Source organism: Ranitomeya variabilis, chromosome 2 (genome assembly GCF_051348905.1).
Source record: "Ranitomeya variabilis isolate aRanVar5 chromosome 2, aRanVar5.hap1, whole genome shotgun sequence".
NCBI classification, from domain to species: Eukaryota; Metazoa; Chordata; class Amphibia; order Anura; family Dendrobatidae; genus Ranitomeya; species Ranitomeya variabilis.
Window position 1 is genome coordinate 377,299,893 of NC_135233.1, and position 288,358 is coordinate 377,588,250.

Sequence of the window (288,358 nt, forward strand, 5' to 3'; positions counted from 1 at the left end):
TGCAGGCACAGGGCCTGAGGATCCTGCCAGAGGCAGAACACCTGCGGCGCCTGATGGCGGCATGGCGGAACAGACCCCAACCTGCAGCCCAGGTCGACCTGACGAGTTGTGAGGAGGCTCCGCCGTCACACTGGGGTGTGGTGGTGTTCTTCAACTCCCGGGAAGGAAGGGGAGTCATCCAAGAAATTGGAGAGCCACTGCAGGTCCGTGTTGACCGGAAAGAAGTGGAGCCCTGCGGAGGAAGGTATGGCCGCGACCTGGAGCCCGGGGATGCAGTAACCTACACGCGATGGAGGAGGGAAACTGGCTGGATAGCTCGGGGCGTCCAACGGTGCGTCGCACTCCAGGCTGCTGCCGGAACGTCGGAGGACGGGCCTCCTGCAGGGAAGGTGCCGGAACCTGCCCCCGCGGAACCCCAGGGAATCCAGGCCCACCATGTGGCTATGGGTCGTGCTCACCCACGAGCGAGGAGGGTGTCCCGACGAGGGATCCTATCGTTACTGGGACCGGTCTTTGCTACACCATCACGGCCCGTTTGTCCGGTGAGGCCCGGGAGGAGGCCACCTCCTGGCCAGCCAGAAACTGAGTAAGCAAGAATGAGCGAGAATGCTTCATCACATGTAAATAGTTAACTGTTTGTCCTCTTGCTATGACCCGATCAGGTTAACTCTTAAAGGGATCCCTTTGTTTACCCGGGATCCCTCCTTCTGCTCTTTGTTTTTGTTTCCTGTTTTATCATTGTTGAAAGAACTGCTGGATCATGAACACTGCATGATTACAAACTTGTAAATAGTTTGCACCTTCTTAAAGGTGCCCTCTACTGGTTTTATAAAAGAAAGGACTCTTTGCGAAGAAACTGTTCCCAGAAGCAGTACTGGAGTCCTTGCTGCACACGGACTTGCAGCTTGAGAAGTTGCACTACCTCATAGAGACTTGGTCCCCTCTTAAAGGGAACGTTCACCCATAGCACTTAAAGTATAATGATGCCTTAAGAGAAATAGTGATAATGCTTACATGTAAAGTTATATGTAGTCAGACAGTTGATAGTAAGAAATGTTTAATGATGTTGCTAGAAGAATGAGGACAGGAAGTGAACCCAGATGGGGTTAATCGGTGAGTCCTCCTAGGAGCCATACAGAGATGGCTCGGTGATCCTGAACTGAGAGGTGGAAGATAAGTTCTATACTGTGTATAGTAGCAGAAAGGCAGTAGGTCCGGGCGGAAAGGGGCGGTCCTGCAACAGAACGAGAGGCAGTAGGCCTGGGGCAGATACACAGGCGGTCCTGCAGATGTAAGGATGGAAAATGAAGGAAAAGTTGATTAGCCTTATAGTGTTTTATAAGAAGGTCTTTAGTGGATTTAGTGTGTACATCCTTAAAGGCAATGTTAAATTATTGTTCAAAAATTTGCACTTAGTAGAATACCCGGTTGGGTAAGAAAAGTTATTTATAGTATGTTATCAGGGGCGTAACTACCGCGGTCGCAGCGGTCGCAGTTGCGACGGGGCCCAGACTACTTAGGGGGCCCCATGGACAGTAAGCCGGAGAATGAAATGACCCATGATTGCACCCATTTGTGAGTGACCCGCAGCAGGGAGCCGTCACCGCTCTCTAATTATACTTACCTACTCCCGGCGCGGTCCCTGGAAGTCCCTGATTCTTCCAGCGCTGCAGATTCTTCCTGCACTGAGCGGTCACATGGTCCCGCTCATTACAGAAATGAATAGGCGGCTCCACCTCCCATAGAGGCGGAGCCTCATATTCATTTCTGTAATGAACGGGTCATGTGACCGCTCAATACAGGAAGAAGATGCAGCGGTGGAAGAAGCAGGGACGCAGCGCCAGGAGCAGCCTGCAGGTGACTGGTGGTGACTGGTGAGTATACAGCGCTGCGCAGCGCTGGGCGATATTTACCTCTCCTCGTTCCGGTGCGGCTCTGTCATCAGCGTCCTCTGGCAGTGACGTTCAAGGTCAGAGGGCGCGGTGACGTAGTCAGTGCGCGCCCTCTGCTGAACGTCAGTGCCGAAGACGGAGCCGCACCAGGAGCAGCCAGGTAAATATTGATAGTGCCGGGGGTCCTGAGCGAAGAGAGAGAGGTGAGGTGAGTATGTGATTTTTTTTTTTTTTTTATGGCAGCAAAAGCATAAGGGGCAAGTGGCTATACGGAGCAACTTGTGGGGCCATAACGCTTGTGCAGCGCCAGCACTATAAGGGGCAGTGGCTGTGCGGAGCATCTTATGGGGCCATAACTCTTGTGCAGCATTATAAGGGGCAGTGGCTGTGCGGAGCATCTTATGGGGCCATAACTCTTGTGCAGCACTATAAGGGGCAGTGGCTGTGCGGAGCATCTTATGGGGCCATAACACTTGTGCAGCACTATTAGGGGCAGTGACTGTGCGGAGCATCTTATGGGGCCATAACACTTGTGCAGCACTATAAGGGGCAGTGGCTGTGCGGAGCATCTTATGGGGCCATAACACTTGTGCAGCACTATAAGGGGCAGTGGCTGTGCGGAGCATCTTATGGGGCCATAACTCTTGTGCAGCACTATAAGGGGCAGTGGCTGTGCGGAGCTTCTTATGGGGCCATAACTCTTGTGCAGCACTATAAGGGGCAGTGACTGTGCGGAGCATCTTATGGGGCCATAACTCTTGTGCAGCACTATAAGGGGCAGTGACTGTGCGGAGCATCTTATGGGGCCATAACTCTTGTGCAGCATTATAAGGGGCAGTGGCTGTGCGGAGCATCTTATGGGGCCATAACTCTTGTGCAGCATTATAAGGGGCAGTGACTGGACGGAGCATCTTATGGGGCCATAACTTGTGCAGCACTATAAGGGGCAGTCGGCAGTGGCTGTGTGGAGCATCTTATGGGGCCATAACTCTTGTGCAGCGCCAGCACTATAAGGGGCAGTGACTGTGCGGAGCATCTTATGGGGCCATAACTCTTGTGCAGCACTATAAGGGGCAGTGGCTGGATGGAGCATCTTATGGGGCCATAACACTTGTGCAGCACTATAAGGGGCAGTGGCTGTGCGGAGCTTCTTATGGGGCCATAACGCTTGTGCAGCACTATAAGGGGCAAGTGGCTGTGCGGAGCATCTTATGGGGCCATAATGAACGGTGCAGAGCATTATATATGGCACAGCTTTCTATGGAGCATCTATGGGGCCATAATGAACGGTGCAGAGCATTATATATGGCACAGCTTTCTATGGAGTATCTATGGGGCCATAATGAACGGTGCAGAGCATTATATATGGGGCAGCTTTATATGGAGCATCTATGGGGCAATAATCAACGGTATGGAGCACTATGAGGGGGGCTGCGTTGTATTCTATGGGGGTTACCTTGAGTTGTATGGCAGGGCTGCGGGGGGGGGCCCCATTTGGAAGTTCGCACCGGGGCCCATAACTTTGTAGTTACGCCACTGTATGTTATTTAAAGTATCTAACCATGTTTGTAACGTTCAAGTGTCCTCACTTCCCATAAAGGGAAGCTCTGTTCAAATTTACTTATTGTTATGGCATTTCCAAAATTGTATGTCTTTTTGCTGACATGTATTGTTGTTTTCTTCCCAGTCCAGGAGTACTGGATTTAACCGGGGGGGAGTGCAGCCCCAGAGTCCTGGTCGTTGCAGTACTGATGCTCCGCCGCTAAGGGGGGCTATGGTACGTCTGATGGCACTGAAGGAGTTCACCTGACCAGGTATCACAGACACCAATACACTTCACAGTCTGGCCTCCAGGGGGAGCTAAGGGTACTATGTATTAGGCCACTCCTCACAATCTGGTAAAACTGGGGGTTGGATAGGAAGTTAGAGAGAAGCTGACTGGGAATCAAACAGGCAACATCCTGTGGCAGAGGGTGTTGCGGGGAGAGACTCGGGGGTCCCTGTCAGGGGTGGGATCCTGGCAGAGACCTAGCGAACTGAGAGAATGTTACGGGACCGCGCCTGCATCTGATCGCGGCGGCTCCCTAAGAAAGGACAAGAAGCGAGGTTTATTGTGCTGAGTGAGAAACGAGATCAACGCAACAAGGAGAAACACCAGTAGGAGTCGTGCTGTAAGACGAGGCAACATCCTACTGAGGCGCGTAGCCGGTGGCCGGAACGCCGAGGAAGTACTAGGCTCCAAGCAATACTTCAAACCTACGGCAGGACAGTCAGCTATAGGCGGGCTGTCTCACACAAATCACCTACGAAGACACAGGGGGCAACAACAGGAGAAGGGCGACACTAGGGTCCAGGAAGACCTCCGAGCCTACCCGTCATACGGGTGCGTCCTAGCCATATCATCTGGGGGACGAAGAAGAACATCAGAATCGAGTTGTGAGGGAACTTCAGAAACAGACACAACAGTTGTGGGGACTATCCCGTAAGCACAGCAGGGGAGGACCACAACACACAAGCGCTAGAAGGTAGGCACAGATTTCCACCTGCAAAGGGAACTCTGGAGGTGCCATCGGACCGGCCGGACTTGCGCAGCCTGGTTAACCGTATTCCGGACTGAGGATCCTGGAGCCTTCAGTAAAGAGGTAAAGAGACTGCAACCTGGTGTCCTCGTTATTTACTGTGACCAGCACTGCACCACACTACCACCACCATCCACACCTTTCATTGGGCGCCCCTCAGCAGGGTCACGGACCGGGTCTAGCCACCGTGACAACCCCAGAGCAGAGACTCAGAGGCCCGGTACCGGGTACCCCTCGGCCCTGCGGCAGTGGGGGCGCTACATAGCTGTCAGGCTTTATAGGGAAGCCACACCCAAGCCCCCTGAACAATTGGATCAGGTGATTGATGGTGAGTACAAAGTAGATTGCAGAAGGTAGTTCAATAAGTAAAATAAAGTTTGATATCCAATGTATAGCAATGGAGCTTTGGAAGGGATGGGCTTCGCTTTCCTGGAGTCAATGCATTTGCATACCTCTCAACTGTCCTGCCTTATAGCCTGATGTAAGCTCCGCACCACACTGGCAGGAAGGTGGGATGTGACTGCTCTCCCTCTTTATCATCTGTATCACCTATTCCTCCTGTTGGAGTGGGCCAGGGCGATAGTCATGGCTAAGAGCAAACCCTGTATCACACCCTGACCTACACTCACAATACAGTAATGTCTTTCCTTCTACATACCTGTGTTCTGGGTCTCCTCACCATCAGGGTCCACCCTGGTCCACCAGAGGTTCATTGTAGATGGTACCGCACAAAGGGAGACACAGTCAAGCTCAACTTTAACAACAGCTTTATTAGGTTCAGTATGCAGCATATTCACATTCTTTCCAGCATCAACATCAGGTTTCACAATGTGCAACTCCTCCTCTGTCCCTGTCCTTCTCTCGCTGTCGCTAAGCTCGCTTCTGACTGTACCTTTCGATCCCTCAACGTCCTCTCTGCTCAGCCTTACTCCGTTTGGAGTATCCCTCAGCTGTTTCACACCATTTCTGAGGGCGTTAGTTCATGCAATAAGCTGCCACATGATGAGCGACCTGCCTGTACCGCTTTGCCTATTCTAGCAACTGCAGTCCCACTAATACTGCAACACTAACACTGTTGCTGTTGCTCCTTCTGATGTGGTCCTGGCCAGAGATGCTATATGACTGGGCCTTAAACTTCTCCAACGTTGTGTGGCACGGTGTTGCCAGGGCTATTTAGCCCGAGTGAGCTGCACGGGAGCCCTGGCCCCAGCTGAGATCTACAAGGAAATCCTCCCTGCCTTATCCACCATGCCACTACTATTTAACTACTACGATGCTACAACTACACCTATGGTGCACCCCAACCTGTGGCCAACCTTGGGCACTACACTCACCCCAGCAGCACAATGGCACTACACAAACACATATATTACACAGACATACAATGTATACACATACAGCAGCAACAAATACAACTGGGACATCTCTTAAGGGGTTAGCAAGAGATGATAGACTTTACAACCCCTTATACTCCCAGTGTCACACTTGCAGATTGCGACTCCCCTCACTCATCCCCTGGATCATCTTCACCTTCCTGAACTACACTGGCTGAATGTGGCTCCTCTCTGTCATCCCTCTCTGGATCACCAGCTTCTCCATGTACAAAACTGGTGGGATGTGACTCCTCACCTTTTCTTCTCCTTCTCTTCCTCTGGATCATCTGCTCCTCCCTGTACTACACTAGAGGAACCTGACTCTTCCCCCTCCTTTGCTTTCCCTTGATCACATGCTCCTACCTGTACCACAATGATTGGATGTGATACCTCCACTGGCGGACACAGATAGAAAATGGCCCTTGTGCAAGAACAGTATATGGCCCATTGCAGTCAAAATGCACAATTTCACTTACTTTAGAGATGCAAATGGGGCCCTTTACCTCTTGGGCCCTGTGCGCTGCACAGGTTGCACCACTGATATGTCTGCCCCTGGATACCTCTCCTTCTTCCTCCTCTGGATCACCCGCACCTCTTTCTGTGCCACAATGGCGAAAGGTAACTCCTCTTTCTCCTCCAAATCATCTCATACCTGTGCCTCAATGGTAGGATGTGATTCCTCTTCCTCTGATACCTCTTTCATCACCTCTGGATAAACTATGTTAGGGGCTTTCTTTGTGAGGTGCATTACTTAAGCTATAGGTCAGGGTGAACAGAGCTGACTAAGGCAATGGTGCAGTGGCGCAGGTCTTGATGGACAAATTGTGGATGCTCAAGGACCTTAACTTCAGAAGATGTAGCACAGCAGACAAACAATTAGAGCAGGAAGCATCAGATGAAGCAGAGCCAGGTATGCAGATACACACAGGAACAGTATTTTGATAGAAATCTATCTTCAAGCAGGAATGTAGTTAACCACAGGAATGAGAGGAGTATATAGTATTTGATGACTTCAAACAGGGACGTGCAGCGCCCCAGGGTCCTGGTCGTTGCAGTAATATCATTCTCCTCTAGGGGCGAGTGATGTTACATTTGGAGGCAATAAAGGAGATCTCTTTACCAGGTACCACAAACATACAACACATTTCATACTCCAGTCCACCAGGGGGAGCTATGCTCCTATTTATTAGGGCACTCTTCACACTTAGGTAAAACTGGTGGTCTGGATAGGAAGTTAGGCAGTTGCTGGCTGAGCTTCGTTCAGGTAGTTGGTCCCTAACGGGGTGGGATCCTGTCAGAGGCCTAGACCGAAGGTCACGGAGCTGCGCCTGCCCCACGTGCGGCAGTTCCTAAGAAAGGACACGAACAGAGAACTGTATTGTAGAGAGTGAGAAGGAAGTCATAGCAAAGGAGTGGATACCAGAAGGAGTTGTGCCCTGCACAGGCTGCCTCCTTCTGAGGTGCAGGATCCGGTAGCCGGAACACCGAGGGAGCAACAGTCTTTTATGCCTTGCTCCAGAGCCCGGCAGGACAGCTAATTTCACGTTACTGATCCGCCCCATACCCAGGAGGCAAGGTGGCACCCACAAGAGGCCAGGCCATGATAGAGTCCCTGTAAAAAGCCTCAAGCCACCGGTCATACGGGTTGTGCTATCCATCAGGGAGACAGAGAGAGAGACATAACATCTAAAACATCTACAAAGTTGTTAGGACCTTATGAGAGGCTCAGCAATAAGGTACTACAACACCCAGGCGCTAGAGGAAGGCTACTGATTTCCACCTGGATAAGGGGACTCTGGATTTGCCTCCAAACCGGCCAGACTCTGCCTGCCCTGTGGTCTAGTACTCTGGACTGTGGATGCTTCAGTAAAGGTAAAGAGACTGCAACCTTGTGTCCTCGTTCTTCACTACGCCTCTCACCATCCACCATCTACACACTGGGAAGCCCTGGGGATACACTTCACCTGTGGGAAGGTATATCATCTAGCTGCCATAACATTACCCCAGCGGACCCCTTAAGCAGCGTCGGTCACCCTGACCGAATACCACAGGTGGCGTCACAAACATTTCCCCTTTAAAGACCTTTCCCCCCTTTCAAGACCTTTCCCCCCTTTCACACGGACGTCCCTAGGGCCACGGACCGGGTCAGCCACCGTGACATCCCCCTTGAGAACCGAAGGACTTGGTACCGAGTACCCCCTAGCCCTCGAGGGCGCTCCAGATGCACTTAATCACAGGAACAGATATGTATACAGTATACTGGCTGGTAATAGCCACAAGGTTTATAAAAGCTGGAACTTGTAGCTGTGGTACCTTAATTTTAGAATTTGTAAATGTGAACAGCACCTACAGATGCTGGACTGAGATTGGGAGTTAACTTTGGAAGTTGTAGGGAATCAGGAGTAGCAAGGAGATAATTATTATTATTATTTATTATTATAGCGCCATTTATTCCATGGCGCTTTACATGTGAGGAGGGGTATACATAATAAAAACAAGTACAATAATCTTGAACAATGCAAGTCACAACTGGTACAGGAGGAGAGAGGACCCTGCCCGCGAGGGCTCCTGTTGTGAATTTGGATTCTGGGCTCCCCCGGTGGCCGCTTGTGGAATTGGACTTGTCATCCTCTTTCCTGTTTCACCTGGTTCCATCAGTAGTGGGTGTCGCTATTTAAGCTCATTTCTCTGGTGGTTTCTTGCCGGTCAACAATGTTATCTGATGCCTCTCAGTGCTTGTTCCTGCTTCTAGACAACTACTAGATAAGTTGGACTTTTGTCCATGTTTTGTTTTGCCTATTTGTTCCAGTTCACAGCTGAAGTTTTGTTACTGTGTCTGGAAAGCTCTCGTTGATCAGGGATTGCTACTCTGGCGTTATGAGTTAATGCCAGAGTTTAAGGTAATCTCTGGATGGTGTTTTGTTAGTGTTTTTCTGCTGACCATGAAAGTATACTATCTGTCTTCTGCTATCTAGTAAGCGGACCTCAAATTTGCTAAGACTATTTTCCTGCTGCGTTTGTTGTTTCATCTGAACTCACCGTCATTATATGTGGGGGGCTACTGTCTTCTTTGGAATATTTCTCTAGAGGTGAGCCAGGTCTTATATTTCCCTCTGCTAGCTATTTAGGTCTTAGGCCAGAGCTGGGCATCTAGCGATAAATAGGAAATGCTACCTGGCTATTTCTAGTTGCGCGGCAGGCTTAGTTCATGGTCAGTATAGTTCCATCTTCCGAGAGCTTGTCCCTCTATAGGCTTGCTATGATCTCTGCCTGCAGAGATCACGACAGTTTGACCGGCCAATAAAGTGTTAAAGACCCAGGTTTAGAAAGGAGAGTTATAAGAAGTCTGCTGGTATTTTTTTTTTTTTTTTTTTTTTTTTTTTTTTTTTTTCCTCCAGTCTGCCTTGCTGCAGTCTTTTTTCTCTCTCTCCTCCTAATCTCTGTATGCTCTGTGTGCACCTGACAATAATGGATCTCCAGAGTGTAACTGCGGGTTTGAATAATCTCATCACGAAAGTACAAAATTTACAAGATTTTGTGGTACATGCTCCGGTATCTGAGCCGAGAATTCCTTTGCCGGAGTTCTTCACAGGGAATAGAGCTAGCTTCCAGAATTTCCGAAATAATTGTAAGCTTTATTTGTCCCTGAAGTCTCGTTCAGCTGGAGACCCTGCTCAGCAGGTTAGGATTGTGATTTCCTTGCTCAGGGGTGACCCTCAAGATTGGGCCTTCTCATTGCCAGCAGGGGATCCTGCGTTACGCGATGTGGATGCGTTTTTTCTGGCCTTGGGCTTGCTTTATGAGGAACCTCATTTGGAACTTCAGGCAGAAAAAACTTTGATGGCACTATCTCAGGGGCAAGACGAAGCTGAAGTTTTCTGCCAAAAATTCCGTAAATGGTCTGTGCTTACTCAGTGGAATGAGTGCGCCTTGGCGGCAACTTTCAGAGAAGGTCTCTCTGATGCCGTTAAGGATGTTATGGTGGGGTTCCCTTTGCCTGCAGGTCTGAATGAGTCCATGACAATGGCTATTCAGATTGATAGGCGTCTGCGGGAGCGCAAACCGGTGCACCATCTGGCGGTGTCTATGGAAAAGACGCCAGAAAGTATGCAGTGTGATAGAATTCTGTCCAGGAGCGAGCGACAGAATTTTAGACGGAAGAATGGATTGTGTTTCTATTGTGGGGATTCTACTCATGTTATATCAGCATGCTCTAGGCGTACAAAGAAGCTTGATAAGTCTGTTTCCATTGGCACCATTCAGTCTAAGTTTATTTTGTCTGTAACCCTGATTTGCTCTTTGTCATCCATTGCCACGGACGCCTATGTTGACTCTGGCGCCGCTCTGAGTCTTATGGATTGGTCCTTTGCCAATCGTTGTGGTTTTGATTTAGAGCCTTTGGAGACTCTTATTCCTCTGAAGGGGATTGACTCCACCCCATTGGCTAATAATAAACCACAATACTGGACACAAGTAACCATGCGTATCAATCCGGATCACCAGGAGATTATTCGTTTCCTGGTGCTGTATAATTTACATGACGATTTGGTACTGGGATTGCCATGGTTGCAGTCTCACAACCCAGTCTTGGACTGGAGAGCAATGTCTGTGTTGAGCTGGGGATGTAAGGGTATTCATGGGGACGTACCTTTGGTTTCTATTTCGTCGTCCATTCCCTCTGAAGTCCCTGAGTTCCTCTCTGATTATCAAGACGTCTTTGACGAACCCAAGCTTGGGTCGTTACCTCCGCACCGTGAGTGCGATTGTGCCATAGATTTGATACCGGGTTGTAAATATCCAAAGGGTCGTTTGTTTAATTTGTCTGTGCCGGAACATGCTGCTATGCGGGAATATATAAAGGAGTCTTTGGAAAAGGGACATATTCGTCCATCTTCTTCTCCCTTGGGAGCTGGGTTTTTCTTTGTCTCAAAAAAAGACGGCTCTTTGAGACCATGTATTGATTATCGGCTTCTGAATAAGATCACTGTTAAGTATCAATACCCATTGCCATTGCTTACTGATTTGTTTGCTCGTATAGAGGGTGCTAAGTGGTTCTCTAAAATTGATCTTCGTGGGGCGTATAATTTGGTGCGGATCAGGCAGGGGGATGAGTGGAAGACCGCATTTAATACGCCCGAGGGCCACTTTGAGTATTTGGTCATGCCTTTTGGTCTTTCTAATGCCCCTTCAGTTTTCCAGTCTTTTATGCATGATATTTTCCGCGATTTTCTGGATAAATTTATGATAATATATCTGGATGATATTCTGATTTTTTCTGATGACTGGGACTCTCATGTCCAGCAGGTCAGGAGAGTTTTTCAGGTTCTGCGGTCTAATTCTTTATGTGTGAAGGGGTCTAAGTGCGTTTTTGGGGTCCAGAAAATTTCCTTTTTGGGGTATATTTTTTCTCCCTCTTCCATTGAGATGGATCCCGTCAAGGTGCAAGCTATTTGTGACTGGACTCAGCCCTCCTCTCTTAAGGGTCTTCAGAGATTTTTGGGCTTTGCCAACTTTTACCGCCGATTTATTGCTGGTTTTTCGGATGTCGTTAAACCACTGACTGATTTGACCAGACAAGGCGCTGATGTTGCTAATTGGTCCCCTCATGCTGTAGAGGCCTTTCAGGAGCTTAAGCGCCGTTTTGCCTCTGCCCCTGTGTTGCGTCAGCCTGATGTGAATCTGCCTTTTCAGGTTGAGGTTGACGCTTCGGAGATCGGAGCTGGGGCAGTGTTGTCGCAGAAAGGTTCCGACTGCTCCGTCATTAGGCCTTGTGCCTTCTTTTCTCGCAAATTTTCGCCCGCAGAGCGGAATTATGATGTTGGGAATCGGGAGCTTTTGGCCATGAAGTGGGCGTTTGAGGAGTGGCGCCATTGGCTCGAGGGGGCTAGGCATCAGGTGGTGGTATTGACTGACCACAAAAATTTGATTTATCTTGAGACTGCCAGACGCCTGAATCCTAGACAGGCGCGCTGGTCTTTATTTTTTTCTCGCTTTAATTTTGTGGTGTCATACCTACCGGGTTCTAAGAATGTTAAGGCAGATGCCCTTTCTAGGAGTTTTGACCCGGACTCTCCTGGTAATTCTGAACCCACAGGTATCCTTAGGGAGGGAGTAATTTTGTCGGCCGTTTCTCCTGATCTGCGGCGGTCCTTGCAAGAGTTTCAGGCGGATAGACCGGATCGTTGTCCGCCTGATAGACTGTTTGTTCCGGATGATTGGACCAGCAGAGTCATCTCTGAGGTACATTCTTCTGCATTGGCAGGTCATCCCGGAATTTTTGGTACCAGGGATTTGGTGGCAAGATCCTTCTGGTGGCCTTCCCTGTCACGAGATGTGCGAGTCTTTGTGCAGTCATGTGACGTTTGTGCTCGGGCCAAGTCTTGTAGTTCTCGGGCTAGCGGACTGCTGTTGCCCTTGCCTATTCCTAAGAGGCCTTGGACACACATCTCGATGGATTTTATTTCAGATCTGCCTGTTTCCCAGAAGATGTCTGTCATCTGGGTGGTCTGTGACCGTTTCTCTAAAATGGTCCATTTGGTTCCTCTGCCCAAGTTGCCTTCTTCTTCTGAGTTGGTTCCTCTGTTTTTTCAGAATGTTGTCCGATTGCACGGTATTCCTGAGAATATTGTTTCTGACAGAGGTACCCAATTTGTGTCTAGATTTTGGCGGGCATTCTGTGCTAGGATGGGCATAGATTTGTCTTTTTCATCTGCTTTTCACCCTCAGACTAATGGCCAGACCGAGCGGACTAATCAGACCCTTGAGACATATCTGAGGTGTTTTGTCTCTGCTGACCAGGATGATTGGGTTGCTTTTTTGCCATTTGCAGAGTTCGCCCTCAATAATCGGGCCAGTTCTTCCACCTTGGTGTCCCCGTTTTTCTGTAATTCGGGGTTTCACCCTCGATTTTCCTCCGGTCAGGTGGAATCCTCGGATTGTCCTGGAGTGGATGCGGTGGTGGAGAGATTGCATCACATCTGGGGGCAGGTTATGGACAATTTGAAGTTGTCCCAGGAGAAGACTCAGCGTTTTGCCAACCGTCGTCGTCGTGTTGGTTCTCGGCTTTGTGTTGGAGATTTGGTGTGGTTGTCTTCTCGTTTTGTCCCTATGAGGGTCTCTTCTCCTAAGTTTAAACCTCGGTTCATCGGCCCTTATAGAATATTGGAGATTCTTAATCCTGTTTCTTTCCGTTTGGACCTCCCTGCGTCCTTTTCCATTCATAACGTTTTTCATCGGTCGTTATTGCGCAGGTATGAGGTACCTGTTGTACCTTCAGTTGAGCCTCCTGCTCCGGTGTTGGTTGAGGGTGAGTTGGAGTACGTTGTGGAGAAAATTTTGGACTCTCGTGTTTCCAGACGGAAACTCCAGTATCTGGTCAACTGGAAGGGTTACGGCCAGGAGGATAATTCTTGGGTCAATGCATCTGATGTTCATGCTTCTGATCTTGTTCGTGCCTTCCATAGGGCTCATCCTGGTCGCCCTGGTGGATCTGGTGAGGGTTCGGTGCTCCCTCCTTGAGGGGGGGGTACTGTTGTGAATTTGGATTCTGGGCTCCCCCGGTGGCCGCTTGTGGAATTGGACTTGTCATCCTCTTTCCTGTTTCACCTGGTTCCATCAGTAGTGGGTGTCGCTATTTAAGCTCATTTCTCTGGTGGTTTCTTGCCGGTCAACAATGTTATCTGATGCCTCTCAGTGCTTGTTCCTGCTTCTAGACAACTACTAGATAAGTTGGACTTTTGTCCATGTTTTGTTTTGCCTATTTGTTCCAGTTCACAGCTGAAGTTTTGTTACTGTGTCTGGAAAGCTCTCGTTGATCAGGGATTGCTACTCTGGCGTTATGAGTTAATGCCAGAGTTTAAGGTAATCTCTGGATGGTGTTTTGTTAGTGTTTTTCTGCTGACCATGAAAGTATACTATCTGTCTTCTGCTATCTAGTAAGCGGACCTCAAATTTGCTAAGACTATTTTCCTGCTGCGTTTGTTGTTTCATCTGAACTCACCGTCATTATATGTGGGGGGCTACTGTCTTCTTTGGAATATTTCTCTAGAGGTGAGCCAGGTCTTATATTTCCCTCTGCTAGCTATTTAGGTCTTAGGCCAGAGCTGGGCATCTAGCGATAAATAGGAAATGCTACCTGGCTATTTCTAGTTGCGCGGCAGGCTTAGTTCATGGTCAGTATAGTTCCATCTTCCGAGAGCTTGTCCCTCTATAGGCTTGCTATGATCTCTGCCTGCAGAGATCACGACAGGCTCCCAATCTACAAGGGATGGGTGAGGATACAGTAGGTGAGGGCAGAGCTGGTCGTGCAGCGGTTTGGTCAATTGGTGGTTACTGCAGGTTGTAGGCTTATCGGAAGAGATGGGTCTTCAGGTTCCTTTTGAAGGTTTCCACGGTAGGCGAGAGTCTGATATGTTGTAGAGAGTTCCAGAGTAGGGGTGATGCGCGAGTGAAATCTTGTATCCGATTGTGGGAAGAGGAGATAAGAGAGGAGTAGAGATGGAGATCTTGTGAGGATCGGAGATTGCGTGCAGGAAAGTACCGGGAGACGAGGTCACAGATGTATGGAGGAGACAGGTTGTGGCTGGCTTTGTACGTCATGGTTAGGATTTTGTACTGGAGTCTCTGGGTAATGTGGAGCCAGTGAAGGGATTGACAGAGGGGAGAGGCCAGGGAATAGCGGGGGGACAGGTGGATTACTCAGACAGCTGAGTTTAGAATAGATTGGAGGGGTGCGAGAGTGTTAGAGGGGAGGCCACAGAGCAGGAGGTTACAGTAGTCGAGGCGGGAGATGATGAGGGCATGGACTAGGGTTTTTGCAGATTCTTGATTTAGGAATGTACGGTTCTGTGAAATATTATATATTAAATAATATAATCAGTGGAAGATGAAGTTAACTCCAGGCAGACACATAGTAGCTGAGAATTATGCTTATTTAATGCTCAGACATCACATGGTTGCCTGAGCAGTCCTTAAAAGGTATTGGGTGATGATGTCAGAGTTGGCGGGCATCACAGTAACCTGGCTTGGACTAGCAGAAAGGGAGCCAACCATAGGGGACGGAAACAAGCCACACTGCCTAAGCCGAAACAGGCGAGTAACAACCTGTTCCTTTTTGCACCCAGTAGTGGGATCCGACTGCTCTCTCCTCCACCTCTGGATCACTCTCTCCTCCCTGTGCCACACCAGCAGGATGTAACACCTCTCCCTCCTTCTAGGAATCATCTTCTCCTCCCGAGTTACAGTGGTCGATCTCCACTTCGTTTTGGTTGCCCTATTCCTGGTATAGGCCATTTAGATCTGCTCTAAAATAAGAGAGATCTACTGGCAAAGTAGGTAAGTCTCCACGAAAAAAACTAATGGCTGCCATGACTGGAGAGAGCTGGGTGCATATTTATTTATATTGCTCCTATTGATTTTAATGGAAGATGTACAATTAAGTGAGCTTCCCCCACTGGCTGGAAGAGGTAGCCAGATTTTAGTAAGTGAAGTACATAACATGAGTCGCTGCCTATAGGGGGCAGTCTGTTTGATGTATTGTTTATAGAGTGCAAGTTTTCTTTTTCAATAAATTTGCAAAAATTACTACATTTCTGTTTTTTTTTCAGTCAAGATGGGGTGCAGAGTGTATATTTATGAGAAAAAAATTGAACTTTTTTGAATTTACCAAATGGCTGCAATGAAACAGAGTGAAAAATTTAAAGGGGTCTGTATACTTTCCGTACCCACTGTATGTGTTATATAATGTCTGTTTCTAGGGTCTCTGAATCCATTGTTGCTGAGTGCACTTTCACTACCCGTGTTGGGAGTTTCACCTTTTCTCCCTGTTTGCTTCATGTACTCTGCACCTATTAGTGTAGACTTATATGTAATCCAATATTGGCATGGAACAGTAGCACAGGCGCTGAAATGCCAAGATAACCAGCGGATGAGTCTGCCGTTACAAAGGTTTCCCCAGCAGCAAACCAGGAACTTTTCGAATTATTGATGTAAACTCAGGTTGCGATTATCCATGTGGTTTTGTGCAGCGATTTCCTGCTGGGCCTCGGTCCAGACCTCAGATTAATTAATTCTGACACATGTAATGAGACCACAGTGGGTTAATAAGGGAGCGGTTCACTGTGTTGTTCGGGGAATATGTGCCATCAGCTTTCTCGCTGCGGCCAAAACTTCCCTCCCCGTTCCTCTATTTACAAGTATTTTTTTCTAGTGTCCCATAATGGACTTTCCCTTTTCTGCAATTGCATGTTTTACCAGTAATATAAAGATTTTGTGCTTAGCTCACTTTTTTTCTACTAGTTTTTATTTCCAGCATTGGGAACATTGCACACTGTTAACCGAGGAGAAATGTGGATAATAATTTTTAACTACTTTACAGAAAATAACAAAAATTAACATTGTCCTGTTCTAAAAAATAGCAGTATCTGCATTTGTCTTTACAGACTCACAATATGTATTTTTGTGGATTTCTCATTCCTGTGAATCACTGACCTAATATTTAGTTGTTACACACAGTTTTTTTGAACGGCTATGTTGCACAGAGTCACCACCTTCTGGCCCCGTCACCGGTTATTCCAGCCCAGGATGCTTGGACTACATCCCGCATTTTTTTGGCATTTGTTGGCTTTACCTTAGAAACGGCATTTTTTATGTCACCCACAATTGTTCTATTGAAGTAAGGTCCAGGGATTGGGCCGGCCGCTCCATAACCTCAATTTTGCTGGACATGCTCGGGTGACCTCCGAGTATTTTTTAGTGCTCGGAGATTTAGTTTTCCTCCCCTCAGCTGAATGATTTACATCTGTTAGCCAGCTTGATTACATGTGCGGATTCCCTAGCAACCAGGCAACCCTCACATGTACTTATGCTGGCTAACAGATGTAAATCATTCAGCTGCTGTGATGAAAACTAAATCTCCGAGCACTAACAAATACTCGGAGGACCCCGAGCATGCTCGGGAAATCTCGAGTAACGAGCATATTCGCTCATCACTAAACATGACCTCTTCAAGTATTTTAATATACGTAAACTGGTCCATGATCCCTGGTGTGTGGTAAATAGGTCCGGCATGCCCATATCATGGAAACATGCCCATATCATGATGCTTGACCACCATGCTTCACTGTGTGCAGACTGTACTGTGGCCTGAATGCAGAGTTTAGGGGTCGTCTGATGAACTGTCTGCGGTTCTTGGTCCCAAAAAGAACAATTTTACTTTCTTCAGTCCACAAAACATTTCTCCATTTCTCTTTGGGCCAATTGATGTGCTCTTTGGCATATGGCATCCGCTTCAGTACATGTCTGTTTTTTAACAGTGGGACTTTGTGGGGACTTCTTGGTAAGAAATTAGCATCACACAGGCGTCTTCTGTCACAGTCCTCATAGGTAACCGGAGACTGTCTATGATCATCCTGGAGCCGATCAGTGGCTGAGCCTTTGCCATTCTGGCTATTCTTCCATCCATTTGAATGGTCGTCTTCCATTTTCTTCCACGTCTCTCTGGTTCGGCTTTCCATTATAAAGCATTGGAGATCGTTTTAGCTGAACAGCCGATCATTGTCTGCATTTCTTTATAAGTTTTACCCTCTCCAATCAACTTTTTACTCAAGGTACGCATCTTCTCATCAATGTCTCGCACAACCCATATTTGTCAGGCTTTCAAGGAGAAATGCATGTACAACATGTCCAGGCTTCACCTTTAACCCCTTAAGGGGTATTTACGTTTTCGCGTTTCCATTTTTTGCTCCCCTTCTTCCCACAGCTATAACTTTTTTATTTTTCCGTCACTATGGCCACATGAGGGCTTTTTTTTTGCAGGATGAGTTGTACATTTGAATGGCACCATTGGTTTTACCATACCGTGTACTGGAAAATGGGGGAAAAAATCCAAGTGCGGTGAAATTGCAAAAAAAAGTGAAAATTCATAATTGTTTTTTGGATTTTTTTTACTATGTTCACTAAATGCTACTACTGAGCTGCCATTATGATTCTCCAGGTTATTATGAGTTTATAGACACCAAACATGTCTAGGTCTTTTTTTATTTAAGTGGTGAAAAAAAATCCCAAATTTGTAAAAAAATAATTAAAAAATGTTGCCATTTTCCGAGACCCGTAGCGTCTCCATGTTTCGTGATCTCGGGTTGGGTGAGGGCTTATTTTTTTGCGTGCTTAGCTGATGTTTTTAATGATACCATTTTGGTGTGGATACAATCTTTTGATTGCCCGTTATAGCATTTTAATGCAATGTTGCGGCGACCAAAAAATGTAATTCTGATGTTTTGATTTTTTTTTTCTCGTTACGCCATTTACCGATTGGATTAATTATTTTTACATATTGATAGATCGGGGGATTCTGAATGCAGCTATATCAAATATGTGTAGATTTGATTTTTTATTGCTTTATTTTGAATGGGGTGAAAGGGGGATGATTTGAACTTTTATATTTTTATAATTTTTTCAATATTTTTTAAAACTTTTTTTTACTTTTTACTTGCTTAAATAGTCCCTATGGGAGACTAGAAGTTGCTTGTGCTACATAGAGCAGGGTTGTAGCCCTCTTAAAATACAGAGGAAACCGCTCTTGGGAGGTTGCTGGTGTCCGTCTTCAACTCTCTTCCTTCTAGACACAGTAAAAAACAAATATTATCCACTGTCTATACTCTGTCTTGCTGAATGATTAAAGTGCAATAGTGCTAACCATCCAGTAATAAGAAAGCCACAAAGCCAAATAAAAAAAAGACTTTCATCCTTACAACTCAGTCACACACTGATCACCTAGCCCAATACCAGATTTGGCTGTCATCAGCTTCCTCTGGGGTATTATCAGATGCCCCAGAAGAAGGTTGTGAAAGTGAAACCCAGAATTGGCGTGTATGATCAGCGGCGTGCCAATGAATTCTAATGTTGAAAGCCCTTTTATCATGATGGCTTATTGGTTAATTGAAATTAAAGGCTTTTTATTTTACATTACTGGATGGTCTGCACTATTGCATCAGGTTCACTTAGCAGGATGGAGCCTAGGCAAAAGCAATGAATAAGAACATTGTTCACAGAAGGAGCCTGAAGAACACAATATTGCTGGGGAAAATGAGAGCTGGAGATGGCCACCCACAAGCTACTCATGAACATAAGAGGATTTCCTGGAACAATCTTCTTGTGGGAAGAGTCCGATGTTGTGGCTCGGTGGTGGTGTGGTGATTGTTGACACATATGTAATTCCCCCTTGTAGTTATTAAATACAAAGAGAATTATATAATTTATCAACTAAGGCCTAGGAACAGCCAAAAGCAGTCAACCAAATCTTTCAGGCAGGCTTCATACAACCTTGGCTACTTTACGCCTGGGACATACCCGAATTTGCCAAGATTGTTTCCCAACATTTGGAGACTGTCTGGACAAACGTAATACTGGAAATATTAGTGACTGTAAATTCACTTTGTATTAATTAAAGATTATGAATTCAAGATTTGCTCCTTTAAAAGTCAACTTTGATTTTCCTGCATCAAGATGGTCTTTGTGGAACAGAAACAGGGGCCGACATATCGCCTATGCAGCCGGTGGAACTGTGTAAGTAGACTGTCATATACCTTCCCTCAAGACAACAATTGCAGTGTGAATATTAGCATGCCGTTTTATTGTAATTTGATGGTATAATGTAAAATGCATAGTGTTGGTAATGCTTAGATAACGTGGTACGCTCAGCACAGCGGTAGGAATATTAGTGCAGATAAGCAGTAGTGGGCCTATTAGTGTATAAGTGATAGGTATAGTATAAGTATTGTTAGTATAGTGTTAATATAGGAAACTAATGTAAGCTGTGTGCTGGAATGTGGGTGAAGGGTTAGATTGTCGCAGCAACAAATTGCAATAACAGATACAGATAAATGTTTGGGACCAGCCGAGCATGGGAGAGGGTTGGTCATGCACAAAGGGGAATCATTTACTGGTTTAAACAATAGAGAAACTTGGCACTAAAAAAGAACTTTAGCGTGGATAGTTATTTATTCAGTGTGCATCCATAGAGACAAAAGTTGAACGTTTTCGGTCCACATCCGGACCTTCATCAAAACATTAAACTGGTATACTGGGAAATACGTACGGTATATCCTGTCAAAACTGGTTCCAACAGAGTTTTCAAAAAAGCCTGGATGCAAAGAGGGATCCTGAGTGTGTCCGCGCACATGGAGGGCGACAGAAGTTGTGTGGTGAGTTGCACATTGAATAAATAACTATCCACGCTAAAGTGCCAAGTTTCTCTATTGTTTGGATTGCTTTGGGCTGGATGCCCTACTTGAGCATCTAACTCACATGATAGTACGAGTGCCGTGTTGTACCGCTACACATTTACTGGTTTAGACAGTCTGAGTTAATGAGAGGTTAGTGTGAAGTTCAGGCTCAGTGTGCAGTGGACTGCAGTGGTCATATCGTTCTATCAGCATAAGGTCGTTCCAAATTTCCTGTGGACCTTCCTGTAACGTCTGGGGCCCATGGCCCGAACTAGGCACTAAGGAGTGTGCTTTAAACCCTTCCATACAAAGGAAGTTGTATGGGGAGCCATGTGAGGGAAACATAGTGGATCTCGGGTGTACTGTGGGGCCAGATGAGAAATCCTTGGGGCTGACAGGAGGATCTAGCATAGGGATAATCCGAGCTGTGCCCAAAATTGTGTGTTAAAGACTGTTGTATCAGAACTGTCCAGTAAAGTTGAATTTGTTATAGCGAACCGGGTGTCCCCTGATGTGTGTGAGGCTGATCCTGCACCAAAGGACGTGGATGCAGCGGAGGCCTCCGGCCTGAAAGTGAGTACACTGCATTGTATACAGCACAGCATTGATGGACTGGGACACTGTTTATTTGTGGGGTGTCAGGGTGTGGAGAAGCAGCCCCTCGTCCATGACTACTGCCCTGGGCAGAGTAGGAGATGCAGGAGGTGGTGGACCTGCTCTAATGCACTCTGCACACTGTCATGGGCCCCTGCCTCTGACTGTTGGTACCACCGCTGGCAAGAGCTGTGCAGGAGACATAGGGCACTGCAGGCAGAGAGTAAGTCCCTTTGCTCCACCTACACTGCCCCGGGGAAGGGGAGAGCTGGGGATGTTCTGTCCTCCCGACACCAGTCTTTACATTGTAAAGTTTACAATGGAGGGTAGATGAGGAGGAGGAAGGGGAACGGAAAGTAGCAGAGGGTCAGTCGGGACGGCGGGCAGAGGAAGGACATTCTCAGTGATTAATGCTGCCACCTGCTTTGGGTGCCCTTACCTTTCAATCAATTCTTTTCTGCCAAAGGATTCTGTGACTGCTCTTACAGTAAATAATCCCTTCAATGATTATGGAGAAACCATTCTCGGGATTGGTGGGGTCCAAGTGGTCCAACCTCCAGCCATCATAATTTGTCTTAGTTTTCTGACAAGCTAAGGCTGGGTTCACATTACATTCTGGCAGTCCGTTACACGGACTGCATTACACCACGGCATAACGCAGTGTAACGCAGTTTGTCAACGCTGCCATTGAGCTCTATTTCGGGCGCATCGCTAGCGCACGCCCATAATGGGCGTGCGCTAGTGATGTGCCGTCATTGAATGACGGACCCTGGGATGCGGGCTGCAGCATTTCCGGGTCCATCTGCTAGCTCTATCTGCGCTAGCGCGAAGACAAGTCGGCACTTGCGTTAACGCAGCCCTTTAACGCATGTGTTGAACGGGCTGCATTAACGCAATGTGAACCTAGCCTTAATGTGTACAGAAGACTCCTGACTCTTTCCCAACAGATTTGAGAAGAGAACTACCAGGCATGTTGAGTTTCAATGACCAATCCTTGTGTTCCTACAATAGATAAACCGCCATTGGAAATGTCTATTAGAGAGGCATACTCCATTTCCCCTCAAAGGGGTTGTCCACTATTTAGATACTTAGGCTAGGCCTTCAATACCAGATCAGTGGGGTCTGACAGCCAGCACCCATACCGATCAGCTGTTTGCAGTATCTGCGGCCAGAAATTACGAGTACATGTGAACAGCACTGCCCTGTATGGTGTCATAGCTGTTCTCAGGCTTCGCAGATCATCTCCGACTCACTTTAATAATAGCTGAGTTGCAGTACCTGAGAACGGCCACTATTGGCCGCTGTGGGACTTGCTGACAGCTGATTGGTTGGGTACCCGGTGTCAGATCCTGATGATATGACATCACATTAGTGGACCACCCCATTAAGAACACATGCATGCTCAGCCAAATCGAGCATATATATCTGGTGGTTGGCCAAAATAGCTTTGGGACAAATGTAATCTAAGGGGTACTGGCATCTTTACATGAATTTCAGCCTGCCACTGGCCATTACACATGGTAATGCTCCCGACAGATGCCTCCACCTCTGCTATCTCTGTGGCCTTTGCTCTTTACTTACAAACCAGAAAGATAATTTCCACAGAAATGTTTCACTACACAAACAACCTTGGTAAGGCCAGGAGCTGAACGCACAGTATCAGGTTACTTTCCGGACATTGGTCATAATGTCACCAGGAAGGTCCTAAAAAGCAGATGGCGTACAATGCATTAAAGAACAACTCCATCTTGTGATACATTATCCAGAAAAACTGTCTTGTCTGACTGTTTAGTTACGAGGAATTAACTGCCTGACAACCGACGTCCACATATGGCCTTGAGTTGTCCACCAGGGTACTCGGTACCGGGTCTGGTCGCTCTTAAAGGGATTGTCACGGTGGCTGTGACCCGGTTCATGGCCCTGGGACTCACTGAAAAAGGGGAAGTCCTGGGACAGTGCCTGTATGATAGGCAGCTTGAGCCATTCTTTCTGGAGTCTCTGCACGGTGACTCCAGGCTCCAGAATGCTGCTGTACCACAGGCTTAATGCGGGCAGTATACGTATAGTCCTATGCCCTCCGGTTCTGCTGTGGGGCTTGCAGCTCCCCACAGCCTCGGGCTCCTGGTACCCAGTCTCTGCGCTCTGGCTCCTCGGAGGCCTATTCACAGCCTCTTTGAGCCCTATTCTCTCCTCTGTGCTCTTTTCCCTTCACTGACTGTGCAGCGCCCCAGAGTCCTGGTTGTTGCAGTACTGTGGCTCCGCCACTATGGGGAGCCATGGTGCGTTCGATGGCACTGAAGGAGTTCATCTGATCAGGTATCACAGACACCAATACATTTCACCGCAGGGCCTCCGGGGGGAGCTAAGGGTTCTATTCATTAGGCCACTCCCCACCATAGTGGGTAAACTGGGGGTCAGGCAGGAAATTAGTGGAGAAAGCTGACTGGATTGAACGAAGCAACACCTAGTGGCAGAGGGTGTTGTGGAGTAAGAGACAGTAGGGCCTCTGTCAGGGGTGGGATCCTGACGGAGGCTTGGCAACGAGACAGAACGTAAAGGGACCGCGCCTGCTCCGGGTAGCGGCGGTGCCCAAGAAAGGACTAGAAGCGAGATAGATTGTGCTGAGTGAGAAACGAGATCAAGCGATAGGAGAATACCAGTAGGGGTCGTGCTGTAAGACCGGAGCAACATCCTACTGAGGCGCAATACCGGTGGCCGGAACGCCGAGGGAGTGGAATAGCATACAGCTTCAAGCCATACTCCAAACAGCGGCAGGGCAGTCAGTCTCAGGCGGGCTGCCTAACTCAAATCACCTATGAAGTCTTGGGGGGCAATTGCGGGAGAGGGGCGTCTCTAGGGTCCCGGAAGAACTCCAGGCCTACCTGACAAACGGGTGCCGTTCTAACCAGAAATAAGGAAGGGACGGAAGATTAGAAGAACATCATTTAATACAGTTGTGAGGGAACTTAAGAAACAGACACAACGGTTGTGGGGACTTTCCGTGAGCACAGCAGGGGAGGACCGCAACACATAGCGCTAGAAGGAAGGCACCGATTTCCACCTGTGAAGTGAACTCTGGAGGTGCCATTGGACCGGCCGGACTTGCGCAGCCTGGTGAACCGTATTCTGGACTGAGGACCCAGAGATCTTCAGTAAAGAGGTAAAGAGACTGCAACCTGGTGTCCTCGTTATTTACCGCGACCTGCACCCCACCACTGCACCGTTACAACACCACTATTTGCACCGGACGTCCCCCACTGACAGACAGGGCCACGGACCGGGTCTAGCCACCGTGACAACCCCAGGACTGAGACTTAGAGGCCCGGCTCCGGGTACCCCTCGGCCCTGCGGCGGTGTGGGGGCGCTCCAGAACTTGGCGTCACGAACAGGATCTACTTAAGCCTGAAGAATCAGGTCATGTGTGCCTTGGAACTGTGATTTATTGTGCTTGGACTGTACTTTATTGCAAAGACTGTGCTACGCCATTTGCCGCCAAAAGTGCCCGCCAAAAACCGCCGCCATTGCTACGCCAGAGAGAGAGGAGGGCGTGCCATGGGAGGAGACTACCAAAGTGGCGCCAGAAACGGTGATCGCCCCCTGCGCCTCTTGTTGCAAAGCGGAGGACTGCCCCCTGATTTGCAGCGGCGGGAAGCAGGAGACGGAGAAGCTCGACCTCGGAGAAATGGCGGAGTCAGGTGCATGCACTGCCACCGACTATCAGGCAGCGATGATGAACAGCAAGTGCCTGAGCGAGGAAGAAGCGATTCCGGCTTGCCCTCCTTCACCAGAGGCGGACCTACGTCCACGGCAGCGGAAGGATCTGAATTCTTTGGAACCGGCCGCGGAGTTGAGCTTATCGATCCCGTCCTCGGAGTCAGCGGAGGAGGAACCGTGGTGGGCGGAGCCGCATCCGAGGACCCCATTGGAGGAGCCGCGGTTCGGGCTGCGGCCGACTCCAGCGTCCTTGTTAGCGGGTCGGAGCGACATCGGTGGAACCACATCAGGCGCAGGTATGGAAGACGCCCCTGCTCCCCCGCTCGATCCCGCTCCCGCGATCGGTCCGCGCCTCAGTAAAAGTCGTCTCCGCTCGGCAGAGTTAATGGTGATACCTCCTGATGCAATGGGGAAGCTGGTACCGCCGCTGCCGACTAGGATGGGAGAACCCATAGACGTGGGGCCAGATGGGGTGATCCTCCAGTGGGACACCCCCCGGGTGGGGCCAGATGGAGCTCGGGAAGAAGGATTCACCCTTGCTGTGCTTACTTGGGAGCAATACAAACAATGTCTGATCCTACATTGGAAAAGGCAGAAAGAGGCAGAGCTGACTGTCCCACCGAGGGCGCAGCAACCCCCTCCTGCATGTGATGACCGGGATATGTTGAGGCGAGGCACGGTACTGGCCTTCCACCCGAAGAGAGGATGAGGCTCCATACAGGAACCGGGGCTCTCAACTGACGTCTTTGTTGCCAGCTGTAACGTGAAGACTCCCTGCTGCGGTCGGAGAGGTGATCCATTGCAAAGGGGGGATCCAGTGACCTATACCCGTCATTGGAATGCATACGGGTGGTATGCCAGGAACGTGCGTCGCTGTGAGCTCGGGGGAGCGTCATCTGCTACTTCAACCATGATGGAACCAGGCGTGACGGATCTTACCAATATTGCCGCTGTACGTCTCATTGCAGCCGCTGAGCTGGCGGCTAGAGTCCGCCTTCAGGTTCAGACGTCGGGTGGTCTGACTACACCCGAGAAACCCCCCAGTGATACTGGCGCTGCGTCAGCCGCTGATCTCGGATCAAAGCCTGCACAGCCGGAAGGTGCCCACTTTCGGCTGATGTCTTGTGATTTATTATGAAGATAAACCTCGGAACCCTGAAAATGTATATAGTTACTGTTTTCCTGTTTGTTGACTGTTTGCTGCTAAACCCGTCCTGGGTTAACCCTTTATGGATCCCTCTGCTGACCCGGGATCCTTGTTGTTTTGTTTATCTTTTCTAAGTTGCACAAAAGTTGAAAGAACTGCAGTAATCATGGACCGTGCATGATACAAACTTTTCCCTTGTAAATAGTTTGCACCTTATTAAAGGCGCTTCCTACTGGTTTTACTTAAACAAAGACTCTTTGCGAAGATACCGTACCGGAGCCTTTGCTGAGTATGGACTGGTAGCTAGAAAAGACGCGCTACCTCACAGAGACCTGGCCCCTCTTAAAGGGGATGTTCATTTGTTGATAATGCTTTAAGGCCAATAGCTATAACGCTGATAAAGAAAAGTGATGATAACATTTACATGTAAAAGTTATGTGTATGCAATTAGTTAAATGTAAAGGAATGCTGATAATGTTTTCGGAAAGAAGATAGTTAATAATGTTGGTAAGAAAAAAAGAAGGGGGGGATAGAAGGTAGACCCTGCGTTCCCCATCGAAAGTTAATAATGTGTTACTAAGGACAGAAAGTGAACCCGTAGGGGTTAGTGAGTGAGTCCTTCTAGGAGCCAAGTAAAGCCGGCTCAGTGTTCTCAAACTGAAAGAAAAGTTATGTTCTATACTGTGTATAGTAGTTGAAAAGGCAGAAGGCCCTGGCTGAACGGGGCGGTCCTGTAATAGAAAGGAGAGGCAGTAGGTCTGGTGCCGATAGGACAGGCGGTCCTGCAGATCCAAAGTAGGAGAATGAAAAAGTTAAAGTGCCTTATAATGTGATTATAGGAAGGTCTTTAGTGGATTTAGAGTGTGAGTCCTTAAAGGCAATGTTAAATTATTGTTCAACAATTTTACACTTAGTAGAATACCCGGTTGGGTAACAGGAGTTATTTATAGCCTGTAATTTATAATGTTAACCATGTTTGTAACGTTTAAGTGTCCTCACCTCCCATAAAGGGAAGCCTGTTCAAGAATACTTATTGTTTTGCACTCAACAAAAATTGTATGTCTTTTTGCTAACTTGTATTGTTGTTTTCTTCCCAGTCCCGGAGTACTGTGTTTAACCAGGGGGGAGTGCAGCGCCCCAGAGTCCTGGTCGTTGCAGTACTGTGGCTCCGCCACTATGGGGAGCCATGGTGCGTTTGATGGCACTGAAGGAGTTCATCTGATCAGGTATCACAGACACCAATACATTTCACCGCAGGGCCTCCGGGGGGAGCTAAGGGTTCTATTCATTAGGCCACTCCCCACCATAGTGGGTAAACTGGGGGTCAGGCAGGAAGTTAGTGGAGAAAGCTGACTGGATTGAACGAAGCAACACCTAGTGGCAGAGGGTGTTGTGGAGTAAGAGACAGTAGGGCCTCTGTCAGGGGTGGGATCCTGACAGAGGCTTGGCAACGAGACAGAACGTAAAGGGACCGCGCCTGCTCCGGGTAGCGGCGGTGCCCAAGAAAGGACTAGAAGTGAGATAGATTGTGCTGAGTGAGAAACGAGATCAAGCGATAGGAGAATACCAGTAGGGGTCGTGCTGTAAGACCGGAGCAACATCCTACTGAGGCGCAATACCGGTGGCCGGAACGCCGAGGGAGTGGAATAGCATACAGCTTCAAGCCATACTCCAAACAGCGGCAGGGCAGTCAGTCTCAGGCGGGCTGCCTAACTCAAATCACCTATGAAGTCTTGGGGGGCAATTGCGGGAGAGGGGCGTCTCTAGGGTCCCGGAAGAACTCCAGGCCTACCTGACAAACGGGTGCCGTTCTAACCAGAAATAAGGAAGGGACGGAAGATTAGAAGAACATCATTTAATACAGTTGTGAGGGAACTTAAGAAACAGACACAACGGTTGTGGGGACTTTCCGTGAGCACAGCAGGGGAGGACCGCAACACATAGCGCTAGAAGGAAGGCACCGATTTCCACCTGTGAAGTGAACTCTGGAGGTGCCATTGGACCGGCCGGACTTGCGCAGCCTGGTGAACCGTATTCTGGACTGAGGACCCAGAGATCTTCAGTAAAGAGGTAAAGAGACTGCAACCTGGTGTCCTCGTTATTTACCGCGACCTGCACCCCACCACTGCACCGTTACAACACCACTATTTGCACCGGACGTCCCCCACTGACAGACAGGGCCACGGACCGGGTCTAGCCACCGTGACAACCCCAGGACTGAGACTTAGAGGCCCGGCTCCGGGTACCCCTCGGCCCTGCGGCGGTGTGGGGGCGCTCCAGAACTTGGCGTCACGAACAGGATCTACTTAAGCCTGAAGAATCAGGTCATGTGTGCCTTGGAACTGTGATTTATTGTGCTTGGACTGTACTTTATTGCAAAGACTGTGCTACGCCATTTGCCGCCAAAAGTGCCCGCCAAAAACCGCCGCCATTGCTACGCCAGAGAGAGAGGAGGGCGTGCCATGGGAGGAGACTACCAAAGTGGCGCCAGAAACGGTGATCGCCCCCTGCGCCTCTTGTTGCAAAGCGGAGGACTGCCCCCTGATTTGCAGCGGCGGGAAGCAGGAGACGGAGAAGCTCGACCTCGGAGAAATGGCGGAGTCAGGTGCATGCACTGCCACCGACTATCAGGCAGCGATGATGAACAGCAAGTGCCTGAGCGAGGAAGAAGCGATTCCGGCTTGCCCTCCTTCACCAGAGGCGGACCTACGTCCACGGCAGCGGAAGGATCTGAATTCTTTGGAACCGGCCGCGGAGTTGAGCTTATCGATCCCGTCCTCGGAGTCAGCGGAGGAGGAACCGTGGTGGGCGGAGCCGCATCCGAGGACCCCATTGGAGGAGCCGCGGTTCGGGCTGCGGCCGACTCCAGCGTCCTTGTTAGCGGGTCGGAGCGACATCGGTGGAACCACATCAGGCGCAGGTATGGAAGACGCCCCTGCTCCCCCGCTCGATCCCGCTCCCGCGATCGGTCCGCGCCTCAGTAAAAGTCGTCTCCGCTCGGCAGAGTTAATGGTGATACCTCCTGATGCAATGGGGAAGCTGGTACCGCCGCTGCCGACTAGGATGGGAGAACCCATAGACGTGGGGCCAGATGGGGTGATCCTCCAGTGGGACACCCCCCGGGTGGGGCCAGATGGAGCTCGGGAAGAAGGATTCACCCTTGCTGTGCTTACTTGGGAGCAATACAAACAATGTCTGATCCTACATTGGAAAAGGCAGAAAGAGGCAGAGCTGACTGTCCCACCGAGGGCGCAGCAACCCCCTCCTGCATGTGATGACCGGGATATGTTGAGGCGAGGCACGGTACTGGCCTTCCACCCGAAGAGAGGATGAGGCTCCATACAGGAACCGGGGCTCTCAACTGACGTCTTTGTTGCCAGCTGTAACGTGAAGACTCCCTGCTGCGGTCGGAGAGGTGATCCATTGCAAAGGGGGGATCCAGTGACCTATACCCGTCATTGGAATGCATACGGGTGGTATGCCAGGAACGTGCGTCGCTGTGAGCTCGGGGGAGCGTCATCTGCTACTTCAACCATGATGGAACCAGGCGTGACGGATCTTACCAATATTGCCGCTGTACGTCTCATTGCAGCCGCTGAGCTGGCGGCTAGAGTCCGCCTTCAGGTTCAGACGTCGGGTGGTCTGACTACACCCGAGAAACCCCCCAGTGATACTGGCGCTGCGTCAGCCGCTGATCTCGGATCAAAGCCTGCACAGCCGGAAGGTGCCCACTTTCGGCTGATGTCTTGTGATTTATTATGAAGATAAACCTCGGAACCCTGAAAATGTATATAGTTACTGTTTTCCTGTTTGTTGACTGTTTGCTGCTAAACCCGTCCTGGGTTAACCCTTTATGGATCCCTCTGCTGACCCGGGATCCTTGTTGTTTTGTTTATCTTTTCTAAGTTGCACAAAAGTTGAAAGAACTGCAGTAATCATGGACCGTGCATGATACAAACTTTTCCCTTGTAAATAGTTTGCACCTTATTAAAGGCGCTTCCTACTGGTTTTACTTAAACAAAGACTCTTTGCGAAGATACCGTACCGGAGCCTTTGCTGAGTATGGACTGGTAGCTAGAAAAGACGCGCTACCTCACAGAGACCTGGCCCCTCTTAAAGGGGATGTTCATTTGTTGATAATGCTTTAAGGCCAATAGCTATAACGCTGATAAAGAAAAGTGATGATAACATTTACATGTAAAAGTTATGTGTATGCAATTAGTTAAATGTAAAGGAATGCTGATAATGTTTTCGGAAAGAAGATAGTTAATAATGTTGGTAAGAAAAAAAGAAGGGGGGGATAGAAGGTAGACCCTGCGTTCCCCATCGAAAGTTAATAATGTGTTACTAAGGACAGAAAGTGAACCCGTAGGGGTTAGTGAGTGAGTCCTTCTAGGAGCCAAGTAAAGCCGGCTCAGTGTTCTCAAACTGAAAGAAAAGTTATGTTCTATACTGTGTATAGTAGTTGAAAAGGCAGAAGGCCCTGGCTGAACGGGGCGGTCCTGTAATAGAAAGGAGAGGCAGTAGGTCTGGTGCCGATAGGACAGGCGGTCCTGCAGATCCAAAGTAGGAGAATGAAAAAGTTAAAGTGCCTTATAATGTGATTATAGGAAGGTCTTTAGTGGATTTAGAGTGTGAGTCCTTAAAGGCAATGTTAAATTATTGTTCAACAATTTTACACTTAGTAGAATACCCGGTTGGGTAACAGGAGTTATTTATAGCCTGTAATTTATAATGTTAACCATGTTTGTAACGTTTAAGTGTCCTCACCTCCCATAAAGGGAAGCCTGTTCAAGAATACTTATTGTTTTGCACTCAACAAAAATTGTATGTCTTTTTGCTAACTTGTATTGTTGTTTTCTTCCCAGTCCCGGAGTACTGTGTTTAACCAGGGGGGAGTGCAGCGCCCCAGAGTCCTGGTCGTTGCAGTACTGTGGCTCCGCCACTATGGGGAGCCATGGTGCGTTCGATGGCACTGAAGGAGTTCATCTGATCAGGTATCACAGACACCAATACATTTCACCGCAGGGCCTCCGGGGGGAGCTAAGGGTTCTATTCATTAGGCCACTCCCCACCATAGTGGGTAAACTGGGGGTCAGGCAGGAAGTTAGTAGAGAAAGCTGACTGGATTGAACGAAGCAACACCTAGTGGCAGAGGGTGTTGTGGAGTAAGAGACAGTAGGGCCTCTGTCAGGGGTGGGATCCTGACGGAGGCTTGGCAACGAGACAGAACGTAAAGGGACCGCGCCTGCTCCGGGTAGCGGCGGTGCCCAAGAAAGGACTAGAAGCGAGATAGATTGTGCTGAGTGAGAAACGAGATCAAGCGATAGGAGAATACCAGTAGGGGTCGTGCTGTAAGACCGGAGCAACATCCTACTGAGGCGCAATACCGGTGGCCGGAACGCCGAGGGAGTGGAATAGCATACAGCTTCAAGCCATACTCCAAACAGCGGCAGGGCAGTCAGTCTCAGGCGGGCTGCCTAACTCAAATCACCTATAGTGTTGAGCGATACCGTCCGATACTTGAAAGTATCGGTATCGGAAAGTATCGGCCGATACCGGCAAAGTATCGGATCCAATCCGATACCGATACCCGATACCAATACAAGTCAATGGGACTCAAGTATCGGACGGTATTCCTGATGGTTCCCAGGGTCTGAAGGAGAGGAAACTCTCCTTCAGGCCCTGGGATCCATATAAATGTGTAAAAGAAAGAATTAAAATAAAAAATATCGCTATACTCACCTGTCCGACGCAGCCTGGACCTCAGCGAGGGAACCGGCAGCGTTGTTTGTTTAAAATTCGCGCTTTTACTTGGTTACGTGAAGTCCCGGCTTGTGATTGGTCAGGGCGGCCATGTTGCCGGGACGCGGACCAATCACAGCAAGCCGTGACGAAATTACGTCACGGCTTGCTGTGATTGGTCCGCGTCCCGGCAACATGGCCGCCATTAACCAATCACAAGCCGGGACGTCACGGGAGGCTGGACACGCGCCCATTTTAAAAAGCGCGCGTGTCCAGCCTCCAGTGACGTCCCGGCTTATGATTGGTCACGGCGCCATGTTGCCGGGACGCGGACCAATCACAGCAAGCCGTGACGAAATTACGTCACGGCTTGCTGTGATTGGTCCGCGTCCCGGCAACATGGCCGCCATTAACCAATCACAAGCCGTGACGTCACGGGAGGCTGGACACGCGCGCTTTTTAAAATGGGCGCGTGTCCAGCCTCCCGTGACGTCCCGGCTTGTGATTGGTTGCGCCGCGGTCAACCAATCACAAGCCAGGAGGCTGGACACGCGCGCATTTTAAAATTTTAAAATGGGCGCGTGTCCAGCCTCCCGGCTTGTGATTGGTTGACCGCGGCGCAACCAATCACAAGCCGGGACGTCACGGGAGGCTGGACACGCGCCCATTTTAAAATGCGCGCGTGTCCAGCCTCCCGTGACGTCACGGCTTGTGATTGGTTGCGTCTCCCATGTGACTGCGACGCAACCAATCACAAAGCCGGGACGTAATTTTAAAATCCTTAAGGACCTGAAATTACGTCACGGCTTGCTGTGATTGGTTGCGTCTCCCATGTGACTGCGACGCAACCAATCACAACGCCGGAACGTAATTTTAAAATCCTGAAGGACCTGAAATTACGTCACGGCTTGCTGTGATTGGTTGCGTCCCGGTCACATGGGCGGCACGCAACCAATCACAAGCCGGGACTCACGTAAAGGAAAGAAAAGCGCGAATTTTAAACAAAGAACGCTGCCGCTTCCCTCGGTAAGGTGCAGGCTGCGTCGGAGAGGTGAGTATAGCAATATTTTTTATTTTAATTCTCTCTTTTACACATTTTTACATTAATGTTGTTTCGATACCGATACCCGATATCACAAAAATATCGGATCTCGGTATCGGAATTCCGATACAGCAAGTATCGGCCGATACCCGATACTTGCAGTATCGGAATGCTCAACACTAATCACCTATGAAGTCTTGGGGGGCAATTGCGGGAGAGGGGCGTCTCTAGGGTCCCGGAAGAACTCCAGGCCTACCTGACAAACGGGTGCCGTTCTAACCAGAAATAAGGAAGGGACGGAAGATTAGAAGAACATCATTTAATACAGTTGTGAGGGAACTTAAGAAACAGACACAACGGTTGTGGGGACTTTCCGTGAGCACAGCAGGGGAGGACCGCAACACATAGCGCTAGAAGGAAGGCACCGATTTCCACCTGTGAAGTGAACTCTGGAGGTGCCATTGGACCGGCCGGACTTGCGCAGCCTGGTGAACCGTATTCTGGACTGAGGACCCAGAGATCTTCAGTAAAGAGGTAAAGAGACTGCAACCTGGTGTCCTCGTTATTTACCGCGACCTGCACCCCACCACTGCACCGTTACAACACCACTATTTGCACCGGACGTCCCCCACTGACAGACAGGGCCACGGACCGGGTCTAGCCACCGTGACAACCCCAGGACTGAGACTTAGAGGCCCGGCTCCGGGTACCCCTCGGCCCTGCGGCGGTGTGGGGGCGCTCCAGAACTTGGCGTCACGAACAGGATCTACTTAAGCCTGAAGAATCAGGTCATGTGTGCCTTGGAACTGTGATTTATTGTGCTTGGACTGTACTTTATTGCAAAGACTGTGCTACGCCATTTGCCGCCAAAAGTGCCCGCCAAAAACCGCCGCCATTGCTACGCCAGAGAGAGAGGAGGGCGTGCCATGGGAGGAGACTACCAAAGTGGCGCCAGAAACGGTGATCGCCCCCTGCGCCTCTTGTTGCAAAGCGGAGGACTGCCCCCTGATTTGCAGCGGCGGGAAGCAGGAGACGGAGAAGCTCGACCTCGGAGAAATGGCGGAGTCAGGTGCATGCACTGCCACCGACTATCAGGCAGCGATGATGAACAGCAAGTGCCTGAGCGAGGAAGAAGCGATTCCGGCTTGCCCTCCTTCACCAGAGGCGGACCTACGTCCACGGCAGCGGAAGGATCTGAATTCTTTGGAACCGGCCGCGGAGTTGAGCTTATCGATCCCGTCCTCGGAGTCAGCGGAGGAGGAACCGTGGTGGGCGGAGCCGCATCCGAGGACCCCATTGGAGGAGCCGCGGTTCGGGCTGCGGCCGACTCCAGCGTCCTTGTTAGCGGGTCGGAGCGACATCGGTGGAACCACATCAGGCGCAGGTATGGAAGACGCCCCTGCTCCCCCGCTCGATCCCGCTCCCGCGATCGGTCCGCGCCTCAGTAAAAGTCGTCTCCGCTCGGCAGAGTTAATGGTGATACCTCCTGATGCAATGGGGAAGCTGGTACCGCCGCTGCCGACTAGGATGGGAGAACCCATAGACGTGGGGCCAGATGGGGTGATCCTCCAGTGGGACACCCGCCGGGTGGGGCCAGATGGAGCTCGGGAAGAAGGATTCACCCTTGCTGTGCTTACTTGGGAGCAATACAAACAATGTCTGATCCTACATTGGAAAAGGCAGAAAGAGGCAGAGCTGACTGTCCCACCGAGGGCGCAGCAACCCCCTCCTGCATGTGATGACCGGGATATGTTGAGGCGAGGCACGGTACTGGCCTTCCACCCGAAGAGAGGATGAGGCTCCATACAGGAACCGGGGCTCTCAACTGACGTCTTTGTTGCCAGCTGTAACGTGAAGACTCCCTGCTGCGGTCGGAGAGGTGATCCATTGCAAAGGGGGGATCCAGTGACCTATACCCGTCATTGGAATGCATACGGGTGGTATGCCAGGAACGTGCGTCGCTGTGAGCTCGGGGGAGCGTCATCTGCTACTTCAACCATGATGGAACCAGGCGTGACGGATCTTACCAATATTGCCGCTGTACGTCTCATTGCAGCCGCTGAGCTGGCGGCTAGAGTCCGCCTTCAGGTTCAGACGTCGGGTGGTCTGACTACACCCGAGAAACCCCCCAGTGATACTGGCGCTGCGTCAGCCGCTGATCTCGGATCAAAGCCTGCACAGCCGGAAGGTGCCCACTTTCGGCTGATGTCTTGTGATTTATTATGAAGATAAACCTCGGAACCCTGAAAATGTATATAGTTACTGTTTTCCTGTTTGTTGACTGTTTGCTGCTAAACCCGTCCTGGGTTAACCCTTTATGGATCCCTCTGCTGACCCGGGATCCTTGTTGTTTTGTTTATCTTTTCTAAGTTGCACAAAAGTTGAAAGAACTGCAGTAATCATGGACCGTGCATGATACAAACTTTTCCCTTGTAAATAGTTTGCACCTTATTAAAGGCGCTTCCTACTGGTTTTACTTAAACAAAGACTCTTTGCGAAGATACCGTACCGGAGCCTTTGCTGAGTATGGACTGGTAGCTAGAAAAGACGCGCTACCTCACAGAGACCTGGCCCCTCTTAAAGGGGATGTTCATTTGTTGATAATGCTTTAAGGCCAATAGCTATAACGCTGATAAAGAAAAGTGATGATAACATTTACATGTAAAAGTTATGTGTATGCAATTAGTTAAATGTAAAGGAATGCTGATAATGTTTTCGGAAAGAAGATAGTTAATAATGTTGGTAAGAAAAAAAGAAGGGGGGGATAGAAGGTAGACCCTGCGTTCCCCATCGAAAGTTAATAATGTGTTACTAAGGACAGAAAGTGAACCCGTAGGGGTTAGTGAGTGAGTCCTTCTAGGAGCCAAGTAAAGCCGGCTCAGTGTTCTCAAACTGAAAGAAAAGTTATGTTCTATACTGTGTATAGTAGTTGAAAAGGCAGAAGGCCCTGGCTGAACGGGGCGGTCCTGTAATAGAAAGGAGAGGCAGTAGGTCTGGTGCCGATAGGACAGGCGGTCCTGCAGATCCAAAGTAGGAGAATGAAAAAGTTAAAGTGCCTTATAATGTGATTATAGGAAGGTCTTTAGTGGATTTAGAGTGTGAGTCCTTAAAGGCAATGTTAAATTATTGTTCAACAATTTTACACTTAGTAGAATACCCGGTTGGGTAACAGGAGTTATTTATAGCCTGTAATTTATAATGTTAACCATGTTTGTAACGTTTAAGTGTCCTCACCTCCCATAAAGGGAAGCCTGTTCAAGAATACTTATTGTTTTGCACTCAACAAAAATTGTATGTCTTTTTGCTAACTTGTATTGTTGTTTTCTTCCCAGTCCCGGAGTACTGTGTTTAACCAGGGGGGAGTGCAGCGCCCCAGAGTCCTGGTCGTTGCAGTACTGTGGCTCCGCCACTATGGGGAGCCATGGTGCGTTCGATGGCACTGAAGGAGTTCATCTGATCAGGTATCACAGACACCAATACATTTCACCGCAGGGCCTCCGGGGGGAGCTAAGGGTTCTATTCACTAGGCCACTCCCCACCATAGTGGGTAAACTGGGGGTCAGGCAGGAAGTTAGTGGAGAAAGCTGACTGGATTGAACGAAGCAACACCTAGTGGCAGAGGGTGTTGTGGAGTAAGAGACAGTAGGGCCTCTGTCAGGGGTGGGATCCTGACGGAGGCTTGGCAACGAGACAGAACGTAAAGGGACCGCGCCTGCTCCGGGTAGCGGCAGTGCCCAAGAAAGGACTAGAAGCGAGATAGATTGTGCTGAGTGAGAAACGAGATCAAGCGATAGGAGAATACCAGTAGGGGTCGTGCTGTAAGACCGGAGCAACATCCTACTGAGGCGCAATACCGGTGGCCGGAACGCCGAGGGAGTGGAATAGCATACAGCTTCAAGCCATACTCCAAACAGCGGCAGGGCAGTCAGTCTCAGGCGGGCTGCCTAACTCAAATCACCTATGAAGTCTTGGGGGGCAATTGCGGGAGAGGGGCGTCTCTAGGGTCCCGGAAGAACTCCAGGCCTACCTGACAAACGGGTGCCGTTCTAACCAGAAATAAGGAAGGGACAGAAGATTAGAAGAACATCATTTAATACAGTTGTGAGGGAACTTAAGAAACAGACACAACGGTTGTGGGGACTTTCCGTGAGCACAGCAGGGGAGGACCGCAACACATAGCGCTAGAAGGAAGGCACCGATTTCCACCTGTGAAGTGAACTCTGGAGGTGCCATTGTGTTGTGATTTTGCTTTTTGCTCCCTCTAGTGGTCATTAGTGATTTGACTCTGGAGCGTCTGTCTTTTCCTATATCCTCACCTGGGCCATTAGTTCAGGGGCGTTGCTATATAAGCTCCCTGGACCTTCAGTTCAATGCCTGGCATCGTTGAAATCAGAGCTAATCTGTTGTGCTCTTGTCCTCTGATCCGGGTTCCTGTTTTTCAAGCTAAGTCTGCTTCTTTGCTTTTTGCTTTTGTTTTGTTTGGTATTTTTGTCCAGCTTGTTCCTATCTTTATCCTGACCTTTGCTGGAAGCTCTAGGGGGCTGGTGTTCTCCCCCCGGACCGTTAGACGGTTCGGGGGTTCTTGAATCTCCAGCGTGGATTTTTATAGGGTTTTAGTTGACCAGATAAGTTATCTTGCTATATTCTGCTATTAGTAAGCTGGCCTCTCTTTGCTGAACCTGGTTCATTTCTGTGTTTGTCATTTCCTCTTACCTCACCGTTATTATTTGTGGGGGGCTTGTATCTTGCTTTGGGGTCCCTTTCTCTGGAGGCAAGAGATGTCTTTGTTTTCTTCTCCTAGGGGTAGTTAGATTCTCCGGCTGGCGCGAGTCATCTAGCGATCACCGTAGGCATGATTCCCGGCTACTTCTAGTGTTGGCGTTAGGAGTAGCTATTTGGTCAACCCAGTTACCACAGCCCTATGAGCTGGATTTTTGTATCTTGCAGACTTACACGTTCCTCTGAGACCCTGTCCACTGGGGTCATAACACCATTGGACCGGCCGGACTTGCGCAGCCTGGTGAACCGTATTCTGGACTGAGGACCCAGAGATCTTCAGTAAAGAGGTAAAGAGACTGCAACCTGGTGTCCTCGTTATTTACCGCGACCTGCACCCCACCACTGCATCGTTACAACACCACTATTTGCACCGGACGTCCCCCACTGACAGACAGGGCCACGGACCGGGTCTAGCCACCGTGACAACCCCAGGACTGAGACTTAGAGGCCCGGCTCCGGGTACCCCTCGGCCCTGTGGCGGTGTGGGGGCGCTCCAACTGCTCCAGACTAAACTCGCTCCTCCTCCAGACCAGGATCTTTATTCAGGGAAGCTGCCCTAAAACTGGGTTTTGAGCTCCCCCTCCTGGCCTGGATTCAGAAGGTGTTGTGTGTGTGAGGTTACCTGCCAAAGAGATCCCTCCTGTTTCCAGGCATAGCATTACCCTCCCCGAGAGGAAGGCAGCACTACTGTGGTACCCGAACCCCTGGGGTGCCACAGCCTTGTTAGGCAGTGTGCCCCACACAACCAGCTTGTCTTAGATTACTTACAGGGGTTGTCCACTATTTGGACAACCCCTCCTCAATTGCCATATTCTCCAATGTAAACTAAAAACAGTCTATACTCATTTCCATGTCTCCTGGAAACTGACATCCGGACGAAGTGAGAGTGTGCTGCTGCTCTCTGACTTCCTCCGAATGTACATTACATCCAAAGGAAGTGAGAATGGAGCGAATATTGATTGGCTGCAGGGCTCACATGACATAAAGATGTCATGCAAGCCCCGGGAGACCCAACGTCACTGTAATGGGGATGGCACCGGAGGTGAATACAAGCCTTTTTATTTTACATGGGGGGGAATATAGCAATCGGGGAGGTGTAGACTTACTGTTTGACTGTTTAGCCTGAGTGCAGACTGCGATGACCAACCTAACCAGGAGGTCCCAAACCCAGACTCAGCCTCACAGGCATTTATGGATTGGGGTTAGGATTTTCTCAGCTAGTCCAGACAACATGGTACATGGCTCGGACGGTGATTTAGAGAAGTCTGAATTCGACCTTACAATAAGACAGCCGTTCCTACCTGTGTATATGGGTGCGTTCGGCTGACATTAGTCTAATTCTTATGGAGGGCTTTAGAGTTGCTCCAATATTATTGAGACTAATCCATAAACACACAAGAAGATAAGCTGACTACATAGTGGGAAGTTGGTAAATAACCGAGATCATCAGCAGTTTTTACTTCTACCACAAGTGTTTTTGCACTTCTAACATGTAGATCTCCTCCTCCATCTAAGGACATTGGGTTAAGAGGCTGATGTGATATTTCAACATGTAAGTCTGTCTGTATACAATAGATGCATATATATATATATATATATATATATATATATATATATATATATATATATATGCATATATATGCATCTCACAAAATTAGAATATCATCAAAAAGTTAAATTTATTTCAGTTCTTCAATACAAAAAGTGAAACTCATTTATTATATAGAGTCATTACAAGCAGAGTGATCTATTTCACTTGTTTATTTCTGTTAATGTTGATGATTATGGCTTACAGCCAATGAAAACACAAAAGTCATTATCTCAGTATATTAGAATACTTTATAACACCAGCTTGAAAAAATGATTTTAAAATCTGAAATGTATGTTCAGTAAATGCACTCAATACTTGGTCGGGCTCCTTTGGCATCAATTACTGCATCAATGCGGCGTGGCATAGAGGCGATCAGCCTGTGGCACTGCTGAGGGGCTATGGAAGCCCAGGTTGCTTTGATAGCAGCCTTCAGCTCGTCTGCATTGTTGGGTCTGGTGTCTCTCATCTTCTTCTTGACATTACTCCATAGATTCTCTATGGGGTTAAGGTCAGGCGAGTTTGCTGCCAATCAAGCACAGTGATACTGTTGTTTGTAAACCAGGTATTGGTACTTTTGGAAGTGTGGACAGGAGCCAAGTCCTGCTGGAGAATGACATTTCCATCTCCAAAAAGCTTGTTGGCAGAGGGAAGCATGAAATGCCCTAAAATTTCCTGGTAGACGGCTGCGCTGACTTTGGTCTTGATAAAACACAGTGGACCTACACCAGCAAATGACATTTTTTTCCCAATGAAGAAAGAAAGTCAAAGTCTTGTGTTCTCGGTGGAGGAGAGATATTAATGCGAAATCCTCTGGATACTATATTTTGCTTAATATATTTCTCAAAGGGCCTTGATTTCCCACCATAATCTAACATTATCCATAGCTGGTGTAGTAGATAGATGGATAGTGTTTTCAAAGTAAGGGAATCACTGTATATTCTTCTGTGGAAGACCTGATCAGCATCTTATACCCATACACAGGACCTGTAAGAAAACCTGCCATACTAAAGAATGCAAATAGACTAAGTAAAATACGACTGGAGGAATTACAGGTGTCTAACAAATCAACCACTAACTAAAATATACTCTTTATTAATGTTAATTAAAAGCTAAAAAACCAGACATACCTCAAAAGAAAAATAGTGGTAAATGGCCGCAATCAAGGTCCACTAGTTTTTATAGGGTAGCACAAATAGGAGGGGTCTGTTCCCTCAACAGTATACCCTAAACAATCACCCTACAACAATTTTGACCAACAATGACTGTATATTATATACATATGTACATACAGTATACAGTCAATTATCTGTGTTATGCACGTAACTTACTCATACACAAGTAACCGGACCTTTAGAGGCTCCTGCCGTCCGGCGTTGCCGATGGAACTCCCTTACTAAATGATCCACATGAAGATCCTGGAATCAACGCAGGAGTATCTTCAGAGCCATAATCTCTTCACTTCAGAGATACTGTAGACGGCTCCATACTCGTGTAGCCCCAAGAACTTGCTCAACCTCATACGCCTGATCCTCTTCCAAATCCATCCCAATAATGTATTTTTTAAAAAGGGAAGAGTGGAAAGAATTATTGATCCTCCAGGTAATCGAAAGTTGCAACTTAACCGTCACAGGATTACAAATTTTAATAATTTATTGAGGACCTACCAATTTAGGAGCAAACTTCCTAGACGTGAGCTTCAAGCGTAGATTTTTTGAGGACAAGCACAAAAAATCCTCCACCCTAAAGACAGAAAATTGATGCCCAGCTTAAATGTAATCATGTACTTCAGAGGTGTCAAACTGCATTCCTCGAGGGCCGCCAACAGGTCATGTTTTCAGGATTTCCTTGTATTGCACAGGTGATAATTTAATCACCTGCACAGAATGATTCCAGCACCTTGTGGAATGCTAAGGAAATCCTGAAAACATGACCTGTTGGCGGCCCTTGAGGAATGCAGTTTGACACCTCTGATGTACTTCATTAAGAAAATCTGAGTGTAAAGAGGGCGTTACATAAAGCTTGTTTATATGTAAACCTTCCGGGGCACTGTCCTGAGCATCCTGAATGCGCGGCTAGATATCTAAACCACCTGGGCACCCACCATCCCCATTCACTAAGAATCTTGACTGGATTTTCATCCCTCAGTTCAAAGACAAAGCTATAAGAAAAAAAATAGATAATCCCCAGCCGCACAACTAAATAAACACCACCTTGAACCTGGCTACCTAAAAGGCAGTTGAGGGGTTTCTAGTACCTACTGTGGAACCAGAGGGAAGGCCGCTATGCGCAGTTAACCAGAAGAGAGAAAGAGTGCAGAGGGATACAAGGACCCAGGGTGAGGAAACTTATCATGCACAAGGGGGAAAAAGGAGAATAAAATATGAAACAAGAATAACCTCCCACTAAATAAACTAAGGAGAAAATAAAGGTGCTGGGAAACAGAAAAGCAAACATACAGCAAAAATACAAAAGGTGTTTGCCTACCAAGGAAAATCCCTTTGCTAAAGGGCTGGAACTCCTTAGCACTAATTCACCTAGAAGTATTATTGCCAGCAAGGAAATGTAGTGAAGTAAGAATATATAGCTCAACCCAAAATGTTATAGGACACACCAAAACGGAACAATGGGAAACACCTGAAGAGGAGCAAACCTGGAAAGGAAAAATAAAGACAATAGGAAACAACAGCATTAAGACATGAAATAAAAGGGTAATAGCTCAGTGGACAAGAGAACCAACCACAGAGCAAAAGGTCACCGGATTGAATCCCCAAATCAAGCCGTGCATTTGAAGATGTAGTCTCATCATGACTAACACTCACAACCTGTAACATGGCAAGGAGAATCTAAGCAGTTGGCATTACGCTACACTTCTAAGTACAGGAGGGTTTTCTCTATCTAAATAACATTCATTTTCTTTACAGGCATATTGTACTGGTACATACAGCTACATCCCCTATATAACTGTACATCTATATATAACTGTATATCTAATATATAAAGCTGAATGTGTGTATGTATGTATGTGTGTATGTCCGGTATTGGCATCTGCACCGTCGCAGCTACAGCCACAAAATTTTGCACAGTCACACATCTGGACCCCTAGAGCGTCATAGGCTATGTTGTGAGGTGAAATTTTAACCCCGTGCGTTCCAATTCACCAAACAATTTTGCCCCTATCTACATAATGGGGAAAAAGTGAAAGGAAAAGTGTTGGAGGCAAATTGACAGCTGCCAGATGTGAACAAGGGGGACTTAAAGAATGAGAGCGATGGCACCAAAGAGTATATACTGTACAGTTGCTAAGGTGGGGCCCCGACATGGGATACTCACCACACACAGGGATATGAACACACACACAAAATGCGCCACACACTACCATGTGCTTGAACACATATACAACCCTCAGCACACATTTCACCACACATACACCAACCTCGCCACATAAAAGTCGAAACGCAAAAGTCACCGCTCAAAACTCGCCACATGCAAAATTCGCCACATGCAAAACTCGCCACATGCAAAACTAGGCTCACGTGCAAAACTAGCCACACGTGCAAAACTCACCTCATGGAAAAGTCGCCACACGCAAAACTTGCAAACGCGGAAAAATTGCCACATGCACAAAAGTTGCTACACATGCAAAAGTTGCCTCACACAAAACTTGCACATACTCAAAACGCACCACACATAGAACTCGCCACACACAAAACTTGCTGCACACAACTTGCTACACTAACCTGTCACATGCAACTCGACCCACAAAAAGTTGCTACACGCATGTCGCCAGACTCGCCACACAAAACTCATCTCACAAAAGTCGCTACATGCAACTCAACACACACAACTTGACACATGAAACTCGCCCTAAAACACACACAAGTCTGGTATTATCCTTCAAAAATAAAAATCTGATTAATAAGCAGACAAACTACAAGAGCAACAAATGTACCATATAGGAAATACGGCAGCTGTCAGTCACATGACCTGTCTATTATGTGTATGTGTGAGCTAATATATACTGCCAGGGGGGAGGGTTTCCTGTAGGCTGGGGATTTATCAGGCTGCCAATTTAGCTTACAAATACTGAGGTAAAGATACTGACCAAATACAGTGTGAACGAGGTCTAATACAGGAGGAGATGACATACAGGTATATACTATATACAGGAGGAGATGACACACACATATATACTATATACAGGGGAGATGACACACAGGTATATACTATATACAGGGGAGATGACACACAGGTATATACTATATACAGGAGGAGATGACTCACAGGTATATACTATATACAGGATGAGATGACTTATAGGTATATACTATATAGAGGAGGAGATGACATACAGGTATATACTATATAGAGGAGGAGATGACATACAGGTATATACTATATACAGGAAGAGATGACACACGTATATACTATATACAGGAGGAGATGACATACAGCAGGTATATACTATATACAGGGGAGATGACATACAGGTATATACTATATACAGGAGATGACATACAGGTATATACTATATACAAGAGTAGATGACACATAGGTATATACAATATACAGGAGGAGATGACATACAGCAGGTATATACTATTTACAGGGGAGATGACATGCAGGTATATACTATATACAGGAGATGACATACAGGTGTATACTATATATAAGGGAGATGACAAACGTATATACTGAGGGGAAAATGAGAGGTGTGAGGTGAAAATGAGAGGTGTGAGGTGAAAATGAAAAGGTGTGAGTGCAAAATGAGAGGAGTGAGGGAAAATAGTGGAGTGATCGGAAACTGACAGATGTGAGGTCGAAATGACAAGTGTTAGGGGGGAATGAGAGGAGTGAGGGGGAAAATAAGAGGAGTGAAGGGGAAAATGAGAGGTGTGAGGGAGAAAATGAGATGTGAGGGGAAAATGAGAGGCGTGATGGGAAAATAAGAGAAGTGAGGTGCTATAACTAACCACAGATATTTACTATGCCCAGGCAACGCCGGGCTCTTCAGCTAGTCTAATATATAAAGCTGAATGTGTGTAAGTGTGTATGTGTGTATGTCCGGGATTGGCATCTGCACCATCACAGCTACAGCCACAACATTTTGCACAGTCACACGTCTGGACCCCGAGAGCATCATAGGCTATGTTGTGAGGCAAAATTTTAACCCCGCGCGTTCCAATTCACCAAACAATTTTGCCCCTATCTACATAATGGGGAAAAAGGTGAAAGGAAAAGTGTTGGAGGCAAATTGACAGCCAGGAGGAGATGGCATACAGGTATATACTGGGGAGATGATATACAGCTATATATTATATACAGGAGGAGAGGACATACAGGTATATACCATATACAGGGGAGATGGCATACACGTATATACTATATACAGGAGGAGATGACATGCAGCTATATATTATATACAGGAGGAGATGACATACAGGTATATACTATATACAGGGGAGATAACATACAGGTATATACTATATACAGGGGAGATGACTTACAGGTATATCTAATATATAAAGCTGAATGTGTGTGTGTGTATGTGTGTATGTCCTGGATTGGCATCTGACCGTCGCAGCTACAGCCACAACATTTTGCACAGTCACACGTCTGGACCCCGAGAGCGTCATAGACTATGTTGTGAGGCGAAATTTTAACCGCGCGCATTCCAATTCACCAAACAATTTTGCCCCCATCTACATAATGGGGAAAAAGTGAAAGGAACAGTGTTGGAGGCAAATTGACAGCTGCCAGATGTGAACAAGGGGGACTTAAAGACTGAGAGTGATGGCGCCAAAGAGTATATACCTTACAGTTGCTAAGGTGGGGCCCCGACATGGGATACTCACCACACACGGGGATATGAACACACACACAAAATGCGCCACACACTACCACGTGCTTGAACACATATACCACCCTCAGCACACATTTCACCACACATACACCAACCTCGCCACATAAAAGTCGAAACACAAAAGTCGCCGCTCAAAACTCGCCACATGCAAAACTCGCCACATGCAAAACTAGGCTCACGCAAAACTCGCCACACGTGCAAAACTCACCTCATGGAAAACTCTCCACACGCAAAACTTGCACACGCGGAAAAATTGCCACATGCACAAAAGTTGCAAGACATGCAAAAGTTGCCTCACACAAAACTTGCACATACTCAAAACGCACCACACATAAAACTCGCCACGCGCAAAACTCACCATGCGCAAAACTTGCTGCACACAACTTGCTACACTAAGGCTGGTTTCACACTTGCATTTTGATCTGCAGCGTTTTTTAAAAAAACGCATGTGGTGAAAAAACGCATGAAAACGCATGCAAACGGTGCGTTTTTTTGACACATGCGTTTTTGCGCCAAAAAAAAAACACGGCGTTTTCCCGCGTTTACGTGCGTTTTTTTTCCCGCGTTTGCGTTTTTGAAACGCATGCTGAGAAGTGTGTGACAGCTGCCAAACATCAAAATCAACTAGAAAACACACTATTAATAGAATTAGCTAGGGTTAGGGTTAGGATCCCTAGGTTTAGGGTTAGGGGTAGCTTTTTATTAGAATGTCCTGGTCACCAGGTCACTGATAAGCCACCCCCCACCATCAAGGTGATAAAGGGATCCTAACCCTAACCCTAAGCCACCCCCCACCATCAAGGTGATAAAGGGATCCAAACCCTAACCCTAACCCTATCCCTAACCCTAACCCTAACCCTAAACGTGACTGAAATACGTGGCACTTAAATACGTGGCACTAAAATACGTGGCACTGAAATAAGTGGCACTGAAATAAGTGAGACGTGGCACTTAAATACGTGGCACTGAAATACGTGATACGTGGCACTTAAATACGTGCAACTGAAATACGTGGCACTGAAATACGTGCAACTGAAATACGTGGCACTTAAATACGTGGCACTATGACTGTCAGAAAATGTTCATTAAACGGTTAGGGGTGAGGTTAGGGGTAGAGTTAGGGTTAGGCCGGGGTCACACTAGACCGTAATACGGACGAGTGCTATGCGATAAAAAATCGCATAACACTCGGCCCAATGTTAATCTATGGTCCAGCTCCCATCATCCGATATTTTCTCCACCGTATTTCGGATCCGAGGGAACTCGCAGCAGGCTGCGATTGTCAGCGTATCTCGGCCGAGACTCGCCAATGCAAGTCTATGGGTGCGCGAAAAAATCGGATTACACACGGAGCATGCGTGTGCATTGCGAGAAATACACAGCGGTGTTCTATAGAAAAGCCGGTGATTCAATTGCCGGCTTCTCATTTCTCCTTCACAAACCCGACAGGATATGAGACATGGTTTACATACAGTAAACCATCTCATATCCACCTTTTTTTTGCATATTCCACACTACTAATGTTAGTAGTGTGTATGTGCAAAATTTGGCCGCTGTAGCTGCTCAAATAAAGGGTTAAATGGCGGAAAAAATTGGCGTGGGCTCCCGCGCAATTTTCTCCGCCAGAGTGGTAAAGCCAGTGACTGAGGGCAGATATTAATAGCCAGGAGAGGGTCCATGGTTATTGGCCCCCCCGTGGCTACAAACATCTGCCCCCAGCCACCCCAGAAAAGGCACATCTGGAAGATGCGCCTATTCTGGCACTTGGCCACTCTCTTCCCACTCCCTGTAGTGGTGGGATATGGGGTAATGAAGGGTTAATGCCACCTTGCTATTGTAAGGTGACATTAAGCCAGATTAATAATGGACAGGCGTCAATTATGACACCTATCCATTATTAATCCAATTGTCTGAAAGGGTTAAAAAAGACACACACACATTATTAAAAATGATTTTAATTAAATAAACACACAGGTTGTTTTAGTATTTTATTGTTCTCTCAATCCATCAGAACACCCTCGCTTGGCAAAATAATTAACGCACAAGATACATACCTTCCGATGATCTTTCACGTCCAACGAGGTGATCCATCTGAAGGGGTTAATTATTTTACAGCCATGAGCTGCGCTAAAGCACTCGCTCGTGGTTGTAATCCCCGGGTAATGAAAGGAAATCTGAGTGATCTGTACTTACATTGAGTTGCGGTGATGCGCCCTCTGGTGGATGTCCTCATGAACTGCAGCCTGGGAACTTTTTCCCACGCTCGAGCTCATATGAGGACATCCACCAGGGGGCGCATCACCGCGACTGAAGGTAACTATAGGTCATTGACCTACATTTCCTTCATTCGCCGGGGCTTACAAGCACGAGCACAGCTGCATTAGCAGGGCTCCTGCTTGTAAAATATCTTAACCCCTTCAGATGGATCACCTCGTGGGACGTGACGGTTCATCTGAGGGTATGTATTTTGTGGGTTTATTATTTTGCCAAGCGAGGGTCTTAAAATGGATTGAGAGAGCAATAAAATATTAAAACAACCTGTGTGTTTATTTAATTAAAATACTTTTTAATCATGTGTGTGTGATTTTTAACCCTTTCAAACAATTGGATTAATAATGGATAGGTGTCATAATTGACACCTCTCCATTATTAATCTGGCTTAATATCACCTTACAATAGCAAGGTGGCATTAACCCTTCATTACCCCATATCCCACCGCTACAGGGAGTGGGAAGAGAGTGGCCAAGTGCCAGAATTGGCGCATCTTCCGGATGTGCCTTTTCTGGGGTGCCTGGGGGCAGATGTTTTTAGCCACGGGGGGCCAATAACCATGGACCCTCTCTAGGCTATTAATATCTGTCCTCAGTCACTGGCTTTACCACTCTGGCGGAGAAAATTGCGCGGGAGCCCACGCCAATTTTTTCCGCCATTTAACCCTTTATTTGAGCAGCTACAGCGGCCAAATTTTGCACATACACACTACTAACATTAGTAGTGTGGAATATGCAAAAAAAAGGGGGATATGAGATGGTTTACTGTATGAAAACCATGTCTCATATCCTGTCGGGTTTAGGCAGGAGAAATGAAAAGCCGGCAATTGAATTACCGGCTTTTCACAGATATCGCGCTGAATGAAATATAAATACAGAATATATATATGTGTGTCTCAATGACATATATATATATATATATATATATATATATATATATATATATATACTGTATATATGTTTTCCAGAACATTTGAGCACATAAATCCATTAGATGTCGGTTTTGCAAGCCTGCGAGAAAATCTCGCAGTACGGATGCCATACGGATTACATACGGAGGATGCCATGCGCAAAATACGCTGACACACCCTGCCTACGGATGACATACGGATCACTATTTTGGGGACTTTTCTGCGTATTACGGCCGTAAAATACGGACCGTTTTTTTATACGTTGTGTGTGTCCCCGGCCTTAGGGTTTGGATCCCTTTATCAACTTGATGGTGGTGGGTGGCTTTTCAGTGTGTTTTCTGGTTTTTTCTATAAAAACGCAAACGCATGTGCTTAAAAACGCATGCGTTTACATAGACAGCAATGCATTTTTTTGCCACAAAAAAACGCCGCTAGAAATTACTACAGGTTGCATTTCTGCAAATGAACGCACGCGTTAAAAAACACATGCGTTGCCGAAAACACGTCAAAACGCATGCGAAAAACGCATGCGTTTTTAATGTTAAGTATAGGAAAAAAACGCATGCGTTTTTTGTGTTTTTTAGCGCTAAAACGCAGCTTACAAAAACGCAAGTGTGAAACCACCCTAACCTGTTACATGCAACTCGACACACAAAAAGTTGATACATGCATGTCGCCACACAAAACTCATCTCACAAAAGTCGCTACATGCATGTCGCCACACGCAACTCAACACACACAACTTGACACATGAAACTCGCCCTAAAACACACACAAGTCTGGTATTATCCTTCAAAAATAAAAATCTGATTAATAAGCAGACAAACTACAAGAACAACAACTGTACCATATAGGAAATACGGCAGCTGTCAGTCACATGACCTGTCTATTATGTGTATGTGTGAGCCAATATATACTGCCAGGGGGGAGGGCTTCCTGTTGGCTGGGGATTTATCAGGCTGCCAATTTACAGTAGCTTACAAATACTGAGGTAAAAATTCTGAGCAAATAACGTGTGAACGCGGTCTAATACAGGAGGAGATGACATACAGGTACATACTATATACAGGGGAGATGACACACAGGTATATACTATATACAGGAGCAGATGACACAGGTATATACTATATACAGGAGGAGATGACACAGGTATATACTATATACAGGGGAGATGACACACATATATACTATATACAGGGGAGATGACATACAGGTGTATACTATATATAAGGGAGATGACAAACATGTATATACTGAGGGGAAAATGAGAGGTGTGAGGTGAAAATGAGGGGTGTGCGGTGAAAATGAAAAGGTGTGAGTGCAAAATGAGAGGAGCGAGGGAAAATAGTGGAGTGATCGGAAAATGACAGATGTGAGGTCGAAATGACAAGTGTTAGGGGGAATGAGAGGAGTGAGGGGGAAAATAAGAGGAGTGAGGGGGAAAATGAGAGGTGTAAGGGAGAAAATGAGAGGCGTGATGGGAAAATAAGAGAAGTGAGGTGCTATAACTAACCACAGATATTTACTATGCCCAGGCAACGCCGGGCTCTTCAGCTAGTTAAGTCATATTTTTCCTATGAAATGACTAAAAAATAATGAAAATTAACTTCAATAATCACACTTTTTAATTAAAGGTCACAAACTGATAAATAATATGGACATATCCGATATACTTGTAACAAACAGTTCAATACAGTGAAGATATTATTTATGGTGATTGGTAAAACGCATAAAAAATGTTGTGATTTTTTTTATAGAAATGTATAATTTTAATATAATAATTTTGAGTTTTAACTGCTATTTTTGGAGCATATAATATACATTCTAAAATCACAAATTTAATGTAATGTATAGATTTATTTATATGTAATATAAAAATATTTAGCTTTTTAGGGTGAAGAATTCCTGTATATATGTCATACAAAGCTACGGCATATTAGTGTGCCACACAGTGTTTTCCAGGATGGCAGAAGTTTTGAGAAATAAAAATAAGCTTGAAATCAATCATTCCAGCATTTCTCAGATACCAGGAGATTAGATAAGAAGAACTTAATTCCTGGAGTCAGCACATCCTACAGATATCTGGAATTCATCAGCCCCAATACAGCCCTAGAATAACAACAGTGTATAGAAACCCCACAGTAAGTAAATAGTAACATGTATAAAAGATGTAAAACCCAGTCATGTCAAGCTTCTGCTCTGCACCTGTCTATTTTGAGGGCTGCTTGCACATAGCTAGGTGAGTTACTAGAGAAGAGATCATCTTAACTGACCATAAGAGCTTCTACTTTAAAGGCGAAATAGAGATGACCCAACGGAACATAAGAACTTACACTTTACAGGAGAGAGAGGACTTTGCTGACCATAAGAGATTACACTCTACAGGAGAGAGAGGACCTTGCTGAACAAAAGAGCTTACACTCTACAGGAGAGGACCCCGCTGACCATAAGAGCTTACTCTCTACAGGAGAGAGAGGACCTCGCTGACCATAAGAACTTACACTCTACAGGAGAGAGAGGATCTTGCTGAACAAAAGAGCTTACACTCTACAGGAGAGGACCCCGCTGACCATAAGAGCTTACTCTCTACAGGAGAGAGAGGACCTCGCTGACCATAAGAACTTACACTCTACAGGAGAGAGAGGACTTCGCTGACCATAAGAGCTTACACTCTACAGGAGAGAGGACCCTGCTGACCATAAGAGCTGATGAGTCACCCACCAGGGCAGTGAGGTTATTTGGTACCGGATCCGGCCGCTCTTAAAGGGGATGTCACGGTGGCTGCGACCCGGTCCGTGGCCCTGGGTGCCCAATTAAAGGGGAACGGTCTTTTAAGGGGAATTGTGAATAAAGTCTATTGTTCGTGATGCCACCTGTGGTTCTCAGTCAGTGGGGACCGACGCCGCTTAAAAGGGGTCCTCTGGGGTGATGGTATGGCAGCTGGATGGTGGCGCTTCCCACAGGTGAAGCAGGGTCCCCAGGGCTCCCAAGGTGTGCGGCAAGGTTGTTGTATGCCGACGAATAAGTGGAGGACACAAGTTGTAAAGTCTTTACCTGGTTTACTGGTGGTAGTAGTCCGCAGTCCAGGGTATCGGGTACAGGTGTCCTGTGGTCTGGCCGGCTCAGAGGCAATGGGAGAATCTCTTTCCCAGTTGAGGTCCGTGAGCCTTTCCTCCCTTTGCTGTTGTATGAGGTCCCTGCTGCCTGAAGCTTACTGGCAAAGTCCTCTTTTCCCCTGACCTTGAACAGGTACCTGCATGACGGGCAGCTTGAGCCATTTTACAGGAACTCTATCATGCCCCAGGCTCTTCAGGTGCTGCTGCGTCTCAGGTGTGGTGCGGGCCGATCACTTAAAGTTCTTAGCCCTCCGGTTCTGCTATGTGTCCTAGAGTCCCACTAAAGACTCGGGCTCCCGGTGCCCGGTTTCTATGCTCTGGTTCTGAGTGTGCTCGGTCACAGTTCCCCTCAGATCCATTGTTCTCTCCTCTGCTTCTTTCCTCTGTAGCTCCACCACATTCAACCCCTCAGGTTCTCTGTCCTTCCTGGAGCTGCAGCTCTATCCTGGCTGCCAGCTCTGCGTCTCTCCTACATGTCTGCTCTCCTTGGTCTCCCTGTACCAACTGTCTTCCTCCAGTCTCTCCCTCCAACTGGCTCACTCCTCCTCCAGACCAGGATACTTAAAGCTGGGGAAGCTCCCATGAATCCGGGTCCTGAGCTCCCCCTCCTGGCCTGGATTCAGAATGTGTTGAATGCGTGTGCTTACCTGGTAAAGAGAATTCTCCTTGCCTCCACGCATGATATCGCCCTCCCCGAAAGGAAGGCAACATCACTGTAGCAACCGGTTACCTGGGGTGTTACACTTACACTCTACAGGAGAGAGAGGACCCTATGGTCAGGCCTCATCTGGAATACTGTGCCCAGTTCGGGACACATTTTTAAAAAGACATTGAAAAACTGGAGCAAGTTCAGAGAAGAGCTACCAGGATGGTTAGCAGACTGCTAAGTATGTCCTACGAGGAACGGTTAAAGGATCTGGCATTGTTTAGCTTGCAGAAAAGAAGGCTAAGAGGAGACTTAATAGCTGTCTACAAATATCTGAAGGGCTGTCACAGTGGAGAGGGATCATCATTATTCTCACTGCACATGGAAACACGAGAAGCAATGGAATGAAGGTGAAAGGGAGAAGATACAGATTAGATATTAGAAAAAAATGTTTTGACAGTGAAGGTGATCAATGACTGGAACAGGCCCCCACGAGAGGTGGTGAGTTCTCCTTCAATGGAAGTCTTCAAACAAGCTGGACAGACATCTGTCTGAGATGGTTTAGTGAATCCTGCATTGAGCAGGGGGTTGGACGCGATGATCCTGGAGGTCCCTTCCAACTCCAACATTCTATAATTCTATGACCTTGTTGACAATAAGAGCTTACACTCTACAAAAGAGAAAGACTTACCCTGTGATGCTGGTGATGGAAAACAACTCTGTTGTACGTACAAACTGGGCTCTACAGGGAACTACTGATATTTGATGACCCAGATACTGACCACCAATGTACAAGTTAGGATAATCTGGTATATGTCATAGTAGAATTATACTGAAGCCCGCAAAGCAGAATGACATTTGCCCGCTCTCTCTGATGCTTCAGCAGTGTGGAAAATGGTTCTGAGCAAGTTTTTTTTGTGAAACAACAAATCGAATCTCAAAATGTTATCGTTCAGGTGAAACCGAGAATTCCATTAAATTCGACTCAAGCTTGAGCTTTCCCTAATTATTCTGCTCATCCACCAACAGTAACTTCCCATTCACAGGGGTCCAACCGCTGGGACCTCCACCATTCATGGGAACATCATAAAGCCCCATCTGAAAGAAGTGAAGGTCAAGAATGTGAATGTCCTCTCCATTCATTCTGTATGATTCTGATGGAAATACCCAAGTACAGCACTTCGCTATCTGTAGTAGTCGCATGCAGAATGAATGGAGAGGAGGTGCACATGCTCAACTACCTCTCCATTCTTGGTGTCACGGGGTCCTTCTCCGATACCACACAATCAACAGTGCGAGGGAAGTGTGAACAATCCCAAGACCTTTATTATAGGCAAAACTAAAAGGTCCATAAACAATCCACCACACTGAGGATACAATAGTCCAGAACACGAATGCAGTTCAGTAGCAGAATAAAATGTCCAAGGAGATGAGAGTCCAATAATCTAGCAGACAGAGGATAAAAAATCCATCTGCTTCCCTTTCTCTCTGACATGCTGTGTTCACACCATCCTCACCACACAGGGACTGAATTTTTCAGCTCCTGTCCTCCCCAGCCCCCTCCTCATGTCCAGGGGTAGTCAGACAGGTTTGGGTGGTTTTCAGGCCTCCCAGACCTGACAAAGGTGCCTCAGGGATTAAGGCACTACAGGGGGTTCTCAAGAGGCATAGATACAGTCAGGCTGCAGGCAGTAAGTGAGCCAATCCAATTATCAGCCTTTTGGAAGATAATTGAGTCTCTAGACAATATGGGGAATACACGGAATGATACAGAGCAGCAAGAGAACACTATGAAAATCAGGAAAATATAAATATACACAAAATGATACCCTCATAACATATCACACCATCACAACCTCTCCCCTGTCATAATAAGTGAGCATGCCATGAGGACTACACAGACCTCTGGCCTGCTCACTTTAGTCCACATTGCTCCACTGTTTATAGTTCCTTATACAGTGGCAGGGGTTGCAATAATTATGAGCACTTGTTGTCCTTCCATAAATTCCCAGGTCCTGGCATTGCGGTCATACCAGGTTTTTTGACTGGACTTGGTTATTCGCTGATGTTCATTAGCCAAGGTAGCTAGCTGGGCGAGACGGTCTCTGAACTCTAGAACGTTGGGAATGATGGGCGTTCCAATGTCTGCAATATCTCGCTCCAATTGTTCTTTCAGAAGAGTGAGAGGCCCACGGACCTTCCGACCAAACAGATTGCTCTCTGGTGAGGTCTGGATGTCGTGGTGCTTGAAGGGCTTGTAGTCGGGTGACTGCTCCCACAAAATTACACTGTAACTCCCCAATGTCATTTCCAAGAAGGATATCTGCAGGAAGATCTCCCATAACTCCAATCCAACACAGTTTTTCTCCAAAACCATAATACAGAAGCACCAACGCTCGCTGTATATATTTGCGGGCACCCCCCGCCAGGACAATGGGAATTCCCGGGCCCTGGTGAATTGCCTCAGGTCGCACCACACAGGGGTCAGCGATAGTCTGGAATGCCCCCGTGTCTCTAAATCCTGACACTTTGTATCCATCAATAAAGACATCCTGCAGGTGGCATTGCCGTTGCTCTGGGTAGCTAAAGGACAAAAGCCAGAGTCCGTATACTCCAGGAGGGGTATTTATGGTGCCATGGTCGGTGGTCCACTCTGGTGGGGGTGGTGGTAGCTCTTCCTCAGGCAAGATGGAGTGCACAAGATGCACTGGACGAGGTGAGGCTGCGTGGGGCTCCCTCCGAATCCTTGAGGGACAGCCAGACTGCAAATGTCCAGGTTGCCCACACCCATAACATCTCCTCTCTGTGATACCCCCAGGTCATGGTCAGAACTGTTGGGGCCCAGGATGGTGAAGCGTGATTCTCATCGGTTTGCGATTAGGTGGAAGGGCAGATATAATCGGAGGGGGACGTGTTATGGTTCTCAATGGCAAGAGAACATAGCCCAGCAAACATAAGAACTAGCTCTTGGAAGGATGGAAACTAATCTGACCATGAACTAAACCTGTCGCACAACTAACAGTAGCCGGGTAGCGTAGCCTGCGTTTTATCCCTAGACGCCCAGCGCCGGCCGGAGGACTAACTAATCCTGGCAGAGGAAAATATAGTCCTGGCTCACCTCTAGAGAAATTTCCCCGAAAGGCAGACAGAGGCCCCCACAAATATTGGCGGTGATTTTAGATGAAATGACAAACGTAGTATGAAAATAGGTTTAGCAAAATTGAGGTCCGCTTACTAGATAGCAGGAAGACAGAAAGGGCACTTTCATGGTCAGCTGAAAACCCTATCAAAACACCATCCTGAAATTACTTTAAGACTCTAGTATTAACTCATAACATCAGAGTGGCAATTTCAGATCACAAGAGCTTTCCAGACACAGAAACGAAACTACAGCTGTGAACTGGAACAAAATGCAAAAACAAACAAGGACTAAAGTCCAACTTAGCTGGGAGTTGTCTAGCAGCAGGAACATGCACAGAAAGGCTTCTGATTACAATGTTGACCGGCATGGAAGTGACAGAGGAGCAAGGCTAAATAGCGACTCCCACATCCTGATGGAAACAGGTGAACAGAGAGGATGATGCACACCAGTTCAATTCCACCAGTGGCCACCGGGGGAGCCCAAAATCCAATTTCACAACAGTACCCCCCCCCTCAAGGAGGGGGCACCGAACCCTCACCAGAACCACCAGGGCGATCAGGATGAGCCCTATGAAAGGCACGGACCAAATCGGAGGCATGAACATCAGAGGCAGTCACCCAAGAATTATCCTCCTGACCGTATCCCTTCCATTTGACCAGATACTGGAGTTTCCGTCTGGAAACACGGGAGTCCAAGATTTTTTCCACAACGTACTCCAACTCGCCCTCAACCAACACCGGAGCAGGAGGCTCAACGGAAGGCACAACCGGTACCTCATACCTGCGCAATAATGACCGATGAAAAACATTATGAATAGAAAAAGATGCAGGGAGGTCCAAACGGAAGGACACAGGGTTAAGAATCTCCAATATCTTGTACGGGCCGATAAACCGAGGCTTAAACTTGGGAGAAGAAACCCTCATAGGGACAAAACGAGAAGACAACCACACCAAGTCCCCAACACAAAGCCGAGGACCAACCCGACGCCGGCGGTTGGCAAAAAGCTGAGTCTTCTCCTGGGACAACTTCAAATTGTCCACTACCTGCCCCCAAATCTGATGCAACCTCTCCACCACAGCATCCACTCCAGGACAATCCGAAGATTCCACCTGACCAGAAGAAAATCGAGGATGAAACCCCGAATTACAGAAAAAGGGAGACACCAAGGTGGCAGAGCTGGCCCGATTATTGAGGGCAAACTCCGCTAAAGGCAAAAAAGCAACCCAATCATCCTGATCTGCAGACACAAAACACCTCAAATATGTCTCCAAGGTCTGATTCGTCCGCTCGGTCTGGCCATTAGTCTGAGGATGGAAAGCAGACGAGAAAGACAAATCTATGCCCATCCTAGCACAGAATGCTCGCCAAAATCTAGACACGAATTGGGTACCTCTGTCAGAAACGATATTCTCCGGAATACCATGCAAACGGACCACATTTTGAAAAAACAGAGGAACCAACTCGGAAGAAGAAGGCAACCTAGGCAGGGGAACCAAATGGACCATCTTAGAGAAACGATCACACACCACCCAGATGACAGACATCTTCTGAGAAACAGGAAGATCCGAAATAAAATCCATCGAGATGTGCATCCAGGGCCTCTTCGGGATAGGCAAGGGCAACAACAATCCACTAGCCCGAGAACAACAAGGCTTGGCCCGAGCACAAACGTCACAAGACTGCACGAAGCCTCGCACATCTCGAGACAGGGAAGGCCACCAGAAGGACCTTGCCACCAAATCCCTGGTACCAAAGATTCCAGGATGACCTGCCAACGCAGAAGAATGAACCTCAGAAATGACTTTACTGGTCCAATCATCAGGAACAAACAGTCTACCAGGTGGGCAACGATCAGGTCTATCCGCCTGAAACTCCTGCAAGGCCCGCCGCAGGTCTGGAGAAACGGCAGACAATATCACTCCATCCTTAAGGATACCTGTAGGTTCAGAATTACCAGGGGAGTCAGGCTCAAAACTCCTAGAAAGGGCATCCGCCTTAACATTCTTAGAACCCGGCAGGTAGGACACCACAAAATTAAACCGAGAGAAAAACAACGACCAGCGCGCCTGTCTAGGATTCAGGCGTCTGGCGGACTCAAGATAAATTAGATTTTTGTGGTCAGTCAATACCACCACCTGATGTCTAGCCCCCTCAAGCCAATGACGCCACTCCTCAAAAGCCCACTTCATGGCCAAAAGCTCCCGATTCCCAACATCATAATTCCGCTCGGCGGGCGAAAATTTACGCGAGAAAAAAGCACAAGGTCTCATCACGGAGCAATCGGAACTTCTCTGCGACAAAACTGCCCCAGCTCCGATCTCAGAAGCGTCGACCTCAACCTGAAAAGGAAGAGCAACATCAGGCTGACGCAACACAGGGGCGGAAGAAAAGCGGCGCTTAAGCTCCCGAAAGGCCTCCACAGCAGCAGGGGACCAATCAGCAACATCAGCACCCTTCTTAGTCAGATCAGTCAATGGTTTAACAACATCAGAAAAACCAGCAATAAATCGACGATAAAAGTTAGCAAAGCCCAAAAATTTCTGAAGACTCTTAAGAGAAGAGGGTTGCGTCCAATCACAAATAGCCTGAACCTTGACAGGATCCATCTCGATGGAAGAGGGGGAAAAAATATATCCCAAAAAGGAAATCTTCTGAACCCCCAAAACGCACTTAGAACCCTTCACACACAAGGAATTAGACCGCAAAACCTGAAAAACCCTCCTGACCTGCTGGACATGAGAGTCCCAGTCATCCGAAAAAATCAAAATATCATCCAGATACACAATCATAAATTTATCCAAATAATCACGGAAAATGTCATGCATAAAGGACTGAAAGACTGAAGGGGCATTTGAAAGACCAAAAGGCATCACCAAATACTCAAAGTGGCCCTCGGGCGTATTAAATGCGGTTTTCCACTCATCCCCCTGCTTAATTCGCACCAAATTATACGCCCCACGGAGATCTATCTTAGAGAACCACTTGGCCCCCTTTATGCGAGCAAACAAATCAGTCAGCAGTGGCAACGGATATTGATATTTAACCGTGATTTTATTCAAAAGCCGATAATCAATACACGGCCTCAAAGAGCCATCTTTCTTAGCCACAAAGAAAAAACCGGCTCCTAAGGGAGATGACGAAGGACGAATATGTCCCTTTTCCAAGGACTCCTTTATATATTCTCGCATAGCAGCATGTTCGGGCACAGACAGATTAAATAAACGACCCTTAGGGTATTTACTACCCGGAATCAAATCTATGGCACAATCGCACTCCCGATGCGGAGGTAATGAACCAAGCTTAGGTTCTTCAAAAATGTCACGATATTCAGTCAAGAATTCAGGAATCTCAGAGGGAATAGATGATGAAATGGAAACCACAGGTACGTCCCCATGCGTCCCCTTACATCCCCAGCTTAACACAGACATAGCTTTCCAGTCAAGGACTGGGTTATGAGATTGCAGCCATGGCAATCCAAGCACCAACACATCATGTAGGTTATACAGCACAAGAAAGCGAATAATCTCCTGGTGATCCGGATTAATCCGCATAGTTACTTGTGTCCAGTATTGTGGTTTATTGCTAGCCAATGGGGTGGAGTCAATCCCCTTCAGGGGTATAGGAGTTTCAAGAGGCTCCAAATCATACCCACAGCGTTTGGCAAAGGACCAATCCATAAGACTCAAAGCGGCGCCAGAGTCGACATAGGCATCTGCGGTAATAGATGATAAAGAACAAATCAGGGTCACAGATAGAATAAACTTAGACTGTAAAGTGCCAATTGAAACAGACTTATCAAGCTTCTTAGTACGCTTAGAGCATGCTGATATAACATGAGTTGAATCACCGCAATAGAAGCACAACCCATTTTTTCGTCTAAAATTCTGCCGCTCACTTCTAGACAGAATTCTATCACATTGCATATTCTCTGGCGTCTTCTCAGTAGACACCGCCAAATGGTGCACAGGTTTGCGCTCCCGCAGACGCCTATCGATCTGGATAGCCATTGTCATGGACTCATTCAGACCCGCAGGCACAGGGAACCCCACCATAACATCCTTAATGGCATCAGAGAGACCCTCTCTGAAATTCGCCGCCAGGGCGCACTCATTCCACTGAGTAAGCACAGACCATTTACGGAATTTCTGGCAGTATATTTCAGCTTCGTCTTGCCCCTGAGATAGGGACATCAAGGCCTTTTCCGCCTGAAGTTCTAACTGAGGTTCCTCATAAAGCAACCCCAAGGCCAGAAAAAACGCATCCACATTGAGCAACGCAGGATCCCCTGGAGCCAATGCAAAAGCCCAATCCTGAGGGTCGCCCCGGAGCAAGGAAATCACAATCCTGACCTGCTGAGCAGGATCTCCAGCAGAGCGAGATTTCAGGGACAAAAACAACTTGCAATTATTTTTGAAATTTTGAAAGCAAGATCTATTCCCCGAGAAAAATTCAGGCAAAGGAATTCTAGGTTCAGATATAGGAACATGAACAACAAAATCTTGTAAATTTTGAACTTTCGTGGTGAGATTATTCAAACCTGCAGCTAAACTCTGAATATCCATTTTAAACAGGTGAACACAGAGCCATTCCAGGATTAGAAGGAGAGAGAGAGAGAAAGGCTGCAATATAGGCAGACTTGCAAGAGATTCAATTACAAGCACACTCAGAACTGAAGGAAAAAAAAAAAAAAAAATCTTCAGCAGACTTCTCTTTTCTCTCCTTTCTCTGTCAATTAATTTAACCCTTTCGGGCCGGTCAAACTGTTATGGTTCTCAATGGCAAGAGAACATAGCCCAGCAAACATAAGAACTAGCTCTTGGAAGGATGGAAACTAATCTGACCATGAACTAAACCTGTCACACAACTAACAGTAGCCGGGTAGCGTAGCCTGCGTTTTATCCCTAGACGCCCAGCGCCGGCCGGAGGACTAACTAATCCTGGCAGAGGAAAATATAGTCCTGGCTCACCTCTAGAGAAATTTCCCCGAAAGGCAGACAGAGGCCCCCACAAATATTGGCGGTGATTTTAGATGAAATGACAAACGTAGTATGAAAATAGGTTTAGCAAAATTGAGGTCCGCTTACTAGATAGCAGGAAGACAGAAAGGGCACTTTCATGGTCAGCTGAAAACCCTATCAAAACACCATCCTGAAATTACTTTAAGACTCTAGTATTAACTCATAACATCAGAGTGGCAATTTCAGATCACAAGAGCTTTCCAGACACAGAAACGAAACTACAGCTGTGAACTGGAACAAAATGCAAAAACAAACAAGGACTAAAGTCCAACTTAGCTGGGAGTTGTCTAGCAGCAGGAACATGCACAGAAAGGCTTCTGATTACAATGTTGACCGGCATGGAAGTGACAGAGGAGCAAGGCTAAATAGCGACTCCCACATCCTGATGGAAACAGGTGAACAGAGAGGATGATGCACACCAGTTCAATTCCACCAGTGGCCACCGGGGGAGCCCAAAATCCAATTTCACAACAGGGACGGGGCGCGGGAGCAGGCCGTGGTTTATTGTCCAGAAGCCTCCTCCATTGCAGTCGGATAGTAAAAGGCTTCATCGGCCAGGGCTGCAGCTCTATCCACGGTACATGGCGTGCGCTCCAAGACCCATTCCCGTACCTCTGCGGGGCACTTGGCAAGAAATTGTTCTATAAGGAACGCCTGTATAACATCTTCCACAGTAAAGGCGTTTTCGGCTTCCAGCCATCTCCGACATGCCTGGGACATCTTATGTGCATACATCCTAAACGATCCCCTCACATTGCATTACTCCCTCTTTCAAGCTCCATTGCTTCTTGTCTCCGCTGTGCCCGGCGGGCAGCCTCCTCCTTATACTCCTGAGAGACACATGGGCCCAGAACCTGCCTTGGGGATTAAGGCACTAGAGGGGGTCATCAAGAGGCATAGATACAGTCAGGCTGCAGACAGTAAGGGTATGTGCACACGTTGCGGATTTCTTGCAGAAATTTCCTGAAGAAAACCGGAAATGTTCTGCAAGAAATCCGCATTTTTTTTTTTTCGTTTTTTTTCCGTTTTTTTCGCTTTTTTTTAGCATTCTGCAAGCGTAATTAGCTTGCAGAATGCTAAAGTTTTCCAAGCGATCTGTAGCATCGCTTGGAAAACTGACTGACAAGTTGGTCACACTTGTCAAACATACTGTTTGACAAGTGTGACCAACTTTTTACTATAGATGCAGCTTATGCAGCATCTATAGTAAAAGATAGAATGTTTAAAAATAATTAAAAAAAAAAAAAAAAATGCTTATACTCACCCAGACATCTCATCAGTGGCGTCCGTTCGTCTTCCTATAGCTGGTCTGTGCGCACAGGACCTTCCGTGACGTCACGGTCACGTGAGCGGTCACATGACCGCTCACGACCAATCACAGGACAGTGACGTCATCGGCAAGGTCCTTCGCCGCACATCAGCTACAGGAACCGAAGCGACAGCATGCAGTGGAGGCGGGAAGACATCGAGGGTGAGTATATCGCTATTTTTTATTTTAATTCTTATTTTTTGACCACTTATATGGTGCCCAGTGCGTGGAGGAGAGTCTCCTCTCCTCCACCCTGGGTACCAACCGCACATAATCTGCTTACTTCCCGCATGGTGGGCACAGCCCCGTGCGGGAAGTAAGCAGATCAATGGACCCCTAGGTGTGCGGAATCCCCTGCAATTCCGCATTTTAATGAACATGTTGCTTTTTTTTCCGCGATGCGATTTTTTCGTGGAAAAAAAGGCTACATTTGCACAAAAAATGCGGAATACACTTAAAATAATGGGAGGCATATGTAAGCGTTTTTTTCGCGTTTTTATCACGTTTTTATAGCGAAAAAACGCGAAAAAAACGCGAAAAATACTTAACGTGTGCACATGGCCTAAAGGTACCTTCACACGAAACGACATCGCTAGCGATCCGTGACGTTGCAGCGTCCTGGCTAGCGATATCGTTTCGTTTGACACGCAGCAGCGATCAGGATCCTGCTGTGATGTCGCTGGTCGCTGAATAAAGTCCAGAACTTTATTTGGTCGTCCGATCGCTGTGTATCGTTGTGTTTGAAAGCAAAAGCAACGATACCAGCGATGTTTTACACTGGTAACCAGGGTAAACATCGGGTTACCAAGCGCAGGGCCGCGCTTAGTAACCCGATGTTTACCCTGGTTACCAGCGTAAAAGTAAAAAAAACAAACAGTACATGCTCACCTCTGCGCGTCCCCCAGCGTCTGCTTCCTGACACTTACTGAGCGCCGGCCCTAAAGTGAAAGTGAAAGCACAGCGGTGACGTCACCGCTCTGCTGTTAGGGCCGGAGCTATAGTGTCAGGAAGCAGACGCTGGGGGACGCGCAGGTGAGCATGTACTGTTTTTTTTTTTTTACTTTTACGCTGGTAACCAGGGTAAACATCGGGTTACTAAGCGCGGCCCTGCGCTTAGCAACCCGATGTTTACCCTGGTTACCCGGGGACCTCGGCATCGTTGGTTGCTGGAGAGCGGTCTGTGTGACAGCTCTCCAGCGATCAAACAGCGACGCTGCAGCGATCGGCATCGTTGTCGCTATCGCTGCAGCGTCGCTTCGTGTGAAGGTACCTTTAGTGAGCTAAACCAATTATCAGCCTTTTGGAAGATAATTGAGACTATAGACAATATGGGGAATACACGGAATGATACAGAGCAACAAGAGAACACTATGAAAATCAGTAAAATATAAATATACACAAAATGATACCCACGTAACATATCACACCATCACACTTGGGATCGGTGAAAGTGCAGTCCTAGATATCTCAAATATTATGACCTTATCCCTTTCTCTGGCATTGAGTTGAAAAACGGCTCTTGAGACACTTTGGAGAAATAGCAGCACCACTGGTTCCACCACCAAATCAATGTAACGCCAAGCTGTTATTGCACCTGACATGAAGACTAGAGGGAGTCGTTTATCATCACGACAACTCCAGGCTGCATGTTGCGCGTACTACTGTGAGACGCTTGTGTGGCCTAAACATGATCCCATGGCAGCAGCTGGGGTGGTATAGATTTGTATTCAGGGGTGCAACATAGGACATTTTTAATTCAGGGTTCAATTATGTGGAATCTGTTCTTTTCAAGAGCACAGTAATCTGAGTGGACAGTTTTGCAAAGACAAATCATGGCTGGAAGACATCAACAGGAAGTGCACATCATACTGAGCCAGAACACCACAGCTCCATACACTGTGTAGTGGCCATTCTCTTAAAGGGAACCTGTCACCACGTTTTTGGAAGATGGGATAAAAATAGCGTTAAATAGGGGCAGAGGTGGGCGTTACATTAGTGTGTGTGTTATGCGTTTATTACCCACCTAAGTTGCCGAAATAACTTTGCAAAGTCTCCGTTTTCGCCTGTCAATCAGGCTGGTCAGGTCACATGGGCGTGGTGTCTTCACCCAGATTTGGCGTAGTTTTCCGTTGGTGGCGTAGTGGTGTGCGCATGCCCAAAGTCCGGAATCCTCTTCCAGGGGATTTAAAATAGCGCGGTGTTCGTTATTGCATTGGTGATCGGTGGGCGCGGCCATCTTCCTTTGGCCGCGCGTGCGCAGAAGCGGCGCTCTGCTGGCCGCGGCTTCAGGAAAATGGCCGCGGGATGCCGCGCGTGCGCAGATGGATATCGCGGCGGCCATTTTCCTGAAGCCGCGGCCAGCAGAGCGCCGCTTCTGCGCACGCGCGGCCAAAGGAAGATGGCCGCGCCCACCGATCACCAATGCAATAACGAACACCGCGCTATTTTAAATCCCCTGGAAGAGGATTCCGGACTTTGGGCATGCGCACACCACTACGCCACCAACGGAAAACTACGCCAAATCTGGGGGAAGACAACGCCCATGCGACCTGACCAGCCTGATTGACAGGCGAAAACGGAGACTTTGCAAAGTTATTTCGGCAACTTAGGTGGGTAATAAACGCATAACACACACACTAATGTAACGCCCACCTCTGCCCCTATTTAACGCTATTTTTATCCCATCTTCCAAAAACGTGGTGACAGGTTCCCTTTAAAGTGAATGTTATCTGGTCTACAGAGAACAGCTGCTATATAGTGTACGGAGCTGGGGTGTTCCGGCTTTGTACACTGTGTACAACCATCCACAGCAGGACCTGCTAACTGTTGTTTTGTGGAAGTGCTAGGTGTTGGACCCTAAATGAGTCTGATAACTAGAGACAAGTAGTTCATTTTGCTCAACCTCGGTCAACGGTCCGGGTCAGTGCTCTTTTACCGTGGACAGGAGCTGCATGAATTTCCTGAGTTTCCGGGTGATGCTTGATAGGCCGGCCTGGCGTGACGTCATCTGTGTGGGGCACAGCTGACATCATGCCAGTCTTGCAAATTATAAGGTGAGCCTTGGATCCCAGAGGGTAAAGAGAGTTATACAGCTCCTGTCCACAGACAAAGAGCAATGATCTGGATGTTGGACCAGGGTTGCGCCAAGCAATCCGCTTCATATTTGATTGGGTTAAGCAGGTAAAACCTCGCTTTGTGTATAAATATAAACACTGAAGGGATGTCACATTTGTTCATGGAAACATGAGAAGCAATGGAATAAAACAGAGAGCGAGAAGATACAGTTTAGATATTAGAAAAAACTTTTTGATGGTGAGGGTGATCAATGAGTGGAACAGGCTGCCACGAGAGGTGGCGAGTTCTCCTTCCATGGAAGTCTTCAAACAGAGGCTGGACAGAGATCTGTCTGGGATGGTTTAGTGAAACCTGCATTGGGCAGGGGGTCGGACACAATAACCCTGGAGGTCCCTTCCAACTCTAACATTCTAGGATTCTATGAATATCATATCAGACAACAAGGGGGGCTAATCAGATTTCAGGGTACACTTTAATATTCAATTATAACATTTGCACAAGTAATTATGTATGAGTATACATTTTACAATATTCTTCATTTTCCTGTATTTGCCCATTTCTACTGGTTTGGGTTTGTAATGAGGAACTTCAGCCATAATATGGGAATAGGATCAGTACAAAGGTAAATTCTACAAGTAATTGTTATGAATTGCTAGTGCTACATTTATTGCATTTGTAGAGATGATGACTTATTGCTTTTTAATTTAATGCCAATTTTGCTGTGCATTATTTTTACTTCCCTAGGCTATTTTTTTTTTAAGCGCTTCCAACTATTATGTGTACGGCTCCATCGCCTGGAAACTTTAGTTTAGGAATTCCAAATCTTCCTTCAAGTTATACTTCAGCCAATCCATCATGTGGAACAAATCGGTATGGAAGTCACGAGACAGCATTGGCACTGGACCAGGATATCTTTTAGGTCCTTTACAGCTGTTCATTGTCCCCCAGCTAATAATGCCCACCTAAATGGTGAAGGAATAGAGATGTTAGTACACACTTTACAGAAGACAATAAAAGATACAAAGAGTGAGTAGAATCCATTGTAATGTCAACCAGGGTTTGTAGAGTAACACTTGTAACTGTAAAGTTTAATTGTATGTTGTTGGAAAGGTAAAGTGTTACCCAAAATAATTGCAGTGGTAACCCTAATTATAGACTTTAGAGGTGACCTGTCAGAGTCCGCTCTCTAGTTCCAATGCAAGTGGTGGTGGTGTACCCAATGTGCATAGGTTTGCTATGTTCAAGAGAAGATTCCAGAAAGAGGTTGCAGCCCAGTGGTTGTGTAGACCCTGGGAGGCACAAGTGCCACATAAACACTGGTGACTTATTAACACACCCACTATCACTTGTAGACAGAAGGGAGGCAAGAACCTTCAGGTGGATTCTCCCTCACTTGTTTACTAAGATGTTAGGTCTCTAAAGAGAAGAAACTCAAGGAAAAGAAAGATGCATCCAACCTGTGCTTGGGGCTTCCTCTTCGTAGACCACCAGGGCATAGATGTAGACAATTGTGCATTTTCCAAAAGAACAACATGAGATATTTTTGGAGCATTGTGGACAACTGACCCAACTTTACACCACTTACCTGAAAGTAACGTTGTTTGTAGGACACAATAAGAGGACCTCCACCATCACCTGAAATAATAAGTGAAGGAGACTCAGATGCATTTCAGAGCTCGTCATACTGTAAAGTTATACCAGGCCCCATCCCAATAATGGCTCACTATTCTTCAGTTCTCCACAAACATTCAGACGTCCATGAGTCCAAATGGAGTTAGAAGGCCCATCTCTACCTAAGGTTGACATAGGTCACTGATATCCAGAATCACAGGTATCTGATCTTTATTTGGTTAGCGCTCTTGTGCTCCTCTAATCTATCTAACTCTGCTACTTGAATTATCCACCTAGTTCTTTTATACTCCTCCGCCTCTCTTCTCTGCCAGTCCCTTTAATGCCCACCTAATAAACTGAGAATTCTGTTTAAAATGTGAATACTAACTTATGATGAGGTCATCCATAATCTGTCCCCTCCATACATAACCAAACTAATCTCTTGTGACATACTCATAAGTAATTCCACAACATTAACCCTCTGTGCTCCTCTGACCCAACATCCTGATACCTTCACATGTGATCTCCGGTCCCCTACATACATCTGCGACCTATCTCCCCATATCTCCCAACATGTACTTGTGGCGCCCCTAGGGGTATTTGCCACAAAAAGTTATTGACACCAAATACAAATATTAAAATAGCAAGACTGCACTACCATCTCCGGCCAGAAGGGGGAGCTCCAGAGACTCCCCTTGATCTATTCTGGTCTGAGAAAAGGATTGGCAGTTGGGTTGAGGAGCTGAAAGTGAGAGGTCGTATAACTGAACTCCTAACAGCCCTATGACGGATTATAGGCCCGTAATACCCATAGTAGGAAAAGAGGAATAGAGAAAAAGGACATTGTGAGAACCGGGTAGCAATAACCTCTACCCAGAATAGGCGCAGAGACGGATACCGGATCCGTGGCTATATTCATTAGAAATAATACAGCAACCGGAAGGAAGTGAGGTGATATCAGCTTCACCAGGGTAAGACGCAGCAACAGACACAGAGTTCAGCGGTACTCCCAGAGGGGGTAAGCCGACAAAAAAAAAGGACTCGGGTTGTCCGTCGAACCAGAGCACAGAAGAGACAGATTGGGTCGGCAGCCAGTTCACATGCAGCAGCAGGGCCATACAGAAACTGCGTATAATAAGAGGTAGAAATCCTGACAGGGTCAAAGTAATTCAGAGTTCTTAAACAGACTCCGGTGACAGTATTGGTTGCAAATCCCTTTTTGTTAAAGTAAACTGGTTAAACGTTTCAGCGCCTCAGTCTTTCATTTGGACAATAGCCATCGATCCAGGATCGGGGTCATCACAGCTGAGAGGACCTGCTGCTGATCAAGTAAGTGTCTGTTCCTTCATGATATCCCTTACACTGTGCATCGCCTGAGGCCACAGCACCGGGTCAAGCCACTAGTGACATCCCCCTCAAGAGACGGACCTCATTGATCTGGTGCTGGGTACCTCGGTCTCCCGGGCGTCACATACTCTTTAGTCCACAACATGTACCCTCCATACATTTCTAACCTATCTTCCAATAGCTCCCTACATAATCTACAGTCCACTCCATGCATCTCTGACCTAATTTCCCCATATCTTCCTACCTGTAATTTCCAACCTCTCCATGTCTCTTCCATACATCTCCAACCTAATCTACTGATACCACCCAGCATGTAATCTCCAGTCCCCTTCATGGCCTCCGAGCATCTCTGACCTAATATCCTGATACTTCCTCAAATGTTCTCTCTGGTCCTCACAAGACCTCCTCCATCTCTCCTTTCATCTGCATCTCACACATTATCTCCATAATTTCTCCTGTGTTTCTCCATTACTCTGTAATTTGCTACCCCAACCAATCAGACTCTCCCCACCCTTCAAGTTCAATTTAAAAATCTCCATTTTCAAGAACAACTATAAACTTCAAAAGACCTACAACCGCTGCACTGATATGTCAGCAGCTCTTCCTCCACACCTTCTGAACCCTTCCCCTGTAGATTGTAAGGCCTTGCCGGCAGAGTCTTCTCTCCCATTGTAGCTCTCTGTCACTTACTTAACCCCCCACACACAAAGGATAGCAGTCAGCTGAATTGTAATTATCTTTCGGCAAATTATTTGGCCGAAAGCTTTGCTCCTGATTCCTCCCGAGGAATACTTGACCCTTGGGTTCTCTACGAGAGAGACTCCTCTGGCGGTGGCTTATCTGACAAAGAATAAGAGGAACGGCCATCAGAAATCAGACATATCGGATCCTTCTCTCTCCCGACATCATTTGTCGAGGGACCCCCAAATACTTTAGACTGTCAGCCAATGGTAGTTTAGTGGGTATGGGGGCCATGTTTTGTTATACTTTTTTTACCTTGTTATGCATTGATATTTGATTGTTATACACTACTAACCCAGTTTTCGTATGTAATGAGCTCTTGGATTAAAGGCGCTATTATAATAATTTGATTAGCTACTTCCCCCTACATTACTTACAATAGACCTGTCACTCGTGAGACTGCTTCGACATACTGTTTATTTTTTTCTAATTCTCTAACTCCCGCCCCATGGAGGTCTAGGCAGCTGCCTACTTCGCGTACTCATCCCAGCTCTGCTGCCATTTCCAAAGCTGTCCCTCTGGATGGACTGACTCTTAGCAGGGTGACTGTGTATATGCACAAGGGTTCGGACTGCCTCTGACAGTTACACGCATGGATTACTGGTGGGAAGCGCCAATGAACACATGGAAAGTTGATATGATTTACCATTGCAGGTTTGTGGATCCACCTGAGGTTCTACTCCACCTGTACATAAGAAATTGTCGGTCACAATGTCTTTAATGTCTGGAATATCCTTGAATGTTTCTAGCTTTTTGGTGTCAGCTAGACAGGCGAGCCTCTGTGGAGGAGAAGGGAGGTTGTCAATGTACTGTAATTTTCATCTCCATCTTTTGCTATTGTGTTATATTTAGGTCCAAAATTCTGTTCTGATTCATTTTAGTTTTATAGCTGTCAGAGCTCAGTTTTTCTGATACAGAACAAAATGTCCTGTAAAGATTTTAATTATGAAATTTAGGCCACTGTAGTCAGCAGCCAAGCGGATATGGGCCAAATTCATTATCAAACTTGTGCTTTTCCTGTCTAGTTTTTGGCATTTTTCACATGTTTTTCATTTGAACCTTAATCTTTCTTTAATTTCTTCCTTTTTAAAGTATATTGTATGTGTCTGCCTATTGCTGTTTTTTTTCTTTATATGTTCACACCATTGTAGGCGATGTTTGGGGTTTCCAGAGATTTTCGTCTCATTCATGAATGGTGAATTTTAAAAACGTTGCTACATTTTTCTGCAAATGTCCTCCAGTGCCTTCCAAGAAGTGATTTTATGTACGTCTGGAATTTTTGTGCAAATTTCTTGCAACGTTTTTACTCTGGAAAGACAGATAGAAGGAGCACTATTGATTTTGAACAAAGTTCGTGAACCACGTGCGTTGTTTTCATGACTCTGGCTCAAAACCAACAATGAAAAAAAAATGCAAATGGTGAATTTTGGGTGCTATGTTTTTAATCTTTCTCTATTCATGAGATATGAGAGGTTTAAAATGGAACCTGTCACCAGGTTACGCCCACCACCATTAGGGCCTTTTTGACTGTATACTGGAATGCTGTAAAAAAGTAACAAATCCAGTTCTGCAGATCCCAAAAAAGACCTTTTATTACACTCACAGGTGGTGCGGTCCGATCTGATGGTCGTCTTGGGCCTTGATCTGGCGCCTCCTCTCTTCTTATGATCACTGTCCTCCTTCATGTGGATGACATGTCCTACGTCATCCACACAGTGTCCTGCATTGTGTTCCTGAGCAGGCGCACTTCTTTTTGTCTGGCCGAGGGCAGTGTAAAGTACTGCACCGGTTTTACTTCCAGGTCATTGGCGCTCTTTGGCCTTTTTCCGGCACATGCGCACTACAGTACTTTATTCTGCCTTCAGCCGGACAGGTTAAAACACAGACACGCCACAATCATTAAAAACATTTTTTGTATATATATATATATATATAAATATATATATATTTATATACCGGTATATAAATTACAGTAGTCACAGTGTTCTGTGAGGAGCAGTGATTTAACACTAGGGTGAGAGATCAACCACACCAACCGAAAACATGAATAGCCAAAAAGTGTATCACAAGCAGAAAATCAATTTAAAAATGCCTTTATTAGGTAGAAATGGCAATAAAATAAAATAATTAATAAAATATGTACGCGTATTAAGACAGGATTACAAGTATATATATATATATATATATATATATATATATATATATATATATATAATTAAAAAAAAGTTATTCCGAAACGCGCGTCGGGGTGCGCGGTGATGGGACGTGGTGACCCTTAAAGGTATATTACATATATTTTCAGCGCTACTTCCCTCTGGTTTGTTTGCACTTTTGCACTTTATATATTTTTGAATAGCATTAATTGCTGTGACTGTATGATCGGTGGAATTTCATGGTCTTATACCTGTTTGTTTAGCCCTTACACTGTGCTCGTTATTTTTGGGACATTTTCAATTAATAGTGTACAATTTTAAATAAAGTGATTGATTTACTAATATTGCACATTATATATATTTTTTTATTTATCCACATTGATTTTGGGAGAATGGATGGAGCCATGTACCATAAAATCCTGAGTAACAACCTCCTTCTCTCTACTAGGACATTAAAAATGGGTCATGGCTGGGTCTTCCAGCAAGAGAATAACCCAAAACATACAGCCAAGGCAACAAAGGAGTGGCTCAAAAAGAAGCACATTAAGGTCATGGAGTGGCCTAGCCAGTCTCCAGACCTTAATCCCATAGAAATCTTATGGAAGAAGTTGAAGCCCCGAGTTGCCAAGCGACAGCGTCAAAATCTTAATGATTTAGAGATAATCTGCAAAGAGGAGTGGAGCAAAATTCCTCCTGACATGTGCGCAAACTATATCATCATCAGCTACAAAAAACATCTGACTGCTGTGCTTGTCTTTAATGCAGGTAACGAGTTGATTAGGAGCGTCTAACTGGTCTGTAGGAGCTAGAACTCTTAATTGTTGGTAGGGGATCAAATACTTATTTCTCACTGGAAAATGCAAATACATTTATATAGTTTATACAATGTGATTTTCTGGATTTTATTTTTGATATTCTCTCAATGTTAAAATTAACCTGCCCTTAAAATTATAGACTGTTCATGTCTTTGTCAGTGGGCAAATGTACAAAATCAGCAAGGGATCAAATAATTATTTACCCCACTGTATAAACAGTTAAGAGTTGTAAATGGTGCCACAAAACAAAATTGTTTTTTTTTCTGCACAGTTCTGATTTATTTTTTCGCATTAAATGACAAAAAATTAAAAAACCTATCCATGTTTGTTATCGCCTTATTCGTACTAACCTAGAGAATTACTGTAGATTTCCAGGTCATTTTTACTGCACATTTTTACTGGTGGAATTCGGCTTTTTTCCCACCATTTCGCATCACTTGAAATTTTTTTCTGTTCTTCATTACATTGGATGGTAAAGCGAATGGTGTCATTCAATGTACAAGTTGCCCGATCTTCTACTAGGAACACCCCACAAAGTGATCCGGGACTCTCGCCACAATAAGGACATTAAAGCGTGGGAGTCCTTGGTTAATCTACCTAAATAAATCTTTTTTCTCATTATTCGTTCTCCTTACCTTACTCCCTCGCTTTATGATCACATCCCTTTGCTCAAGCGCTTTATCCCTTTCCTCTGCAACAAACATGGCCTTCACCAATTCTGACGAGAGCAGTGTCTTCTCTAAGGAAATATAAAATGATATGAGCTCACAAACTTATACATTTTCCATATTTCCGTTCACAAGTGTGATTTCATCTCCAGACCTCCACCACTAGGTGGAGCTGATTGAAGACAGATTTATACAGCTCTCATATAAATGTCTTCTGTGAGCTCCTGAGCTCCCCCTAGTGGTCACTATAGACAGACGGAATATTATATTTTATGGATTAAGTGAGGGACAGCTGAGGATTTGGAGCTCTGTATCATGAGAAATAATCTTTGCTGCCTATAAAGTTACAATCTGCAATTAGTCAGCAAAGAATCAAGATATCGAAAAAATACAAAATTATGTTTAAAGTTGAAAGTCCACAATCCCACCATATAGAATCCTTCCGTCCGACACTCACCATGGTCGCTGCACGTGACAGATTTCCCTCGCTGCTTTAAAGCCCAGGATGCCCCGGATGTACATGGAAGACAGATAGGTCTGCGAGAAGAACGAGCGAGGTTATTCCTGCTGTCTAAATAATTCTATTCAGTCACACTTTATCCAAATAAACTCTAGCTCCAATACGAAGTCTAAATCCTTAGGGCTTCTGTAGTTCCTGTTAGTGCGGCACTGTCTGGATCCCATCCACCAGACTGCTGTGACCGTACTCGCCTGTTCCCATGCCATGGTTGTTCTCCTGTACTGTTAGATCCTCTCTCCACTCCTGCAGACGCCGCTGACTGGACGGAGCACTGGATCTCAGCACTCTGGGGGGCAAGTTAACTGATATTTAAAGGGGTTGTCCACTACTTTCAATTAACCCCCCAATGTATCCCCCCGGGGCCCCTAATGAATTGTGTAAATACCTTCCGTTGCCATTTTCGCCTGGGAGCGGCGCTATGGTGGCGGCTGAGTCCGGGTCACGTGACCCCCAGGCTGCAGCCGCCGCTTATTTCCACCGGTGTCACGTCAATTTCCAGACTCTGGAAATTGACGTGACGTCATGAGCAGGCATGACCAGCCTCCACAGTCAGCAGTCACTCATCAAGAGTGACTGGGCTGTGGGTGGCGCTGGGGGCTGCAGGGCTGTGCTGGGGGGTGGGTGGGGCTAGGCAGGGATGTGCGGGCACCGGGGGTATGTGCGCCGGCACCGGTATGTGTGGGGGTCTGCGTGCAGGCGCTGTTATGTGCGGGGGTCTGCGTGCCGGCGCCGGTATGTGCGGGGGTCTGCATGCCGGCGCCAGGATGTGTGGGTGGTGCTGGGGTCTGCGGTGGGTCTGCTGGCCGTGCTGGGGTCTGCTGCAGGGCTGTGTGGTGGTGGTGGCGGCGGTGGTGTCTCTGTGTGCAGGCTTCGTCCGATGGGACTACAAGTCTCATCGGGCTCTGCCTGCTACAGTGACAGTGAGTGACACATTAGCCAATGATGGGACAGTAGTAGTCCCATCATCCGGCTAATGTGTTGAATGTAAAAAAAAAAACCACACACATATACAGTACATACAACATACACCATGTGGCATGCAACATGTCACAACATGCAACATGCGACGACATGCACCATGTGACATGCGATGACATGCGACGTGCAGCATGCGAAAATGCAACATGCGACATGCGATGACATGCAAAATGTGACATGCAACATGCGACGACATGCAACATACGACATGCAACATGCGACATGCAGCATGCGACATGCGATGACATGCACCATGCGACAACATGCGACATGTGACAGCATGCGAAGACATGCTACATGCACCATGCAATAACATGCTACATGCGACGACATGCAGCATGCAACATGCGATGACATGCACCATGCGACGACATGCGACAGCATGCAACATGCGACGACATGCGACATGCACCATGCAACGACATGCAGCAACATACGACATGCACCATGCGACATGCGACGACATGCAACATGTGACATGCAACATGCACAATGCGACGACATGCAACATGTGACATGCAACATGCGACGACATGCAACATGCGACGACATGCAACATGCGATGACATGCACCATGGAGCGACATGTGGCAACATGCGACATGCACCATGCGATGACATGCAGCATGCAACAACATGCGATGACATGCAGCATGCGACATGCGATGACATGCGATGACATGCGAAATGCAACATGCGGCAACATGCAACATGCGACACGCAGCATGCGACATGCGATGACATGCAGCATGCGACATGCGATGACATGCGATGACATGCAACATGCGACGACATGCAACATGCCACATACAGTACGTACATACATACATACAACATACATATAGACATACAGTACATATAACATAGAGTACATACTTACCATCACTTGTCACTTTGATCCCCGAAGCCAGTGTCATCTGTAAAAAATATTAAAATAATAAACAAACACTATACTCCCTGATCCGCAGAAATCCAATTAAAACGAGTGTCCCACGAAGATCTCCCGTGGAGAACAGCAGCATCAGCTGAACAGGAATACAATGATGGAAGGTATCCTTCCGCAATGTATTCCTCACAATGTATTCCTACGCCCCTGTGAGAAAATAGTCCCTAGTCTCACTTTATGCCATTGCTGTGTAAGAAATTTTCCCAGGCAGCAATTGCCATAAAGTAAGACTTTGAACTCTAGTAACCTCTCAGTGATGCACTGCAGGAGCCATTGTGTCCTGTCAGTGTGTCACTGAGGGTCCTATAGAGCAGTAACATCACCCGATGTCACTGTTCTATAGGGGAGATCGTCGTGGGACACTCGTTATTAATTGGACTACGGCGGACAGGGAGTATACGGTTTATTATTTTACGTTTTTTGCAGGTGCTGAAGTATGGTAAGTATGGTGAAATGAAGAATATTAAAATACTTTTTTCTGGCGGTGTCTTTTTTTTTTTTTAACTCTTTCACTACTATAGGATTAATAATGGATAGGTCTTATTGACGCCTCTCCATTATTAACCCTGCTTAATGTCACCTTACAATAGCAAGGTGACATTAACCCCTTATTACCCCATATCCCACCGCTACACGGGAGTGGGAAGAGAGGGGCTAAGTGCCGGAATTGGCGCATCTTACAGATACGCCATTTCTGGGGTGGCTGCGGACTGGTATTTGTAGCCGGGGGGGCCAATATCCATGGCCCCTCTCTAGGCTATGAATATCAGCGCGCTGCTGTCTGCGTAGCCTTTCTGGCTATAAAATATAGGGGGACCCCACGTCATTTTTTTGGGGGGTCCCCCTATTTTAATAGCCAGTAAAGGCTACGCAGACAGCTGTGGGCTGATATTCATAGCAGGCTACAAATATTTGCCCCCGGCCGTCGGTTTTCCCCCTCTGGCGCATTTTTTCTTCTTTTTTTTTGTTTTTTTACTGAAACATTGTTCATTAACCCCTTTCTGCCAGCTGACGGAATAGTCCGTCAGCTGGCAGTATCCCCCACTTCGCGGTGGGCTTCGGCGGTGAGCCCACTTCAAAGCCGCAACATGTCAGCTGTTTTCAATACAACCAAAAATTTACATGATCGCTAAATGGCGTAGTGAGAAAAAAAAATCAAAAGACAAAATTATGTTTTTTTTGTCGCTGCGACATTGCATTAAAATACAATAAAGGGCGATCAAAAGAACGTATCTGCACAAAAGTGGTATAATTAAAAACGTCAGCTCGGCGCGCAAAAAATTAGCCCACACCCGACCCGATATCTCAGATAATATAGACGCTACGCTTATCAGAAAATGGCGCAATTATTTTATTTCTTTTTAGCAAAGTTTGGAATTTTTTTTCACCACTTAGATAAAAAATAACCTAGACATGTTTGGTGTCTATGAACTCGTAATGACCTGGAGAATCATAATGGCAGGTCAGTTTTATGCTGTGTGCACACGTTGCAGATTTGGGTGCAAAATTTTCTGCACAAAATCTGCATCTCCTTGCAGAAAACGCAGCTGCGTTTTTTATGCATTTTTTTCACGGTTTTTGCGCGGTTTTGATGCCGCTTTTTTGTGTGGTTTTGATGCAGTTCTTGGTGCGGTTTTCGGTGCGTTTTTTTGCGTGGTTTTGATTCAGGTTTTTTATGCTTTTTCATGCAGTTTTTGGTGAAGTTTTGATGCAGTTTTTGGTGCAGTTTTGATGCAGTTTTTGGTGCAGTTTTTGGTGCAGATTTTGGTGTGGTTTTGATGCAGTTTTGATGCAGTTTTGATGCGTTTTTGGTGCATTTTTTGCACGGTTTTGACGCATTTTTTAATTTTTTTTGCGCGTTTTTTGCGCGTTTTTTCTTCTGGGCTACGTCGCAATCCGTCGTTATGGGCAAAAAACGGATCCTGCAAATGTGCTTTCAGGATGCGTTTTTTGCCCATAGACTTGTATTAGTGACGGATAGGCACACGTCGCATCCGTCGTGCGACGGATCCGTCGTGTTTTGGCGAACGTGACGCACAAAAAACAGTTCAATGTAACTTTTTTTGTGTGACGTCTCCGCCATTTCCGACTGCGCATGCGCGGCCTGAACTCCGCCCCCTCCTCCCCGCTCATCACAATGGGAAGCGGATGCGTTGTAAAACTGCATCCGCTGCCCACGTTGTGCTAAATTTAGCACAACGTCCGTCGGTACGTCGGGCCGACGGTTTGCGACGGCCCCGTACCGACGGAAGTGTGAAAGTAGCCTTACATCGAAATTAGCTGCAGATTGGATTCTGCGTACTTGTAGTCCCATCGGATGATGCCTGCACCTACACCCCAAAAGACCCCCCCGCATAGCCCCACACACCCGAACAGTCCCGCACACACCCGAACAGCCCGCAGACCCCGCCCGCACACACATACACGCACACAGTCACCTCCCACACACTTCCCTCCTCCCGAACTGCAGCGTTTCTCAGACCCACATCCGCAGCAAAACTGCAGATCTTTTTTACATCTGCGGTTTTGCTGCAGATGTGCCCGACTCAATGAAAGTCTAAAGCCGGAGTCACACTACAGCGAGATGCGGCAGAGTCTCGCAGGTTAAAAACCAACTCTGGTTTGACTCCCTACCCTTCCCTTTCCTTCCCATGTCCCTCCCCACAACTGCCCCTTGTTTTTTTTTTTTAATAAATTCTTCTTACAACCATTTTGGTTCGCAAATCCGCAGCCTTGTAGCGTTATCGTTGTGGTTTATTACAATTGTATTTATGTTTGTTTGTTTTCATATACTTTTACTATTTCTGAAAATACAGTATTTACCCTTTTTTTTTTTTTTCCTTTCCTGTTATATTATTGAAATTTTCTAAATAAAGTGTATAAAAAAATAAAATAAAATACAAGCTCTGGCACCGGCACTCCAGAGCGGAGCGTGCGGCTCCATGTATTGCTATGCAGCCGCACGCTCCGCTCTGGAGTGCCGGTGCCAGAGCTTGGTTTTAACCTGCGAGACTCGTCCGTATCTCGCTGTGTGTGATCCCGGCCTAAGGGTATGTTTCCACGTTCAGGAAACGCTGCGTGTTTGATGCTGCGTAGAGCCGCAGCGTCAAACACACAGTGTCCAGATGTTACAGCATAGTGGAGGGGATTTTATCAAATCCCGTCTCCACTATGCGTGGTAACATGCACCCGGCGGCCCTGCGATTCCGGACATGCGGCGCTTCTTTTAAGACCGCAGCATGTCCATTTACCTTGCGGCGATGCTGCGCCGCCGCAAGGTAAAACACAGGGCCCTATGTGTGTGGTGCGATGATGCCAAATTTGTGCAATTAACACATCCGGCATCATCGCGTCACAGGAGGGGGCGGAGCTTAGGGCAGAGCGGGTTTGCCGCTCCGTCCAAACCACCGGCCATCCTGAAGATGGACACGTACCCTAAGGATGCAGAAACGCTGCAGTCCGGCACAAAAGAAGTGACCTGCTGCGGGAAAAAAAAGCTGCGTTTCGGTGCGGCCTTTTCCGCAGCATGTGCACAAGTCTGCGGCTCCCATAGACTTACATTGGTTGAGCACTACACTGCGGATTTGATGCAATTCTGTGCAGCAAAAAACCCTGCGGATCTGCAATGAAATCCACAACGTGTGCACAGCCTTAGCATTTAGTGAACCTAGCAAAAAAGCCAAGCAAAAAACAAGTGTGGGATTGCACTTTTTTGCAATTTCATCGCACTTTGAATTTTTTTCACATGTTCTGTTACACGACCTGGTAAAACCAATGGTGTCATTCAAAAGTAGAACTTGTCCCGCAAAAAATAAGCCCCCACATGGCCATATGGACAGAAAAATAAAAATGTTATGGCTTTGGAAAGAAGGAGAGCGATAAACGAAAAAAACTCCAGGGGTGAAGGGGTTTAGAAACATGGATATGGACATATCTATCTATCTATACTAAATAATCTTTATTTTTATATAGCGCTAACATACTACGCAGCGCTTTACAGTTTTGTACACATTATCATCACTGTCCCCGATGGGGCTCACAATCTAAATTCCCTATCAGTATGTCTTTGGAATGTGGGAGGAAACCCACGCAAACACGGAGAGAACATACAAACTCTTTGCAGATGTTGTCCAAGGTGGGATTAGAACCCAGGACTCCAGCGCTGCAAGGCAGCTGTGCTAACCACTGAGCCACCATCCATCCATCCATCCATCCATCCATCCATCCCATATCTATCTATCCATCTATCTGTGTGTGTAATGGAGTGTTAGGCCGGGGACACACTTAACGTATAAAAAAACGGTCCGTTTTTCACGGCCAAGAATCGCACAAATGTTTCAAAAACAGTGATCCGTGTGCAGTGCGAGGATGCGATTTCCTCGCATCAAATGATCCGTGTGACATCCGTGTGACATCCGTATGGCGTCCGTATGCCGAGATTTTCTCGCAAGCTTGCAAAACCGACATCTAATGGATTTATGTGCTCAAATGTTCGTGAAAACATATATACAGTATATATATATATATATATATATATATATATATATATATATATATATATGTCATAGAGACACATATATATATATTCTGTATTTATATTTCATTCAGCGCGATATCTGTGAAAAGTCGGTAATTCAATTGCTGGCTTTTCATTTCTCCTGCACAAACCCGACATGATATGAGACATGGTTTACTTGCTATTGGAAGGTGACATTAAGCCAGATTAATAATGGAGAGGCGTCAATTATGACACCTATCCATTATTAATCCAATTGTTTGAAAGTGTTAAAAAACACACACACATGATTTAAAAGTATTTTAATGAAATAAACACAGCGGTTGTTGTAATATTTTATTGCTCTCTCAATCCATTTTCAGACCCTCGCTTGGCAAAACAATAAACACACAATATACATACCCTCTCTGATGAACTGTCACGTCCCACGAGGTAATCCATCTGAAGGGGTTAACTAATATTACAGGCATGAGCTGCGATAAACCACTCGCTCGTGCCTGTAATCCCCGGGTGCTGAAAGGAAAGCTGGATCTGTACTTACATTGAGTCGCGGTGAGGCGCCCCTGCTGGATGTTCTCATGAACTGCAGCCTGGGAACTTTTTCCCACGCTCCAGGTCATATGAGGACATCCACCAGGGGGCGCATCACTGCGACTGAAGGAAATGTAGGTCAATGACCTACATTTCCTTCATTCGCCGGGGCTTACAAGCACGAGCATAGCTGCTTTTGCAGCGCTCCTGCTTGTAAATTATTTTAACCCCTTCAGATGGATTACTTCGTGGGACGTGACGGGTCAGCAGAAGGTATGTATCTTGTGTGTTTATTGTTTTGCCAAGCGAGGGTCTGAAAATGGATTGAGAGAGCAATAAAATATTAAAACAAGCGCTGTGTTTATTTCATTAAAATACTTTTAAATCATGTGTGTGTGTGTGTGTGTGTGTGTGTGTGTGTGTGTGTGTGTGTTTTAACCCTTTCAAACAATTGGATTAATAATGGATAGGTGTCATAATTGACGCCTCTCCATTATTAATCTGGCTTAATGTCACCTTCCAATAGCAAGGTGGCATTAACCCTTCATTACCCCATATCCCACCGCTACAGGGAGTGGGAAGAGAGTGGCCAAGTGCCAGAATAGGCGCATCTTCCAGATGTGCCTTTTCTGGGGTGGCTGGGGGCAGATGTTTTAGCCACGGGGGGCCAATAACCATGGACCCTCTCCTGGCTATTAATATCTGCCCTCAGTCACTGGCTTGACCATTCTGGCGGAGAAAATTGCGCGGGAGCCCACGCCAATTTTTTCCGCCATTTAACCCTTTATTTTAGCAGCTACAGCAGCCAAATTTTGCACATACACACTACTAACATTAGTAGTGTGGAATATGCAAAAAAAAGGGGGATATGAGATGGTTTACTGTATGTAAACCATGTCTCATATCCTGTCGGGTTTGTGAAGGAGAAATGCAAAGCCGGCAATTGAATTACCGGCTTTTCTATAGAACACCGCTGCGTATTTCTCGCAATGCACACGCATGGTCCGTGTGTAATCCGATTTTTGCTCGCCCCCATAGACTTTCATTGGCGAGTCTCGGCCGAGATACGCTGACAATCGCAGCCTGCTGCGAGTTCCCTCGGATCCGAAATACGGTGGAGAAAATATCGGATGATGGGAGCTGCACCATAGATTAACATTGGGCCGAGTGCTATGCGATTTTTTATCGCATAGCACTCGTCCGTATTACGGTCTAGTGTGACCCCGGCCTAAAAGAGGAGGTTGGACAGAAATGACATCACAAATCTTTTTGAAGATAGAGGAGGGAGGGGTTGGGGTGTGTTTTGGAGTGGGTGTGGTAGGTTCGTGCTTAGAAGCCAGTGCAAAGCATAATGGAACTTGTAGTATTAGAGCACAATAACTCAGTAGAAAGGAAGTTGTCGATTAACCCCATGAGAGCTGGATCCAGCACTGAAGATGTGCTGCTACAGCATGATAATGTGTGCAAACTGTAAAGCGCTGTGGAATATGTTAGCGCTATATAAAAATAAAGATTATTATAGTATTATAAAAGGTAATATTGCTAAAATAAACACAGTGCATGTTTTCAGTGGCACATAATAGCAAGATTTATGAAAAAAAAACAATTTATTGTAGTGGACAACTTCTTTAATGTTACATTTCAATAGAGGAGTGGCCTTTTGCCTGTTGGATGGCATGCTCAGCTCTTCATCAGCCCATGCTAAGCACTGAGCCGGCCCATGCTCAACACTGAGACCACCCATGCTTAGCACTTAGCACCACTGTGCCATGGAGCTGGACTTACCTAGGATGGGCGAGCTAAGCGACTCTTTTAGGCTGGTAACAGGAGCCATGTGAACATGGACTTGTTTATGACAAGATGAACATAAAATAGATGAGGTTGTGAGTCTGACTGTTTTATTCCATTTATGATTAGCAGTTCTTTGTATGACTATATTTATTGGTTGAACGGACCCTGTCATTTAGACTACTGAATATAATGCTGTTCATTTACAGATATATTCCTTGGAGTAAGGTCATAGATATGATGATGGTCTCAATCCATAGAGACCATCCTATCATGGACTGACCACTGTCAGTTTTTTCTTCCCATACAGGAAGTTGGTATATATCTCTTTACTCGTGTTTGTTTAAAATAATCTGTTCTGATATGGGTGACCTACTTTTAATTTAGGGGTATATATGCAGCGCCCCAGAGTCCTGGTCGTTGCAGTACTGTGGCTCCGCCACTATGGGGAGCTACGGTGCGTCTGATGGCACTGAAGGAGTTCATCTGATCAGGTATCACAGACACCAATACATTTCACAGCTGGGCCTCCGGGGGGAGCTAAGGGTGCTATTCATTAGGCCACTCCCCACCATAGTGGGTAAACTGGGGGTCAGGCAGGAAGTTAGATCAGAAAGCTGACTGGGTTGGAACCAGGCAACACCTTGTGGCAGAGGGTGTTGCGGGGGAAGATACAGTAGGGTCTCTGTCAGGGGTGGGATCCTGACAGAGGCTTGGCAACAAGAACGAACGTAACGGGACCGTGCCTGCTCCGGGTAGCGGCGGTACCCAAGAAAGGACTAGAAGAGAGATAGATTGTGCTGAGTGAGAAACGAGATCACGCAAAGGAGAAACACCAGTAGGAGTCGTGCTGTAAGACCGGAGCAACATCCTACTGAGGCGCACTACCGGTGGCCGGAACGCCGAGGGAGTAGAATACCATTCAGCTTCAAGCAATACTCCAAACAGCGGCAGGACAGTCAGTTTAAGGCGGGCTGTCTAACTCAAATCACCTATGCAGTCTTGGGGGGCAACTTGTGGAGAGGGGCGACTCTAGGGTCCCGCAAGAGCTCCGAGCCTACCCGTCAAACGGGTGCCGTCCCAACCAGAACATCAGGGAGGGACGGAGGATTAGAAGAACATCATTTAATCGAGTTGTGAGGGAACTTAAGAAACAGACACAACGGTTGTGGGGACTTTCCGTAAGCACAGCAGGGAAGGACCACAACACATAGCGCTAGAAGGAAGGCACCGATTTCCACCTGTGAGGAGAACTCTGGAGGTGCCATTGGACCGGCCGGACTTGCGCAGCCTGGTGAACCGTATTCTGGACTGTGGACTCAGAGATCTTCAGTAAAGAGGTAAAGAGACTGCAACCTGGTGTCCTCGTTATTTACTGCACCGCACCACCACTACCATCATCCACACCTATCATTCACTGTGCGCCCCACGGCAGGGTCACGGACCGGGGCCTAGCCACCGTGACAACCCCAGAGCAGAGACTCAGAGGCCCGGTACCGGGTACCCCTCGGCCCTGCGGCAGTGGGGGGCGCTACAATTTGGCGTCACGAACAGGATCTACTTAAGCCTGGAGAATCAGGTCATGTGTGCCTTAGAACTGTGATTACAAAGACTGTGGATTGTCACTTGCCGCCAAAAGTTTGCGCCAAAACCGCCGCCATTGCAGCGTCACAGGGAGCGCAGAGGGAGACGGAGGGCGTGCCATGGGAGGAGACTACCAAAGTGGCGCCAGAAGTAGTGACCGCCCCCTCCAACTCCTGCTGCGAGAGAATGACCTGCCCAGCAGCAGAGAAGAACCGCCCCCTTACTTGCGACGGCGGGAACGAGGTGAAGGAGGAGCTCGACCTTGGAGAAATGGCAGAGTCAGATGCATGCATTGCCGCCGAATGCCGGACAGCGACGATGAACAGCAGGAGCCCGAACAACGGCGAGGTGATCCCGGCTTGTCCTCACCCATCAGAAGAGGACTCGCGTCCACCGCCGGCGAGGGACCTGAACTCCTTGGAGACACCAGTGGAGGAGCCGAGCCTACCTATCCTAGCCACGGAACCATGGAGGGCGGAGCTACATCAAGAGATGACTCTGGAGGAGCCGCGGTCCGGGCCGCAGCCGATTCCAGTGTCCTTGTCAACGGACCAGAGCGACATCGGTGGAATCACATCAGGCGCAGGTATGGACGGCATCCCTACTCTCCTGGCCGATTCTGCTCTCCCGACCGATCCGGCTCCCCTGACCGACCCCACTCCCGTGACCGCTCCCCACCCCAGCAATGATCGTTCCTTCTTGGTGGAGCGGGTTATCCTCACCTCCAACGCGATGGGGAAGCTAGTGCCTCCGCTACCAACCAAGGTGGGAGAACCCATAGGTGTGGGCCTAGACGGGGTGATCCTCCGGTGGGACACCCCCTGGACAGGGCCGGATGGGACCCGGGAGGATGGCCTCACCCTTGCGGTACTTACCTGGGAACAGTATAAGCAGTGTTTAATACAGCACTGGAAAGATCGAGACGGGACCGAACCCCCTGACACACAACGTAAGAAGTCTACTCCCGGCAAGAAAAACGTGGTAAAGCGGGGGACCGTGCTGGCCTACCACCCGAAGAGGGGGTGGGGCTCCATACAGGAACCGGGGCTACCAACTGATGTCTTTGTTACTAGCTATAACGTGAAGACCCCCTGCTGCAGTCGAAATGGTGAACCATTACAAAGGGGGGATCAGGTGACTTACACCCGTTATCGGAATGCACAAGGATGGTGTGCTCGGAACGTTCGACGGTGTGAGCCTGAGAGAGCGCCCCCTGTGGCCCCGATCGTGACTGATCCCGATTTGCCAGGCCTTGTTCCTATCACCACTGTACTTCTTGTAGCGACTGCCGAACTCGCAAGCAGGCTTAGCCTTCAGATCCAGGCACCGGCTGATCTGATGGCATCTGAGAAACCCACTACCCATACGGGTGCTGCGTTGGCCGGGGGACAAAGATCACCCCCAGGCTTAGAAGAATAAACCTCGATACCATGAATCTGTAAATAGTTGCTGTTTTCCTGTTGTTCTGCTAAACCCGTCCAGGGTTAACTCTAAAGGGGATCCTTCTGTGGACCTGGGTGTTACCACTTTCACCGCCGCTCTGCGGCGCCGTCCATCTACTGCAGGGTCCAGGCGCGTCTGTTCCTCTTCCTCGGCTGCAGCACCTAGTGCGGGCGCTGCGCGCTCCTGCCGCTCTGTCCCAGGGTCTAGGCGCGCCGGCCCTTCTCCCCCTGCTGCTGCGCGCTCCCGGCTGTCTACTTCCGGGTCCGGACGTCTCCTGTTCCCTCCTTCACTTCCGGTGCCTGGCTCTCTGGGGAGTGTGCAGAGTCTGCGCAGGCGCTCCAGTTTCCCCAAGGGACGCAGGCGTCTCCTTTCTGTTCCTCCGCCCTGAGGTCTCCAGGTCTGTACCTCGGTAACCAATCCCGCTCCAGTTCCTGCTATATAAGGCAGGTTCGCCTGCTTCCCTGCGCCTGATTGTCATTTGCCTTTAGCTTGTGCGTCTGGCCCCTTCCGCTATAGTGCTGCGTTCCTACTCCGTTTGGTTCTCCGCCCAGTTTCTTCGTTTGTCCTCGGCTCCCTTCCAGTACCTGCTCCTTCCCTTTCCCCTTGTCTTATTGTTCTTTTCTTCCTTCCATCAGCCTTACCGCTCCGGGTTCCAGTTCTCCTAATCATCTCTGCCTTCCTGAGTCTCCAGCCGGTATTGCCTCTCCAGCCTCGGCAGTCTTCCTCCTTCCCTCCTGGAGCCATTCCTCTTGGTACTCCACCGTGGGTAAGTCTCCTCTGGGCCTGCTCCTAAACGATCCCTGTATAGGGGTCGGTTCCACTCTAGGTCCGCTCGCCCAGGGGTAGGTCCCCCACGGCCCAGAGGGTCCACTCTAGTTTTCTGTCCTGCCCGTCATAGTACAATCAGGCCATGGACCCCACAAGTACCCCTTTTTCGGCCCAGAAGGAACTGGCCCTTCTACGTGATAACCAGCAGCGTATGATGGCTTTCATGAAAACTATGGAGTCACGTTTAACCTCTCTTCAAGCTGCTGATCCTGTAAATGCCGCTCAGCTGGCTAGCCTCCAACAGGAGCTCTCTCAGCAGCGAGATACTCAGTCCCGCATGCTGAGTTACATGGCGTCGATTGATGACCGCCTGTTTAATTTACAGTCCGCTCCTATTGCTTTTGCTCAAACATCCCCTCTTGACCCCGGTTCTTCGACTGCTCCTCATCCCCCTCCTCGTCTGGGTAAACCTCCAAGGTACGGTGGCGATCCTAAACTCTGCAGAGGGTTCTTGAACCAATGCCGTCTTCACTTTGAGCTCCTTCCCCAGCAGTACCCCTCGGATCGAGCCAAAGTGGCGTTTATTGTGTCTCATTTGGAGGGGGAGGCCCTTGCTTGGATTAATCCTTTGTGGGAACGTGACGATCCTGTAGTCTCCCACTTAGAGGATTTTCTCGAGACCTTTCGTAAGGTCTTTGATGAACCTGGACGTTTGGCCTCTACTACGGAGTCCCTCTTTAATTTACGTCAGGGATCCTTATCCGTCGGACAATATGCCATCCGTTTTCGTACGTTGGCATCAGAGCTTGGGTGGAACAATGAGGCTCTCGTGGGTGCCTTCTGGCGGGGTTTATCCAGCCGGATTAAAGACGAGCTTGCTGGACGTGACACTCCGACTACTCTGGAGGATCTTATCTCTCTCGCTACTCGGATAGACCTCCGCTTCCAAGAGCGGTCTCGTGAGACCGCTAGAGAGAGGAGACCGAATCCCTCTACATCCACCTATCGCCAGCCTAGTAGTCCTCGTGCTCCCGTCACTACTCCATCTACCTCTCCTGCTTCAGAACCCATGCAAGTAGATCGATTAAGGATGGCAGAGCAGCGCCGTAAGGAGAGGCGTACCCAGGGACTCTGTTTTTATTGTGGTAGTGCCGCTCATTTGCTTCGCAGTTGTCCTGATAGACCAGAAAACACCTCCGCCTAGGACAGGTAAGAGAGGCCTCCCTAGGTGATCCAGTTTCCTCTCAACTTTTGACTCTTTCAGTTTTACTTGTTTCCAACCAGGATCGTTCCTCCGAGGTCGCGTATGTGGATTCGGGCGCGGCAGGCAATTTTATCAGTCTTGAGGCGGTTCGGAGGCTTCGCATCCCAGTTATCTCGTTGGACTCTCCTCGCCTGGTTGCGTCGGTGGACGGAAGACCTCTGCAGGAAGCTATTTCTTTAGTCACAGAAGAAGTAGAGCTTCAAATCGGCGCTCTTCATCGTGAAAAAATTGCTTTTTATGTTCTACCGAGTCTTTCTCACGCCTTTTTGCTTGGTCTTCCATGGCTCAGACTTCATGAGCCCACTCTTAATTGGCGTTCCGGAGATGTCCTGCGATGGGGCCCTTCCTGCCATGATAGATGTCTACGGTCTGTGCGTCCTGCGTCCCCTCTTCAATCCACGAGTATTCCAGTTGGTTTACCTTCTCCCTATTGGTCGTATGCCGATGTCTTCAACAAGAAAGAGGCTGAAAATCTCCCTCCACATCGTTCCTACGACTGTCCGATTGATCTCCTCCCCGGCTGTTCTCCTCCTAGAGGAAGAATTTACCCCCTCTCTGCTACAGAAACTAAGTCCATGTCTGAGTATATTCAAGAAAATCTAGCAAAAGGATTTATCCAAAAATCTTCCTCCCCTGCAGGAGCAGGATTTTTCTTTGTAAAGAAAAAAGATGGTTCTCTACGACCTTGTATAGACTATCGTGGACTAAACAACATCACAGTCAAGAATAGGTATCCTCTACCTCTGATACCCGAGCTCTTCGATCGTCTTCGTGGTGCCCTCATCTTTACTAAACTTGACTTGCGAGGAGCTTACAATTTAGTCCGAATCCGCTCCGGAGATGAGTGGAAAACCGCCTTTAACACCCGGGATGGACATTACGAATATTTGGTCATGCCCTTCGGCCTGTGCAACGCTCCTGCGGTTTTCCAAGAATTCGTCAACGACATCTTCCGAGACCTCCTCTACACATGTGTAGTAGTTTATTTGGATGACATTCTTGTATTTTCTCCAGATCTCCCATCTCATCGAAGGAGTGTGCGCAAAGTTCTGCAACGTCTGCGGGATAACCACCTATATGCGAAGTACGAGAAATGCGTCTTCGAGCAAACTTCCTTGCCTTTTCTTGGATACATCATTTCTGATTCTGGTCTCAAGATGGATCCCGAGAAGGTGAATGCCATTCTCAACTGGCCACAACCCTGCGGAGTAAAAGCCATCCAACGCTTTATTGGATTTGCCAACTACTATAGGCAATTCATTCCGCATTTTTCTTCGGTCATCAGTCCGCTTTCTGCTCTCACTCGAAAAAATTCCGGCTCCAAGATGTGGTCTTCTGAGGCTGAGAAGTCTTTTCTTTTGCTTAAAGAATCTTTTTCCTCTGCTCCAGTTTTGCATCACCCGGAAGTAAACAAGCCCTTCGTTCTGGAGGTGGACGCCTCTTCCTCTGGTGCCGGAGCTGTGCTCTCTCAAAAGTCTTCCGAGGGTCGGATGGTTCCCTGCGGTTTCTTCTCCAAAGCCTTTTCGACTTCAGAACGGAACTATACCATAGGAGATCGAGAGTTGTTAGCCATCAAGTTGGCTTTGGAGGAATGGAGATATCTTCTTGAGGGATCTGTACATCCGTTTGTAATCTATTCTGATCATAAGAATCTGGCATATCTGCAGAATGCGCAAAGATTAAATCCCCGACAAGCCAGATGGTCCCTGTTTTTCGCCCGTTTCGAGTTCGAGCTACGCTTTCGGCCTGGCTTTAAGAACATTAAAGCAGATGCCCTGTCGAGGTCTTTTCAGTCTCCCGATACTGAGGAGGAGCCTACTTACATCATTGATCCTTCTAAGGTCATAACAGTAGCTCCTTTACAGGTGATTCACCCTCCACCGGGTAAGACCCTTGTCTCGGAGGACGACACAAGAAGAGTGTTATCTTGGGGTCATTCTTCTAAATTGGCGGGTCATGCCGGATTCAAAAAGACTTTCCTCCTTATCTCTCGGTACTACTGGTGGCCTACTTTGCGTCAAGACATCAAAGAATTTGTCGCTTCTTGTCCCTCGTGTGCCAGGAACAAAGTACCAAGACAACTACCATTTGGAAATCTGCTCCCTCTTCCTGTGCCATCTGCACCTTGGCTACATATTGCCATGGATTTCATTACCGACTTACCCAGCTCTTCCGGATGTACAGTCATTTTTGTTGTGGTGGACAGGTTTTCTAAGATGGCCCACTTTATTCCGCTGCCCGGTTTACCCTCTGCTCCTGAGTTGGCGGACATCTTTATCCTGAACATTTTTAAACTACATGGTTTACCACTACACATTGTGTCTGACAGAGGTGTACAATTTACTTCTCGCTTTTGGAGAGCTTTGTGCAAACTCCTGGGGGTGACTCTGGACTTTTCTTCCGCATATCACCCTCAGACTAATGGTCAAGCTGAACGGACCAATCAGACTCTAGCCGCCTATCTACGACATTTCACCAATGCTCATCATAATGACTGGGTAAATCTCCTTCCTTGGGCTGAGTTTGCCTACAATAACCATTCCAGCGAAGCCTCTGCGAGAACTCCCTTCTTCATTGTATTCGGACATCATCCTGGGGTGCCCCTACCAGTCTCCTCTACCTCCGGTGTTCCGGCAGCCGATTCTCTAGTCTGCGAGTTTTCCACTATCTGGAGTGAAGTCAAGGAGACACTCGACAAGGCATCTTTAAGAATGAAAAGGCAAGCAGACAAAAGGCGTTTAGATCCGCCTTCTTTCCTGCCAGGTGACAAGGTCTGGCTTTCCTCGAGGTTCGTCAGACTCAAGATCCCATCCTACAAACTTGGACCACGATTTATAGGTCCTTTCGAGATTCTGCGTCGAGTCAACGATGTCGCTTACAAGCTGAAATTGCCTGCCTCGCTCCGTATTCCCAATACCTTTCATGTCTCTCTTCTCAAACCAACAGTCTTTAACCGCTTTCATCCCTCTTCTGACTCGTCCCCTCAACCAGTTAGCTCTGACAACGTCTTTGAGGTAAAGGATATTTTGGCTGTTAAGAAAGTTCGTGGTAAAGATTTTTTTTGGTTGATTGGAAGGGTTTTGGTCCTGAGGAGAGATCTTGGGAGCCTCGGGAGAATATTAATGCCCCTCGTATTCTATGTAAATTTTTTGCCAGTCTACGTAAAGGGGGTTGTAAGGAGGGGGGTACTGTTACCACTTTCACCGCCGCTCTGCGGCGCCGTCCATCTACTGCAGGGTCCAGGCGCGTCTGTTCCTCTTCCTCGGCTGCAGCACCTAGTGCGGGCGCTGCGCGCTCCTGCCGCTCTGTCCCAGGGTCTAGGCGCGCCGGCCCTTCTCCCCCTGCTGCTGCGCGCTCCCGGCTGTCTACTTCTGGGTCCGGACGTCTCCTGTTCCCTCCTTCACTTCCGGTGCCTGGCTCTCTGGGGAGTGTGCAGAGTCTGCGCAGGCGCTCCAGTTTCCCCAAGGGACGCAGGCGTCTCCTTTCTGTTCCTCCGCCCTGAGGTCTCCAGGTCTGTACCTCGGTAACCAATCCCGCTCCAGTTCCTGCTATATAAGGCAGGTTCGCCTGCTTCCCTGCGCCTGATTGTCATTTGCCTTTAGCTTGTGCGTCTGGCCCCTTCCGCTATAGTGCTGCGTTCCTACTCCGTTTGGTTCTCCGCCCAGTTTCTTCGTTTGTCCTCGGCTCCCTTCCAGTACCTGCTCCTTCCCTTTCCCCTTGTCTTATTGTTCTTTTCTTCCTTCCATCAGCCTTACCGCTCCGGGTTCCAGTTCTCCTAATCATCTCTGCCTTCCTGAGTCTCCAGCCGGTATTGCCTCTCCAGCCTCGGCAGTCTTCCTCCTTCCCTCCTGGAGCCGTTCCTCTTGGTACTCCACCATGGGTAAGTCTCCTCTGGGCCTGCTCCTAAACAATCCCTGTATAGGGGTCGGTTCCACTCTAGGTCCGCTCGCCCAGGGGTAGGTCCCCCACGGCCCAGAGGGTCCACTCTAGTTTTCTGTCCTGCCCGTCATACTGGGATCCCTATTGTTTGTTTTTGTTTGCTTTTCTAAAGTTTTTGCACAAGTTTATAGTTGAAAAGAACTGCTGAAATCATGAACAGTGCATGATCCGAACTTCTTGTACATAGTTTGCACCTTATTAAAGGCGCTCCCTACTGGTTTTACTTAAAGAAGGACTCTTTGTGAAGATACCACACTGGAACCTTTGCTGAGTATGGACTGGTAGCTTGAGAAGGCGTGCTACCTCATAGAGACTTGGTCCCCTCTTAAAGTGGATGTTCATTTGCTGCGCTTAAACCGTGATATTGCTTTAGGATTGGAAGCAATAATGTCTCGACCAAAGAAAGTGATGATAATGTTTACATGAGAAAGTTATATGTATTTAATTAGTTAATTGTAAAGAAATTCTGATGACGTTCTCTGAGAAGAAAAAGGTGAAAGATAGAAGAAGGATGCAGTGGACCCGTAGGGATAGACGTGGTGTCCAGCATGCATGATAGAGAGAAAGATAATGAGAAGGCTTAATGTTCAATAGAAAATGTTTTGATAATGTTGATAGATAGCTAGGATAGAAGGTAAACCCTGAGTCCTCATAGGAGTCATGTAGAGATGGCTCAGTGCTCTAACTGAAAGTAATGTTATGTTCTATACTGTGTATAGTAGTTGAAAAGGCAGTAGGCCCTGGCTGAACGGGGCGGTCCTGTAACCGAAAGGAGAGGCAATAGGTCTGGTGCCGATAGGACAGGCGGTCCTGCAGATTTAAAGAAGGAGAATGAAAAAGTTAAATTACCTTATAATGTGATTATAGGAAGGTCTTTAGTGGATTTAGAGTGTATGTCCTTAAAGGCAATGTTAAATTATTGTTCAACAATTTTGCACTTAGTAGAATACCCGGTTGGGTAAGAAGAGTTATTTATAGCATGTTGCTATGTTATTTAACCATGTTTGTAACGTTCAAGTGTCCTCACCTCCCATAAAGGGAAGCCTGTTCAAGTATACTTATTGTTATTACACTCAACGAAACTGTATGTCTTTTTGCTAACTTGTATTGTTGTTTTCTTCCCAGTCCCGGAGTACTGTGTTTAACCAGGGGGGAGTGCAGCGCCCCAGAGTCCTGGTCGTTGCAGTACTGTGGCTCCGCCACTATGGGGAGCTACGGTGCGTCTGATGGCACTGAAGGAGTTCATCTGATCAGGTATCACAGACACCAATACATTTCACAGCTGGGCCTCCGGGGGAGCTAAGGGTGCTATTCATTAGGCCACTCCCCACCATAGTGGGTAAACTGGGGGTCAGGCAGGAAGTTAGATCAGAAAGCTGACTGGGTTGGAACCAGGCAACACCTTGTGGCAGAGGGTGTTGCGGGGGAAGATACAGTAGGGTCTCTGTCAGGGGTGGGATCCTGACAGAGGCTTGGCAACAAGAACGAACGTAACGGGACCGTGCCTGCTCCGGGTAGCGGCGGTACCCAAGAAAGGACTAGAAGAGAGATAGATTGTGCTGAGTGAGAAATGAGATCACGCAAAGGAGAAACACCAGTAGGAGTCGTGCTGTAAGACCGGAGCAACATCCTACTGAGGCGCACTACCAGTGGCCGGAACGCCGAGGGAGTAGAATACCATTCAGCTTCAAGCAATACTCCAAACAGCGGCAGGACAGTCAGTTTAAGGCGGGCTGTCTAACTCAAATCACCTATGCAGTCTTGGGGGGCAACTTGTGGAGAGGGGCGACTCTAGGGTCCCGGAAGAGCTCCGAGCCTACCCGTCAAACGGGTGCCGTCCCAACCAGAACATCAGGGAGGGACGGAGGATTAGAAGAACATCATTTAATCGAGTTGTGAGGGAACTTAAGAAACAGACACAACGGTTGTGGGGACTTTCCGTAAGCACAGCAGGGAAGGACCACAACACATAGCGCTAGAAGGAAGGCACCGATTTCCACCTGTGAGGAGAACTCTGGAGGTGCCATTGGACCGGCCGGACTTGCGCAGCCTGGTGAACCGTATTCTGGACTGTGGACTCAGAGATGTTCAGTAAAGAGGTAAAGAGACTGCAACCTGGTGTCCTCGTTATTTACTGCACCGCACCACCACTACCATCATCCACACCTATCATTCACTGTGCGCCCCACGGCAGGGTCACGGACCGGGGCCTAGCCACCGTGACAACCCCAGAGCAGAGACTCAGAGGTCCGGTACCGGGTACCCCTCGGCCCTGCGGCAGTGGGGGGCGCTACATATATATTCGTAAAATTGTTGAGTAAAGGTTACGTTTTAAACATTTGCTGTTTGCTTCCTTCTTCTGGCTTTCTTGGCTTAACCGCCAGTCTTGACCATGGACATCCCCCAACACCCCCCCCCCCCCCCCCCAAATACAGGTGCTTCTCACAAAATTAGAATATCATCAAAAAGTTATTTTATTTCAGTTATTCAATACAAAAAGTGAAACTCATATTATATAGAGTCATTACAGAGTGATCTATTTCATGTGTTTATTTCTGTTAATGTTGATGATTAAGAAATTCAAGGGAATAGAAAGCGGTCACTGGGGAGCGCTGTGAGGGTCACAGTTAAAATTGAAAGCAAAGGGTCCACCGCAGCTCCAGCCGTTAACCTTCTAGGAGGATACAAAATGCAGTAAAGAATAGTAATAACGGTCCTAGGAGCGCTAGAAATGAGACCAAAACAAGGATTTTAGTGTTGAACCACAACGCGTTTCAACTTCCACCTGATGAAGACGGTTTAACCGTTGAAACTCATTGTGGTTCAACACTAAAATCCTTGTTTTGGTCTCATTTCCAGAGCTCCTAGGAATGTTGATGATTATGGCTTACAGCCAATGAAAACCCAATAGTCATTATCTCAGTAAATTAAAAAGTCATAAACTTTTGCGTTCTTTCTGTTACATTATGGTGGAGTAAACTCTCAAAAACCATTTTGGTTGCTGCAGATGACCAATTTTTTACTTTTATTAAAAATAAACGTAGTTTCTCCCGAGAAGACGCTATATATGACCTTGACCTGTAGTCTTGATATTTTAAATAAGACCTATGGAATGTGGAGTCAGATCCCCCCCAACCTACCCCCCCTTCCCTATCCTACCCTACTGTCTCTCGCCCCCTCTACTTTCTCACTATATTACACATACTCCTAAAAGAGGATAATTCATATATAGCTTCCCCTTTTACTTTCTTACACTTCATTTAGAAGTACCCATATAGTGTGAGATCTTTTGGAACACCTGGAGTGGACCCGCAGATCCACGACAACGAACCTCCAAAGGATGAGCTGACCAGGTAGACCACCGCCTATACAGGGAGCGTTAGGGGCAGACCCAAGGGAGACTATTGCCGCAGAAGCTGGAACCCAAAGACAGGTAGTAGGAGGTACAAAATAGAAAAGCTGTGCGTAGAACGGACAGAGCGAGGTAAGATGAAGTACAGTTTGGTAAGAGCTGAGTACAGGCGAGACCAAAGGAGCACTGGGAAGGGGAAGACACAAAGGAAGCATGACAGGACAGAGACACCAGACTAACAGAGTACGGAGCGGACACTGGGAAGGCTGGAATGGACGAGGAGACAAGGAAGCCTGGGAAAGGCAGAGAAGCTGAACTGGCTGGACAGAGCGGAGACTCAGAACAGGCAGTGCAAGGATGAAGGTGGACCTAAGTCACAGAAGCACAAATCACAGACAGGCAAGGAGCAGAGGAAGGAATCGCCTTAAATACATGGAGTGCTGAAGGACTTCCGGGTCACGGACCTTCAGGATCACAGAGAGGAGATAAAGAGCACCTGTAAATCAGAAAGAGGAAGTGCTGGAGAGGGCGGTGCGCACGCGCACCAGACAAGAACCAGGGATCGGAGAAGAATGAAGGAGAGGACGCGTGCCTGCAGGAGGAGCGCGCCGCAGCGGGTAAGTATGAGCGGGGGGAGCGGCGGTGGTCCCGGCAGCAGGCACGGCCGCAGAAGGAGTGGCCGTGACATATAGTATTTAAATGTTACAGATAATTTCTGTAAGTTTTTACTCAACTACTTTATAACTTGGAACAAGCTCATTCTGAAGTAAGACTTAGCGAGCTTAATACTTGTCAAGATTGACTTTACTAAATGTTTGTATTTCCAACTTGAATGTAATCAATAATCAAAATACTTTGCAGGGAGGCACGGTACACCACTTCTTAAGCCAGAGCAGTGCGGACAGGTGGTCGGTTGGAAAGCAGATAATGCTTCCAGCAGGCTTGGCAGCTCCACCCAGTCCTCCACATGGTTCATTCTCACCAGCCTAAAGTCTGGATCACTTAATTCTCACCATGAACCTCCATCCTCCCACCATGTTGAGTCCCAAGAGACTAGTGATCCCATATTAGGACACTCCGAGGCGCTCTTTACCACGACATTTCTAATTGTGGTCTCTTGATTTGCATGCTCCAAGAGGGACAGGAGGACATTCTGTTTAGTGACGCCCAAAACGTAAAGCTGCCAAGGCCACAACAACATGACGGGGGGACGGCAAATTTGGGATAAGGAGGAGGAAGATGATGATGACACAACAGGTGCCGCTAAGTCTTGCTGTTGTTAAGTAACAAGGTCAGGAGGAGCAGGGTGCAGTGGTGGAAGACGAGGTGGTGGATGACGAAGTCACAGACCCAACCTGGGAAGCTGGCAGGCATAGCGAGGTCAGCAGTGCTGAGGGGGAGAGATCGGCAGCATCAAAACAGGTAGGAAGAGGCAATGTGGTGTCCAGAGGGAGAAGGCAGGCAACTGTTCAGCAGAGCACTGACAGTTCTGAATTTCTCCATCAGAGTTAGGTGTACTCCAGTCTGAGACTTTTTTAAAGAGAGTTCTGAGACAAACAAAAGATCAGCAGGGGCCTGACCACTAAGAACATAACTACCACCAGCATGATCAGGCACGTGTCATCTAACTACCTGACTCAGTGGGCAGAACGCCTGGGTCCCTGATTGGTATTATCGGGTGACATCACTGCTTCTTCCCCTGTGCTAGATGCTTCCCAATCATCTGTCCAAAACACTGGCGTGGATTTATGACAAAACCTGATGCCAGCAAAGTGAATGAGAAACCTGAAGCGTCAAGCACATGTTAAGTATGTTTATCTTTCAGATTTGGTGCAGAAAATAATCTGGTGCATGTCAATTCTCTTTGTTTTTGCCCTGCGTTTTTCAATATTCACTTTCCTCAAACCAACCAAAACTGCAAGGCCAACTTCTCCTTCTAATCAGCACTGTTCCCATCCATTTGAACATTTTCACTGCCCTCAAGACCTCTTTGTAGGGTCTGTGGAAAAAAAAAATCTTTTGTTTCCATTGACTCCCATTATACTCGTTACTCAAAATGAGCATGCGAGTATTAGGAATTGCTTTCTTCGAGTGACAATGCTCATCACTAGTGAGAACAGGTTGTATTTTGTAGCATTCAGGAAGAAAAAGATTTTTCCACCACCAGGAGCAAAACAATAACAATGCAGCGACTTTACAAGAATCTGCATAACTAATCATATGCTAAATAGCTGCAAATAATATTTATGTATGAGATATCCAAGATGATTCCCAATTTATGCATGCAAGCCACCGTGCCCCATAATACAGGTCTAAATGTCTCCTCAACAGACAAAACTACAGTGCCCCCCAAAGTAATACCAGTTCTGGTGCCCTACAATAGGGCTATAAACATAAGGATGAATGACCTCGGGGAGATCAAAACATCCAACACCGCGGAGACACCATCACGTGTTTCTCAACGCAGTGATCCAGAACACTGCCCCCATCCCTAAAGGGAAATATGCAAATGCATGTAGAAAAGCCGCGGAGACACCATCACGTGTTTCTAAGCAAGCAATGAACAGCCAGGTCTTTCACCAGGAAGGAACAACCACGGGAAGGGCAGCATCCAATAAAGGAAAACCACGTATGCCAAAACATGGTATCCATCCACAGACAGCTGTTTTGGGGTATTAGCCCCTCATCAGTGTGGAGTAGGAAACTGGCTATTAGGAGCAGTGCCTAGTGAAAAGACTATAAACATAAGGATGAATGACCTCAGGGAGATCAAAACATCCAACACCGCGGAGACACCATCACGTGTTTTTCAACGCAGTGATCCAGAACACTGCCCCCATCCCATCATGTTCTGGATCACTGCGTTGAGAAACATAGGTGGTTTTCCTTTATTGGATGCTGCCCTTCCCGTGGTTGTTCCTTCCTGGTGAAAGACCTGGCTGTTCATTGCTTGCATTGAGAAACACGTGATGGTGTCTCCGCGGCTTTTCTACATGCATTTGCATATTTCCCTTTAGGGATGGGGGCAGTGTTCTGGATCACTGCGTTGAGAAACACGTGATGGTGTCTCCGCGGTGTTGGATGTTTTGATCTCCCCGAGGTCATTCATCCTTATGTTTATAGTCTTTTCACTAGGCACTGCTCCTAATAGCCAGTTTCCTACTCCACACTGATGAGGGGCAAATCCCCCGAAACAGCTGTCTGTGGATGGATACCATGTTTTGGCATAGTTGGTTTTCCTTTATTGGATGCTGCCCTTCCCGTGGTTGTTCCTTCCTGGTGAAAGACCTGGCTGTTCATTGCTTGCGTTGAGAAACACGTGATGGTGTCTCCGCGGCTTTTCTACATGCATCTACAATAGGGCTAGTCATGGAGACTCAAGATTTGCTTCACCTTTTCATGAAAAGTTTATCTTCTATTTAAACGAGTGCAAAAATAAAACTTACCTGATTTTACTGGAAAACTCAATTTTTGTATCTAGTTCAATGAGAGCCATATCGTAATCATAGGATTTCTCCACGCCCTTGTCCTTTTTGCCAAGTGGGTTGTAGTCACTATGACGGTAGAGTTGTTTCACTCTGTAGACCTTACCTACAATAGATAAAAGGAAGAACATACGCAGTCCTCACATTTGTGGAATTGGCACCCAGGTGCCCATGTCTCTGCTAGAGTCCCCCTTGGAGGTTGTGGTAGGACCAAGGCTGGGGCTTCTGTAAAATTAGTGGGAGAACTTACCTCCAACTCTGACGCTGACAGTATGGAGCCGCTCATCTAGATGGAAGCAGTGAGCAGCTGTCAAGACAAAAGATTTGCTCACAATGGATCCTTTACATTTATCTTGAGACATTGGACGCTAAAAGTAACAATAAAGAAAAACTTACAAAAAGTGCGGTGCATATCACCGTCAGTGAGTATATAATAAGCAGAAGCTGTCGCTGGCACTTCATTTTTACAGTCCTATGGCACTAGCACCTTACAGAGTGAATTTATCAGTATCGTGCATAAAAAAGTTACCAATTATGGTGAAAGCCACATTTACGATAAAATTGTCAACTTTTAACTCCACTCACCACTTATTAAAAGTGAAAAATAATGCGGGTGGTATTCTTAAGACAGATTTTATGATAACTTAAGACAAAAAGTAGCGCAAGTGTTGACACCTTCTCATAGCATGAAGAATTGAATTCGATCTTATCTTTTTAGGAGGAGTACAAGGTGCAAGCAAATTTATTAGTACGAATTATCGTTAACTTGGCTTGTTTTGCTCTAAAGTGCTATAGCAATGCCAGGTAGGCTAGGGGCAAATCCTAGCTCTACAGAGTCTGATACACCTGGTACAGACTCTGATACACCTGGCTAAGCTCTGCATATGACCAGGCTGGGTGATCATCTAAGTCAGTCTGCTGGGGAGGCTGAGCAGACGTGATTTGTGTTGGAGCTGAAGGGAAAGACAGGCTAGAATCTCATAGAACCAAGCTGAAAGTATCACTGGTTGCTGTAGACATTAGTCGTAGTGATTGACCGGATTGGGACTAGCTCAGCAATGTATGAGTAGCCAAGGTCTGTGTGGTTTAGTTAGCGCCTGGACAAGACTAGGGATTTATCTTTATTATTATTTATTATTATAGCGCCCTTTGTTTATGAGTTTGTTTTGGTGCTGTGCAACCTGTGGAAAGCAATAAAAACTGCATGTATTTGGACCAAAACTGCATTGCCTGTGTGAACGCTACCTCATGTCTACCAGAGAGAGTGAAACCCTACAGTACCCACAGCAAACCAGTCGGTTAAACTCTTTATTAGATAATTGTGGCTTTCTGGCTGCTTACTTGCACCAGACAGAAGTTTTCTTCTAAGATCTTAAACACAGTTCATCTGTAACTTTGGATCTGTATGATGTGGCCATTGTACAGTATTCTCACCTATGACTTGCTGACATTACATCTCTTCTTCTAGCATGTCTTGAGATTTCTTACACCATGTATGGCTTTGTGACACCGAGTACATATTGTCATGTCGGACGCTGTTCAGACCAGGTCGTTCGACAGACAGCGGTAATTCCGCTTTTGACCACTATTTGCTCATTGGCGTCGGCTAGGTTTTGTCCAGCTGTTCCAGGGTTAATTTACCTGATCCTCGGATTGGAAGCTGGGCCATGCCCATGGCCTTTAAATAGTTCTCCGGATCATTGGGCGTCGCCGATTATAGCTTCTGTCTTGCGTTGTTATCTCGGTCTGGAATGGAGAGCTGGTTGTTGGAGAATCGTTGCTGGTGGTGTATTTTCCTTTGTCTTATTTACTCCTTCCTATATTTGTGTTTATTTTGCCCTGCACATTTATAGTGTATTCCTGAGTGACTGTGGCGTGGTGTATATTTTCCTTTATCCTTGTCTGTGCTAACTGTGGGTATTGGTGTATTACATTCACTGGGTGGAGGGCGCAGGTTTTCAGCTTAGGGTTGTAACAGGAGGCAGGGTGAGGTTCGAGGCCTGGACATGCTCACCATCAGTGTAAACTTCAGGTAGAGGGTCAGTCAGCATTTCCCTAGTCTGAGGGAAACTGCAGGGGCCCGGGTTATTAGCTCTCACCCACCTAGTCTCCCCGTGACACATATAGACTTACTGTGATGGTAATTTTAGCTATCCAAGGAAACACTTCTTCTAGGTCCTCATTAGGGCCAAGGCCCTCATCATCTGAAAGTCGTTCTTTGGAAAGTCCACACATATGAAGAACTTCTGTATCATCTGAAAGAAAGGTTTAATCCAGACACATGTGACAATATTATAATTCATGAGGCAAAAAACAATGTTGGTGCCACCATCTAACCGATGAGATCTGGACTTTGCCTGTCACAGGAACAAGTCTAGAAATGTCTGAATTATCCAAAACAGTTAGTAAAGTTTTCCTCTGCCTTGGCACTGAACAGTGACTACATTTGTAGTGTACCTTCACTCGACCAAGTGTCCTCGGTTTGTCACATGTTATGTCCTTCATTGAGACCAGTGTTCCTGTCCTACTGCATCCAAGATGGCCACTGTAGTGCCATGGGGAGCAAAGTGGTAAGTCTGAACAATGTTGTCTTCCCTGCCTTCTTGTCGTGACTGTTGCAAATCATTGCCACCCATGGAGGTCTATATCTCAGATGCAGCTGGACTAGAATGACAGGTAAACGAAAGACACCAGGCTGGGTCACTATAGATGACAACTGTATGCCGGATTTGCTTTTCAGTGCCAGGGCGGAGGGTTGGTATATTATTAGAGAAGGCCAGAAAGATTCATGCTGCCCTTGTCTGGCACCCTGTCCGGTCTTCTATGCCGGCCTGATCAGGGCGGTCTTCTAGAGTTGACCACACCACAAAACTTGACAAATCTTTCACAATTGGTGCAGAATCCAACCAGAGGAGCAGCACTTTTAGACCTAATACTATCTAATAGACCTGACAGAATAACAAATCTGCAGGTGGTCGGGCATCTAGGAAATAGTGACCACAATATTGTACAGTTTCACCTGTCTTTCACTAGGGGGACTTGTCAGGGAGTCACAAAAACACTGAACTTTAGGAAGGCAAAGTTTGACCAGCTTAGAGATGCCCTTAATCTGGTAGACTGGGACAATATCCTCAGAAATAAGAATACAGATAATAAATGGAAAATGTTTAAGAACATCCTAAATAGGCACTGTAAGCGGTTTATACCTTGTGGGAATAAAAGGACTAGAAATAGGAAAAACCCAATGTGGCTAAACAAAGAAGTAAGAAAGGCAATTAACAGTAAAAAGAAAGCATTTGCACTACTAAAGCAGGATGGCACCATTGAAGCTCTAAAAAACTATAGGGAGAAAAATACTTTATCTAAAAAACTAACTAAAGCTGCCAAAAAGGAAACAGAGAAGCACATTGCTAAGGAGAGTAAAACTAATCCCAAACTGTTCTTCAACTATATCAATAGTAAAAGAATAAAAACTGAAAATGTAGGCCCCTTAAAAAATAGTGAGGAAAGAATGGTTGTAGATGACGAGGATAAAGCTAACATATTAAACACCTTCTTCTCCATGGTATTCACGGTGGAAAATGAAATGCTAGGTGAAATCCCAAGAAACAATGAAAACCCTATATTAAGGGTCACCAATCTAACCCAAGAAGAGGTGCGAAACCGGCTAAATAAGATTAAAATAGATAAATCTCCGGGTCCGGATGGCATACACCCACGAGTACTAAGAGAACTAAGTAATGTAATAGATAAAGCATTATTTCTTATTTTTAGAGAATCTATAGCGACGGGGTCTGTTCCGCAGGACTGGCGCATAGCAAATGTGGTGCCAATATTCAAAAAGGGCTCTAAAAGTGAACCTGGAAATTATAGGCCAGTAAGTCTAACCTCTACTGTTGGTAAAATATTTGAAGGGTTTCTAAAGGATGTTATTCTGGATTATCTCAATGAGAATAACTGTTTAACTCCATATCAGCATGGGTTTATGAGAAATCGCTCCTGTCAAACCAATCTAATCAGTTTTTATGAAGAGGTAAGCTATAGGCTGGACCACGGTGAGTCATTGGACGTGGTATATCTCGATTTTTCCAAAGCGTTTGAAACCGTGCCGCACAAGAGGTTGGTACACAAAATGAGAATGCTTGGTCTGGGGGAAAATGTGTGTAAATGGGTTAGTAACTGGCTTAGTGATAGAAAGCAGAGGGTGGTTATAAATGGTATAGTCTCTATCTGGGTCGCTGTGACCAGTGGGGTACCGCAGGGGTCGGTATTGGGACCTGTTCTCTTCAACATATTCATTAATGATCTGGTAGAAGGTTTACACAGTAAAATATTGATATTTGCAGATGATACAAAACTATGTAAAGCAGTTAATACAAGAGAAAATAGTATTCTGCTACAGATGGATCTGGATAAGTTGGAAACTTGGGCTGAAAGGTGGCAGATGAGGTTTAACAATAATAAATGTAAGGTTATACACATGGGAAGAAGGAATCAATATCACCATTACACACTGAATGGGAAACCACTGGGTAAATCTGACAGGGAGAAGGACTTGGGGATCCTAGATAATGATAAACTTACCTGGAGCAGCCAGTGCCAGTCAGCAGCTGCCAAGGCAAACAGGATCATGGGGTGCATTAAAAGAGGTCTGGATACACATGATGAGAACATTATACTGCCTCTGTACAAATCCCTAGTTAGACCGCACATGGAGTACTGTGTCCAGTTTTGGGCACCGGTGCTCAGAAAGGATATAATGGAACTAGAGAGAGTACAAAGGAGGGCAACAAAATTAATAAAGGGGATGGGAGAACTACAATACCCAGATAGATTAGCGAAATTAGGATTATTTAATCTAGAAAAAAGACGACTGAGGGGCGATCTAATAACCATGTATAAGTTGTATATAAGGGGACAATACAAATATCTCGCTGAGGATCTGTTTATACCAAGGAAGGTGATGGGCACAAGGGGGCATTCTGGAGGAGAGAAGGTTTTTCCACCAACATAGAAGAGGATTCTTTACTGTTAGGGCAGTGAGAATCTGGAATTGCTTGCCTGAGGAGGTGGTGATGGCGAACTCAGTCGAGGGGTTCAAGAGAGGCCTGGATGTCTTCCTGGAGCAGAACAATATTGTATCATACAATTATTAGGTTCTGTAGAAGGACGTAGATCTGGGGATTTATTATGATGGAATATAGGCTGAACTGGATGGACAAATGTCTTTTTTCGGCCTTACTAACTATGTTACTATGTTACTATGTTACTATGACATCCCAGGTGACTCTTCTGTTTAATAGGCCCAGTGCAACGTCACTGTTGTAGCAGATTGCCACCTAGTAATCAGAAGAGGTGGCAAACATGTCAACAGGTAGACTGGGTTCACAGGGCGTTGGGCCAGATCTCACGCAATATTGATATGGCTGCTGGACCAGGATCCCGTGAATCATTTTGATCAACTCTACAGTCTTCATTTCTATTCATGGCAACCTTAGTTTTGCATACTGGATGCCTCTGGGGCTTACTAGGTAAAGCCTAGAGAAATCGCAAGGTCTAGAAAGTGCAAGAGGAGCCCAGGATGACTGGTGTCATGGATCCCTACTCCGTGGTGTCACTAATTCGTCACGTGCCCGCTCTCACACGTGACTTGGAGTTGTGCCTGCAAGGGTTAATCTAGCTCCCCTCTCTCAGTCCAGCATTCAACCTCTGTCCTATGCCGTAATGGGAGCATAAATCACACACCGACCCAGGCCACACACCCGCTCATATACGCTGCCACCACTCATCGAACACACGGACGATGAGTCCCGGAAATTAATACTAATAATGTCTACCACACATAAGGCTCACACACCTTAGGCTATGGATTCTTTTAGAACATTCAAGGTTCAACTTGTTAAAGTTTTATACTTTAATACAAAAAAGGTTCAGTGCGTACAATAAGAAAAATGTATAAAAATATGATAATAAAAAGACATACAACTTATGCAAAACAGTATGAAATAAACAGGAGAAAACTTACAGAAATCATCTAACTTTGTAGTCTGCTTTCTGCTCCCTGAGGGTAGGATGGATGTAGATTGGATCACATCAGCTTCTCAGGCTGCCCCCATTATGTGAACACTATTCTCTGTATACAGCCCTAATTTATAGCTTTGGTCTGGAGGTCAGATTTCTAGGCCAACCCCTCAGGTTAATATCATAATTGCTGGTTTTTGATAGGACCGTGGCCGTGCTACTAATGAATATATTATTTTTCTTGAGACACCCTGTGTAAAAGTTCTCACAGATAGATACTATCAGGCCGTAATTAACATCTCACTTCCAAGAGCTAGGAGGTGTCAAATGTTCCCTTTCTTCTTGGCTCTAGCTAGACCCCCTGGTGCAATTTGGAGACCGAAGTCTACTTGTCTCAGGGAACTACATACAGTTACATCCATATATATTTGGACAGAAACAACATTTTTCTAATTTTGGTTATAGACATTACCGCAATGAATTTTAAACAAAACAATTCAGATGCAGTTGAAGTTCAGACTTTCAGCTTTCATTTGAGGGTATCCACATTCAAATTGGATGAAGGGTTTAGGAGTTTCAGCTCCTTAACATGTGCCACCCTGTTTTAAAGGGACCAAAAGTAATTGGACAATTGACTCCAAGGCTATTTCATGGACAGGTGTGGGCAATCCCTTCATTATGTCATTCTCAATTAAGCAGGTAAAAGGCCTGGAGTTGATTTGAGATGTGGTGCTTGCATTTGGAAGGTTTTGCTGTGAAGTAAACATGCGGTCGAAGGAGCTCTACATGCAGGTGAAACAAGCCATCCTTAAGTTGCGAAAACAGAAAAAACCCACCCGAGAAATTGCTACAATATTAGGAGTGGCAAAATCTACAGTTTGGTACATCCTGAGAAAGAAAGAAAGCACTGGTGAACTCCTCAATGCAAAAGACCTGGGCGCCCACGGTAGACAACAGTGGTGGATGATCGCAGAATAATCTCCATGGTGAAGAGAAACCCCTTCACAACAGCCAACCAAGTGAACAACACTCTCCAGGAGGTAGGAGTATCAATATCCAAATCTACCATAAAGAGAAGACTGCATGAAAGTAAATACAGAGGGTTCACTGCAAGCCACTCATAAGCATCAAGAATAAAAAGGCTAAAAAACATCTAAAAAAGCCAGCACAGTTCTGGAAGAACATTCTTTGGACAGATGAAACCAAGATCAACCTCTACCAGAATGATGGAAAGAGAAAAGTATGGCGAAGGCGTGGTACAGCTCATGATCCAAAGCATCCCACCTCATCTGTAAACGACGGTGGAGGCAGTGTGATGGCTTGGGCATGCATGGCTGCCAGTGGCACTGGGTCACTAGTGTTTATTGATGATGTGACACAGGATAGAAGCAGCAGAATGAATTCTGAGGTATTCAGAGCCATACTGTGTGCTCAGATCCAGCCAAATGCAGCCAGACTGATTGGTCATCGTTTCATACTACAGATGGACAATGACACAAAACATAAAGCCAAAGCAACCCAGGAGTTTATTAAAGCAAAGAAGTGGAATATTCTTGAATGGCCAAGTCAGTCACCTCATCTCAACCCAATTGAGCAGCATTTCACTTGTTAAAGACTAAACTTCAGACAGAAAGGCCCACAAACAAACAGCAACTGAAAACCACCGCAGTGAAGGCCTGGCAGAGCATCAAAAAGGAGGAAACACAGCGTCTGATGATGTCCATGAGTTCAAGACTTCAGGCAGTCATTGCCAACAAAGGGTTTTCAACCAAGTACTAAAAATGAACATTTTATTTAAAATTATTGAATCTGTCCAATTACTTTTGGTCCCTGTAAAAACAGGGTGGCACATGTTAAGGAGCTGAAACTCCTAAACCCTTAATAATGTGTGCAAACTGTAAAGCGCTGCGGAATATGTTAGCGCTATATAAAAATAAAGATTATTATAGTATTATAAAAGGTAATATTGCTAAAATAAACACAGTGGATGTTTTCAGTGGTATCATCAAATTTTAATGTGGATACCCTCAAATGAAAGCTGAAAGTCTGAACTTCAACTGCATCTGAATTGTTTTGTTTAAAATTCATTGTGGTAATGTCTATAACCAAAATTAGAAAAAGGTTGTCTCTGTCCAAATATATATGGACCTAACTGTATTAACACATGGGTACGACCTGCAGCTTTTGAAGACAGATGTTACATTATTACAAGTGACACAATAAATCTATACATAGTCCACTGCACATATATACATATACAGTATATATATATATATATATATATATATATATATATATATATATATATATATATATATATATATATATATATATATATATATATATACATTTTTCACCACAACTGGTACAGAAGGAAAGATCGTCTTCCAGAGGACTGGTCTGCAAAGCTTTTTGCTGCCCATTCCAGCCTGTGGTAATGACGTTATAACAATCCAGAAGAAAGAAATGTACAGTAAATGTTCTCACCTAAGATCTTGTCAAAGGCCCTCTTCATATCATATACATTTTCCATCCTGAAGACATGCTTCTCGGCATCTTTCTTGGATGCAATGTCAAAGATTCCATTTTCATCGAGGTTTTTACCCACGCCGAAGACATAAACATCTATAAACGAAAACAAAGTAATTAAATATGGAATAACGTGAAATGTTGAGAAGATGAATTATATTAATATATTTTCATCGTATCCTTCATGAATACGGGAATTTACTTTGGGGGATGGAATTTCAACTTCTACTAAAGACATCGATAGTAGTACCAACTCTTCCAATGTCTAAGATAAAGCTTACAAAATAAACCGAAAATATGGGAATCATGGAGAATAACAAACGTTGTCGCAGAAGGCCCGGAGCATAGGAGGTTCACCGATGGCCGAGTTTTTGTCAGCTGGATGTTTGTCCTCAGACGGACTTCCAGTTGAAAACCATTGCTGAGCAGGAAGCTTCTGGCTCCCTTCCTCGTAGTACCCATGCAAGCCACAGGCCTATCAAAGGACAGCAACACAATTTGAAGTTCGGCGGACAATCACAGGTGGTGCAATAACGTCAATGCATTGCACTGACTATGTAGGGCAACGTAGCTGAAAAGGACTACTATGGAGGCATATATTGAGGATATGGGAGCACCATGAGAGACATTGTTGGGGTATGGTCGCCACAATCAAGGACATTGTTAGGTTATGAAGGCCACAATGGGGGACACTGTTGTTGTGTGGAGGCCACAATCAAGGATACTGTTAATGGATAGGGCCACAGTAGAGGTTGCTCTAACTATATTGAGGAATAAAAGTTGTATGCTATTACTTTATGGGGGCAGAAAAGCTGAAAAATTCTACTGAAAGGGGGCATTGCTAATGTATTTGGGCACAATTACAAATACGTATATTGAGGCACAAAAAAATAATTGCATAATTGTAATGGGGCCACAAAGTATCTGTAAAATTGAAAATAATAGGGAACACACATATGGGATCCGATTTCTTTTTTTGGGAACCCAAATACCTGAAGAGGTGAGTCTCATCAGAAATACAAGAGAGAATAATGCATACAGCGATTTTCTTTTTTTTCCGGTCACATGGACATTCTGTTCATATGAAAAAACTCCTCTGAAGGGCCTTATTCAATACCATGGGTCCGCGGGATATCCCATTTTAACCTAGATAGCAAGCGTACATCTGAACAAGCCCTTAGGCTGAATTCGGGTGACTGTTATTTTTCCATACATGAAAAAAAAAATCAGCGATTTACACCAATGTCCTATTAAAATGTTAAAAATGGACAGCGCACAGATTTCAATGTTTGCTGTTTGTGATTATCATGGACCAATAAGCTTGTAGGGGTGATATTTTGATCTGTGACTCAAGTTAAAAAAGGACATTTACATGATTTTTTTTTGCAGACATGATTTTGGGGGGAAAAAAAACATGGACATGTGAACAGCCCCATAGACGATAATGGGTACGTGTTCTGTCCATGAAAAACACAGCTAGAGCTTGTACATGACTAACGGACGTCTGAATGAGGCCTTAACAAAGAGCTATCTGGATTATGGAGTTTACTTGGCTGCAGTCTGTGTGTCACAGGGATACCACGACAGAGATGGGCCAGAAGATTGCAGTGTCCGCTTACACAAATTCCTGCACGTATTAGATCTGCTTCACCTTCCTACAAGCAGTGCAGATTTTTCTTGCTCGGTTATTGCAAGGATTAAATCAGTTCTGTCTATCTCCTGGAGCTTTCCGGCCTGAATGGTCTCAGCTGTTCTGTGTTGGTCACTTCTCTCAGGTATATATATGCTCGCCACTGGCACTAGGGAATTTCTGGTTATAGTTACATTTTCCTGGTTTATTGGTGAAGGAGGGTTCTGAATTAGTAGCAGTCGATTTGTATAGTATACAGGAGATATCTGCATGGATTTGGTATTGTGTGTTTTTGCTAATCCACTTCCATTTGGTTTACTCCTCCTTCTGTTCCAATTGATTTCCACTCTTTTGTTTTGTGAGCTTATTTTTATGATTGTAGTTTTCTTTAATCCCTGTCTGTTTCCCCTGTCTGTCAGGTTTGTATTATCCTATACACTTCCATACCTCCCTGGGTGGGGGAGGAAACATATCAGTGTGCATATAGGAGCATAGAAACATACGAGACCCCAGAATCTCCACCTTCAGGAGTAATCTGGGGTACAGGGATAGCCTAGGGTCCTCCTAGCTTTAGGGACAGGGAAGGAGCCGGTATTGTGACACTATGACTGGCACTATAGTCGTGACATCACTGCTGCAGTCGGTCAACAAAAATTGGGGCAACTGCAGAGAGGTAATGCTAGAGCAGAGGAAGGTCTCCATCTAAATATAAGCACTTTTTCTCACCTGCAGATGTTACAAATATATAAACAATACACATTTGGCCGTGAATGTTCATGCAGTGCGGTGATTATTTGGAAGCAATTTTGCTGCAATAAAAAAATCAGCAAGTTGCGCCCTACACACATATGATAGATAAGCTACGCTATCACCAAATAGTAAGGCTATCAATTATCCAGCCTCTCCCAGAAAGTTAGTCCATCTGACTTTTTTAATTTTCTCTTCTTCCAATCAGGCTCTCTGCCACTAAGTAGCCCAACTGCTTTATACAAAATCCATGCTGGATGGAAAGGGGGTGGCAGGTCCCATAATGTGAGTAACAGCAGCGGGTGCAGGGCGTTGCAGTTGCATCAAGGCCCTGAAGCCCGAGTGGGGTAAAAATTCCTTTTGCTGCTATAAGAAGTCCAATTCTAGTAAAAGCCATTAATAGTTTGGGGCCCTGTTGGAGATTTTGCATGGGATCCTACTACTAGCCTATATGTGGCTCCATTAACTTCAATGAGCAAACCGAGTTTTCCCCGGGCTCCTGGCTGTCTCTGACAACTGATCACCCAACCTTATTACTACATTGTAGGACCTACAGTATAATAGTCACTACTGAATAAAAAAATGAAACTGGTCCAACCTTTTATCTCAATGTAGGAGTCGATTGTAATTATGCAGATTTATATCACAACTATATACATAGCATACCCAGGTAATCTTCCCGACTGCTGTCCTTCGTGATGTTCAGAATTTCTCTGATCCTCTTAATCTCCACAATAGGGTTTCCTCCCATATTATGCTTTCCTAAGGAGGGGAAAGACAATTGTTGGGAAGAGGCCACAAGAATGAATGTGTTAGTGGTTACACAAAGCACCGGCTGTGGGGGTGAGTGGGAAGCCCCAGCTGTGGGGGTGAGTGTGAAGCCCCAGCTGTGGGGGTGAGTGGGAAACCCCAGCTGTGGGGGTGAGTGGGAAGCCCCAGCTGTGGGGGTGAGTGTGAAGCCCCAGCTGTGGGGGTGAGTGTGAAGCCCCAGCTGTGGGGGTGAGTGGGAAGCCCCAGCTGTGGGGGTGAGTGGGAAGCCCCAGCTGTGGGGGTGAGTGTGAAGCCCCAGCTGTGGGGGTGAGTGTGAAGCCCCAGCTGTGGGGGTGAGTGGGAAGCCCCAGCTGTGGGGGTGAGTGTGAAGCCCCAGCGGTGGGGGTGAGTGTGAAGCCCCAGCTGTGGGGGTGAGTGTGAAGCCCCAGCTGTGGGGGTAAGTGTAAAGCTGTAAGGAGGTTGCATGAACGGTTATGTATATTCCCTTTGCATGTCCTGAGTAAATAGTTATTTCACTGATCTGTAAATGTGATGTGTAACATATGTATAGCCATTTGTAATGTTTTACATGTGATTGCTGCTGTGTATACTTCATGCCCTGTCTGTTGTGTATGAAGCGTTTATATGGGTATTGTTTTATAGGGAAAGTGCAGTACCCGAGTTTTGCCACACGATGGGGTGCAGTATAGTTTTAGATATAGGACTGTGAATAGTTAACTGTAGGAGGGGTCATTGTAGTTAGGGGAAGGTAGCTTCCTGTATAGGGTCAGTAGGGTCTGGGCGCCCATAGAGCTCGGGTAGGCTGTTAGCCCAATCAGCCTAGGTACCCCGCAATGTTGTGCTTAAGAAAAGTGCCCAGCCATCCAGAACTAGCGGACTAGCATAGCCCCAGCAACACTAGCGTCAGCAGCTTCAGGAACGAAAGCTACAGTGAAAGGACACAGCAGGAAAGACGGGCAGGTCGCTCCCCATGTGGCAGAAGATAGCATGGGCTGATGCCCTCAGAATTGGTGTGAAACGGCTGAGGGAATACCCAAATGCGGAGAATCTGGATAGGGAGGATGCTGAGATACCGCGTGACACGGTAGGACCCGATCTAGAGCCGTGTGACAAGGAGAGGAGTGAAGGGAAAGCTGAAGTGATGTGTATTGTGAAGTCTGATGTTAACAATGTAACGGATCTGGATGTGCAGCGAAGAAGTGAGAGTAAAGTTTTGCATTTTGAATTGTACCTAGACTGTGTCTCTGTTTATTCACAAGCGTCTGGAGGAGACCTACAGGAACAGAGGAAAAGTCCTACCAGCGCAGGCAATGAAGAGGCAAGTAAGCTACCAGGGAAACATGATTTTTATGTAAAGGGAGGCCAGGGTACGCAAAGCCCAATTAGCCCAGCCACGACTACAGCCCTGGCCTATCTTTACAAAGCCACAGCTGTGGGGTTGAATGTGAAGCCCCAGCTGTGGAGGTGAGTGTGAAGCCCCAGCTGTGGAGGTGAGTGTGAAGACCCAGCTGTGGAGGTGAGAGGTTAAAGCACTCTGTGGGGGTGACCATTGATCACTGGCTATGGTGGGGAGGATGATGAACTGACTGAGGAAGAAGATGCAGTTGAAGAGGACAAGAATTAAGAACTGGCTATGGTTTTGAGGAATAACCAAAATATCTGTGACCTGATACTTGCCATCTGTCATCAGCAGGATTACATTTCTTGTTTCCTGGAACTTTTTAGGATCTGTCATATAATCCAGAGACAACATTTTGAAAGCTTCTTTTAGACCACCGCGAGTATTTGTTCCTGTTTGCGCTCCATGAGCTATAAAATAAATAAGTTAGATGATCAGTGTCAAGGATATCAGCAGCAGGGCCACACAGATCCCACCGTTACCACTTTTTCACAGATGACTGGAGAGATCACACTGAACCCACCGCTGCCACCACTTGTCAGGGGAACGCAACGCCGCAGCCTCAAATCGTAAGGACAATTACACAATTGACTGAACAGTGATGGACAAAGCCGTAGCTGCTTCTACTACTAGGCCAGTTATCGGGGAGATCACAGTAAATGTATGGTATATATACCTTCATTTCAAAAGCATGGAATATATACAGTTGTGCTCAAAAGTTTACATACCCCTGCAGAATTTTGCTTTCTTGGCCTTTTTTTTTTTTTTTTTAGAGAATATGAATGATAACACCAAAACATCCAATTGACCCTGATCAAAAGTTCACATACCCTGGTAATTTTGGCCTGATAACATGCACAGAAGTTGACAAAAATGGGTTTGAATGGCTACTAAAGGTAACATCCTCCCCTGTGGCCTGTTTAATTGTAATCAGTGTTTGCATAAAAGCTGAGTGAGTTTCTGGGATCCAGACAGACTCTTGCATCTTTCATCCAGCCACTGATGTTTCTAGATTGTTAGTCATGGGGAAAGCAAAAGAATTGTCAACAGATCTACGGGAAAAGGTAGATGAACTGTACAAAACAGGAAAGGGATACAAAATGATATCCAAGGAATTGATAATGCCAGTCAGCAGTGTCATGATCTCTGCAGGCAGAGATCATAGCAAGCCTATAGAGGGACAAGCTCTCGGAAGATGGAACTATACTGACCATGAACTAAGCCTGCCGCGCAACTAGAAATAGCCAGGTAGCATTTCCTATTGATCGCTAGATGCCCAGCTCTGGCCTAAGACCTAAATAGCTAGCAGAGGGAAATATAAGACCTGGCTCACCTCTAGAGAAATATTCCAAAGAAGACAGTAGCCCCCCACATATAATGACGGTGAGTTCAGATGAAACAACAAACGCAGCAGGAAAATAGTCTTAGCAAATTTGAGGTCCGCTTACTAGATAGCAGAAGACAGATAGTATACTTTCATGGTCAGCAGAAAAACACTAACAAAACACCATCCAGAGATTACCTTAAACTCTGGCATTAACTCATAACGCCAGAGTAGCAATCCCTGATCAACGAGAGCTTTCCAGACACAGTAACAAAACTTCAGCTGTGAACTGGAACAAATAGGCAAAACAAAACATGGACAAAGTCCAACTTATCTAGTAGTTGTCTAGAAGCAGGAACAAGCACTGAGAGGCATCAGATAACATTGTTGACCGGCAAGAAACCACCAGAGAAATGAGCTTAAATAGCGACACCCACTACTGATGGAACCAGGTGAAACAGGAAAGAGGATGACAAGTCCAATTCCACAAGCGGCCACCGGGGGAGCCCAGAATCAAAATTCACAACAGTACCCCCCCCTCAAGGAGGGGGCACCGAACCCTCACCAGATCCACCAGGGCGACCAGGATGAGCCCTATGGAAGGCACGAACAAGATCAGAAGCATGAACATCAGATGCATTGACCCAAGAATTATCCTCCTGGCCGTAACCCTTCCAGTTGACCAGATACTGGAGTCTCCGTCTGGAAACACGAGAGTCCAAAATTTTCTCCACAACGTACTCCAACTCACCCTCAACCAACACCGGAGCAGGAGGCTCAACTGAAGGTACAACAGGTACCTCATACCTGCGCAATAACGACCGATGAAAAACGTTATGAATGGAAAAGGACGCAGGGAGGTCCAAACGGAAAGAAACAGGATTAAGAATCTCCAATATTCTATAAGGGCCGATGAACCGAGGTTTAAACTTAGGAGAAGAGACCCTCATAGGGACAAAACGAGAAGACAACCACACCAAATCTCCAACACAAAGCCGAGAACCAACACGACGATGACGGTTGGCAAAACGCTGAGTCTTCTCCTGGGACAACTTCAAATTGTCCATAACCTGCCCCCAGATGTGATGCAATCTCTCCACCACCGCATCCACTCCAGGACAATCCGAGGATTCCACCTGACCGGAGGAAAATCGAGGGTGAAACCCCGAATTACAGAAAAACGGGGACACCAAGGTGGAAGAGCTGGCCCGATTATTGAGGGCGAACTCTGCCAATGGCAAAAAAGCAACCCAATCATCCTGGTCAGCAGAGACAAAACACCTCAGATATGTCTCAAGGGTCTGATTAGTCCGCTCGGTCTGGCCATTAGTCTGAGGGTGAAAAGCAGATGAAAAAGACAAATCTATGCCCATCCTAGCACAGAATGCCCGCCAAAATCTAGACACAAATTGAGTACCTCTGTCAGAAACAATATTCTCAGGAATACCGTGCAATCGGACAACATTCTGAAAAAACAGAGGAACCAACTCAGAAGAAGAAGGCAACTTGGGCAGAGGAACCAAATGGACCATTTTAGAGAAACGGTCACAGACCACCCAGATGACAGACATCTTCTGGGAAACAGGCAGATCTGAAATAAAATCCATCGAGATGTGTGTCCAAGGCCTCTTAGGAATAGGCAAGGGCAACAGCAGTCCGCTAGCCCGAGAACTACAAGACTTGGCCCGAGCACAAACGTCACATGACTGCACAAAGACTCGCACATCTCGTGACAGGGAAGGCCACCAGAAGGATCTTGCCACCAAATCCCTGGTACCAAAAATTCCGGGATGACCTGCCAATGCAGAAGAATGTACCTCAGAGATGACTCTGCTGGTCCAATCATCCGGAACAAACAGTCTATCAGGCGGACAACGATCCGGTCTATCCGCCTGAAACTCTTGCAAGGACCGCCGCAGATCAGGAGAAACGGCCGACAAAATTACTCCCTCCCTAAGGATACCTGTGGGTTCAGAATTACCAGGAGAGTCCGGGTCAAAACTCCTAGAAAGGGCATCTGCCTTAACATTCTTAGAACCCGGTAGGTATGACACCACAAAATTAAAACGAGAAAAAAATAAAGACCAGCGCGCCTGTCTAGGATTCAGGCGTCTGGCAGTCTCAAGATAAATCAAATTTTTGTGGTCAGTCAATACCACCACCTGATGCCTAGCCCCCTCGAGCCAATGGCGCCACTCCTCAAACGCCCACTTCATGGCCAAAAGCTCCCGATTCCCAACATCATAATTCCGCTCTGCGGGCGAAAATTTGCGAGAAAAGAAGGCACAAGGCCTAATGACGGAGCAGTCGGAACCTTTCTGCGACAACACTGCCCCAGCTCCGATCTCCGAAGCGTCAACCTCAACCTGAAAAGGCAGATTCACATCAGGCTGACGCAACACAGGGGCAGAGGCAAAACGGCGCTTAAGCTCCTGAAAGGCCTCTACAGCATGAGGGGACCAATTAGCAACATCAGCGCCTTGTCTGGTCAAATCAGTCAGTGGTTTAACGACATCCGAAAAACCAGCAATAAATCGGCGGTAAAAGTTGGCAAAGCCCAAAAATCTCTGAAGACCCTTAAGAGAGGAGGGCTGAGTCCAGTCACAAATAGCTTGCACCTTGACGGGATCCATCTCAATGGAAGAGGGAGAAAAAATATACCCCAAAAAGGAAATTTTCTGGACCCCAAAAACGCACTTAGACCCCTTCACACATAAAGAATTAGACCGCAGAACCTGAAAAACTCTCCTGACCTGCTGGACATGAGAGTCCCAGTCATCAGAAAAAATCAGAATATCATCCAGATATATTATCATAAATTTATCCAGAAAATCGCGGAAAATATCATGCATAAAAGACTGGAAAACTGAAGGGGCATTAGAAAGACCAAAAGGCATGACCAAATACTCAAAGTGGCCCTCGGGCGTATTAAATGCGGTCTTCCACTCATCCCCCTGCCTGATCCGCACCAAATTATACGCCCCACGAAGATCAATTTTAGAGAACCACTTAGCACCCTCTATACGAGCAAACAAATCAGTAAGCAATGGCAATGGGTATTGATACTTAACAGTGATCTTATTCAGAAGCCGATAATCAATACATGGTCTCAAAGAGCCGTCTTTTTTTGAGACAAAGAAAAACCCAGCTCCCAAGGGAGAAGAAGATGGACGAATATGTCCCTTTTCCAAAGACTCCTTTATATATTCCCGCATAGCAGCATGTTCCGGCACAGACAGATTAAACAAACGACCCTTTGGATATTTACAACCCGGTATCAAATCTATGGCACAATCGCACTCACGGTGCGGAGGTAACGACCCAAGCTTGGGTTCGTCAAAGACGTCTTGATAATCAGAGAGGAACTCAGGGACTTCAGAGGGAATGGACGACGAAATAGAAACCAAAGGTAAGTCCCCATGAATACCCTTACATCCCCAGCTCAACACAGACATTGCTCTCCAGTCCAAGACTGGGTTGTGAGACTGCAACCATGGCAATCCCAGTACCAAATCGTCATGTAAATTATACAGCACCAGGAAACGAATAATCTCCTGGTGATCCGGATTGATACGCATGGTTACTTGTGTCCAGTATTGTGGTTTATTATTAGCCAATGGGGTGGAGTCAATCCCCTTCAGAGGAATAAGAGTCTCCAAAGGCTCTAAATCAAAACCACAACGATTGGCAAAGGACCAATCCATAAGACTCAGAGCGGCGCCAGAGTCAACATAGGCGTCCGTGGCAATGGATGACAAAGAGCAAATCAGGGTTACAGACAAAATAAACTTAGACTGAATGGTGCCAATGGAAACAGACTTATCAAGCTTCTTTGTACGCCTAGAGCATGCTGATATAACATGAGTAGAATCCCCACAATAGAAACACAATCCATTCTTCCGTCTAAAATTCTGTCGCTCGCTCCTGGACAGAATTCTATCACACTGCATACTTTCTGGCGTCTTTTCCATAGACACCGCCAGATGGTGCACCGGTTTGCGCTCCCGCAGACGCCTATCAATCTGAATAGCCATTGTCATGGACTCATTCAGACCTGCAGGCACAGGGAACCCCACCATAACATCCTTAACGGCATCAGAGAGACCTTCTCTGAAAGTTGCCGCCAAGGCGCACTCATTCCACTGAGTAAGCACAGACCATTTACGGAATTTTTGGCAGAAAACTTCAGCTTCGTCTTGCCCCTGAGATAGTGCCATCAAAGCTTTTTCTGCCTGAAGTTCCAAATGAGGTTCCTCATAAAGCAAGCCCAAGGCCAGAAAAAACGCATCCACATCGCGTAACGCAGGATCCCCTGCTGGCAATGAGAAGGCCCAATCTTGAGGGTCACCCCTGAGCAAGGAAATCACAATCCTAACCTGCTGAGCAGGGTCTCCAGCTGAACGAGACTTCAGGGACAAATAAAGCTTACAATTATTTCGGAAATTCTGGAAGCTAGCTCTATTCCCTGTGAAGAACTCCGGCAAAGGAATTCTCGGCTCAGATACCGGAGCATGTACCACAAAATCTTGTAAATTTTGTACTTTCGTGATGAGATTATTCAAACCCGCAGTTACACTCTGGAGATCCATGATTGTCAGGTGCACACAGAGCCATACAGAGATTAGGAGGAGAGAGAGAAAAAAGACTGCAGCAAGGCAGACTGGAGGAAAAAAAAAAAAAAAAATTCCAGCAGACTTCTTATAACTCTCCTTTCTCAACCTGGGTCTTTAACACTTTAAATGGCCGGTCAAACTGTCATGATCTCTGCAGGCAGAGATCATAGCAAGCCTATAGAGGGACAAGCTCTCGGAAGATGGAACTATACTGACCATGAACTAAGCCTGCCGCGCAACTAGAAATAGCCAGGTAGCATTTCCTATTGATCGCTAGATGCCCAGCTCTGGCCTAAGACCTAAATAGCTAGCAGAGGGAAATATAAGACCTGGCTCACCTCTAGAGAAATATTCCAAAGAAGACAGTAGCCCCCCACATATAATGACGGTGAGTTCAGATGAAACAACAAACGCAGCAGGAAAATAGTCTTAGCAAATTTGAGGTCCGCTTACTAGATAGCAGAAGACAGATAGTATACTTTCATGGTCAGCAGAAAAACACTAACAAAACACCATCCAGAGATTACCTTAAACTCTGGCATTAACTCATAACGCCAGAGTAGCAATCCCTGATCAACGAGAGCTTTCCAGACACAGTAACAAAACTTCAGCTGTGAACTGGAACAAATAGGCAAAACAAAACATGGACAAAGTCCAACTTATCTAGTAGTTGTCTAGAAGCAGGAACAAGCACTGAGAGGCATCAGATAACATTGTTGACCGGCAAGAAACCACCAGAGAAATGAGCTTAAATAGCGACACCCACTACTGATGGAACCAGGTGAAACAGGAAAGAGGATGACAAGTCCAATTCCACAAGCGGCCACCGGGGGAGCCCAGAATCAAAATTCACAACACAGCAGTGTTCAACCTGTGATTACCAAATGGAAAATCAGGGGCTCTGTAGTAACAAAACTATGGTCAGGTAGACCAGCAAAAATGCCATCCACAACTGCCAGAAAAATTGTTCGGGATGCAAAGCAAAACCCACAAATAACATCAGCTGAAATACATGACTCTCTGAAAACTAGCGGTGTGGCTGTTTCAAGATGCACAATAGGAAGGCACTTGAAGAAAAATGGCCTGCATGGTCGAGTCGCCAGAAGAAAGCCATTAATGCGTAAATGCCACAAAGTATCTCACCTACAATATGCAAAACAGCACAGAGACAAGCCTCAAAACTTCTGGAACTTGGTAATTTGGAGTGATGAGACCAAAATTGAACTTTTTGGCCACAACCATAAAGTTACATTTGGAGAGAGGTCCACAAGGCCTATGACGAAAGGAACACCATTCCTACTGTAAAGCAAGGAGATGGATCGCTGATGTTTTGGGGATGTGTGAGCTGCAAAGGCAAAGGAAACTTGGTCAAAGTTGAAGGAAAGATGCACTCATCAGCCTGGAAGCTGGACATGGGACGTACTTGGACATTCCAACATGGCAACGATCCAAAACAGTCGACCTTTTATTGGCTACAGAAGAACAAAGTGAAGGTTCTGGAGTGGCCATCTCAGTCTCCTGACCTCAGTATCATTGAGCCACTCTGGGGAGATCTCAAGTGCACAGTTCATGCTAGACAGCCAAGGAATTTACAAGAACTGGAGGCTTTTTGCCAAGAAGAGAAGACAGCTTTACCATCTGTGAAAATAAAGAACCTCATCCACAACTACCACAAAAGACTTCAAGCAGTCATTGATGTTAGAGGGGGCAATTAAGAAATGGGGTATGTAAACTTTTGAGCACAACTGTATATACAGTGCCTTGCGAAAGTATTCGGCCCCCTGGAACTTTTCAACCTTTTCCCACATATCATGCTTCAAACATAAAGATACCAAATGTAAATTTTTGGTGAAGAAACAACAACAAGTGGAACACAATTGTGAAGTTGAACAAAATGTATTGTTTATTTCAAATTTTTGTGGAAATTCAAAAACTGAAAAGTGGGGCGTGCAATATTATTCGGCCCCTTTAACTTAATACTTTGTTGTGCCACCTTTTGCTGCGATTATAGCTGCAAGTCGCTTGGGGTATGTCTCTATCAGTTTTGTACATCGAGAGACTGAAATTCTTGCCCATTCTTCCTTGGCAAACAGCTTGAGCTCAGTGAGGTTTGATGGAGATCATTTGTGAACATCAGTTTTCAGCTCTTTCCACAGATTCTCGATTGGATTGAGGTCTGGACTTTGACTTGGCCATTCTAACACCTAGATACATTTATTTGTGAACCATTCCATTGTAGATTTTGCTTTATGTTTGGGATCATTGTCTTGTTGGAAGACAAATCTCCGTCCCAGTTTCAGGTCTTTTACAGTCTCCAACAGGTTTTCTTCAAGAATGGTCCTGCATTTGGCTCTGTAAGGAGGTTGCTTTTCCTGCTCCTTACCCGGAACCACTTAGTCAGACAGCTGGGTTGTTGGGGGGAAGACGTTCTGCCCTGGACAGAAGGGACCATGTGACTGCTGGGGGCAGAGAGGAAGAGAGAGGGGTGTGGTCAGAAAGAGCGGGAGAGCAGAGCGCGCGGGACAGAGGGGATAGCGCGCCAGAGAGAGAGCAGGCTGCAGCGCCGCGCTCCCCAAAAGAGAGTGCTCCCCATGCGGGCACTGAGGTTGAGATACCAGCCGTAGTGAAGGCTGGATGTGAGTGTGGACTTGGAAGCCTCCGTAATCAGAGAAGACATATCCCCTTACAGTGACCTGAGTGTGCAGCCCCGGTGACCGCACTGACAAGCCAGGACCCCTGAGTGTCACAAAGTAAACTGCTCAGTGTGTGTGTAGCATTGCTGCTGCAGAGAGAGACTGCCAGCCTAATATACAGAGACTCGCAGCAGAGTGGCTGTGTTACTTCCTGCTTCCAGCTTCACTGGGAGAAAAGACTGCAAAGACTTAACCCCGGAGTCTCCAGTTCCCAGGAGACAGAGGAGAGACTTCAGGATCTTCAAGCGCTGCTGGTGACTGTACCCACGTTGGAATAAGGACCCTCCAGTCAGGACTGCTCTGGACTGATAAGTTACAAGCATCTCCCTGGGAGCCATGTTAGTTAACCTGCCAAAATTCTCGAGGAGCAATGTCATGTTGTGGAGTTGGACGGAGCACATCCGAGGGATGATGCGGATGCAACCTATGACGCCGGCTCTGCAGGCGGAAATAGCTGTGATGGCCCTAGAGGGGGATGCACGGGACACTGTTATGCTCAGACCCCCCCATGCGAGAGATACCCTGGACAAAGTAATACGTATACTTGAGGAGACGCATGGGGACCCCACTGATGTAGGGGAGCTGCGCATGCGACTGTTTCGCCGGGTACAAAGAGAGGGGGAGACAGTGACGCAATATATGAATGCCCTGAGGGCTTCATGCTGCCATCATACGGAAGGACGGCGTAGGTGTGGGGGCAATTGACGTTGTGCTGCGAGACCAACTGGTGACAGGCTTGCGAGATGTGTTGATGAAACAGGCCCTGCGAGAGCGCATGCGCGTAAAGCCAGATATGACTTTCACTGAAGTCGGGAGTGAGGCACGCACGCGCGAGCAAGAGCAAGGGCTGGTAGTGCCAGTGGGGAAGGTATGGAGCAGGGAGGTACCCTCAATGGGTACAAGACTTGAAGAAGGAGGTTAAGCGGGTCCATGAGGAAGTGGCTGAATATAAGAAGACCCCTGCTGCAGAGTACAGCCCTCTGGTATGAGAAAGAGAGACCGCCCCCCCAAAGTGAGACTAGTGCCGCTCGGCGAAGAACACTAAAATTGTGGAGCACCCAGTCAGAATGAAGAGGAGATGACATGGACCCGGGATTCCCGGTTGAAGATAAGAAGAATCTGGGAAGAGATTGAGAGTCTGGGGAAAGCCCTGACTGCCGTTTTGGGGACCAACGGCATACCCCGAGGTAACGTGCGGAAGCAGCCAGAAAGAGATAGCGGAGAGGTGCGTAGCATGAAGAAGGCTCCAGTGGTGGCCCCAGAGTGTAACTCCGTATTCTGGAGTAAAGAGCAACTGCAGATGAGAGATGTCTCCCACTGAGGTCGACGATCCAGACTGAAGCGCCCTCCAGACAGACGCAGACGTGAGTGCTGGTCGTGCAGAAGGGTGGGACACATGTCCAGAAATTGCCCTACCCGAGAATAGCAGTGGCAGAGATCCGCTCACCCCTATGAGGGTCCTGCTAACTTGAGGGAAAGTCGCCCCTGGAGAGAGTGGTATGGCAGGAAGAGAAGAGCCCCACCTAGAGCAAGACAGTACCACAATGTTGGATGCCCAGGAGAAGGGGAAAAAGTACCAAGTGTTCCTGCGACGCTCATTTTCAAGGTCCTAGTCGATGAGAAGGAGGAACCATTGATGTCGCCCCCTGAGGTGAAGAGTGTGCTGGCTGTCAGCTCACAAGATCCTGATCGCACAGAGGAAATGGAACCGCTGTGTGAGACAGGGCGTGTGGCTGAGATGCCCTGGGAAGTGATGCCTGCAGAGCCCGGCGCAGATGATGAAGAGTCAGGCCTGCATGGTCTTAATCCATCTGATTCTAGTTTCGACAAGAATGCTCCTGTCAAAGAGAGGGGGAGCTATGGAGAAGAATTACTTGTACTGAGCCCCCAGACTGAGGAGCCCGGGCAAGAAGCCCCTAAAGTTTCCGATAACGACAAGGAAAAGGACAAATCGTCTATGCAAGCATCTGCTAGCGGCAAAGCCAAAAAGAAGAAGAAAAAGAAGAAGAGGACAGTGGATGCCGTTGGAAAATCTAATGTGACAACACATGCCGACGAGGTAGAGGAAGAATATCTCAACCTGACTGATGAACAACTCCTTGACCATTTAGTTTGGCAGTATGTGAAAGGAGAAAGGCAGAAGGAGATGCGAGAATTGCAGGTATCTGACTCCCCTCAAAAGAACAAAGAGAAGCACGAAGTGTCCGCGCCCGTGGAATGGCGAGCTTCAAGACAGGGGGAATGTAAGGAGGTTGCTTTCCCTGCTCCTTACCTGGAACCACTTAGTCAGACAGCTGGGTTGTTGGGGGGGAAGACTTTCTGCCCTGGACAGAAGGGACCATGTGACTGCTGAGGGCAGAGAGGAAGAGAGAGGGGTGTGGTCAGAAAAGAGCACGTGGGACAGAGGGGACAGCGCACCAGAGAGAGCCGGCTGCAGCGCTCCCTGAAAGAGAGTGCTCCCCGTGCGGGCACTGAGGCTGAGATACCAGCCATAGTGAAGGCTGGATGTGAGAGTGTGGACTTGGAAGCCTCCGTAATCAGAGAAGACATATCCCCTTACAGTGACCTGAGCGCGCAGCCCCCCGGTGAACGCACTGACAAGCCAGTGTGTGTGTAGCATTGCTGCTGCAGAGAGAGACTGCCAGCCTAATATACAGAGACTCGCAGCAGAGTGGCTGTGTTACTTCCTGCTTCCAGCTTCACTGGGAGAAAAGACTGCAAAGACTTAACCCCGGAGTCTCCAGTTCCCAGGAGACAGAGGAGAGACTTCAGGATGTTCAAGCCCTGCTGGTGACTGTACACACGTTGGAATAAGGACCCTCCAGTCAGGACTGCCCTGGACTGATAAGTTACAAGAACATTCGTTAACCGTTTCGCTTCAGCTTAACTGTTTACTTTATCTCTATTAACCCCCTGTTTACTCCCTGCGAGGAGAATCTTACTCCTGTTAATAAATTCCCCTCAACAGTTGGTCTGTCTGTTCCATGGTGACATACTCAACCCTGCACCCTATTACAGCTCCATCCATCTTCCCATCAATTTTAACCATCTTCCCTGTCCCTGCTGAAGAAAAGCAGGCGCAAACCATGATGCTGCTACCACCATGTTTGACAGTGGGGATGGTGTGTTCAGGGTGATGAGCTGTGTTGCCTTTACGCCAAAGATATCATTTGGCATTGTTGCCAAAAAGTTTGATTTTGCTTTCATCTGACCAGAGCACCTTCTTCCACATGTTTGGTGTGTCTCCCAGGTGGCTTGTTGCAAACTTTAAACGACACTTTTTATGGATATCTTTGAGAAATGGCTTTCTTCTTGCCACTCTTCCATAAAGGCCAGATTTGTGCAGTGTACGACTGACGATTGTCCTATGGACAGACTGTCCCACCTCAGCTGTAGATCTCTGCAGTTCATCCACAGTGATCATGGGCCTCTTGGCTGCATCTCTGATCAGTCTTCTCCTTGTTTGAGATGAAAGTTTAGAGGGACAGCTGGGTCTTAGTAGATTTGCATTGGTATGATACTCCTTCCATTTCAAGATGATTGTTTGCACAGTGCTCCTTGGGATGTTTAAAGTTTTGGAAATCATTTTGTATCCAACTCTGGCTTTAAACTTCTCCACAACAGTATCACGGACCTGCCTGTTGTGTTCCTTGGTCTTCATGATGCTCTCTGTGCTTCAAACAGAACCCTGAGACTATCACAGAGCAGGTGCATTTATACAGAGACTTGATTACACACAGGTGGATTATATTTATCAGCACTAGGCATTTAGGACATCATTGGATCATTCTGAGATCCACAATGAACTTCTGGAGTGAGTTTGCTGCACTGAAAGTAAAGGGGCTGAATAATATTGCACTCCCCACTTTTCAGTTTTTGAATTTCCTCAAAAATGTAAAATAATCAATAAATTTCGTTCATCTTCACAATTGTGTTCCACTTGTTGTTGATTCTTCACCAAAAATTTACATTTGGTATCGTTATGTTTGAAGCATGATATGTGGGAAAAGGTTGAAAAGTTCCAGGGGGCTGAATACTTTCGCAAGGCACTGTACATAAGTACCCTGGTACAGTCACTGCCAGCTCCACAATAACAAAAAAAAGTAACCACTAATATCTGCCACCACCAAACATTTATACAGTACGATTGGACACTCATTACAGGTAGCGGATGGCTTCAGGGGTGCGATTTACAGAGCAAGAGGAACGGAACTATTAAATTTGATATATTTAATACAGAAAGGTAGGCGGTGTTGATAAAAAATATACAAAGATGATACAACATGGGATCAAAACAATATGGTATATAAAATTACTAAAAAGAAATAGAGATTAGAGATGAGCGAATATTTAAATATTCGGTTCGGCTCACGAATATAGCCAAACATATGCAGCGTGACAGCGTCGGAAACACCAAAGCAGCGCTTCTGATTTGCGATGAAATCATCCCTGCCAATCAGAGAGCCACGGTTCACATGCTGTCAAAAGACAGTGTGAGCACTCAGCTGTGATCGGAGGTATAAGGTTTACCTCCAGTCACTGGAGTCAGCTAATGGACAATGACTATGGGGTTAGTATTGAGGGTGTCTTATTGACACCTCTCTATTACTAACCTTGGGGGTTGATGTCACCTGACAATACAAAGGTGACATAAACCCCCCAACTATCACCACACTTGCCACCACTACAAGGCAAGTGGGAAAAGTGAGGCTAAGTGCCAGAATTGGCACATCTAAGAGATGCGCCTTTTCTGGGGTGGCTAGAAAACAGAATGCGGAGGGCACCATCAAATACAATAAGTTATAGGGGTCTACCTGAAGCATGTCAAGAACAGTAATGCGATAAACAAGAAAAAGAGGACATGCTATAAACCGGGACCACCAAAATACACAAAATATAAAGTTTATTGAAAGCCACAAAACACCCATAATTTTAAAAACATTTAAAAACTGAGATACAGTACATCTCCATAGTAGGGTCAAAACCACCGGACAGAGACCCAAATGACATCAATACATAGCATAAACAATATATCTTCAATAATCACATTTCATTGCTGACCCAAGCATGTAGGAAAAAATGAATAAATGCCAAATACAGATGATCAACTGCATAGAATATAAGGTATCACATGCACTAGCATGCACTAGAAAAAGGCAAATATGGCTGAAGACAGTTCATATGTCTGTGTGTGATATTTGGAAGGTAGAGATTGGAGGCTTTACAGCACCAAAAGGATTGCCTACCGCCTTAAATAGGGCTGAAAAATATGCTTACCCCCAAAGATGGAAAATTCATGCTTAAGATGCAGAAAATATAAAGTGTCACATGCACTGAAGAGGAGGTAGATATGGCTGAAACCAATTCACAGGTCTATATGTGACATTGGAGGGTAAAGCTTATAGCGCCATAAAGGCCTACAGCCTTAAATATGGCAGAAAAACATGCTTACCATCAAAGATGGAGAATTATGCTTAAAGTGCATGACCAGATGGAGTGTGGGTCAAGAGTCCAGGGGCACTGGAGCCCAACGCGTATCGCCACTAAAGAGTGGCTTCATCAGGGGCGAGTGTGGTGTACCGCCAAATCGCGGTCGGACTGCACCTGTCGCTGATTGCTCGCAGGATGTCGGGGGTTCGAGGTGCCGGATATCAGGGGTTTGGGGCGCAAGATATAGTACAGCCACATAGTATATAACACAGCCACATAGTATATAGCACAGCCATGCAATATATAGCACAGCCACGTAGTATATAGAACAGCCACGTAGTATATAACACAGCCACGTAGTGTATAACAAAGCCACGTAGCATATAACACAGCCACGTAGCATATAGCACAGCCACGTAGTATACAGCAGAGCCACGTAGTATATAGCACAGCCCATGCAGTATATAACACAGCCCACGTAGTATATAGCACAGCCACGTAGCATATAGCACAACCACGTAGTATATAACACAGCCACGTAGTATTTAACACAGCCACGTAGCATATAGCACAGCAAAGTGTGGTTCAAATCCCGAGCCAATTCACGGCCGGACTGCGCCTGTTGCTGATTGGGCGCAGGATGTCGGGGGTTGGGGTGCTGGATGTCGGGGGTTCGGGGCGCAGGATGTCGGGGGTTCGAGGCGCAGGATGTCGGGGGTTCGGGGAGCAGGATATAGTACAGCCACGTAGTATATAACACAGCCACGTAGTATATAGCACAGCCACGTAATATATAGCACAGCCACCTAGTATATAGCACAGCCACGTAGTATATAACACAGCCACGTAGTATATAGCACAGCCACGTAGTATATAGTACAGCCACGTAGTATATAGCACAGCCACGCAGTGTATAACACAGCCACGTAGCATATAACACAGCCACGTAGTATATAGCACAGCAAAGCGTGGTTCAAATCCCACGCCAATTCGCGGCCGGACTGCGCCTGTTGCTGATTGGTCGCTGGATGTCGGGGGTTCGGGGCGCAGGATGTCACTGGTTCGGGACGCAGGATGTTGGGGGTTCGAGGTTCAGGATATAGTACAACCACGTAGTATATAGCACAGCCACGTAATGTATAGCACAGCCACATAGTATATAGCACAGCCACGTAGTATATAACACAGCCACGTAGCAAATAACACAGCCAAATAGTATACAGCACAGCCACGTAGTATATAGCATCCACATAGTATATAGCACAGCCATGCAGTATATAGCACAGCCCACGTAGTATATAGCACAGCCACGTAGTATATAGCAGCCACATAGTATATAGCACAGCCACGTAGTATCTACCACAGCCACATAGTATATAACACAGCCACGTAGCATATAATACAGCCACGTAGTCTATAACACAGCCACGTAGTATATAGCACAGCCACATAGTATTAAACACAGCCACGTAGTATATAGCATCCACGTAGTATATAGCACAGCCCACGTAGTATATAGCACAGCCACCTAGTATATAATACAGACAGCCACATAGTATATAGCACAGCCACGTAGTATATAGCACAGCCAGGTAGTATATAGCACAGCCACGTAGTATATAACAGACAGCCACGTAGTATATAGCACAGCCAGGTAGTATATACCACAGCCATGTCGTATATAACACATCCACTTAGTATATAGCACAGCCACATAGTATATAGCACAGCCACATAGTATATAGCAGCCACGTAGTATATAGCACAGCCACGTAGTATATAGCACAGCCACGTAGTATATACCACAGCCACGTAGTATATAGCACAGCCATGTAGTGTATAACACAGCCACGTAGCATTTACACAGCCAGGTTCAGGGCGCTGGATGTCGGGGGTTCGGGGCGCAGGATGTTGGGGGTTCGGGTCGCAGGATGTAGTACAATCACGCAGTATATAGCACAACCACATAATATATAGCACAGCCATGTAGTATATAGCACAGCCACGTAGTACATAACACAGCCACGTAGCATATAACACAGCCACGTAGTATATAGCAGCCACGTAGTATATAGCACAGCCAGGTAGTATATACCACAGCCATGTAGTATATAACACAGCCACTTAGTATATAGCACAGCCACATAGTATATAGCACAGCCACGTAGTATATAACAGCCCACGTAGTATATAGCACAGCCACGTAGTATATAGCAGCCACGTAGTATATAGCACAGCCACGTAGTATATAACACAGCCACGTAGCATATAACACAGCCACGTAGTATATATCACAGCCACGTAGTATATAGCAGCCCCGTAGTATATAGCACAGCCACGTAGTATATAACACAGCCCAGCCACGTAGTATATAGCAGACACATAGTATATAGGAGAGCCACGTAGTATACAGCACAGCCACGTAGTATATAGCAGCCAAGTAGTATATAGCACAGCCACGTAGTATATAGCAGCCAAGTAGTATATAGCACAGCCCACATAGTATATAGCACAGTCACGTAGTATATAACAGACAGCCACGTAGCAAATAACACAGCCAAATAGTATACAGCACAGCCACGTAGTATATAGCATCCACATAGTATATAGCACAGCCATGCAGTATATAGCACAGCCCACGTAGTATATAGCACAGCCACGTAGTATATAGCAGCCACATAGTATATAGCACAGCCACGTAGTATCTACCACAGCCACATAGTATATAACACAGCCACGTAGCATATAATACAGCCACGTAGTCTATAACACAGCCACGTAGTATATAGCACAGCCACATAGTATTAAACACAGCCACGTAGTATATAGCATCCACGTAGTATATAGCACAGCCCACGTAGTATATAGCACAGCCACCTAGTATATAATACAGACAGCCACATAGTATATAGCACAGCCACGTAGTATATAGCACAGCCAGGTAGTATATAGCACAGCCACGTAGTATATAACAGACAGCCACGTAGTATATAGCACAGCCAGGTAGTATATACCACAGCCATGTCGTATATAACACATCCACTTAGTATATAGCACAGCCACATAGTATATAGCACAGCCACATAGTATATAGCAGCCACGTAGTATATAGCACAGCCACGTAGTATATAGCACAGCCACGTAGTATATACCACAGCCACGTAGTATATAGCACAGCCACGTAGTGTATAACACAGCCACGTAGCATTTACACAGCCAGGTTCAGGGCGCTGGATGTCGGGGGTTCGGGGCGCAGGATGTTGGGGGTTCGGGTCGCAGGATGTAGTACAATCACGCAGTATATAGCACAACCACATAATATATAGCACAGCCATGTAGTATATAGCACAGCCACGTAGTACATAACACAGCCACGTAGCATATAACACAGCCACGTAGTATATAGCAGCCACGTAGTATATAGCACAGCCAGGTAGTATATACCACAGCCATGTAGTATATAACACAGCCACTTAGTATATAGCACAGCCACATAGTATATAGCACAGCCACGTAGTATATAACAGCCCACGTAGTATATAGCACAGCCACGTAGTATATAGCAGCCACGTAGTATATAGCACAGCCACGTAGTATATAACACAGCCACGTAGCATATAACACAGCCACGTAGTATATATCACAGCCACGTAGTATATAGCAGCCCCGTAGTATATAGCACAGCCACGTAGTATATAACACAGCCCAGCCACGTAGTATATAGCAGACACATAGTATATAGGAGAGCCACGTAGTATACAGCACAGCCACGTAGTATATAGCAGCCAAGTAGTATATAGCACAGCCACGTAGTATATAGCAGCCAAGTAGTATATAGCACAGCCCACATAGTATATAGCACAGTCACGTAGTATATAACAGACAGCCACGTAGTATATAGCAGCCACTTAGTATATAGCACAGCCACGTAACATATAGCAGCCATGTAGTATATAGCAGCCACGTAGTATATAACACAGCCCACATAGTATATAGCACAGCCATGTAGTATATAACACAGACAGCCACATAGTATATAGCACAGCCACGTTTTATATAGCAGCCTCGTAGTATATAGCACAGCCACGTAGTATATAGCAGCCACGTAGTATATAGCACAGCCCACATAGTATATAACACAGCCACGTAGTATATAACACAGCCACGTAGTATATAACAGCCCACGTAGTGTTATATGCTACATGGCTGTGTTATATACTATGTGGCTGTGATATATACTACGTGGCTGTGCCATATACTACGTGGCTGTGCTATATACTACATGGCTGTGGCTGTGCTATATACTAAGTCCTTCAGAATTCCATGAGACCACCAACTTACAGGATATGTTAGCCCCTGGAGGACCCAGGCAGTAGATATTGTCATGTTTCTTATAATGATTTTATCTGTCTATAGAGATTAAACATGGCCTGGATAGCATTATCCATCAAAACTTTATTAAGTTGGAGGTGTTAAAATTGCTCTACAGTGATGTGAGTGAATACATTATATTCATCCTTTCGCTATGACACCGAAAATATATTTCCCCAAAATATGGGATTGATGCAAATCCCAATATTCATCACTGACCACTGGCTCCAAAAAGTCTAATCAGAGGATGAGAGATCAAAGGAAGGTCTTTCGTGTGGAAGCGTACTTCCCCGCCTCTGCGTAAACAAATCTCAGACTTGATGTCATTTTTCCAAGCAAATCTCCCTGATGTAATTACCTGGTCACTGCAGGAGGCCCCAACTTCAATTGAGATGGAAGTGTCAGCGATTTCGCACTTCCTAGCTATGATTAGTTTTTTCTTTCCCCCAGCTATAATTAGTTTCTCTCAGTCACAATTAATTCAATATGAGGGTGATATGTCCTTCCCAACTGTTTTGTGTCTTCAGCAGTAGAAGGGTTATAATAATGACCAGAGGAATTATTAATCTGGTTCTCAATTTTGGACAACCCCTTTTTTTTAAATGGGTCTCTTCACAATAAGCTGACCACAAAGTGTAACGAGTCAATCGACTGCAAACTGTAGAGACCTGTCAATATATGTTGAGTTTCTCAGCCACACCGCCACAGGGGAAAGTAAGAATTACACAGTTACAGTACTCATCCAAATAACGGGATGTGTGTGTAATGCATAACCGGACAGGTCGTCCAAAGTGTGAGACGCTTCCTTTCAACTCTGCGATTGGGAGAGGAGGATCCCAATCATGGGTATATCCTCTACTAAGTCACTGCTCCAAATTAGGGTATTTGGAGATGGGTTTTCTACAATGGAGAACCCCTCCTATAGTCCTCTACATTGTATTCTATTAGTTCTTAATTGTGATTGGCCATGTGATTGCATATAGTTAGTAAAGTTATTGGGAAAGCAACGTCATCTCCATTACCTGTGTACTTAAAGGCTTTAATCTTCTCGATGACTGCGTCAGGGTCCGTACTGTCATCATCAGACAGCAGCACAATGGGTTTTACATAGGAAGCATATGAGATGACAGCATAGCGAGGGGTAAAATCAAAACTGGATATCTGTAAGAGACAACGAGTTACGTATACTGCCCCTATTCATCAGATCAGAACCATAACAGGTCAAATACATCTTCTATAAAAATGAACGCACTGCAAACAGTAATCTTACTCATTATGTCCAGGTATATTACAACTGTGATTGCTGTCCTGATGGATGTACGTAGTGTAGGCTGCACACACCGACATCTATCCCTTTATTATATCACACGTCAATATATCTGCCTATTGGTTTGTTGGGCAATTCTAGAGTCCAAGAACTGAGAGCCTAAAAATATGACTTAGTCGGAACTTAGAAGTAAAACTACGGTGTGTGCTTTTTTTTTCTAACCGCTTAGGCCTCTTTCACACTTCCGTTTGTACAATCTGCACAGGATCCATCAAAATGTTGAAAAGACGAATCCTGTGCAGATTGTAAAAAAACGGGTGAACTGGGCCCATTTTTCTGACGGACCCGTCGAGGCTATGTGCACCTGTTGTGTATCCGCTGCGAAAACGCATACACAACACAACCCATGTTAAAAATAATAGTAAAAAAAAAAAAATCGCAATATTCTTACCTTCCGGCGTCCCGCACAGCGTTCCCAATGCTCCCGGCAGCTCCCTTTCCCAGTAATGCCTTGCGTGACAATGACCTCTGATGACAGCGGTCTCGCGAGACCGCAACGTCATCGGGTCATTTCGCAATGCATTACTGGGAACGCCAGCTGCCGCGAGCATCGGTAACGCTGCGCGGGACGCCGGAAGGTAAGAATATTGCGATTTTTTATTTTTTTATTATTTTTAACATTATATCTTGTTACTATTGATGCTGCCTATGCAGCATCAATAGTAAAAAGAGAGAAAGAGCGAGCGAGAGAGAATTTCCCTGACTGGAAATTCTTCAGCGGATGCTCAGTTTCAAAAGACAGCATCCGTCGCTGGATTCCTGCTTTTGACAGTCAGCGACAGATCGCTGAGCGATTTTCCTACGTACAGAAAAAACGTTCCTCTGTGCGTTGTCCCCGCCCGTCGGACAGCAATTTTCTGACGGATCCAGTGCATGACGGATGAAACGGAAGGCCATCCATCACAATCCGTCGCTAATACAAGTCTATGAGAAAAAAAATGGATCCAGCAGAAACATTTGCTGGATCCATTTTTTTCACAAAACGATGCATTGTGACGGAAAAAGAAAGACGGAAGTGTGAAAGAGGCCTTAGATGCCATTGTCACTAGTAACCGCAGAATCTAAGGTGTTTGGATCATTCACGGATTCCGACACCTGCCCTGCATGGAGGAGGCTCAGACCAGGGCCTGGTCCACACACTCCCTCCTGGCATGTGATATACATCTATGGAATCTGTCCCTAATTGTGTCTTTTATATTTTAACAATCTAAAGCCAATGACAGACAGTAAGCAAAGTCTAACATAAGGCGAGTCCTGCACAACACCCTAAGAGGGACCGGCCATCACTTGTCTACTACTTATATTCTCCGTACCTTCTCTATGAACACTTCACTGATTTCCTTCGCTGTTTCAAAGTCTCTTGGTCCGACACTTCTAGAGGTGTCTAAGATGATGAAGATGTTCATGAGGCCTCCTTTGTGTACTCTTATTTTCCGATCAGCCTCGCCTATGGGAAGAAGGAGAGAAAATTTACCACGAAAGGTATTAGGACATGTATATCCATCTAATGTGAGCGACGGATGGGAGCCCCAGAGCCAGGACAGAATATGGCTCCTGATTTGTGAAGTTTTTAATCATTCCCATTGCTTCCTCATCAACTGTTTAATTAGAACCATCTTTAAGAAACAAGATTCTAGCATATCGAGGTATTACTGGTACATACTTGTCATGGCGCCCCCTACTGTTCTTTGATTCCCTCTCTGAAAGTCCACTATATGCGTCCAGTATTGGTGGTCACACATGCTCAGTAGACCTATCCTCCACAATCTACTTTACATGGGTGGCAGAGTCATTTCTGGCCTTGGTTAGACCAGAAAATAAGAATCAATGCCCTCGACATGGCTTCTTCCAACAACTCCTGGATACCTAGTGAAAAAAAAGGCGCCTTGTTCTTTTGGAACTGGGAAAGGAGAGGTTATATCTCCAGATTCCATTTACAAAAAAAAAAAAATGTTGAGGAACAGCCCCTTCTATCACACTGGTCTATTTTCACAAATTTCCATGGCGTTTTCCTTAAGGAAGTGTCTTTATGGGACTGTTTAGATGGGGCAAGGAGGGGTTATTTCGTTCTTTTCATGGAGGAGGGTTGACCTGTACTTGCAGATCTGTACAGCTTTGTCTACAGTACAGTATAAAAATTATTTATACTTAGAAAGTATCGTACAGAAGTAGAAAAAAAGTCTGCTCTCTTCCAGAAACAGCGCCACACCTGTCCACAGGTTGTACATTCACGTCAGTGGAGCTAAGCCACTGTACCTGACACAGCCCATGGCAAAAGATGGAAAACAGCTGCGTTTTTCTGATTTTGGACAATCCCTTTAATACATTACCTTTATGTCGTAATGGTAACTTTTATGTTTTTAGGGAGAAGAAGGAAAGAAGCGCAATAGAAGTGCACACACAGCCATTTATATTGAATGTGAAAAAAAGCTTTATTGAGGCCAAGTTAAAGTGCTCATAACCATAAAAACATTTAAAAACATAAAAAAACATACCCAAACATACAGTGGGGCAAAAAAGTATTTAGTCAGTCAGCAATAGTGCAAGTTCCACCACTTAAAAAGATGAGAGGCGTCTGTAATTTACATCATAGGTAGACCTCAACTATGGGAGACAAACTGAGAAAAAAAAATCCAGAAAATCACATTGTCTGTTTTTTTATCACTTTATTTGCATATTATGGTGGAAAATAAGTATTTGGTCAGAAACAAATGCAGCGCCCCAGAGTCCTGGTCGTTGCAGTACTGTGGCTCCGCCGCTAAGGGGGGCTATGGTACGTTTAATGGCACTGAAGGAGTTCATCTGACCAGGTATCACATACACCAATACATTTCACAGTCGGGCCTCCAGGGGGAGCTAAGGGTACTATTCATTAGGCCACTCCTCACATACTGGTAAAACTGGGGGTCAGGCAGGAAGTTAGAGAGAACGCTGACTGGGTTGGAACCAGGCAACACCTTGTGGCAGAGGGTGTTGCAGGGGAAGATTCGGTAGGGTCCCGGTCAGGGGTGGGATCCTGACAGAGGCCTGGCAAACAGAGAGAAAGCTACGGGACCGCGCCTGCACTTCATAGCGGCGGTGCCCTAAGAAAGGACAAGAAGCGAGATTTATTGTGCTGAGTGAGAAACGAGATCAAAGCAAGAAGGAGAATACCAGTAGGAGTCGTGCTGTAAGATCGAGGCAACATCCTACTGAGGCGTAAACAACCGGCGGCCGGAACGCCGAGGAGGTACAGAGCTCTAAGCCATACTTCAAACCAACGGCAGGACAGTCAGTCACAGGCGGGCTGTCTCACCTAAATCACCTACGCAGACATAGGGGGCAACCTTTGGAGAGGGGCGACTCTAGGGTCCCGGAAGAGCTCCGAGCCTACCCGTCATACGGGTGCGTCCCAACCATAACACCTGGGAGGGACGGAAGATTAGCAGAAGATCATCTAATCGAGTTGTGAGGGAACACGAGAAACAGACACAACAGTTGTGGGGACTATCCCGTAAGCACAGCAGGGGAGGACCACAACACATAGCGCTAGCAGGAAGGCACAGATTTCCACCTGCAAGGAGAACTCTGGAGGTGCCATTGGACCGGCCGGACTTGCGCAGCCTGGTGAACCGTATTCCGGACTGAGGACCCGGAGACCTTCAGTAAAGAGGTAAAGAGACTGCAACCTGGTGTCCTCGTTATTTACTGCACCGCACCACCACCACTATCCACATCTATTACTGTACGCCCCTCAGCAGACTCACGGACCGGGTCTAGCGACCGTGACAACCCCAGAGCAGAGACTCAGAGGCCCGGTACCGGGTACCCCTCGGCCCTGCGGCAGTGAAGGTGAAGAAGGAGCTCAACCTCGGAGAAATGGCGGAGCCAGGTGCATGCGTTGCCGCCGAATGCCAGACAGCGACGATGAGCACCAAGTGCCCGAGCAACGGCGAGGTGATCCCGGCTTGCCCTCACCCATCAGAGACGGACTCGCGTCCACCGCCCGTGAAGGACCTGAACTCCTGGGAGCCGCCAGTGGAAGAGCCGAGCCTACCTATCCCAGCCACGGAGCCTTGGAGGGCGGAGCCACGTCAAGAGGCCACTCCGGAAGAGCCGCGGTCCGGGCTGCAGCCGATTCCAGTGTCCTCGTCAACGGAACCGATCGACATCGGTGGAATCACCTCAGGCGCAGGTATGGACGGCACCCCTACTCCCCCGGCCGATTCTGCTCTCCCGACCGATCCGGCTCCCCTGACTGATCCCGCTCCTGTGACCGCTCCTCACCCCAGCAACAATAACCGCGCCTTTACGGTGGAACGGGTGGTCCTCACCCCCGACGTGATGGGGAAGCTGGTACCTCCCCTACCGACCAAGATGGGGGAACCCATAGATGTGGGCCCAGATGGGGTGATCCTCCGGTGGGACACCCCCTGGAACGAGCCGTATGGAGCTCCGGGGGAGAGCCTCACCCTTGCTGTGCTCACTTGGGAACAGTATAAACAATGTCTAATCCAACACTGGAAAAACCGAGACGAAACAGAGCAATCTGATATGCCGAAGACGCAACGCAGGAAGCCTGCGCACAACAGGAACGACGTGGTAAAGCAGGGGACTGTGCTAGCCTTCCACCCGAAGAGGGGTTGGGGCTCCATACAGGAACCGGGACTACCAACTGACGTCTTCGTTACTAGCTACAACGTAAAAACTCCCTGCTGCAGTCGAGATGGTGACCCATTGCAAAGGGGGGATCAGGTGACCTACACTCGCCGCCGGAATGCACAAGGATGGTGCGCTCGGAACGTCCACCGGTGTGAGCCTGAGGGAGCGTCACCTGTTGCCGCGACCCCGATTGATCCAGATTTGACAGATCTCGTTACTATCACCACCGTCCGCCTTGTAGCAGCCGCCGAGCTTGCAAGCAGGGTCAGCCTTCAAATCCAAGCACCGGCTGATCTGATGGCACGTGAGAGACCAACTACCAGCACAGGTGCTGCATCGGCCGGGGATAGAAGACCACCCCCTACACTACAAGATGAGTAAGCAAAAATGCTTTAATGATTGTAAATAGTTCATTGTTTTTCTCTGCTATTTTGCTGCTAAAACCCGTTTAGGGTTACTCTTAAAGGGATCCCTTTGTTGACCCGGGATCCCTATTGTTTCTTATTTTTGTTTGTTTTCTACATTTGCACAAGTTATCAAGAACTGCTGAATCATGAACAATGCATGATACAAACTCCTTGTATATAGTTTGCACCAGTGCTCTCTACTGGTTTTATATAAAAGACGGACTCTTTGCGAAGATACGGTTCTTGGAACTTGCACTGGAGTCCTTGCTGCATACAGACTTGCGGCTTGAGAAGTTGCACTACCTCATAGAGACTTGGTCCCCTCTTAAAGGGGATGTTCACATCTTGCACTTATGTACAGTGTTGCCTTAAGATGGTTAGATGGCAATAATGTCTTGAAAGAAAAAGTAATGATGTTGATATGTGAAAGTTAAATGTAACCAACTAGTTGATTGTAAGAAATGTTCAATAATGTTAATAGGAGAATGAGGACAGGAAGTGAACCCGTAGGGGTTAGTGGTGAGTCCTCTTAGGAGCCATACAGAGATGGCTCAGTGATCTCAAACTGAAAGAAAAACATGTTCTATACTGTGTATAGTAGTGGAAGGACAGTAGGCTCGGGCAGAATGGGGCGGTCCTGTAAAAGAAAGGAGAGGCAGTAGGTCTGGAGCGGTTAGGACAGGCGGTCCTGCAGACGTAAAGTAGGAGAATGTAGCACAGTTGCTTAAGCCTGGAAGGCACAGATTTCCACCTGCAAGGAGAACTTTGGAGGTGCCATTGGACCGGCCGGACTTGCGCAGCCTGGTGAACCGTATTCTGGACTGAGGACCCGGAGACCTTCAGTAAAGAGGTAAAGAGACTGCAACCTGGTGTCCTCGTTATTTACTGCACCGCACCACCACCACTATCCACATCTATTACTGTACGCCCCTCAGCAGGGTCACGGACCGGGTCTAGCCACCGTGACAACCCCAGAGCAGAGACTCAGAGGCCCGGTACCGGGTACCCCTCGGCCCTGCGGCAGTGGGGGCGCTACACAAACAATCAAGATTTCTGGCTCTCACAGACCTGTAACTTCTTCTTTAAGAGTCTCCTCTTTCCTCCACTCATTACCTGTAGTAATGGCACCTGTTTAAACTTGTTATCAGTATAAAAAGACACCTGTGCACACCCTCAAACAGTCTGACTCCAAACTCCACTATGGTGAAGACCAAAGAGCTGTCAAAGGACACCAGAAACAAAATTGTAGCCCTGCACCAGGCTGGGAAGACTGAATCTGCAATAGCCAACCAGCTTGGAGTGAAGAAATCAACAGTGGGAGCAATAATTAGAAAATGGAAGACATTCAAGACCACTGATAATCTCCCTCGATCTGGGGCTCCACGCAAAATCCCACCCCGTAGGGTCAGAATGATCACAAGAATGGTGAGCAAAAATCCCAGAACCACGCGGGGGGACCTAGTGAATGAACTGCAGAGAGCTGGGACCAATGTAACAAGGCCTACCATAAGTAACACACTACGCCACCATGGACTCAGATCCTGCAGTGCCAGACGTGTCCCACTGCTTAAGCCAGTACATGTCCGGGTCCGTCTGAAGTTTGCTAGAGAGCATTTGGATGATCCAGAGGAGTTTTGGGAGAATGTCCTATGGTCTGATGAAACCAAACTGGAACTGTTTGGTAGAAACACAACTTGTCGTGTTTGGAGGAAAAAGAATACTGAGTTGCATCCATCAAACACCATACCTACTGTAAAGCATGGTGGTGGAAACATCATGCTTTGGGGCTGTTTCTCTGCAAAGGGGCCAGGACGACTGATCCGGGTACATGAAAGAATGAATGGGGCCATGTATCGTGAGATTTTGAGTGCAAACCTCCTTCCATCAGCAAGGGCATTGAAGATGAAACGTGGCTGGGTCTTTCAACATGACAATGATCCAAAGCACACTGCCAGGGCAACGAAGGAGTGGCTTCGTAAGAAGCATTTCAAGGTCCTGGAGTGGCCTAACCAGTCTCCAGATCTCAACCCTATAGAAAACCTTTGGAGGGAGTTGAAAGTCCGTGTTGCCAAGCGAAAAGCCAAAAACATCACTGCTCTAGAGGAGATCTGCATGGAGGAATGGGCCAACATACCAACAACAGTGTGTGGCAACCTTGTGAAGACTTACAGAAAACGTTTGACCTCTGTCATTTCCAACAAAGGATGTATTACAAAGTATTGAGATGAAATTTTGTTTCTGACCAAATACTTATTTTCCACCATAATATGCAAATAAAATGATAAAAAAACAGACAATGTGATTTTCTGGATTTTTTTTTCTCAGTTTGTCTCCCATAGTTGAGGTCTACCTATGATGTAAATTACAGACGCCTCTCATCTTTTTAAGTGGTGGAACTTGCACTATTGCTGACTGACTAAATACTTTTTTGCCCCACTGTACATATTCAATATCCTCTTGATATGGGGATATGAAAAAAGTAGCAGGCTACCCAGGGGAAGATAACCCCTAAAGACACCCCAGTGAGTAACACACAAAAATATGCATAACAATATTAGAAATTGCACGTGCATCTGTTTTAGGCTCCGGTGTTATGCCTACCCTCTAATAGAACACTATCAAACACTATAAAAATCTAATTATGCAAAAACTTATATATAATGGTATGGCTGGTGACAAATGATTATATGCAAGTAAGTCAGAACTGTTACCTCCTGAGCCGTGTATAGTACTCGGGTGCCTGTGTCTCATAATAGAGATAACATCCGTTCGTGCGCTATTCCGGTCACCACTGCTACTGCGCACAGGAAACCCGCCCCCAAGCTTATGCCTGCCAATCCAGCCGGTCACCGCTTATAGTTTCGGCTCTACATATGGCAATTAGGTCTGCGCATGCGCTAGGATATTCCGGACATGTCACTATCAAATACACCACTGCTACTGTGCACAGGAAACCCGCCCCCAAGCCTATGCCTGCCAATCCAGCTGGTCACCGCTTCTAGTTCCGGCTCTACATATGACAATTAGGTCTGCGCATGCGCTAGGGTATTCCGGGCACGTCACTGTCAAATACACGCCCTTGGCCCGCACCAGTGCTTGCGCTGGGGGTTAAGGGTGCAAATCTTCCCGGTTTGGGAAGTTACCCCGGCATTCAAAAGTACCTGGGAAACGGGATTGGCACAGTGTTCCAGGATCATCCTTAATCTTTTATTGCAACATGACAATGATTTATTGTCGACATTAAAACTAAAAATCAAGAATCTAGAAGCACAGATGATGAGCTATGATCCTGTAACACAGGTCCAACCATTTCAGAAAAAACTTAGAGACACCATTACTAAATCTGAACAGGAAATTGTGGCAGGAAAGAAGGCGAAACTACAGCGTGACAAACAGGATTATGAAAGAGGTACAGCCTTTAAATGGAAACATTCAGGCAATAGGAGACCGCAATCTACTTCAGCTCACACGAGCCTAGGAGCAACAGGCGAGCATAGTCTGAGTGATTTTTTTAGTGTCGGATACAAGCGACACGGACGGAGGACAAGGAGGGGGAAGCGTAACAAGACAAGGCAGGCGACCACGCTAGCAGCCAGCACAGGGGCAGAGAAAGGGTGGCAGACGCCAGAAGTAACAAACAATCAACTACAGATTATTAATCTGTCCAAACATACATTATCCGAAGCGGAAAGGTCAGTGCTCCAGAGGGGTCTCACCTTTTCCCCATGCTAGTAACAGACAAGTTCACCATTATTAAGGACTTATATCTCTGTTGCAGAAAAAGTATCTTAAAAGCACTTCATCATAAACCAGAAATTTTACCAGATTCATCGATAGCAGTGGATAGACGGGTCTTTACGGATCTCCTGGATCTTCTCAATGAGAATGACACAATCCCAGGTAGGAAAAATTTTCCTCTCAAATTGCCCTCTACTACAACTCCCCCTCTGTCTCTTGTACCCTTGGTTAAAACCTTTTTTGAGGTGGTTAAAGCAGGGATACAAAAATTGAACCTTAGCCAAAGTAAAGACCAAAATTTATCAGCAAGAGACAGAAGGGCCCTGGCTGGGCTGAAGTCTAATAAAGATTTTTTAATAAAGGAGGCTGATAATGGGGGCAATGTGGTCCTTTGGCCAATCGACATGTACTTGAGTGAAGTGTCCAAACAGTTGGGAAATTCAGGGAATTATGTGAAGTTGCCCTCTGACCCTACACAGATTTTTAACAGCAGACTTGAGCGTTTGCTGGAAGCGGCATTATCAGAAGGGGTAATAAAGAGGCAAGAGAGGGACTATATATTTGTCAAGAAACCTGTGGTCCCTACATTCTACCTTGTACCAAAAGTACATAAAGACCTGATTTGCCCCCCCGGTAGACCCATTGTATCGGGTATTGGGGGCCTAGGAAAAAGAGCCTGTGTCTATATAGATTTTTATCTGCAACCAATGGTACAGGACTTACCATCATATATAAGAGACTCTACACAGCTTATTGAAAAACTGGGGGGCATTCAACTACCGGAACAGGCCCTACTGGTAACAGTGGATGTGACCGCATTATATACCAACATAGCACACGACGATGGTCTAAGAGCGGTAGATTTTTTTCTTAGGAAAGAACATTCTGTGGATCTTCCTCACAATGCCTTCCTCTTGAGCTTACTCAAATTTGTATTGACACATAATTATTTTGTGTTTGATTTTTCATTTTACAGGCAGGTATCTGGTACCGCGATGGGTGCCCGCTGTGCTCCTTCCTTCGCCAACCTATTCATGGGTTGGTGGGAGGAGACCGGCGTGTACCCGTCGTGGGCCTACAGGGAAAACATTTTGTATTGGTTTCGCTTTATAGATGATATTTTCTTTATTTGGACGGGCTCGAGGGAGGGTTGTGAGGAATTTCTATAGATGTTGAATAATAACTCATTAAATATTCATTTAACCTTCCAAATGTCCTTGTCTGCAGTGGAGTTCTTGGACCTAAGGCTTATTCGCCAAGGGGACACCATTTTCACAGATCTTTACTGTAAGAGTACGGCTGCGAATGGACTACTGGACTACAGGAGCTTTCACCCCCACCACTTGAAGAAAAATCTACTGGTTGGACAGTTCTACAGAATCCGTCAAGTGACTTTTGTTCTCAGGGCAAGTCGCTCTCAACACGTTTACAGGCAAGAGGATATCCTAGATCTATTGTCACAAATGCTTTACAGCGCACTAAAGCTATTCCGAGAGAAAAATTGCTACAACCAACTAAAAAGCACTCAGACAATAGCCTTAGATTTATTTCACAATCACTGGAACAATGTCTCGGAACTATTTAAACAGCATTGGGATATTTTAAAGACCGATTCGAAGGTAGCAGACCTTTTACCGGAGTACCCCCTGTTAACGGCAAGACGAGCACCTAATTTACGGGACTCTCTCTCTAGGAGCCACTTTATTAGGCCAACAATGAGAGTGGGCAGAGGACTCACTTTAAGGGGCATGTACCTGTGTGGGGACTGTAACATTTGCCCATTTGTAAGTAAGGGCTCCTCTTTCACTAACCCAGGAGATGCATCCGTGCATACTCTCAGGGACTATATGAACTGTAAGACAATGAATTTGATTTATGTGATTGTATGCTCCTGCCCTATGGTATACGTGGAGCAGACTTCACAGGAGCTACGTAAACGTATTCAGCAGCATATTTCAAATATTAATTGTGCTAGACAGGATTTATCTAAGGGCAAAAATATATCCACGGTCGCTATGCATTTCTTACAGGTACATTCCAGCAGTACCCATGACCTACGAGTACAGGGGTTACAAATGGTTCCGAATAATCTTCGAAAAACAGATCGACAGGGAGAGCTTCTTAGACTAGAGGCGCGCTGGATATTCCAGCTGGGCTCAGTCGCACCAGGAGGCCTCAATGAGGACCTTTTATATACGGGTTTTCTGTTGTCCTAAAAACTATTTTTGGTGTAAAAGTTCAATATGTGAAATAGTGACCTCAATAACAATTTAGATTTATTTGTTATAGTGAATAGTAGGTAAGTATTGGAGCTATTGATTGATTTCGGTATTAAGTATCTATAATAAAAGTATGGGGGTTTATCTGGTTACGGTCTAGAGGAGTTCTTTTGGAATAGGTTATCCCATGAGTATTTTTGTCAGTGCTATGCATACTTACCATGTTGCATATGCGGCCCTTAATCTATATTGTAGGTGAATTTATTCACTATTTGTTTGTTATTTTTCTCATTAGTGGGGGCAGCACTTAGATATATTTTGGATAAGCATTATGACAATTTTGGTTAATTTTAGGCAAGGGAGTATATTTTGAAGGCTAACACCTGCACGAGACGGTGCCTCCTGTATGTAGCCATCTAATTATGCTTCTCTGGCACTGCAGATGAGCGTGTAGTGACTTATCTGTCACTTTTTTTGCGTTGTGGATTACCGACCATACAGCGCATGCGTTGCCTTTCCACCCACAGCTCAGCATTAGCGTTGCCTAGGATACTAAGTACTGCAGCACAGCGCAAGCACTGGTGCGGGCCAAGGGCGTGTATTTGACAGTGACGTGCCCGGAATACCCTAGCGCATGCGCAGACCTAATTGTCATATGTAGAGCCGGAACTAGAAGCAGTGACCGGCTGGATTGGCAGGCATAGGCTTGGGGGCGGGTTTCCTGTGCGCAGTAGCAGTGGTGTATTTGATAGTGACATGCCCGGAATACCCTAGCGCATGCGCAGACCTAATTGCCATATGTAGAGCCGAAACTACAAGCGGTGACCGGCTGGATTGGCAGGCATAAGCTTGGGGGGGCGGGTTTCCTGTGCGCAGTAGCAGTGGTGACCGGAATAGCGCACGAACGGATGTTATCTCTATTATGAGACACAGGCACCCGAGTACTATACACGGCTCAGTATAAATCTTGGCACCGGACTAGTGCTGTCATCCATTCAAGTATTTTGAATTGACCTGACCCAGACGGACCGCTCCACAGACTAGTGATTGCCGGACACAGGTGCCGGCAGTCACTGGTCTAAATAGTAAGTGCACTTACAACATATATACCTGACGTCACCATTGGTTTGATACTTCCCCTGACGAAGCTACCAGGAGTAGCGACACGCGTTGGGAGCTAGCGGGCTACACCATCCTCAGTGAGTATAAATGGCAGCTAATTCTACCGAGTATCATGGGCAGTGCATGTAGTAGGTATTCCGGTGGGAGCACCCTCATTTTCAATATACAGAACTATGGATTTTACAACTTATGCTAATAGATAAGCTAGTATTAATTTTGTGCAATAATTGTTGCCAGACATGTCGTCTATTTAATGTTTATTAGTTTATATATGAATTTTTGACCCAAGAGGTAACAGTTCTGACTTACTTGCATATAATCATTTGTCACCAGCCATACCATTATATATAATTTTTTGCATAATTAGATTTTTATAGTGTTTGATAGTGTTCTATTAGAGGGTAGGCATAACACCGGAGCCTAAAACAGATGCACGTGCAATTTCTAATATTGTTATGCATATTTTTGTGTGTTACTCATTGGGGTGTCTTTAGGGGTTATCTTCCCCTGGGTAGCCTGCTACTTTTTTCATATCCCCATATCAAGAGGATATTGAATATGTATGTTTGGGTATGTTTTATATGTTTTTAAATGTTTTTATGGTTATGAGCACTTTAACTTGGCCTCAATAAAGCTTTTTTTCACATTCAATATAAATGGCTGTGTGTGCACTTCTATTGCGCTTCTTTCCTTCTTCTCTCTTGACACATGTAGTTTAAGCGCATTGGTAGCACCAGGCTGATAATATTGATAATATTATAGTGGTGCCCGCTCGACTTTCTATCTTTGCCGTAACTTTTATGTTTTTGACATAATCTTTGTGCCTTTTTTTTTTTTTTTTTTTTTTAAAGTTCGCTTTATTTGTTTATTTTTTTGTTCGGCACCACAACCGTGATTTTCCTTATCCAGATGTTTTAACTAGTGATGAGCGAATCTATTCGTTACTCGAGATTTCCCGAGCATGCTCGGGGGTCCTCCAAGTATTTTTTAGTGCTTGGAGATTTAGTTTTCCTCACCGCAGCTGAATGATATACAGCTATTAGCCATCTTGATTACATGTGGGGATTCCCAAGCAACCAGGCAACCCCCACATGTACTTATGCTGGCTAACAGATGTAAATCATTCAGCTGCGGCAAGGAAAACTGAAACTCCGAGCACTAAAAAATACTCGGAGGCCCCCCCGAGCGTGCTCGAGAAATCTAGAGTATTGAGTATATTCGCTCATCACTAGTTTTAACCTAATTTATCATTTGCAACTTTTCAAAATTTTTGTGCCATTGTCCGTTAGTTCTCTAGGGGAGTACGAAGCCTGTGTCATTTTATTTTGGCTCAGTTGCAGACTAACGCACAAAATGTTAAAAGGTTTTATGTTCTAAAAAGGCACAAAGAAAGGTAAAAGACAAAAACAAAAATACGGCTTTGATTTTGCACAAAATCCATCACTTCTTGTGACTTCTGAAACATTTAGAGCAAAAAATAGCAAAAAATAAAAGTGACTTAAAAAAAATTGTTGATGATTTGCGACCATAATCTTCATTCTATATCCAAGTCATCGGCTCTTGTCAGGAAATCTCATCTACTTCTACCATAACGCCCGCTAACCAAATATCAACACTCTATTCCTAGGAAGCCCAACTGCAAGGTTATCCTGGACCCTGCCCCCGGCCCTGTTTGCTCTGCTTATCCGACTGTCCTATGTCATTGCTGAGCATTGGGCAAGTTAATGATCGGAACTTCACCAGAAAATAATTTTTGGTTTAGCGCCAGTCTGTGTTTTCAAAGCTCAGTGAGACAGTGTCAGCTCTACCTAGTCATAAAGCTATGATGTTTGTCCACCAGCCGCTATAACATAGGTATCCTCCATTGTACAGTTCGTGTCACATACGGTTCTCCTACCTTCTACTTTATCCAAGTCGGATGATTCGATAGTTTCAGAAAGGGAGGCAGAGAAAGTCTCCGCCACTTCCTCAGGGGTATCAAATGTATACCAGTCTGTGGAGGAAAGAGACACATCAGTCACCTTAAAGGGAACCAATCATGTTCCAAAACGTTATTTACCTGCAGATATAGGGTTAAACATCTGCAGGTAAATAGCAATAGCATGGAGTTTGGCCACCTTACTGAAAGCGCGGCTACTGGGATAAAATGAACTTTATCCTCCTGGGATCCGCTGGCTTTCAGTTATAGAGGCATGCCTGGGGCAGTTTCAGTCACGGATCAGTACACAGCGAGTTGTGACTGTAACTACGCCTTGATTGACAGTTCGCTCTACATAGAAAAGATGCAGAGCGAGCTGTCAATCATAGCACCTGGATGTGCTTACAGCTGCAACTTGCTGAGTACTGAGCAGCAATCTATTACATTTAAAGTCATATATCAGGACATAATCAAAGGTAAGCCTAGTGTAAACCTGTCAATGAATTACCCCTAGGGTTATGTAGCCACCCCAAAGCGTTTCTCCCACCATTTGGGGGGTTCATTAGGGGGTTCTGAAAACCAAATAGCAATGCCTCACAAGGCCAATTACATTAGGTTCATGTAGCCTCAAAGAACTGACAGATTTATGTCAGCTACCCGGTCATGGGGAAAAAAAGGGTACTGCCCTTGTTAGGGCGGCAGCAAAGCAGCGGCACGACACGGAGAGTTAATTATGATATACATTTCCTCCATTGTCCCGTCCCTTTGATTATGTCCTGATATATGACTTTAAATGTAATAGATCCCCAAATCCTGCGAGGAGTTAAGTCCATACGGCTGGGAAAAAGGATTTTTAACGAAAAAGGAATTAGGCCTACAAAGAAGAGAACACAGTACCTACAGTCAAATATGGTGGAGGTTCCAAGATGTTTTGGGGTTGTTTTGCTGCCTCTGGCACTGGGTGCCTTGACTGTGTGCAAGGCATCATGAAATCTGAAGACCACCAAAGGATTTTGGGTGGCATTATAATGCCCTGTGTCAGAAAACTGGATTTACATCCTAAGTCATGGGTCTTCCAGCAGGACAATGACCCCCAAAATACTTCAAGGAGCACCCAGAAATGGATGGAAACAAAGCCCTGTAGAGTTCTGAGGTGTCCAGCAATGAGTTCGGGTCTAAATCCCATTGACCACCTGTGGAGAGATCTTACAGTTTTTGTTGTTGGGAGAAGGCACCTTCATATATGAGAGACCTGGAGCAGTTGTAAAAGAAGAGTGGTGTGAAATTCCAGCTGAGAGGTGTAAGGAGCTTATTGATGGTTATAGGTAGCGATTGATTGCAGTATTTATTCCAAAGGGTATGCAACCAAATATTAAGTTGAGGGTGCCAAAAATTTTGTACAGCCCATTTTGGGGTTTATTGTAAAATGATGTCCAATTTGCATTTCTTTCTCTGTTTATTTGTGTGTTGTTCCAATAACAAAACATGGGGAATTGTGATAATGTTCTGGGAGAAATACTTCATTTTCTGGAAAAAATTCAAGGGTGTCAACACTTTTGGCCATGACTGTATCTTTAATTTTATATATTAAAAGTCCTCAGAAGACAGGGAAAATTTTGCAACAAATTTTCATTTAGATCCTACCACAGTGTGTATGCATCTCCTAAGCTGATCTACGTGTCTCCATGATTGCAGACTCCACACACACACCTTGTGGAGTCATGTGTTATTCCTTACAGGCAAGAAGTGAGGAGGAATAGGTTGTCGAGTAATACATGACCTCAGGATGACATTACACAGGGTTTATGTGTAGTCAGGTCAGCATAGGAGCATTACATCATAATAAAAAAATGTATTTTTTTTTTCATAGAGTATTTTTTTTTGTAAATGTAATTATGTATTAACTTTTTCAAAGTTATTCATCTTTATAACAGTCTCCATGTCCTTATTTAGTTTCCTTCTATCAGACGCACCATGCTGTAAGTACTGTTTTAACAGACGAGCCCATGCTCTTTTTGAAGCTGCTTTGAACTGCTGTTTTAGCAAGAAGTCACGCTCCGACACTATTTACAAACAGTCTCACTGTCTGGACATGAAGGGGAACAGAGAAGAACACTCTGGGAGGTGTTTGTAAATAGTGCTTAGTTTCAAGTCTTTTTAGAGCAGCAGTTCAAAGCAGCTTCTAAAAAGGATATGAAGTAGGCTGTGAAACAGCATTTTCAGCATGGTGTTTGGATGAAATGGAAATCAAATAGGGTAATGGACTAGATTACAAACATTTATAACTGTGCAAAGGCTGATTGAGAATCAAATGAAAAAAATATGACTGAAGTATTGCTGAGTATATTTGGTGACCTGCTTAATGGTCAACAAGGGGGCACAGGGTGCGGCCACCACGTGCTCCCTACTCAAAGGGGCCCAGTCGGAGCTGCGTTCCCCTTCACTGTATCAGCGTATGCATTGTGCCGATACAGTTCAGCCCGGCGGTAGAGCAGACACACATCATTTCCAGGAGCTAATGTGGGACCCATTATACAGTGTAAGAGGCAAATGTGGGGGCCATTACACAGCGCATAAGCTAATGAGGGGGCCATTATTCAGTTTGAGGGCTAATACAGTGGCTATTATACAGTTTTGGGCTTACTGTTGGGGTGAAAGCTAATGCGGGGCCCATTATACAGTTTGAGGGCTAATGTGGGGACTACTGTGGAGGCCATTATACAGCATAGGGGCCATTATACAGGGTGGGGTCTACTGTGTGGCCATTATGCAGTGTGAGGGCTTCTATGGGGTCATTATACTGTGTATAGTGGAGCTGTGGGCCCACCATACTGTGTATAGGAAAGCCGTGGGGACATTATACTCTGCATAAGGGAGCTGTGGGCCCACCATACTGTGTATAGAGGAGCTGTGGGCTCACCATATTGTGTATAGAGGAGCTGTGGGCCTACCATACTGTGCATAGGGAAGCTGTTGGCCCACCATAATGTGTATAGAGGAGCCGTAGGCCCACCATAATGTGTATAGAGGAGCTGTGGGCCCATCATACTGTGTATAGAGGAGCTGTGGGCCCACCATACTGTGTATAGAGGAGGTGTAGGCCCACCATAAGGTGTATAGAGGAGCTCTTGGCCCACCAGACTGTGTATAGGGAAGCTGTGGGCCCACCATACTGTTTATAGGGAATCTGTGGGCCCACCATACTGTGTATAGGGGAGCTGTGGGCCCATCATACTGTGTATAGGGGAGCTCTGGGCCCAGCATACTGTGTATAGAGGAACTGTGGGCCCACCATACTGTGAATAGAGGAGCTGTGGGAACATCATACTGTGTATAAGGGAGCTGTAGGCCCACCATACTGTGTATGGAGGAGCTGTAGGCCCACCATAATGTGTATAGAGGAGCTGTGGGCCCACCATACTGTGTATAGAGGAGCTGTGGGCCCACCATATACATAGTTACATAGTTAGATAGTTACATAGTTATTAAGGTTGAAGGAAGACTTTAAGTCCATCTAGTTCAACCCATAGCCTCACCTAACATGCCCTAACATGTTGATCCAGAGGAAGGCAAAAAAAAACCCATGTGGCAAGGAGTAAGCTCCACATTGGGGAAAAAAATTCATTCCCAACTCCACATACGGCAATCAGACTAATTCCCTGGATCAACGCCCTATCAAGGAATCTAGTGTATATACCCTGTTACATTATACTTTTCCAGAAAGGTATCCAGTCCCCTCTTAAATTTAAGTAATGAATCACTTATTACAACATCATACGGCAGAGAGTTCCATAGTCTCACTGCTCTTACAGTAAATAATCCGCGTCTGTTATTATGCTTAAACCTTCTTTCCTCCAGACGTAGAGGATGCCCCCTTGTCCCTGTCTCAGGTCTATGATTAAAAAGATCACCAGAAAGGTCTTTGTACTGTCCTCTCATATATTTATACATTAAAATAAGATCACCCCTTAGTCTTCGTTTTTCCAAACTAAATAGGCCCAAGTGTAATAATCTATCTTGGTATTGCAGACCCCCCAGTCTTCTAATAACCTTGGTCGCTCTTCTCTGCACCCGCTCTAGTTCAGCTGTGTCTTTCTTATACACCGGAGACCAGAACTGTACACAGTATTCTGAGTGTGGTTGAACTAGTGACTTGTATAGAGGTAAAATTATGTTCTCCTCATGAGCATCTATGCCTCTTTTAATACATCCCATTATTTTATTTGCCTTTGTAGCAGCTGCCTGACACTGGCCACTGAATCTGAGTTTGTCATCCACCCATACACCCAGGTCTTTTTCATTGACTGTTTTGCCCAGAGTTTTAGAATTAAGCACATAGTTATACATCTTATTACTTCTACCCAAGTGCATGACCTTACATTTATCCCCATTAAAGCTCATTTGCCATTTATCAGCCCAAGCTTCTAGTTTACATTAATCATCCTGTAATATAAATTTGTCCTCCCCTGTATTGATTACCCTGCAGAGTTTATTGTCATCTGCAAATATTGAAATTCTACTCTGAATGCCCCCTACAAGGTCATTAATAAATATGTTAAAAAGAAGAGGGCCCAATACTGACCCCTGTGGTACCCCACTGCTAATCGCGACCCAGTCCGAGTGTGCTCCATTAATAACCACCCTTTGTTTCCTATCCCTGAGCCAGCTCTCAACCCACTTACACATATTTTCCCCATCCCCATTATTCTCATTTTATGTATCAACCTTTTGTGCGGCACCGTATCAAAAGCTTTTGAAAAGTCCATATACACTACATCTTCTGGGTTCCCTTGGTCCAGTCCGGAACTTACCTCTTCATAGAAGCTGATCAAATTAGTCTGACATGAACGGTCTCTAGTAAACCCGTGCTGATACTGGGTCATGAGGTTATTCCTCTTCAGACACTATTGTGAATAGAGGAGCTGTGGGAACATCATACTGTGTATAGGGGAGCTGTGGGCCCACCATACTGTGTATGGAGGAGCTGTAGGCCCACCATGTGTATAGAGGAGCTGTGGACCCACCCTACTGTGTATAGAGGAGCTGTGGGCCCACCATACTGTGAATAGAGGAGCTGTGGGCCCACCATACTGTGTAAGGAGGAGCTGTGGGCCCACCATACTGTGTATGGAGGAGCTGTAGGCCCACCATACTTTGTATAGGGAAGCTGTGGGCCCACCATACTGTGTATAGGGGAGCTGTGGGCCCATCATACTGTGTATAGGGGAGCTGTGGGCCCACCATACTGTGTATAGAGGAGCTGTGGGCCCACCATACTGTGTATAGGAGAGCTGTGGGCCCTCCATACTGTGTATAGAGGAGCTGTGGGCCACCATACTGTGTATAGGGAAGCTGTGGGGATATTATACGCTGCATAAGGGAGCTGCGGGCCCTCCATACTGTGTATAGAGGAGCAGTACATTGGGGGACTCAGTGGACATTTTTAAATGTTAAGTGGGTACTTAAAAACCATTATTGTTATAGGGGCACTCAAGAGTATTGTGGCTGTCAAAGGGGCAGAATGTGGACACTGTTTTTTAGGGCACTTGTACAGGGCATTAATATATTCTAGGGGGCAATTTTACCATCCAGTGGGCACAAAGAAGGCATTATTACTATGTGGGGCAGTAAGGAGCACTGTCATTGTACCACCAGAGCGACTCAGTATTGGGATATCAGCAGGATGAGGAGTTTGTGCAGGTTGCGGATAGATGGGGACAGTGCTGAAAATGTGAGAAGTCAGATGTGTCTGTGTTGTAATATCTACAGCTGAGTTTTGGGTAGAGAAGTCGTCATGTCGGTCTGGGCCGGATGGAAAAGACGGGAAAAGGGAAAGACTCCATAAGAAGGAACATCAGCGGTAAGTCACCATCTATAACTGTGCTGTAATCACTTGTAAGTTCTGCAGTGGTATCTACCACTACATGGCGGTAATGTCGGTGCGCCATCATAGTTGTTATCAGCGTTACCGGTTAGGGGCCACTCAGATGTTTCTCCCCCTGAGCTGAACCTCTCTTCACCTCTGGATGTATGGAGTAACCTTAAATCTCATCTCCGACCACTTTCACAAATTAGATTGATGATCTTACATCTGCAGGACGGTTCTGCTCCGGACCAACGGTTGTTCTCCAGACACACTCTCTCCTTAGAGCCGAACATCTGCAGCCCCATCTGGCATTTATACGTCACTTTGTCTCCAATCTTGTAGGAAGACCCTACTTTTGTGCCCCCGATAGGAACTCCTGGATTTGGACAGTCGCCCTCTGTGCAGGGAAAAAAAGTATGGAAAACAAAAGAAAAGATAAATAGAGAAAAGAAAAAGATTTGTGTTGGAGCATAATATAGGACTAGTGACTAGTCCCATTACCTGGCCATGCATTAAAGGGATATTCCCTTATAGATCTATGGCATATCCCATGGCTATTCTGTAGCGCCCCCACTGCCGCAGGGCCGAGGGGTACCCGGTACCGGGCCTCTGAGTCTCTGTTCTGGGATTGTCACGGTGGCTAGACCCGGTCCGTGACCCTGCTGAGGGGCGTACAATGAAGGTGGAGGTATGGTGATGATGTTATGGTGTGGTGAAGTGCCGGTTGCAGTAAATAACGAGGACACCAGGGTGCAGTCTCTTTACCTCTTTACTGAAGGCTTCAGGATCCTCAATCCGGAATACGGTTAACCGGGCTGCGCAAGTCCGGCCGGTCCGATGGCACCTCCAGAGTTCCCTTTGCAGGTGGAAATCTGTGCCTACCTTCTAGCGCTTGTGTGTTGCGGTCCTCCCTGTTATGATCCTTAGTGGCTGAGGATCACAAAACGGACTAGCTAAGTTAATGAACATAGAAACGAGCTCTAGGGAGGTGGTAACTGGACTGACCGCAAACCTGATCCTAACCAAACACACTAAAGGTAGCCGGTAAACGTGCCTAAATTCCTGGACGTCTCGACGCAGCCTGAGAAACTAGCTACCCGTAGAGGGAAAGTAAGACCTCACTTGCCTCAGAGAAATAACCCCAAAGATATAGGAAGCCCCCAACAAATAATAACGGTGAGGTAAGGGGAAAATACAAACGTAGAAATGAAAACAGATTCAGCAAATGAGGCCCGCTAATACTAGATAGCAGAAGACAGATAGGGAACTGTGCTGTCAGTAGAAAACCCTATGCAAAATATCCACGCTGAGAATACAAGAACGCCCACACCAACTAACGGTGTGAGGGGAGAAACTCAGCCCCCTAGAGCTACCAGCAAGCAAGGAAATCACATATTAGCAAGCTGGACAAGGAACAAAAATAAACCAAGAAACATATGAACACTGATGATCAAAAACAGAAACTTAGCTTCTCTTGAAGAGACTGATAATGAAGGAATGCAGGAGAGCTCAAAATAGCACTGAATACATTGACAGCAGGCAACAACTGAAAGTCCAGGTGAGCTAAATAGGAAACCAACTACCAGATAACGAGACAGCTGATCCCAGCCACAAACCTGCAGAAAGACACAAAGAGCCACCAGAGGGAGCCCAAAGACAGCACTCACACAGTACCACTTGTGACCACCAGAGGGAGCCCAAAAATAGAGTTCACAACAGTACCCCCCCCTTGAGGAGGGGTCACCGAACCCTCATCAAGACCCCCAGGGCGATCAGGATGAGCCACATGGAAGGCATGAACCAAATCGGCCGCATGAACATCAGAGGCGACAACCCAGGAATTATCCTCCTGACCATAGCCCTTCCACTTAACCAAATACTGAAGCCTCCGTCTAGAAATACGAGAATCCAAGATCTTCTCCACCACGTACTCCAATTCGCCCTCAACCAGCACCGGAGCAGGGGGCTCAACAGAAGGAACCACAGGCACCACATACCTCTGCAACAAAGACCTATGGAACACATTATGAATGGCAAACGATGCTGGGAGGTCCAAACGAAAAGACACCGGGTTAAGGATTTCCAAAATCTTATAAGGACCGATGAAGCGAGGCTTGAATTTAGGAGAGGAGACCTTCATAGGCACATACCGAGAAGACAGCCATACCAAATCCCCAACACGAAGTCGGGGACCCACACCACGACGGCGGTTGGCAAAGCGCTGAGCCTTCTCCTGTGAGAACTTCAAATTGTCCACCACATGGTTCCAAATCTGCTGCAACCTATCCACCACAGAATCCACCCCAGGACAGTCAGAAGGCTCAACCTGCCCTGAGGAAAAATGAGGATGAAAACCAGAATTGCAGAAAAAAGGCGAAACCAAAGTAGCAGAACTAGCCCGATTATTAAGGGCAAATTCGGCCAATGGCAAAAAAGTCACCCAATCATCCTGATCAGCAGAAACAAAACATCTTAAATACGTTTCCAAGGTCTGATTAGTTCGCTCGGTTTGACCATTCGTCTGAGGATGGAAAGCCGACGAAAAAGACAAATCAATGCCCATCTTAGCACAAAAGATCCGCCAAAATCTGGACACAAACTGGGATCCTCTGTCCGACACAATATTTTCAGGGATGCCGTGCAAGCGAACCACATTCTGAAAAAATAAAGGAACCAAATCGGAGGAGGAAGGCAACTTAGGCAAGGGCACCAAATGGACCATTTTGGAAAAACGATCACACACCACCCAGATGACAGACATTCTCTGAGATACTGGAAGATCCGAAATAAAATCCATGCAAATGTGCGTCCAAGGCCTCTTCGGGACAGGCAAAGGCAAAAGCAAACCGCTGGCACGAGAACAGCAAGGCTTAGCCCGAGCACAAATCCCACAGGACTGCACAAAGGAATGCACATCCCGCGACAAGGAAGGCCACCAGAAGGACCTAGCCACCAAATCTCTAGTACCAAAAATCCCAGGATGACCTGCCAACACCGAAGAATGAACCTCGGAAATAACTCTGCTGGTCCATCTATCTGGGACAAACAGTCTCTCTGGTGGGCAACGGTCAGGTCTATCTGCCTGAAATTTCTGCAGCACTCGTCGCAAATCTGGGGAAATGGCAGACAAAATCACTCCCTCTCTGAGGATACCAGCCGGCTCTGAAACTCCCGGAGAGTCAGGCAGAAAACTCCTAGAAAGAGCATCAGCCTTCACGTTCTTCGAACCAGGCAGGTACGAGACCACGAAATCGAAACGGGAGAAAAACAACGACCAACGAGCCTGTCTAGGATTCAGCTGCTTGGCAGACTCGAGATAAATCAGATTTTTGTGATCAGTCAAGACCACCACACGATGCTTAGCTCCCTCGAGCCAATGTCGCCACTCCTCAAATGCCCACTTCATAGCCAACAACTCCCGATTACCAAAATCATAATTCCACTCGGCAGGCGAAAACTTTCGTGAAAAGAAAGCACAAGGCTTCCTCACAGAGCAATCAGAGCTTTTCTGCGACAAAACAGCCCCTGCTCCAATCTCAGAAGCATCAACCTCGACCTGAAAAGGAAGAGAGATATCAGGCTGACATAAGACTGGAGCTGAAGAGAACCGGCGCTTCAGCTCCCGAAAGGCTTCCACGGCCGCAGGAGACCAATTAGTCACATCAGAACCCTTCTTGGTCAAATCCGTCAAGGGCTTAACCACGCCAGAAAAATTAGCGATGAAGCGACGGTAAAAATTAGCAAAACCCAAGAACTTCTGAAGACTCTTAACAGATGTAGGCTGAGTCCAGTCATGAATAGCCTGGACCTTGACTGGGTCCATCTCAATAGTAGAAGGAGAAAAAATAAAACCCAAAAAGGAAACCTTCTGTACCCCGAAGAGACATTTTGAGCCCTTTACAAATAAGGCATTAGCACGCAGGACCTGAAATACCATCCTGACCTGCTTCACATGGGACTCCCAATCATCAGAAAAGACCAAAATGTCATCCAGATACACAATCATAAATTTATCCAGATATTCTCGGAAGATGTCATGCATGAAGTACTGAAACACAGAAGGAGCATTAGAGAGTCCAAAAGGCATCACCAAGTACTCAAAATGGCCTTCGGGCGTATTAAATGCTGTTTTCCATTCATCCCCCTGCTTAATACGCACAAGGTTATACGCACCACGAAGATCTATCTTGGTGAACCAACTGGACCCCTTAATCCGAGCAAACAGATCAGACAATAATGGCAAAGGATACTGAAATTTGACCGTGATTTTATTTAGAAGACGATAATCTATACAAGGTCTCAGAGAACCATCCTTCTTGGCCACAAAAAAGAATCCTGCACCAAGAGGGGAGGAGGATGGACGAATATGTCCCTTCTCCAAAGACTCCTTTATATAACTCCGCATTGCGGCATGTTCTGGTACAGACAAATTAAAAAGTCGTCCCTTAGGGAACTTACTACCAGGAATCAAATTTATAGCACAATCACAATCCCTATGAGGAGGCAGGGCACCGGATCTGGGCTCATCAAATACATCCTGGTAGTCCGACAAAAACTCAGGGACCTCAGAAGGAGTGGAAGAAGCAATTGACACCAAAGGAGCATCGCCATGAATCCCCTGGCAACCCCAACTTGACACAGACATAGCTTTCCAATCCAGAACTGGATTATGGGCATGCAGCCATGGCAGACCCAAAACGACAACATCATGCAAATTATGCAGCACAAGAAAGCGAATCACCTCCTGATGTACAGGAGTCATACACATGGTCACTTGAGTCCAATACTGAGGCTTATTCTCAGCCAATGGTGTAGCATCAATTCCCCTCAGTGGAATAGGGAATTCCAAAGGCTCCAGGATAAAACCACAGCGCCTGGCAAACGACAAATCCATCAGATTCAGGGCAGCACCTGAATCCACAAAAGCCATAACCGAGTAGGATGACAAAGAACAAATTAAAGTAACAGACAAAATGAATTTAGGCTGTATAGTACCAATGGTGACAGGTTTAGCGATTTTTTTAAGCGCTTAGAGCATGCTGACATAACATGAGTAGAATCACCACAGTAAAAGCACAACCCATTTTGACGTCTATGACTTTGCCGCTCAATTCTGGTCAGAATTCTGTCACATTGCATAGACTCAGGTCTCTGTTCAGAAAACACTGCCAGATGGTGCACAGGTTTGCGCTCCCGCAAACGCCGATCAATCTGAATGGCCAAAGCCATTGAGTCATTCAGACTTGTAGGCGTGGGGAACCCCACCATAACATTCTTAATGGCTTCAGAAAGACCTTCTCTGAAATTTGCAGCCAGGGCACACTCATTCCATTGAGTAAGCACCGACCATTTCCTAAATCTTTGGCAATACACCTCTGCTTCATCCTGACCTTGAGAGAGAGCCAGCAAAGCCTTTTCTGCCTGGTTCTCAAGATTAGGTTCCTCATAAAGCAGTCCAAGTGCCAGAAAAAACGCATCCACATTCAGCAATGCAGGATCTCCTGGCACGAGAGAGAAAGCCCAATCTTGAGGGTCGCCACGTAACAAGGAGATAACAATTTTAACTTGCTGAGCGGAATCACCAGAGGAACGAGGTCTCAAAGATAGAAATAATTTACAATTATTCTTAAAATTCAGAAACCTAGATCTATCTCCAGAAATCAACTCAGGAATAGGTATTTTTGGTTCTGACATAGGACTATGAACAACAAAATCCTGAATGCTTTGCACCCTTGCAGCAAGATGATCCACACTAGAAGTCAGACTCTGAATATCCATGTCTGCAGCTGAACTCAAAACCACCCAGAGATTAAGGGGATGAGAGAAGCTGGACAGACTGCAGCAAAGGAAGAGAAAAAAAAAATTGTACTCAGGACTTCTCTTATCCCACTTCTGCGATGCATTAAACACTTTTCGGCCTGCTGTACTGTTATGATCCTTAGTGGCTGAGGATCACAAAACGGACTAGCTAAGTTAATGAACATAGAAACGAGCTCTAGGGAGGTGGTAACTGGACTGACCGCAAACCTGATCCTAACCAAACACACTAAAGGTAGCCGGTGAACGTGCCTAAATTCCTGGACGTCTCAACGCAGCCTGAGAAACTAGCTACCCCTAGAGGGAAAGTAAGACCTCACTTGCCTCAGAGAAATAACCCCAAAGATATAGGAAGCCACCAACAAATAATAACGGTGAGGTAAGGGGAAAATACAAACGTAGAAATGAAAACAGATTCAGCAAATGAGGCCCGCTAATACTAGATAGCAGAAGACAGATAGGGAACTGTGCGGTCAGTAGAAAACCCTATGCAAAATATCCACGCTGAGAATACAAGAACCCCCACACCAACTAACGGTGTGAGGGGAGAAACTCAGCCCCCTAGAGCTACCAGCAAGCAAGGAAATCAAATATTAGCAAGCTGGACAAGGAACAAAAAAATGAACAAACAGAAACTTAGCTTCTCTTGAAGAGACTGATAACGAAGGAATGCAGGAGAGCTCAAAATAGCACTGAATACATTGACAGCAGGCAACAACTGAAAGTCCAGGTGAGCTAAATAGGAAACCAACTACCAGATAATGAGACAGCTGATCCCAGCCACAAACCTGCAGAAAGACACAAAGAGCCACCAGAGGGAGCCCAAAGATAGCACTCACACAGTACCACTTGTGACCACCAGAGGGAGCCCAAAAATAGAGTTCACAACACCTCCCCTGCTGTGCTTGCGGGATAGTCCCCACAACTGTTGTGTCTGTTTCTCGTGTTCCCTCACAACTCGATTATGATGTTCTTCTTCATCCCCCAGATGCTATGGCTAGGACGCACCCGTATGACGGGTAGGTTTGAAGTATTGCTTGGAGCCTAGTACTTCCTCGGTGTTACGGCCACCGGCTACGCGCCTCAGTAGGATGTTGCCTCGTCTTACAGCACGACTCCTACTGGTATTCTCCTTGTTGCGTTGATCTCGTTTCTCACTCAGCACAATAAACCTCGCTTCTTGTCCTTTCTTAGGGCACCGCCGCTATCTCGTGCAGGCGCGGTCCCATAACGTTCTCTCTGTTCGCTAGGCCTCTGTCAGGATCCCACCCCTGACAGGGACCCCCCTGAGTCTCTCCCCGCAACACCCCCTGCCACGGGATGTTGCCTGTTTGATCCCCAGTCAGCTTTCTGTCTAACTTCCTATCCAACCCCCAGTTTTACCAGACTGTGAGGAGTGGCCTAATACATAGAACCCTTAGCTCCCCCTGGAGGCCAGACTGTGAAGTGTATTGGTGTCTGTGATACCTGGTCAGGTGAACTCCTTCAGTGCCATCAGACGTACCACAGCCCCCCTTAGCGGTGGAGCATCAGTACTGCAACGACCAGGACTCTGGGGCGCTGCACTCCCCCCCCGGTTAAATCCAGTACTCCTGGACTGGGAAGAAAACAACAATACATGTCAGCAAAAAGACATACAATTTTTGAAATGCAATAACAAGTAAACTTTTAACAGAGCTTCCCTTTATGGGAGGTGAGGACGCTTGAACGTTACAAACATGGTTAAATACTTTAAATAACATACTATAAATAACTTTTTCTTTACCCAACCGGGTATTCTACTAAGTGCAAATTTTTAACAATAATTTAACATTGCCTTTAAGGACGTACACGCTGAATCCACTAAAGACCTTCTTATAAAACACTATAAGGCTAATCAACTTTTCTTCATTTTCCATCTTTACATCTGCAGGACCGCCTGTCTACTCGCCCAGGCCTACTGCCTCTCGTTCTGTTACAGGACCGCCCCTTTCTGCCCGGGCCTACTGCCTTTCTGCTGCTATACACAGTATAGAACTTATCTTCCATCTCACAATTTAGGATCGCGGAGCCATCTCTGTATGGCTCCTAGGAGGACTACTATCTCATGCAGGACCGCCTGTCTATCTGCCCAGGCCTACTGCCTTTCTTCTCTCATTTACTAAACCAATCAACCATCTCTTATGGTTCTCTGGAGGACTCACTATCTAACCCCTACGGGTTCATTTCTTGTCCTCAGTTTCTAACAACATTACCAAACATTTCTTACAATTAACTAGCTTACTACATATAACTTTTACATATCAGCATTATTACTTCTTCTTTTAAAGCATCATCATTCTCTAAGTGCTATCGATGAACGTCCCCTTTAAGAAGGGACCAAGTCTCTATGAGGTAGTGCTAAGGTATAAACGTAGGCACTACTAGGAAGAGGTGGTGCTCAAGTAGGGACCCAAGCCGTAATGTATATAACAGTAGACTCGGCACACACCAAAGCGTAAATGTTGTGAAGAGGGGGGGTTTATTAGGTAAAGTACATACAGTACTGTATGTACTTTACCTAATAAACCCCCCCTCTTCACAACATTTACGCTTTGGTGTGTGCCGAGTCTACTGTTATATCTATGAGGTAGTGCAACTTCTCAAGCTGCAAGTCTGTATGCAGTAAGGACTCCGGTGCTGTTTCCAGGAACAGTTTCTTTGCAAAGAGTCCTTTCTTTTGTAAAACCAGTAGAGAGCACCTTTAACCCCTTAACGACTGCCGATACGCCTTTTAACGGCGGCCGCTAAGGGTACTTAAACCACAGCGCCGTTAATTAACGGCGCTGTGGAAAAAGTGAATAGCGCCCCCCAGAGTCGGATTTTCTCTGGGGTCTCGGTTGCCGAGGGTAGCCGAGACCCCAGAGAACATGATTCGGGGGTTTTTTACCGACCCCCGAGTTGCGATCGCCGGTAATTAACCGTTTACCGGCGGTCGCAACAAAAAAAAACAAACCGCGATTTGCCTTTTAATTTCTCTGTCCTCCGATGTGATCGCACATCGGAGGACAGAGAAATAGGGTCCCCGATGGCCTCCAATAGCCCCCCAATACTCACCTATCTCCCCCGGTGCTCCTCGTGGCTCCCGATGGGCGCCGCCATCTTTTTTCCGGGAAAAAATGGCGGGCGCACGTGCAGTGCGCCCGCCGCCCGGCACCCGGAAGATCTTTGGGGTCTCGGCTGCCGGGGGTAGCCGAGACCCCAAAGAACATGATCGGGGTCGGTTTGCACCGACCCCTGTTTTGCGATTGCCGGTAATTAACAGTTTACCGGCGACCGCAAAAAAAAAAAAAGCGATCTGTAATTCTCTGTCCTCTGATGTGATCGCACATCAGAGGACAGAGAAATTGGTGGGATTCGGGGACCCTAACATACTCACCCGGTGTCCCTGGGTCCTCTTCTGTCTTCTCCTGCCGGCCGGCTTTTTACTCATGGCGGGCGCATGCGCAGTGCGCCCGCCATCTGCTGCCATCTGCCGGACGGCCGGAGAAACGAGTTGGGGCTAAAATTAGGGTTAGGGTTAGGGTTAGGGTTGGGGCTAAATTTAGGGTTAGGGTTAGGGTTGGGGCTAAATTTAGGGTTAGGGTTAGGGCTAGGGTTAGGGTTAGGGTTGGGGCTAAATTTAGGGTTAGGGCTAGGGTTAGGGTTAGGCTACTTTCACACTAGCGTTTTTTTGGCTTCCGTCGCAATGCGTCGTTGGAGAAAAAACGCATCCTGCAAAAGTGCTTGCAGGATGCGTTTTTTCTCCATTGGCTTGCATTAGCGACGCATTGCGACGGATTTCCACACGTCGCATCCGTCGTGCGACGGATGCGTCGTGCTTTGGCGGACCGTCGGCACAAAAAAAGCTACATGTAACTTTTTTGTGCGACGTGTCTGCCATTTCCGACCGCGCATGCGCGGCCGGAACTCTGCCCCCGCCTCCCCGCACCTCACAATGGGGCAGCGGATGCGTTGAAAAAACAGCATCCGCTGCACCCGTTGTGCGGCGCTTACAACGCTAGCATCGGTACGTCGGCCCGACACACTGCGATGGGCCGAGTACGACGCTAGTGTGAAAGTAGCCTTAGGCTTCTTTCACACTTGCGTCGGTACGGGGCGGTCGCAATGCGTCGGCCCGACGTACCGACGCACGTTGTGAAAATTGTGCACAACGTGGGCAGCGGATGCAGTTTTTCAACGCATCCGCTGCCCAGTCTATGTCCTGGGGAGGAGGGGGCAGAGTTACGGCCACGCATGCGCGGAAATGGCGGACGCGACATACAAAAAAAAGGTTACATTGAACTTTTTTTGTGACGATGGGGGCTAAAGTTATGGTTAGGGTTGGGGCTAAAGTTAGGGTTAGGGTTGGGGCTAAAGTTAGGGTTAGAGTTGGGATTAGGGTTAGGGTTTGGATTAGGGTTGGGATTAGGGTTACGTTTGGGATTAGGGTTGGGATTAGGGTTACGTTTGGGATTAGGGTTTGGATTAGGGTTAGGGTTGGGATTAGGGTTAGGGGTGTGTTGGATTTAGGGTTTTGATTAGGGTTATGGTTAGGGTTGAGATTAGGGCTGTTTTGGGGTTAGGGTTGTGATTATCGTTAGGGTTGTGATTAGGATTATGGATTGGGTTGAGATTAGGGTTAGGGGTGTGTTGGAGTTAGGGTTGGAGTTATAATTTGGGGGTTTCCACTGTTTAGGTACATCAGGGGGTCTCCAAACACGACAGCCAATTTTGCGCTAAAAAAGTCAAATGGTGCTCCCTCCCTTCTGAGCTCTGCCGTGCGCCCAAACAGTGGTTTACCCCCACATATGGGGCATCAGCGTACTCGGGATAAATTGGACAACAACTTTTGGGTCCAATTTCTCCTGTTACCCTTGTGAAAATAAAAACTTGGAGGCTAAAAATCTTTTTTGTGGAAAAAAAAATATTTTCTATTTTCACTACTCTGCATTATAAACTTCTGTGAAGCACTTGGGCATTCAAAGTTCTCACCACATATCTAGATAAGTTCCTTGGGGGGTCTATTTTCCAAAATGGGGTCACTTGTTGGGGGTTTCTACTGTTTAGGTACTTTAGGGGTCTGCAAACTCAACATAACGCCCGCAGACAATTCTATCAAAGTCTGCATTCCAAAATGGCACTCCTTCCCTTCCGAGCTCTGCCGTGCGCCCAAACAGTGGTTTACCCCCACATATAGGGTACCAGCATACTCAGGACAAATTGGACAACAACTTTTGGGGTCCAATTTCTCTTGTTACCCTTGTGAAAATAAAAACTTGGGGGCTAAAAAATCTTTATTGTTAAAAAATATATATTTTTTATTTTCACGACTCTGCATTATAAACTTCTGTGATGCACTTGGGCATTCAAAGTTCTCACTACACATCTAGATAAGTTCCATGGGGGGTCTAGTTTCCAAAATGGGGTCACTTTTGGGGGGTTTCTACTGTTTAGGCACATCAGGGGCTCTCCAAACGCGACATGGCGTCCGATCTCAATTCAAGTCAATTTTGCATTGAAAAGTCAAATGGCGCTCCTTTGCTTCCGAGCTCAGCCATGCGCCCAAACAGTGGTTTACCCCCACATATGGGGTGTCGGCGTACTCAAGACAAATTGTACAACAACTTGTGGGGTCCATTTTCTCCTGTTACCCTTGGTAAAATAAAAATTTGGAGGCAAAAAGATCATTTTTGTAGAAAAAATGTGATTTTTTTATTTTCACGGCTCAACGTTATAAACTTCTGTGAAGCACCTGGGGGTTTAAAGTGCTCACCACACATCTAGATAAGTTCCTTAAGGGGTCTAGTTTCCAAAATGGTGTCATATGTGGGGGGTCTCCACTGTTTAGGCACATCAGCGGCTCTCCAAACGTGACATGGCGTCCGATCTCAATTCCAGCCAATTCTACATTGAAAAAGTAAAACGACACTCCTTCTCTTCCAAGCTCTGCGGTGCGCCCAAACAGTGGTTTACCCCCACATATGGGGTATCGACGTACTCAGGAGAAATTGCACAACAACTTTTGTGGTCTAATTTCTCCTGTTACCCTTGTGAAAATAAGAATTTGTGGGCGAAAAAATCATTTTTGTGAAAACAAATGCGATTTTTTATTTTCACGGCTCTACGTTATAAACTTCTGTGAAGCACTTGGGGGTTCAAAGTGCTCACCACACATCTAGATAAGTTCCTTAAGGGGTCTAGTTTCCAAAATGGTGTCACTTGTGGGGGGTTTCCACTGTTTAGGCACATTAGGGGCTCTCCAAACGCGACATGGCGTTCGATCTCAATTCCAGCCAATTCTGCATTGAAACAGTCAAACGGTGCTCCTTCACTTCCAAGCTCTGCGGTGCGCCCAAACAGTGGTTTACCTCCACATATGGGGTATCGGCGTACTCAGGAAAAATTGCACAACAAAATTTGTGGTTAAATTTCTGTTTTTACACTTTTGAAAATAAAAAAAAATGGTTCTGAAGTAAAATGTTTGCAAAAAAAAGTTAAATGTTCATTTTTTTCTTCCACATTGTTTTAGTTCCTGTGAAGTACGTAAAGGATTAATAAACTTCTTGAATGTGGTTTTGAGCAGCTTGAGGGGTGCAGTTTTTAGAATGGTGTCACACTTGGTTATTTTCTATCATATAGACCCCTCAAAATCACTTCAAAGGTGATGTGGTCCCTAAAAAAAACATGGTGTTGTAAAAATGAGAAATTGCTGGTCAAATTTAACCCTTATAACTCCCTAACAAAAAAAAAAATTGTTTCCAAATTTGTGCTGATGTAAAGTAGACATGTGAGAAATGTTATTTATTAACTATTTTTTGTGACATATCTCTCTGATTTAAGGGCATAAAAATACAAAGTTTGAAAATTGCAAAATTTTAAAAATTTTCGCCATATTTCCATTTTTTTCATTAATAATCGCAAGTAATATCGAAGAAATGTTACCACTAACTTGAAGTACAACATGTCACGAAAAAACAATCTCAGAATCAGCGGGATCCGATAAAGCGTTCCAGAGTTATAACCTCTTAAAGTGACACTGGTCAGAATTGTAAAAATTGGCTCGGTCATTAAGTACCAAATTGGCTCTGTCACTAAGGGTTAAGAAGGTGCAAACTATTTACAAGAAGTTTGTAATCATGCATTGTTCATGATTCAGCAGTGCTTTTCCAAATTGGGGGTTAAAAGGAGCAGAAAGGGAAAACAAAAACAAAAATAAAAAAAAAACAATAGGGATCCCGGGTAAACAAAGGGATCCCTTTAAGAATAACCCTTGTCGGGTTTAAAGCAGCAAAAAGCAAGGAAACAAACAGTTAACTATTTACATATCCATGGCATCGAGGTTTACTCTCGCTCTGGCGGCCGTAGCTCTGCATAGACCTCGCTCGACAAGGTGATCGACGAGATCGGGGCCTTTAAGAAGTGCTCCATACCCTTGGCCCGATCCCAGGGTGTAAGGCGCCGGAGTCCATAGGTCCCAGGGAGAGGGGGTACCGCGACGGGGCCTATCCGCAAGTCCTCTGCTGGCGAGGCAGGGTCGTTCTTCATACCTGCTTCAGATGCCGTCCCTCCGGTGCCGATCTGCTCCGTCTCCGCTGGGGTCTGGAACGCTAGTTGCAGGGCCTTGCGCTGCGGCGTTGTCATCTCAGTTTGCAGCACCTCGCTTTCCGGCAGGGCCTTGCTTTCTGGCTTCAGAGCACTGGAACTTCTTTCTTGCTCCGGACCAGACGAGGCTGCCGACAGGCATCTGGCGAGGCTCCCGATGAAGATCTTCTTCCACCCGGCCTCAGTGCTCAGCTGCGTCTGCAGGAGTTGGTGGATCAGCTCGTCCGCTCCGGTCTGCAGGAGGTCAGCGTCAACTGTGGAGGTCTGGCTGCGGTGCCTCTCCGGGTAGCTGGGGGAGTCCTCTGCTCCTACCCCACGCTCCGGCTCCGGGTGGCTGGCCATGGCGTCCTCCATGTGGCTCGCTCCTTCCTGGTCCTTTTCCCGCTCTCTCCTTCGTGGGCGGTTCTGTTTTCTTTGTCTCTGCCCACCATTGAGGATCAGGAGGCGGATCTCGGCTGCTGACGGACACGTCCTCAATGGGCCGAGATATTTAGACTGGGCGGCCATTGTCTTTCGCGCTCTTCAGCTTGTTTATGCCCACTTCCACGCCCTTCTTCTTCTCCTGCGCTCCTCTTAGCGCTGTAATGGCGGCGGTTTTGGCGGGAACTTCTGGCGGCAAGTGGCAATCCACAGTCTTTGCAATAAGTCACAGTCCAAGCACAATAAATCACAGTTCCAAGGCACACATGACCCGATTCTTCAAGCTTAAGTGGGATCCTGTTCGTGACGCCAAGTTGTAGCGCCCACACTGCCGCAGGGCCGAGGGGTTCCCGGTACCGGGCCTCTGAGTCTCTGTTCTGGGATTGTCACGGTGGCTAGACCCGGTCCGTGACCCTGCTGAGGGGCGTACAATGAAGGTGGAGGTATGGTGATGATGTTATGGTGTGGTGAAGTGCCGGTTGCAGTAAATAACGAGGACACCAGGGTGCAGTCTCTTTACCTCTTTACTGAAGGCTTCAGGATCCTCAATCCGGAATACGGTTAACCGGGCTGCGTAAGTCCGGCCGGTCCGATGGCACCTCCAGAGTTCCCTTTGCAGGTGGAAATCTGTGCCTACCTTCTAGCGCTTGTGTGTTGCGGTCCTCCCCTGCTGTGCTTACGGGATAGTCCCCACAACTGTTGTGTCTGTTTCTCGTGTTCCCTCACAACTCGATTATGATGTTCTTCTTCGTCCCCCAGATGCTATGGCTAGGACGCACCCGTATGACGGGTAGGCTCAGAGCTCTTCCTGGACCCTAGTGTCGCCCTTCTCCAAATGTTGCCCCCTATGTCTTCTTAGGTGATTTAGGTGAGACAGCCCGCCTATAACTGACTGTCCTGCCGTAGGTTTGAAGTATTGCTTGGAGCCTAGTACTTCCTCGGCGTTCCGGCCACCGGCTACGCGCCTCAGTAGGATGTTGCCTCGTCTTACAGCACGACTCCTACTGGTATTCTCCTTGTTGCGTTGATCTCGTTTCTCACTCAGCACAATAAACCTCGCTTCTTGTCCTTTCTTAGGGCACCGCCGCTATCTCGTGCAGGCGCGGTCCCGTAACGTTCTCTCTGTTCGCTAGGCCTCTGTCAGGATCCCACCCCTGACAGGGACCCCCCTGAGTCTCTCCCCGCAACACCCCCTGCCACGGGATGTTGCCTGTTTGATCCCCAGTCAGCTTTCTGTCTAAAGGTACCGTCACATTAAGCGACGCTGCAGCGATAGCGACAGCGATGCCGATCGCTGCAGCGTCGCTGTTTGGTCGCTGGAGAGCTGTCACACAGACCGCTCTCCAGCGACCAACGATGCCGAGGTCCCCGGGTAACCAGGGTAAGCATCGGGTTGCTAAGCGCAGGGCCGCGCTTAGTAACCCGATGTTTACCCTGGTTACCAGCGTAAAAGTAAAAAAAACAAACAGCACATACTCACCAGCGCGTCCCCCAGCCTCTGCTTCCTGACACTGACTGAGCTCCGGCCCTAACAGCACAGCGGTGACGTCACCGCTGTGCTTTCACTTTCACTTTAGGGCCGGGCTCAGTCAGTGTCAGGAAGCAGACGCTGGGGGACCCGCAGGTGAGCATGTACTGTTTGTTTTTTTTACTTTTACGCTGGTAACCAGGGTAAACATCGGGTTACTAAGCGCGGCCCTGCGCTTAGTAACCCGATGTTTACCCTGGTTACCAGTGTAAAATATCGCTGGTATCCTTGCTTTTGCTGTCAAACACGGCGATACACGGCGACCTAGCGACCAAATAAAGTGCAGACCTTCTAGCAGCGACCAGCAATTTCACAGCGGGATCCAGATCGCTGCTGCGTGTCAAATACAGCGATATCGCTATCCAGGTCGCTGCAACGTCACGGATCGCTGGCGATATCGCCTAGTGTGACGGTACCTTAACTTCCTATCCAACCCCCAGTTTTACCAGACTGTGAGGAGTGGCCTAATACATAGAACCCTTAGCTCCCCCTGGAGGCCAGACTGTGAAGTGTATTGGTGTCTGTGATACCTGGTCAGGTGAACTCCTTCAGTGCCATCAGACGTACCACAGCCCCCCTTAGCGGCGGAGCATCAGTACTGCAACGACCAGGACTCTGGGGCGCTGCAATTCCACAAATGTACAGCAGATGCCGGACCACCAATGGGACCTACATCTATCTCAAAAATGGGGCCCCGACGCGCGTTGCTGACAGTTAAGAGGTGGTTGATGGGATCTATTCTGAGTTGTGCCATGTAAATCTATGGCTATAGAATAAAGTTAATTTGATACACCAAATAGTATCAATAAAAACCTCAACAACATTAAAAAAAACCGTATTTTTTGTGGGAGGATTTGCATCTGAGTTACAGTATATATCACAATTTTAAAATTCTATATAATGTCCACTAATTAGTGCCAATTCTCTAATTGGGTTTCTGGTTTCCAGCGACCCATAGGGGGTTGTTGACAAGCTAACCTTTTGAAATTTTTATAGCTAGCAACCCAATATTAATTTTTACATATAAGTTTATTTTTTACATTTTTTTTTTTTACCAATTTGCTCTTTTTCTATAGACTTGTCTATAGCCATTGCCACCACTAGGGGGAGCCCACTGCCTGCACATTCTCACAGCTCTCAGAGTGATCGATACTTGCTGTATACATCTATGTGCATTTTGTTCCCCCTAGTGGTGGCTGCAAGCAGCCAGAATTTTATTATTGGAGTTAATGGGAAGTATAAAGATATACAATAATATTACTACAGAGAATAAATATAACAGTAGTAGAATTGGCGCCGTCTCGGTGGGTCAGAATATAAGCAATGTAGGTCCAGTGTTATTTTTATTTATTGTATGTTTTACATTTTATTTTTGTACCTTGATTGTCACATTTTGCATTTTCTCCGCTCCATTTTCCATTTGCCTGACAGGTGCTGTTTCCATGTCCAAAAATTTGATATCCTCCCCAGCACTCGAAGCGCAGGACGTCTCCCACCAAGTATTTCACTTTCCATGGATAAAAATCTCCATTTTCAAAGATGAGTGGTCTGGGGCACTGCACGTCTGTAAGGGTAACAGCAGAAAATAGCACATACAAGTAATATACTGTATATGGGTACCAGTGGATCATTCTTTAGTGCAAAAGAGAATTTTTCCAACTGAGTTTCATTCACGTTTTTGTCTTCTCCATCCTCTATGCATCACTGTACATAGCTGGCTGCAGAATGCGTTACCAGTGAATGAGTCGATTAGTTCATCTTGTCGGCAGGGCCTGTAACTCTTATCGCTCTTTTGGTGAACTACATGAGCTGATTTATGACCAAATCAATGTTCAGCTCAATTAACTTTGCCATCAGAACCAGCTCACTGACAGATTTGCTGTAGACTCATACTGCAGCCTGCTATGTACAGTGGTACATAGAGGCTGTAGATGCTAAATGATGCATAAAATGTAAATAAAGCCCTGTTGTGAACATGATTTTTAGCCAAACATGCCTGCTTTTTTTTTTTTTTTTATAAAAAATAAATTAACGTGCAGATTTAATGCAAATCCAAGCAGAAATCCATGGGTGCAGTCTCGGATTGCTGGTGCTGAATTCCGCATCCAGTTTCCTTGTTAGTTTTCGGCAGACGCCTATACTCAGTTACCTCTACATTGTGCCTTCACATTCTCATCCGACCACCGACCAGTGTAGAGGCAATCCCGTGATCGGGACGGGTGCGGATACATTCCTCCAGGACAGCTGTACTCCACCGTACTGCCAACATTCGCCCCATCGGTCAGATCATATTTACCTCCAGCAATGGCTATTTTACCAAGATCACATGAAGAGGCCGCAATAGACACTAAAAGCAAAATGTGACAGTGTGAATGCAGAAAAAGTGTTCAGAGAGCAGCAGATACAACCTGGGAGAGAACAGTATAAGCAGATTATAGGGAAGCCATGTTTTGCACAATTTACATGACAACACCTGTTGCAGTCTCACAGCCAGTATTATACTTCAGAGCTGCATTCACCATTCTACACTCACGTGTCTCAATGTCTCTGTAGAACTTGATGTGTCCATAGAAGTGTTGTCTTTACACAGTCACTGCACAGAAACAAAACAACTGTTGTAGGCGAGGGTCACACGAGTACACAGCTTCTCTTCCGAGAAAATTGGGTCCATTAAGCAAATCACACTCTGATTGTCATGGTTAGGATGTGGTTAATGTACTGTTCTCTCAGGGTTAATGTTGCTGGCCTCCCTTTTCGATCTGAAGGGGTATTTATACTCACTCCAGACTAGGATTTCCGTCATTCTAGTCTGTGTGAATGACCCCTGGAGTGTCTGCTCGGTTTGCAATTGTGTTCCTTGCTCTCCGTGCCTTACTCTGCTTGTTCGTTCTTTTGGATTTTTTTTTCTCTAGAAAGATAGCCTTGCCAACGCAGTAGCAGATATAGGATCACCATTTCAGGCTGAAATTTTTTTCATGAATCAATGTATACCTTAAAAAAATAATAATTAACTGCACATTTTAGATGCGATCATGCTGCAGCGCAGGCGCCGGCCTGCAGAAGGGTTTATATATATATATATATATATATATATATATAATATTCATTATGTAAACTAGGGGGCGGTCAGTGAGGGATCAGTGAACTGTCAGCAGTCTGTATTATGAATACCTAATCAGCGCACCACATGAAGCCCCCCCCCCCCCCCCACAGGCTGCCCCGGAGCACGGGCATATCATTAACTGAAAACTGAAAATAAAGATTACACAGCAACCACATGACGGATTTTATCACCAGGTATCATTGTAATCAGTATAACGGTGCCGACCTGACACTGTGTGTAGGTTACTGTGCACAATCCTGCTGACAGGGGCACTTTAAAGACTGTAAGTGCAGCATAAGTGGAGTAAGTGAAGTGGTGCATATGTCATAACTCAGGATCAGTAATGTAATGTATGTACACAGTGACTGCGCCAGCAGAATAGTGAGTGCAGCTCTGGAGTATAATACAGGATGTATCTCAGGATCAGTAATGTAATGTATGTATACAGTGACTGCACCAACAGAATAGTGAGTGCAGCTCTGGAGTATAATATAGGGTGTAACTCAGGATCAGTACAGGATCAGTAATGTTATGTGTGTACACAGTGACTGCACCAGCAGAATAGTGAGTGCGGCTCTGGATTATAATACAGGGTGTAACTCAGGATCAGTAATGTAATGTATGTACACAGTGACTGCACAAGCAGAATAGTGAGTGCAGCTCTGGAGTATAATACAGGATGTAACTCAGGATCAGTACAGGATCAGATAGTAATAAACAGTTGTGCTCAAAAGTTTACATACCCCGGCAGAATTTTTGCTTTCTTGGCCTTTTTTCAGAGAATATGAATGATAACACCAAAACTTTTTCTCCACTCATGGTTAGTGGTTGGGTGAAGCCATTTATTGTCAAACTACTGTGTTTTCTCTTTTTAAATCATAATGACAACTCAAAACATCCAAATGACCCTGATGAAAAGTTTGCATACCCCATTTAATAAGGTGTATTGCCCCCTCTAACATCAATGACAGCTTGAAGTCTTTTGTGGTAGTTGTGGATGAGGTTCTTTACTTTCTCAGATGGTAAAGCTGCCCACTCTTCTTGGCAAAAAGCCTCCAGTGTCTTTAAATTCCTGGGCTGTCTAGCATGAACTGCGTGCTTGAGATCTCCCCAAAGTGGCTCAATGATATTGAGGTCAGGAGACTGAGATGGCCACTCCAGAACCTTCACTTTGTTCTGCTGTAACCAATGACAGGTTGACTTGGCCTTGTGTTTTGGATCGTTGTCATGCTGGAATGTCCAAGTATTTCCTATGCGCAGCTTCTGGTGTGATGAGTGCAAATTTGCCTCCAGTATTTGCTGATAACGTGCTGCATTCATCTTTCCTTTAACCAATTTTCCTGTACCTTTGTAGCTCACACATCCCCAAAACATCAGCGATCCACATCTGTGCTTTACAGTAGGAATGGTGTTCCTTTCATCATAGGCCTTGTTGACCTCTCTCCAAATGTAACGTTTATGGTTGTGGCCAAAAAACTCAATTCAGTCTCATCACTCCAAATTACATTGTTCCGATAGTTTTGAGGCTTGTCTCTGTGCTGTTTTGGGTATTGTAGGTGAGATACTTTGTGGCATTTGTGCAGTAATGGCTATCTTCTGGCGACTCGACCATGCAGCCTTTTTTTCTTGAAGTGCCTCCTTATTGTGCATCTTGAAACAGCCACACCGTTAGTTTTCAGAGAGTCCTGAATTTCAGCTGATGTTATTTGTGGGTTTTTCCTGAACAATTTTCCTGGCAGTTGTGGATGACATTTTTGTTGGTCTACCTGGCCGTGGTTTTATTTTTACAGAGCCCCTGATTTTACATTTGTTAATTACAGTTTGAACGCTGCTGACTGGCATTATCAATTTCTTGGATATCTTTTGTATCCCTTTCCTGTTTTATACAGTTCAACTACCTTTTCCCAAAGATCCGTTGACAATTCTTTTGTTTTCCCCATGACTCACAATCCAGAAACATCAGTGGCTGGATGAAAAATGCAAGTCTGTCTGGATCCCAGGAACTCACTCAGCTTTTATGCACACACACTGATTACAGGGTATGTGAACTTTTGATCAGGGACATTTGGATATTTTGGGTTGTCATTATGATGTAAAAAGAGAAAACACAGTAGTTTGACAATAATTGGCTTCACCCAACCACTAACCATGGGTGGATAAAAAGCTTTGGTGTTATAATTCATATTCTTTGGAAAAAGGCCAAGAAAGCAAAAATTCTGCCCGGGTACGAAAACTTTTGAGAGCAACTGTATGTACACAGTGACTGTACCAGCAGCATAGTGAGTGCAGCTCTGGAGTATAATACAGTATGTAACTCAGGATTAGAGATGAGCGGTGTTCGAGTTGAACTGTTCGCCAATTTCAAATTCGAGCTGTTTTGGGCGATGTTCGAGTCGTTCGTCGAACTCGAACAATTTGCTTAAAATTCGGCTGTTCAAGTTTCTGTTCGATAACTGTTCGTTCACCAAAAGCCTAACTTGATTTGCACATTAAAACTGTTTATCATTGTTAATAGACTGTTTCAGTGTATAGTGGGCGGGGGGTGGGGCAGGGGATAGATCTGTGGTGAAATGATCTCCATTTTTTTTTTTCTTTCCCGAATTTACAGGGGGGCGGTGCAGTCTCTCAGCCTATCAGCAGTGCACACACACACAGTTGTGTGCATGTGATGCAGACAAGCAAGGGCATGTGTCATTGGCTGTGTATGTCACATGTCCTTACCCTATAAGAACCAGCCATTTATCCCCGTCGCCACCATTTCCTCACTGCTGCAGCTTAGTGTTAGACGGCACCGCTGCTGCTGTGGGCCCTATACAGTCAAAGAGTCTTTTTTTGCGAGCAAATTTTCTGAGAGGTAGGTTTAGGGAGTCAGGACTAGTTGTAATATCAGCCCTTTTCAGGGTTACAGCAGTTCATAGCACTTTTTGCCAGGCAGGTCTGTGCCAGTGCTGTGCAAGTGTTTGTCACAGCATTTGGTGTAATCTAGCTCAGCCAATTCTTTTGGGCTAGTAGCATTGTCTGGTTGTCATCTGAGTAGCCCGCCTGTGAAGCTAGCTACACCGCCTGTGTATCTAAATTTTTACTGCATCTAACCCAGGAAATTGTTTTGGGCCTAGTAGCATTGTCTGCACGTCAGCGGAGTAGCCCGCCTGTGAAGCTAGCTACACCGCCTGTGTATCTAAATTTTTACTGCATCTAACCCAGTAAATCCTTTTGGGCCTAGTACCACAGTTTGGCCACTCAGCTCTGCTCGGTTTTCATCCATCGTTTTTTGTGCCAACAACTACAGATACAGAGTTGCCAATTAGTTAAGCACCAAAATGAGTGGCTGCTGGTGGAAAGGGGAATAGGCGTGTTGGAAAGTGAAAAAAAGGTTGTGTCCGTGGGGTAGGTGCAGAGGCATAGCTAGGGTTTTGGTTCAGGAGGGGCGAAGCTTCTGAGTGGGCCCCTAACCAGGTAACCTTGATTACAATTCGGTGACGCACCCTAATAGTGGAGGAGAACCAACATAGATATTACTGTAGCGCCCCCACCGCCGCAGGGCCGAGGGGTACCCGGTACCGGGCCTCTTAGTCTCTGTTCTGGGGTTGTCACGGTGGCTAGACCCGGCCCGTGACCCTGCTGAGGGGCGTACAATGCAGGTAGAGGTATAGGAGGGTGTTATCGTGCAGGACGCAATCAATCACAAGGACACCGGGGTGCAGTCTCTTTACCTCTTTACTGAAGATCTCAAAGTCCTCAATACGGAATACGGTTAACCAGGCTGCGCAAGTCCGGCCGGTCCGATGGCACCTCCAGAGTTCCCTTTGCAGGTGGAAATCTGTGCCTTCCTGCTAGCGCTATGTGTTGTGGTCCTCCCCTGCTGTGCTTACGGGATAGTCCCCACAACTGTTGTGTCTGTTTCTCATGTTCCCTCACAACTCGGTCGGATGATGTTCTTCTCCCCCGTCCCTCCCTGATGTTCTGGTTAGGACACACCCGTATGACGGGTAGGCTCGGAGCTCTTCCGGGACCCTAGAGTCGCCCCTCTCCTAGTGTGCCCCCTATGTCTTCGTAGGTGATATAGTTGAGACAGCCCGCCTGTAACTGACTGTCCTGCCGTAGGTTTGAAGTATGGCCTGGAGTTCTATACTTCCTCGGCGTTCCGGCCACCGGCAAATTGCGCCTCAGTAGGATGTTGCCTCGGTCTGACAGCACGACTCCTACTGGTGTTTCTCCTTCTTGCTTTGATCTCGTTTCTCACTCAGCACAATAAATCTCGCTTCTTATCCTTTCTTGGGGCACCGCCGCTATACTGAGCAGGCACGGTCCCGTAACGTTCTCTCTCGTTGCCAGGCCTCTGTCAGGATCCCACCCCTGACAGGGACCCTACCGAATCTTCCCCCACAACACCCTCTGCCACAAGGTGTTGCCTGGTTCCACCAAGTCAGCTTTCTCTCTAACTTCCTGCCTGACCCCCAGTTTTACCAAAGTGTGAGGAGTGGCCTAATGAATAGCACCCTTAGCTCCCCCTGGAGGCCCGACTGTGAAATGTATTGGTGTATGTGATACCTGGTCAGATGAACTCCTTCAGTGCCATCAGACGTACCATAGCCCCCCTTAGCGGCGGAGCAACAGTACTGCAACGACCAGGACTCTGGGGCGCTGCACTCCCCCCCGGTTAAATCCAGTACTCCGGGACTGGGAAGAAAACAACAATACATATTAGCAAAAAGACATACAATTTTGAAAATGCAAGTACAAATCAACTTTTTTAACAGAGCTTCCCTTTATGGGAGGTGAGGACACTTGAACGTTACAAACATGGTTAAATATTATAAGCAACATGCTATAAATAACTTACTATGAATAACTTTTCTTACCCAACCGGGTATTCTACTAAGTGCAAAATTTTTGAACAATAATTTAACTTTGCCTTTAACCCCTTCCCGACCTTTGACGCCACGTAGGCGTCATGAAAGTCGGTGCCAATCCGACCCATGACGCCTATGTGGCGTCATGGAATGATCGCGTCCCTGCAGATCGGGTGAAAGGGTTAACTCCTATTTTACCCGATCTGCAGGGAGAGGGGGAGTTGTACTTCAGCCCAGGGGGGGTGGCTTTGCCCCCACGTGGCTACGATCGCTCTGATTGGCTGTTGAAAGTGCAACAGCCAATCAGAGCAATTTGCAATATTTCACCTATGAAAATGGTGAAATATTGCAATCCAGCCATGGCCGATGCTGCAATAGCATCTGCCATGGCTGGAAATCATGTTCTGCCCCCCCCCCACCGCCCCCGATCTCCTCCCCAGTCCTCCGTTCTGTCCGGTACCCCCCTCCGTCCCCCTGTCCGCTCCCCCGTGCTCCTGTCCGCTCCCCCGTGCTCCTGTCCGCTCCCCCGGTCCTCCGATCCCCCCCCCTGTGCTCCGATCCACCCCCCCACCACCCCCTCATACTTACCGAGCCTCCCGAAGTCGGTCTGTCTTCTCCCTGGGCGCCGCCATCTTCCAAAATGGCGGGAGCATGCGCAGTGCGCCCGCCGAATCTGCCGGCCGGCAAAGTACATTTTGATCGCTGTGGTAGGTTCTATCACAGCGATCAAAATAAAAAAATAATAAATAAACCCCCCTTTATCACCCCCATAGGTAGGGACAATAATAAAATAAAGAAAATATATATATATATTTTTTCCACTAGGGTTAGGGTTAGAACTACGGTTAGAACTAGAACTAGGGGTAGGGTTAGGGGTAGGGTTAGGGTTATGGCATGTGCACACAGTGCAGATTTGGCCGCGGATCCGCAGCGGATTGGCCGCTGCGAATCCGTAGCAGTTTTCCATCAGGTTTACAGTACCATGTACACCTATGGAAAACCAAATCCGCTGTGCCCATGGTGCGGAAAATTCCGTGCAGAAACGCTGCGTTGTATTTTCTGCAGCATGTCAATTCTTTGTGCGGATTCCGCAGCGTTTTACACCTGTTCCTCAATAGGTATCCGCAGGTGAAATCCGCACAAAAAAACACTGGAAATCCGCTGTAAATCAGCAGGTAAAACGCAGTGCCTTTTACCTGCAGATTTTTCAAAAATCGTGCGGAAAAATCTCACACGAATCCGCAACGTGGGCACATAGCCTTAGGGTTAGGGTTGGAATTAGAGTTAGGGTTGGAATTAGGGCTAGGGTTGGAAATAGGGTTAAGATTAGGCTTGTGGTTAGGGTTACGGATAGGGTTAGGGGTGTGTTGGGGTTACAGTTGTGGTTAGGGTTGGGATTAGGGTTAGGGTTGGGATTAGGGTTAGGATTAGGGTTGGAATTAGGGTTACGGGTGTGTTGGGGTTTGGGTTGTGGTTAGGGGTGTGTTGGGGTTAGGGTTGTGATTAGGGTTATGGCTACAGTTGGGATTAGGATTAGGGGTGTGTTGGGGTTAGTGTTGAAGTTGGAATTGAGGGGTTTCCACTGTTTAGGCACATCAGGGGTCTCCAAACGCAACATGGCGCCACCATTGATTCCAGCCAATCTTGCGTTCAAAAAGTCAAATGGTGCTCCCTCCCTTCTAAGCCCCAACGTGCGCCCAAACAGTGGTGTACCCCCACATTTGAGGTACCAGCGTACTCAGGACAAACTGGGCAACAACTGTTGGGGTCCAATTTCTCCTGTTACCCTTGCAAAAATAAAAAATTACTTGCTAAAACATAATTTTTGAGGAAAGAACAATTATTTTTTATTTTCACGGCTCTGCGTTATTAACTTCTGTGAAGCACATGGGGGTTGAAAGTGCTCACCACACATCTAGATAAGTTCCTTCAGGGGTCTAGTTTCCAAAATGGGGTCACTTGTGGGGTGTTTCTACTATTTAGGCACATCAGGGGCTCTGCAAATGCAACGTGATGCCCGCAGATCATTCCATCAAAGTCTGCATTTCAAATGTCACTACTTCCCTTCCGAGCCCTGACGTGCGCCCAAACAGTGGTTTACCCCCACATATGGGGTACCAGCACACTCACAACAAACTGGGCAACAAATATTGGGGCCCAATTTCTCCTGTTACCCTTGTGAAAATAAAAAATTGCTTGCTAAAACATCTTTTTTGAGGAAAGAAAAATGATTTTTTATTTTCACGGCTCTGCGTTGTAAACTTCTGTGAAGCACTTGGGGGTTGAACGTGCTCATCACACATCTAGATAAGTTCCATGGGGGGTCTAGTTTCCAAAATGGGGTCACTTGTGGGGTGTTTCTACTGTTTAGGCACATCAGGGGCTCTGCAAATGCAATGTGACGCCCGCAGACCATTCCATCAAAGTCTGCATTTTAAATGTCACTACTTCCCTTCCGAGCCCTGACGTGTGCCCAAACAGTGGTTTACCCCCACATATGGGGTATCAGCGTACTCACAACAAACTGGGCAACAAATATTGGGGTCCAATTTCTCCTGTTACTCTTGTGAAAATAAAAAATTGCTTGCTAAAACATATTTTTTGAGGAAAGAAAAATTATTTTTTATTTTCACGGCTCTGCGTTGTAAACTTCTGTGAAGCTCTTGGGGGTTGAACGTGCTCACCACACATCTAGATAAGTTCCTTGGGGGGTCTAGTTTCCAAAATGGGGTCACTTTTGGGGGGTTTCTACTGTTTAGGCATATCAGGGGCTCTGCAAACGTAGCATGATGCCCGCAGACCATTCCATCAAAGTCTGCATTCCAAAACGTCACTACTTCCCTTCCGAGCCCCGGCATGTGCCCAAACAGTGGTTTACCCCCACATATGGGGTATCAGCGTACTCAGGAGAAACTGGACAACAACTTTTGGGGTCAAATTTCTCCTGTTACCCTTGCAAAAATAAAAAATTATGGGCTAAAAAAATATTTTTGAGGAAAGGAAACACATTTATTATTTTCACGGCTCTGCGTTATAAACTTCTGTGAAGCAGTTGGGGGTTCAAAGTGCTCACCGCACATCTAGATAAGTTCCCTTGGGGGTCTAGTTTCCAAAATGGAGTCACTTGTGGGGAGTTCCTACTGTTTAGGCACATCAGGGGCTCTGCAAACGCAACCTGACGCCCGCAGAGCATTCCATCAAAGTCTGCATTTCAAAACGTCACTACTTCCCTTCCAAACCCCGACGTGTGCCAAAACAGTGGTTTACCCCCACATATGGGGTATCAGCATACTCAGGAGAAACTGGACAACAACTTTTGGGGTCCAATTTCTCCTGTTACCCTTGGGAAAATGAAAAATTGTGGGCTAAAAAATCATTTTTGAGAAAAGAAAAATTATTTTTTATTTTCATGGCTCTGCGTTATAAACTTCTGTGAAGCACTTGGGGGTTCAAAGTGCTCACCACACATCTAGATTAGTTCCTTGGGAGGTCTAGTTTCCAAAATGGGGTCACTTGTGCGGGAGCTCCAATGTTTAGGCACACAGGGGCTCTCCAAACGCGACATGGTGTCCGCTAATGATTGGAGCTAATTTTCCATTCAAAAAGCCAAATGGCGTGCCTTCCCTTCCGAGCCCTGCGGTGCGCCCAAACAGTGGTTTACCCCCACATATGGGGTATCATCGTACTCAGGACAAACTGGACAACAACATTTGGGGTCCAATTTCTCCTATTACCCTTGGGAAAATAAAAAATTCTGGGCTAAAAATCATTTTTGAGGAAAGAAAAATTATTTTTTATTTTGACGGCTCTGTGTTATAAACTTCTGTGAAGCACCTGGAGGTTATAAGTGCTCACTATGCATCTAGATAAGTTCCTTGGGGGGTCTAGTTTCCAAAATGGGGTCACTTGTAGGAGAGCTCCAATGTTTAGGCACACAGTAGCTCTCCAAACGCGACATGGTGTCCGCTAACGATTGGAGCTAATTTTCCATTCAAAAAGTCAAATGGCACGCCTCCTGTTGTGAATTTACCTTTTGGCTCCCTCTAGTGGCTACTAGTGATTTTACTCTGGGTATGTCTATCATCCCTTGTATGCTCACCTGGGTCGTTAGGTCAGGGGTGTTGCTATATAAGCTCCCTGGACCTTCAGTTCAATGCCTGGCAACGTTGATATCAGAGCTAATCTGTAGTGCTCTTGTCTACTGATCCTGGTTCCTGCGTGATTAAGCTAAGTCCGCTTTCTTGCTTTTTGCTATTTGTTTTTGTTTGCATTTTTGTCCAGCTTGTTCATTATCTGTATCCTTTCCTTGCTGGAAGCTCTAGGGAGGCTGGAGTTCTCCCCCCGGGCCGTTAGACGGTTCGGGGGTTCTTGAATCTCCAGTGTAGAATTTTGTTAGGGTTTTTGTTGACCATATAAGTTATCTTACTACATTCTGCTATTAGTAAGCGGGCCTCTCTTTGCTAAACCTAGTTCATCTCTGTGTTTGTCATTTCCTCTTACCTCACCGTTATTATTTGTGGGGGGCTTGTATCCTACTTTTGGGGTCTATTCTCTGGAGGCAAGAGAGGTCTTTGTTTTCCTCTTCTAGGGGTAGTTAGTCCTCCGGCTGGCGCGAGACATCTAGCGACCAACGTAGGCATGTTCCCCGGCTACTTCTAGTGTTGGCGTTAGGAGTAGATATATGGTCAACCCAGTTACCACTGCCCTATGAGCTGGATTTTTGTACTTCGCAGACTTGCTGATATCTCTGAGACCCTCGCCATTGGGGTCATAACAGTTTGCCAGGCCCGTATTAAATGTTAAATGCATTGCAGAAGCGGGATTATAAGAAAGAAAATTCTGAGTTTTTTTTTCTCTTTCTCATTTTTTTTTCTTTTCCCCTTTAACTCTGAGTGGCTTGTGTTTGCTGCAGACATGAATGTCCAGACCTTGATTACAAGTGTGGACCAGCTTGCTGCTCGTGTGCAGGGCATACAAGATTATGTTATCAGAAATCCTATGTCAGAACCTAAGATACCGATTCCTGAACCATTTTCCGGAGACCGATTTAAATTTAGAAATTTCAGGAATAATTGTAAATTGTTTTTGTCCCTGAGACCCTGTTCATCTGGAGACTCCGCTCAGCAAGTAAAAATTGTTATTTCTTTTTTACGGGGCGACCCTCAGGATTGGGCCTTCTCGCTGGCGCCAGGAGATCCGGCATTGGCTGACATTGATGCGTTTTTTCTGGCGCTCGGTTTGCTTTATGAGGAACCCAATCTTGAGATTCAGGCAGAAAAAGCCTTGCTGGCGATGTCTCAGGGCCAGGACGAGGCCGAAGTGTATTGCCAAAAATTTCGGAAATGGTCCGTGCTGACCCAGTGGAACGAGTGTGCATTGGCTGCAAATTTTAGAAATGGCCTTTCTGAAGCCATTAAGAATGTGATGGTGGGTTTTCCCATTCCCACAGGTCTGAATGATTCTATGGCCCTGGCTATTCAAATCGACCGGCGGTTGCGGGAGCGCAAAACCGCAAATCCTCTCATGGTGTTGTCTGAACAGGCACCTGATTTAATGCAATGTGATAGAATCCTGACTAGAAATGAGCGGAAAATTCATAGACGCCAGAATGGCTTGTGTTACTACTGTGGTGATTCTACACATGTTATCTCAGCATGCTCTAAACGTCTTACTAAGGTTGTTAGTCCGGTCGCCATTGGTAATTTGCAACCTAAATTTATTCTATCTGTAACTTTGATTTGCTCACTGTCATCGTATCCTGTCATGGCGTTTGTGGACTCAGGTGCTGCCCTGAGCCTTATGGATCTGTCATTTGCCAAGCGCTGCGGATTTGTGCTTGAGCCATTGGAAAATCCTATCCCTCTTAGGGGCATTGACTCTACGCCATTGGCAAAAAATAAACCGCAGTTTTGGACACAGGTTACCATGTGCATGACTCCCGAACATCGGGAGGTAATACGTTTTCTTGTTCTACATAAAATGCATGATTTGGTTGTTTTGGGTTTGCCATGGTTACAGACCCATAATCCAGTCTTGGACTGGAAGGCTATGTCAGTGTCAAGCTGGGGCTGCCATGGAATTCACGGAGATTCCCTGCCCTTGTCTATTGCATCTTCTACGCCTTCGGAAGTTCCGGCGTATTTGTCTGATTATCAGGATGTCTTCAGCGAGTCTAAGTCCAGTGCACTGCCTCCTCATAGGGAATGTGACTGTGCAATAGATTTGATTCCTGGCAGTAAGTTTCCTAAGGGGAGACTGTTTAATCTGTCGGTACCTGAACATACCGCGATGCGTTCATATATCAAGGAGTCTCTTGAGAAGGGGCATATCCAGTGGCGTAACTACAAAGTTATGGGCCCCGGTGCGAACTTCCAAATGGGCCCCCCCCCCCACCTCCGTGACGCCCCCCCACCCCCTTCCCCTAGATACGCCTCGGACTGTTGCAGGAATCTCCTGCACTGCAACATGGTGTTGGGTGCCAGCACAGCCCGCACAGTGGTATATCCAGCACAGCCCGCACAGTGGTATATCCAGCACAGCCCGCACAGTGGTATATCCAGCACAGCCCGCACAGTGGTATATCCAGCACAGCCCGCACAGTGGTATATCCAGCACAGCCCGCACAGTGGTATATACAGCACAGCCCGCACAGTGGTATGTACAGCACAGCCCGCACAGTGGTATATACAGCACAGCCCGCACAGTGGTATATACAGCACAGCCCGCACAGGGGTAAATACAGCACAGCCCGCACAGGGGTATATACAGCACAGCCCGCACAGGGGTATATACAGCACAGCCCGCACAGGGGTATATACAGCACAGCCCGCACAGGGGTATATACAGCACAGCCCGCACAGGGGTATATACAGCACAGCCCACACAGGGGTATATACAGCACAGCCCGCACAGGGGTATATACAGCACAGCCCGCACAGGGGTATATCCAGCACAGCCCGCACAGGGGTATATCCAGCACAGCCCGCACAGGGGTATATCCAGCACAGCCCGCACAGGGGTATATACAGCACAGCCCGCACAGGGGTATATACAGCAGAGCCCGCACAGGGGTATATACAGCACAGCCCGCACAGTGGTATATCCAGCACAGCCCGCACAGGGGTATATAGAGCACAGCCCACACAGGGGTATATACAGCACAGCCCACACAGGGGTATATACAGCACAGCCCGCACAGGGGTATATACAGCACAGCCCGCACAGGGGTATATACAGCAGAGCCCGCACAGTGGTATATCCAGCACAGCCCGCACAGGGGTATATCCAGCACAGCCCGCACAGGGGTATATAGAGCACAGCCCGCACAGGGGTATATACAGCAGAGCCAGCACAGGGGTATATACAGCAGAGCCCGCACAGGGGTATATACAGCACAGCCAGCACAGGGGTATATACAGCACAGCCGGCACAGGGGTATATACAGCACAGCCCGCACAGTGGTATATACAGCAGAGCCAGCACAGGGGTATATAGAGCACAGCCCGCACAGGGGTATATACAGCACAGCCCGCACAGGGGTATATACAGCAGAGCCCGCACAGGGGTATATACAGCACAGCCCGCACAGGGGTATATAGAGCACAGCCCGCACAGGGGTATATAGAGCACAGCCCGCACAGGGGTATATACAGCAGAGCCCACACAGGGGTATATACAGCAGAGCCCGCACAGGGGTATATGCAGCACAGCCAGCACAGGGGTATATAGAGCACAGCCAGCACAGGGGTATATAGAGCACAGCCAGCACAGGGGTATATAGAGCACAGCCAGCACAGGGATATATACAGCACAGCCCGCACAGGGATATATACAGCACAGCCCGCACAGGGATATATACAGCAGAGCCCGCACAGGGGTATATGCAGCACAGCCAGCACAGGGGTATATAGAGCACAGCCAGCACAGGGGTATATAGAGCACAGCCCGCACAGGGGTATATAGAGCACAGCCCGCACAGGGGTATATACAGCAGAGCCCGCACAGGGGTATATACAGCAGAGCCCGCACAGGGGTATATACAGCACAGCCCGCACAGGGGTATATACAGCACAGCCCGCACAGGGGTATATACAGCACAGCCCGCACAGGGGTATATACAGCAGAGCCCGCACAGGGGTATATACAGCAGAGCCCGCACAGGGGTATATGCAGCACAGCCAGCACAGGGGTATATAGAGCACAGCCAGCACAGGGGTATATAGAGCACAGCCAGCACAGGGGTATATAGAGCACAGCCCGCACAGGGGTATATAGAGCACAGCCCGCACAGGGGTATATACAGCAGAGCCCGCACAGGGGTATATACAGCAGAGCCCGCACAGGGGTATATACAGCACAGCCCGCACAGGGGTATATAGAGCACAGCCCGCACAGGGGTATATACAGCAGAGCCCGCACAGGGGTATATACAGCAGAGCCCGCACAGGGGTATATAGAGCACAGCCCGCACAGGGGTATATAGAGCACAGCCCGCACAGGGGTATATAGAGCACAGCCCGCACAGGGGTATATACAGCAGAGCCCACACAGGGGTATATACAGCAGAGCCCGCACAGGGGTATATGCAGCACAGCCAGCACAGGGGTATATAGAGCACAGCCAGCACAGGGGTACATAGAGCACAGCCAGCACAGGGATATATACAGCACAGCCCGCACAGGGATATATACAGCACAGCCCGCACAGGGATATATACAGCAGAGCCCGCACAGGGGTATATGCAGCACAGCCAGCACAGGGGTATATAGAGCACAGCCAGCACAGGGGTATATAGAGCACAGCCCGCATCTCATCTCCCCCCCCCCCCCCCCCCCCCCGATAATGGCCCCACAGTCCGGTGAAAAAGAAAAAAAAAAACTCTCCTCACCTTTCCTTTTGCCCGCGCTGCTCCTGGTGGCTGCAGTCTGCCCAGGACACTGCAGGTGCGCGATGATATGACGTCATCGCGCACCCGCAGTGTACTGTCAGAGGCAGAGCGGGGAATGATGGGAGAGGGAGCGTCAGGTGACGCTCTCCTCCATCATTGCATTGAACTATACCGGTGTCATAGACGCCGGTATAGTTAAATGCGGCGGCGGCGGCGGCGGCGGCGGGGGGAGGAACAGTGCAGCGGCCCACTACTGGCATCGGCTCTTCTGGCATTTGCCAGAAGTGCCCGATGTCCAGCCCGGCCCTGCCCTGACCTGCCGGCCCGGGGCCCCTGACCTGCGGGGCCCGGTCGCAATGGCGACCGCTGCGACCGCGGTCGTTACGCCCCTGGGCATATCCGTCCTTCTTCTTCCCCTCTTGGTGCGGGATTCTTTTTTGTGGCCAAAAAGGACGGATCTTTGAGGCCTTGTATTGACTATCGGCTTTTAAATAAGATCACTGTCAAATTTCAGTATCCTTTGCCGCTGTTGTCAGATTTGTTTGCCCGGATTAAAGGTGCCAAGTGGTTCACCAAGATAGACCTTCGTGGTGCGTACAACCTTGTGCGCATTAGGCAGGGCGATGAATGGAAGACCGCATTCAATACGCCCGAAGGTCATTTTGAGTACTTGGTGATGCCATTTGGGCTCTCTAATGCACCTTCAGTTTTTCAGTCCTTCATGCATGACATTTTCCGGAAGTATCTTGATAAATTTTTGATTGTTTATCTGGATGATATTCTGTTTTTTTCTGATGATTGGGACTCGCATGTGGAGCAGGTCAGGATGGTTTTTGAGATTCTGCGTGAAAATTCTTTGTTTGTAAAAGGCTCAAAGTTTCTCTTTGGTGTACAGAAGGTTCCCTTTTTGGGGTTCATTTTTTCCCCTTCTGCAGTGGAGATGGATCCAGTCAAGGTCCGAGCTATTCATGATTGGACTCAACCCTCGTCAGTTAAGAGTCTTCAGAAGTTCTTGGGTTTTGCTAACTTCTACCGTCGTTTTATCGCAAATTTCTCTAGCGTTGTTAAACCGCTGACGGATATGACCAAGAAAGGCTCTGATGTAGCTAACTGGGCTCCTGCTGCCGTGGAGGCTTTCCAGGAGTTGAAACGCCGGTTTACTTCGGCGCCTGTTTTGTGCCAGCCTGACGTCTCACTTCCCTTTCAGGTTGAGGTGGATGCTTCGGAGATTGGGGCAGGGGCCGTTTTGTCGCAGAGAGGCCCTGGTTGCTCTACTATGAGACCTTGTGCCTTTTTCTCTAGGAAATTTTCGCCGGCAGAGCGAAATTATGATGTGGGCAATCGGGAGTTGTTGGCCATGAAGTGGGCATTTGAGGAGTGGCGTCATTGGCTCGAGGGTGCTAAGCATCGTGTGGTGGTCTTGACTGATCACAAAAATTTGATGTATCTCGAGTCTGCTAAACGCCTGAATCCTAGACAGGCCCGCTGGTCATTGTTTTTCTCCCGTTTTGACTTTGTGGTCTCGTATTTACCAGGTTCTAAGAATGTGAAGGCCGATGCTCTGTCTAGGAGCTTTGTGCCTGATGCTCCTGGAGTCGCTGAACCTGAGGGTATTCTTAAGGAAGGAGTTATCTTGTCAGCTATTTCTCCAGATCTGCGACGTGTGTTGCAGAGATTTCAGGCTGGTAGGCCTGACTCTTGTCCACCTGACAGATTGTTTGTGCCTGCTAAATGGACCAGCAGAGTCATTTCCGAGGTTCATTCCTCAGTGTTGGCAGGGCACCCGGGAATTTTTGGCACCAGAGATCTGGTGGCCAGGTCCTTTTGGTGGCCTTCCTTGTCAAGGGATGTGCGGTCATTTGTTCAGTCCTGTGGTACTTGTGCTCGAGCTAAGCCTTGCTGTTCTCGTGCCAGCAGGTTGCTCTTGCCCTTGCCTGTCCCGAAGAGACCTTGGACACACATCTCTATGGATTTCATTTCGGATCTTCCGGTGTCTAAGGGCATGTCTGTCATCTGGGTGATATGTGATCGTTTCTCCAAGATGGTCCATCTGGTTCCTTTGCCTAAGCTGCCTTCCTCTTCTGATCTGGTTCCTGTGTTCTTCCAGAACGTGGTTCGTTTGCACGGCATTCCTGAGAATATTGTGTCGGACAGAGGATCCCAGTTTGTTTCCAGGTTCTGGCGATCCTTTTGTGGTAGGATGGGCATTGATTTGTCGTTTTCCTCCGCTTTTCATCCACAGACTAACGGACAAACGGAACGAACTAATCAGACTCTGGAGGCGTATTTGAGGTGTTTTGTCTCTTCTGATCAGGATGATTGGGTGACCTTCTTGCCGTTGGCTGAATTTGCCCTTAATAATCGGGCTAGTTCTGCCACCTTGGTTTCGCCATTTTTCTGCAACTCCGGTTTCCATCCTCGTTTTTCCTCGGGACATGTGGAGCCTTCTGACTGTCCTGGAGTGGATTCTGTGGTGGATAGGTTGCAGCGGATCTGGAATCATGTGGTGGACAACTTGAAGTTGTCACAGGAGAAGGCTCAGCGTTTTGCCAACCGCCGCCGCGGTGTGGGTCCCCGACTTCGTGTTGGGGATTTGGTATGGCTGTCTTCTCGATTTGTTCCTATGAAGGTCTCCTCTCCCAAATTTAAGCCTCGATTCATTGGTCCTTACAGGATATTGGAGATCCTTAATCCTGTGTCCTTTCGCCTGGATCTTCCGGTGTCGTTTGCCATTCACAACGTATTTCATAGGTCCTTGTTGCGGCGGTACGTTGTGCCTGTGGTTCCTTCTGCTGAGCCTCCTGCTCCGGTGTTGGTTGAGGGCGAGTTGGAGTACGTGGTGGAGAAGATCTTAGATTCTCGTCTCTCCAGGCGGAGGCTTCAGTACCTGGTCAAGTGGAAGGGCTATGGTCAGGAGGATAATTCCTGGGTGGTCGCCTCTGATGTGCATGCGGCCGATTTAGTTCGTGCCTTTCACGCCGCTCATCCTGATCGCCCTGGTGGTCTTGGTGAGGGTTCGGTGACCCCTCACTAAGGGGGGGGTACTGTTGTGAATTTACCTTTTGGCTCCCTCTAGTGGCTACTAGTGATTTTACTCTGGGTATGTCTATCATCCCTTGTATGCTCACCTGGGTCGTTAGGTCAGGGGTGTTGCTATATAAGCTCCCTGGACCTTCAGTTCAATGCCTGGCAACGTTGATATCAGAGCTAATCTGTAGTGCTCTTGTCTACTGATCCTGGTTCCTGCGTGATTAAGCTAAGTCCGCTTTCTTGCTTTTTGCTATTTGTTTTTGTTTGCATTTTTGTCCAGCTTGTTCATTATCTGTATCCTTTCCTTGCTGGAAGCTCTAGGGAGGCTGGAGTTCTCCCCCCGGGCCGTTAGACGGTTCGGGGGTTCTTGAATCTCCAGTGTGGAATTTTGTTAGGGTTTTTGTTGACCATATAAGTTATCTTACTACATTCTGCTATTAGTAAGCGGGCCTCTCTTTGCTAAACCTAGTTCATCTCTGTGTTTGTCATTTCCTCTTACCTCACCGTTATTATTTGTGGGGGGCTTGTATCCTACTTTTGGGGTCTATTCTCTGGAGGCAAGAGAGGTCTTTGTTTTCCTCTTCTAGGGGTAGTTAGTCCTCCAGCTGGCGCGAGACATCTAGCGACCAACGTAGGCATGTTCCCCGGCTACTTCTAGTGTTGGCGTTAGGAGTAGATATATGGTCAACCCAGTTACCACTGCCCTATGAGCTGGATTTTTGTACTTCGCAGACTTGCTGATATCTCTGAGACCCTCGCCATTGGGGTCATAACAGCCTCCCCTTCCGAGCCTTGCCGTGCACCCAAACAGTGGTTTACCCCCACATATGAGGTATCGGCGTACTTAGGAGAAATTGCCCAACAAATTTTAGGATCCATTTTATCCTGTTGCCCATGTGAAAATGAAAGAATTGAGGCTAAAAGAAATTTTGTGTGAAAAAAAAGTACTTTTTCATTTTTGCGGATCAATTTCTGAAGCACTTGAGGGTTTAAAGTGCTCACTATGCCTCTAGATAAGTTCCTTGGGGGGTCTAGTTTCCAAAATGGGGTCACTTGTGGAGGCGCTCCAATGTTTAGGCACACAGGGGCTTTCCAAACGCGACATGGTGTCCGCTAACGATGGAGATAATTTTTCATTCAAAAAGTCAAATGGCGCTCCTTCCCTTCTGAGCCTTACCATGTGCCCAAACAGTGGTTTACCCCCACATGTGAGGTATCGGTGTACTCAGGAGAAATTGCCCAACAAAATTTAGGATCCATTTTATCCTGTTGCCCATGTGAAAATGAAAAAATTGAAGCTAAAATAATTTTTTTGTGAAAAAAAAGTACTTTTTCATTTTTACGGATCAATTTGTGAAGCACCTGGGGGTTTAAAGTGCTCACTATGCTTCTAGATAAGTTCCTTGGGGGGTCTAGTTTCCAAAATGGGGTCACTTGTCGGGGAGCTCCAATGTTTAGGCACACGGGGGCTCTCCAAACGTGACATGGTGTCCGCTAAAGATTGGAGCCAATTTTTCATTGAAAAAGTCAAATGGCGCTCCTTCCCTTCCGAGCCCTGCCGTGCGCCCAAACAGTGGTTTACCCCCACATATGAGGTATCAGCGTACTCAGGACAAATTGGACAACAACGTCCGTGGTCCAGTTTCTCCTTTTACCCTTGGGAAAATAAAAAATTGTTGCTAAAAGATCATTTTTGTGACTAAAAAGTTAAATGTTCATTTTTTACTTCCATGTTGCTTCTGCTGCTGTGAAACACCTGAAGGGTTAATAAACTTCTTGAATGTGGTTTTGACCACCTTGAGGGGTGCAGTTTTTAGAATGGTGTCACTTTTGGGTATTTTCAGCCATATAGAACCCTCAAACTGACTTCAAATGTGAGGTGGTCCCTAAAAATAATGGTTTTGTAAATTTTGTTGTAAAAATGAGAAATCACTGGTCAAATTTTAACCCTTATAACTTCCTAGCAAAAAAAAAATTTGTTTCCAAAATTGTGCTCATGTAAAGTAGACATGTGGGAAATGTTATTTATTAACTATTTTGTGTCACATAACTCTCTGGTTTAACAGAATAAAAATTAAAAATGTGAAAATTGCGAAATTTTCAAAATTTTTGCCAAATTTCCGTTTTTTTCACAAATAAACTCAGAAATTATCGACCTAAATTTACCACTAACATGAAGCCCAATATGTCACGAAAAAACAATCTCAGAACAGCTAGGATCCGTTGAAGCGTTCCTGAGTTATTACCTCATAAAGGGACACTGGTCAGAATTGCAAAAAACGGCAAGGTCATTAAGGCCAAAATAGGCTGGGTCATGAAGGGGTTAAGGACGTACTCGCTAAATCCACTAAAGACCTTCTTATAAAACACTATAAGGCTAAACAACGTTTCTGCATTCTCCTTCTTTAAGTCTGCAGGACCGCCTGTCCTAACTGCTCCAGGCCTGCTGCCTCTCCTTTCTTTACAGGACCGCCCCATTCTGCCCGGGCCTACTGCCTTTCCACTACTATACACAGTATAGAACATATCATTTATCTTTCAGTTCAGGATCACTGAGCCATCTCTGTATGGCTCCTAGGAGGACTCACTAACTAACCCCGTACGGGTTCACTTTCTGTCCTCATTCTTCTATCAACATTATTGAACCTTTCTTACAATCAACTAGTTAGTTACATTTAACTTTCACATATCAACATCATCAATACTTTCTTTTCAAGACATTATTGCCATTCAACCATCTTAAGGCAACACTGTCCATAAGTGCAGGATGTGAACATCCCCTTTAAGAGGGGACTAAGTCTCTATGAGATAGTGCAACTTTTCAAGCTGCAAGTCCGTATGCAGCAAGGACTCCAGTGCAGGTTCCAAGAACCGTATCTTCGCAAAGAGTCCATCTTTTATGTAAAACCAGTAGAGAGCACCTTTAAGAAGGTGCAAACTATATACAAGGAGTTTGTATCATGCATTGTTCATGATTCTGCAGTTCTTTTCAACAATGAGGAAACAGGAAACAAAAGCAAAAGCAGAGGAAGGGATCCCGGGTAAACAAAGGGATCCCTTTAAGAGTTAACCCTAGTCGGGTTTAAAGCAGCAAAAAGCAGGGAAATAAACAGTTAACTATGTACAGTTTCAGGTTTCCGAGGTTTAGTGGGACGGCTTCCAGGGCTGCACCTGGCACTTAACCCTTCTTGGCCTGGGAAAAGTGAGGTCCAGGGTTATACCCAGTGCTGGACAAACGCCGTTAATCCGTCTTGCATGTACGGTTAAATCGGGTGCAGCGATGGAGGTCTGCGCAGCTTGAGTAGGGGCATTTGCTGCAGCAGAGGTAGCGGCTGCTGCAAGATCAGTCACCGGAACGGAGTCAGCAGCTGTGGCACTAGCAGTCACTGGAGTGGTGTCGGTCATCAGGGCAGGGTCGTCTTTCATACCTGCTTCAGATGCGGTCCCTCCGATGCCGGTCTGCTTCGTCTCCGCTGGGGTCTGGAACGCTGGTTGCGGGGCCTTGTGCTGCGGCATTGTCATCTCTGCATGCAGCATACCACTTTCCGGCAGGGCCTTGCTTTCCAGCTTCGGACCAAGTGAGGCTGCCGACAGGCATCTGGTGAGGCTCCCGATGATGGTCTTCTTCCACCCGGCCTCAGTGCTCAGCTGCGTCTGCAGGAGTTGGTGGATCAGCCCGTCCGCTCCGGTCTGCAGGAGGTCAGCGTCAACTGTGGAGGTCTGGCTGCGGTGCCTCTCCGGGTAGCTGGGGGAGTCCTCGGCTCCGACCCCACGCTCCCGCTCCGGGTGGCTCGCCATGGCGTTCTCCATGTCGCTGACTTCTTCTTCCTGGTCCTTTTCCCGCTCTCTCCTCCGTGGGCGGTTTCGTTTTCTTTGTCTCTGCCCACCATTGAGGATCAGGAGGCGGATCTCGGCTGCTGACGGACACGTCCTCAAGGGGCCGAAATATTTAGACTGGGCGGCCATTGTCTTTCGCGCTCTTCAGCTTGTTCACGCCCACTTCCACGCCATTCTTCTTCTCCTGCGCTCTCCTTAGCGCTGTAATGGCGGCGGTTTTGGCGGGAACTTTTGGCGGCAGATGGCAACACACAGTTCTTGCAATAAAGTACAGTCCAAGCACAGTAAATCACAGTTCCAAGGCACACATGACCTGATTCTTCAGGCTTAAGTAGATCCTGTTCGTGACGCCAAGTTGTAGAGCCCCCATCGCCGCAGGGCCGAGGGGTACCCGGTACCGGGCCTCTTAGTCTCTGTTCTGGGGTTGTCACGGTGGCTAGACCCGGCCCGTGACCCTGCTGAGGGGCGTACAATGCAGGTAGAGGTATAGGAGGGTGTTATCGTGCAGGACGCAATCAATCACAAGGACACCGGGGTGCAGTCTCTTTACCTCTTTACTGAAGATCTCAAAGTCCTCAATCCGGAATACGGTTAACCAGGCTGCGCAAGTCCGGCCGGTCCGATGGCACCTCCAGAGTTCCCTTTGCAGGTGGAAATCTGTGCCTTCCTGCTAGCGCTATGTGTTGTGGTCCTCCCCTGCTGTGCTTACGGGATAGTCCCCACAACTGTTGTGTCTGTTTCTCATGTTCCCTCACAACTCGATCGGATGATGTTCTTCTCCCCCGTCCCTCCCTGATGTTCTGGTTAGGATGCACCCGTATGACGGGTAGGCTCGGAGCTCTTCCGGGATCCTAGAGTCGCCCCTCTCCTAGTGTGCCCCCTATGTCTTCGTAGGTGATATAGTTGAGACAGCCCGCCTGTAACTGACTGTCCTGCCGTAGGTTTGAAGTATGGCCTGGAGTTCTATACTTCCTCAGCGTTCCGGCCACCGGCAAATTGCGCCTCAGTAGGATGTTGCCTCGGTCTGACAGCACGACTCCTACTGGTGTTTCTCCTTCTTGCTTTGATCTCGTTTCTCACTCAGCACAATAAATCTCGCTTCTTATCCTTTCTTGGGGCACCGCCGCTATACTGAGCAGGCACGGTCCCGTAACGTTCTCTCTCGTTGCCAGGCCTCTGTCAGGATCCCACCCCTGACAGGGACCCTACCGAATCTTCCCCAACACCCTCTGCCACAAGGTGTTGCCTGGTTCCAACCCAGTCAGCTTTCTCTCTAACTTCCTGCCTGACCCCCAGTTTTACCAAAGTGTGAGGAGTGGCCTAATGAATAGCACCCTTAGCTCCCTGTTATGACCCCAATGGCGAGGGTCTCAGAGGAACGTGGTAGTCTGCAGAGTACAAAAATCCAGCTCATAGGGCAGTGGTAACTGGGTTGACCATATATCTACTCCTAACGCCAACACTAGAAGTAGCCGGGGATCATTCCTACGTTGATTCTAGATGACACGCGCCAGCCGGAGAATCTAGCTACCCCTAGTAGAGGAAAACAAAGACCTTTCTTGCCTCCAGAGAAGGGGACCCCAAAGCTGGATAGAAGCCCCCCACAAATAATGACGGTTAGGTAAGAGGAAATTCCAAACACAGAAATGAACCAGGTTTAGCACAGAGAGGCCCGCTAACTGATAGCAGAATAAAGAAAAGTAACTTATATGGTCAACAAAAACCCTATCAAAATCCACACTGGAAATTCAAGAACCCCCGAACCGTCTAACGGTCCGGGGGGAGAACACCAGCCCCCCTAGAGCTTCCAGCAAAGGTCAGGATATAGATTAGGAACAAGCTGGACAAAAATACAAAACCAAAACAAATAGCAAAAAGCAAAAGGCAGACTTAGCTGATATAACTGGAACCAGGATCAGTAGACAAGAGCACAGCAGACTAGCTCTGATAACTACGTTGCCAGGCATAGAACTGAAGGTCCAGGGAGCTTATATAGCAACACCCCTAACTAACGACCCAGGTGCGGATAAAAGGAATGACAGAAAAACCAGAGTCAAAAAACTAGCAACCACTAGAGGGAGCAAAAAGCAAATTCACAACAGTACCCCCCCCTTAGTGAGGGGTCACCGAACCCTCACCACGACCACCAGGGCGATCAGGATGAGCGGCATGAAAGGCACGAACTAAATCGGCCGCATGAACATCAGAGGCGACCACCCAGGAATTATCCTCCTGACCATAGCCCTTCCACTTGACCAGGTACTGAAGCCTCCGCCTGGAGAGGCGAGAATCCAAGATCTTCTCCACCACGTACTCCAACTCGCCCTCAACCAACACCGGAGCAGGAGGCTCAACAGAAGGAACTACAGGCACAATGTACCGCCGCAACAAGGACCTATGAAATACATTGTGAATAGCAAACGACACAGGAAGATCCAGACGAAAAGATACAGGATTAAGGATTTCCAATATCTTGTAAGGCCCAATAAAACGAGGTTTAAATTTGGGAGAGGAGACCTTCATAGGAACAAAGCGGGAAGAAAGCCATACCAAATCCCCAACGCGTAGTCGGGGACCCACACCGCGGCGGCGGTTGGCAAAGCGCTGAGCCTTCTCCTGTGACAACTTCAAGTTGTCCACCACATGATTCCAGATCTGCTGCAACCTATCCACCACAGAATCCACCCCAGGACAGTCAGAAGGCTCCACATGACCCGAAGAAAAGCGAGGATGGAAACCAGAGTTGCAGAAAAAAGGCGAAACCAAAGTGGCGGAACTAGCCCGATTATTAAGGGCAAACTCAGCCAACGGCAAGAATGTCACCCAATCGTCCTGATCAGCAGAGACAAAACACCTCAAATAAGCCTCCAAAGTCTGATTGGTTCGCTCCGTCTGTCCATTAGTCTGAGGATGGAAAGCAGACGAAAACGACAAATCAATGCCCATCCTACTACAAAAGGATCGCCAGAACCTGGAAACGAACTGGGATCCTCTGTCTGACACAATATTCTCAGGGATGCCGTGCAAACGAACCACGTTCTGGAAAAACACAGGAACCAGATCGGAAGAGGAAGGCAGCTTAGGCAAAGGAACCAAATGGACCATCTTGGAGAAGCGATCACATATCACCCAGATAACGGACATGCCCTGAGATAGCGGAAGATCAGAAATGAAATCCATGGAGATATGTGTCCAAGGTCTATTCGGGACAGGCAAGGGCAAGAGCAAACCGCTGGCACGAGAACAGCAAGGCTTAGCTCGAGCACAAGTCCCACAGGACTGCACAAATGACCGCACATCCCTTGACAAGGAAGGCCACCAAAAGGACCTGGCCACCAGATCTCTGGTGCCAAAAATTCCCGGGTGACCTGCCAACACCGAGGAATGAACCTCGGAAATGACTCTGCTGGTCCACTTATCCGGGACAAACAGTCTGTCAGGTGGACAAGACTCAGGCCTATCAGCCTGAAATCTCTGCAACACACGTCGCAGATCCGGAGAAATAGCTGACAAGATAACTCCATCTTTAAGAATACCAACAGGATCAGCGACTCCAGGAGCATCAGGCACAAAGCTCCTAGAAAGAGCATCGGCCTTCACATTCTTTGAACCTGGTAAATACGAGACAACAAAATCAAAGCGGGAGAAAAACAATGACCAGCGGGCCTGTCTCGGATTAAGGCGTTTAGCAGACTCGAGATACATCAGATTTTTGTGATCAGTCAAGACCACCACACGATGCTTAGCACCCTCGAGCCAATGACGCCACTCCTCAAATGCCCATTTCATGGCCAACAACTCCCGATTGCCCACATCATAATTTCGCTCGGCAGGCGAAAACTTCCTAGAGAAAAAGGCACAAGGTTTCATAACAGAGCAACCAGGGCCTCTCTGCGACAAAACGGCCCCTGCCCCAATCTCCGAAGCATCCACCTCAACCTGAAAGGGAAGTGAGACGTCAGGCTGGCACAAAACAGGCGCCGAAGTAAACCGGCGTTTCAACTCCTGGAAAGCCTCCACGGCAGCAGGAGCCCAGTTAGCTACATCGGAGCCCTTCTTGGTCATATCCGTCAAAGGTTTCACAATGCTAGAAAAATTAGCGATAAAACGACGGTAGAAGTTAGCGAAGCCCAAGAACTTCTGAAGACTCTTAACTGACGAGGGCTGAGTCCAATCAAGAATAGCTCGGACCTTGACTGGGTCCATCTCCACAGCAGAAGGGGAAAAAATGAACCCCAAAAAGGGAACCTTCTGTACACCAAAGAGACACTTTGAGCCCTTGACAAACAAAGAATTTTCACGCAAAATTTTAAAGACCAACCTGACCTGCTCCACATGCGAATCCCAATTATCAGAAAAAAACAAAATATCATCCAGATAAACAATCAAAAATTTATCCAGATACTTCCGGAAAATGTCATGCATAAAGGACTGAAAAACTGAAGGCGCATTGGAGAGCCCAAAAGGCATCACCAAGTACTCAAAATGACCTTCGGGCGTATTGAATGCGGTTTTCCATTCATCACCTTGCTTAATGCGCACAAGGTTGTACGCACCACGAAGGTCTATCTTGGTGAACCACTTGGCACCCTTAATCCGGGCAAACAAGTCAGACAACAGCGGTAAAGGATACTGAAATTTGACAGTGATCTTATTTAAAAGCCGATAATCAATACAAGGTCTCAAAGATCCGTCCTTTTTTGCCACAAAAAAGAATCCCGCACCAAGAGGGGAAGAAGACGGACGAATATGTCCTTTCTCTAGAGACTCCTTGATATATGAACGCATAGCGGTATGTTCAGGTACCGACAGATTAAACAGTCTTCCCTTAGGAAATTTACTGCCTGGGATCAAATCTATAGCACAGTCACAGTCCCTATGAGGAGGCAGTGCACTGGACTCAGACTCACTGAAGACATCCTGATAATCAGACAAATACTCCGGAACTTCCGAAGGCGTAGAAGAAGCAATAGACACAGGCAGGGAATCCCCATGAATACCACGACAGCCCCAACTTGAGACTGACATAGCCTTCCAGTCCAGGACTGGATTATGGGTCTGTAACCATGGCAGCCCTAAAACAACCAAATCATGCATTTTATGTAAAACCAGGAAACGTATCACCTCGCGGTGTTCAGGAGTCATGCACATGGTAACCTGTGTCCAATACTGCGGTTTATTTGCTGCCAATGGTGTAGCATCAATACCCCTAAGAGGAATAGGATTTTCTAATGGTTCAAGAGTAAAACCACAGCGCTTAGCAAATGAGAGATCCATGAGACTCAGGGCAGCACCTGAATCTACAAACGCCATGACAGGATAAGATGACAGTGAGCAAATCAAAGTTACAGACAGAATAAATTTAGGTTGCAAATTACCAACGGTGACAGGACTAACAACCTTAGCTATACGTTTAGAGCATGCTGAGATAACATGTGTAGAATCACCACAGTAGTAGCACAAGCCATTCCGGCGTCTATGAATTTTCCGCTCATTTCTAGTCAGGATTCTATCACATTGCACCGAATTAGGTGTCTGTTCAGACAACACCATGAGGGAATTTGCGGTTTTGCGCTCCCGCAACCGCCGGTCAATTTGAATAGCCAGTGCCATAGTATCATTCAGACCTGTGGGAATGGGAAAACCCACCATAACATTCTTAATGGCTTCAGAAAGGCCATTTCTAAAATTAGCGGCCAGTGCACACTCGTTCCAATGTGTCAGCACGGACCATTTCCGAAATTTTTGGCAATACACTTCAGCCTCGTCCTGCCCCTGAGACATAGCCAGCAAGGCTTTTTCTGCCTGAATCTCAAGATTGGGTTCCTCATAAAGTAAACCGAGCGCCAGAAAAAACGCATCAAGATCAGCCAATGCCGGATCTCCTGGCGCCAGCGAAAAAGCCCAATCCTGAGGGTCGCCCCGTAAGAACGAAATAACAATTTTTACTTGCTGAGCAGAATCTCCAGATGAACAGGGTCTCAGGGACAAAAACAATTTACAATTATTCACGAAATTCCTAAACTTAAACCTGTCTCCGGAAAACAGTTCAGGAATCGGTATTTTAGGTTCTGACCTAGGATTTCTGATAACATAGTCTTGTATGCCCTGCACACGAGTAGCCAGCTGGTCCACACTTGTAATCAAGGTCTGGACATTCATGTCTGCAGCAAGCATAGCCACTCTGAGGTAAAGGGGAAGAAGAAAGAAAAAAAAAAAAAAAACTCAGAATCTTCTTTCTTATAATCCCTCTTCTGCAATGCATTAAACATTTAATACTGGCCTGGCAAACTGTTATGACCCCAATGGCGAGGGTCTCAGAGGAACGTGGTAGTCTGCAGAGTACAAAAATCCAGCTCATAGGGCAGTGGTAACTGGGTTGACCATATATCTACTCCTAACGCCAACACTAGAAGTAGCCGGGGATCATTCCTACGTTGATTCTAGATGACACGCGCCAGCCGGAGAATCTAGCTACCCCTAGTAGAGGAAAACAAAGACCTTTCTTGCCTTCAGAGAAGGGGACCCCAAAGCTGGATAGAAGCCCCCAACAAATAATGACGGTTAGGTAAGAGGAAATGACAAACACAGAAATGAACCAGGTTTAGCACAGAGAGGCCCGCTAACTGATAGCAGAATAAAGAAAAGTAACTTATATGGTCAACAAAAACCCTATCAAAATCCACACTGGAAATTCAAGAACCCCCGAACCGTCTAACGGTCCGGGGGGAGAACACCAGCCCCCCTAGAGCTTCCAGCAAAGGTCAGGATATAGATTAGGAACAAGCTGGACAAAAATACAAAACCAAAACAAATAGCAAAAAGCAAAAGGCAGACTTAGCTGATATAACTGGAACCAGGATCAGTAGACAAGAGCACAGCAGACTAGCTCTGATAACTACGTTGCCAGGCATAGAACTGAAGGTCCAGGGAGCTTATATAGCAACACCCCTAACTAACGACCCAGGTGCGGATAAAAGGAATAACAGAAAAACCAGAGTCAAAAAACTAGCAACCACTAGAGGGAGCAAAAAGCAAATTCACAACAGCTCCCCCTGGAGGCCCGACTGTGAAATGTATTGGTGTATGTGATACCTGGTCAGATGAACTCCTTCAGTGCCATCAGACGTACCATAGCCCCCCTTAGCGGCGGAGCAACAGTACTGCAACGACCAGGACTCTGGGGCGCTGCATTACCACCATACGGTCAGTGGTAAATACAGTCGTACAGAACATATAAGAGATCACAGCACAGTTACAGATAATGTCTTACCGGTGACGTCCTTTCTGATGGAATTGTTCACTTTTCCCATCTTTTCCATCTGGCACAGACCGACATGACAACTTCTTCCAGCCAGGACTCGTCTGCAGAGAATACAACAAAGACACATTTCACTTCTCACATTCCAGCCCCATCATCATCTATTCCAACCTGCACAAACTCCTCATCCTGCTGATACCCCAATACTGAGCCTCTGCTGCCGTATGTGTCCCTATTACTGCACCTGATACCCCAATACTGAGCCGCTGCTGCCGTATGTGTCCCTATTACTGCCCCTGATACCCAATACTGAGCCTCTGCTGCCGTATGTGTCCCTATTACTGCACCTGATACCCCAATACTGAGCCGCTGCTGCCGTATGTTTCCCTATTACCGCACCTGATATGCCAATACTGAGACGCTGCTGCCGTATCTGTCCCTATTACTGCACCTGATATCACAATACTGAGCAGCTGCTGCCGTATGTGTCCCTATTACTGCACCTGATACCCCAATACTGAGCCACTGCTGCCGTATATGTCCCTATTACTGCACCTGCTGTATAAATTCTAAAGCACCCCCTCTGTAATATAGTAATGCCAGGTGTAAGTGCCCTAGAAAACACTGCCCATATTTTGCCCCCTAGAAAGTAATAATGCCGTGTGCCCCTTTGATAGTCACAGTAACCCGAGTTCCCCTATAACAATAAGTGCCCACTTTACATTTAATAATGTCCCGAGTCTCCCCCTGTACAGCTCCCCTATACACAGCATGATGCTCCCTCACTGTATAGTACCACCCACACAGTATACTGACCCCTTAGTAGATTCCAAACTGTTTGATGGCTCCAACACCGTATGATGGCCCCTTCACTGTAATCCCCACACTGTATGATGGCCCCATAGATAACCTCCATATAGTATAATGTGCCAGATAGTCCTCAATATAGTACAAAACAGTACCCCTATAGGCAGCCACCCTGTAGTATAAGGCAGTACCCCTATAGGCAGACCCTGTGGTATAAGGCAGCACCCCCCATAGGCAGATCCTGTAGTGTATAAGGCAGCAGCCCCTCCATAGTCAGATCCTGTAGTGTATTAGGCAGCAGTCCCCCCCATAGTCAGATCCTGTAGGGTATTAGACAGCAGCCCCCCCCCCCAGTCAGATCCTATAGTGTATTAGGCAGCAGCCCCCCCATAGTCAGATCCTGTAGTGTATTAGGCAGCAGCTCCCCATAGTCAGATCCTATAGTGTATTAGGCAGCAGCCCCCTCCATAGTCAGATCCTATAGTGTATTAGGCAGCAGCCCCCCCATAGTCAGATCCTGTAGTGTATTGGGCAGCAGCCCCCCCATAGTCAGATCCTGTAGTGTATTAGGCAGCCCCCATAAAAAAAACACAATACTCACCTCTCTTCCTCCTTGTTCCAGCGGTGCTCCCTGCTCCCGCTCTTGTCCTGACAGCGGGCGCAGGGTGGTGACGTCACAGCGCCCACTGTCAGTGTTGGCGTCTGCGAATGATGTCAGACGCTGACAGGGGGATGATGGGGGAAGAGCGCAGCGTAGCGCTCCTTCCCTCATCAATGCGGTGAGCTGTATCAGCTAGTTGCAGATATAGCTCACCATGCGATGACGGCGGGGGGCCCACTGCTGGCACCGGGCCCCCTGCCTGCTCAGGGGCCCCATAACGGCAGAGCAGGGAGATTGATTCTCCCTGCTCTGCCACAGAATGCAACTGTATCGTCGCGCTTCGCGCATCGATGCCGTTACAGTAGCGTAGCTCCGGGTGGGCCCCCTCAGAGCGCAGGGCCTGGGGCGATGGGCCCCCTCTGCCCCCCCCCCCGGTAACTACGCTACTGGGTAGGTGGTAAAGCAACAGTAACATCTGCAGAAGAAAGACCATCTTCCAGCCAAACTAAGATGTCTACTTCTTTTCGTGGACAATGTGATATGAACCCTTTCTTACGACCATCACTACGAGCATCGCTAAAAATTCCAGATGTGGCACAAAAACAGCAGGTGCTTGAACAGATATCAAGTGCTCGCTCAAGTGGGCTCTCCTCCATGTCTAACAGATCATGAGTAAGACTTCATAGTTGAAACGCGTTGATCCTCCTCACTGGTGTGCCAGGTGTTTGCTATGTAAAGATTTTTCTTGTTGAAGAACTATTTATCGCTTTAGTTGTCTAATAAAGTCTCACAAAGTCTGAACTGCCTCCACCTCCAGCTGGATCATTTTCCTTTTTGTCTTCTCCTCCATGTCAACTTCAACATTACAACTACTCCAGTCCTCAGAGGTGTCACCCCAATCGCACTTGCTTCCTCACAGCTCCCAAGTCTCCAGCCGCCCATCTGAGTATGGTTTAACACAGATGGTTGAGTCTGCAGAGCTGTTTACTCATACTATAGCCTGGGAATCAGAGGTCTGCTCCAGAGCTTCTGTGAATCCAGACGAGGAAGTGATCTGCACTGATGCCCAGAATCTTTGTGAGTTGGATCCAGGCCCAGATGAAGAACGTTCTGAGCATAATGTAGACCCTCATTCCCAAACTGTAACTCCTGTTGGTGGAGACAATGAGGAAGATGATGATGAGACTGAGATACCTGATTGGAAAGAAAACTTGACTTTTCGGTCAGGGCAGGAAGAGGTTGGCTCTGAGTACAACAGGTGTGAGAACACACAGGATGATGATTATGAGGTTGGAGACCCCACTTACTGTCAACCCACAGTCCGCCAGTCCATGAGGTCCGCAGAGGAGGTGGAGGAGGATGCTAGTAATGAGTCTGACGATGAGGTTAGGTTGCGCCTTCCTGGACAGAGACGGAGTACTGAAAGCATGTCAACAACGGCATCCTCAACCCCAACTGTGCCTCTAAGAAGAAGTTGTGGCTCTTCAGGTCGCACGGGCTCTAAGCCTTGCATAGCCTGGGCATTTTTTGAGATCGCAAAGGATGACCCAACTCATGTTGTCTGTAAGATTTGTCACCAAAATCTCAGTAGAGGCCAAAAAATGACTAGTTCGAGTACTTCATGCATGAACAGTCACATGGGTATGAGGCATAAGTTGCAGTGGGAAGCTCTCTGTGCTACAATGTGGCCTAGTGGGCCGGGTCAACCACCGTCTGCCCCATCAAGTGCATCCACGTCCTCTTCATCCTCTGTGACTGTGGGGACAGCAGTCACACATGGTTTTGGACGCAGACCTTCCACCTCTTTACCCGCAACAGCCAGTGTGATTGGCAGGTGGTCAGGACATTTGCAAGTGGAAACACCTGCTGTTGTTGAGCACTCTCGGACATCGAGACCACATTTTGATCAAGGCAACATAACATCTCCGCCTGCTCCTTCCTCACAGACCGGCAGTTTGCCGGGGACACCCTACTCAACCCCGTCTAAGCACTGCAGCCAGCCCTCAGTCCCTCAGATGTGGACAAGTAAAAGACCATTTCCTCCTAGCCATGACAATGCTAAGTGGTTGAATTTCACCATCTGCAAGGTGTTGGCTACAGAAATGCTGCCTTTCTGCCTGGTGGACACAGAGGATTTTCGAGACCTTATGTCCGTTGCAGTGCCCCAGTACCAGATGCCCAGTCACCACTACTTCTCAAAGAAAGCTGTGCCTGCGCTACACCAGCATGTCGCACACAACATCACCGCTTCCTTGAGAAACTCTGTGTGTGACAGGGTGCATTTCACCACAGACACTTGGACGATTAGACATGGACAGGGGCGTTACATGTCAGTGACTGGGCACTGGGTAACTATGGTGACATCAGGAGAAGGGGCTGCTGTCCAAGTCTTGCCGCCCCCACGAGTTGCTCGTCGATCCTCTGTATCTAGAGGTTCCTCCACTGCTTCTGCCTCCTCAACCTCCTCTCGGTCCTCCACCTGCACCCAAAGCCTGTCTGGTAATGCCACCCGCGTTCTAACTGCGCAGAAGGAATCCTGCACACCTCCTTACTATGCTGTCACCACACCAGGGCTCAACGGCATCAGGCGGTGTTTACATTGAAATGTCTGGGAAATGTGAGTCACACAGCTGAGGAGTTGTGGTCAGCTCTGGAGACAGAGTTCCATCAATGGTTGTCTCCACTCAACCTGCAGCCAGGGAAGGCCGTGTGCAACAATGCTGCAAACCTGGGTGCGGCCCTTCGCCGGGGCAATGTCACACACGTGCCTTGTATGGCTCACGTTTTGAACCTGGTTGTCCAGCAATTTTTATCCAACTATCCCGGACTGAATGGGCTTCTGCAGAGGGCATGGTCACTGTGTGCTTATGCAGCGCCCCAGAGTTCTGGTCATTGCAGTACTGATGCTCCGCCGCTAAGGGGGGCTATGGTACGTCTGATGGCACTGAAGGAGTTCACCTGACCAGGTATCACAGACACCAATACACTTCACAGTCTGGCCTCCAGGGGGAGCTAAGGGTGCTATGTATTAGGCCACTCCTCACAGTCTGGTAAAACTGGGGGTTGGATAGGAAGTTAGACAGAAAGCTGACTGGGTTGGAACCAGGCAACATCTTGTGGCAGAGGGTGTTGCAGGGGAAGATTCAGAGGGGTCCCTGTCAGGGGTGGAATCCTGACAGAGGCCTAGCGAACAGAGAGAACGTTACGGGACCGCGCCTGCACGAGATAGCGGCGGTGCCCTAAGAAAGGACAAGAAGCGAGGTATATTGTGCTCAGTGAGAAACGAGATCAACGCAACAAGGAGAATACCAGTAGGAGTCGTGCTGTAAGACGAGGCAACATCCTACTGAGGCGCGCAGCCGGTGGCCGGAACGCCGAGGAAGTACTAGGCTCCAAGCCATACTTCAAACCTACGGCAGGACAGTCAGTTATAGGCGGGCTGTCTCACCCAAATCACCTACGAAGACATAGGGGGCAACAACAGGAGAAGGGTGGCACTAGAGTCCAGGAAGAACTCCGAGCCTACCCGTCATACGGGTGCGTCCTAGCCATAGCATCTGGGGGACGAAGAAGAACATCATAATCGAGTTGTGAGGGAACTTCAGAAACAGACACAACAGTTGTGGGGACTATCCCGTAAGCACAGCAGGGGAGGACCACAACACACAAGCGCTAGAAGGTAGGCACAGATTTCCACCTGCAAAGGGAACTCTGGAGGTGCCATCGGACCGGCCGGACTTGCGCAGCCCGGTTAACCGTATTCCGGACTGAGGATCCAGAAGCCTTCAGTAAAGAGACTGCAACCTGCTGTCCTTGTTATTTACTGCGACCAGCACCGCACCACAACATCCCCACCACGCACCACCTTTCACTGGACGCCCCTCAGCAGGGCCACGGACCGGGTCTAGCCACCGTGACAACCCCAGAACAGAGACAAAGAGGCCCGGTACCGGGTACCCCTCGGCCCTGCGGTAGTGGGGGCGCTCCAACTTGGCGTCACGAACAGGATTTACTTAAGCCTGAAGAATCAGGTCATGTGTGCCTTGGAACTGTGATTTATTGTGCTTGGACTGTGACTTATTGAAAAGACTGTGGATTGTCACTTGCCGCCAGAAGTTCCCGCCAAAACCGCCGCCATTACAGCGCTAAGGAGAGCGCAGGAGAAGAAGAAGGGCGTAGAAGTGGGCGTATACAAGCTGGAGAGCGCGAAAGACAATGGCCGCCCAGTCTAAGTATTTCTGCCCCTTGAGGACGTGTCCGTCAGCAGCCGAGATCTGCCTCCTGATTCTCAATGGAGGGCGGTGACAGCTAAAACGAAACCGCCCACGAAGGAGAGAGCGGGAAAAGGACCAGGAAGAAGAAGTCAGCGACATGGAGGACGCCATGGCCAGCCACCCGGAGCCGGAGCGTGGGGTAGGAGCAGAGGACTCCCCCAGCTACCCGGAGGGGCACCGCAACCAGGCCTCCACCGCTGATATTGACTTCCTGCAGGCCGGAGTGGATGAGCTCGGCGACCAACTCCGGCGGACGCAGCTGAGCACTGAGGCCGGGTGGAAGAAGACCTTCATCGGGAGCCTCATCAGACGTCTGTTGGCAGCCTCGTCTGGTCCAGAGCAAGAAAGAAGTTCCAGCGCTCCGAAGCCAGAAAGCAAGGCCCTGCCGGAAAGCGAGGTGCTGCAAACTGAGATGACAACGCCGCAGCGCAAGGCCCTGCAACTAGCGTTCCAGACTCCAGCGGAGACGGAGCAGATCGGCACCAGAGGGACCGCATCTGAAGCAGGTATGAAGAACGACCCTGCCTCGCCAGCAGAGGACTTGCTGATAGGCCCCGTCGTGGTACCCCCTCTCCCTGGGACCTATAGACTCCGGCGCCTTACACCCTGGGATCGCGCCACGGGTATGGAGCACTTTTTAAAGGCCCCGATCTCGCCGATCACCTTGCCGAGCGAGGTCTATGCGGAGGTATGGCTGCCAGAGCGAGAGTAAACCTCGATGCCATGGATATGTAAATAGTTAACTGTTTGTTTCCCTGCTTTTTGCTGCTTTAAACCCGACTAGGGTTATTCTTAAAGGGATCCCTTTGTTTACCCGGGATCCCTATTGCTTTTATTTTTGTTTTTGTTTTCCCTTTTTGCTCCTTTTAACCCCCTATTTGGAAAGAACTGCTGGATCATGAACAATGCATGATTACAAACTCCTTGTAAATAGTTTGCACCTTCTTAAAGGTGTCCTCTACTGGTTTTACAAAAGAAAGGACTCTTTGCGAAGAAACTGTTCCTGGAAACAGCACCGGAGTCCTTACTGCAAATGGACTTGCAGCTTGAGAAGTTGCACTACCTCATAGAGACTCGGTTCCTTCCTAAATGGAACGTTCATCGATAGCACTTAAAGAATGATGATGCTTTAAAAGAAGAAGTAATAATGGTGATATGTAAAAGTTATATGTAGTAAGCTAGTTAATTGTAAGGAATGTTTAATAATGTGTTAGAAGATGAGGACAGGAAGTGAACCCAGACGGGGTTAGTCAGTGAGTCCTCCTAGGAGCCATACAGAGATGGCTCAGTGATCTTGAACTGAGAGATGGATGATACGTCCTATACTGTGTATAGTAGCAGAAAGGCAGAAGGCCCGGGCAGAAAGGGGCGGTCCTGCAACCGAACGAGAGGCAGTAGGCCTGGGGCAGATAGACAGGCGGTCCTGCAGATGTAAAGATGGAAAATGAAGAAAAGTTGATTAGCCTTATAGTGTTTTATAAGAAGGTCTTTAGTGGATTCAGCGTGTACGTCCTTAAAGGCAATGTTAAATTATTGTTCAGAAATTTGCACTTAGTAGAATACCCGGTTGGGTAAAAGGAGTTATTTATAGTATGTTATTTAAAAGTATTTAACCATGTTTGTAACATTCAAGTGTCCTCACCTCCCATAAAGGGAAGCTCTGTTAAAAGTTATTGCATTTAAAAAATTGTATGTCTTTTTGCTGACATGTATTGTTGTTTTCTTCCCAGTCCAGGAGTACTGGATTTAACCGGGGGGGAGTGCAGCGCCCCAGAGTCCTGGTCGTTGCAGTACTGATGCTCCGCCGCTAAGGGGGGCTATGGTACGTCTGATGGCACTGAAGGAGTTCACCTGACCAGGTATCACAGACACCAATACACTTCACAGTCTGGCCTCCAGGGGGAGCTAAGGGTGCTATGTATTAGGCCACTCCTCACAGTCTGGTAAAACTGGGGGTTGGATAGGAAGTTAGACAGAAAGCTGACTGGGTTGGAACCAGGCAACATCTTGTGGCAGAGGGTGTTGCAGGGGAAGATTCAGAGGGGTCCCTGTCAGGGGTGGGATCCTGACAGAGGCCTAGCAAACAGAGAGAACGTTACGGGACCGCGCCTGCACGAGATAGCGGCGGTGCCCTAAGAAAGGACAAGAAGCGAGGTATATTGTGCTGAGTGAGAAACGAGATCAACGCAACAAGGAGAATACCAGTAGGAGTCGTGCTGTAAGACGAGGCAACATCCTACTGAGGTGCGCAGCCGGTGGCCGGAACGCCGAGGAAGTAATAGGCTCCAAGCCATACTTCAAACCTACGGCAGGACAGTCAGTTATAGGCGGGCTGTCTCACCCAAATCACCTACGAAGACATAGGGGGCAACAACAGGAGAAGGGCGGCACTAGAGTCCAGGAAGAACTCCGAGCCTACCCGTCATACGGGTGCGTCCTAGCCATAGCATCTGGGGGACGAAGAAGAACATCATAATCGAGTTGTGAGGGAACTTCAGAAACAGACACAACAGTTGTGGGGACTATCCCGTAAGCACAGCAGGGGAGGACCACAACACACAAGCGCTAGAAGGTAGGCACAGATTTCCACCTGCAAAGGGAACTCTGGAGGTGCCATCGGACCGGCCGGACTTGCGCAGCCTGGTTAACCGTATTCCGGACTGAGGATCCAGAAGCCTTCAGTAAAGAGGTAAAGAGACTGCAACCTGGTGGCCTTGTTATTTACTGCGACCAGCACCGCACCACAACATCCCCACCACGCACCACCTTTCACTGGACGCCCCTCAGCAGGACCACGGACCGGGTCTAGCCACCGTGACAACCCCAGAACAGAGACAAAGAGGCCCGGTACCGGGTACCCCTCGGCCCTGCGGTAGTGGGGGCGCTCCACTTACTTCCGCCGTTCGCATCCCACAGCTCAACGACTTACATCTCTACAGAAGTGGTTGGGCCTGCCAGTTCACCGGCTGAAATGCGATGTGCCAACATGGTGGAATTCAACTCTGCACATGTTGGAGCGACTGTGGCAGCACCGACGAGCCCTGGTGCAATACGTTATGACGTATAGCCTGGGCCGAGATCCAGAGGTGGGGCAAATCACGCTGCAGGAGACCTATGCACCCTTCTGCACAGTTTTGAAATAGCGACGAAGATGTTTAGTGCTGACGTTGCCATTATCAGCATGACTATTCTGATGATTTACATGCTGGAGCACACCTTAAACAGTATTCGGAGTCAGCTGGTGGAACAAGAGGAGGAGGAGCAGGAGGAGTCGTATGCGGATGGGATAATATCTCCAAGGTCCAGACGGTCAGCAGCACCAAGGCAGCTGGCATTGGAGGCTGGGGAGAGGGATTACCGAGGGCACATGGTAGCAGCCAAACTGTTGAGGAAGGTGCAGGAGGCGAGGAAGAATTGGAGGACGAACTGGGCATGGAAGATTCATCAGATGAGTGAGACCTTGATCAAATTTCTGTTGTGCGAGGTTGGGGGGAGAGGGCAGAGGAAGGAAGCATGATTCTCACCTCACCGCCACCAAGACAACAAGGACTTGGTCCTCCTGGATGCGCAAGACACATGAGTGCCCTCTTGCTGCACTACCTGCAACATGACCCTCGGATTGTCAGAATCCGAAGTAATGCCGACTACTGGGTTGCCACACTCTTAGATCCCCGGTACAAAAGTAAATTTGCCGAAATAATTCCTGCCATAGAAAGGGATTCACGCATGCAGGAGTATCAGCAGAGACTGTTACAGAATCTTACATCTGCTTTTCCACAAAACACCAGTGGTGCACGTAGTGAATCTCTGAGTTCTAACTTGCCAACCGTGGGACTATCGAGTCATCACTCAAACCGTAACAGTAACATCGTATCTGGTGGTAACAGCAATTTTTTCCAATCGTTCCAAGATTTTTTTTAGACCATCCTTTGCAAGGCCACAGGAGACAAGAAGTCTGACGCACAGTCAACGCCTAGAGAGGATGGTACATGAGTATCTCCAAGTTAACATCGATGCCATGACTGTGGAACTGGACCCTTGCTCATTTTGGGCTTCCAATCTTGAAAAATGGCCTGAGCTCGCCACTCACGCCTTGGAGATCTTGTCGTGCCCGCAGCCAGCGTTCTCTCTGAACGTGTGTTCAGCGCTGCTGGTGGTGTGCTGACAGATAAGCGCACGCAGCTGTCCAGTGACAATGTAGACAGACTAACGTTCATCAAGATGAACAAATCCTGGATCCGCAAGGACTTTTCTACCCCTGTGTCATCCTGAGGAGACTAAAAGCTTGATAATTTTTGAAAATCACCTCACCAACTGTTTTAAAAAACCCTCGCGAAATTGATGCCACTTAAGTGGTGTCTGTGGCCGAATTTTTGGAAAAAATGGAGACTCTTTTTGGCGTACCCTTGCTGTGTTTTACATGACGTTGCCATCGTCAATTCCAGGTGGGTGGGGTCGTCTGCAGAGTTGTTTACTCATACTATGGCCTGGGATTCAGAGCTCAGCTCCAAAGCTTCAGTGTCTGCTAGTCAGCAGAGTAACCCACCCATGAAGCAAGCTACACCGCCTGTTTATCTAAGAACTATTTTTTAATGGCATCTAGCCCAGGAAATCCTTTTGGGCCTAGTAGAATTTTGTGCTACTCAGCAGAGTACCCCACCCATGAAGCAAGCTACTCCATCTGTTTATCTAATTACTCATTTTTAACTGCATCTAGCCCAGGAAATCCTTTTGGGCCTAGTAGCATTTTGTGCTACTCAGCAGAGTACCCCACCAAGGAAGCAAGCTACACCGCCTGTTTATCTAAGTACTATTTTTTAATGGCATCTAGCCTAGGAAATCCTTTTGGGCCTAGTAGAATTTTGTGCTACTCAGCAGAGTACCCCACCCATGAAGCAAGCTACACCGCCTGTTTACCTAATCACTAATTTTTAACTGCATCTAGCCCAGGCAATACTTTGGGCCTAGTAGCAATTTCTGCTACTCAGCAGAGTACCCCACCAAGGAAACAAGCTACACCGCCTTCTTCCTTTCTCAATCTAACCCCTCGGCTCTGGGGTGTCCACTCTCCCTCCAGCTCTCTCCTTCTCACAGGTGGACTACCACGTGTATTCACACTGTGGCGAATCTTTTGGGCCCAGGCATAAGAAGTCATCGAGGTAATGGATAATATGTGCCCCCTTAGAAACGTCCATGACGACCCATTCGAGGAAGCAACTAAACGCCTCAAATAGTGAGCAGGATATGGAGCACCCCATGGGCAAACAGCGATCTATGTAGTATGCTCCTTCACAGAAACAGCCCAATGGGAGGACACTATTCGGAGGCACAGGTAGTAACCGAAACGCCCCTCAATGTCTGCTTTGGCCATTAGGGTGCCCCTTCCCAACTTCTTGACCCGCATGATTGCCTCGTCAAAGGAGGTACAGTATATAGTACTGTATTTGGTTCCGCGTCAATGTTGTCGTTTACTGACCTTCCCTTTGGATATGACAAATGGTGGATTAGTCTGAATGTATTGGGTTCCTTTTTTGGCACAGCTCCCAAAGGGGATACCACTACGTCTTCTAAGGAAAGTGTTCTGAGTGGACCCGCCGCCATTCTACCTAAAGATGTTTCTTTTTTAAATTTTTTTGTCACGACGTCTGGGTGTTGGTAGGGTGATTTTAGATTTTTACTCCAGCCTTTCTTGATTTTAGAAGGGCATGACATGCCTATATCTGTGTCTCCTCCTCCTTTTACTCCTCCACCTCTTTTCTTTTCGCATGACTATATGTAGTTGTGACTTTTCCATGTGTTTGTTGTGTCTTCTCAGCAGTTTGTCAGCTTTTGGACACCTTTTAAAGGTGTTTTCTATGTGTTTGTATTTGCCTGCCATTGGTTTCAATGGGGTTCGACAGTGTTCGTCGAACACGCCCCAATTCGACGAACCGAACCAAACTCGAACACTAGGGGGGTGGCTCAACACTAGTCAGGATCCGTAATGTAATGTATGTACACAGTGACTGCACAAGCAGAATAGTGAGTGCAGCTCTGGAGTATAATACAGGATGTAACTCGGGATCAGTAATGTAATGTATGCACACAGTGACTGCACCAGCAGAATAGTGAGTGCAGCTCTGGGGTATAATACAGGATGTAACTCGGGATCAGTAATGTATGCACACAGTGACTGCACCAGCAGAATAGTGAGTGCAGCTCTGGGGTATAATACAGGATATAACTCAGGATCAGTACAGGATCTGTAATGTAATGTATGTACACAGTGACTGCGCCAGCAGAATAGTGAGTGCAGCTCTGAGTGCTGTCCAAAATTAATTTCTGTTTTCTTCGCACATATGCTGAGATTTGGGAGAATCGGATAACACTCGGATTGAGCAGAGTGTCATTAGTATAATTGTTATGATCCGGTGACCTTGGAACCGCATGAGAGACTTTCTCAGGAGTAGGTGGTACCTGTACTGACCGCAAACCCTAAACTAACACCGCAACTAGAAGTAGCCGTGGGATGTACCTAACACGTCCTAGACACCTCGACACAGCCGGAGGACTAAATACCCCTATAGATGGAAATGGGAATTCTATCTTGCCTCAGAGCAGAACCCCAAAGGATAGGCAGCCCCCCACAAATATTGACTGTGAGTATAAGAGGAAAAACACACGCAGAAAAACAGGATTTAGCAAAAGAGGCACTTCTAGCTAAATAGAAAAGGATAGGACAGAATTCTAAGCGGTCAGTATTAAAATCCTAAAAATATCCACAGCAGATAATACAAATATTCTACATCTAACTAAAGACATAGAAAGTATATCTGCATCTCCTGAGAATCCAGCATGACTGAAAAATCCAAACAAAGTCTAAGCTGGACAAAAACACAATGAATTGCACTAAATTGCAAAGCACACTGCATGTGTGCACAGAGACAAAAACCAGACACTTATCTTAGTTGAATTGGCAGCAGGGCATGAGGAGCCAGAGAGAGAGGCAATCCCTCCAAGTACAATGGACAACTGGCACGGACTCATGGATCCTGCACACCTAAATACCTAATAGAGCTGCAATCAGCAGAAACACCTGCCCCGGATTACAACCCCAAGACAACTGCACTACCACCAACAACCACCGGAGGGAGCCCAAGAGCAGAATTCACAACACATAATGGAGCCGAGTGTCTCTCACGAGAGAACATATGCTCGTGTGCCCCCGGTTTTAAACCAGTAATCGTTGCCTCCATTCTGCAGAAATTGAATTGTAATCAAATATGTGCTCAGAGAGATAATTACCATGTTTGCAGTAAGACGGTGTGTGCACGGCTCCATCACTGGTATGTCATTCCTCCGCTGAATACTGAAGGTGCAATGTTTATCCTGTTAGTTTGGGCTGACAGATTACCTGTCGGGTTATATTCACACTAGTCATATTTGTCTATTTCATATGATTACATTTTACAAGACATCATCATCATCCTGTCAAGAAAAACCTTCTGCCAAAAAAGCTCAAAGTAAAATGTTACTGTAAAATCTCTGTGCTGGATTTATTGGACTCTTACATAACTTGACTGTTCGGAGATCTGCAGGTGGAGCGTTCCTCTTTATAGGTGAGCTGTAGTTGTAAAATGCCCATACCTAAATAACAACTGATACTTCTGGATACAGTATGGATTGTTACCCAGGAACTTTTCACTCGATGGAACGTCTGCTCTAACCTGCTCTATCTGTAAATCCGATTTATTAGTCCGAGTTTTCCATTACTTACGTGCTATTTGGCTGAAGAGCAATAGGGGTAACATCTTGTGCCCGTCGTCTTTCTGCGTCCCTCTCCTCCTGGGATCTGAGCCTCGCTGAGGGTTTGGTGCTGTGTATTTATACTTGGGGTCGAGGACCAGTAAACTCCAATAAATGATAAAATAAACAGTTCAGTTTCACAACTTGTGTTTGCAGAGTGATATTACCCAATTCACCAGAACTGTCAGAAAATTTTACTCTCCCAATTAATATGACTGTGTCGCCCTTTAAAAGATAAGATAGTTGATCCCCTTATGACTCCAAAGTGCTTCTTCAGCAGCGAGAAATCGCTTTTTCTTGAAATGCATTAGGGCATGACGATGCACTTACAGCTCCTTAGCCTCTGCTTTATTCCTGAACGAGCAACACTCTCCCCTGGATGATTGACAGGTCATAATCTCTGGTAGATGGACCACTGACCTGTCAATCAGCCAGCTGAGGGTGCTGTTAGTTCACAAACACTGCAGACTAAGAAGCTGTAAGTGCATCGTCATGCCCCGATGCACTTCCAGACAACTTCAAGATTTTATTTCTCGCTGGTGAAGCAGCACTTTGGGATTTTAATGGGATCGACTGACTTATCTTTTAATGATCTGCATGGTCATATTAATGGTCGGGGGGTTAATGTTTCTGACAGGTTCCCTTTAAAGTAGCACTCCAGCATCTTCTTTTATTACTATACTGTATAAAGCTACCCACATATGGTCACACTTTTCCCGTTTGGCTTCACCCAAAAATCTCACCTAGACTGTTGCCAGGAAGTGCGTTTGAGGCAGCTGTGTGCAATGAGTGGTTGGTCGTCCGCCTAGAAATGTGACTATATGATAAGCAGACCCCCCCTCCCCTCCACCTGTGCAGCCGACTCATCTGCATGGGGCACACAGGGTGGGATGGAAGTCATGTCAGGAAGCTGATAGTCTGAACAGTGTTCCCTTGCACTGCTGTGTTTTTTCATTGCCCCCAGTCGACTCTGCTTCAATGAAACAGATATCCTGGTAGGCAAGTACAGGAAGGCACGGCTGACAGACAGGAAGGTGTGCACAGCTGATAGAAAAGCAGGCAGGCTGTCAGACACCACCGTAGTACTGGACTGGTATACCGAATATTAGTACTGGGACCTGTGATCTGGCAAGTGTGTTAGAACATACAAACAACATTGCTCAGGCAACTCCATACTGGAGGAGGTGCATTAAATAGCAAGTGTCCTCCAGCTATTGCCTGAGGACACTTTAGGAGGATATGCACAGTCCATTTAAGAGAGAAGTATGAGCGTGCTCACCCTAAGCACGGTGACCAGGGATCTGCACACAGGGAGCGCACCCCAGGCAGCTGCAGGCTCGGAAGGAGCAGATAGTGCGGGATGGGGGCCGCAGTGGTGAGCAAGCTGGCATCCTTGCAGGGAAAGAGTGGCAGAAGGCACAAACACTGGCGCTAAAGTTCCCCCTTAACGCCCTCTCTTTTTCAAGCTCCCAGCAGGGCTGGTCCCCTTCTGGTATCCTCTCCTTTGCTTTGATTTCCTTGCATGCTCGCTGCAATACAGTTCTGCCTTTCAATATCTCTTTCTGGGAGCTGCAGCTCTGATGGCATGCACAGCTCCTTTAACCTTCCATTCTCCTCCAGACTCTGGTCTGGAACTGACAGAACTCCTGACTGGAGCTCTGCCAGGAACTAACTCCTGTCTGGAACTGACTAACTTTCCCCACAGACTACCAGTTATATCTATACTAGATGGTGGCCCGATTCTAACGTATTGGGTATTCTAGAATATGCATGTCCACGTAGTATATTGCCCAGTGACGTAGTATATTGCCCAGCCATGTAGTATATTGCCCAGCCACGTAGTATATTGCACAGCCCACGTAGTATATTGCACAGCCCACGTAGTATATTGCCCAGCCACGTAGTATATTGCCCAGTAACGTAGTATACAGCACAGAGCCACGTAGTATATTGCCCAGAGACGTAGTATACAGCAGAGCCACGTAGTATATTGCCCAGTTACGTAGTATACAGCACAGAGCCACGTAGTATATTGCACAGCGACGTAGTATACAGCACAGAGCCACGTAGTATATTGCCCAGTGACATAGTATACAGCACAGAGCCACGTAGTATATTGCCCAGCGACATAGTATACAGCACAGAGCCACGTAGTATATTGCCCAGCGACGTAGTATACAGCACAGAGCCACGTAGTATATTGCCCAGCGACGTAGTATACAGCAGAGCCAGGTAGTATATTGCCCAGCGTCGTAGTATACAGCACAGAGCCACGTAGTATATTGCCCAGCGACGTAGTATACAGCAGAGCCAGGTAGTATATTGCCCAGCGACATAGTATACAGCACAGAGCCACGTAGTATATTGCCCAGCGACGTAGTATACAGCACAGAGCCACGTAGTATATTGCCCAGCGACGTAGTATACAGCAGAGCCACGTAGTATATTGCCCAGCGATGTAGTATACAGCACAGAGCCACGTAGTATATTGGCCAGCCACGCAGTATACAGCACAGTCACGTAGTATATTGGCCAGCCACGTAGTATATTGCCCAGCTACGTAGTATATTGCCCAGCCACGTATGTGACAGGTTAAAAAATAAAAAATAAACATATACTCACCTTCCAATGGTACCCTTGTAATTCTGTTGCCTGCTTCTCCCGCAGGCGCGCAGGACCTGTGATGACGTCGCGGTCACATGACCGTGTCGCGGTCACATGACCGTGATGTCACGGCAGGTCCTTCTCGCGCAGGACCTGTGATGACGTCGCGGTCACATGACCGTGACGTCACGGCAGGTCCTTCTCGCGCAGGCGCGCAAGACCTGCGATGAATTCGCGGGCACATGACCGTGACATCATGGCAGGTCCTTTTCGCAGACCATCCTTGCACCGGAACGTGCCTGGAGCATCGCGAGGAGCGGAAAAGGTGAGTATATAATGATTTTTTATTTTTTTAAATTATTTTTACCATTAGATGTTTTTACAATTGACGCTGCATAGGCAGCATCAATAGTAAAAACTTGGTCACACAGGGTTAATAGCGGCGGTAACGGAGTGTGTTACCCACGGCATAACGCGGTCCGTTACCGCCGACATTAACCCTGTGTGAGCCGTGACTGCGGGGAGTATGGAGCGGGCGCCGGGCAGTGACTGCAGGGGAGTAGGGAGGGGTTAATCGGACTGTGGCTGTCGCTGATTGGTCGCGGCAGCCATGATAGGCAGCTGCCGAGACCAATCAGCGACTTGGATTCCATGACAGAGGTCGCGACCAATGAATATCCGTGACAGACAGACAGAAGGACAGGCAGACGGAAGTGACCCTTAGACAATTATATAGTAGATGGGGAGTGACCTAATAAACAGGAAGCTCCCCCTGGTGGTCTGGAGTGTGAAATGTGTTGCATGTTTGTGATACCTGGATGCAGTTATCCTTCTTTGCCTCCAAACGTAGCATCACTCTCCCCGAGAGGAAAGCAATACCACTGCGACGACCAGGACCCTGGGGCGCCGCACACCCCGCAACCCCCCCTCCCCGGGTAAATCCAGTACTCCCGGACTGGGAAAAGAAAAATAACAGTTACAGGTTAGCAAACAGACATACAAATTTTGAAATGCTAGAAAACAAATTAATACTATATCTAAGGCTTCCCTTTATGGGAGGTGAGGACACTTGAACATTACATAACATGTTTATATTGTAGGCCTACTTTCACGGATAGGAACTGTAATAAAACAATATGATTATTAACTATCTATGAAATGCTATGACCCTCTATGGGTATACTGTCTCTTAAGTGCAAAGTATTCGTCTAACCCCCACAAGTTACCTTATTCTCTTTATTTTATCAAAAGTGCATCAGGATATCAGTACTCACTATCGGCTATATTGAAGCATCATTCTAACTAAATTCAAATTTCAGCTTTCATTACGATTTACTATATTAACTCTTTAATATATTCCAGCAAAGTGCAACGATTAAACATTCCCTTTAAGGGTTCAAGCAATATTCAAGACTCTTTTAATGAGGTAGTGCAATGTATCAATCACACTAATATTCAAGTCAATTAAAACTTTAGAACAGCAGGAACGAAGCGAGGGACTCGTCATTATCCTTCAGTGTTGGCCTGGGCGGGCTTCAGGGAGTGTATCCAGACCCGGAATCCTGCCGCGCCAAATGGGTTTTTCTTCAGGTCTCTGGAAAACAAAGCAACTTTCACAGCAAAATTAGAAACAGTTTCTTTAGAAGCAGTCTCTTTAAAAGCTTCTTTTGTAAAATCAGTAAGAAGCACCTTTAAGAAGGTGCAAACTATTTACAAGCAAAGTTCTGATCATGCACAGTTCATGATTCTCAGTTCGTTAAGGCAACTTGTGCAAACGTGCAAAACCTAGGATCCTCTTAAAACTGAGGACCCCTTTAAGGAATAACCCTGGCCGGGTTCAATAAACTTTAGCAGCAAATAGTTTGTTAACAGTGAACTACATACAGTCATTTTTGAGATTTTTCTTTTACTTTCTCTTATGCTGGGAGCGGACCGACCAGTGACTCGTCAGCCTGCAGCGTGGCACAGTCAGGGATCAGTCACTGGAGCGGGGTCAGTAGCTGTGACAGGAGCAGGCGCTGGAGCGGGGTCAGTCACCGGGGCAAGGTCGTTCCTCATACCTGCTTCAGATGCAGTCCCTCCGGTGCCGGTCTGCTCCTCTGCTGGGGTCAGGATCACTTGTTGCGGTGCCTGGTCCTGCGGCATTGTCGTCTCCGGTTGCAGCATCTCGCTTTCCGGCAGGGCCTTGCTTTCTGGCTTCGGAGCGCCGGAACTTCCTTCTTGCTCCGGACCAGACAAGGTTGCAGACGGACGTCTGGTGAGGCTCCCTATGAAGGTCTTCTTCCACCCGGCCACAGCTTCCAGCTCCTGGCGCATGAGCTGACAGGTGCGCTCTTCCTTTTCTTTTCGCAGGAGGTCCGGATTCAGGGTGCAGTTCTTGCAGGCCCTGGCTGGGAGAGTCCTCATGCTCCATCCCACGCTCTGGTTCCGGGCTGCTGGCCATGGCGTCTTCCACGTGGCTCTCTCCATCCTGGTCTCTTTCCCGCTCTCTTCTCCGGGGGAGGTTCCTTCTTCTTGGTCTCCTCCCGCCATTTAGGATCAGGAGGCGGATTTCTGTTGCTGATGGACACGTCCTCAGGGTACAGAGGTATTTGGACTGGGCAGCTATTATTTTTCGCGCTTCTCAGTTAGTTCCCGCTCACGATGGCACGCCCTTCTTCTCCAGCGCTCCTCAGGGTGCTGTAATGGCGGCAGTTTTGGTGGTCTTTTTGCGATACACAGTCTTTCAATAAATCACAGTTAAGGCACAATTCTGGCACAGTCTCTAGGCGCACATGACCCGATTTACAGGGTTTAGCAGATCCTGTTCGTGATGCCAAAGTTGGATCACCCCCCAAGGGCCGTGGGGTACTCGGTACCGGGTCCTGCGGTTCACAGGGGGATGTCACGGTGGCTGACCCGGTCCGTGACCCTAGGACGTCCGTGTAAAGGGGAAAGGTCTTTAAGGGGAATGTTTGTGGCGCCACCTGTGGTATTCGGTCAGGGCAATACAGTTCTGTCTTTCAATATCTCTTTCTGGGAGCTGCAGCTCTGAGGGCATGCACAGCTCCTTTAACCTTCCATCCTCCTCAGACTCTGGTCTGGAACTGACGGAACTCCTGACTGGAGCTCTGCCAGGAACTAACTCCTGTCTGGAACTGACTAAAGCTGGAGTTACACTAAACGACTTACCAACGATCACGACCAGCGATACGACCTGGCCGTGATCGTTGGTAAGTCGTTGTGTGGTCGCTGGGGAGCTGTCACACAGACAGCTCTCTCCAGCGACCAACGATCAGGGGAACGACTTCGGCATCGTTGAAACTGTCTTCAACGATGCCGAAGTCCCCCTGCAGCACCCGGGTAACCAAGGTAAACATCGGGTTACTAAGTGCAGGGCCGCGCTTAGTAACCCGATATTTACCCTGGTTACCATTGTAAAAGTAAAAAAAAAAAAACACACTACATACTCACATTCTGATGTCTGTCACGTCCCCCGCTGGCATCCACAGGGTTAAAACTGCTTTCGGCAAGAGCGCTGCTAATGCACGCACTGCTGCCGAGAGCTTCCCTGCACTGAATGTGTCAGCGCCGGCAGTAACAGCGGTGACGTCACCGCTGTGCTCTGCTTTACGGCCGGCGCTGACACAGTCAGTGCAGGGAAGCTCTCGGCAGCAGCGCGTGCATTAGCAGCGCTCCTGCCGAAAGCAGTTTTAACCCTGTGGACGCCGGGGGACGTGACAGACATCAGAATGTGAGTATGTACTGTTTTTTTTTTCACTTTTACAATGGTAACCAGGGTAAATATCGGGTTACTAAGCGCGGCCCTGCGCTTAGTAACCCGATATTTACCCTGGTTACAAGTGAACACATCGCTGGATCGGCGTCACACACGCCGATCCAGCGATGACAGCGGGTGATCAGCAACCAAAATATGGTCCTGATCATTCCCCAACGACCAACGATCTCCCAGCAGGGGCCTGATCATTGGTCGCTGTCACACATAACGAGATCGTTAGCGGGATCGTCGCTATGTCACCAAAAGCGTGATGTTGCAACGATATCGTTATGTGTGACTCAGCCTTTACTTTCCCTACAGACTACCAGCTATATCTATATGGGGAGTGACCTAATAAATAGGAGCAGAAGATCCCCCTGGTGGTCTGGAGTGTGAAATGTATTGCATGTTTGTGATACCTATATATCCTACAAAGAACTACGGAGTATGGACACCCATCGATTTGTAAAAGCAATAACAACTTTATTGGGAAATCATATACACAAATGATAAACAACAATATAAAAGGACAAGGTACACGTTCAAGCACATGTATGGCGGGACAACCACACTGAAAAGTAGCACCTGGGGCTTAGAAATGACACGTGCAGGTACTCACATAGGGGCAAATTTGTTCACTCAGTAGCTAGTAACAATAATTATAAAGTGCATAGTGCTATGTATGAGTGGCAATTATGCCCCAAGGTGAACTGCATCATGAATCATAAGTCAAACAGCATAATGGAAAAGTCCAGCTCTTCCTGTCATTCTTACCCAAGTATCCTGAGGTGCCAGTGTGTGCCCGATTAGCCCCGACGCGCGTTTCGCGTGAGCTTCCTCGGGGGGACATGTTTGTGTGTCACGCTGGGCTGTATTTATGTATTTATGGGTGTATTGTCAGCTGAAAAAGCCATCACGCACTTAATTTGGCGCATGCGCGCCGCCGTCTACGGAGCGTCGCATGTCCCATCCCCGGCATCTACGGCGCTGCGAGCAGGCAGAGGGAAAACCCTCAAGACGTCACTTCCTGCTCCACCGCTACTATATGCCGAAGAGGGCGACGTGCAGGCACCGTTGCGGCGCGCATGCGCGCGTACGTTCACGGCCATTTTCCTCAAGGGAGCAACTATGGGCAGCAGCGGCAGAGCTAACTAAGATATGCATAAATGGGGCGAACACTCTTATCCCCATAGATTTATATGAAATCCCCACATAACACTGATTAGAATGTGCAACAGAATACATAATACCCCAAATGAGTGAAATCGTGCAATTAGTGCAATGACGCTTGTATGTAATGTCACCTAATAGACATAATGCCGAATACTCGGCCATCAATACTGTAGATAGAAATAAAGCAGTACAACTGTCACAAAACAGTGGCAGTCATGTCAAAAACTACCTCATCCATCTAACAAGGAGTGAGAAAAACCATCCCAATATATGTAATAAATAAAATAAAGTGCAGAAAGTGCGAGATGTAAACAAATACTGTGAAACGTCTAAATATGGTTACCAAATGATCGAAAAAGTGCCCAGTACTAGACTCGGGCACTTCTTCCACCCCCGTAGAAAAGAAAAGAAGATATGTCCATTGCCCCAGTATTTTAACCCTGACAAAGTACTGCTCCCACTCAAGGCCTATGCCCCTTACACAAAAGATCCTCCGAACAAAAGAAGGGTAATCAGAGAAAAAAACAGAATAAAATGCAAAAGTATATAACAAAAACAGAAAAAAAGGAAAATAATATAAATTATTATATCATATATAAAGGGGCAATTCCTCCAATATGTAACATCACCCCTTTGTTGCTGTCATACAATATCGTAGTCATTACATCGTTCATATATAACATATTCTGTCAATAATTTCAATGTTCTTCCAGATTCTTCAAATGTCCGGGGATACGGCCAGCAAAACATCCAGATGTCACGAACACGCCCAGACAAACACCAACGATGGAAAGGAATACGTGTAAAGGTACTACAAATAAACAAGGACACACAAAATTAAAATCCAGAAATAGGGAATCATAACGGACCCGAAACTAGAGATTTTATAAGAAGGATGCGAAGCTAATCTGTTCATTTAACCCGTGTGGCGACATAGTACCCAAAATGTTGATCCATCGGCATTCCAATTGTGCAAGTTTTTTCTTTAAATCCCCGCCTCTTATTCCCCCCCTAACGTGATCAATTCCAAAGACACTCAGTTCTTTCGGATTACATCTATGATACTGTTTGAAGTGTCTCGGTATTGACTTGAGAGCTACATCATCATTTGCCTCTTTGGCAGCCATAATATCTCTAACATGCTCCCGTGTTCTGACCCTCAGTTCACGTGAGGTCAGACCGACATAGGATAGATTACATGTACACTTTGCCATGTAGACCACAAAAGTGGTACTACATGAAATGTAATCTGTAATTTTGAACTGTAATTTTGAACTGTTTCCCATCCACAGAGGCAAATGATAGTGTTCTTACATGATTACGACACGCCAGGCAGTCCCCGCATGGGAAAAAGCCCCATTTTCTTTTTCCAGCGCCAAAGATAGGAGGAATCTTAGTTACATAATGGCTTTTGACCAGGATATCTCTTAAATTTTTCCCCCTCCTTGCAGTCATGAGGGGTTCTTCCGAGAGACAATCCGCCAAAGCCGGCTCTGTTCTTAATATAGGCCAGTGTCTCCTCAGGATATTCCTCATTCTTCCCCACTGGTGGTTGAATGTGGATATGTACCTAATTTTATCATCCTTCTCTTTAGTTTTGGGAACATAGGATAGAAGATCACCTCTTTTTTGATTTTTAGCTCGGAGATACCCTCTTTTTATACTCCTATTACTGTATCCACGTGACCTAAATCTCTCCCCAAGGTCCACAGACTGTTTCGAGAAGGCCTCCTCCGTGGTCTGGAGTGTGAAATGTGTTGCATGTTTGTGATACCTGGATGCAGTTATCCTTCTTTGCCTCCAAACGTAGCATCACTCTCCCCGAGAGGAAAGCAATACCACTGCGACGACCAGGACCCTGGGGGGGCCACAGTCCCAACGAGCCACGGCTTTTTCACAGCTCAAATTAAATGATTTAGTCAGGGACTTGGACCTTCCAAAACATTTTGCAGAGCTTTTAGGCTCTAGCCTAAAGGAAAAGAACCTGCTAGCTCCTGATAACTGTTTTTCATGGTACCGAAGCAGAGAAAAGGAATTCCTTCCATATTTTTCTCAAGACGCAGTGTAGTGTATTGCAGTGATGTTCCTGGACTGATGGAAAAATGTAACATTAAACACAATGTAAGCGAGTGGAGACTCTTTAGTGATTCATCCAAAAAAGTCTGAAAGCTGTGCTACTGCACAATGGCAGCAAGCATGTGTCAATGCCTGTAGGGCATTCTGTGCACCTGAAGGAAAGCTAGGAGTATTTAGGCTTTATTCTCAAGAAACTTAACTACCAAGATCAAGGATGGTCAATATGTGGTGATCTGAAAGTTCTCTCTCAGCAAGGAGGATACACATAGTACCCATGCTTTTTGTGTGACTGGGACAGCTGGGATAGGACTCATCAATAGAGCCAAAAAAGTTGACCAACGAGAACATCTCAAAAATATAATTATAGAAAGTTTAGTTGATCCCAATAAAGCTCTCCAGCCACCACTCCACATTAAGCTTGGACTGATGTAGCAGTTTGCGAAAGCTCTACTGAAAAAAAGGAGAGACTTTTAGGTACCTGTGTACCAAGTTCCAAGGACTTTCTGAAGCAAAACTGAAGGAAGGTATTTTTGTGGGTCCGGATATTGGGAAGCTCATGAAGGACACCGTGTTCGAAACAAAAATGAAAACTGTTGAAAAAAGGGCTTGGGATTCTTTTAAAGAAGTCATGAAGAAATTTCTAGGTAACAACAAAGATCCAAAATTTAGGTCTATCGTGGAGAACATGCAGAAACATTTCAAAGCCTTGGGTTGTCTGATGAATTTGAAGATAGATATTTTACATTCCCATCATTTGGACTACTTTCCTGAAAACCCTGGTGCGGTTAGCGAAGAGCAAGGAAAAGATTTCATCAGGATATCAAGGAGATGGAACGTGAACATGTGAGACCACTGCTGGATGCTTCACAGAGAAGATCTGCAGGCCTTGTATAAGAGAAAAGGGATCAAGAGAAGCTTTTACGAGAAAAGAAAATGGCGCAAGAATTAATTTCTAATACAGCTGCAGAATGAATGTTCAATAAACTTTTTTCTATAATATTGTCTACACTTTTGGCTACTGTAAAGATTTTTCTTGCTATCTCACTTGCACGTAATTTTGCCTCCCATAGAGGATCATGATGGAGAGGAGTGGTACGGAGCAATGGCACCTAATTCACATCTATAGGAGATGTAATCTTCAAATGATCCTGTGGGGTTGTGCTGCCGAGCGCAGTCTATGTGCCAAATTCATCACACCCTAAGAAGTGAAGTCGTGTGACCACAGTTTGCAGACAAGTTGCACAAATCATGTATCCCCAGACTAATGAGTTCTGCCCACATTAGCATCCTACATGCTGGTGGTTTCCATGTGTCAATGTTTCTACAGAGGAGAAGTAAAAATATCAACTATGTAGTAAAAAAGTAAAAACAACACAATAGAGCAGATTTTCTCTTCCTGGTCTATGGATTTTTTCCACCTCTGCTCCCATAGCTATAGTCTTACTGGCGGACTCCATGGTATATACGGTATGTGTGGCCACAATGTAAGGTACAACCTGCACTGTGAACCCGCAGGACACGAGCAGGACACGGCCGCCAGTGCTGCAGGTTGTCAGTCACACCTTTCTTACCTATATCCAGAGTATGGCATGTCCACACAGTTACACTCCATGGCAGAGTGGGAAGCCATGGCCTTGAGCTACATTACCTCCATATACAGTGTAATAAAGAAAAAAACATATACAGAGTAATCTATAGATCCCCCATATACAGCGTAATCTAGGTTTCCCTTATATACAGTGGGGTCTAAGGGGTAAGGTTTCTCCTTATAGAGAGTGACATACCAGCTCTGGCTTGTCAAGGTAAGGAGGCTTATTCACCGTGCAATGCTCCTCTGGGAAATTTAATATGCAAATTGCCCCTCCAGAGAAAAAGAGGACTTAAACTCTATAGCGCCACCTGTTGGAAGTAGCGATGACAAGGGCCAACAGCCCGAAACACCGTGTCTGCGAATTGAGATACTGATTTGGCTTTTATCCTAAGTCATATTGCACGACTCGTTACAGGGTTGATTGTGACTTGTAGGATAGCTACTTCCAACAGGTGGCGCTATAGAGTTAAGTCCTCTTTTTCTCTGAAGAGGCAATTTGCATATTAAATTTCCCAGAGGAGCATTGCATGGCGAATAAGCCTCCTTACCTTGACAAGCCAGAGCTGGTATGTCACTTGCATACCCTATATACAGTGTGATCTAGAGATCCCCCATATACAGCGTGATCTAGAGATCCCCATATACAGTGTGATCTAGAGATCCCCATATACAGTGTGATCTAGAGATCCCCATATAGTGTGATCTATAGAGATCCCCATATATAGTGTGATCTAGAGATCCCCATATACAGTGTGATCTATAGAGATCCCCATATATAGTGTGATCTAGAGATCCCCATATACAGTGTGATCTAGGTTTCCCCCATATACAGTGTGATCTAGAGATCCCCATATACAGTGTGATCTATAAATCCCCATATACAGTGTGATCTATAAATCCCCATATACAGTGTGATCTATAGATCACCATATACAGTGTGATATAGGTTGCCCCCATATACAGTGTGATCTAGAGATCCCCATATACAGTGTTATCTAGGTTCCCCCATATACAGTGTGATCTAGAGATCCCCATATACCGTGTGATCTAGAGATCCCCATATACAGTGTGATCTAGAGATCCCCACATACAGTGTGATCTATAGATCCCCATATACAGTGTGATCTAGAGATCCCCATATACAGTGTGATCTAGGTTCCCCTCATATACAGTGTGATCTATAGATCCCTATATACAGTGTGATCTATAGATCACCATATACAGTGTAATCTGGAGATCCCCATATACAGTGTGATCTAGGTTTCCCCCATATAGTGTGATCTAAAGATCATATATATAGTGTGATCTAGAGATCCCCATATACAGTGTGATCTATAGATCCCCATATACAGTGTGATCTATAGATCCCCATATACAGTGTATCCCCATATACAGTGTGATCTATAGATCCCCATATACAGTGTAATCTGGAGATCCCAATATACAGTGTGATCTAGGTTTCCCCCATATACAGTGTGATCTAGAGTTCCCCATATACAGTGTGATCTATAGATCCCTATATACAGTGTGATCTATAGATCCCCATATACAGTGTAATCTGGAGATCCCCATATACAGTGTGAGCTGTAGATCACCATATACAGTGTAATCTGGAGATCCCCTATAGTGTGATCTATAGATCCCCATATACAGTGTAATCTGGAGATCCCCATATACAGTGTAATCTAGAGTTTCCTTTACAGTTCTCCAATAAAAAGCAGCATCTCCTGACATTTCCCCCTACAGTCTCATTTCTGCCCAGAGATTTACAGAGCAGACCTGCACTCATTTATTCCAGCACTTCTGGGCATAACAGGAGCTGTCGCTGCCGACAAACCATCCGCCACATAGCAGCTGGACTTCATCGGTCACGTGCCCATCCCTGCCAACCATCCAGACGCCGCATACAAAAGCACAATTACCTTCCGCCATCCACTTGCGTCATGACGTCTCCGCCTACAATGCCCTCACCACGCTGCGCAACGTCTAGTTACTAGAGGTAAAACTGCAGTTATTACGTGTCGCCGTGCGGCGGCCATCTTATTGAGGACAAAGTAATACAACGCTGCGGCTGTGTGCCCCCTTTAATATGGCTGCCACTGGAGACAGATACAGACTGACGTTACTTCCTGCGCCTGGTGACGTCAGGCTCCCGGCGTTCCTCGCTGACACACAAGCAAAGTGCTGCTTTTTGTATGGTAACTACACGTTACTTGTGATTGTTTGTCTGCTCAGGGCTGTAGTCGGGACGGCTTCTTCGCATGGCACCTGATTACAGAATATGATAGCCTGCAGCTATCAGCATAGTATTCGGGGTCTTCTCTTGTGCATGTGTCTTCTGCAGGCTTCAGGACATGATGCTTTATGACAAGACCCCTCATTCAATCTGTTCCTTCCTTTATTTAGAGGGGCTTCTGTCACCATGGTAACAGGGACTTTTGGGGTAAGCTAATAAAGCTTTACACTTTGTGTTTCCATCTCTCGTTATGTCCTAGATCTCGCATGAAGAGCCGTCCCTGTGTGGCGCGAGCTCCGGACGTCTGCAATGAGCAAGCGAGGTGAGATGTTGCCAGAGTTCTCCCGAGCGACCAATCAGATCGCTTCTCTCATCTGATGGAAAAGGAAGCTGGGATCTGATTGGTTACTACAGACGACCACACCCCTGAGGAACTAATTATGTGATTTTACCCTCCAGATCTCTCCTCTGTGGATCCGCTGGATCTCCCGCTCTCTATACTGGAAGTAGGGATCGCTGGGAGATTGGAGCTGATCACGGACACCCCCGACCCTAAAGGCTCCACCTTTCCTCTATCCACGGTGAGGACATTACACCAACAGGAGCTGCTTCATCGTTTTCATCCATTTCTGATGCCTTCTGTCACTATCTGATGGATGGTGAACGCGTGGGATGGATTGTTACTCTTGGACAGAACGTACGATAACGCGTTCCTCTCCCATGGCGCACTATGGGGGCTCCTGAGCTGCGGTATACAGCCGCACCTATCAGCAGAGATCCGAGTCAGCTCTGACCCCTGCTGTGTGACCACCTGAACGTCGCTGTCTCTAACAGAAGTACCAAAAGGGCTTTCGTCTAGGGATCTAATGTCATCGCAGGGTTTGGAAGGGTTGCCATGGCAGCCAGGGGCCTGCTGAAGACCACCATGGCTGCCATCTTGGTACTCCAAAGAAGCCAAACCTTACCGGGATAGTTGTGACTTTTACTATATACTATAATATTGGAAAAAAAAAAAAAAAAAAAAAAAATATATATATATATATATATATATATATATATATCAAGTCCCTTAGTGAACACCGAAAACTAAGGTGTAGGGTAAAAAAAAAAAATAAACATGTAAAAACTTAGAATTCCCCCTTTTTCCCACCCAAAATGTAAAACACGTAGTTTTGCCAGATCCGTAAAAGTCTGATTCACATAACTAGAAAATGGTGTAACCCTGGAGGTGAACGGAAGTATAAAAAATGGAACTTTAGAATTGCTGTTTTACAATCACCGATCGGCCTAAAAAACTGCAATAAAAATGGCATCAATAAAACAGCGCAAAAAACGAGCCCTCACTCAGCTCCAGCGAAGGAGAAATCAAAGAAGTGGCGACTCTCAGACAATGGCCACACAAATCACATTTTATTTTTTAATTATTAATTTTTTTAAGTTCTGAATTTTTTTTTTTTCTTAAGAAAATGGAAAGAAAATAAAATAAAAAAATTTCTGTAGCAGTCTGGTTATCACTTACTGGGAGGATCCTGTTACCAGGTAGTTTTTTTTTTACCAAACAATAAACGCTGAAAAGACAAAATCTTTGGCAAATTATGGTTCTTGGACAAAGAAAAGGAAAAATAAAGCTAAAACTGAATTCCCCATCTCCTCATTGCAGGTTCCTCATGGGTTACCCCCATATGAAGTCGATCTCTCCTATGAAGTGATTGAGCAGTATCTCGCCGACCCGGAATGGCTGTCTCTCCATGACTTTGATAGAAGCCGCAGGTGAGTGAAGATGACGGCTAGGTGAGATCTGGGGGAGATCGTCTGCCATGTCCTTATGGGGCACCGACGTCCCCTCCTGCCTGCCGGGTTCTGGCTTCACCCAGTAGGGGGCGCTTCGGTCATACACTTGCTGTACATTGGCCTCTATAGGGTGACGGTAGGATTATTCCCCATGTTACAGGACTGTGTGCATGAGCGTCGTCTGCTTTCCCACCAGTTGAGGTTCATTACTGACCAGTTATCCTGTTCTCTCAGGTCTTTCCCTCGAAGTAAGAATGTGGCATCCCTGTATCATATGGATATCAGCGCCCCTCAGACGGAGCTCAGCATGGAGCGAAATGCAGCGACCGGGGAACTGCGGGGGATCAGTGAGGTACAGCTAAGGCTGCACAGGAAATAAAAATCCCCCACTGATCCCGCGTTACCTCCTGTAGTATTCTCCAGAGCTGCACTCAGTATTCTGCTGGTGCAGTCACTGTGTGCATACATTACATTACTGTGTACATACATTACATTACTGATCCTGAGTTACCTCCTGTATTATACCCCAGAGCTGCACTCACTATTCTGCTGGTGCAGTCACTGTGTATATACATTACATTATTGATCCTGAGTTACATCCTGTATTATACTCCAGAGCTGCACTCAATATTCTGCTGGTGCAGTCACTGTGTACATACATTATATTATTGATCCTGAGTTACATCCTGTATTATACCCCAGAGCTGCACTCACTATTCTGCTGGTGCAGTCACTGTGTGCATACATTACATTACTGATCCCGAGTTACATCCTGTATTATATCCCAGAGCTGCACTCACTATTCTGCTGGTGCAGTCACTGTGTACATACATTACAGATCCTGAGTTACCTCCTGTATTATACCCCAGAGCTGCACTCACTATTCTACTGGTGCAGTCACTGTGTACATACATTACTGATCCTGAGTTACATCCTGTATTATACTCCAGAGCTGCACTCAGTATTCTGCTGGTGCAGTCACTGTGCACATACATTACATTACTGATCCTGAGTTACCTCCTGTATTATACTCCAGAGCTGCACTCAGTATTCTGCTGGTGCAGTCACTGTGCACATACATTACATTACTGATCCTGAGTTACATCCTGTATTATACTCCAGAGCTGCACTCTCTATTCTGCTGGTGCAGTCACTGTGTACATACATTACATTACTGATCCTGAGTTATATCCTGTATTATACCCCCGAGCTGCACTCACTATTCTGCTGGTGCAGTCACTGTGTACATACTTTACAATACTGATCCTGAGTTACATCCTGTATTATACTCCAGAGCTGCACTCACTATTCTGCTGGTGCAGTCACTGTGTACATACATTACTGATCCTGAGTTACATCCTGTATTATACCCCAAAGCTGCACTCACTATTCTGCTGGTGCAGTCACTGTGTACATACTTTACAATACTATGCTGTGGCAACAAAAACACCATCACTACAGCTCCCCCGTGTGGTGACAACTCTCTGCATTGGTGGCCATGTTGCTCATCTTCCATCTTTCCCAGGGGCAGATATAATAGATAATCAGCTAAATATAAAGACTGGTTCTTCTTGTATCCTCACCCCGGCCTCCCTTCTCTCCTCACCCCGGCCTCCCTTTACTCCTCACCCCGGCCTCCCTTCTCTCCTCACCCCGGCCTCCCTTCTCTCCTCACCCCGGCCTCCCTTCTCTCCTCACCCCGGCCTCCCTTCTCTCCTCACCCCGGCCTCCCTTCTCTCCTCACCCCGGCCTCCCTTCTCTCCTCACCCCGGCCTCCCTTCTCTCCTCACCCCGGCCTCCCTTCTCTCCTCACCCCGGCCTCCCTTTTCTCCTCACCCCGGCCTCCCTTCTCTCCTCACCCCGGCCTCCCTTTTCTCCTCACCCCGGCCTCCCTTTTCTCCTCACCCCGGCCTCCCTTTTCTCCTCACCCCGGCCTCCCTTTTCTCCTCACCCCGGCCTCCCTTTTCTCCTCACCCCGGCCTCCCTTTTCTCCTCACCCCGGCCTCCCTTTTCTCCACCCCGGCCTCCCTTCTCTCCTCACCCCGGCTTCCCCTCTCTCTCACCCCGGCCTCCCTTTTCTCCACCCCGGCCTCCCTTCTCTCCTCACCCCGGCTTCCCCTCTCTCTCACCCCGGCCTCCACTCTCTCTCTCTCCACCCCAGCCTCCCTTCTCTCCTCACCCTGGCCTCTCTTCTCTCTTGCCAGGTTACCATTGGGCACAGCGGCCTCTCTGCCCAGAATTCTCTCTCCCTGCGCCGCCCCCCGGGGCCTCCGTCACAGTCTGTGAAGGGCAGCACTTCTAACTTTCCTTTCTGGCCTGGTAAGTTATCAAACATCTGACGAATAGACGGTGATAGTCCCGGTAACAGGGCATCCGTATATATTCATACTGACGATAATGTAGGTCACCAGTATCTGACCTGTAGGGTCCGGCAGCAGAGACCCCCGGCTGTAAATAGCAGCGCTCCATACAGTGTAGTGGCCGTTTTCTGTACTGAAGCTCCTATTAACCCTTTCCACTTCAGCCACTTTTAATTTTTGCTCTTTTATTTATTTTTTTCTCCCAATTTTTTTTATTTTTCCATCTCCGTTGCTGTATAGGGACGTGTTTTTATCTGTTGTTTTGGGGCTGAGTTGTAGTTTTTATTGACACCATTCATTGTACAATGTACCGAAAGGCGGGAAAGAGATGGCGAGTGCGGTGACATTAAGAGAAACACAATTCCTCCATTTTTTTGTTTCTTGTTTTTCGGCATTCAATGCTTGGGAAAAATGAGCTGACGGCACGGATCTGCCACTCGGTGAGATCCCAGCGGTAAGGAACTTGTTTATTTATTTTTCTTAAATATTTAAAAAGGAATTAAATTAGTTTTGAGTCGTCGTTTTCTGAGACTCACAACGGTTTTATTTATCCGCTCTCGGGGCCTTGTCAGGGGTTGTTTCTTGCGCGGCGAGATATAGATTTTACCGCTACCATTTTTGAGTTCTTATTGCCTGCGTTACATTTTTGGGGATTATTCAATGAATGAAAATATTAATTTCGGCATTTTTCAATTTTTTTATTTAATTTTTTTTGCAGCATTTACTTTATAAGAGAATAATTTTTATATTTTGACACAGGAGACATTTACAGATCCGGAGATACGTAATCTTATTTCTTTATAACTTTATCTTCATCAAACTTTTTCTTTTAATGTTCTTTTTTTAAAAAAAAAAAATAATAATAATAATATAAATTAGACCCTATAATGGGCTCTGTGTGGTGTATGGACCTGTGCTGTCCCAGCTACCAGCTGATCACTGGGGGTGTTGGGTATCAGACCCCCCACAATCTGAGCCTGGACAACCCCTTTAATCTTTTGCACCTTGTCTCTCTTTATCAGGGGGAATGGATGAGCCCACCCTAGAACACATGAAGGCCACTGGAGATGAGGAAGAGGCGCTGGACTTTGAGAAAGGTACCGTTTCTCGCTGATATATAGAGGCGGACATTTTTAACTTTAAGATGCTGTGACAGAAATAGGCTTCATTGATTTTTGTGTACGATCTATTGTCCCCTGTTATCAGCCATTTCATGCTGGAGTTAGGGTGCCTGTAGGAAGTAGTGAAAACTCTTAATAATACATAAAAACCTTTTACAGCAGCCCTTAGAGGAGCCTTCACATCTTTCCATGGGATGACTGGCTTTATATGGGTGGTCTGCGGTGGACAATGCCTATAATGGTAATTGTAATCTGCAGAAGGACATGACAGCAAGGGGGCAGTTTACCTCCAGCGCCTCTACTGGGCAGACGTAGTATTACAAGCTGCCTATTATCATTAATGTAGTGCGCGGACGTGTCGGGTCCTCCAGTGATAAATATTCGTCTCCTTTCAATGACAGATCTACTGACTGCTCCCCCGGGGTGGACACAGGGGATGAGCTTCAAGACGCCAGGTAACAATCGTATTATTACAGGATGATGTGCAGCCTTATAGAAATCTCTTCTCATAGGTAGTCACCGAGCGTCAGCGCTCTGCATAGCTGCTGTTACAGGAAGAGTTAATATCTGTACAGTCCTAAAATATGAGAAAATAACTTTTGCCCTAAATGTGGTTATCATCTGTGTCTCTGATGCCACATCGGATGGAGGGAGCGACGGGTGGATGGAGTGAAGGATGGAGGGAGGCAGCGATGGATGGAGGGAGCGAAGGATGGATGGTGGGAGCGATGGATGGAGGGAGCGAGCGACGGAGGGAGCGACGGAGGGAGCGACGGAGGGAGCGACAGATGGATGGAGGGTGCGACGGATGGAGGGAGCGACGGGAGCGACGGATGGATGGAGGGTGCGACGGATGGAGGGTGCGACGGATGGGGGGAGTGACGGATGGATGGAGCGACGGGTGGAGGGAGCGACGGGTGGAGGGAGCGACGGGTGGAGGGAGCGACGGGTGGAGGGAGCGACGGGTGGAGGGAGCGACGGGTGGAGGGAGCGACGGATGGAGGGAGCGAGCGATGGAGGGAGCGAGCGATGGAGGGAGCGACGGATGGAGGGAGCGACGGATGGAGGGAGCGACGGATGGAGGGAGCGACGGGTGGAGGGAGCGACGGGTGGAGGGAGCGACGGGTGGAGGGAGGCAGCGATGGGTGGAGGGGAGGGAGCGATGGATGGAGGGAGCGAGCGATGGAGGGAGGGATGGATGGAGGGAACGAAGGATGGAGGCAGTGATGGTTGATGCAACGAATGTATGGAGGGAGAGATGTTTGTAAGGAGGGATGGATGAAGATAGCAATGAGTGGAGTGAGCGATGAATTGAGGGAGCGACGGATGGAGGGAGAGACGGATGGAGGGAGAGACGGATGGAGGGAGAGACGGATGGAGGGAGAAACGGATGGAGGGAGCGATGGATGGAGGAAGCGACGGATTGAGGAAGCGACGGATTGATCGAACGACGGATGGAGGGAGAGATCGATGGAGGGAGTGATGGATGAAGCAATGAATAGATGGAGGGTGAGCTGGTTGGAAGGAGAGATGGATGGAGATAGCAATGGATGGAGGGAGCGACGGATGGATAAAGGGATGTTTAGAGCTAAGAATGGAGGTAGGTATGGATGGAGGGAGCACAGTGAGTGGAGGGCACAATAGATGGAGGGAGAGAGGGAGGGAGCGACGGATGGAGGGAGCAATGGATGAATAAAGGGATGTTTAGATTGAACGATGGATGAAGCCTCCTGGTTTCAATCTAAAACCTTCATACAAATAAATTTAAAAAAAGTGGTTGCCCTCTGGTCCAAGCAAAGAATAAAGTGGACATTTTATCTGCCCACGTGTGGCCGACAACCCATGTGACTCCTATTACAGATCCGTTTGCTGTTGTCAGGCAGATTTGATGTTTGCACTCGATCTCAGATGTCCACAATAAATAAATAAATAATGAAAGTGCAATTCAATCTATCAGATGGGTCCCGAGTCCCGGGGGTCCTGCCCTTCACCAGCCTGCTGGGGTCTCTGGAAGATTTCACTCTGGGAGACTCCAGTGAGGATGAAGAAGAAATAAAAGCCAAAGAGAAGGATAAAGGACCTAAAGCTGAAGGTCTCCCTAGAAGCGATAGCCTGGAGGAGCTGGGAGTGGAGGTAAGAGGAGGAGGATGGAGGACGTCTGCTCTGTCGTACCCATAATACTGGTTATCTCTAGAGCTTTAAGGTACCGTTACACTAAACGACTTACCAACGATCACGACCAGCGATACGACCTGGCCGTGATCGTTGGTAAGTCGTTGTGTGGTCGCTGGGGAGCTGTCACACAGACAGCTCTCTCCAGCGACCAACGATCAGGGGAACGACTTCGGCATCGTTGAAACTGTCTTCAACGATGCCGAAGTGCCCCTGCAGCACCCGGTTAACCAGGGTAAACATCGGGTTACTAAGTGCAGGGCCGCGCTTAGTAACCCGATATTTACCCTGGTTACCATTGTAAAAGTAAAAAAAAAACACTACATACTCACATTCTGATGGCGCGCTGCTGCCGAGAGCTTCCCTGCACTGAATGTGTCAGCGCCGGCAGTAACAGCGGTGACGTCACCGCTGTGCTCTGCTTTACGGCCGGCGCTGACACAGTCAGTGCAGGGAAGCTCTCGGCAGCAGCGCACCATCAGAATGTGAGTATGTAGTGTTTTTTTTTTAACTTTTACAATGGTAACCAGGGTAAATATCGGGTTACTAAGCGCGGCCCTGCGCTTAGTAACCCGATATTTACCCTGGTTACAAGTGAACACATCGCTGGATCGGCGTCACACAGCGGGTCATCAGCGACGAAATAAAGTTCTGGACTTCTAGCTCCAACCAGCGATATCACAGCGGGATCCAGATCGCTGCTGCGTGTCAAACACAACGAGATCGCTATCCAGGACGCTGCAACGTCACGGATCGTTGTCGTTCTCGTTGTAAAGTTGCTGAGTGTGAAGGTACCTTTAGTGTGTCTCATACTCCCGAGCTGCATTCCGAATTCTGCATCACTAAGCTGCTCTGTAGAATGTGCTGGACTCTGAAGTTTTAGATGTTCTCCATTATCCGGGTGATGTTCCACAATGCACCACCACATCAGATAAGCCAAAACATTTAGCAATCCTCTATCTAATCCAACGAGATTGACGTAAGAGTAAAAGGAGGGATTGTAGATATGAGATGGAGGAATATTGGGTACACGGATATAGACAATGGCGGCACCAGTCCAAGAATGTTGGGCGCCGGCCTCGAGGGGTCCCCTGAAAGCCTCCAAGATATGAGCGGTAGAGATCACATATGAACAGGCAGGATATATACATAGATAGTGTATGGGATCATGGCCGCTCGTCGCTTCTCTCTCAGGCGATCTCTACTATGGCCCCTCCACCACCAGTCTCGGCTCCAGCAGAAGCCCCCCAGGAGCAGTGGGCCGTCCCCCTGAACAGTCATTCCCCGGTGGATGATTTCTATAAGCGTATCCCGGACCTGGCCTTTAAGGTAAGATGTAGACGTTGTGCGTCTTGTCGTGTTCTCTAGTCTCGGTCTACGCTGGTCGTCACCGTCTGACCCCGGTACTACGTCACTGCCCCTTGCAGCATCCATTTGAGCTGGACACGTTTCAGAAGAAGGCCGTGCAGTGCCTGGAGGACGGCTCCTCCGTCTTCATCGCTGCTCACACGTCTGCTGGGAAGACGGTGGTGGCTGAATACGCCATAGCATTGTCTCTGAAGCACATGACCAGGTGAGCGGCGTCCTCTGCAGACCTCCGGGGTTGTATCAGACTACACTGCCCCCTATCTGTCAGTCGCACCTTACCTGGCCTGGCCTCCATTCCTTAGGACTATATACACCTCTCCAATCAAGGCTTTGTCCAATCAGAAATTCAGAGATTTCAGGATCACCTTCAGAGACGTCGGCCTGATCACGGGGGATGTCCAGCTGTACACCGGTGCCTCGTGTCTCATCATGACCACCGAGATCTTAAGGTACTGGAAAGGTTGTATGTGTATGGCTCCTTCTGTATTCTTCATTTTCAGACTTTCTTCACCTGCAGAATTGTGAATGAAGCTCTGGAGTAATAATACAGGATGTATTTACAAGGTTTCTTAATGGGTGGTTCCCATTATCTTCTGCAGGAGCGCGCTGCTCCCCAGCATCATGGCTTCCTGCCTGTTGGGGGGATGGTGGCCTCCTGCTTGCTGGGGGACGGTGGGCTCCTGCTTGCTGGGGGACGGTGGGCTCCTGCTTGCTGGGGGATGGTGGGCTCCTGCTTGCTGGGGGACAGTGGGCTCCTGCTTGCTGGGGGGATGGTGGGCTCCTGCTTGTTCGGGGGTGGGTGGTTGGTAGTTTTTACAATCACTTTGCTATTTTACTTATGTAAGATCAGGCCGTTAACCCTTTATATGCATGTGGCATGGAGGGCGTACGTAAAGTAAATCTACTCTTCACTCTCCCAGGTCAATGCTGTACAACGGCTCTGACGTCATCCGGGACTTAGAGTGGGTCATCTTCGATGAGGTTCATTACATTAATGACGCTGAGGTTGGTGTGTATAATCTTTTTTTCCATATTGAGATGAGTTCCTGTCACAGCCGTATTAACCCCTTGTGTGCTCCCCCTCCCAGCGCGGTGTAGTCTGGGAAGAGGTCCTTATAATGCTCCCGGACCACGTAAACATCATTCTGCTGAGCGCCACCGTCCCCAACACCGTGGAGTTCGCAGATTGGATCGGGTGAGTCGTTTATTAACTGCTGAGACTAATTTACATCTAATAGCAGTGTGATATCCCCGCATGGCGGCACGGAGACTGCTGACCATCATGATCCTCCTCGGGACTATTTTATTTCCTCTCTTTATTAGTTTTCTGTCTCCATCGCCGTCGAAGGCTTGCTTTATGTGGGACGAGTTGTAGTTTTGAATGATGCTGTTCACTTTGCCATATAATGTGCTGAAAAATGTGGAAACAAATCACAGTGGGGAGAAATTGGGGGAAAAAAAACTGGACAAACATTCCAAGTGCAATGAAATTGCAAAACAAAAAGTGCAATTCCACAATAGTTTTTTGGTTTTTTATTTACCATGTTCACTGTATGGTAAGACGGACCTGTTATTATGATTCTTCAGGTCAGCACGAGGACGGAGATACCAAACATGCATAGTTTTTTCTTTATTGGGGGATCGGGAGTCTTCAGCAGCATTGTGGCTCGGGATCGGGCCCCCCTTGAATGCGGCCGTCAGAGACCTTCAGGTTGTTTGTGGGTGATTTTTTTCCATATTTTTACCTTACAGGAGAATTAAGAAGAAGAAGATTTACGTCATCAGTACATCAAAGAGGCCGGTCCCTCTGGAGCACTATCTGTACACAGGAAATAGTCAGAAAACACTCAACCAGTTTTTTCTGCTGCAAGATGCAACTGGGACCTTCCAAACCAAGGGGTAAGACCCCCCAATTATCACCTCTGTCTGATATTACATCTCGGCCATACTGAATTGTATGGGGGTGAGCTGCAAAGCCGAAAACATCCTATAGCCAAGAGTAGTCCTGATTCTGGGGGAAAAAAAAGAGCACTTTGTGTCCAGCCGCCTTAAAGCTTTCTTGAGCTAATTGTGTAATTTCTGTGGCCACCACTAGGGGCACCTTTTATTAACCTCAATGGTACATTTACCTTTAATAGTCTCCTGGCCGCCCATAGGGCACTGGATGGCATAAATGCACTGGTAATCTCTGCGGGCACCACCAGGGCAGGGGTTTACTTACCAATTGCGCTAGTAATAGTGACGTTCTTATGTGAAAGCCCCTCTGCCTTCTCTACAGATACTACGCCGCAGTTGAAGCAAAGAAGGAGCGTTCCTCCAGGTACTCGCAGACATTTGGGGCCAAACACCCACATGGAGGAGGCGCCGGACATGTAAGAGACCATAAGGATGGGGAAGAGGTTGGTCAGGGAGGAGGAAGGGTTAATGGTCCGGTGTCCCCCCACAGGATAAGGGCACCTGGCTGTCACTCATCCAGTCCCTGCGGCAGAGGGACGCTCTGCCCGTCGTGGTGTTCACATTCTCCCGTACCCGGTGTGAGCAGAACGCCGGAGCGCTGACCACCGTGGACTTGTGTACGGCGCCTGAGCGGAGTGAAATCCAGACGTACTACAACAAATGCCTGAGCCGGCTGCGTGGGGGCGACCGCCAGCTCCCCCAGGTATGTACATGGTCTCCTGGCACACACACGGCCCCGGGGGGTATCAAGGTACTACAACTCCCAGCATGTCTGCTGCGGTTAAATAACTATGTCATGATTGCAGGTGCTGCATATGCTGGACCTCTTGAAGAGGGGGATCGGGATCCATCACAGCGGGATCCTGCCCATCCTGAAGGAAGTGGTGGAGATGTTATTCAGCCGCGGACTCGTCAAGGTCAGTATTGAACCTCGCTCCTCTGTTATTCCTCCTGCAAATGTCCGAATAAGTTGACTGCTGGGGGTCACCGTTAACCCTTTTCACCAGGGTGTCGCTACAGGTTCTGCGGCACTTATTGTTCTGTATCAGACGATGGGGACACACGACCTTAAAGGGGAACGGTGACACTAATTTATGGTAAATTTCTAGAAGGAACACCAGAGGAGTGGCCAAGGTTAACGCCTTCTCTTTGTGCTCCTCAGATCCTGTTTGCCACAGAGACATTTGCTATGGGGGTGAACATGCCGGCCCGCACCGTGGTGTTTGACTCCATCCGAAAGCACGATGGATCCAACTTCAGAGACCTGACTCCGGGTACGTCACGTCCAGGCACGGTGCGATCCGCCAGATTCAGGAGCCGCGGGCTCTGATCACCGGGCGACTTTCATGGCGGTGCAGTAATGGCCAATGCTTCCTCACACAGGAGAGTATATACAAATGGCCGGGCGCGCCGGACGGCGAGGGCTGGACAACACCGGAATGGTGATCATACTGTGCAAATCCGACGTGCCCGAGATGAGCGACCTGCACAAGATGATGATGGTGAGGATGGCGGTCGGGACAACTAGGTAGATGATGGGGACAAGTGCAAGCAAGATTATTGCAAATTCGGATTATTAGCGGCATTTTTGCAATAAACTAATCAGGAACAATGTAAATCGCTCAATAACTAATATAACGAGATTCCTACAGATACTTTAAAAAATGCTGTTATTACTGACTCTGAACTATTCACCCCACTAGTGTCAGTACTTAGTAAAGCCCCTCTAGCTGTTATAACCTGCTGCAGACGTGATGCATCGACCGACCTCGACCTCTGAGGAATCTTACTTATTCCTCAATGTTCTCGGGATTGTACGCTGTAGCCGCCATCTTCAAATCACTTTCAGATTTACCTATAAATATACAGGGGAGAGACCTGTCAATCGAGGAGAGGAGGGCCGCCGGGTGACGGCCTCGGACTAGTCAGCCATGGCAGCCTCACAAAGTATGTTTTGTCATAAATCTCGCTGTGTTTCAGACACAAGACTGCAATAATGCAGCAGTCTATGATACTTGCTGGATAGATGGGTAGTGTTGAATAGTAATCGGGTTGAGGAGGGGGATGCGGCTGCAGCTTCTCTGAAATTACACGCTGTGAGAGAGGAGGCCTGTGATTTATGGGAATGTAATGGCCTAGGACATTATATTACAATGTCACGCTGCTTCAGTGCCACTAATGATAGTGTACGTGGGCGGCTATAGGTGACCGCGAGCACCACACGGCACATACCCCCCACACTCGCGATCATTAGTCACGTTTTTTTCACAGTAACATGATTTCATGCTGTGCCGGAGCCCTGTGGAGGAGCAGAAACAAGAAACCCGCAGGTCACACAGAATTTTTTTTGACCGCACCGTTTCCACTGGAGAGATGGAGATTATTGATCACGATGGGGGCTTCTTTATATCACCGTCTTACCCTACTAAACTCCTTGCCCCCCTCCTGACCAGGGGAAGCCCACCCAGCTGCACTCCCAGTTCCGTCTCACATACTCCATGATCCTGAATCTCCTCCGTGTCGAGGCTTTGAGAGTGGAGGACATGATGAAGAGGAGTTTTGCTGAAGCCCACACCCAAAAAGATAGCAAGGTGAGTGCTTACAACACAGGGTTAAAAATTCAGAACCGTTTTTTGGGATTTTCTTGCTGAGCAGAAGAGGAGACCACACAGCTCCAGAACCAGATTGCGGACTATCGCGTTGTCTACTCACCCCTCGTCTCCACCTGTGACACTTCAGGTGCTGTGAAACTACAACTCCGAGCATGCTCTCTACCAGAGTATGCTGTTAGAGACCCCTGAGCTATGTGTTAATAAGTTTTTATTTCACAGGCCCATGAACAACGCATTAAGGTCCTGACCAAGACTCTGGGTGACATGGGGGACGTCGAGTGCTCCGGGGACCTGGCAGATCTTTATGACTATTTTGTGACGGTGCAGGAACTCGTCTACACAAGGGAGATGCTGCAGGTAGCACTCTAAGTCCTCCATCTTTGCTTATGGATTACTGATTGTCCCTATGCTCTGGTGGACATATTTAACCCCTTCTTGTTCCATAAGGTATAGACCCGTTATGTAGCGGGATCATCTGGCACGGTGCGACTTTCTCGCATTACACCTGTACCGCCAGTACCATCGCACCGTTCCTGATGGAGAGGGCACCTTTAAAAATTGATAACTTGAAAAGTTACGTTTTCCAAACCTGTGTCGATATCTAGAAAAAAGTGGTCGAATCCATCAACGGCATGAAGTGTCTAAGCGTGGGACGCATCGTCATCATCCGTACAGACTATCACCCCTGGGTGCCCGGAGTCATCCTGCAGGTAGGATTTCACCCAGAACTCGCCATACCCGGGGTGACCGGCGTACTCTACAGCACACGACCATCGTCTCTTACCCTTTAGGTGTCATCAGATGCCACCAATAAGATCTACACTACACTGGTGCTGTGTGAGAAGAAACACGATGGTACGATGGCCTCTACTCCACGAGCAGAGAAGGATAACAAGATGGCGCCATGTCCTGATGACCTGTTAATGACCAAAGTGTTCCGCCCCGAGGGTAAGAAGAGGCCAAACAAAAAAGCCTTTATCTCGCTGGCAGGACATAACGTGTGACCTTCCTAGTAATATCTGGTCAAAAGGGAGAATGCATTAAAAAATGGTCTTCTAGTGGGGTGGTCTTCTCAGAGAAGATAGCCAGTGGTGCTAGCGTTGTCCAGCCTGCATGAGTGACAGAATCCAGGCCCAACTGTATAGTCTGATGGACTGTGACCTACCTTAAATAAGTTCTGATTTTGTTTCTGCCCAGGCCTAGCTTGTTAGATTTTTTTCCTCACCATCTCTCTGTGCAGATCCTTGCATAGCATTTAAAGGATATTATCCCAGCATCCCCTAGACCCTTCTAATCCGACTGGCTTATTGTCAAGTCTGACCATGCTCAACAGCTACAGGCTGGCAGATTGTGACTGTAGTCCGCACTCTCGTATTAAATTCTGATTTTGGTCCTGCCCTGGCCTAACTTGTTAGATTTTCTTCCTCGCCCGCTCTTCCACTCAGCTGCTACCCTGCAGAACCAACCTAAGGTCACCTGCAGCGATGTGCAGATCCTTGCATAAGAGTTAGAGTATTATCCCAGCAACCCCTAGACCCCGCTCATCCGAGTGAGTATTGTCAAGGTCTGGCAGACTCTGTCCTACCTTTAATAAGTTCTGATTTTGTCCCTGCCCCAGCCTAGCGTGTTAGCTTTTCTTACTCGCCCGCTCTACCAGTCAGCTACTACTCTGCAGAACCAACCGAAGGTCCCCTGCAGCAATGTGCAGATCCTTCCATAGGAGTTAAAGGGTAATATCCCGGGAGCAAGTAGACCCTGCTAATCCGAGCGAGGGCCTACTGTCAAGTCTGACCATGGACAAGAGCTATGGGCTGGCAGATTGTGACTGTAGTCCGCACTCTCATATTATGTGAGCATTCATTGGTTTGCCCCTCCTGATTTAGGGCCATGTGACTACAAGCTCTTGAAGCTCCGCTCCTCCGAAATTCTCATGATAACTGTGAAGACATTAAGGGTCCATGCCGATAAAGTTCTGGACAATGTCGCTAGGAGCCAGACCCCACGCTTCAGGTACTTCACCTATAACATCGTGATTCTGTTCGTCCACTCTGAGGCCATTTATTGACCTACATGAATTTCTCTCCCAATCACAGAAATGACCCTCCGGGCCCCGCAGTATCCGGTGTGACCCAGGAGCTGGCACGGCTGGCGGACCTGCCACCTGGATCGCTGTCAGCGCTGTGCCCTGTGAATGATCTACAGCTGAAGGAGCTGGAGGTGGTGGAGGCCGTCAGCAGGGTCAAGAGACTGGAAGGAGTCTTGAGGGGATTCAGCTCCCCGAACAGTCCCCGTTTTACCTCCCAGGTGACATCATCGCTGACTTCTGCACGCACGTGTTCTGACCTTGTTCCTTTTCTCGTTCTCATGACTCCGTCCTTTTTATCCTTTTAGTATCTCCGTCTAGAGCAGAGATCACAGGTCATGGATGAGCTGGATCGTCTCCGCTTCCTGACGTCTGAGCAGTCATTGAGTCTGTTGCCCGAGTACCAGCAAAGAATCGATGTAAGTCAGTGGAGACGAATGTTTAGGGATCTGCTGGGATTGACCTGGGTCTTCTGCCAGAACTTGCTGCTTGTTCTCATCGCTGTCATCTTGTGATGTCAGGTCCTGCGCACCCTGAAGTACATAGATGATGGTGGCGCTGTGCAGCTGAAGGGCCGTGTGGCTTGTGAGGTTTGCAGTCATGAACTGTTGGTTACGGAGCTGGTGCTGGATGGAGCTCTGTCGCCCCTTAACCCCGAGGAGATCGCTGCCATGCTGTCCTGCCTCGTCTTCCAGCATAAAACACAGTGTGAACCAAAACTTACAGACACGTTGAAGGAAGTAAGAAAGCAACTGATGTATGCAATATTACTACTATACCTACTATAATACTACTGTAATACTGCCACATTTATATAAGAATATAACTACTATAATACTGCTCCTATGTACAAGAATATAACTACTATAATACTGCCCCTATGTACAAGAATATAACTACTATAATACTGTCCCCTATGTACAAGAATATAACTACTATAATACTGCCTCCTATGTACAAGAATATAACTACTATAATACTGCTCCTATGTACAAGACTATAGCTACTATAATACTGCTCCTATGTACAAGACTATAACTACTATAATACTGCTCCTATGTACAAGAATATAACTGCTATAATACTGCCCCTATGTACATGAATATAACTACTATAATACTGCTCCTATGTACAAGAATATAACTACTATAATACTGTCCCTATGTGCAAGAATATAACTACTATAATACTGCTATGTACAAGAATATAACTACTATAATACTGCCCCTATGCACAAGAATATAACTACTATAATACTGCCCCCTATGTGCAAGAATATAACTACTATAATACTGCCCCCTATGTACAAGAATATAACTACTATAATACTGCCCCCTATGTACAAGAATATAACTACTATAATACTGCCCCCTATGTGCAAGAATATAACTACTATAATACTGCTATGTACAAGAATATAACTACTATAATACTGCCCCTATGCACAAGAATATAACTATTATAATACTGCTCCTATGTACAAGAATATAACTACTATAATACTGATCCTATGTACAAGAATATAACTACTATAATACTGCTCCTATGTACAAGAATATAACTACTATAATACTTCCCCTATGTACAAGAATATAACTACTATAATACTGCCCCCATGTACAAGAATATAACTACTATAATACTGCCCTATGTACAAGAATATAACTACTAGAATACTGCTCACTCTCTACAAGAATAATGTACCTGGGAAACCGCACACATGGGACATATAGCCCCTTTCTGCTCTTTCCCACAGGGTGTGAAGAAGGTGCGGGAGTTGGCGGAACGTTTGGCGTTGATTCAGCGGGAGTGCGGTCTGAAGGATTCGGTGGAAGATTTTGTTGCACAGTACAAGTTTGGTCTGACGGAGGTGGTTTATGAATGGGCTCGTGGCATGGTAATGAGGGACTCTTCAGCAGACGTGCAGCATCATAAAGGGTTTAATATTGAGCGATCATTGTATAATGAACTTGTGTGCAGGCTTCTTACTATATTTTAATTCCACACCATTATAAAGATCTCTGCTTGCTGTCAGTGAACAGGAACTTTCTTGTACTGAACTTAATATCTTACTTGTATTTCCTTTCCAGCCCTTCTCCGAGATTATGACACTCACAGACATCCAGGAGGGCCTCATTGTGCGGTGTGTGCAGCGTCTGGATGAAGCTTGCCGGGACGTGCGCTCCGCTGCTCGTCTGGTCGGAGATGCCACGCTCTGCGCCAAAATGGAAGCCGCTTCACAGCTTATCAAGAGGGATATAGTCTTTGCTGCCAGCCTGTACACACAGTGATCAGACACCATGAGGTCAGTATTAAATCTATTCTCTTGGAGAGGTAGAGGTGTCCTTAAAGGGGTTGTTCACTCTTTCTAACATTGCTCTCTTTTAATTTTTTCTAATCCGATGCTTCCAAAATTGAAGACCCATTAAATGGTCATCAGTATGACGGCGTATCCAGCAAGACCTCACACTGACCAGACTTCCGGGGCTGTGAAGTCTTTGATTTGGGGCTAACATTAACCTCTATGAGGTCTGCCCCGTGACAGTATTTGGGGGAGGCGTCTGCTCTTCCTCACGTAGACTGTCGTATATTGAGAAGCTTACACCTGGTGGAGCTAATCCGATATCTGCGTTTACATGCAACCTGGGGCCGTGACACCCAAATCCTTATTGCTGTAAATTACAGCAGTACATGAAATAAAACAATTTATGGTCTTATTTTGTCTTTTTATTTTATTTTTTTATATTGGAAAAAATGTAAGTACTGCTAGAAGGAGCAAACATCCCAGCAGTAGTATGAAACAAGTCATGCCAGACTAATTTCCTTCTATGATGGAATCACCGACTAGGTGGATCACAGAAATGTGGTAGATATAGTATATCTCGACTTCAGAAAACCATTTTATAAAGCATCTCATACTATCCTTATGAAAAAAAGAACCAAGTATGGGATTGATAAGGTTATGTGTCATGGTTCTCAATGGCAAGAGACCATAGTAAAGCATACAAAAGGACTAGCTCTTGGAAGATGGGAACTCGAGCAGTGAGACTATGGAACTCTCTGCCGTATGATGTTGTAATGAGTGATTCATTAATTAAATTTAAGAGGGGACTGGATACCTTTCTGGAAAAGTATAATATTACAGGGTATATACACTAGATTCCTTGATAAGGCGTTGATCCAGGGAACTAGTCTGATTGCCGTATGTGGAGTCGGGAAGGAATTTTTTTCCCCATGGTGGAGTTACTCCTTGCCACATGGGGTTTTTTTGCCTTCCTCTGGATCAACATGTTAGGGCATGTTAGGTTAGGCTATGGGTTGAACTAGATGGACTTAAAGTCTTCCTTCAACCTCAATAACTATGTAACTATGACTGTGAGCTAAACCTACCGCACAACTAACAGTGGCCGGGTAGCGTGCCTACGTTTTATCCCTAGACGCCCAGCGCCAGCCGGAGGACTGACTGACCCTAGCAGAGGAAAATACAGACCTGGCTTACCTCTAGAGAAATTTTCCCCAAAAGGCAGACAGTAGCCCCCACATATATTGTTGGTGATTTTAGAGGAAAATGACATACGAAGTATGAAGATAGGTTTAGCAAATTGAGGTCCGCTTACTAGATAGTAGGAAGACAGAAAAGGGAACTTCACAGTCAGCTGAAAACCCTTTCAAAACACCATCCTGAAATTACTTTAAGACTCTAATATCAACTCATGACACCAGAGTGGCAATTTCAGCTCACAAGAGCTTCCAGCCTCAGAAATATTCAAAAACAGAGAACTGGAACAAAAATGCAAAACAATCTTAGGACTACAAGTCCAACTTAGCTGATAGTAGTCTAGGAGCAGGAACATGCAACAGAAAGGCTTCTGGTAACATTGTTGGCCGGCATAGAAATGACTGAGGAGCAAGGCTAAATAGAAACTCCCACATCCTGATGGAAACAGGTGAACAGAGGAGATGAAGCACACAAGTTCAGTACCACCAGTAACCACCGGGGGAGCCCAGAAACCAAATTCACAACAGTACCCCCCCCTCAAGGAGGGGGCACCGAACCCTCACCAGAACCACCAGGGCGATCAGGATGAGCCCTATGAAAGGCACGGACCAAATCGGAGGCATGAACATCAGAGGCTGTCACCCAAGAATTATCCTCCTGACCGTAGCCCTTCCACTTGACCAAATACTGAAGTCTCCGTCTGGAAACACGGGAGTCCAAGATCTTCTCGACAACGTACTCCAACTCACCCTCAACCAACACCGGAGCAGGAGGCTCAACGGAAGGCACAACCGGTACCTCATACCTGCGCAACAATGACCGATGGAAGACATTATGAATAGAAAAAGATGCAGGGAGGTCCAAACGAAAGGACACAGGGTTAAGAATCTCCAATATCTTGTACGGGCCGATGAACCGAGGCTTAAACTTAGGAGAAGAAACCTTCATAGGGACAAAACGAGAAGACAACCACACCAAGTCCCCAACACAAAGACGAGGACCAGCACGACGACGGCGGTTGGCAAAATGCTGAGTCTTCTCCTGGGACAACTTCAAATTGTCCACCACATGCCCCCAAATCTGATGCAACCTCTCCACCACAGCATCCACTCCAGGACAGTCCGAAGACTCCACCTGACCGGAAGAGAAACGAGGATGAAACCCCGAATTACAGAAGAAAGGAGAAACCAAGGTGGCAGAACTAGCCCGGTTATTGAGGGCAAACTCCGCCAAGGGCAAAAAGGCAACCCAATCATCCTGATCCGCAGACACAAAACACCTCAAATAAGTCTCCAAGGTCTGATTAGTTCGCTCGGTCTGGCCATTAGTCTGAGGATGGAAAGCAGACGAAAAAGACAAATCAATGCCCATCCTAGCACAGAACGCTCGCCAAAATCTAGACACGAATTGGGTTCCCCTGTCAGAAACGATATTCTCCGGAATACCGTGCAAGCGAACCACATTTTGAAAAAACAGAGGAACCAGCTCGGATGAGGAAGGCAATTTAGGCAAGGGGACCAAATGGACCATCTTAGAGAAACGGTCACACACCACCCAGATGACAGACATCTTCTGAGAAACAGGGAGATCAGAAATAAAATCCATGGAGATGTGAGTCCAAGGCCTCTTCGGAATAGGCAAAGATAACAACAATCCACTAGCCCGAGAACAACAAGGCTTGGCCCGAGCACAAACATCACAAGACTGCACAAAACCTCGCACATCTCGCGACAGGGAAGGCCACCAGAAGGACCTAGCCACCAAATCCCTGGTACCAAAGATTCCAGGATGACCAGCTAACGCAGAAGAATGGACCTCCGAGATGACTCTACTGGTCCAATCATCCGGAACAAACAGTCTACCAGGCGGGCAACGATCAGGTCTATCCGCCTGAAACTCCTGCAAGACCCGTCGCAAGTCTGGGGAAACAGCAGATAATATCACTCCATCCTTAAGGATACCTGTAGGTTCAGAATTACCAGGGGAATCAGGCTCAAAACTCCTAGAAAGGGCATCCGCCTTCACATTTTTAGAACCCGGTAGGTAAGAAACCACAAAATTAAACCGAGAGAAAAATAACGACCAGCGCGCCTGTCTAGGATTCAGGCGCCTGGCAGACTCAAGATAAATCAAATTCTTGTGGTCGGTCAATACCACCACCTGATGTCTAGCCCCCTCAAGCCAATGACGCCACTCCTCAAAAGCCCACTTCATAGCCAAGAGCTCCCGATTACCAATATCATAATTTCGCTCAGCGGGCGAAAATTTACGAGAAAAGAACGCGCAAGGTCTCATCACGGAGCAGTCGGAACTTTTCTGCGACAAAACCGCCCCAGCTCCGATTTCTGAAGCGTCGACCTCAACCTGAAAAGGAAGAGTAACATCAGGCTGACGCAATACAGGGGCGGAAGAAAAGCGGCGCTTAAGCTCCCGAAAGGCCTCCACAGCAGCAGGGGACCAATCAGCCACATCAGCACCCTTCTTAGTCAAATCAGTCAACGGCTTAGCAACATCAGAAAAACCAGTTATAAATCGACGATAAAAATTAGCAAAGCCCAAAAACTTCTGAAGGCTCTTAAGAGAAGAGGGTTGCGTCCAATCACAAATAGCCTGAACCTTGACAGGGTCCATCTCAATGGAAGAGGGGGAAAAAATGTACCCCAAAAACGAAATCTTTTGAACCCAAAAACACACTTAGAACCCTTTAAACACAAGGAATTAGAGCGCAAAACCTGAAAAACCCTCCTGACCTGTTGGACATGAGAGTCCCAGTCATCCGAAAAAATCAAAATATCATCCAGATACACAATCACAAATTTATCCAAATATTCACGGAAAATGTCATGCATAAAAGACTGAAAGACTGAAGGGGCATTTGAAAGACCAAAAGGCATTACTAAATACTCAAAATGGCCCTCAGGCGTATTAAATGCGTTTTTCCACTCATCCCCCTGCTTAATTCGCACTAAATTATACGCCCCACGAAGATCAATCTTAGAGAACCACTTGGCCCCCTCTATTCGAGCAAACAAATCAGTAAGCAGTGGCAAAGGATACTGATATTTAACCGTGATTTTATTCAAAAGCCGATAATCAATACACGGCCTCAAAGAGCCATCTTTTTTAGATACAAAGAAAAAACCGGCTCCTAAGGGAGATGACGAAGGACGAATATGTCCCTTTTCCAAGGACTCCTTAATATATTCCCGCATAGCAGCATGTTCAGGCACAGATAGATTAAATAAACGACCCTTTGGAAACTTACTGCCCGGAATCAGATCTATAGTACAATCGCAATCTCTGTGCGGAGGTAGTGAACCAAGTTTAGGCTCCTCAAAAACATCACGATAATCAGATAAAAATTCCGGAATCTCAGAGGGAATAGATGACGAAATGGAAACCAAAGGTACGTCCCCATGAGTCCCCTGACATCCCCAGCTTAACACAGACATTGCTTTCCAGTCGAGGACTGGGTTATGAGATTGCAGCCATGGCAATCCAAGCACCAACACATCATGTAGATTATACAACACAAGGAAGCGAATAATCTCCTGGTGATCCGGATTAATACGCATAGTTACTTGTGTCCAGTATTGTGGTTTATTACTAGCCAATGGCGTGGAGTCAATACCCTTCAGAGGTATAGGAACTTCCAGAGGCTCTAAATTAAACCCACAGCGTTTGGCAAAGGACCAATCCATAAGACTCAAAGCAGCGCCAGAGTCGACATAGGCGTCCGCGGTAATAGACGATAAAGAGCAAATCAGGGTCACAGATAGAATAAACTTAGACTGTAAAGTGCCAATTGAAACAGACTTATCAACCTTCTTAGTACGTTTAGAGCATGCTGATATAACATGAGTTGAATCACCACAATAGAAGCATAACCCATTTTTTCGCCTAAAATTCTGTCGTTCGCTTCTGGACAGAATTCTATCACATTGCATAATCTCTGGCGCCTTCTCAGTAGACACCGCCAAATGGTGCACAGGTTTGCGCTCCCGCAAACGCCGATCAATCTGAATAGCCATTGTCATGGACTCATTCAGACCTGTAGGCACAGGGAACCCCACCATAACATCTTTAATGGCATCAGAGAGACCCTCTCTGAAATTCGCCGCCAGGGCGCACTCATTCCACTGAGTAAGCACAGACCACTTACGAAATTTTTGGCAGTATATTTCAACCTCATCTTGCCCTTGAGACAGGGCCATCAAGGCTTTTTCAGCCTGAATCTCTAAATGAGGTTCCTCATAAAGCAACCCCAAAGCCAGGAAAAACGCATCCACATTGAGCAACGCAGGATCCCCTGGTGCCAAAGCAAATGCCCAATCCTGAGGGTCGCCCCGGAGCAAGGAAATTACAATCCTGACCTGCTGTGCAGGATCTCCAGCGGAGCGAGATCTCAGAGACAAAAATAATTTACAATTATGTTTGAAATTCTGGAAGCGAGATCTATCCCCGGAGAAAAATTCAGGTAAAGGAATTCTAGGTTCAGATATAGGAGCATGAATTACAAAATCCTGTAAACTTTGAACCTTCATAGCGAGATTATCCAAACCAATAGCTAAACTCTGAGGATCCATTTTAATCAGGTGAAATCAGAACCATTCAAGGATTAGAAGGAGAGAGAGAGACAAAGGCTGCAGTAAGCAGAGATGCAAGTGAATCAACTAATGAGCAAACTCAGAAAAAAAAAAAATAAATTCTCTGCAGACTTCTTTTCTCTCCTTTCTTCTGCCAATTATTTTAACTCTTGGGCGGCCAAACGGTCATGGTTCTCAATGGCAAGAGACCGTAGTAAAGCATACAAAAGGACTAGCTCTTGGAAGATGGGAACTCGAGCTGACTGTGAGCTAAACCTACCGCACAACTAACAGTGGCCGGGTAGCGTGCCTACGTTTTATCCCTAGACGCCCAGCGCCAGCCGGAGGACTGACTGACCCTAGCAGAGGAAAATACAGACCTGGCTTACCTCTAGAGAAATTTTCCCCAAAAGGCAGACAGTAGCCCCCACATATATTGTCGGTGATTTTAGAGGAAAATGACATACGAAGTATGAAGATAGGTTTAGCAAATTGAGGTCCGCTTACTAGATAGTAGGAAGACAGAAAAGGGAACTTCACAGTCAGCTGAAAACCCTTTCAAAACACCATCCTGAAATTACTTTAAGACTCTAATATCAACTCATGACACCAGAGTGGCAATTTCAGCTCACAAGAGCTTCCAGCCTCAGAAATATTCAAAAACAGAGAACTGGAACAAAAATGCAAAACAATCTTAGGACTACAAGTCCAACTTAGCTGATAGTAGTCTAGGAGCAGGAACATGCAACAGAAAGGCTTCTGGTAACATTGTTGGCCGGCATAGAAATGACTGAGGAGCAAGGCTAAATAGAAACTCCCACATCCTGATGGAAACAGGTGAACAGAGGAGATGAAGCACACAAGTTCAGTACCACCAGTAACCACCGGGGGAGCCCAGAAACCAAATTCACAACAGTTATGGTTAGGTGGATTAATAACTGGCTCAGTGATCATAATCAAGGAGTGGTGATAAATGGTTGCACATCCAATTTCAAAACTGTTTCAAGTGGGGTACCACAAGGCTCTGTCCTGGCCCCTGTGTTGTTCAACATTTTTATAAATGATCTAGATAAGGGAACTGAAGGTAAACTAATCAAATTTGCAGACAATGCAAAGCTTGGAGGGCTAGCTAACACTGGAGAAGACAGAGAAAGGATTCAGAAGGATCTGGAGAAGCTTGACCAATGGGCAGTGACTAACAGAATGGTATTTAACAGGGAGAAATGCAAGATTGTACATCTGGGCAAGAAAATCGTAAATTACATCTACAGAATGGGAGGAATAGAACTAAGCAACAGCACGTGTGAAAAAAACTTGGGTACACTAATAGATCATAGACTGCACAAGAGTCAAGTGTGATGCAGCAGCAAAAAAGGCAAACAGTGGGGGGCGTGGCCTAAACTCTGAGTTGAGCGGACGTGTCTGCGGTGAGCTCCTCGGAGTTTACTAGATTTAACCCCCACAACCATCAATAATCTGCCAAAGACCCCGGGATTTTAATAGCCCTATCACCCACATCATCGGGTAATCACATCCGAAGGGGTCCGATATCGGCGGATACTGTGGCGCCCTCACAGAGAGACACTATTGCCACTCACCGACAGGAGCCTGGAACCGGAGGGGGATCGCCGCTCTGATTGAGCGAACGGAGCGGAGACAGGAGTGCTGACGCCGGAGACTGTGTCGGAGACCTCGACACACCACGGGAAGGACTTGGTGAGTGAGGGAGTGACGGCGGGAGGGAGACCGCCTGTTGATTCAGCGGCGGCCATCTTGATCTCGGAGCGCTGAGGAGACCGGCAGATCGCGGCTCCGAGCGCCGGTGATACTTCCCCGCTCCCCTCCTCCTGCAACTCCTCACATTTAATCCGCCTGCCGCTGTCTTACCTGCCCAGAGCGGAAGAGCTGGGTTCGCCTTCGGCGAGGCTGTGGGATTCCTGACGCACCCCCCTTCTCTAAGGGCTCTCTTGGCGCCAAACACCGCCATCTTGCCGAACGGCAGAGTCTGAGGCAATAACCCACCTCCTGCTGAGATATAGCAGCACAAGTTCTGCTCGGCCCCTAAGGGACATCGGGCCACATCTCTACGCTGAGTAAAAGTCGCATTGGGAGGCTGCGGAGGGGAAGGAGCCCTGCAGGCTGTGTACGGGTCAGGATCGCTCCCCCCTTGCGGCTCACCTTTGTGCTTTATTCCCTGCTGCCCCATACCCATAAACCCAGTATAATCCTCACAATATAACAATCTAGTTGTGGGTTACATTGAGGGGAAGCCTGGCGCTGTGCCTTGGAACTGGCTACATAGACATTCGGGCTATGCTCCTGTGACACAAATAGGAGACCTTACTTACTGGCTTTTTCAGTACTACATGTACCATTTCTTAATACATTTCTTGGATTTTCCAGTGGTTACCAGCTTGCCAGATTTAACATAAAGACGCTGGAACAATCATTAAAGGTCTCTGCTGACATGTTGTGGCGAAGCCTGGAATAACGCCAGATTTTCATTACTTCCATCATCCTTGGGTGCTGGGATCCGGCTTACAGGTTCTTGCCCACGGCCCCACTGATTATTGGGAACTCGGGCCGGGGTGGGCTTGCTGCTGGGGGGCTAGGCTCTGTGGAGTGACTGCCCCACCCCCCATATCCCATCAACATTCTAGACACATAGTGCTTACTACAGACATCTATGGGAAAAACCAGAAAGATCCCTGAACAGAAAGCAAAATCGCTTGGGGAAACTACTTCTGAGGATATGAAACGCTACTTAAATTCGACTCCCCAGACTAGAAATACAAGGTCTGCAATGACATCTACTACTAATCGCGACAATTCCCCGTCCGGGGAGTCATTGGGTGCACGTAGTTCGTCGGCTGACGGCTTTGAAGAGGACAACGCAGATTCGGAGGAAATGAACATCGCAGAATTAAGCAAGTACATCAGAGCTCTACCTACAAAAAAAGATCTTGAGGGATTTGCTTGCAGGCTCGAAAATTCATATAAGCAAGAAATTCACAACTTGCAGATAGAATTTACTACACGAATAGAGGATGTGGAAAAAACTCAAGAGAACATCTTCCGAGAACTGCAAGCTCATAGAGACATCTTAATAGATCATACTTTTAAACTAGAAGATATATCATCTGGCATGGAGGATCTCGAAAATCGCAACAGACTAAATAACATCCGTATACGAGGCCTACCAGAATCTATTGGTTCCCCTGATCTGGACCGCACAGTACAAAACATCTTCTTGGACATGCTGGACGATAAGGAGGGTAACTCTATCGAGTTTGATAGGATCCACCGCGCCCTGGGTCCCAAACCCACTTCTGACACACGACCACGCGATGTCATATGCAGAATTCATTATTAGAGAATTAAAGAAGCCATAATGTTGGCTGCCAGGAAAAAAGAGGTTATCCGCTTTGAAGATCATCAAATTCTAATTCTCTCAGACTTATCCAGACGCACTTTACTACTGCGCAGAGCCCTGAAACCATTACTGGCTGAACTTAAAAAGAAAGACATACCATACAGATGGGGGTTTCCGTTCCAATTAACGGCTTTTAAGGGAGGTAAGACGGCTTATTTTCGAAAGCTATGTGATTTGTCTACTTTCCTGGGCACCTTCGAACTTCCTATGGTAAATCTTCCTGAGTGGCCCGTGAGCCCGATGCTCCCAGAAGCTCCACCAAAATGGCTCAAGGTTCAACAAACCAAAAAACGAGACAACAAGCGTGTCTCATCTGATCCGCCTTGAGAACTTCCTATTCTTGATGGGATGTCCTGAGGTGTGGGCTCTGCCTATTGTTAGAGCGGGCTTCTTACAACGGCTTCTGTAGTCTGGTTTCTCTTTTTTCTCTGTCATGCTAGACATGGTAGTCTGGCAATCATTGCTTAGTTTTATTTTGTTAGCACTTTATTCCTATGTTCTCAGGTTTTTTTTTAGGTGCAGATGTTGCGGATTATGTGAAGTCAAAGGCCCGTAGCAGGAGTCCTCCTTCCAAACCTTTCCCACCCCCTTCCCCTAGGTCTTTCTCTCTTTCCTCCCCCCCCCCCCTTTTTTTTTTCTCTTCTTTTCTTTCTTCCCCTTCTCTTCTCTTCTCTCCTTCCCTCTTCTCTCCCTTCCTTTCCCCTCCTCCTTTCATCTATATGGGAGACTCGCCTGCATAAATAGGCTTATACCAATATTTTCCATAAACATATAAAACAACCTCGACTTTACATTTTGGTTCCTGCACGGATAGTTAAACACCTTGTTTTCTTATACAACATATATAATTAGTAGTATTGACATGTGTCCAATTGTTATTTTTCATGTTTTCTTGGGTTGGGGGGGGGGGTTTCATGGCTCCTCTTTGGGCTTCCTTCCCTTTGGCTGGGTTCTCGGGTAGTATGCTACCAGAACACGTCTTAGCGTTGCAGGAATTACAGAGCCTTGGCTCCAGTGTAACTATGGACATGTTTTGCTTTTTCTCTGTTTCTCTTCTTCTCTACTCTGCACTCTTCCCCTTTCTTCTCCTCCCTAAATGCCTCTTATCTATGCGGGTGCATCTCTCGGGTGGATCATTAAAAATTTGTTGCATTGCGAAGTATTCGGATTATGGATAAAATAAAGTTTTGCTCCTTTAATGTAAAGGGGCTAAATGTTCCTGAAAAAAGGAGACAGGTCCTGTACACAAGCCATAAACAGCAAGTTTCGGTTTTAATGCTCCAGGAGACCCATTTTAAAACTGGGGTCATCCCTCCATGTATCTCAAAATATTATCCCAAATGGTACCACAGTTCCAATCCGTATGCCAAATCTAAGGGGGTTTCGATAGCTTTTCATAAAAATTTTATGCCTGAAGTGCTCCTGAAGTGCTGAGTTCCTTATTGGACCCAGATGGTAGATATGTGTTTCTAAAAATTTCCTGTGATGCACGTCAATTGGTCTTAGCTAATGTTTATTTTCCGAACCAAGGTCAGCAGAGCTTCGGTGCGGAGTGTGGGAGGCGCCTCGGGGAGATTGCTGGCTCCTCTCCCATGAATCCAGTGGTAGACGTCTCCTCGGGTAAGACTTCTTACTCACTTTCCTCTATTGCTCGGATTAGGAAACAAATGCGCGACATGAGACTAGTAGACGTATGGAGGGTACTTCATCCTGGCACAAGAGATTACAGCTTTTTTTCACAAGTACACAATACTTATAGCAGAATTGATTATTTTTTTATCTCACATAACCTACTGGATCTTCCAGTGGAAGCAGAGGTGGGTTCGATTCTGTGGTCGGACCATGCTCCGATATATCTCTCAATTCTGCTTTATTTTAACATAAAACCGGGATTTTCATGGCGTCTAAATGAGAACTTACTCCAGGACACACTATGCAAAGCTGATGTGGTAAAAACGATCTCTAACTTTGTAACAGACCATGGGGGAGATACCACATCTCCTCCTATGAAATGGGAGGCTCTAAAAAGTGTGATACGAGGAGTTCTCATCTCGCATGGTGCGCGCCTGAATAGGGAGAGGGTTGCGGAAATAATCAAACTATCAGACCAAATTCATAAATTAGAGACGCAACATAAGAGATCTCAATGATGTTACGTTTGCACACCTGTCTACAGCCAGGCAAAAGTTACTCGCCTTATTGGATCAAAAATCACGTTACCTCAGGGAAAGGCTCCGAAATCGCTTTTATCAATTTGGAAACGGAAGCGGCAAGATTTTAGTTAGATATATTAATCCACGCGGCCCAAATACATTTATTCCCTTTATTAAAAACGGGAGGGGGGAAAAGGTACACAATACCAGGGATATCATATCGAGCTTTAGCGCTTATTATAAAGACTTATACAACATAGATGGCCACTATAAAGATATGTCCACATCCTCACTCCATAACAAAATTAATACATATCTACATCAAAATAATATACCCCTCCTACCGGAAGATAAGATCCTGGATTTAGAAAGGGAGTTTACATTGGAGGAGGTAACGGAAACTATCAAAGATCTAAAGCAGGGGAAAAGCCCAGGTCCTGATGGGTACTCAGCTGGTTTTTATAAATTATTTTCCACATCATTGAGCCCGATCTTTCTTGAAATGTGCAATTCTGTTTCTTCCGGCGGTTCCTTTCCCCCTCAGGCTCTAGCTGCCCATATCACGGTCTTACCAAAACCAGATAAGGATCCCTCGTTGTGTAATAATTACCATCCAATATCCCTAATAAATTTAGACGTAAAAATATATGCAAAAATGATTGCAAATAGGTTGAGTCCCCTCCTTCCAAATGTGATAAATCAAGATCAGGTGGGTTTTGTCCTGGGCAGGGAGGCGTGGGATACCACCATACAGACCATCTCTTTAATAGACGGGGCGGGGCGAGAGGGAGGAGATCCTATGTGCATTCTGTCGATTGATGCCGAAAAGGCATTCGACCGGGTGCACTGGGAGTTTTTATTCCAGGCCTTGAGGGGGATTGGTTTGGGGGAAAATATGTTGCATAGAATTAAGGCCTTGTATGCTTCCCCTAGCGCCCAGGTAAAAGTAAACGGCGCCCTTTCGGACACGTTTGCAATCAGGAATGGCACGAGGCAGGGGTGCCCGCTTTCCCCCCCTCTTGTACATCCTGTCGATGGAATACTTGGCCACCGCCATACGCAATAACCCTTCTATCAGAGGAGTTAAACTAATATCAGAGGAGCACAAGTTGGCGCTTTTTGCCGACGATATCCTTTTATATATTACTCCCCCTATAACTAGTATACCCAATATCATATCAGAATTAACGAAATTCGGACATCTAAGCAATTTCAAAATTAATTCTCATAAATCTATGGTCTTAAATATATCATTATCACTATCTGAGGTGGGCCGGTTGCGCGCCTCCTTCCCGTTTGGGTGGCGCCTCGATTCACTTCTGTATCTAGGGGTCAGCATAACAGCTAAAACCTCCGGACTATATGACGCAAACTTTAAAACGGCTTTACAAAAAGCGGAGCTGGACTTGGAGAGATGGCATAAACTTCAACTGTCCTGGTTTGGCAGAGTCAACGTAATCAAAATGGACTTATTCCCACGTCTTTTATATTATTTCCAGACAATCCCGTTATACCTTCCTGCTTCCTTCTTCTCGCGACTTAAGAAAGCGGTCATCCGTCTGGTCTGGTCCCACACCAGATCACGAATATCATATTTTGTAGTAAGCAGATCCAAGAAAGCGGGGGGAATTGGCCTACCGGATTTCCTAGTCTATAGCCGTGCCTCAATCGGTACCTGCATTTTAGACTTATACCATAGCAAAAATAATAAGAAGTGGGTTGGTCTGGAGGGTGATCTTGTTGGCGGGAATCCTCAGACGGTACTATGGAGCACAGGAGGGGGGGGTGTCTGGCTTTCCCTTTATGACTAGGAACATGCTCCTACTTATCCGGCAGAGTGGCAGGAACAGAATGACCTCTACAGCTCCAGGACCACTAACCCCAATATATGATAGCCCTCACTTCCCTGCAGGACGTCGTAGGGAAACCTTCCTGAGTAAGAACAGGGCTTCAAAGCCCATTATATTTGACTTCATAAACCAGACGGGTATTAAGCCCCTACATGAAATATACCGGGGGGGGGGAACCTCCTGAGGGCTCTTGGTTCTTCTATGAGCAGTTAAAAAGTTTCATAAGCACGATATTCAAACACAACAGGTCCATGGGGGCGCTGACTCCTTTCGAGAAAATTTGTCTTGCTAAGGAGCCCCCGATCCGCAAGGTCTCCTTGTTATATAACCTTTTTCAGGAGAGTCAAACTCCAACATATGATTTTCCAACATTTTTTTCGAGATGGGAGAGTGACTTGGGGATATCTTTGTCTCAAGAGGAGAGGGACAAGATTGTATTGTTTACTTTTAGGACCTCGTTGTCTGCTGTATCACAGGAGAGGAGCTACAAGGTTCTGTCGAGGTGGTATAGATGCCCTTGCCAGGTTCATGCTATGTTCCCGGTGATCCCAGATGTCTGTTGGAGATGTGCAACAGAAAAGGGGACATATGTTCATATCTGGTGGGAATGCCCGCCCATAAAGAAATTTTGGATGTTGGTCTTTGATCTTCATAATAAATTATCCATCCGCAAAATACAACCCACGGTGGAACTAGCCCTTTTGTCTCTGTGTGACCTATCTATCTCTGGGTTTAAGAGGAGTCTTCTCAGACATTTTCTTACGGCTGTCAGGAACTTGATTCCCCGATATTGGAACAGGAACGCTACCCCTCATGCTCTGATTTTGTTGCGGAATTAAACAACATATACAGAATGGAACAATTGATAAGCCAATCCACTGGGGATTCTGAGAAATTTTATAACATTTGGGCTCCATGGATTGTATTCAGGGAGACCCCTGAGCTGGACGTGTGGCTGTCCAGATCCTAACCTACATCTGAAACCGCTCTAGATGCGTTCACAAAATGGATACTGCTCCTCTACCCTAACCTGCTATTATGGCTTAAAACCAATGACAGCGTTATACTGACTACCATCGCCGCAGGGGGTTTGAGGTCCACCCGGGGGAGGTGTCGCATTTCCCGTACTTATCGTACCCTCCCATTTCTACCCGCATTTCCTTCTTTTTTCCTCCCTCTTTCCTTTCTTTAACTTTCTCTTTTTCTCACCATCTTTTCTACTTAGTGACATTCTCTACTAAAATAAACGACTAAATATAGTTAGTAATACACTATTTATTTCGTTGTTGTTTATATGCTTCATAATGAAAGTTATTATTGCTAAATCGAAAGTGATATCATCATTATTAATAGCACCCGCAAACCGCTGGGACTTTCTCCTCTTGTCTGAATTTTAGGTTGTATCTTATTGATTTTAACAAATGTGTTTCAGCGTTGTTCCATTTCTGTATTGCTCATTTGCTTCAATAAACTTGATTTATACAAAAAAAGGCAAACAGTTCTAGGTTGTATTAAGAGAAGCATAGAGTATAGATCATGTGAAGTAATTATCCCCCTCTACTCCTCCTTGGTCAGGCACATCTGGAATGCTGTGTCCAGGTCTGGGCACCAAATTTTAAAAAAGACATTAAAAAACTGGAGCAAGTTCAGAGAAGAGCTACCAGGATGGTGAGCGGACTGCAAAGTATGTCCTATGAGGGACGCTAAAGGATCTGGGAATGTTTAGCTTGCAAAAAAGAAGACTGAGACCTAATAGCTGTCTACAAATATCTGGAGGGTTGTGACAGTGTAGAGGGATCATCCTTATCATTTGCACATGGAAGCACAAGAAGCAATGGAATGAAACTGAAAGGGAGAAAATACAGATTAGATATTAGAAAAAACTTTTTGACAGTGAGGTGATCAATGAGTGTTACAGGCTGCCACAAGATGTGGTGAGTTCTCCTTCAAAGGAAGTCTCCAAACGCTTCCAACTCTATTTTCTATGATTCAAACACAAGTCACATTTGGCCTCCTGTTGACTTTGGCAAACATGCTCTTTTATGAGGAAGCAAAGGGCGTAATGCAATGTCTGTCACATCATTCATCTCAATCAGTGCAAGATGATGTAGCCTCTGACAGCGACACCATCAGCTGGATGCAGTCTTCTGCTCAGACCACCTCCTCTGCCTTAAGAGCTAAACAGTCAGACTTTGTACTCCTATGACATGGGCCCAGAGTAGATGGAAAACACTATTGTAATGCCAAGGTTTGATGCTGGGAAGGTAGGGGCACTGTCAGTGGTAGTAGCACTATGAGAAATGGCAAATCTCAAGAATTCCTTCTTATATCTTAAATATTTAATGATGCATAATGATTTTTCAGTAAGGAGATGTTTCGAACCTTTCATAAAGTTGTGTTCTTCATGTGAATTTGGTAAGATGTTTATAAGTGGGCCAAGATTCACCAGTCTTTGTTGATAGTATGTCTCTAGACTACCATGAGCTAAGTGTGGGAGTTATATGGAATCTGTCAGTTGGAATAACCCTCCTAAGCCTCTATATGAGCATATAGGTAATAAAAAAAAGTGGATAACGTGATACCTTGATATCTGCGATGTGATGTCTTATTCCAGAGAAATACATGTTTTTCTTAATATGTAAATAAGCTATTGAGATCTATGGGCCGGACATAGATCTCCTGGACAATCCGCCTCTAGAGTGTTGTTACCCGTGTGAAACATGTAATGACTGATAGTCTGCTCTCCTGATCTACATGTCTCACACTGGTAATGCCGCCATTGGTTTATTGATATTAAATTTATTATTGAACTCTGGTATTATTCTCCTGTGGTCCTAATCTTGACCTGATTTGTGACTCTGACTCCATCTAACTCTGTGATTTTCCTAATGATTCAGACCTCGGCTTCTCTGATCTCACTTTGACTTCCGGGCACGTGACCCCAGTTATTTTGCGGATTATGATTTTGTCTTCTGATTCTGTACCTTCAGTTACCGACCCAGCTATCTTGACTACTGTTGCTTTAGCGTCGCTTCTCTGGTCAGCAGCTACTCCATGGGTACAACCCAGAGGGCCCTCTAGTAGGTCTAGATCTGTGTATCGAGTTTAAAGGGTGAAGGACAAAGTTCCTCTGGGATCTGATAGATGTAGTGGCTAACGCCAAGTATGTTGCCTTTTTGAACCGATGGCTTCAGACTAACATTACATGTTGGTTTTGGCCATACTCATAAGATTAAAGGGGTTTTCCATTACCTTTCTAAAAATGTATTGTGTTTAGTTAATAAACAAACTGCTTTGGTCTCCCTTCCTGGGTCCGGCTCTGACTCCTCTGCTGCCCTTGGTATATTCAGTGCAGGCGTCACATCAACAGCGCTGCAGATGTCACATTAACAGCGCTGCAGGCATCACAACAACAGCGCTGCAGGCGTCACATCAACAGCGCTGCAGGCGTCACATCAACAGCGCTGCAGGCGTCACATCAACAGCGCTGCAGGCGTCACATCAACAGCGCTGCAGGCGTCACATCAACAGCGCTGCAGGCATCACATTAACAGCGCTGCAGACATCACATTAACAGCGCTGCAGACGTCACATTAACAGCGCTGCAGGTGTCACATCAACAGCGCTGCAGACGTCACATTAACAGCGCTGCAGGCGTCACATCAACAGCGCTGTAGCCACTCTGAGAGCTGCTGAGCTCATTGATCGCTTGCAGCGCTGTCGATGTGACATCAGTGCTGCAGACACGAGGCAATGGTAGAGACTCATCTACGTTGTGGGGTCTTCTATTCCAGACAAAATGCACAGAGATAAACACGAGCTTCATTAAAGGAAATAATCCAGAAAAAAAACAATCTACTGCATCAAGGATTACAGACATGTCACAGTCTGATATTTTTATTAATATAAAGTAATTGCGGATGTATAAAATTCTGATTCTATTCCGTACATTATTACTGTGGCACGAAAATACTAAAAATAAAAAAAATATGCGTAATTTTTTGTGCACACGAGTCTATGTATTGTTTTATCAGTTGCTATTCTTTCCACATTAGAGGAGCTGCCTTATATTGGAAGTTCTGGAACTTCTAGGTTTCCTTTTTGTAAGAAGTTCGTATTCCGCTCAGAAACGAGGGACGACATTCATCTGGTAGTCCTGAGGCTTGGAAGCATTGGTGTTGGGCTCGGGTCTTACGTTCAGATTCCTTCTGTCTGCGGTCGGCTCCAGGGTGAATTTCTGCAGTATGGTGGTTAGGAAGAGGAAGAGCTCCATGCGAGCCAGGCCTTCTCCCAAACACATGCGTTTGCCTGAGAAAACCAAATGAGTGTACAAGATAAGATATCAAGCAAAACGTAAAGAGAAGCCATTGTTTTCTGGTGCAAATTGCTTTGAAAAGTTGTAAAACTTTTGTGCAATTTGGAAGTTGTGGAAACCATTTGCAACTGTTGGCGTATTCACACCAGTTTCTCCCAGCTTCGCCAAAGTGGGCAGAACTGGGGCGGAACGAGGACGTGACACCGCAGCTTGTCTAATTCATGAGCCGTGGTGTACCTCACGCCAAAAATCTTACTCAATTAGAGAGAAGGTCCTCCATACATATTCGATGGTTGATATTGACAGGTTTTAATGTAATAGGCCTTTAAGCTGGTGAAACAATAGCCGTCAGCAGAAGGCTGTGTCTCCAGACTCCACCATACACGTGAGCGCCAGGCTCAGCTGAGCCTTCAAGTGTTTTCAATGGAAAAAGAGAAGAAAGCAGCTGCCACACATCACTGGCAGAGGCTTATCTCCCCTGGAAATGAAAGGACTGACCGGGGAAATTCCATCTGCCTCATCCTTGTTTTATGTGATGGTTCTTACATCTATTGTAGTGTATTTGTAAGAATAAAATAAAACAACGGATTCCCAAATCCTATCAAGTGGTGTTTTTGGTCCTCCTAATCCCAGCCCGTATCCACCAGCCACAAAAAAACCCAGCATATTTTCATATTATAAACTCTGGTTCATTTTCAGTCATAGTTTACAGATCACTTTTAGCCATAGAAATGTAATAATATCTTACCTGTAGAGAATGGCATAAATCCATCACTTTTTTTAAATCCGCCTTTCTCATTAAGGAAGTGTCCAGGATCAAACTCCTCGGGGTTTTTGAAATGTTTGGGGTCTTTTAGGACAGAAGTCAGGACTGGGAACACAAGGCTTCCCTGAAAAAGTAATATATAACATATGTAGATGTAGAAAACTGAAGGGTTAAAAGTAACATGTAGTTGGTAATAAATAGGAGTGAGATCTAGTTGGTAATTGATAGGAGCGAGATCTAGCTGGTAATTGATAGGAGTGAGATTTAGTTGGTAGCTGATAGGAGTGAGATCTAGTTGGTAATTGATAGGAGCGAGATCTAGTTGGTAATTGATAGGAGTGAGATCTAGTTGGTAGCTGATAGGAGTGAGATCTAGTTGGTAGCTGATAGGAGTGAGATCTAGTTGGTAGCTGATAGGAGTGAGATCTAGTTGGTAGCGGATAGGAGTGAGATCTAGTTGGTAGCTAATAGGAGTGAGATCTAGTTGGTAGCGGATAGGAGTGAGATCTAGTTGGTAATTGATAGGAGTGAGATCTAGTTGGTAGCTGATAGGAGTGAGATCTAGTTGGTAGCTGATAGGAGTGAGATCTAGTTGGTAGCGGATAGGAGTGAGATCTAGTTGGTAGTTGATAGGAGTGAGATCTAGTTGGTAGCTGATAGGAGTGAGATCTAGTTGGTAGTTGATAGGAGTGAGATCTAGTTGGTAGCTAATAGGAGTGAGATCTAGTTGGTAGTTGATAGGAGTGAGATTTAGTTCATAGGAGTGAGATCTAGTTGGTAATTGATAGGAGTGAGATCTAGTTGGTAGCTGATAGGAGTGAGATCTAGTTGGTAGCTGATAGGAGTGAGATCTAGTTGGTAGCAGGTAGGAGTGAGATCTAGTTGGTAGTTGATAGAAGTGAGATCTAGTTGGTAGCTAATAGGAGTGAGATCTAGTTGGTAGTTGATAGGAGTGAGATTTAGTTCATAGGAGTGAGAGCTAGTTGGTAATTGATAGGAGTGAGATCTAGTTGGTAGCTGATAGGAGTGAGATTTAGTTGGTAATTTATAGGAGTGAGATCTAGTTGGTAGCTGATAGGAGAAAGATTTAGTTGGTAGTTGATAGGAGTGAGATTTAGTTCATAGGAGTGAGATCTAGTTGGTAATTGATAGGAGTGAGATCTAGTTGGTAGCTGATAGTAGTGAGATCTAGTTGGTAGTTGATAGGAGTGAGATCTAGTTGGTAGCTACTAGGAGTGAGATCTAGTTGGTAGTTGATAAGAGTGAGATTTAATTCATAGAAGTTAAATCTAGTTGGTAATTGATAGGAGTGAGATCTAGTTGGTAGCTAATAGGAGTGACATCTAGTTGGTAGCTGGTAGGAGTGAGATCTAGTTGGTAGCTAATAGGAGTGAGATCTAGTTGGTAGTTGATAGTGAGATTTGGTTCATAGGAGTGAGATCTAGTTGGTAGTTGATAGGAGTGAGATCTAGTTGGTAGCTGATAGGAGTGAGATCTAGTTGGTAGCCGATAGGAGTGAGATCTAGTTGGTAATTGATAGGAGTGAGATCTAGTTGGTAGCTAATAGGATTGAGATCTAGTTGGTAGTTGATAGGAGTGAGATATAGTTGGTAGCTGATAGAAGTGAGATCTAATTGGTAGTTGATAGGCGTGAGATCTAGTTGGTAGCTGATAGGAGTGGGATCTAGTTGGTAGCTAATAGTGAGATCTAGTTGGTAGTTGATAAGAGTGAGATTTAGTTCATAGGAGTGAGATCTAGTTGGTAATTGATAGGAGTGAGATCTAGTTGGTAGCTGATAGGAGTAAGATTTAGTTGGTAGTTGATAGGAGTGAGATTTAGTTCATAGGAGTGAGATCTAGTTGGTAATTGATAGGAGTGAGATCTAGTTGGTAGCTGATAGGAGTGAGATCTAGTTGGTAGCTAATAGGAGTGAGATCTAGTTGGTAGTTGATAGAAGTGAGATCTAGTTGGTAGCTGATAGGAGTGAGATCTAGTTGGTAATTGATAGGAGTGAGATCTAGTTGGTAATTGATAGGGTGAGATCTAGTTGGTAATTGATAGGAGTGAGATTTAGTTGGTAATTGATAGGAGTGAGATCTAGTTGGTAGCTGATAGGAGTGAGATTTAGTTGGTAATTTATAGGAGTGAGATCTATTTGGTAGCTGATAGGAGTAAGATTTAGTTGGTAGTTGATAGGAGTGAGATTTAGTTCATAGGAGTGAGATCTAGTTGGTAATTGATAGGAGTGAGATCTAGTTGGTAGCTGATAGTAGTGAGATCTAGTTGGTAGTTGATAGGAGTGAGATCTAGTTGGTAGCTACTAGGAGTGAGATCTAGTTGGTAGCTGGTAGGAGTGAGATCTAGTTGGTAGTTGATAGGAGTGAGATCTAGTTGGTAGCTAATAGGAGTGAGATCTAGTTGGTAGTTGATAGTAAGATTTAGTTCATAGGAGTGAGATCTAGTTGGTAATTGATAGGAGTGAGATCTAGTTGGTAGCTGATAGTAGTGAGATCTAGTTGGTAGTTGATAGGAGTGAGATCTAGTTGGTAGCTGATAGGAGTGAGATCTAGTTGGTAGCTGGTAGGAGTGAGATCTAGTTGGTAGTTGATAGGAGTGAGATCTAGTTGGTAGCTAATAGGAGTGAGATCTAGTTGGTAGTTGATAGTGAGATTTAGTTCATAGGAGTGAGATCTAGTTGGTAGTTGATAGGAGTGAGATTTAGTTGGTAGCTCATGGGAGTGAGAACTAGTTGGTAATTGATAGGAGTGAGATCTAGTTGGTAGCTCATGGGAGTGAGATCTAGTTGGTAATTGATAGATAGGAGTGAGATCTAGTTGGTAGCTAATAGGATTGAGATCTAGTTGGTAGCTGATAGGAGTGAGATATAGTTGGTAGCCGATAGGAGTGAGATCTAGTTGGTAATTGATAGGAGTGAGATCTAGTTGGTAGCTAATAGGATTGAGATCTAGTTGGTAGTTGATAGGAGTGAGATATAGTTGGTAGCTGATAGGAGTGAGATCTAGTTGGTAGCTAATAGTGAGATCTAGTTGGTAGTTGATAAGAGTGAGATTTAGTTCATAGGAGTGAGATCTAGTTGGTAATTGATAGGAGTGAGATCTAGTTGGTAGCTGATAGGAGTGAGATCTAGTTGGTAGCTGATAGGAGTAAGATTTAGTTGGTAGTTGATAGGAGTGAGATTTAGTTCATAGGAGTGAGATCTAGTTGGTAATTGATAGGAGTGAGATCTAGTTGGTAATTGATAGTAGTGAGATCTAGTTGGTAGTTGATAGGAGTGAGATCTAGTAATTGATAGGAGTGAGATCTAGTTGGCAATTGATAGGAGTGAGATCTAGTTGGTAGCTGATAGGAGTGAGATCTAGTTGGTAGCTGATAGGAGTGAGATCTAGTTGGTAATTGATAGGAGTGAGATCTAGTTGGTAGCTGATAGGAGTGAGATCTAGTTGGTAGCTAATAGGAGTGAGATCTAGTAGGTAGTTGATAAGAGTGAGATTTAGTTCATAGGAGTGAGATCTAGTTGGTAGCTGGTAGGAGTGAGATCTAGTTGGTAATTGATAGGAGTGAGATCTAGTTGGTAATTGATAGGAGTGAGATCTAGTTGGTAGCTGGTAGGAGTGAGATCTAGTTGGTAATTGATAGGAGTGAGATCTAGTTGGTAGCTAATTGGAGTGAGATCTAGTAGGTAGTTGATAAGAGTGAGATTTAGTTCATAGGAGTGAGATCTAGTTGGTAGTTGATAGTGAGATCTAGTTGGTAGCTGATAGGAGTGAGATCTAGTTGGTAGCTGGTAGGATTGAGATCTAGTTGGTAATTGATAGGAGTGAGATCTAGTTGGTAATTGATAGGAGTGAGATCTAGTTGGTAGCTGGTAGGAGTGAGATCTAGTTGGTAATTGATAGGAGTGAGATCTAGTTGGTAGTTGATAGGAGTGAGATCTAGTTGGTGGCTAATAGGAGTGAGATCTAGTTGGTAGTTGATAGGAGTGAGATCTAGTTGGTAGCTGATAGGAGTGAGATCTAGTTGGTAGCTAATAGGAGTGAGATCTAGTAGGTAGTTGATAAGAGTGAGATTTAGTTCATAGGAGTGAGATCTAGTTGGTAGTTGATAGTGAGATCTAGTTGGTAGCTGATAGGAGTGAGATCTAGTTGGTAGCTGGTAGGAGTGAGATCTAGTTGGTAATTGATAAGAGTGAGATTTAGTTCATAGGAGTGAGATCTTGTTGGTAGTTGATAGGAGTGAGATCTAGTTGGTAATTGATAGGAGTGAGGTCTAGTTGGTAGTTGATAGGAGTGAGATCTAGTTGGTAGTTGATAGGAGTGAGATCTAGTTGGTAGCTAATAGGAGTTAGATCTAGTTGGTAGTTGATAGGAGTGAGATCTAGTTGGTAGCTGATACGAGTGAGATCTAGTTGGTAGTTGATAGGAGTGAGATCTAGTTGGTAGCTAATAGGAGTGAGATCTAGTTGATAGTTGATAGGAGTGAGATTTAGTTCATAGGAGTGAGATCTAGTTGGTAGCTGGTAGGAGTGAGATCTAGTTGGTAATTGATAGGAGTGAGATCTAGTTGGTAGTTGATAGGAGTGAGATCTAGTTGGTAGCTAATAGGAGTTAGATCTAGTTGGTAGTTGATAGGAGTGAGATCTAGTTGGTAGCTGATACGAGTGAGATCTAGTTGGTAGTTGATAGGAGTGAGATCTAGTTGGTAGCTAATAGGAGTGAGATCTAGTTGATAGTTGATAGGAGTGAGATTTAGTTCATAGGAGTGAGATCTAGTTGGTAGCTGGTAGGAGTGAGATCTAGTTGGTAATTGATAGGAGTGAGATCTAGTTGGTAGTTGATAGGAGTGAGATCTAGTTGGTGGCTAATAGGAGTGAGATCTGACACATTCCGGTGTCTGTTCCCCGGCGTTCTGCTTCTCTCCACTGTGTAAGCACCATAGCCGGAAAGCAGAGCGGTGACGTCACCGCTGTGCTCGCTTTCCGGCCGGCAGGCGCTCACAGTGCAGAGAAGCTGAGACGCCGGAGGACAGACACCGGAATGTGAGTATGTACTGTTTGGTTTTTTTACGTTTACGCTGGTAACCAGGGTAAACATCGGGTTACTAAGCGCGGCCCTGCGCTTAGTTACCCGATGTTTACCCTGGTTACAAGCGAACACATCGCTGGATCGCTGTCACACACAACGATCCAGCGATGTCAGCGGGTGATCAAGCGACGAAAGAAAGTTCCAAACGATCTGCTACGACGTACGATTCTCAGCAGGGTCCCTGATCGCTGCTGCGTGTCAGACACTGCGATATCGTATGGATATCGCTAGAACGTCACGAATCGTACCGTCGTAGCGATGAAAATGGCACTGTGTGACAGTACCCTTAGTTCATAGGAGTGAGATCTAGTTTGCAGTTGATAGGATTGAGATCTAGTTGGCAGTTGATAGGAGTGAGATCTAGATGGTAGCTCATAGGAGTGAGATCTAGTTTGCAGTTGATAGGAGTGAGATTTAGTTGATAGGAGTGAGATGTAGTTGGTAGTTGATAAGTGAGTTTGGGTTTGAAGTTGGTAGGAGTGAGATCTAGTTGATAGGAGTGAGATCCAGTTGATAGAAAGAATTGAACCAAGACATTGGGAAGTAGCGACACAACTTTTTTTTAGGTAGGATATCCTGGTGAATCAGAGGTACAACCACTAGTTACTGTATAGGTAAGAGTAGGGTAAGAGTTAAAACACAAAGAGTTAAGTGTCAGCCTTGGTTCAAAAACTGAAAAGATAGGGGTGAAGAGCTGAGAAAGTCAAACTTGCGAATTCAGACAGAATATTGGCAGTGGCAGTAGCGCGAGATCTAGTTGGTAACTGAGTGAGATCTTTTTGGTAATTGATAGTAGTGAGATCTAGTTGGTAGTTGATAGGAGTGAGATCTAGTAATTGATAGGAGTGAGATCTAGTTGGCAATTGATAGGAGTGAGATCTAGTTGGTAGCTGATAGGAGTGAGATCTAGTTGGTAGCTGATAGGAGTGAGATCTAGTTGGTAATTGATAGGAGTGAGATCTAGTTGGTAGCTGATAGGAGTGAGATCTAGTTGGTAGCTAATAGGAGTGAGATCTAGTAGGTAGTTGATAAGAGTGAGATTTAGTTCATAGGAGTGAGATCTAGTTGGTAGCTGGTAGGAGTGAGATCTAGTTGGTAATTGATAGGAGTGAGATCTAGTTGGTAATTGATAGGAGTGAGATCTAGTTGGTAGCTGGTAGGAGTGAGATCTAGTTGGTAATTGATAGGAGTGAGATCTAGTTGGTAGCTAATTGGAGTGAGATCTAGTAGGTAGTTGATAAGAGTGAGATTTAGTTCATAGGAGTGAGATCTAGTTGGTAGTTGATAGTGAGATCTAGTTGGTAGCTGATAGGAGTGAGATCTAGTTGGTAGCTGGTAGGAGTGAGATCTAGTTGGTAATTGATAGGAGTGAGATCTAGATGGTAATTGATAGGAGTGAGATCTAGTTGGTAGCTGGTAGGAGTGAGATCTAGTTGGTAATTGATAGGAGTGAGATCTAGTTGGTAGTTGATAGGAGTGAGATCTAGTTGGTGGCTAATAGGAGTGAGATCTAGTTGGTAGTTGATAGGAGTGAGATCTAGTTGGTAGCTGATAGGAGTGAGATCTAGTTGGTAGCTAATAGGAGTGAGATCTAGTAGGTAGTTGATAAGAGTGAGATTTAGTTCATAGGAGTGAGATCTAGTTGGTAGTTGATAGTGAGATCTAGTTGGTAGCTGATAGGAGTGAGATCTAGTTGGTAGCTGGTAGGAGTGAGATCTAGTTGGTAATTGATAAGAGTGAGATTTAGTTCATAGGAGTGAGATCTTGTTGGTAGTTGATAGGAGTGAGATCTAGTTGGTAATTGATAGGAGTGAGATCTAGTTGGTAGTTGATAGGAGTGAGATCTAGTTGGTAGTTGATAGGAGTGAGATCTAGTTGGTAGCTAATAGGAGTTAGATCTAGTTGGTAGTTGATAGGAGTGAGATCTAGTTGGTAGCTGATACGAGTGAGATCTAGTTGGTAGTTGATAGGAGTGAGATCTAGTTGGTAGCTAATAGGAGTGAGATCTAGTTGATAGTTGATAGGAGTGAGATTTAGTTCATAGGAGTGAGATCTAGTTGGTAGCTGGTAGGAGTGAGATCTAGTTGGTAATTGATAGGAGTGAGATCTAGTTGGTAGTTGATAGGAGTGAGATCTAGTTGGTAGCTAATAGGAGTTAGATCTAGTTGGTAGTTGATAGGAGTGAGATCTAGTTGGTAGCTGATACGAGTGAGATCTAGTTGGTAGTTGATAGGAGTGAGATCTAGTTGGTAGCTAATAGGAGTGAGATCTAGTTGATAGTTGATAGGAGTGAGATTTAGTTCATAGGAGTGAGATCTAGTTGGTAGCTGGTAGGAGTGAGATCTAGTTGGTAATTGATAGGAGTGAGATCTAGTTGGTAGTTGATAGGAGTGAGATCTAGTTGGTGGCTAATAGGAGTGAGATCTAGTTGGTAGTTGATAGGAGTGAGATCTAGTTGGTAGCTGATAGGAGTGAGATCTAGTTGGTAGCTAATAGGAGTGAGATCTAGTAGGTAGTTGATAAGAGTGAGATTTAGTTCATAGGAGTGAGATCTAGTTGGTAGTTGATAGTGAGATCTAGTTGGTAGCTGATAGGAGTGAGATCTAGTTGGTAGCTGGTAGGAGTGAGATCTAGTTGGTAATTGATAAGAGTGAGATTTAGTTCATAGGAGTGAGATCTTGTTGGTAGTTGATAGGAGTGAGATCTAGTTGGTAATTGATAAGAGTGAGATTTAGTTCATAGGAGTGAGATCTAGTTGGTAATTGATAGGAGTGAGATCTAGTTGGTAATTGATAGGAGTGAGATCTAGTTGGTAGTTGATAGGAGTGAGATCTAGTTGGTAGCTAATAGGAGTTAGATCTAGTTGGTAGTTGATAGGAGTGAGATCTAGTTGGTAGCTGATACGAGTGAGATCTAGTTGGTAGTTGATAGGAGTGAGATCTAGTTGGTAGCTAATAGGAGTGAGATCTAGTTGATAGTTGATAGGAGTGAGATTTAGTTCATAGGAGTGAGATCTAGTTGGTAGCTGGTAGGAGTGAGATCTAGTTGGTAATTGATAGGAGTGAGATCTAGTTGGTAATTGATGAGTGAGATTTAGTTCATAGGAGTGAGATCTTGTTGGTAGTTGATAGGAGCGAGTTGGGGTTTCAAGTTGATAGGAGTGAAATCTAATTGGTAATTGATAGGAGTGACATTTAGTTCATAGGAGTGAGATCTACTTGGTAGTTGATAGGAGTGAGATCTAGTTGGTAGTTGATAGGAGTGAGATCTAGTTGGTAGTTGATAGGAGTGAGATCTAGTTGATAGGAGTGAGATCTACTTTGCAGTTGATAGGAGTGAAATCTAGTTGATAGAAGTGAGATCTAGTTTGCAGTTGATAGGAGTGAGATCTAGTTGATAGGAGTGAGATGTACAGTAGTTGATAAGTGAGTTTGGGTTTGAAGTTGGTAGGAGTGAGATCTAGTTGGTAGTTGATAGGAGTGAGATCCAGTTGATTTGAAAGAATTGAACCAAGACATTGAGAAGTAGCGACACAACTTTTTTTTAGGTAGGATATCCCGGTGAATCAGAGGTACAACCACTAGTTACTGTATAGGTAAGAGTAGGGTAAGAGTTAAAACACAAAGAGTTAAGTGTCAGTCTTGGTTCAAAAACTGAAAAGATAGAAAGGGGTGAAGAGCTGAGAAAGTCAAACTTGCCGATACAGACAGAATATTGCCAGTGGCGCAGGTGCTGCTAAACCCCACATCTACCCAAGGCCAAACAATTGTCCGGTGTGGTGGATAAGACAAGATCATTCCGTACCTTAGGGATGTGATATCCTCTGAAGGTGGTGTCCTTGCTGACGGCGTGGGGCACTCCTGTGGGGACGATGTCGGCAAACCTCTGGATCTCGTGGATTACGGCTTCTGTATACGGCATTTTACTCTTATCTTCTATTGATGGACAGCGATCTTTGCCTATTACATTATCAATCTCTTTGTGGATCTTTTCTGAAATTTACAAAATGGAACAAAGGACATATTTGTTTAGTCTTGTATCATTTTAAAACCAAAACCCACTTCTGGTGAAAATGTTGCCACATCGGGACCAAAAAGACAGAATACATCTTCAAAGTAGGTAAAGATGCTAAAAGGTATAATAGTGGCTGAAGAGCAGAATAAAACGTTTTGGAATTTTTAAATTTCGCCTCTCCATTCCGGAGATATTAGCCATCAAAGTTTTTGGCACCTAATGAGTTAACTTTTGTTAAGTCTAAGTGGGTGTTAACAGAGAGCTTTCACTGGGGGCGTGCACTTCCTGTATAAGTTGCTATGTGACAATATCCACTTGGACTTAACAAATCTTAACTCATTAGGTGCCAAATACTTTGTTCGCTTATATCTCTGCAATGGAAAGGCAGAATTAAAAAAAGATTAAAACGTTTTATTCTGCTTTGCAGCTACTATTACACCACGCGCCTGGATCAACATGCAAAGTTTTCGAAAGGTAAAATATTAGAAACAGGCATTAAAATGATCACCTTGTATTTCAGGATATTTCATTAGTATAAGAAAACCGTATCTCAGCGTCAAACTAGTCGTCTCCGTTCCAGCAAAAAATAAGTCTAATATCGTCGCCTGTAGATTCTCGTCATGAAATTCTGTGCCTTGGCTCTTTTTTTCCTAAAAAAAAAATATTAATTATTTTTTTTCAAATATAAAAAGTTATGAAAAATGTGCAAATAGGAGTCAAAGCGAAGTGCAACAAACTGGAAGGTTTGATGTCAGCCACTTATCTTAGTGATTACGGATGTTCTCTAGATACAAGGCGCGACCCTCGGGGGTCTCGTAATATCTCACCTCCTCCATCTTGATGAGGAAGCAGTCTATGAAGTCTCGGGGGCAGTTCTCGTCCAGGGAGGCTCGATGGCTCTTTATCATCTCATTGATAAATTCTTTCAGGCTGTCTGTGCAGCTGAAGATCTTCTGATGAGGACCAGGAATGTGCGGCATCACGGTGGGAAGCATGTTAAAGAGCTAATTTAGGAAAGAAGAAATAAAAAACAACAACACTATTACTTTGTTGGTTCTGTGTCATATTTATATTCTTATTCACCTTTCTAAATTGTTTTTTTGGATTCCTTCAGTACATGTAAACTGTAATCGGCTGCAGCGGTCAGGTAACTGGATAGGCGCATCATAAGAGAAACAAAAACCTTCCAGTCAATCGTAGGCACAGATAAGTACAGATACCCGGGTGACAGCCGATGACTATGACAGATTTTATTTAATTTAAAGCATGTTTTTGCTGTGTAATCAGAGAGCAGCATAATGTAGGGGCAGAGACCCTGATTCCAGTTTACTAGGTTCAGTAGTAATGATAGAATCCCTGTTTTCTCTGCTGCAGATCTAGCAGTGAGCCCTGTATAACCCCGCCCACACCACTGATTGGCTACTTCTGTGTACATTGTGCATAGACAGAAAGCTGCCAATCAGTGCTGGGGGCGTGGTTGGACCAGGAGGCAGGGGACACCTAGTCCTGTAGTGATAATCTCCTGCTGATAAAACACTGAAATAACCAAGCAGCCTAGCAAGTGACACATTGCTGGAATCAGGGTCTCAGCCCCATATTATGTTGCTGACAGATTTCCTTTAAGCCTGATAACCTGTAAAATGGCACAGATATTTTGAATCGCTTTAGGCCTCAGAATTTTGAAGTTACCTTTTGTATTCAGACCATACATTCTCCATGGCTACAGATTACAAATAAACCCTGTGTTGTCAGATCCTGCCGCCCCTTATCCTTTTCTTTTCCATCTGTCCCCTAGTTCTTACTAACTTGCCAGGAATTAGGTGGGCTGTTACCTCTGCACTCCCTGCACACATTGTGTAATATTTACCTGCCCCCAGCGGGTGTTTATCACCTGGAAAATATCATTAATATAAGACAAAAGGGTCAAGAATTTTTGATCTTCGTAGTCGAATCTTTCACCGAACACGACGGAGCAAATAACATTGGAAACGGCTTGTCGCATCACATATAAAGGGTTAATAGGAGCGTCTGCAAGTGAATATGAAGAGTCATTAATCATTAGAGAAACTGGCAAAATATGTCTGGTCAATACATAGGAACAAGGGGGGCATTCATTACGCGTGGAGGAAAGGCAATTTTGGCAGATAAAGAGGAAAGGGTTCTTTACGGTTAGAGCAGTTATGTCCTACTGAAAGAGGTATTAATGGCAGACACCAAAGCAGCATTTATATAAGCAGTCGAGGCTGTAAATACGAGGATTTCTGCTTGTAGCCATTGATCTAACATGTACAGGGGCAACGATACAATCGTCAGCATTTTGGAAAAGAAGGATCAGACATGCTGAATATGAACATGTCCAATCCTTTATGTGATGGCCATCAGATATGTATGACCGACCCAAGAACATATATTTTAAAATTGCGCCAACCTTTCTCCTTCATGAATTTCTCGGTGAGACATCGCGCTTCTTCTTGGATTCTTTCTTCGATGCTTCTCTTTCCCATCCCAAAATTTCTCATAGTTGTCAATGAAAATCGACGAAGGATCTTCCATCTTTCTCCATTGCTGGCAATGACCCCTGTAAGTTCAAGCAATGGGTTAAAGGGGGTGTCTAGGTTTAGAAAAACATGGGTGTTGTTTTCCAAAAATGGCACTTCTAGATGCGGCACTGAACGCAGAGGAAAGTGGCCGTGGGTGTACTGACAACCACATTAAAAGCTTTTATCTCAAGTTTTGCATTTTTTTACCTTTACCTAATAAAGTCTTTGTTTTCTATAGAACGATAAAGGTAAGGATTTATATAGCTAGTTCTGAAATTTCACAAATATACAGTAATTTGTCCGATACCGTCACAGAACGCCCGATACCCTCGCAGAGCGCCCGATATATCACAGAGCACCCGATACTGTCACAGAGCGCCAGATACCCTCAGAGAGAATCCAATACCATCACAGAGCGTCCAATACCATCACAGATCATGCAATACCGTCATAGAGCGTCCGATACTGTCATAGAGCGCCTGATACCCTCACAGAGCGTCAGATACCATCACAGAGCATCCGATACCATCACAGATCACCGATACCGTCATAGAGCATCCGATACTGTCATAGAGCCCCCAATACCATCACAGAGCGCCCGATACCCTCACAGAGTGTCCGATACTGTCACAGAGCGTCTAATACCATCAAAGATCATCCGATACCGTCATAGAGCGCCTGATACTGTCACAGAGCGCCCGATACCCTCACAGAGCGTCCGATACGTCACAGAACGTCCGATACCATCACAGAGAGTCCAATACCATCACAGAGTGCCCGATACCCTCACAGAGCGTCCGATACCCTCACAGAGCGTCCGATACCATCACAGAGCATCCGATACCATCACAGATCATCCGATACCGTCATAGAGCATCCGATACTGTCATAGAGCCCCCAATACCATCACAGAGCGCCCGATACCCTCACAGAGTGTCCGATACTGTCACAGAGCATCTAATACCATCAAAGATCATCCGATACCGTCATAGAGCGCCCGATACTGTCACAGAGCGCCCGATACCCTCACAGAGTGTCCGATACGTCACAGAACGTCCGATACCATCACAGAGAGTCCGATACCATCACAGAGTGCCCGATACCCTCACAGAGAGTCCGATACCGCCACAGAGCGCCCGATACCCTCACAGAGCGTCCGATACTGTCACAGAGCGTCCGATACCATCACAGATCATCTGATACCGTCATAGAGCGCCCGATACCCTCACAGACCGTCCGATACCGTCACAGAGTGTCCGATACTGTCATAGAGTGCCCGATACCCTCACAGAGCAGCCGATACCGTCACAGAGCGCCTGATACTGTCACAGAGCGCCTGATACTGTCACAGAGCGTCCGATACCGTCACAGAGAGTCCGATACCCTCACAGAGAGTCCGATACCATCACAAAGCATCCAATACCATCACAGAGCGCCTGATACTCTCACAGAGCGTCCGATACGTCACAGAGCGTTCGATACCATCACAGAGCATTCACATCTCTCTGATGAGCGTGACGAGGAACGATCTAATATTGACCCCGCACCGATGTAGCATCATACAGTAATTCACAGTGACATGATCCATCTATTATCATTCTCTTCATCTATTACCAGAAATTTATCATCAGAAAATGACCGATAGAATAAATCACGTTTTTGTGTGAAATACATTATTTATCTATTTATTTATTTTCATATCACAATCTGCATAAAAAAATGAAATCTTGTAATTTTCATACTTACCTGAAAAGCTCATTTAGACTTATACTTCTTGCTATTTATTGCAGAAGAATTTTCAACAGTCTCATTGTCATCACAGACAGGGTTACAATGAAAGGTAACACCTCTATATACAGCTGAGGACACAGGGTTTAAAATTCACAGCAGATTATAACAATTCTATACACAGTAGATAACACAGGATCCACCATTCACAATAGGTGATAATGTAAGGGGTTACAAAGGCTGAAAAGACCCCCACCCTTCTCTTGGTTAAATGTTCTTACTGTATATGTTTTACTACTAAATGCTGCTATGTATATTGTGAATAGGGAAAATGCAGTACATGATTAGGACACTAGATGGAGATACCTTAGTACAGTAGCTTCAATAGGAAGAGTAATAGTTAACATAGGAGGGGCCAGCTGTGGATAAGACAGGAGTATTTCCTTGTTGGAATTTAGTGGGGCCAGGGAGCTCAGCCAGCCCAGGAGGGCCAGAGAGCCCGGGCAGTCCCGGAGGGCCCTAGGGCCCGGGGTAACACAGTGGGCCCCGTAACGTTGGAAGCTAGAAGCCCAGACATCCAAGGCCAGGAGATCAGGAATTGCAGCAGCACAGGAACGCAGGTGGCTCTATTATGTGCCAGCTTACTACGTGGGCAGATGCCCTTTTGTCTGGTGCAAAGCAGGCAGAGGAACTCCTAAAAGTAGTGAAGCTGGACAGGGAGGACGCTGCGACATCGGATACGATGGTATAATCCGGGAACGTGCTGAAGGACATGAGGGAGAGCACAGGGAAAGCGAAGGATGTAAACTGTGGAACCCTATGTTGATGCTTCAAAAAACATGGATGTGCTGAGAGAAGAAACCAGTAAAGTTGTCTGTTTTAAGTTGAACTTGGACTTTGTCTCTTTATGCGTAACACCGCCAGCGGCAGAACTTCCACAGCCCCAATAGGACCCTGACGGTGCAGAGGGAGACGCAGAAGGTATGCTGAAAAGGGGACATTGTATTTATGTGATGGGGAACCAGGGCACAATTAAGCAATATATGTCAGCCATGACTACGGCCCTTGTACCCCTCACAATATCACAGCTCACCTCCTCCTGTACAATGACTTATAACACCTCTATATACAGTAGATAACACAGGATCCACCATCCACAATAGGTGATGTCACAGCTCACCTCCTCCTCCTGTACAATGACTGATAACAACACTATATACAGTAGATCACACAGGATCCACCATTCACAATAGGTGACATCACAGCTCACCTCCTCCTCCTCCTCCTGTACAATGACTGATAACACCTCTATATACAGTAGATAACACAGGATCCACCATTCACAATAGCTGATGTCACAGCTCACCTCCTCCTCCTGTACAATAACTGATAACAACGCTATATACACTAGGTTACACAGGATCCACCAATCACAATAGGTGACATCACAGCTCACCTCCTCCTCCTCCTGTACAATGACTGATAACACCTCTATATACAGTAGATAACACAGGATCCACCATTCACAATAGGTGATGTCACAGCTCACCTCTTCCTCCTGTACAATGACTGATAACACCTCTATATACAGTAGATAACACAGGATCCACCATTCACAATATGTGATGTCACATCTCACTTTCTCCTGTACAATGACTGATAACAACTCTATATACAGTAGATAACACAGGATCCACCATTCACAATAGGTGATGTCACAGCTCACCTCCTCCTCCTGTACAATGACTGATAACACCTCTATATACAGTAGATAACACAGGATCCACCATTCACAATAGGTGATGTCACAGCTCACCTCCTCCTCCTCCTGTACAATGACTGATAACACCTCTATATACAGTAGATAACGCAGGATCCACCATTCACAATAGGTGGTGTCACAGCTCACCTCCTCCTCCTCCTGTACAATGACTGATAACAACTCTATATACAGTAGATAACACAGGATCCACCATTCACAATAGGTGACGTCACAGCTCACCTCCTCCTCCTGTACAATGACTGATAACACCTCTATATACAGTAGATAACACAGGATCCTCCATTCACAATAGGAGATATCGCAGCTCACCTCCTCCCCCTCCTGCACAATGACTCATAACAACTCTATATACAGTAGATAACACAGGATCCAACATTCACAATAGGTGATGTCACAGCTCACCTCCTCCCCCTCCTGTACAATGACTGTTAACACCTCTATATACAGTAGATAACACAGGATCCATCATACACAATAGGTGATATCACAGCTCACCTCCTCCTCCTCCTGTACAATGACTGATACCACCTCTATATACAGTAGCTAACACAGGATCCATCATTCACAATAGGTGATATCACAGCTCACCTCCTCCTCCTCCTGTACAATGACTGACATTTTTAGATGAAATATTCACTTTACAACTTACCAAATTTTTTAGCAAAAAACTCTCCTATTCCGGTGTCTCCCCTATCACTAAACGCGTCGCTGTAGTCCACCAGCGCTTCCTTCACAGCATCGTACCCAATCAGTACTATGGTCCGCAGATTTGCCAAGTAGATGGTATAGACGGGTCCATATGTCTTACTCAGCTAGAAAATAAAACAAAATGATGGATGTAACTCTTTGGCCATGTTCGCATGAGTGTATTACAAATCTGCATCCTGTCCAGTGCAAGAAAGTTTTACCCAGACGCTGCTTTTTCTGCTGTAAATGTAGCAGTGCTCAGAATGTTAAGCTGTGTATGACTCCGCCCACATCACGAATTGGCCTGTGTACACTGTACATTGTCAGCAATCTGCCAATCAGTGGTGGGGGCGGAGTCACAGATCAGCATGACTGGTCTGCACATGACACCTAGTCCTGCAGTGATAATCTCCTGCTGATAAAATATTGATTGTAAGGAAACTACCGCAAGCCACAGAGCAAGTGACACAGACTGTCACAAATTGTGCGCTCTTACCTTAACTAATGACCGCGGTAGTTCTGTGGTGCTGATTTGATGGATGTTCCCCAAGCCGGGCAGAGGTGTGGGTCCTGGGGGGAGGTCCTTCTGTTTGACCCTACCCCACCATCTAATGAGATAAAAAAGGAGAGTGACTCCAGTGGCCAGGAGAAGTGTGGATGCGATATTCAGTGCCATCGCGAGTCCCCCCGACTACAGCTCGGGCTGCCCTGCGTCCTATGTGTTTATATAGGTCCTGGGCAACGTTCCAATTCGTCATTGCCGAGGACAGGCAGGGCGTGCGGTGCAGGGTGCATAGTTACAGCCGTGTTGCATAATAAGTTGTAAAACGTGTAATAATTACCCAGATTGATGTCAGATAATGGAGGGAGAACGTATTATGTCACATTTACACGAATCTAGAATTGACTCGTCTAAATATGTTGTCAATAAGCCAAAAAATAAGAAAATCCCTTCTACATGGGGATTACGTCAGTGTAAAAATCGCCAGCACGTTTCCCCATGTAAACAAAGGATGTGCTGCCAAGAACAAGACCTTGCATAGTGACAGAAGGATGGCACTAACGACTGTTATGTTTCCGTTAATTGTCGTTGGTCCTTTTAACCCCTAAATGCAATATCACATACATGTACATGATTGCGTGTGTACAGGGCTCAGGAGCTGATCTCCCTCCACACGTGGCAAAAGATGAGCTCCGGTTGCGGTGCCCATTTCCAAGATCCTATCTCAATTTGTAGTAGGTGTAATAATAATAACTTTAGCAAATACCTCCAATTAGAAATGTAGTATAGTTCTTCTTATTATCTATGTCCTTTACCCCATGTACAGGACATTGCTGTAGCTTTGGTATCCATGGTTATGACCACTAACAACTAACTGTCACTACATGAGTGGTCATAACCATGGATACCGAAGCTACTGCAATGCCCTGAAAGTAAACGACGTAGCGAATCAGAAGAGGAATATTACATTTCTAAATGGAGGTATTTGTTAATATTTTTATTATCACACCTACTACATATTGGGATAGGATCTTGGAGATGGGAATGCTTTGATGCTTGATGTAATTGTACAATGTTTTATAATCCCTTTAAATGTGATTACATTAAGGAAACAAAGGATTAATAGCGATGCCAGGTCCTGCAGCAGGGGGGAGAGTTTGGTAACATAAAGGAGTTGTCAGAGATTTCTGGGTCTTTAGTTACGAAGATGTAAGATGGGCTGCAGTGTGTGCCAGGAAGGAAGAACAGGAGAAGTGAAAAAAGCAATCGGAGTGTAGAAGTGGCAAATTGGACGCAAGATGTAAATAGTACATCCTTGGTGTATAGAGACATGGAATAGGGAGGAACTGGAGCTCAGCATTAGCACCATAGTAACCCAGGAGTCAAGGAAGGTGCAGCTGTGGGGTACCCTGAGACAGCGAGAAAAGGTAGGGAGTGAGGCAAGGTGTAGGAAGGTGCAACTGTGGGGACCATGAGACAGCGAGTAAAGGTAGGGAGTGAGGCAAGGTGTACGCAGGTGCAGCTGTGGGGACCATGAGACAGCGAGTAAAGGTAGGGAGTGAGGCAAGGTGTAGGAAGGTGCAGCTGTGGGTACTCTGACACAGCAAGAAAAGATAAGGAGTGAGGCAAGGTGTACGCAGGTGCAGCTGTGGGGACCATGAGACAGCGAGTAAAGGTAGGGAGTGAGGCAAGGTGTAGGAAGGTGCAGCTGTGGGGTACCCTGAGACAGCGAGAAAAGGTAGGGAGTGAGGCAAGGTGTATGAAGGTGCAGCTGTGGGGACTCTGACACAGCAAGAAAAGATAGGGAGTGAAGCAAGGTGTACGCAGGTGCAGCTGTGGGGACCATGAGACAGCGAGTAAAGGTAGGGAGTGAGGCAAGGTGTAGGAAGGTGCAGATGTGGGGACCCTGAGACAGCGAGAAAAGGTAGGGAGTGAGGCAAAGTGTAGGAAGGTGCAACTGTGGGGTCTGTAATGAATCCCAATGGCTAGGGATAGCAAGGGACAAGCAAAGTAATACAAAATATCGGACGAGCTCTAGGGTGATGGAACCTGGGCTGACCGCTGCCCTACGCCTGACAAACGCAACTAGAGATAGCCAGGGAGCGTGCCTACGTTGGTTCTTGACGCCACGCACCAGCCTAAGAGCTAACTAGTACTGCAGAGAAAATAAAGACCTCACTTGCCTCCAGAGGAATGAACCCCAAAAGGTATAGTTGCCCCCCACATGTATTGACGGTGAAATGAGAGGAAGGCACACACATAGAGATGATATATATAGGTTCAGCAAATTGAGGCCCGCTGTAAACTAGAAAGCAGAACGATACAAAAGGGGTCTGAGCGGTCAGCAAAAAACCCTAATCAAAAAAACCATCCTGAGATTACAAGAACCCATGTGCCAACTCATGGCACATGGGGAGCACCTCAGTCCACTAGAGCTACCAGCTAGCATAGAGACATAATAAGCAAGCTGGACAAAAAAACCAACAACTGAAAATCAGCACTTAGCTTATCCTGAAAGATCTGGGAGCAGGTAGGCAGGAACCAAACAGAGCACATCTGAATACATTGATAGCCGGCAAGGGAATGACAGAAAGGCCAGGTAAAATAGGAACCACCCAGCCTCTGATGGACAGGTGGAAACCAAAGGCCGCAACCCACCAAAGTCACCCAGTACCAGCAGTAACCACCAGAGGGAGCCCACAAACAGAATCCACAACAGTACCCCCCCCTTGAGGAGGGGTCACCGAACCCTCACGAGAACCCCCAGGGCGATCAGGGTGAGCTCTATGGAAGGCGCGGACCAAATCAGTCGCATGAACATCGGAGGCGACCACCCAGGAATTATCCTCCTGACCATAACCCTTCCACTTAACCAAATACTGGAGTTTGCGTCTGGAAACACGAGAATCCAAGATCTTCTCAACAACATACTCCAATTCTCCCTCCACCAGCACCGGAGCAGGAGGCTCAACCGAAGGAACAATGGGCACCTCATACCTCCGCAACAACGACCGATGGAACACATTATGAATAGCAAACGATGCTGGGAGATCCAAACGAAAAGATACAGGGTTAAGAATCTCCGAGATCCTATAAGGACCGATGAACCGAGGCTTGAACTTAGGAGAAGAGACCTTCATAGGGACAAAACGAGAAGACAACCACACCAAATCCCCAACAAGAAGTCGGGGACCCACGCGGCGACGGCGATTAGCAAACTGCTGAGTCTTCTCCTGAGATAACTTCAAATTGTCCACCACCTGATTCCAAATCTGATGTAGCCTGTCCACCACCACGTCCACTCCAGGACAATCCGAAGACTCCACCTGACCAGAGGAAAAACGAGGATGAAACCCCGAATTACAAAAAAAAGGAGAGACCAATGTGGCAGAACTAGCCCGATTATTAAGAGCAAATTCGGCCAGTGGCAAAAAAGCAACCCAGTCATCTTGATCAGCAGAAACAAAACACCTCAAATAAGTTTCCAAGGTCTGATTAGTTCGCTCCGTCTGGCCATTCGTCTGAGGATGGAATGCAGACGAGAAAGACAAATCAATGCCCATCTTGGCACAAAACGTCCGCCAAAATCTAGACACAAACTGGGATCCCCTGTCAGAAACGATATTCTCCGGAATCCCATGCAAACGAACCACGTTCTGAAAAAATAAAGGGACCAACTCAGAGGAGGAAGGCAACTTAGGCAAGGGCACCAAATGAACCATCTTAGAAAAGCGGTCACACACAACCCAGATAACGGACATTTTCTGTGAAACCGGGAGATCAGAAATAAAATCCATGGAAATGTGCGTCCAAGGCCTCTTCGGGATGGGCAAGGATAACAACAACCCACTGGCCCGAGAACAGCAAGGCTTAGCTCGAGCACACACTTCACAAGACTGCACAAAGTTACGCACATCCCTAGACAAGGAAGGCCACCAAAAAGACCTGGCCACCAAGTCTCTAGTACCAAATATTCCAGGATGACCAGCCAACACAGAAGAATGGACCTCGGAGATGACTCTACTGGTCCAATCATCCGGAACAAACAGTCTTTCTGGCGGACAACGATCCGGTTTATCCACCTGAAACTCCTGCAATGCACGTCGCAAGTCTGGGGATACGGCGGACAATATTACCCCATCCCTAAGGATACCAGTAGGCCCAGAGTCTCCAGGAGAGTCAGGCACAAAACTCCTGGAAAGAGCATCTGCCTTCACATTCTTAGAACCTGGCAGGTATGAAACCACGAAATTGAAACGAGAAAAAAACAACGACCAACGAGCCTGTCTAGGATTCAAACGCCTGGCAGACTCAAGGTAAATGAGATTCTTGTGATCAGTCAAGACCACCACACGATGTTTAGCACCCTCAAGCCAATGACGCCACTCCTCAAATGCCCACTTCATGGCCAAAAGCTCCCGATTACCCACATCATAATTGCGCTCGGCGGGCGAGAATTTTCTAGAGAAGAATGCACATGGCTTCATCACCGAGCCATTAGAACTTCTCTGTGACAAAACCGCCCCCGCTCCAATCTCGGAAGCATCAACCTCAACCTGAAAAGGAAGTGAAACATCTGGTTGACACAACACAGGAGCAGAAGAAAACCGGCGCTTAAGTTCCCGAAAGGCCTCCACGGCCGCAGGAGACCAATCAGCAACATCAGCACCCTTTTTAGTCAAATCAGTCAAAGGTTTAACAATACTGGAAAAATTAGCAATGAACCGACGATAAAAATTAGCAAACCCCAAGAACTTCTGAAGGCTCTTAACAGATGTAGGTTGTGTCCAGTCACAAATCGCCTGAACCTTGACGGGATCCATCTCAATAGTAGAAGGAGAAAAAATGTACCCCAAAAAAGAAATCTTCTGGACTCCGAAGAGACACTTTGAGCCCTTCACAAACAGAGAATTGGCCCGCAGAACCTGAAACACCTTCCTGACCTGTAAAACATGAGACTCCCAGTCATCAGAAAACACCAAAATATCATCCAAATACACAATCATAAACTTATCCAGATATTCACGGAAAATATTGTGCATAAAGGACTGAAAGACTGACGGAGCATTGGAGAGTCCAAAAGGCATTACCAAATACTCAAAATGGCCCTCAGGCGTATTAAATGCGGTTTTCCACTCGTCACCCTGTTTTATCCGCACCAGATTATACGCACCGCGAAGATCTATCTTAGTGAACCACCTAGCCCCCTTAATGCGAGCAAACAAATCAGTCAATAATGGCAGTGGATACTGATATTTGACTGTCATCTTATTCAGAAGGCGATAATCTATACAAGGCCTCAGGGAACCATCTTTTTTGGCCACGAAAAAAAAAACCTGCTCCCAGAGGGGACGAAGATGGACGAATATGTCCCTTTTCCAAGGACTCCTTAATATAATTCCGCATAGCAGTATGCTCTGGCAGTGACAGATTAAATAAACGACCCTTAGTGAACTTACTGCCAGGAATCAATTCTATAGCACAGTCACACTCTCTATGAGGAGGGAGCGAATTGAGCTTAGGCTCCTCAAAAACATCCCTATAGTCAGACAAAAACGCAGGGATCTCAGAAGGAGTAGATGAAGCGATTGAAATCGGAGGTGCATCATCATGAACCCCCTGACATCCCCAGCTTAACACAGACATTGTTTTCCAGTCCAGGACAGGATTATGAGTTTGTAACCATGGCAGACCAAGCACTAGTACATCATGTAAATTATACAGTACAAGGAAGCGAATCACCTCCTGATGAACGGGAGTCATGCGCATGGTCACTTGTGTCCAATACTGCGGCTTATTCATAGCCAATGGTGTAGAGTCAATTCCCTTCAGAGGGATAGGAACTTCCAGAGGCTCCAGACTAAAACCGCAGCGTTTAGCAAATGACCAATCCATAAGACTCAGGGCAGCGCCTGAATCCACATAGGCATCGACGGAAATGGAAGACAGTGAAAAAATCAGAGTCACAGACAAAATGAACTTAGGCTGCAGAGTACCAATGGCAAAAGATTTATCAACCCTTTTTGTGCGTTTAGAGCATGCTGATATAACATGAGCTGAATCACCACAATAAAAACACAATCCATTTTTCCGCCTATAATTTTGCCGTTCACTTCTGGACTGAATTCTATCACATTGCATAGTCTCAGGTGCCTGTTCAGAAGAGACCGCCAAGTGGTGCACGGGTTTGCGCTCCCGTAAACGCCGATCAATCTGAATGGCCATAGCCATCGACTCATTCAGACCTGTAGGCGTAGGGAACCCCACCATAATATCCTTAATGGCCTCGGAAAGACCATTTCTGAAGTTTGCAGCCAGGGCGCACTCATTCCGCTGAGTAAGCACCGACCATTTCCGAAATTTTTGACAATATATTTCCGCTTCATCATGCCCCTGAGAGAGGGCTAATAAAGCCTTTTCAGCCTGAATCTCCAGGTTGGGTTCCTCATAGAGCAATCCCAATGCCAGAAAAAACGCATCCACATTGAGCAATGCAGGATCCCCTGGTGCCAATGCAAATGCCCAATTCTGAGGGTCGCCCCGCAGGAAAGATATTACAATCTTAACCTGTTGAGCAGGGTCTCCAGAGGAGCGAGATTTTAAAGAAAGAAACAATTTACAATTGTTCCTGAAATTCAGGAAGGTAGATCTATCTCCAGAAAAGAACTCTGGAATAGGAATTTTAGGTTCAGACATGGAAGTGTGAACAACAAAATCCTGTATGTTTTGAACTTTTGCCGCGAGATTACTCAGGCTGGAAGCCAAACTCTGGACATCCATGTTAAACAGCTAATATCAGAGCCATTCAAGGGTTAAGAGGAGGTAAGAAGCAGCTAGACAGCAATTAAGGGCTAGGCAGCAAAACTCTGAAGGAAGAAAAAAAAAAAAAAAAAAATTTCCCTTAAACACTTCTTTTTCTCCTGCTTCAGCCCAAACAATTAACACTTTGTGGGCCGGCTATACTGTAATGAATCCCAATGGCTAGGGATAGCAAGGGACAAGCAAAGTAATACAAAATATCAGACGAGCTCTAGGGTGATGGAATCTGGGCTGACCGCTGCCCTACGCCTGACAAACGCAACTAGAGATAGCCAGGGAGCGTGCCTACGTTGGTTCTAGACGCCACGCACCAGCCTAAGAGCTAACTAGTACTGCAGAGAAAATAAGACCTCACTTGCCTCCAGAGGAATGAACCCCAAAAGGTATAGTTGCCCCCCACATGTATTGAACGGTGAAATGAGAGGAAGGCACACACATAGAGATGCTATATATAGGTTCAGCAAATTGAGGCCCGCTGTAAACTAGAAAGCAGAACGATACAAAAGGGGTCTGAGCGGTCAGCAAAAAACCCTAATCAAAAAAACCATCCTGAGATTACAAGAACCCATGTGCCAACTCATGGCACATGGGGAGCACCTCAGTCCGCTAGAGCTACCAGCTAGCATAGAGACATAATAAGCAAGCTGGACAAAAAAAAACAACAACTGAAAATCAGCACTTAGCTTATCCTGAAAGATCTGGGAGCAGGTAGGCAGGAACCAAACAGAGCACATCTGAATACATTGATAGCCGGCAAGGGAATGACAGAAAGGCCAGGTAAAATAGGAAACACCCAGCCTCTGATGGACAGGTGGAAACCAAAGGCCGCAACCCACCAAAGTCACCCAGTACCAGCAGTAACCACCAGAGGGAGCCCACAAACAGAATCCACAACAGGGGTCCCTGAGACAGCGAGAAAAGGGAGGGAGTGAGGCAAGGTGTAGGCAGGTACAGCTGTGGGGACCCTGAGAATGCGAGAAAAGGTAGGGAGTGAGGCAAGGTGTAGGAAGGTGCAGCTGTGGGGAGCCTGAGACAGCGAGAAAAGGTAGCGAGTGAGGCAAGGTGTAGGAATGTGCAACTGTGGGGTCCCTGAGACAGCGAGAAAAGGGAGAGAGTGAGGCAAGATGTGGGAAGGTGCAGCTGTGGGGACCCTGAGATAACGAGAAAAGGGAGAGAGTGAGGCAAGCAGGTGCAGCTGTGGGGACCCTGAGACAGCGAGAAAAGGTAGGGAGTGAGGCAAAGTGTAGGAAGCGCTGGTGACGAATACTGGGCTTCCCAGGAGGGGACATGGGTGCTGTGATAAGGTGGGCTGCAGGCCAAAGGCAGAATGACTTGGTACATGGAGGGCCCAAGCCTGTAACATGTAAATGTGGCGTCTTTCACAAGTGTTGTGCCACCACCTGTAACCACAAAGCCTATACTTATATTTAACACCTCGGCCAGAGCGGCTGACCTCTTCTCCATCCTCATATATGGCAGACTAATTCCCTGGATGATCGTCCGTCCGTCCCATCTTCAGAATCTGGCGCCATGATAAGGCATAATATATTTATCAATAAATTATGAAGGAGTGTAGTGAATGGTCCATTACAGCATGTTGTAATAGTGTTTCATAATCTCACTGCTCGAACAGTGAAGAATCCCCATCCGTGACGATGACGAGGAGGACGCCCGCAGCATTTCTGTTTGTTACGTAAGCCGGTCTCCGGTCTGTGCAGCTCGTGGTTCGGCCGCCTGAATCCCGTGACAGGTTTCCTTTAATTCCTTAGAAATGTCGACATAAGTCAGCACTTGATCTTTAGTCACTTCACTTTTACAGTCGATAATAAACTGAAATAACTTCTCCAAACGCACGGGATCGTATCGATCGCATTATATAGCCGGAATGATAGGATAGTGGGGGGGGGGGAGGTTCCTTTTTGACTTTTGGATGAGAAATCACAGAGTAACTTTCACGGCCAGAGAACTTGAAGATAATGAGACAAATGACTTTTACTGTTTTATGAGCCTGTTTTATGTCTACAGGTGAAATAAAGGTTACATTTTTCTGTTTCTATACGGACACTGTGTGCAGAATTATTAGGCAATTTGTATTTCTGATGATTGATCTTATTATTGAACATCTCCAGAGCCGTTATCAGTCCAAAAGGTTATTAAAATCTGAAACCTGAATATTTCAGAAAGTCACGGTCCGCTTTTGTCTTAGGAGAATATCTGAATAAGAACTAATCAACTCAAGATGTAGAAAACACATTTTTGACATTTACATAAAAAAAATCAGTGATCAATATAGTAGTATAGCCGCCCTTCTTCTCCATCCATGGAGTCTGTTGACTATCAACTATATGGAGGTCTATGGGAGTGCATTATACTATATGGATGCCTATGGGGAGTGCATTATACTGTGTGAAGTCTGCCTATCGGGGTGCATTATATTTTATAGAGTCTGCTTATGGAGTGCTTTACACTATAAAGAGTCTGCTTACGGGAGTGCGTTACACTGTATGGAGGCCTATGGGGAGTGCATTATACTATAGAGGCCTATGGGAGTGCATTATACTATATAGAGTATGCCTATGGGGTGATTTATACTATATGGAGTATGTCTATGGGGGTGCTTTATACTATATAGAGTTTGACTATGGCGGTGCATTATACTATATGGAGGTCTATGAGAGTGCATTATACTGGTGCATTATACTATTTAGAGTGTGCCTATGGGGGTGCATTATACTATATACAGTTTGTCTATGGGGGTGCTTTATACTATATATAGTATAATGCACCCCCATAGTCAGATTCTATATAGTATAAAGCACCCCCATGAACATACTGTATATAGTATAATGCACCCCCATAGGCACACTCTAAATATTATAATGCACCAGTATAATGCACACCCCATAGGCCTCCATACAGTATAATGCACTCTCCAAAGGAAAATACTCTATAGAGTATAGTGCACTCCCATAAGCAAACTCTATATATTGTAAAGCACCCCCATAGTCAGACTTCATATAGTATAATGCACTCCCATTGACCTCCATATAGTATAATGCACTCCCATAGACCTCCATATAGTATAATCCACTAGTCATAGGCAGACTCTATATAGTATAATGTACTCTCCATAGGCAGAGTCTATATAGTATAATGCACTCCTCATAGGCCTGTATAGTATAATGCACTCCCCATAGGCCTCCATACAGTATAATGCACTCTGCATAGGCAGACTCTATATATTACACTGCACTCCCATAAGCAGACTCTCTATAATATAAAGCACCTCCATAGTCAGATTCTATAGTCTGCCTATGGAGGTGCTTTATATTATAGAGAGTCTGCTTATGGGAGTGCAGTATACTATATAGAGTCTGCCTATGGGGAGTGCATTATACTGTATGGAGGCCTATGGAGAGTGCTTTATACTATACAGGCCTATGAGGAGTGCATTATACTATATAGACTCTGCCTATGGATAGTACATTATACTATATAGAGTCTGCCTATAACTGGTGCATTATACTATATGGAGGTCTATGGGAGTGCATTATACTATATGGAGTCTGACTATGGGGGTGCTTTACACTATATAGTCTCTGCTTATGGGAGTGCACTATACTCTATAGAGTATTTTCCTTTGGTGAGTGCATTATACTGTATGGAGGCCTATGGGGAGTGCATTATACTATACAGGCCTATGGGGAATGCATTATACTATATAGAGTCAGCCTATGGGGTGCACTATACTATACAGAGCTTGCATATGGGAGTGAATTATACTATATAGAGCCTGCCTATGGGTTTTGCATTATACTATTTAGATTCTGCCTATGGGAAGTGTATTATATTATATGGAGGAATAAGGGGAGTGATTATACTATGTGGATTCTGACTATGGGGGTGCATAAGACTATATAGAGTATGCCTATGGGGGTGCATTAGACTATATAGAGTCTGCCTATGGGGGTGCAATAGACTATATAGAGTCTGCCTATGGGGGTATTTTCCACTATATAGAGTCTGGTTATGGGAGTGCACTATCCTCTATAGAGTATGCCTATGGGGAGTGCATTATACTGTATTGAGGCATATGGGGAGTGCATTTTTAGGACATTATTTCAGGAAGGAACCAGGATGAAGGACATTATTACTGGAAGTGGCCAAGATGGGACATATTATTTGAGAAAGGTGCCAGGATGGAGACATTATTACTGGAAGTGGTGCATGATGTGGGACATTATTACAGAAAGGTGACAGGACAGAGGACATTATTACAGAAAGGGGCCAGGATGGAGACATAATTACTGGAATGGGCCCAGGATAGGGGAGTACATTGCTGGAAGGGGCTCAGGATGTGGGACATTATGTTAAAAAATTGCTAAGCAGGGAGGACATTATACCTGGAAGGGGCCCAGGATGGGGGATATTATTACAGGATGGGGTACATTGTTAGATGGGGGGACGCGAATATGTAAGTCTTCACAGGTTCTGGAATGCTTCATGGGGCCCATCCATCTGACGAACATACAGTTGGGGGCCCAGATCCAAATTATGCACAGGGTCCATTGGACTCTAGTTACCTCACTGCTCTTCGGCACATATCTTATAAAGAAAAGAATGGAAGCAGCTTTGTAAATGAGATAGACAACACTGCTGAATAAGGTGGGCGGGGAAGAGGGAGAGCTCCTACATGGCCACCCTCAGAGACCACCCACCAAACTCCATGTAAACTACATTGATGCTGGCAGTGCTCCACAGCCGACGACACTACACACAGTGTCCTGAGGTGACCCATCCATCAACAGCCAAAACAAACCGGTGCCCAAGCTGAACGTGAGGGAACATTGGACACTCGATGTGGTGACATCGTAATAATTCTTTGATATCAGAACTCTGCGCTCCGCAGTATAAACTCTGCTGATCCTTCTTACAAACCTTGTTGACAGTGAGTGAATCGCATGACTAAGGCTCCAGTCAACTCCGGTCACCCGGGAGCCGCTCATGGCCAAGATAACAGCTGCTAATAAATCGATCATGTTCAATATGATATTTCAGTATCTTGAAGCTGGGGATTATAAATTCCCAGACACTTCATTATGTAATAGGGAGTGTTAGAGGGGTCCCAGGAGCACCTTCTGGACCCTCACAGAATAGCCAAAGACTGGCTAAATAAATGCTTTGGAGGAACCAGAAGTACCTGCATTACACAGACTGTTTTAGCTGAGCACTATGTCATGCCTCATCTCCCCTTTGGGGGCAGTGTTGGTAAATCAGACACTTATTGTTAATAATAACCAGAGGTTTCAACCTTTCTCTGATCAGCTTATAAAGAGATAGTTTTGAGCATATAGATTTTTTCTGCTATTGCATCTGAGAGCAGCATGTTGTAGGAGCAGAGACCCTGATTCCATCGATATATCTCTTACTAGGCTGCTTGCTGTAGTTTTCGTAAAATCCCTGTCTTATCTGTTGCAGATCTATCAGTTCTCTGAAAGCTGAACTGTGTATACCTTCGAACACACACCACTGATTATAAATAATAATAATAATAATTTTTATTTATATAGCGCCAACATATTCCGCAGCACTTTACAATTAAGCGGGTACTTGTACAGACAAATTCAATACAAGTTAAGACAATTTAAACAGTGACATTAGGAGTGAGGTCCCTGCTCGCAAGCTTACAATCTACAAGGAAATGGGGGGACACAATAGGTGAAAAGTGCTTGTTATTTCAGGTCTATAATTATATTTAATTATATTTAATAATTTATAATTATTTATAATAAATAGGGATTTTCATACAAAGCTGCATGATCCGGTCATCAGCCCGTGTATTTAAGTGCAATAGTCAAGTATCAAGTGCAGTTATCATGTGCATGGAGGGTGTGGAGACAGATGAATAGTAGGGGGCAGATTCAGAGTAATATTTGGAAGGAGGGAACAGGGCAAAGTTAGTTTACTGAGTAGTTGATGTGGTAGGCTTGTTTGAAGAGATGAGTTTTTAAAGCGCGCTTGAATAGGTCGGGGCTAGGTATCAGTCTAATCGTCTGGGGAAGTGCATTCCAGAGAGCTGGCGCAGCACGAGAGAAGTCTTGGAGACGTAGGTGCGAGGTTCGGATTACAGGGGATGTTAGTCTTAGGTCATTTGTAGAGCGGATTGACTGCCTTCTGTGTACACTGTGAGTAGGCAGAAAGCTGCTAATCAGTGGTGGGGGCATGATTGGACTACATGGCAAGAGACAACTAGTCCTCTAGTGATAATTTCCTGCTGAAAAAAACAGTAATTTTATCAAAACTGCAGAATGCAGCCCAGTAAGTGACACTTCGCTGGAATCAGGGTCTCTGCCTCTACATTATGCTGCGCTCAGATTAGGTGGAAAAACCTGCTGAAAAATTCCCTCACATTTTTATTTTATGTGGAAACTGTAAATTACTATATTAGGTCAATTTCTCAGCTGTGAAAAACAAGTCATAGAAAAAAAATCAGACTTTCCTGTCCAACCTTTGGAATAAGATATTCTGAGTGCTGAATGCTGTATCTCTGCCGACAGAGTGTGATCATCCCAGTCCTGCCATATCAGCAAATCTGTGGGCTTCATAACAAATTGCATCCGTGTACGGCATCTGGGG

General features: G+C 46.5%; 4 protein-coding genes across 4 annotated transcripts; 2 read left to right on the forward strand and 2 right to left on the reverse strand.

Annotated features, from left to right (window-relative positions):
- Positions 1-64,478: 64,478 nt before the first annotated feature.
- Positions 64,479-209,093, reverse strand: LOC143806107 (complement factor B-like). Its single transcript, XM_077286064.1, has 18 exons — positions 209,016-209,093; positions 166,756-166,953; positions 165,985-166,170; positions 149,463-149,636; positions 143,353-143,448; positions 130,642-130,775; positions 129,024-129,162; positions 109,849-109,980; positions 108,067-108,162; positions 104,982-105,119; positions 98,607-98,728; positions 96,724-96,841; positions 96,435-96,579; positions 71,818-71,897; positions 71,328-71,431; positions 68,371-68,503; positions 65,611-65,660; positions 64,479-64,987 (listed from the first exon to the last, which is right to left on the reverse strand). The coding sequence occupies exons 1-18, from the start codon at positions 209,047-209,049 to the stop codon at positions 64,829-64,831; spliced, it is 2,238 nt and encodes a 745-aa protein (XP_077142179.1). The 5' UTR covers positions 209,050-209,093; the 3' UTR covers positions 64,479-64,828.
- Positions 137,650-142,104, forward strand: LOC143808949 (uncharacterized). Its single transcript, XM_077292126.1, has 3 exons — positions 137,650-138,068; positions 138,155-138,276; positions 139,342-142,104. Exons 1-3 carry the CDS (start codon positions 137,650-137,652, stop codon positions 140,328-140,330), a joined length of 1,530 nt encoding a protein of 509 aa, XP_077148241.1. The 3' UTR covers positions 140,331-142,104.
- Positions 209,094-222,309: 13,216 nt separating the features above from the next.
- SKIC2 (SKI2 subunit of superkiller complex) lies at positions 222,310-240,661 on the forward strand. Its single transcript, XM_077286065.1, has 31 exons — positions 222,310-222,443; positions 222,741-222,803; positions 222,941-223,062; positions 224,142-224,251; positions 224,507-224,624; positions 226,477-226,591; positions 227,655-227,729; positions 228,155-228,208; positions 229,711-229,886; positions 231,120-231,254; positions 231,353-231,498; positions 231,596-231,742; positions 232,214-232,298; positions 232,382-232,488; positions 233,046-233,192; positions 233,572-233,665; positions 233,740-233,952; positions 234,056-234,166; positions 234,412-234,523; positions 234,633-234,751; positions 235,703-235,840; positions 236,081-236,218; positions 236,467-236,571; positions 236,653-236,809; positions 237,745-237,871; positions 237,955-238,165; positions 238,253-238,363; positions 238,466-238,684; positions 239,701-239,841; positions 240,035-240,249; positions 240,365-240,661. Exons 2-30 carry the CDS (start codon positions 222,791-222,793, stop codon positions 240,233-240,235), a joined length of 3,747 nt encoding a protein of 1,248 aa, XP_077142180.1. The 5' UTR covers positions 222,310-222,443; positions 222,741-222,790; the 3' UTR covers positions 240,236-240,249; positions 240,365-240,661.
- A 16,660-nt stretch (positions 240,662-257,321) lies between these two features.
- Positions 257,322-275,109, reverse strand: LOC143806110 (cytochrome P450 2C8-like). The gene is made up of 9 exons (XM_077286068.1): positions 274,898-275,109; positions 274,364-274,526; positions 270,092-270,241; positions 269,531-269,691; positions 268,491-268,667; positions 268,172-268,313; positions 267,454-267,641; positions 258,529-258,670; positions 257,322-257,773 (listed from the first exon to the last, which is right to left on the reverse strand). Exons 1-9 carry the CDS (start codon positions 275,075-275,077, stop codon positions 257,589-257,591), a joined length of 1,488 nt encoding a protein of 495 aa, XP_077142183.1. The 5' UTR covers positions 275,078-275,109; the 3' UTR covers positions 257,322-257,588.
- Between the last annotated feature and the right edge of the window lie 13,249 nt (positions 275,110-288,358).

Bases quoted from the DNA above. Each gene is read 5' to 3' on its own strand.
- LOC143808949 (XM_077292126.1), top strand. From the start codon at position 137,650: ATGATGAGCTATGATCCTGTAACACAGGTCCAACCATTTCAGAAAAAA. The intron at 138,069-138,154 runs GTCAGTGCTCCA...TCTCTGTTGCAG, and splicing joins ACATTATCCGAAGCGGAAAG to AAAAAGTATCTTAAAAGCAC. The intron at 138,277-139,341 runs GTAGGAAAAATT...CCTTGTCTGCAG, and splicing joins TGAGAATGACACAATCCCAG to TGGAGTTCTTGGACCTAAGG.
- LOC143806107 (XM_077286064.1), bottom strand. From the start codon at position 209,049: ATGTTACCCCTATTGCTCTTCAGCCAAATAGCAC. The intron at 166,954-209,015 runs GTAAGTAATGGA...TTTTGCTTTTAG, and splicing joins GCTCTTCAGCCAAATAGCAC to TGTCTATTGCGGCCTCTTCA. The intron at 65,661-68,370 runs GTAAATCATATC...TTATTATTTCAG, and splicing joins GGATCCACAAACCTGCAATG to GTGATGGTGGAGGTCCTCTT.
- SKIC2 (XM_077286065.1), top strand. The intron at 231,499-231,595 runs GTGAGCGGCGTC...TCCATTCCTTAG, and splicing joins TCTCTGAAGCACATGACCAG to GACTATATACACCTCTCCAA. The intron at 233,953-234,055 runs GTATGTACATGG...TCATGATTGCAG, and splicing joins GCGACCGCCAGCTCCCCCAG to GTGCTGCATATGCTGGACCT.
- LOC143806110 (XM_077286068.1), bottom strand. From the start codon at position 275,077: ATGGCACTGAATATCGCATCCACACTTCTCCTGGCCACTGGAGTCACT. The intron at 274,527-274,897 runs GTAAGAGCGCAC...TTTATTTTCTAG, and splicing joins TACCGCGGTCATTAGTTAAG to CTGAGTAAGACATATGGACC. The intron at 268,314-268,490 runs GTGAGATATTAC...TTTTTTTTTTAG, and splicing joins TCCTCATCAAGATGGAGGAG to GAAAAAAAGAGCCAAGGCAC.